The 253146-nt window shown below is 39.3% G+C and overlaps 3 protein-coding genes and 1 pseudogene across 10 annotated transcripts; 3 read left to right on the top strand and 1 right to left on the bottom strand.

Moving 5' to 3' along the window:
- The first annotated feature begins 47536 nt into the window (after positions 1–47536).
- Positions 47537–101126, top strand: LOC129144050 (uncharacterized). 7 transcript variants are annotated; one of them, XM_063799834.1, is made up of 3 exons: positions 47863–47895; positions 89903–89957; positions 101029–101092. In XM_063799834.1, exon 3 carries the CDS (start codon positions 101030–101032, stop codon positions 101090–101092), a length of 63 nt encoding a protein of 20 aa, XP_063655904.1. In that variant the 5' UTR covers positions 47863–47895; positions 89903–89957; position 101029. The 7 variants fall into 7 exon arrangements, with proteins under 7 accessions (XP_063655888.1, XP_063655904.1, XP_063655903.1 ...); XM_063799823.1 differs by lacking the exon at positions 47863–47895 and adding an exon at positions 48251–48330; XM_063799828.1 differs by lacking the exon at positions 47863–47895 and adding an exon at positions 72901–72934.
- A 2965-nt stretch (positions 101127–104091) lies between these two features.
- LRRC8B (leucine rich repeat containing 8 VRAC subunit B) lies at positions 104092–119261 on the top strand. The gene is made up of 2 exons (XM_009424941.4): positions 104092–106230; positions 114178–119261. The coding sequence occupies exons 1-2, from the start codon at positions 104092–104094 to the stop codon at positions 114448–114450; spliced, it is 2412 nt and encodes an 803-aa protein (XP_009423216.1). The 3' UTR covers positions 114451–119261.
- LRRC8C (leucine rich repeat containing 8 VRAC subunit C) lies at positions 106156–240955 on the top strand. 2 transcript variants are annotated; one of them, XM_016922165.3, is made up of 3 exons: positions 106156–106230; positions 207579–207720; positions 233807–240955. In XM_016922165.3, the coding sequence occupies exons 2-3, from the start codon at positions 207583–207585 to the stop codon at positions 236078–236080; spliced, it is 2412 nt and encodes an 803-aa protein (XP_016777654.1). In that variant the 5' UTR covers positions 106156–106230; positions 207579–207582; the 3' UTR covers positions 236081–240955. The 2 variants fall into 2 exon arrangements, with proteins under 2 accessions (XP_016777654.1, XP_063655881.1); XM_063799811.1 differs by lacking the exon at positions 106156–106230 and adding an exon at positions 154438–154734.
- Positions 182557–182861, bottom strand: LOC129144048 (cytochrome c oxidase subunit NDUFA4-like; annotated as a pseudogene).
- Positions 240956–253146: the final 12191 nt, after the last annotated feature.

Genomic DNA, 253146 nt, shown 5'->3' with positions numbered 1-253146 from the left:
AATCAGAACTGAACTGAAGGAGATAGAGACACACACACACACACACACACACTTCAAAAAATCAACAAATGCAGGAGTTGGCTTTTTGAAAAAAATAATGAAATAGACCACTAACCAGACTAATAAATAAGAAAAGAGAAAAGACTCAAATAACACAATAAGAAATAATTTGGGGGTATCACCACTGACCAACAGAAAAGAAACCATCAGAGAATACTATAAACACCTTTATGCACATAAACTAGAAAATCTAGAAGAAACTGATAAGTTCCTCGACATGTAATCCTCCCAAGACTAAACCAGGAAGAAACTGAATTTCTACATAGACCAATAATGAGTTCTGAAATTGAGGCGGTAGTAAATAGCCTACCAACAAAAACAACAACCAAAAAAAAAAAAGCCCAGGTTCAGACAGGTTCACAGCTGAATTCTACCAGAGATACAAAGAACACCTGGTACCATTTCTACTGAAACTATTCCAAAAAACTGAAAAGGGGGGACTTCAACCCTAACTCACTCTATGAGGACAGCATAATTCTGATACCAAAACCTAGCAGAGATACAACAAAAAAAGAAAAATTCAGGCCATTATCTTTGATAAACATTGATGCAAAAATCTTCAACAAAATACTTGCAAACTAAATCCAGCAGCACATCAAAAAAGGCATATCCACCACAATCAAATAGGTTTATCCCTGGGATGCAACGCTGGTTCCCCATACACAAATCAATAAATGTGATTCATCACATACACAGATCTCAAGAAAAAAACACGTAATTATCTCAATAGATACAGAAAAGGCCTTCAATAAAATTCAACACTCCTTCATGTTAAAAACTCTCAATAAAGTAGGTATCAAAGAAACATACCCCAAAATAAGAGTCATATATGACAAACCCACAGCCAATATTATACTGAATGGGCAAAAGCTGGAAGCATTTCCCTTGAAAACTGGCACAAGGCAAGGATGCCCTCTCTTAGCACTCCTATTCAACATAGTATTGAAAGTCCTGGCCAGAACAATCAGGCAAGAGAAAGAAATAAAGCATATTCCAATAGGAAGAGAAAAAGTCAAATAATCTTTGTTTGCAGATAACATGATCCCATATCTAGAAAACTCCATTGTCTCAGCTCAAAAGCTAATTAAGCTGATAAGCAACTTCAGCAAAGTCTCTAGATACAAAATCAATGTACAAAAATTACTAGCATTTCTAGACACCAATAACAGGTGACCTAAGAGCCAAATCAGGAATGAACTCCCATTCACAATTGCTACAAAGAGAATAAAATACCTAGGAATACAGCTAACAAGAAAAGCAAGTGACCTCTTCAAGGAGAACTACAAACCACTGCTCAAAACAAACTGAGATTATACAAACAAATGGAAAAATATTCTGTGCTCGTGGATAGGAAGAATCAAGATTATTAAAATGGCCATACTGCCCAGAGCAATTTACAAATGCAGTACTATTCTCATTAAACTACCATTGACATTTTTCACAAAATAAAAAAAAACTATTTTAAAATTCATATGAAACTAAAATAGAGCCTGAATAGCCAAGACAATCCTAAGGAAAAAGAATCTACAGGGAGGCATCACGCTACCGGACTTCAAACTATTCTATAAGGCTACAGTAACTAAAACAGCATGATAATGGTACAACAACAGACACATAGACCAATAGCACAGAATAGAGAACCCAGAAATAAGACCACACATTAAACACCATTTGATCTTCAACAAACCTGACAAAAACAAGCAATAGGGAAAGGAGTCCCTATTTAATAAATAGTGCTGGGAGAACTGGCTAGCCATATGCAGAAAATTGAAACTGGACCCCTTCTTTACACCATATACAAAAATCAGCTCAAGATGGATTAAAGATATAAATGTAAAATCAAAAACTATAAAAACCCTACGAAAAAATCTAGGCAATACCATTCAGGACATAAGCACTGGCAAAGATTTCTTGATAAATATGCAAAAAGCAAAGATTGACAAATGCAATCTAATTAAACAAAAGAGCTTCTGCACAGCAAAAGAAACTATCATTAGAGTGAACAGACAACCCACAGAATGGGAGAAAATTTTTGCAATCTATCCATCTGAAAAAGGCCTAATATCCAGCACCTACTAGGAACTTAAACAAATTTACGAGAAAACAAACAACCCCATTAAGAAGTGGGTAAAGGACATAAACAGACACTTCTCAAAAGAAGACCACATGCAGCCAAAAAGCATATGAAAAAAAATTCAGCATCACTAATCATTAGAGAAATGAAAATCAAACTATGAGATACCATCTCACATCAATCAGAATGGCCATTATTAAACAGTCAAAAAAACAATAGATGCTGGTGAGGTTGTGGAGGAAATAAATGCTTTTACACTGTTGGTGGAAGTGTAAATTAGTTCAACCATTATGGAAGACAGTGTGGTGATTCCTCAAAGACCTAGTGGCAGAAATACCTTTTGACCCAGCAATCCCATTGCTGGGTATATACCTAAAGGAATATAAATCAATATATTATAAAGATACATGCGCATGTATGTTCATTGCAGCACTATTCACAATAACAAAGACATGGAATCAACCTAAATCCCCATCAATGATAGACTAGATCAAGAAAATGTGGTACATATACACCATAGAATACTATGCAGCCATAGAAAAAATGAGATCATGTCTTTTGCAGGAACATGGATGGAGCTGGACACCATTATCTTCAGCAACCGAACACAGGAACAGAAAATCAAATATCACGTGTTCTCACTTATAAGTGGGAGCCGAATAAGGAGAACATATGGACATATTGAGGGGATATGGCTATGCATATGGACACACTGCGGCCTGTTGCACGGTAGGTGGTGGGAGGAGGGAGAGCATCAGGAAAAATAGCTAATGGATGCTGGGCTTAATACCTAGGTGATTGGGTTATCTGTGCACCAAACCACCATGGCACACATTTACCTGTGTAACAAACCTGTGCAATCTGCATATGTCCCCTAAACTTAATATAAAAGTTGGAAATCAAAAAATAAATAAATAAAAAGTAACATTTAAAAAGATTTAGAAGATATTCAGAAACTCAAGAAAATTTTTTAACTAAAATGGATCTCTAGAAAAAAGAATGAAGTTCTGACACATGATACAACATGGATGAATCCTGAAGACATTGTACTAAGTGGAATAAGCAAAGAATAAAAGGATAAATATTGTATAATTCCACTTACATGGCATACCTTTATTAGTCAAATTCACAGGGACAGAAGATGGAGTGGTAGTTCCCAGGGGTTAGAAAGAAGGTGGAATGGGTGTCATTGTTTAATGGGCATGAAGTTTCAGTTTTAGAAAATAAAAATGTTCTGGAGATGGATGGTGGTAATATATGCACAACAATGTGAATATACATAAATATATCAGTAATTATATTAAATATTAGTCCATTTTATGCTGCTGATAAAGACATACCCAAGACTGGGCAATTTACAAAAGAAAGAGATTTAATGACTCACAGTTCCACGTGGCTGAAGCCTCACAATCATGGCAGAAGGAGAAAGGCAAGTCTCACCTGGTGGCAGACAAGAAAAGAGAATGAGCGCCAAGTGAAAGGGGTTTCCCCTTATAAAACCATCAGATCTCATGAGACTTATTCACTACCATGAGAACAGTATGGGGGAACATGTCCCTATGATAAAATTATCTCCCTTTGGGTCCCTCTCACAAAACCAGAGAATAATAGGAGCTACAGTTGAAGATGAGATTTGAGTGGGGACACTGCCAAACCATATCATTCTGCCCTGGCCCCTCCCAAATCTCATTTCCTCACATTTCAAAACCAATCATGGCTTCCCAACAGTTCCCCAAAGTCTTAACTCATTTAGCATTAACTCAGAAGTCCATAGTTCAAAGTCTCACCTAAGACAAGGTAAGTCCCTTCCACCTGTGAGCCTGTAAAATCAAAAGCAAGTTAGTTACTTCTTAGATACAATGGGGGTACAGGTATTGGGTAAATACGCCTATTCCAAATGGAAGAAATTGGCCAAAACAAAGGGGCTACAAGTTCCATGTAAGTCTAAAATCCAGCAGGGCAGTCAAATCTTAAAACTCCAGAATGATCTCCCTTGACTCCATGTCTCATATCCAAGTCATGCTGATGCAAGATGGATTTCCATGGTCTTGGGCAGCTCCACCCCTGTGGCTTTGCATGGTACAGCCTCCCTACTGGCTGTTTTCACAGGCTGGCATTGACTTCTGCAGGTTTTCCAGGTGCATGGTGCAAGATATCAGTGGATCTACTATTCTGGGGTCTGGAGGATGGTGGCCCTCTTCTCACATCTCCACTAGGCAGTGTCCCAGTAGGGATTCTGTGTGGGGGCTCTGATCCCACATTTCCCTTCCACACTGCCCTAGCAGAGGTTCTCCATGAGGGCCCCGCCCCTGCAGGAAACTTCTGCCTGGACATCTAGGCATTTCCATACATCCTCTGAAACCTAGGCGGAGGTTCCCAAACCCCAATTCTTGACTTCTGTGCACTGGCACGCTCAACACCACATGGAAGCTGCCAAGGCTTGGGGCTTGCACCCTCTGAAGCCATGGACTGAGCTGTACCTTGGCTCCTTTTAGTCACAGCTGGAGCAGCTGGGATGCAGGGCATCAAGTCCCTAGACTGCACACAGCAGAGGGACCCTGGGCCTGGCCCAAGAAACCACTTTTACCTTTTAGGCTTCCAGGCCTGTGATGGAAGGAGCTGCCGTGAAAACCTCTAACATGCCCTGGAGACATTTTTCCCATTGTCTTGGGGATTAACATTCAGCTCCTCATTACGTATGCAAATTTCTGCAGCCAGCTTGAATTTCTCCTCAGAAAATGGGATTTTCCTTTCTATCACATTGTCAGGCTGCAAATTTTCTGAACTTTTATGCTGTTTCCCTTTTAAAACTGTATGCCTTTAACAGCACTCAAGTCACCTCTTGAGAGCTTTGCTGCTTAGAAATTTCTTCTGCCAGATACCTAAATCATCTCTCTTAAGTTCAAAGTTCCAAAAATCTCTAGAGCAGGGGCAAAATGCCACCAGTCTCTTTGCTAAAACAAGAGTCACCTTTGCTCCAGTTCCCAACAAGTTCTTCATATCCATCAGAGACCATATTAACCTGGATTTCATTGTCCATGTCATTATCAGCATTTTGCGCAAAGCCATTCAACAAGTCTCTAGGAAGTTCCAAACTTTCCCACATTTTTCTGTCTTCTTCTGAGCCCTCCAAACTGTTCCAACCTCTGCGTGTTACCCAGTTCCAAAGTCACTTTCACATTTTTGGGTATCTTTTCAGCAGCGCCCACTCTACTGGTACCAATTTACTGTAGGAGTCCATTGTCCTGCTGCTGATAAAGACATACCCAAGACTGGGCACAGTTGTGGTGGAAGGCAAAAGTCACATCTCACCTGGTGGCAGACAAGAGAATAGAACAAGAGGCAAGCAAAAGATTTCCCCTTATAAAACCATTAGATATCATGATACTCATTCAGTACCATGAGAACAGTATAGAGGAAACTGCTCCCATTAATCAATTACCTCCCACTTGGTCCCTCCCACAACATAAGAGAATTAGGGGAGCTAGCATTCAAGATGATATTTGGGTGGGGACACAGCCAAACCATATCAAAATATAAATGGATTAAGTGTCCCAAATAAAAGACAAAGATTATCATACTGGATAATATTACAAACCTATCTATATTCTGCTTACAAGAGACACACTGTAAAATATTAGAATGAAATGTTGAAATTAAAATAATAGAAAAATGATATACCATAAAAATTTTAACCAAAAAAAACTGGTACAGGTATATTAATATTAGAAACTAGGCTTTGAAACAGAGAGCATTTTTTAAAGATAAAGAGGCTATATATGCCGAACATGATGGAACACTATAGAGCAATTAAAATGGAAGAACTGTAGCTCATCACAACATAGATGAATCTCTCAAACATAATGATGTATGAAAGAAACCAAATGCTAAAGAATACATAATGTGTGGTTCCATTCGTATAAAGATTAAAAGCTGCCAAAATGGCACAAGAAGTCAGAATAATGTGTTCCGAGATTTTGTGCAGGGTCTTTAGTTGTAGCTGACTTCTTGTCTTTAGTTTCTCAGAGGAGTATGTTACCAAGTATTTCTGGTGTTGAAGCTTTGGTATGTGATTCAGTAGGTGGCACTGATAGTTTATTGAGCTGAACACATAATTTATTCATTTTCTGGATTGACATATTTAATTCTAATTTTTTCCATTTTAAAAATAGGAATATAAAAAAGCAGGTCTTTATTTTGTTTATTATGCTTCCACAGTGGAAAGTAGGAGTTGGTAAAAATTATTTTGAGTTGACAAAGTGTGATGATGATATGTAGCACCTGCTGTGATAATCTTAGAAACCTATTAGCAAATGAGCATATTATGGACATCTAAGTTAGATGTTTAGGAAGTGCCTCTTTCATCAACATCACAAATCACCATCAGATAGTGTTACTTTTCTAATTATATTATTGGCTTCTGATATATATTAATATAAGTTGCTTCACCTCAATATGACAATTGAATGATTTATGAAATTATTGATTTTATTAATAAATATATATCTCCAAGTAATATCTCTCCAAGGTCATAATTTTGTCAACATACATAATTAGGCATTTCTTATATTTCTGCTTGTAATAATCATACATTGGGACAAAATGAAAAGGAAACAAGCCTTGAGTTCTATACAGACTCTAGTACAAGGAAGAAACAGTAACAATCTCCAACCACTCGGTGATGATAAGGATGTCTTGATGTCTTGATTCCTACTGCTGGTAAGCACATAAAGCAGATAAATTCATGATAAATAAGGTTCCCACTTCTAATGAGTTTCTTGTGGGAGGAAGAAAGCAGTGAGAAACAATCCTTTATTTTTGATGTAACTCTAGAAGAGGAATCTGTGAGAAACAGAATTTCTATAAGTAGATGAACTCTGGCCACAAGAGGGCGATACGAGGTTTGAAGCACACTGATTCCAAGGCTGTGAGATCTATGGCCACACAGTCAGTACTACAATAGAAATCACTAACATCACCTTAATCACTAGCTGCATCCATTCCAAATCCTGTGCAATGTTCTGCCCTTGTCCAAGAAGGATAAAAGGGGTACTCAGTGGCAGTTCTTTTTCCTGCTTCTTGATTGTACTTAATAATAGATTTCTTCCATGTTCTTAATAATAGAACAGATTTCTTCCAATTCAAACAGCCCATACATTAGGGAAAATTGAATAAGCTCTTTATTCCATCCTCAATTCTCCTAGTAAACTTCATTCTGTTCCTACCAGAATAACATGACAACAGAACTGTTCTAGAACCATTCCAGCCTTTTACGCCATTGAATGCTATCTATATTTATTAGGCTAATACTAATTAGTTGACTAATACTAGTCTAATAGTTAATACTAGTCTAATACTATTAGACTAATACTAGTACTACTAGACTAATACTAAGACTAATATTCTGCTCTACATCTATATGAAAAATAAAATAAAGGGAGAATGAAAATGAAAGTTGGCAAGGTTCTGTAACAATTACATACATCTCTAAGAAGTACAACTATATTATGTCTGTAATAATATTTAATGGCAGCTTTTTATTTTATAAATTTATAAATGTTCTCTATAAAATACTTCTTTAGGTCGGAATGGATTGACTTTTCAAAGTTAACTAGAAGTCAACAAAAAGGAAGTATCTATAATGACAAGGTAGATGATGAAAACCCTTTGACCACATATTTAACCGCACATCTGAAGACACTTTAAGATAAAGCCATCAGCAAGAGTTGCCCATTTTCACTGCTATGGCAAAAACAGGCTAATTGATGTCAATGGTTTATAACTTAGCCACAGATGCAAGATATTTTCCTTTTCACCTGAGCTATAGCATAAAATTTAATGACTTCTTCCTTTAGTGCCTTCATATAATACTACTACTTAATTGTTTACTTCTGGGGGAAGTTGGGTTACCGTAAGACATTTTATGTATAAAATTTTATATTTTACATCTTAAAGTCACACTGAAAAACAAAGAAGTTAAAACTATCTAAGACTATTTTCTTAAGTCAGCATGTTGCCTGTGGTGGTTTGGAAAGTATGTCCACAAATTATTTGACTCTCCTCCCTTTAAGAGGTATAGCCTAATTCCCCTCCCCTTGAGTATAGGTTGGTTTTAATGACTAATTCCTAACAATTTGAATACACTGAAAGTAACAATATTCACTTCTAAGACTAGGTTATTACAAATCTACAGCTTTTACCCTTGGAATCTGCTTTCTTTGTCCCTGGGGGAAGCCATGTCATGAGCCTTATGGAGAGGCCGATGTGAAGAGGAACTGAAGCCTCCTGCCAACAGCCATAGCTGTCAGTCAAGCAGCTCCTCCAGACTCAGTTAAGACTCAGATGGCAACAGCCCTGGAAGATACCTTGACTGAAGCCACATGAGAAACCTTGAACCACAACTATCCACCTAAGCCTCTCTCATATTCCTGACCCGCAGAAACTATGAGACAATAAATATTTATTGTTTTCAGCTTATACATTTTAGATAATTTTTACACAGCAATAAATGAGGAACATATTGACATATGCTGAATTGGATGGACACATTTCACAGAAGCTTAAGCAAACAACAGACTGGGCCCCTCTTGTTTTTTCAGATGTTTAACAAAAAGATGTTACAAAAATAGACTACATGCTTTTTCTAGTACTACTGCTGTCGCTCTATGACTGTTCATGGCTAACAAAACAAAAGGTACAATTTAATTCGAAAGTTCTCTTAGCTTAACTTTATTTTTTTATCCATATAATAAATTAAGATTCTTCAAGGACTATGAGGGCAACAAATCCCACAGAGGAACACAGAGTTCACCTTCCTATCTAATAGACTGACAAAAATTTATGATTCTAGGTCATTTTAACAGCCCATGTGGGGAGACGGTACTGCCAGACATGGAGCATGATAGAACTGACGACTAGTGCTTATAAATCCTTTTGTTTTAAGAGTGGTTTTTAAATCATTTTTACTAGTTTTCATCTATATTAGTTAAGATAATTGGTGTTTTTCCCATTTTACTGATAAAGAGCCTGGGAAAGAGGAATACTACATTCCTAAGCCAATCAAATATCATGAGAGTCTAAGTAGAAATCCATATCTCTTTAATTTAGATTAATAAGCATTTATTGAGTTTCCACAATATTCTAGACACTGTGCTAGGCACAGGAGGTACAAATAAAAATAAATATATCTCATTTTCTCCAGAAGCTTAAAATCTAGTAAATTTAAAAGCAAATGGTAAGAGCTATGATAGTAGCAATATATAAAGTACAGTGGAAGCAACGAGGAGGAGCACTTATCATATTCTCTTACGATCAGGGGATGATACCTGGGCTTCAGTTTCTAATGATGAATAAGGATACTTATTTTTCCTATTTCTTTTGTATCCCAAGGAACTCTAAATTACCTGTATCCTAATTCTCATTTGTTTATGAGAACATTTTCGATTGATCTATTTTGTTGTATGATAGGATTTCAAAGAGGAATTTTTGTCTCACACATCAAGATACAGTAGATACTGAATCCCAAGGTGATTGTCAGACTCTATATAAATTTTCAAATAAAATTATGAGAACCAGTTTTGATACATTTAAAGCCTGTCATCCACATCGAAGACATAAAAGGTTGAGAACAGACACACAGGGTAGAATTACAAACTTACCTCTTGAAAAGAGCTTTGTCCTTCAATTAGGTCTAGGAAGTGTTTCAGGAGACCCTTGAAGACCTTAATCAGTGCTGCCTGCAGTTAGGGAGCACACTGGACTGGTGTGGAACACAAGTCTGAGCTCTCTGTGGCAGGATGCTGTGACTGTTTGCCTGAGGGATCCAGACAGAGACATCCAAGACATTTGCTGGTTTTACAGGAAATGGGATCTGGGAGGATCTCTACCTGGAATCATTATGGCAGTGAGCCTGCCAGGTTAACCAGAGCTTTGGGTAGATGGCAGGAGGATTCTAGCAGAGTCTGGGCTTGGCATGGGCTGTGTAAAATCCAGAAGCTAAGGGGGAGTGGTGGTGATCAGTAGAATGAGGACACTGCCAACGCTGTGTCAGGTATGGTCAGAGGGGCCCAGCAGGTGAGCTGTCAAAGAATCCAGACTGGCCGCACACAGAAAAATTTACCTTTAAACGTCAGTCAGGCTCAGAGAGTAAAATGGCAGAATTAAAGCATCAGTCAAGTAAGAACTTTCTAGTCCCTTTCCTTTCCTTTTGTCCTTCCCTGAGCTCTATACTTGGAGAGACCTGACGGTGCTTACGTGGGAAAAGCAGCCCACTGCTCTCCCTGCCAAGGCAGGTTAGAAAGCAGCAAGGGATAGAAGGGGGCAGGAGAGAGGAAGGAAGTTTACCTTTAAATAAAGATTAAAATTTGGACTAGATTTTATAATTTCTGAATCAAATTCTGTTTTACAACTTAAACCAGCCATGGGATTTTTTTTTGTCAAGTTCCCTTGGGCTTTTATCCAGCAGCAGAAAAAACCTTTACTCCACTAAATACACTTGAAAGTGACATTGGGAGACAAAATTAAAATTGTTTTCCTTATTACATTGCTCAACCCCTATTTAGCCAATATATCAGTTCTATTTACATGAATGGAAATATTATTTAGGTTAGCTTGTGAATAAAAACAGGAATTTAAATGAGATATTTCATTGCTATCATGAAAAAAATATGATTTTAAGTAACAGCCACAGGCCAGGTATGGTGGCTCATGCCTTAATCCCAGCACTTTCAGAGGCCAAGTCAAGAGGATTGCTTGAGCCCAGGAGTTTGAGGCTAGTTTGGGCAGCATAGTGGGACCTTGTCTCTAGAAAATAAAAATAAAAAATAAATAGCTGGGCATAGTGGCACATGCCTGTAGTCCCAGCTACTCAGGAGGACGAGGTGGGAGAATTGCTTGAGCCCAGAAAGTCAAGGCTGCAGTGAGCCATGATGGCATCATTGCATTCCAGCCTGGTCGATAGAACAATACTATCTCTTAAACAAAGAAAGAAATAAATACAAGCCACAATGCCTTACATCTAAAAAACTTTTTAAAAACTTAAAAGTCACTTTTACATATGTATTTCATTATCTCTACAACACTTCACAGTAGTAGCAGAATATATTAAGCACCACATAGAGATCCACATACATATAGCCAACAAAACTCTTCTAGGAAAATAGCCTGTTGCATGTCAAGAGTAATGCTGTCTTGAAGCAAAACCACCATCATGGCCAGTGTTTGACCCCCACATACCAAGGTGTTCTGCAGTAAGGTCTTTACACAATGTCTGTAGCATAGATAACTCCTCATAAAGATGCTTCTCTAACCTCTCCACGAGTTTTGGCAAGAAAGTCTGAAACATGACCAGCTGCACATGTTTTACCCTAAAATCTTGCTTTATAAAGAATACTTTCTGGAAGGCAAGTATGCAGATCCACCATCTAGTGACTGCTCAAGACATTGCTTCTATTTTTATATCCTGATTAAACGTTCTTTTCTGAGAAACTGGACTTGTCAGCCTCTTTCTTCAGTCTGTCAGCTCCCTCAGCATTTTGGAGTAGGTTTGCATAGACCTTCTCATTGTGGAACATTTGGTGGTTTGGGTCCTGGGGCACCTGGTAGCAGAAGCTGCATTGTGGTTTAGACATTATACTCATATGTTTTTTATGGTCTTGTTTTTGGCTTTACTGTTACTGTGGAAACCACCTCCAATGGAGCCAATGCACTGCTGTTAAGCTATGCAAAATTAGGCACATTTCCTCTAGACCCAGGAACTATTGAGGAAGAAGTAAAGGAGTAAGACTGTAAGGGCCAGTTTGGGGTGGGGGCGAAGTGTAAGGAAACAGCATGTTGCATGGTAAGAGTGATGCCATCTTGAAGCAAAACTGATGATTGACCCCCACATACTTACAAGTTCTGCAGTAAGGTGTTTAAACGATTGCTATAGCATGGATAATCCCTCATAAAGATGCTTCCCTAACCTCCCAAGTGGTCATGAGTCTTTGCAAAAAAGTCTGAAGATGTGACCAGCTGCATAGGTTTTACCCTAAAACCTTGCTATATAAAGGATACTCTCTGGATGGAGAGGAGGAGCCAGATGGCTAAATAGAAGCCTCCAGCTATCATTTCCCCCCATAAGAACACCAAATTGAACAACTATCCCCACAAGAATGCACTTTTATAGGAACCAAAAATCAGGTGAGCAATCACAGTACCTGGTTTTAACATCATATAATGGAAAGAGGCACTGAAGAGAGTAGAAAAGACAGTCTTCAATTGCTGACACAACCCCTCTCCCCTCGCCAGCAGCAGCCATGTGGCATGGAAAGATATGTTTGCTTAGGGGAGAGAGAACACAGTGATTTTGAGACCTTGCATTGGAACTCAGTACTGCCTGTCACAGTGGGGAAAGTAAGATGGGGCAGAATTCAGCTGGCACCCGTGGAAGTAGTATGTAGACCAGCCCTAGCCAGAGAATTGCCCTTTCCAGTAGTCAGAACCTGAGTTCCAGCAAGTTCCAACATTGTGGGCTAAAGTGTTCTGTGGTCCTAAATAAACTTGAAAGGCAGTCTAGGCCACAAGGACTGCAATTCCTGAGCAAATCCTGATGCTGTGCTGAGCTTGGAGCCAGTGGACTTGGAGGGCACACAACCAAGTGAGACACCAGCTGGGGCAGCCAAGGGAGTGCTTGCATCACCCCTCCCCAAACCACAAGCAGCACAACTCACAGCTCCAGGAGAGACTACTTCCTTCCATCTGAAGACAGGAGAGGGAAGAGTGAAAATAACTTTTTGTTGCAACTTGAATACCAGCTCAGCCATGGTAGAAAAGGGCACGAGGCAGAGTTTTGAGGCCTTCCCCCATTCCAAGCCCCAGCTCCTAGATGACATTTTTAGATATGTCCTGGGCCAGAAGAGAACCTACTGCCTGAAAGGGAAGGATCCAGTCTTGCCAGGATTCATCATTGGCTGACTAGAGAGCCCTTAGGCCTTAAATAAATATCCGTGGTACCCAAGGAGCTCTTACTGTGAGCCTTGGATAAGACCCAGGGCCATGCTGGCTTCAAATGTGACCCAGAAAATTCTCAGCTGTAGTAACCGTGCAGGGAAATGCCTTCTGCTAGAGGAAAGGGGAAGGAAAAGTGAAGGGGACCTTGACTTGCAGCTTGGGCATCAGCTTAGCCACCATGGGATAGAGCAGCAAGCAGACCCCTGGGGTTCCTGATTCCAGGCTGTGGCTACTGGACAGTATTTCTAGACCCACCTTGGGCCAGAGGGGAGAGACCTAGTCCTGGTAACATTAATCATAAGTGAATTGAAAAGCCCATGAGCCTTGAATGAACATCAACAGCATCTAGGCAGTAAGAGCCACTGGCTGGTGTGGTGGTATCCACAGAGCAAGACTCTTTCTGCATGAGGAAAGGAGAAGGAAGAGTGGTAAGGACTTTGTTTTGTGGCATTGGTGCCAGCTGAGCCGCAGTAGAATAGAACACCAAGTAGATTCATAACATTCCTGATTCCAGGCTCTGGTTCCCATCTCCAAGCCCTCGCTCCCAGACAGTATTCTGGGACCCACCCTGGGTTATGGGGAAGATCACTGCACTGAAGGATAGGACACAAGCCTGGCTGGATTCACCAACTGCTAACTGAAGAGCCCTTGGGCCTTGAGTGAACATTGGCAGGAACCAGGCAGTGGTTGCCTCGGGCCTTCAGCAAGACCCAATGCTGTGCTGAGTTTTGGTCTGACCTGGTGCAGTCCCAGTGGTGGTGGCCACAGGGGCTCTTGCATCAATCCTCTCCCAGTTCCAGGCAGCTAAACATAGAAAGAGAGACTTCATTTGTTTGGGGAAAAGCAAGGGAAGAGAACAAGAGTCTCTGCCTGGTAATCCAGGGAATTCTCCCTGATCTTACCTGTGTCAGTCCATTCTCATGCTGCTGATTAAGACATACCTAAACTGAGAAGAAAAAGAGGTTTAGTGAACTTACAGTTCCACAGGCTGCAGAGGCCTCACAATCATGGTGGAAGGCAAGGAGGAGCAAGTCACATCTTACATGGATGGTGGCAGGCAAGAGAAAGCTTGTGCAGGGAAACTCCCATTTTTAAAACCATCAAATCTTGTGAGACTTATTCACTATTAAGAGAACAATGTGGAAAAGACCTGCCCCCATAATTCAACTACCTCCCACTGGGTTTCTCCCACAACACGTGGGAATTGTACGAGTTACGATTCAAGATGGGATTTTGGTGGGGACACAACCAAATCATATCATTCCACTCCTGGCCCCTCCCAAATCTCAAGTCCTCACATTTCAAAACAATCATGCCTTCCTAACAGTCCTCCAAACTCTTAACTCATTTCAGTATTAACTCAAAAGTCTGCAGTCCAAAGTCTCATCTTAGACAAGGCAAGTCCCTTCTGCCTATGAGCCTCTAAAATCAAAAGTAAGCGAGGCCGAGCCAAGATGGCCGAATAGGAACAGCTCCGGTCTACAGCTCCCAGCATGAGTGATGCAGAAGACGGGTGATTTCTGCGTTTCCATCTGAGGTACCGGGTTCATCTCACTAGGGAGTGCCAGACAGTGGGCACAGGACAGTGGGTGCAGCGCAATGTGCGCGAGCCGAAGCAGGGCGAGGCACTGCCTCACTTGGGAAGCGCAAGGAGTCAGGGAGTTCCCTTTCCTAGTCAAAGAAAGGGGTGACAGACGGCACCTGGAAAATCGGGTCACTCCCACCCTAATACCACGCTTTTCTGACGGGCTTAAAAAACGGCACACCAGGAGATTATCTCCCGCACCTGGCTCGGAGGGTCCTACGCCCACGGAGTCTCACTGATTGCTAGCACAGCAGTCTGAGATCAAACTGCAAGGTGGCAGCGAGGCTGGGGGAGGGGCACCCGCCATTGCCCAGGCTTACTTAGGTAAACAAAGCAGCCGGGAAGCTTGAACTGGATGGAGCCCACCACAGCTCAAGGAGGCCCACCTGCCTCTGTAGGCTCCAACTCTGGGGGCAGGGAACAGACAAACAAAAAGACAGCAGTAACCTCTGCAGACTTATATGTCCCTGTCTGACAGCTTTGAAGAGAGCAGTGGTTCTCCCAGCACACAGCTGGAGATCTGAGAACAGGCAGACTGCCTCCTCAAGTGGGTCTCTGACCCCTGACCCCTGAGCAGCCTAACTGGGAGGCACCCCCTAGTAGGGGCAGACTGACACCTCACAAGGCCGGGTACTCCTCTGAGACAAAACTTCCAGAGGAACGATCAGACAGCAGCATTCGCAGTTCACGAAAATCCGCTGTTCTGCTGCCACCGCTGCTGATACCCAGGCAAACAGGGTCCGGAGCGGACCTCTAGCAAACTCCAACAGACCTGCAGCTGAGGGTCCTGTCTGTTAGAAGGAAAACTAACAAACAGAAAGGACATCCACACCAAAAGCCCATCTGTACATCACCATCATCAAAGACCAAAAGTAGATAAAACCACAAAGATGGGGAAAAAACAGAGCAGAAAACCTGGAATTTCTAAAAAGCAGAGTGCCTCTCCTCCTCCAAAGGAATGCAGTTCCTCACCAGCAATGGAATAGAGCTGGACGGAGAATGACTTTGACGAGTTGAGAGAAGAAGGCTTCAGATGATCAAACTACTCCGAGCTACAAGAGGAAATTCAAACCAAAGGCAAAGAAGTTGAAAACTTTGAAAAAAATTTAGACGAATGTATAACTAGAATCACCAATACAGAGAAGTGCTTAAAGGAGCTGATGGAGCTGAAAGCCAAGGCTCGAGAACTACGTGAAGAATGCAGAAGCCTCAGGAGCCGATGCGATCAACTGGAAGAAAGGGTATCAGTGATGGAAGATCAAATGAATGAAATGAAGCAAGAAGGGAAGTTTAGAGAAAAAAGAATAAAAAGAAATGAACAAAGCATCCAAGAAATATGGGACTATGTGAAAAGACCAAATCTACGTCTGATTGGTGTACCTGAAAGTGACGGGGAGAATGGAACCAACTTGGAAAACACTCTGCAGGATATTATCCAGGAGAACTTCCCCAATCTAGCAAGGCAGGCCAACATTCAGATTCAGGAAATCAAGAGAACGCCACAAAGATACTCCTCGAGAAGAGCAACTCCAAGACACATAATTGTCAGATTCACCAAAGTTGAAATGATGGAAAAAATGTTAAGGGCAGCCAGAGAGAAAGCTCGGGTTACCCACAAAGGGAAGCCCATCAGACTAACAGCGGATCTCTCGGCAGAAACTCTACAAGCCAGAAGAGAGTGGGGGCCAATATTCAACATTCTTAAAGAAAAGAATTCTCAATCCAGAATTTCATATCCAGCCAAACTAAGCTTCATAAGTGAAGGAGAAATAAAATACTTTACAGACAATAAAATGCTGAGAGATTTTGTCACCACCAGGCCTGCCCTAAAAGAGCTCCTGAAGGAAGCGCTAAACATGGAAAGGAACAACCACTACCAGCTGCTGCAAAATCATGCCAAAATGTAAAGACCATCGAGACTAGGAAGAAACCGCATCAACTAACGAGCAAAATAACCAGCTAACATCATAATGACAGGATCAAATTCACACAGAACAATATTAACCTTAAATGTAAATGGACTAAATGCTCCAATTAAAAGACACAGACTGGCAAACTGGATAAAGAGTCAAGAGCCATCAGTGTGCTGTATTCAAGAAACCCATCTCACATGCAGAGACACACATAGGCTCAAAATAAAAGGATGGAGGAAGATCTACCAACCAAATGGAAAATGAAAAAAGGCAGGGGTTGCAATCCTAGTCTCTGATAAAACAGATGTTAAAACAAAAAAGATCAAAAGAGACAAAGAAGGCCATTACATAATGGTAAAAGGATCAATTCAACAAGAAGAGCTAACTATCCTAAATATATATGCAACCAATAAAGGGGCAACCAGATTCATAAAGCAAGTCCTGAGTGACCCACAAAGAGACTTAGACTCCCACACATTAATAATGGGAGACTTTAACACCCCACTGTCAACATTAGACAGATCAACGAGACAGAAAGTTAACAAGGATACCCAGGAATTGAACTCAGCTCTGCACCAAGCAGACCTAATAGACATCTACAGAACTCTCCATCCCAAATCAACAGAATATACATTCTTTTCAGCACCACACCACACCTATTCCAAAATTGACCACATACTTGGAAGTAAAGCTCTCCTCAGCAAATGTAAAAGAACAGAAATTATAACAAACTGTCTCTCAGACCACAGTGCAATCAAACTAGAACTCAGGATTAAGAAACTCACTCAAAACCGCTCAACTACATGGAAACTGTACAACCTGCTCCTGAATGACTACTGAGTACATAAGGAAATGAAGGCAGAAATAAAGATGTTCTTTGAAGCCAACAAGAACAAAGACAAAACATACCAGAATCTCTGGGACGCATTCAAAGCAGTGTGTAAAGGGAAATTTATAGCACTAAATGCCCACAAGAGAAAGCAGAAAAGATCCAAAATTGACACCCTAACATCACAATTAAAAGAACTAGAAAAGCAAGAGCAAACACATTCAAAAGCTAGCAGAAGGCAAGAAACAACTAAAATCGAGCAGAACTGAAGGAAATAGAGACACAAAAAACCCTTCAAAAAATTAATGAATCCAGGAGCTGGTTTTTTGAAAGGATCAACAAATTGATAGACAGCTAGCAAGACTAATAAAGAAAAAAGAGAGAAGAATCAAATAGACGCAATAAAAAATGATAAAGGGGATATCACCACCGATCCCACAGAAATACAAACTACCATCAGAGAATACTACAAACACCTCTACGCAAATAAACTAGAAAATCTAGAAGAAATGGGTAAATTCCTTGACACATACACTCTCCCAAGACTAAACCAGGAAGAAGTTGAATCTCTGAATAGACCAATAACAGGAGCTGAAATTGTGGCAATAATCAATAGCTTACCAACCAAAAAGAGTCCAGGACCAGATGGATTCACAGCCGAATTCTACCAGAGGTACAAGGAGGAACTGGTACCATTCCTTCTGAAACTATTCCAATTAATAAAAAAAGAGGGAATCCTCCCTAACTCATTTTATGAGGCCAGCATCATCCTGATACCAAAGCTGGGCAGAGATACAACAACAAAAAAAGAGAATTTTAGACCAATATCCTTGATGAACATTGATGCAAAAATGCTCCATAAAATACTGGCAAACCAAAGCCAGCAGCACATCAAAAAGCTTATCCACCATGATCAAGTGGGCTTCATCCCTGGGATGCAAGGCTGGTTCAATATACACAAATCAATAAATGTAATCCAGCATATAAACAGAACCAAAGACAAAAACCACATGATTATCTCAATAGATGCAGAAAAGGCCTTTGACAAAATTCAACAGCTCTTCATGCTAATAACTCTCAATAAATTAGGTATTGATGGGACGTATCTCAAAATAATAAGAGCTATCTATGACAAACCCATAGCCAATATCATACTGAATGGGCAAAAACTGGAAGCATTCCCTTTGAAAACTGGCACAAGACAGGGATGCCCTCTCTCACCACTCCTATTCAACATAGGGTTGGAAGTTCTGGCCAGGGCAATTAGGCAGGAGAAGGAAATAAAGGGTATTCAATTAGGAAAAGAGGAAGTCAAATTGTCCTTGTTTGCAGATGACATGATTGTAAATCTAGAAAACCCCATTGTCTCAGCCCAAAATCTCCTTAAGCTGATAAGCAACTTCAGCAAAGTCTCAAGATACAAAATCAATGTGCAAAAATCACAAGCATTCCTATACACCAACAACAGACAAACAGAGAGCCAAATCATGAGTGAACTCCCATTCACAATTGCTTCAAAGAGAATAAAATACCTAGGAATCCAACTTACAAGGGACGTGAAGGACCTCTTCAAGGAGAACTACAAACCACTGCTCAATGAAATAAAAGAGGATACAAACAAATGGAAGAACATTCCATGCTCATGGGTAGGAAGAATCAATATCGTGAAAATGGCCATACTGCTCAAGGTAATTTATAGATTCAATGCCATCCCCATAAAGCTACCAATGACTTTCTTCACAGAATTGGAAAAAACTACTTTAAAGTTCATATGGAACCAAAAAAGAGCCCGCATCGCCAAGTCAATCCTAAGCCAAAAGAACAAAGCTAGAAGCATCACGTTACCTGACTTCAAACTATATTACAAGGCTACAGTAACCAAAACAGCATGGTACTGGTGCCAAAACAGAGATATAGATCAATGGAACAGAACAGAGCCCTCAGAAATAACGCCGCATATCTACAACTATCTGATCTTTGACAAACATGAGAAAAACAAGCAATGGGGAAAGGATTCCCTATTTAATAAATGGTGCTGGGAAAACTGGCTAGCCATATGTAGAAAGCTAAAACTGGATCCCTTCCTTACACCTTATACAAAAATTAATTCAAGATGGATTAAGGACTTAAATGTTAGACCTAAAACCATAAAAACTCTAGAAGAAAACCTAGGCATTACCATTCAGGACACAGGCATGGGCAAGGACTTCATGTCTAAAACACCAAAAGCAATGGCAACAAAAGCCAAAATTGACAAATGGGATCTAATTAAACTAAAGAGCTTCTGCAGCACAGCAAAAGAAACTGCCATCAGAGTGTACAGGAAACCTACAAAATGGGAGAAAATTTTCACAACCTACTCATCTGACAAAGGGCTAATATCCAGAATCTACAATGAACTCAAACAAATTTACAAGAAAAAACAAACAACCCCATCAAAAAGTGGGTAAAGGATATGAACAGACACTTCTCAAAAGAAGACATTTATGCAGCCAAAAGACACATGAAAAAATGCTCACCATCACTGGCCATCAGAGAAATGCAAATCAAAACCACAATGAGATACCATCTCACACCAGTTAGAATGGCAATCATTAAAAAGTCAGGAAACAACAGGTGCTGGAGAGGATGTGGAGAAATAGGAACACTTTTACACTGTTGGTGGGACTGTAAACTAGTTCAACCATTGTGGTAGTCAGTGTGGCGATTCCTCAGGGATCTAGAACTAGAAATACCATTTGACCCAGCCATCCCATTACTGGGTATAATACCAAAGGACTATAAATCATGCTGCTATAAAGACACATGCACACGTATGTTTATTGCGGCACTATTCACAATAGCAAAGACTTGGAACCAACCCAAATGTCCAACAATGATAGACTGGATTAAGAAAATGTGGCACATATACACCATGGAATACTATGCAGCCACAAAAAATGATGAGTTCATGTCCTTTGTAGGGACATGGATGAAATTGGAAATCATCATTCTCAGTAAACTATCGCAAGGACAAAAAACCAAACACTGCATGTTCCCACTCATAGGTGGGAACCGAACAATGAGAACACATGGACACAGGAAGGGGAACATCACACTCGGGACTGTTGTGGGGTGGGGGGAGGGAGGAGGGATGGCATTAGGAGATATACCTAATGCTAGATGACGAGTTGGTGGGTGCAGCACACCAGCATGGCATGTGTATACATATGTAACTAACCTGCACATTGTGCACATGTACCCTAAAACTTAAAGTATAATAATAATAATAAAAGAAAAAAGAAAAAATAATAAAAAGTAAAAAATAAATAGGTCAGGAATCGGTAAAAAAAAAAAAAAAAGAACAGGGAACCAAAGCAAAACTGGACAAATGGGATCACATCGAGTTAAAAAGCTTCTGCACAGCAAAGTAAACAATCAACAAAGTGAAGAGCCAGCTCAATGGGACAAAATATTTGCAAACTATGCATCTGACAAGGGATTAATAAGCAGAATATATAAGGAGCTCCAACAACTCTGCTGGAAAAAAATCCAATAATCTGATTTCAAAATGGGCAAAAGATCTAAATAGACCTTTCTCAAAATAAGATATACAAATGACAAACAGGCATATGAAAAGGTGCTCAACACCACTAATCATCAGAGAAATATAAATCAAAACTACAATGAGAGATAATCTCACCCAAGTTAAAATCGCTTTTATCCAAACGACAAGCAATAATGAATGCTGGTGAGAATGTGGAGTTGGTCAGAGTATAAATTAGTACAACTGCTACAAAGAACAGTTTGGAGGTTCCTCAAAAAACTAAAAACAGAGCTACCATATGATCCAGCAATCCCACTGCTGAGTATATACCCAAAAGAAAGAAAATAAGTATATTGAGGTGACAGCTGCATTCTCTTATTTATTGCAGCACTATTTACAATAGCCAAGATTTGGAAGCTGCCTCATTGTCCATCAACAGACAAATGGATAAAGAAAATGTGGTACATACACACAATGGAGTACTGTTAAACCATAAAAGAATGTGATTCTGTTATTTGCAACAACATGGATAAAACTGGAAGTCATTAGGTTAAGTGAAATAAGCCAGGGAGAAAAAGATAAACATTGTCTTTTCTAACTTACGTGTGGGAGCTAAAAATTAAAATAATGGAACTCATGGAGATAGAGAGTAGAACAATGGTTACTAGAGGCTGAGAAGGGTAGTGTGGGGGTGTAGGGGTGGAGGGTGGATGGTTAATGGGTACAAAAATATAGTTAGAGGGAATAAATAATATCTAGTATTTGATAGCACAACAGGGTACAATAATTTGTTGTACATTTTACAATAACTAAAAGAGTATAATTGGATTATTTGTAACACAAAGGATAAATGATTGAGGTGACAGATACCCCATTTATCCTGATGTGATTATTATGCATTGTATGCCTATATAAAAATATCTCATGTATCCCATAAATACATATACCTACTATGTACCTACAATTTTAAATTTTTTAAAAAAGAATACTTTCTGGAGGGTTAACGCATGGATCCACCATCTCACAGCCGCCTGAGACATTCTTCCTTCTTGTAAGTCCCTATTAAATATTTGTTTCTCTCTGAAAAAACAGATTTGTCCACCATTTTCTGTATTCTTCAGCTCCCTCACCTTTGGAAGTATGTTTGCATAGACGCTTCACCGCAGAACAGTCATTGCATAAAATCTAATATAGACTAATAAAAAAATAGATTTATAAAGGGCCTTGGGTCTAGCTCAACCCAGTTCCTGACCTCTATATTCTTCCCCACCCAGAATCACTGGATCTGTATCCAGGTTCACACCAGCCAGCTCAGTCCCTAGGCCTAGCTTGAGACTGCCCCATCCCCACATCATCTCAGAGCTCCACGTGGCGACCTTCATTCTTAATCCGACCTTGGCTCCAGGCCCCACTTCTGATAAGTGGGACTTTGCTGCATCACCAAGCTTTGGCATCTACCTCTGTGGCTTGCCTAAATATCCACCCCAGTACACACATCCAGTTGCAGCTCCCTTTTAGCAGTGTACTGATGAGTCCTAGCCCCTCCTATGAGCCTATTATCATGGAAATAGCTGATATGCTCTTCTGAATCCCAATAATAAAGAAAAAACATGTATCAATATCTTATTAAGTTCCAGTCACTGTGTGAAGTATTGTATTATTTCAGTTTGTTCTTACAACAACCCTATGAAGTACATATTATTGCCTTTTACAAATGAGGAAATCGAGACACATACAGGTTATATAATTTTCCCAATATTAATTGCTTATGACTAGTAGAGACAAGACTTGAATAAGCTATGTTGTGGTTTTTAGTACAACTGCTAATTTAATGCATACACATTCTCCAGGGGGAAAAAGAATTAAACTAATTCAAGAAATGCCATTGAAAAACTTAAACCACGTATGCAGGAAGGCTAAATGCCCTTTAGAAAAAGGAAAGACAGGTAACAACAAATGGCTTTACGTCTGTTGATACACAGGTGAGAAGAGCTGGAAAGAGATATAAAAAGCTTAAGTTGAATATGCAGACTTGGCAACTGGACAGTATTTGATGAGAGACACAAGAGAAAAAGACTGGCTTCTGAGGAAGGACCTTTGATTGCCAAAACCCTAAAGAGGGAAGGAGCCTGAAGTCAGTCCTAGTTGAACAAGAGCTGGACCTGCTCCAGAGAGCTGCGGGAAGCTGTTGGATCTGTACCCCGGGCACTTTAGCTGTCTATCCAGGAAGGTTTTTCACTACCTCATGAGAAAATAAAGTGTAGTGTAGCTGAGTTTGGAGTCCAGTCGAATTAGGGTCCACAGAATCCTGGCTCAATCGTTTACTTTGAGATCAATGATTTTTTATCTGTCTCACCTTCCTCAATTATAAAATGAGGATATTAGTATTTATTATCTAAGATTATGATGAAGATGAAAAATAGTTATGTAACTAATCACCACAGTGCCTAGACCAGCATAAATGCTTAGCAAATACTTAACAATCATAACCATTGTGATTTGTGAGGGGAAAAGTGGAAAGACGATCATGATGCCAAGAAAAAGACTGTGAGCTCTCTATAGGTAGTCTATTTTTTTTTAACTGTCATATTTCCAGCTCCTGGCAAAGTTCCTGGCACATAGCAGGCAATCAACAATATCTGAAAGCAAGGAATGAATGAACTCTAGTGACTTCATCTCAATGGCCCAGTACACAGCTACTTGCAGAAAAGAAGGAAGGCAGCATACCCAAAGTTCTGTCCTTCTCTGTGTCTCATGAGGTTTCCAGGTCCTGCAGGTTCTGAGGCAGGATCCAGGGCTGCTGCCACACTGGGTTGTTGTAGGATGTTCTAATACTTTTCTTCAGCATATAGGATTCATTCAAAGTAAGACATGTCACACCTACGTCACTTCATAACTCTTATGTGTTTAATGAGTGTTTTTTAAGGCTCTACTTTTACCCTGGAGGTGGAATGGGTCAAGAAAAGGATAAACCAATCATTCCAAAGCCTAGATCCCTCAATTGCCTGACTAACCTCCTTGTCTGTATTTGAGTAGTGGCAAAAGGATGGTAAAGGGAATTATTGAATACAGACAGAAGATATTCTAGAGTGGCAAAAATGTGACATCCTTACCTTGAAGAAGAATTGAAAGCTGGTGGGAGCAATGTAAGGAGTTCCAGGAATAGGCAGGGTAGGTGAAAGGAAAGTTAGTATAGAATGAAATCATACAAGAAAAATGTGGTAGTCATATCGTAAAAATCGTTCCCCATATTCTGAGAGACTGGCTATGCTTGCTCCACATTGAGAATGAAATAAAATACATCATAACAGGCCAGAGATTCTGAACCTTGTGATCCCTTCATAAACAGAGAACAAAGAATTATTTATATTTATGGCATTTCAAAAGTATTTGAAACTACTGAATCATACCAGTACATACTGCAATTAATAAAATATCCATGGTCTCTGATATAGAAGGGGAAACCCAGATGCCTTCAGGAACCCACCCTTTGTGTGAGGATTGAATCTCTAGAGCAGTAATAAGTGCTAATGAAGAAAACTATGATCAAAATAAATGACTTGAGTCATCATATGGTAGTTAGTTCAAATCTAAGTCAAACGTCAAACCAATCTTTGGCACTCTAAGATCCTTCCTTCTACAGGCTGGCACCATGCAACAAATAGCCCATCTGTATTGCTGGGGATAGCACCAATGAGAACTGACTTCCATTTACATAAAGACAGACTTCAATGGCTAATATGACCCTATATATAGTATGGCTTACTTATAAAAACTGAGCATTAAATATGCCGGTAGGCTATAATGCATACAATGAATCATTTTCTTACAAGCATTTTCAGTCTTTTTCAAAACGCTAAATCCACAATTTGAAAGGGCCTAAATTGCCTTAGCTTAAAGGTAGCTAACTAGAAAAGAAAACCTTTTTACGTGTACTAGAGTATAACAAGCTGGCCCTTTTTACTAAATATATATACATATAATTTCATTCCAAAACAAGGTTTTTTTAGTTGTACTTTTTACGGTTGGAGAAATAATTTTTTTAAGGAAGGGTAAACTTTGGAGTCATATGGGCCTTAATTCCTTAATTCTTACTAGCTGTATAGCTATGGTTACCTGTAAGCCTCTGTTTCTGATCTGCAAAATAAGGATAGGAACATCCATCTCAAAAAATTGTTCCGAGGCTAAATGGGTTGCTGAGAGAGCACTTAGGAAAGAGTCTTTAAAAACTAAGCATTAAGTAAATATTAGTTATACTTGTGTTTCTTTCTTCTACCCTCCATGTTCCAAGAGAAGAAAATATATTTTTGAAATTTAAAAAGTAATCTCACCTAAATTTAGCACCACATCCAAATGGATATATTTTTTAGGAAGCGGCTCAGATAAATACATCTGATGTATTTATCTGATGTGTAATGGTAGCAGGCACATCCCTAAAGCCAGTACACAAATTAAGTTTTTAAAATCTAATTATTAATTATGTTTAAATCACAGTTCACAATTTAAACGAACCCTGTGAACTATCCTTGCATAGAATAAATAACCACTCCTAATTAGCCATTTTTATAATTCTGTTTGCGATCTCTATATGAATAGTTTGCTTAAAATGAGATATATCTCCACTTAGTTCTTTGTAAGCCAATAATTTTATATTCATCCATCAATGGCAGTAGACTTTGCAAAAGAGTATTCTATAATGCTTATTGGAATTCATATCTAAAAACAAACTATTATCAGGAAGAAAATAAGATTTGATTTATTCAAAATCATGAGACCATTGCTACATTTCAGTATTCCACGGACATGCCTGTCCAGGGTATGTGTGTGTTATAACATGTGCTACATATGTCACAACTATGGCAGAGCACCAAAAATTAACAAGAGGAAAAATAACATTGAATGCATCAAAAGGGCCTGGTCCCCTTTATTGAGAGGTAACTTTATCTTGACTTGTGTGGGCATTGAAGGAAAAAAAAGGTCATTAAAGTCAAATTCACTACAAAACGAATACATCTGAAAAAGAAGCATAGAAACATTAGACATTGGTATATGCAAAGTATAGGCTAGATTGTTCTAGTTGCAATAAAAATTCAAAATAGCTGGGCACGGTCACTCATGCCTGTTATCCCAGCACTTTGGGAGGCTGAGGCAGGAAGATTGCTTGAGCCCTGTGCTCCAGACCAGCCTGGGAAACATAGTAAGACCTTGTTTCTACTAAAAATGTTTAAAACTTAGCTGAGCGTGGTGGGTGTACACCTGTAGTCCCAGCTACTTGGGAGGCTGAGGCAGGAGAATTGCTTGAGCCTGGGAAGTCAAGGCTGCAGTCAGCCGTGATCACACCACTGCACTCCAGTCTGGGCAACAGAGAGAGACCCTATCACACACACACACACACACACACACACACACACACACACACACAAAATCAAAATAATGATAACAGTAAACTGCAGGCTAGTATGATTTTGTAGGGAATTAAGTATCACAATTGGTCATCTAGCAGCAGATACCAATCATTAATACCACTGCTTCTCACGTCAGCTTAAGCCAGTTGTGATCTGAATCTATTTCCACTGGTACAGATAAAGAATCACTTCCTAAGGAGAATTTAGTTTTCAGCTCTTCTAGAATCTGTTCTAAAAAAAATCTTAAACAAAGATTGAAATGCCATCTGCTAAAAAATATTCTGGCATAACAAATTTAAACAATGTGAAAGCCAGAGATTAAAAATGTAGCTCAATCACATTACCATTCTTTGGCTGGCAATGAGAAAGCAGATGTTATAGGAAACTGAAATGTATTCCATTTGAGCATAATAGGTCTCAAATGTCCTTGTTATAACTCCCAAAATATTCATATTCCAATGGGGTCTTTGTGATTTTGTTGTTGGAGTTATTAACTTGTCAGATTGCTCTGGTTTTTCCGGGTCTAAAATCATACATTCTGTTTTAGGAGAATAGACGATTATCGTTTTATGATTAAAATCACCACTTTCAAATATTTCTATGATGTTCAAATGGCACATTATTTGGAGTAGTGGCTACTCTACTTGAAAACTGAGAGTTACTTATTTGATAATATATTTTGAATGAGCAGGAAAAAAAGTGAGAAAGAGATTTCGCACTTGAATTACATGTTCACCAAGGTATATGAATTTAGTTAGGTACCTAAGTTCTTATTTCAGTGAAGTCTTATTCTTACTGAATGGATATTTCTCTTAAATCTAATCTTAAAAAGCAAAGGTTTTGAAATGGTCTCTAGGATCTACTTCACGAAACCTCTTCAGTGAAAGAAGAAAGCAAATGCTTATCCCACACAACACCCAGTATACCTCAGTCTGTAGTCGCCCTTCATTTTCTTCATATTAACTACATCATATTGTCACTTATTAAAGAGAGAGTAGGCGCATGCTCTATTCACAAAATATAGCTCCTCTTCAAGAAATCCCTGCAGGGTGCTGTTGAAATTGCTGTTCATGTAGCACCTAAATATCTAGCACTTAACTTAGAGGCATGTAGCACCACTTGAAATCTCTCCACTGTCATTTAGTTTGAAGAATATTTGCCATGCAAGGGTTCTTGCTTTGAGGAAACAGCCCCTACTCATTTCTAAATGAAATAATTTAAGGATCTTGAATGGAAAATGGACCTATATGCAATGCTGCCAAAATTCTCATTTCTTGGATGATAATGACCAAGAGATCTCAAATTGTTGAGCTGTGACAAGGCTAACCTCAGAATGCTTAGGACAAAACTAAGGGCATTTGTGCTACTGAAGGGCCACTGGGACAATCACTGGTCCTGCCCCAGAGCTCCCATGCATGCCCTTGCTTTTTGCTCACTATTTTATTCTCTTGTCTATTTCCTTTTCTTCACTCTCCTTTCATTTCTCTCTTTCACCTCTTCCTGGAAGACTGTGTGGGTAATGGACAGAGGCAGACCTTAGAGTCAGAGAGGTTGCATCTGAGACCAACTCTAGCACCAACCTCAGTGACCTGAAATAAGTAAGTTAACATTTCATTCTCTTCACCTAAATAAAGGGGTGACATCTAGCTTACGATGTTGTCACAATAATATGAATTAATAAGTATAAAGCTCCTAAACAGATAGAAAGTGGCAAACAAAAGTAGCCATTATATTATTTTGATTGCTATTATGCAATCAAAAATGATGCTATTATGACAATTATTATTATGAGGTAGGATTAGATTCTTGCAACAGCTGTTTTTGACCTCCATTCTGAGAGTCCTTACCAGGCTACAGTATCCATCTCTAGCCACTGTGGGTATTGGCTGCTCTAGACTCACACCACCTTCCTCAAGAGATGCTTGGCAATTTATGTCCCCAACTGGCAACTTATGTCCCCAATGTCACTATTCCTTTAAAGCTTTATTCTGAGAAGACTCCCTCAATAGATGGCGTACAGAAGAATTCCCCTGTTGGGATTTGCTTCTGAGACACTAACCTAAGAAAGTTATTATTATTACAAATACATCTTAGGCCTTTCTAGTAACCAAAGATACTTCAAGCACTCAGCTGAAGACAATGCTTATCTCTTCTGGATCAAAATTGCCCCCTTTCCAATTCTACTTCTGGCATGACAGTGTGAGAATCTCAGTGGTATCACTCTTCAGCAAAACTGGTGAAAATTAATTTTAAAAGTCACTTAAAGTCTCTGAAAAATAGCCTATGTGCATACAGCAAATGAGGAAACATTTATTCGAGAAAGTGTACTAAAACTCCATAAATCTGCGAGAGTCTGTGGTATTTTAACCAAAACCCACAACCTCCCTCCTAATTCCCAGTTCAGTATGATGACAACTTCACTCTACACTAGTGTCCGAGGCATTCGAACCAGAGCGACTCCATCTTGAGTAAGGGCTAGGAAAAATGAGGCTGGAACTTGCTAGGCTACATTCCCAGAAAGGTATTCCTACCCTCTAGATGTTAATGGTTAAGGGAACAGATTGATAATGTTTGCTAAGCAGACCCAGACTTAGAAGTGTCCTGATATTCTGATATCAAGAACAGATGTATTCCTAATTTTACTTTAGAGATAATAATATTGATTCTTGCAAAATATAGTACCTAAGAAAATTAATCGTTTATCAAAAACCTTTGTAGCAGAGCACATCTCCCCATATATAAACAAGTATTGTACCTAGGGTGGATGCATTCCTCCTCTCACTTTTGAGAACACCCTACTCTGTTTATGGAGTAGCTGTACTTTCACCACTTTACTTTCGTAGTACACTTGCTTTTGCTTTGTACTGTGGACTCACCCTAAATTCTTTCTTGTGCAAGATCCAAGAACCCTCTCTTGGGGTCTTGATTGAGACCCCTTTCCTGCAACACTGGTATAGTCAAGAACACAAGGTTCTGTCTCCCATCTAGAGAGTTACATTCCTGGGAGAAGTGGGACATCCACATTTTCCTGACTGCCCCCTTGTTGCTGAGGCAAGGTTCCTGGCAAATGCAACCAAAAGAGGGGAGCTCCATTCTCCCACTTAGCTGCCACTCATGGAATCAAGGCTGCACATTGGGCACAGGGCCACTTAGAACACTAGGGTCCCCACTGTCCTTGCCATGATGCCTGGGGCAAAGGTTCTATGCCAAGAGAGACTAGCCAAGGACATCTGCATCCACTGAACACTTAGTTCTTTAAACCGAGTGTCACTCACGGAGAGATGCACAATTGTCCCTCCCTCAGCCCAAGGTGTAGGTCAGATATTTCACCTTGGGAGAAGCAGACCATAGAACAGAGAGCTTGAAATCTCTCCCCAAAGAAACTGACTTTGTGACAGAATGTAAAATTCAAGCCTAAGAGTGTTCTCAGAAACAGTGTAAGTTGGTGAAAGGCAATTGGGAAAAGAATGATGAATAAATGTACTGGAGGTATAGGCTAAACTGTAAGCCCACTAGTTGCTAGAGAAAAATGAGGAAAGTCTTGGAAGACCCCTTCTACAGTCTGAATAAACCTCAAACACTAAACAGAGGAACCATCCCTTCAAAGAAGATTAATTTGATTGGATTTGTGTGTGAAGCAACTTATGCCCCACAGCATTATTGCAAGCAATAGAGCAATCAAGCAGCAATTAGTGGAGTTTCACAAATGTATGTCCTCAGGTAACCAGGTATGGTGCTTTGGCATACTGAGCACTTATGAATTAAAGGAAAATGGAAGACCTTAGAAGTTGCCTCAGAACCAAAGACTTCCTAACTTTCTCTTGTTATCCCCTCACTGCATCCTCCAGTGCAGGCGGGGAGGGTCTCTCTGAAAGTTCCCTTATCTGAAAGAAAAATTTCTTTAAACACATATGCAATTGTCTTAAGACCCATTCCCTAGGAATCTCATCAAATAACCAGAAAAAATTAACCACTGAAGAGAAGAAAAAAGTCTTTGCCACAAGGCCCAGAAGATTTCTGGTTTATTCTACTGAGGACAACTCCAAAAAATTACATGGGAGATATCTACATATTATATGGTAACTCTATGTTCAAAATTTTGAGAAATTGCTATTCTATTTTTCCAAGTGGATGCACCATTTTATAATCCCCTCTGCAACGAATAAGGGTTCTTTCTCCATATCTTCACTGAGACTTGTCATTGTCTTTTTATTTGAATCATCCTAATGAGTCTGAAGTAGTGTCTGGTTATGAGATTTTTTTTAAAAACATTTATTTTTGGTTTGGGGGTACACGTGAAAGTTTGTTACATAGGTCGACTCATGTCACGGGGGTTTGTTGTACCAATTATTTCATCAACCAAGTATTAATCCCAGTATCCAATAGCTATCTTTTTTGTTCCTCTCCCTCCACTCTCCACTCTCCCTCCACTCTCAAGTAGACCCCACTGTCTGTTGTTTCCTTCTTTGTGTCCATAAGTTCTCATCACTTAGCTCCCACTTATAAGTGAAAACATGTGGTATTTGGTTTTCTGTTCCTGCATTGGTTTGCTAAGGATAATCGCCTCCAGCTCCATCCATGTTCCTGAAAAGGACATGATCTTGTTCTTTTTATGGCTACGTAGTATTCCATGGTGTATATGTACCACTTTTTCTTTATCCAATCTGTCATTCATTTGCATTTCCCTAATGATTAATGATGAGTGTCTTTCCATGTGCCTATTGCCATTTATATATCTGTTTGGGGAAAAATATCTATTCAAATCCTTTGCCCACTTCCCCCCAATATTTTAGTATGGTAATAAAATTTACCATCTTAACCATTTCAAAATGTACTTCAGTGATATAAAATGTACTCACAATGTTGAGTACATTTGACTCACAATGTTGTGCAACCATCTCCATAAATCTTTTTATTTTATAAAACTGAAACTCTATACTTACTAATTAATAAGTCCCTGTTCCCCTATCTCTGCAATCCCTGGCATCTACCATTCTATTTTGGGTCTCTATAATTTTGACTATGCTAAACACCTCACATAAGTGGAATCCTACATTATTTTTCTCTTTGTGACTAACTTCACTTAGCATAACATCCTCAAGATTCATCTGTAATATAGCATATTTCAGAATTTTCTTTTTAGGCTGAACAATATTCCATTATATGTATCCTATTTTACTTTTCCATTTATTTATCAGTAGACATTTGGGTTGCTTCTATGTTTTAGCTGTTGTGAATAATGCTGTTATGAACATGGGTGTACAAATATCTCTTTGAGACCATACTTTCAATTCTTTCAGGGATATACCCAGTAGTGGAAGTGTTGGATCACACAGTAATTCTATTTGTAATTTGTTTAGGAACTGCCATACTGTTATCCACAGTGGCTCTACCACTTTACATTCCCACCAAGAATGCACAAGGGTTCCAATTTCTCCACATCCTTGTCAATGTAATTGCCTTAAGGGTTCATCTTGCCCACTGCCTAGAAATGCCAATGCACTGAGAAGAGCAGGTTTCTGCCAGAAAGAAAGAGTTTAATAATCTCAGGACCAACCAAGTGGAAGAATGGGAGATAATTCTCAAATCCTTCTACCCAAAATCTCAGACGTGAGGTTTTTGAGGATAATTTGGTGGACAGGGAGCTGGAGAATGGGTGTTGCTGATTGGTTGGGAATGAAATTACAGGAGTGTCCAAATTGGTCTTCATGTGTTGAGTCAGTTTCTGGGTGGGGGGTCACAGGATCAGTTGGGCCAGTTCTTTGGTATTAGTCATGGGTCTAGATGACATCTGCTGGTCTGCCCAAATGCAAAAGTCTAAAAATTACCTCAAAGACCACAAGAAAAACAGAATTTTACATCAATATCCCTGATGAACATGGACGCAAAAATCCTCAATAGAATATCGGCAAACTGAATCCAGCAGCACATCAAAAAGCTAATCCACCACGATCAAGTTGGCTTCATCCCCGGGATGCAAGGCTGGTTCAACATACGCAAATCAACAAACGTAATCCGTAATATAAACAGAACCAAGGTTTTAATAATAGTGATGTTATCTACAGGAGCAAGTGGGGAAGATACAAATCTGACCTCTGGAACCGTGGTTGGTTATTGTTTATGGCTACATCTTAGCAGAATTCAGGCCTCTCCCATAATTCTAATTTTGTTGCCTTTCATTAGTTTTACAAAGGCGGTTTCAGTCCTCAAACAATGAAGGGGTAGTTTTGGGAAGGGCTATTATCATCCCTACTTTAAGGTTAAACTACAAACTAATTCCTCCCATAGTTAGCTTGGCCTATGCTCCAGAATGGGCAAGGGTAGTTGTTAGCTTGTGAAGTTAGAAGCAAATTGGTGTCAGCTATGTCAGATTTTTCTCATTGTCATAATTTTTGCAAAGGTGGCTTCTCTACTACTTGTAATTTTTTGGTTTTTTCAATACTAATTGTCCCAGTGGGTATGATGTGTTATCTCATTGCAGTTTTGATTTGCATTTCCCTAATGGTTGGGTGATGTTGAGCATCTTTTTATGTATTTGTTTACTAGCCATTTGTATAAATTATTTGGAGCAATGTCTATTTGAGTCCTTTCCCCTTTTTTAAAATCAGTTTGTTTTTCTGTTTTTAAGATACAGGAGTTCTCTACATACTGGGTATTAATCCCTTAACAGATATATGGTTTGCAAATAGTTTCTCTCATTCTGTGAGGTGCTTTTTAAACTCTATTGATAGTGTCTTTTTGGTGCACAAAACTATTTACTTTTCATACTGTTCCATTTGTCTACTTATTCTTTTGTTGCCTGTGCCATTGGTGTCATATCTAAGAAACCATTGCCAAATACAATGTCTTGAAGTTTTTACCCTATGTCTTCTTTTTTTAATTTTTTATTATTATACTTTAACTTCTAGGGTACAAGTGCACAATGTGCAGGTTTGTTACATATGTGTACTTGTGCCATGTTGGTGTGCTGCACCCATTACCTCAACATTTACATTAGGTATATCTCCTAATGCTATCCCTCCCCACTTCCCCTACCCCATGACAGGCCCCAGTGTGTGATATTCCCCACCCTGTGTCCAAGTGTTCTCATTGTTCAATTCCCACGTATGAGTGAGAACATGCAGTGTTTGGTTTTCTGTCCTTGCGATAGTTTGCTGAGAATGATGGTTTCCAGCTTCATCCATGTCCCTACAAAGGACATGAACTCATCCTTTTTATGGCTGCATAGTATTCCATGGTGTATATGTGCCACATTTTCTTAATCCAGTCTATCATTGATGGTACCCTATGTCTTCTTAATGGTGGCATTATTTTAGGTCTTACATTTACTTCTTTGATTCATTTTGAGTTAATTTTTGTATATGGTGCTAGGTAAGGGTCCAACTTCACTCTTTTGTATGTGGTTATCCCATTTTATCAGCACCATTTGTTGAAAAGACTGTCCATTCCACACTGAATGGTCTTAACATCCTTGTCGAAAATCCTTTGATTGTATGTGTGAGAGTTTATTTCTGAACCCTTTATTCTATTCCATTAGTCTGTCTGTCTGTCTTTATGCCAGTGCCACACTGTTTTGATTATTATAGATTTATAGTAAGGTACAAAATCAGAAAACATGAGTTCTTCAGCTTTGTTCTTCCTTTGCAAGATTATTTATGCTATTTGGGTTCCCTTGCTATTTCATATAAATTTGAGGATGATTTTTTCTATTACTGCAAAAAAAATCTTTGGGATTTAGATAGAGATTGAATTGAATCTGTTGATTTCTTTCGATAGTATTGACATGTTAACAATATTATGTCTTCCAATCCATGAACATCAGATATGTTTCCATTTATCTCTTCTTTAATTTCTTTTGGCAATGCTTTGTAGTTTTCATAAACATTTTTTTCTTTCAATGTTATTTTCAATGGAAGCTTTTGTAATTTCCTTTGCAGATTGCTCATTGTTACGATGTAGAAATGCACCTCCTCATTTTTGTGTAATTTTGTATTCTGCTACTTAACAATAGAAATTATTTATTAATGCTACCAGTTTTTTGTGACATTGTTAGTTTTTTTCATATATAAGATCTTATAATTAAAGAGCAGAGAAATTTTTACCTTATTCTTTTCCAATTTGATTTTTTAAATTTCATTTTCTTGCCTAATTCCTCTGGCTAGAACTTCAAGTACAATGTAAAATACAACTGGTGAAAATGTGCATCCTTGTTTTGGCGCTGATCTTTGAGGAAAAGCTTTTATTCTTTCACTATTGAATATCATATTCACTGTGGGTTTCTATTTATGGCTTTTATTATATGGGAATTTCCTTCTATTCCAAGTGTGTCAACAGTTCTTATCATAAAAGCGTGTTAAACTTTGTCAAACGCTTTTTCTCCATTAATTGAGATGATCTTATGAATTTTTTCCTTTAGTTTGTTGATGTTGTATATTACATTGATCAGTGTTCTTACGTTGAAATATCCTTGCAGAAGAAATAAACTCTACTTGGTCATGATGTATAATCTTTGTAATATGCTGCAGAATTCAGTTTGCTACTATTTTGTTGAAGATATTTGCATCAATGTTAATAATTAATTAATATTGGTCTGTAGGGTTTTTTTTTTATTCTTGTAGCATCTTTGGCTTTGGTATCAAGGCAACTGAAACTCATAGAATGAGTTTCAAATTATTCATTTCTCCTATTCAATTTTGTGGAAAAATTTCAGAAGATTGTTTTTTTGTGTTGTTCAAGTCCTCTATTTTCTTTGTCTAGTCGTTCTATCCATTTTTGAGAGTGGCATATTGGAGTATTCAATTATTGTTGTAGAATTGTCTATTTTTCCCTTCAGTTCAATTAGCTTTTGCTTTGTAGCTTTTGATAGTCTGCCATTATGTGTGTAAATATTTATAATGGTTATATCTTCCAGCTATATTGAATATTTTATTAATATATCTTTGTCTTTTGTCATCTTTTTTACTTATTTGTCTCATATTATAACAGATACCCCTACTATCTTTTTGTTATAGTTTGCATGGATCATCTTTTTCCATCTTTCACTTTCAATCTACTTTTGTCTTTAGATCTAAAGTGAGTCTCTTATAGACAGCATGTATTTGGATTCTGTTTGTTAATCCATTCTGCCAATCTCAGTATTTTGACTGGAAGTATGTATTCCACTTACCTTTAAAGTAATAACTAACTAGGAAGAACTTAATTCTGTCATTTTGCTGTTGGTTTTCTATATGGCTGATAGCTTGCTTTTTCTTCATTTTCTGCATCACGGTGTTCTGTGTTTCATTGATTTTTTTTGTAGCAAAACATTAAATTCCCTTATAGTTTACTTTTGTATATATTTTATAGCTATATTTTTGTGATCACCATGGGAGTTATATTTAACTTCATCAAATTAGAACACTGTAATTTGAATTTAAGGTAGCATAATTCAATAATATACAAAAACTCTGTTCCTTTAACAGTTCCATCCTTGCCCATTTTTATTGTGATGTCACAAAATTACCACTTTATACGTTGCATAACCCAAACATAAACTAATGATTTTTTAAAAATGTATTAGTCTCATGTATCACATAGACAACAGAATGTGGAGTTACAAACCAAAACTACAATTTGCTAGCTTTTAGTCTTTCAGGAAAAGTTTTTGTTGACTTTTTTTCCTTCGAATGGGCCATATTTTCCTGTTTCTTTGTATGCCTTGTAATTTTGTTGTTGTTGTTGTTGAAAACTGAACATTTGAATTTAATAATGTGGTCACTCGGGAAATAAAATTATTTTCCTTCCCTAAGATTTGTTGGGTTTTGATATTGACTTTGTTTTTGTGTTCTTGCAGGCTGTTTCTGTGCCAAGAATCAGCCTGAGGCATAAAGTTAAGGTCCTTCAGGTTTTTAACTAAGCATGCCCCTTGCCCTGGGCATGTTTGGTACCTTTTTAATTTCTCATTTTCCCTGTATATACAGTTGCTTTTGAATCTTCCAGCCATTAATGTCTGGCTCTCAAAAGGGAAGAAAAAAATGAAACAGGGGAAAAGGGCACTGGATCCTTAAAGCACCTGCAATTCACTTCCGTTAGAAGTAAAGGGGCTAGAAACAATTGTGGGAGATGTAATACCAATGGCCACCTGAGTCTTTGTCTGCACCTCTGTCTTCGGAAGGACCAATCAGGGACCACAGCACAGATGCCCAACATTTGGAGGGCAGGGTTCTTTTTGCCCACCTTGGCTCTCACCAGCTGTGTGTAAACTGCTCCTGGAACAAATTAACAGCTATCTGCCATGGAGGAAGAGGGGTAGGAATAGGGGTGGTGTAACTGCTACTATGCTAAGAATTGAAATAACTAAAATTAACAGCAATTTGTTGTCCAAGCCTTCCCCTAAAAGCCACAAGCCTTCAATAGACTCCAGAGTTTCAAAATAGATTAGCACAATTGTTGCCTAGATGCTTCCTACTCTGCTTCCCCTCTCTGTGGTTGGGAACTTCCCAGAACCCTCTTCCTTTGTCCATTTGTCCATTTTTTTAGTTGAGTCATTTGACTTTTTATTTTTGAACTGTGCTTTTGTATTAGGCCATTCTTGTGTTCCTATAAAGATAATATTCGAGACTGGGTAATTTATAAAGAAAAGAGGTTTAATTGGCTCACAGTTCTGCAGATTATATAAGCATGGCACCAGCATCTGCTCAGCTTCTGGTGAGAGCCTCAGGGAACTTTTTCTCATGGTAGAAGGGAAAGTGGGAGCAAGCATGTCACGTGGCAAGAGCACGAGCAAGAAAGCAACAGGGGAGGTGCCATGTGTTTTTAAACAACCAGATCTCATGAGAACTCCCCCACTACCACGAGGACAACACCAAGCCATTCATGAGCGATCCACCCCATAACCCAAACAACTCCCACCAGGACCACCTCCAACATTGGGAATCACATTTCAAAATGACATTTGGAGGGGACAAACATCCAAACTATATCAATTTTTATACATTCTGGATACAATTCCCTTATCTGATATGTGATTTGCAAATATTTTCTACCATTCTATGGCCTATCTTCTCCCTTAACATTAAACTTTTAACTAATGTTGTCCCTCTCTTTCTACTTACAAAGACCAAGAAAGAATACCACATTTGTACAAATGTATGGATGCAAGAGCTCAGAAGGAATGGCAGAAATACAAGGCAAATAAATGAGACTTGGCATATGAGTGAAAATCATGTCATCCTCAATGCTAAAACAAATCTTAACTTGCAACATAGCAAAATATGTCTACTGTGCCATATTCTATTCCTAAAGTCCAGGATTTCTGAACACGAATCAGAATCTGCCTTCCAAAACCAATCAACTAAGAATTCCTACAGTGTGAACATCTCCAGCAGAGAGGACTAATGTTGTTTAAAATATTTGTGTTAGTGGCTTTAAATTTACAAAAGGCTTAGGAAGTAGTTACCACACTTTCCCATCCCCACACACCTAGGCATACAAAATAAAAAAGCATTTATTTCATGTTAATTAACAGTTTATTGACCGCCCACTATCCCAAGGTACCATGTTAGGCTTTGGAGTATCAAAGGGGGGAAAAGACATACTCAAGAAATTTAGAGTCTAGTTAAGAAGTTTGCCTCAATTTCCTAATCACCTTTTGTCCATCAATCAAGGAAAGCATCTAGTAACTAATCATTCACTTCTCTAACCATACACATACATGTAGAAAAATGTGTGGATTAATTGTCCTTGTTTGAAAACAGTAGGTTCAGGAGGTTGCTATAGTTTGAATGTTTGTTCCCCCAAAACTCATATTAAAATTTGATCTCTAATGTTGGAGGTGGGGTCTAATGGGAGGTGTTTGGTACATGGAGATGATTCCCTCATAAAGAGATTAATGCCTTCCTTGCGGCTGGGGAGGTAAATGAGTTCTCACTCTTACTAGTTCCTGCAAGAGCCAATTGTTATAAACAACCTAGCACCTCCCTCCCCTCTCTCTTGCCTCCTCTCTCACCATCTAATTTCTATATCCTGACTCCCCTTCACCTCTGTCATGAATGAAAGTAGCCTGAAGCCCTTACCAGAAGCTGAGCAGATGCTGGCACTATGCTCCCAGTACAGCCTGCAGAACTGTGAGTTAAAGAAACTCATGTTACCCAGCCTCCGGTGTTCCTTTACCAAAAAACAAATGGACTAAAACAAGGGCCTTAGAGACAAACTAATCAAAGCCTCTCATTTTAAAGATGAAAATTATAAATACAAAGCAGGTAAATGACTTATTTGAGATTGTTATTATAGCTAATACTAATATGGGACTTATTATGTTCCCAGAACTGCCTTAACCACATTGTATATTCGATCCTCACCACAATCTGTTCCTCAAGCAGCAAACTAAGGCACAGAGAAATTGAGAAACTTGACAAAGACCAAACAGTTCATAAGGACAAAGCCAAGATTTGAACCCAGTAGTTTTGCTTCAGAATCCAAGCTATGTTTAGGTAGCTATTTCTAAAGATAGGCATGAATTTTTGACACATGTTCATACACTGGCCTGCTATTTGATACTAATCATCATGGTTGTTTCCAGCATCTCCAAACCTAATATCTCATGATATTATGATACTTAAAAGTCACAAAACACACAAGTTGAAAAGAGTAGTGTGATTGCCAACGTGGATGAGGATGCTACCAGGAGGAGGAAATGAAGACATCCAAAGTCATGACAAATATATTTATAATAAGCTAACTTTGGCAAATATTGCCACTGGTGTATTATTCCTTTGTCATCCCTAATCACCCCCATGTACTCCCTCCTATCTCCAAACCCTGGTCTTCTATATGTGTTTTCAATCAAGTAAGAACAGGTTAAGCTGTAAAACCTAAAGTGGATGGAGTTGGGGTTAAATCCTGGGATGACTGGAATATCCAAGATAGAGAAAATCTGTGTTTCAGAAGTCTCAGACCTCATTTCATTTCATACATTCACTCATCAATGAATAAATATTTATTCTGTGCCCACTTGGTAAAAAGCACAGACCCAGTTACTGGAAATACACCAGTCCACGTGATGAATTTGGCCTTTTCCCTCCTCACACACACAGTGTCGCAGCATTCCTCCAGAGGAGGTAAGACATCTGCAGTTAAGCAAGTGTCATCTTCCAAACTCGTGGACCTCTGAATGGTGCCTGAGCTGCAGGAGGTTTAACAGAGTGACTCAGCAAGGCGAGGGACTGCTAATAGATTATTTGTCACTCTTAGGTATACAGGCCATGGGGTAAGAGAATGTTGTTTAGAAATGGCTATAATACATTATTTGAGTGATTTGTATGAACTACAAACTAGTTTATAAGTAAAAATTGCTCGCTTTGTTATTGTATTTTGTTAGAATGCACATATCCTTTTTGTCCTTGGGGACCCTGAATAGCAAAATATTATATCTGCTTATTGAATTGATAAACTAAGTAATTCCAGAAATTTTGGAAATTGAGTTCACTCAAAGATAGATATGAAACTGCAAAATTTCCACCACCTATATATCTATTTTCATCTTTTAGTATGAGTTCCCACTTCTTTCCTTGTAATCAAGCTACCATAACTTTCCCACCTACACTGAGGTCTTTGTCAGCCACCAAAATCTGTTCTGCTTACTAAAACAACAGGCTTCCTCTGAAGCCCTAAGTTCTTTAATTCACTCAGCATGATGTTATTTCTAAAAATGTTTTTCCCACTTTAACCCAATCTCTCCTGTATCAAGATAATAACTAATTAATTATCGTTGTCCCTCAATTTTGTAATGAGGTTAAAAAAAACCATTATTTTCATACCCTTTATCATAAGGTAGCCAGGCTACATTCAGCTATTACAAAGCACATTTGAGTTATAGGTGTAAGTCTATATACCTTGTATATAGCTTGTGTTAGGGGATTTTACTGGACCCCCATATCTGCTCACATATCTGGCTACATATTTACTTGCATATTTTACGTTTTAAAAACTTCAAGCTTCTTATGAGCAAGTGTCCTATTGCCTTTATATGCTCCAGAAACAGAAATTTGATGGAGACAAAGAAGTGGATAAAAAGAAGAACAAGCAGATAATTGGAAGGTGTGTTTGCATTTACGTGTGTAAGATTCAGGGACAAGGCCAATGAGGCTGGTGTTTTTAAACAGACTGAAAGTCTGGTTAGGTACAGTCTATCGATTCATCACATCCAACCCTCACATCCTTCTTAGAAATCTGCAGGGGCCGGTTGCGGTGGCTCACACCTGTAATCCCAGCACTTTGGGAGGCCGAGGCAGGTGGATCACAAGGTCAGGAGTTCAAAACCAGCCTGGCCAAGATGGTGAAACCCCATCTCTACTAAAAATACAAAAATTAGCTGGACACAGTGGCAGGCGCCTGTAATCCCAGCTACTCAGGAGGCTGAGGCAGGAGAATTGCTTGAACCCGGGCTTCAGAGGTTGCAGTGAGCCAAGATTGTGCCACAGCACTCCAGCCTGGGTGACAGAGTGAGACTCCACCTCAAAAAAAAAAAAAAAAAAGAAAAGAAAAGAAATCTGCAGGACTGTAGGCTACAGGAGAGCAAAGGCCACATAAACCACACAGACTCATGTATTTCCGAAAACTCCTACAATGCTTTTCACATCATAGGCATAGAATAAATATTTGTTGGATAGTAAATGAATAAATGAAACAAAATGAATTCTAAGAATTCTGAAACATCTTATATAGTCCAGGATAGATATAAAAACACATTGAAAAAAGAAACTCCTATCTAGACTATTAATGGCTTGCCCCAGGTCTCATGGCCAACAGAGCCACCAGTTGAATCCAAGAGAAGACCCCATGTCCAGTGCTCTTTCTAGCATACATCTTTTCCTTTCTAGCTCTATCAAATTCTGAATCTTGTTCTTTTATAACTTATTTTGAGTTTTTGCAAATTCTTAATAAGCCACAGACATCAGCTCCTACTCTTAGAGAATCAGTTTGAGAATGAAATCTAGTGTTCTAATGTATTATAATTAACAGATGGTTTTATATTAGGCTGAGAACATAAAAGAAAAACCCTACAGCTGCCGAGAAAAAAAACGGAAAATCAAGGTCTAGCTAGTGTCAGACCTGAGTTACTCCAAACCCAAGAAATGGATGCATTCAGTATGAGGAACCTCAGAAGCCAGCTGCTTTCACAGCACCAAGAAACCTCTGGCCCAGATTTCAACAGAGTTCAGGGAACACAGATTGAATCCTCCCAGGGATCCCAGCAAATATCTCAGTCACTAGCAGAACTCATGAGGGCTTTTTTTAGACCACTTCAAGGAGCAGAGGAGCACCAGTTCTGCTTTAATTGTGGACTTTCAGCCTGGCTTTCTTACAAATATTTTCTTGGAAGTCATTTCCTTTTTACAGATATGAAAAGGACAAGAGTCAATAACTGCCTAGCTGCTCCATGGTGGATTCCCATACGTGACCCAGATGACAGCATATATTCTTTCTTTAAAAGGGACGCATGGGAAATTTTCAAAGTAGTTTTTGGATGACTTCCCAGAAGACACATCAACTGAGGATGTCAGGCATCCCGCTGCAGGAATTGGTGTTTTTCCTAGGGGAAAAGGTCTGGAAGGTCACCTTCATAGCACTTGTTTGATAAGGAAGGGCATAGTATAGTTCAGGCAGAGTGGGGAGTCAGCACAGTAGGTAGTGATCAATTCTGTGTGAATTGATCCCCAATCATAGTCCCAGTTTGAAATAGTCACAACTGGTTATTCTATGTTCTTGCAGTCTGTGTTCTTATTCAGCCAGTCTTGCACAATTGCAGTTTGAATTTCTAGATCAAGCTACCTTAATCTGAACACATGGGCAATATCCAACTCACCCCATCTTCAGAATTCTCACCACTGAGCTCATTCTCCAGGGTCATTCTCAGAATTTGTCCCAGGCCCAAAGAAAACTCATTTTAAATCTCTGCAACATGTCAGAAAAACATGACAAACTGCTTAACCAAAAATAAATAACTAAACATTCCTCATCAACAACAATGTGCTCAATCATACACAGCTGAACCATTGGGACTCTGGCAAACTTCCTGAGAATGCAATTTTTTTTTTTTTTTTTTTTTTTTTGAGACAGAGTCTCGCTCTGTCGCCCAGGCTGGAGTGTAGTGGCACGATCTCCGCTCACTGCAAGCTCCAGCTCCCGGGTTCATGCCATTCTCCTGCCTCAGCCTCCCAAGTAGCTGGGACTACAGGTGCCCGCTGCCATGCCCGGCTAATTTTTTGTATATTATTTAGTAGAGACGGGGTTTCACCATGTTAGCCAGGATGGTCTCAATCTCCTGACCTCATGATCCGCCTGCCTTGGCCCCTCAAAGTGCTGGGATTACAGGCGTGAGCCACCGCGCCCAGCCAAGAATGCAAAATTATGGGTGGCCTTGATTCATAGACTTTGGTTCTTTTCTTCTGATCCGACACTTCATTAGAACAAACTTGATCCACGATGCTGAAACAAAATTTAAACACCATGGCTAGGCATGGTGGCTCACGCCTATAATCGCAGCAGTTTGGAAGGCTGAGGCAGGTGGATTGCTTGGGCTTAGGAGTTCGAGACCACCCTGGCCAACACAGCAAAACCCTGTCTCTACCAAAAATACAAAAATTAGCCAAGTATGGTGGCAAGCGCCTGTGATCCCAGCTACCCGGGAGGCTGAGGTGGCAGGATCACTGGAGACCAGGAAGTTGAGGCTGCAGTGGGCCATGATTATGCCACTACACACTAGCCTGGGTGACAGAGCAAGACTCCATCTCAAAAAACAAAAAAAAAGTTAAATAATAAAATGTATATCATTAAAGAAACATTTTAATTTAGAACCCTGAAGGTAAACTTCCTCAGATCTCTGTTCAGTGTGATTCTCCCTCAGTCCTGCACCAACCTCAACTCCCCTGTAGGAGGCTGTGTTCTCTATGGTTATGCCTTCCCCACCAGAGTACAATATCTTTAAGAAGAGGAATTACTATATTTATCTTGGTATTCTCCCTCACCTCTGTCAGGTCCTCAGTGCTTTTTTTATGTGTTGTAGGCATTCAATGTTTACTTAATAGATATAAATTCAATGTTTAATACATTTATTTCTTTAAAGAAATAGAAGATTTTCATTCTCATATTTTTCAAACACTGAATCGAAAAAAACTTCAGTGTTGGATAAGATTGCCTTCCATTTATCATAAAAATTTTCTCAAGACTCAGAGAAAATCAAACTCTTATCAAGGTGGCCACATGGAGCATAGCTTAATGTTGATGACACTCAGAGATTTTCTTTAAATTTTGGTTGTTTTTCAGGGGATCAGCCCAGAAGACACCTGCCAAACCCAGGAGTTAGGTGGTTATTTCATGTGGGTCATGGAATTCAACCACCAGAAGACCAAATTGTAGTGATTGTTTCATTTTCTATTACTTGTGACTTTGCTTGTGTCACTGGATAGAGGAACTGGCCACACTTACTGTTCATTCTCATCCCCTTTATCACCTGAGTGTAAAGACCCTATTGAGATGTTGTAGAAACAGAATATTTTCATATTGGCTTCTTCACCAGATTCTCAGCTTGCCAAAAAGAGCCAGGAGGCTGGATTGGTTATTTTAAGATAAAGTTTAGGGCCAATAAGGCAAAGGTAAAGGATGTAGTCCTTCTAAATCCTGCTTCTGTTTCAAAAGTTTAAGTTCCCTTCTCTCCATAATGCATTTTCTGACTACTTCCACCCATGTTATTCAATCTTCATTTCCTTTGAGCAGAAGATGCCCTTGATTGTTTTCCGTGTTCAACTAAGTTGTGGGCTGCTGGGGTCAGGGACCAAGTTTTATGCTTCTTTGGTATCACCCATGATGTCTAGCACACTGCTAGGCACAAAATAAGTGCTGTGAAACAAAAATGGAATCTCTGGACCCCAAACTGACTAAGCCAAAAGAAAAGCTAAGCTTGGGAACTGAGTCACTAAAAAAACTGCTTTCTGTTATTGGAAAAAAACTACTTTAAAGTTTATATGGAACCAAAAAAGAGCCCACATTGCCAAGTCAACCCTAAGCCAAAAGAACAAAGCTGGAGGCATCATGCTACCTGACTTCAAACTATACTACAAACCTACAGTAACCAAAACAGCATGGTACTGGTACCAAAACAGAGATATAGACCAATGGAACAGAACAGAGCCCTCAGAAATAATGCCACATATCTACAACCATCTGATCTTTGATAAACCTGACAAAAACAAGAAAAGGGGGGAAACGATTCCCTATTTAATAAATGGTGCTGGGAAAACTGGCTAGCCATATGTAGAAAGCTGAAACTGGATCCCTTCCTTGCACCTTATACAAAAATTAATTCAAGATGGATTAAAGACTTAAATGTTAGACCTAAAACCACAAAAACCCTAGAAGAAAAGCTAGGCAATACCATTCAGGACACAGGCATGGGCAAGGACTTCATGTCTAAAACACCAAAAGCAATGGCAACAAAAGACAAAATTGACAAATGGGATCTAATTAAACTAAAGAGCTTCTGCACAGCAAAAGAAACTACCATCAGAGTGAACAGGCAACCTACAGATTGGCAGAAAATTTTTGCAATCTACTCATCTGACAAAGGGCTAATATCCAGAATCTACAATGAACTCAAATTTACAAGAAAAAAACAAACAACCCCATCAAAAAGTGGGTAAAGGATATGAACAGACACTTCTCAAAAGAAGACATTTATGCAGCCAAAAGACACATGAAAAAATGCTCATCATCACTGGCCATCAGAGAAATGCAAATCAAAACCACAATGAGATACCATCTCATACCAGTTAGAATGGTGATCATTAAAAAGTCAGGAAACAACAAGTGCTGGAGAGGATGTGGAGAAACAGGAACACTTATACACTGTTGGTGGGACTGTAAACTAGTTCAACCATTGTGGAAGTCAGTGTGGCGATTCCTCAGGGATCTAGAACTAGAAATACCATTTGACCCAGCCATCCCATTACTGGGTATATACCCAAAGGATTATAAATCATGCTGCTATAAAGACACATGCACACGTATGTTTATTGCAGCACTATTCACAATAGCAAAGACTTGGAACCAACCCAAATGTCCAACAATGTGGCACATATACACCATGGAATACTATGCAGCCATAAAAAAGGATGAGTTCATGTCCTTTGTAGGGACATGGATGAAGCTGGAAACCATCACTCTCAGCAAACTATAGCAAGGACAAAAAACCAAACACCGCATGTTCTCACTCATAGGTGGGACTTGAACAATGAGAACACACAGACACAGGAAAGGGAACATCACACACCGGGGCCTGTTGTGGGGTGGGGGGAGGGGGAAGAGATAGCATTTGGAGATATATCTAATGTTAAATGACGAGTTACTGGGTGCAGCACACCAACATGGCACGTGTATACATACGTAACTAACCTGCACGTTGTGCACATGTACCCTAAAACTTAAAGTATAATAAAATAAAAAATAAAAAAATTTTAAAAACCTGCCTTCTGTTGTTACCAGGTAGCTGCAACAATAGAAGGCCACATATCTCCCCAGATAGCCTCCCTCACAAATTGCTTACAGTGAAATGCCTTGTGGGTCCCTAAATCTTTCAGAATGCATATCCCTCCTATAAATGAGCCCTAAAATACAGTTCTGTTGAATCTCACTCTGACAATAACAGCTCATCTTCATATGTATGGTATAAGGACAAGACTTGGAAATCATCCCTCTGCCCACCCCAAGACAAATTCATAATTGACTTTCCCCCTATTTTCACATTTATCTTATGTAAAATGTAGATTTACTGAGCATGAGAGGAACACATAATCAGTATTCCTCTACCCACTCTTCACACGCATAATGTGAATTCACTGGGCACTAATCAAAGCCTCACAAGAATGTAACTTCTTCCCTCATTGCCTACCTTCCCATTTCCCTTTTTTTTCTTTCTTTTCTCCTTCCCCTCCTGCTGGCTCTTTCCCCTTTAAATACCGAAGTCCTCAAAAACTCTCTTTGCAAAAGGCACAGATCACAGATGTTCCTGTATTTGTGCTTTCTCCTGGGGAATGTCCTTAACCTTGGCAAAACAAACCTCTAAAACGATTGAGACCTGCCTGTCATTTTTTTGGTGCTTAAAATCCACGACGGAATTTTTAATCACTATTTTAGACTTGGGTAAATCTGGCTGTGAAAGTAGTGACAGAGTCTTTTAGAATTTTCTTCTACCAAAAATAATTAATCAGAAAGTCCCTGAGAGAATTTCAGATACTCCTGTAAGGATCAACCCTAAATTTAAATTAGACTTGTAGATCTGTGCATACCCAGTGTCTCACACATATAAACTCAATAAAAATTTATCGAATGACCAAGTGAAGAAATGTTCTTTCAGCTTTTCCTTCAAGACTCAGAAAAAAGATATCTGCAGTTCCAGAATGGACTGAGTGAACAAGAAAAGAACAGATCAGTGACACAAAGACAGCCTTCTTTTTCCCTTTCAGGGTGACTCAAATTGTAGTCCTCATCTGAACAGTCTGAGACACAACTCTTGTCTCATATTAACTCGATAGTGCATTTGCTATACTCCCATTTACACAAACTGCTCAGATGCCCCAAATGCTGAGTCTGTTCGTCTTCATTTTATTCCTTTGGGAGATGCTGGTACAAACTTGTTTTTTCTTTCTTTTTTTAAATGGAGATGTCATCACCATAGCAACTAAAAGATATAAATCTTGCCTAATTGAATCAGTATGCTCAAGATAATAGCCAGGGCAGAGACTGAGTTAAAACTGGGGTAAGGGTGAGAGTGGGGAAATGGATGAGGATGATAAAAATATTTATGTCCCTAGAATTTGTGGGTTTGGATTAATTCTGTTTCGTAAGGAATATTGTTGGCCTTCAAATGCAGTGCCACTTGGGAGAGCAGCAAGCGGGCAGTAGTTGAGGTGTCTCTGCAGTTAAATCGCAGTGAAAGGCAGGTTATGAGTATAGGGACAGCCCCTCGGCCATGTGGTCCCCTCCCTATCCTGAGGATAACGACATTTGAGAGAAGCCAATGGTATTGGAGGGCCAGAATCGAACTTAAGCCGCTTAGCTGGTACAACTGTAAACCCTCCCTCACAGGGGCTGGGCCCTGCAATCTTTCTAAGCAGGGTAAAGAAAAGTAAGGGGACTTCCTTTTCGAAGAGGAGGTTCCCGCGTGCTGCACCCGACCTTTCCCTCAGGGCCCAACACGCGTTATATAAATGCCAAGTTACTCAGGGGCGCACACGTGAGAAGGCTGGGGCCCGACACACGCGGTGTACTGCCGAAGTCACCGGTGTGGCGCGCCTGGGGGACACGCCGAAGCCCATTTCCCTCCCGCATCTGGAAAGCAGTCCCCGCTCTTTCCAGCTGCTCCGCGGGGCGTATGGCTGTGCGCTACCTCCTGCGGACCCCAGGCTGGGCGAGGGGGCAGCGATGGCCACATGGCGCGCTCGGGGAGATGGCAGCTGCGCTTTGTTTCCAGCAGTGATAGGTGAGTCACCGGCTCCCGCAGCCCCAGAGCTGGGCAAACACTCAGGCCCAGGCAGCTGAAAAATTCACAGCAGGAGCAGCTACCGAAGCGACTGCAGCCTCTTCCTCCTCTTCCTCCTCCTCCTCCTCCTCCGCCACTGCTACCGCCACCACCGTGGTAGCCGCCTCCGCGCCCTGCCTCCGCCCCGTCCCCTCCTCCTCCACCCGCGAACTTAGTCAGCGGTTCGCGCCGCCGCGCGCCCATTGGCCAGCGGAACGCGTCGCGTCACAATGGAGCCTGTCGGAGGCGGCGAACCGGACAGCGCCGGGGCTTCCCGCTGAGCCCGCAGCCTCCGGCAGCCGGGAAAGTGCGGGCGCGGGGCCGCAGCCTGCCCGCCCGGAGCGGCCCAGGAGCACGCCGCGGGGAGCGCGGGCGTCCGGGGCTGGAGTCGCGCAGGTAGGTCGGAGCGTGACACCCCGGTTCCAGGAGGGCGAGCCGCGCCGACCGAGGTGGTGGAGGAGGAGGACCGGATACGGGGACGCAGCAGGTGGGGCTGGCCGAGCAGGTGCGGTTACTTGTTCACGCCTCACCTGCGAGCCAGGCTGCGGGCCGGTAGCGCGGCTGCAGAGACGAGTGGCCGCTTCGCTGTGCTCCCTGCCTTGGGAGAGACGGAGTCCCACGCTGAGAGGACCTCCCCTGTGTGCTGGGGTCATTTGGAGCAAGAGGTGTGGGCGGTTGCGCCGAGACGGTCACCTCTCTTTCCCCCGGGAGTCTCGGCGTTGCACCTGAGCGTGAGTCCTCGGGGCGGGGCGGGAAAGGGGTTCCGCTTTCCCAGGCTGGCGTCTCGCTCCAGATGAGCGCAACTCCCCTGAGGGTGCCCCCATTTGGTCGCTCTGTTTTGCCCCCTGCGCTGGCGCTGTTGGGAACTATTTTATGCTCTTGGGAACTATTTTATGCTGTTGGATACGCGTTGGTTGCCTATAATTTGGTGGTGGTGTTGGGCGTTGATTTGTTTGAGAAAGAAAGGGCAAGCGTTACCAATTTAAAAAGAAGACTCAAGAGTTTCCCCTGAGCTTAGTTGAGCAGGTGGTGAGAGGTCAGAAGGGAGGAGGCTCAGTATTGGCTCATTAATCTGTGTGCTCAACTGACTTCCTAAAGTCCATAGATTGCCTTTAGTTAGATGACATTTGTGGAAAAGTTTTTTTTTTCTTTGTGGTCAAAAAGACACCCCTCTAAAAGAACAAAACCGACATGTGAACTTCCTTGAATAAATTCACTTCGCCTAAAGACTTCAAACAAACAAACAAAAAAGCACTCCACTGGTAAAAGATAACAGTATGAACATTTTTAATTGTAGATATATAGCCAAATTAAAACAGGCAATTTGTTCAGCGTATATTAAGAAGACATTACGTAGCATGATTTTTATTAAAAGACAACCTATTTGCAAATGATATAGTAGTCTTTGCAGAACACCCCAGAAATCTTAAAACAGATTTATCTTTATCAGATGGTTCTGTCCCCTAAACCTAGGTGTAGGAGTGAGGATGGAAAAGAAGTCAAACTGCAGTGTAATTTTTTAAACAATTCCAGTACCCTCTATGTGTACAGGCTACACCTCCTGAGAACCCCAAATGCTCTTTGTTTTGTTTCTTTGTTTGTTTTGTTTTGAGACGGAGTCTCACTCTGTCGCCCAGGCTGGAGTGCAGTAGTGCGATCTCGGCTCACTGCAACCTCCACCTCCTGGGTTCAAGTGATTCTCCTGCCTCAGCCTCCCGAGTAGTGGGGACTACAGGGGCCCGCCACCACGCCCAGCTAATTTTTATATTTTTAGTGGTGGCGGGGTTTCACCATGTTGGCCAGGCTGGTCTGAAACTCCTGACCTCAAGTGATCCACCCACCTCGGCCTCCCAAAGTGCTGGGATTACAGGTGTGACCCCAAATGCTCTCTGAATTGTGGGTGCCGAGGTGACTTTCTTTTTCTCCTGGCTTTCCTTGTCAGCAGCTCTACTCAGAGAATATAAAGTGACAGCCAACCCCCAAGGTAATTGGGCCTGTGTAATTTTAGAATATAAGCCCTAACATGTCTGATATTTCTGTAAGCTAAAAAGAGGTCTCTTGAATGGGAGTGATGTTGTCATTGAGTGCACCCTTGGGTCATGGCACTTTCCTTATACTTAGTATCCCCAACAACATTTTAAAATCTGCATGTCGGAATTAAGTTTACCATTCTTTGAAATGTGTTCTCTTTTTCCTCAATTGGTAAGGTGTTCCAACATGTTCAGCCTATTATGAATCTTTTCACATTTTGAATTTCGTTTGACTAGTTGAGATTTGCTTTTTTAAACCTCTTCTCTACCACTATCACCATTTCCCATTGGTATTTTAATTTTCAGAATCCTCAGAGTGAAAACACCAACAGTAAGTAAAATGAAAAGGGGCTTAATAAAACTTAAAGGATACTAAGCCCTCCAAGTTTTTTAGACTAATCCATATATTTTCCTGTAGTGGCCTGAAATTTGTTATTTTTTGTTGTTTTCTGAAGTTTAAGGGGAAAAATATTTTACAATTTAGAACATCCTTGCTTTAGCCAATGTTTTTCTTATAAACAAGGGTTTTTGCTTTTGTATTTTAGTTTTCAAATTCTTCTAATAGTACCTGAGTATTTTATGTTTTCTGGACTTTTTACTATTCATAGCCTGTTTAACCTAATCCCGGATTTTCATTTGGTGTCTCTAAAGTTGAATTCTCTAATTTTACTCTTATTTCTCCTTCCCAGCATCCTTCTGCCACACACTGATATTATTAGAAATGAATGCATTCTGATTCTGTCATGTTATTACACACTTGGTGGAATGATTTGCATTGCCTTGCATGGAGCAGGTTCTCCACTGCTATCCTGACTCCCAGAGCACTGGGTACATCAGCAAACAGTTCAGACCTGTGACCATTCAAGAGGAATTTGGGAGACCCAGTTATAGTGTAGAATTTATTTAACCGTTTGTAAAATACCTTCTAATTTGTGTCATATCTGTTTTCATATTGCTGCCTTTTATTGCTATTGCCTACTTTCATTTTATTCCCCATCTGTATTTTCTAAACTTCCTACATGCCTTTATTATGACTTAATTTCTCTGGTGTTTAAAATAATGCCTTTGGCAGACATAATAACCTATTTTTCTTTTTCTGATCATTAAGGTTGATCTTAAGTAAAATTAGGCCTAGCTCCAATCACTGATCTCTCTCCTAAGTTCATATCACTGTGGTTCATTTAGAAATTGAACAAAGGGTAACAAGAAACTCCCTGTTCTATGACTGCCTTTCCTTTAGGATTCGACTCAATTGCCACACAATTTACATTTACTCCTTCAGTGCTGCTGTGAACCTGAGTAAAGGAAATGAATAAAAATGAGTTGTCAGGGCTTCAACCTTGACCTTTCCTTTTTGCCTTTCTGACCTTTTTGCTGTTTTTGATATGGGTCATGTGATTCTGCTTGTTTCTTTCTAGACTGTATATATTTAAACTTCATCTCTTGCTTTTTTTAAATTTCAGAATCCCTTTAAATTCTTTCTTCTCATCTGTCATCCTGTGACCATTTCCAGGGCTCCGTTCTGCAATGCCTATTCTTCAGCTAACAAGCACAGCATATTTCACAGACGCTGCCAGCTGCACAGCTTCTATTTCTCTTCTGTATCCAGCTCCATGCAGGTGACTGAGATCTTCCTCTGCTCATCTCTCATGGAGACCACATTCTTTATTGTTGAGTAGCATATTCCTTTTGATTTCTTCTCAGGTAGCAGATTTAAGAGCATATTCAAACTTTCCTTATTTTCTTCTGTCAAATTCCTTTTCAGCATTTTGAAACTTTTCTCTTTTCAAAATCTCTTGCAAATTACAAGCAAGAGTTCTTCAAGGTTTTACCTAAGAGAACAAACTTCACAGACTGACAGGCCTGATTCTGAACTCTGTGCCATCACTTTGGATGAGTTGTGGATTAGTTAGAATTGGTTGCCAGCTACAGAGACTGCAAAGAACAATGGCTTAGTCAAAATGATGCTTGTTTCTCTTTCACATTAAACAAACTTGCAGAGAGGCATGCTATGGCTGGTATGATGGTTCTACAGTCTTCTGAGAACTAGGCTGATTCTACTTTTTGGATTATCTACCATATATAAGATGAGGCCCTCAGCTTCATGATCCCAAGATGGAGCTTCAGCCATCACCCCCAAGTTCCAAGTAGCAGAAAGGAGGAAAGAAGGAAAAACGAAGGAGGGGAAAGGCAAGAGCCCATGGTCTCTGAAGGAAAATTCCTGGATGCTGTCATATACTTCTTGTTATATGTCATTGCCTAGAACTTAGTAACATGACCTCAGGTAGCTGGAATAGAGACTGGGAAATACTATCCTTATTCCAGACAGTCTTATTCCTAGCTAAATAAAAAAAAGTGGGAGGCTCAAATCCTTAGAAAAAAGTGGGGAATTTTGGAGGTATCCAAACACCATAGCTATCCTAAATCTCTTTTTTCTTGACTAGTATTGTCTTTCTCACAGGAGTCTTAGGATTAAAATAAATGTTATACATTAACATATCTAATATAGTATCTGGCGTAAAACATGCTTTCAGTAAATCCTGTTTATATTCCTCCTTACTTCTTTTCCTTTAATTGTCTAGTTTCCCTGCTACAACATCACTGGCCCCCAAATCCTATTAATATTTTAAATACTTGGGCGTTTACCCCACTTGGTGTTACGAGACTGCTGTGTTGTACCTTGTCATGGGAGGAGATGAGGTTTTTGAGTGTCAGGGAGCAAGACATTATTACTCAATGTCAGCATTTATTCTTAGCCTAAAAACATGGCATGTGAAATCAAATAGATCTGGACACAAATCCTCCCTCAGTATGCAACTATAGTCTCTCTCTCTCTCTCTGTTTTTTTGCCTGTAAACTGGATAATAACTGACCGTTAGAATTGAAAGAAAAAAGTATATAAAGTGCTTAATACTGTCCTCAGTAAAGTGGTAGCTTTTCTTTTTTAATTTGGCCTAACTTGTGTGAGCCTTTTCAAAAATCAGTACTTATTCTATTTTTTAGAAAGTTATAAAATTATCTCTAAAATCAGTTTATCACCCAAGTGACAGCAAAATTTTTTCTATATATTTTGTTATAAAATAACAAAATATGGAATGGTTAATGATACAGAATGGTTAAGCCTTAACCTTCCTCAGCCTTGAATTATTTTTGGCTGACCCACTCTCAGAAGCTAAACATTACCACCATTTAATTTATTTCACAGTATTTTTTTTTTCAGTAGCTATTAAGCATATAGTTTGTGCCAGGCACTGTACTATGTTCTGGGGATGCAATGATGATGAGCAAAAATGCACATGGTCCCCACCCTCGTGGAGATCTGGGACCATACTGGGGAGGACAGGTGAATCACTCACTCACTGCAAACAGATGAGAAGTTGTCACTGTGAGGTTGTTATAAAGGAGACATGGGTCGGGCATGGTGGCTCACGCCTGTAATCCCAGCACTTTGGGAGGCTGAGGTGGGTGGATCACCTGAGGTCAGGAGTTCGAGACCATCCTGGCTAACACGGTGAAACCCCGTCTCTACAAAAAATACGAAAAAAAAAAAAAAATTAGCCGGGCATAGTGGTGGGTGCCTATAGTCCCAGCTACTCGGGAGGCTGAGGCAGGAGAATGGCGTGAACCCGGGAGGCTGAGCTTGCAGTGAGCCGAGATTGTGCCACTGCACTCCAGCCTGGTCGACAGAGCAAGACTCTGTCTCCAAAAATAAATAAATAAATAAATAATAAATAAATAAATAAAATAAGAGTATATAATAATATAACTTCTCAATGTGACACTCAGGAATAATCTAATTCTTTTACAGTTTATTTGGGCTATATTAGCAAACTTTAAATACAGATGCTGTCTTGATACAACAAGCAGATGCATCTGAGACAGGGCACTGTAAAGTAGGATATTTTTGTAGAGGGCCAGAGGGTTGATCTGCATCATCCTTAGCAAATGGAATTTGAAACCATATGGCTGAATGAAGAAAGACTGTTGGCAAAAAATCAGTAGCGCATAAAGCAGCAGTGGAAAATGACCACAGGATGGGAAGTATGAGCAGTGTGTTTCAGAGGGTTGGGTGTCTGGACTATGCATGGGATGGCCTTCTCAAAGCGGGTGGACAACCCCAACGGCCAGTCCCTCCGTACCTTTCCATTTTGCACGGACAGGAACCAGCATGGCAGGGGGTGCTATTGACAGGTGCATTGGGAGGTGCCGTTTCTCCTTGCCGTATCCTGCTGAGCTATTAGGGGAGTTTGTGGGGAAACAATGCCTCTCTAATCCCTGTAACAGCCTTGGAGGATGGCAGGGAGCACTCTACTTCCACGCATCTTCCACGTATTGTGGTATTTTCCATGTATTGTGGTATGGCATGACTGAGCCTTGGGGGTTGAGCCATCAGCCATTGCACTGAAGAATGTTTCTTGCTCTGAGTGGACAAATTTAAGATAAATTCTGTTCATCTAAAGATTTTAAGTTCATTTCTTTTAACAAAACTGAGTTTATTCCTGGCCCTATTTCAATGCTAAAATAAGCAGTCCTAAGCTAAGCAATGACTTGTCTTTCAGAAGCATTTCTGAATCATGTAGGGAAGTTTACATTTTTCCCTGAAGGTTTGATAATTTGAGTCTATGAAACAAAGTGATAATAGCTTCACAGGAAAAAAAAGCCTGATAAATTTTATTATGTGCACATGTATGCACAGGAGTCATATAAAATATTTTAAAAACTCAAAGAAATGGCCAGATGGTTAATGCTTATATACCATCTTGAGGTAACAGAAAGAACAGGGGCTGAGAGCATGGCCAAAAACAGGTAATGGTGGTAAATCAGGTTATGGTGGCAAGACAGGTTATGGGAAGGAGAGAAGAGGAGGCCTGGCTAGCAAAGGTGGTCTTGTTATCTAGATGATCCTCTCTGGTAGCAGCCCTCAGATAGAATAGATGGTAAATGTTTCTTTCAGACCTTTAAAGCTGTCAGATTCTCAGTTAATCTTTCCTAGATCCAGACAGACAAGGTGGGGCCTCAGAGAAAGCCTGGCTGCATCAGTGCAGATACTCTACAGACACAAATCTCCCGAACAAATGACAGCTTTACAGGCCTACTTCCGTTTTGCCCTCCGAACAGCCATCTCAAAATATGTCAAAGAAGTATATTTTGGGGTGCAATATTTTGGTTTCCTTCAATCATAATGCAGTTTCTCAGAGGCCTAGTGTTGTGCGTGGTGGTCAGGTTCGCAGGCAATCCCAAGAGAGTTTATGCTGGCCAGTGGTGCCCTAAGGTGCCAGAGTCTTTCACCCTCCCTTTTCCTGGAATGCCCTTGTAACTTGGACTTCCTGCTTCAGATTTGCCTGGGTATTTGCAGTTCCTCCCTCAGTGGCACACCAAGCTCCTTCCTACCTTAGGGGCTTCTCAGTTGCTGTTCTTTCTGCCTGGAATGCTCTTCCTTTATAAATTTCCATGACTACTTTCTTCTCAAGAGTCAGCTCAAATGTGTCCTCAGAAATACGTTCCCTGGCCACCTTAGGTAAAGTACCCATACCCCCTACCCATGTTCCCGTCATAGTCTTTCAAACCTTGGTTTATTGTTTGCTTGCTTGTTTATGCTCTATTCCCCTCACCCCCACCAGAATATAAGTTCTGTGAAAGCAAGAACTTTGTCTCCCTTGTTTAACTGCTCTTAAGCCTGGTGTGTAGTAAACGTGCCAAAACTGCTGCATGTGATAGTGGGTGAATAATATTACCTCATTGATATAGTTTGGCTGTGTCCCCACCCAAATCTCATCTTGAATTGTAGTTCACATAGTCCCCACGTGTCGTGGGAGGGACTGGGTGGAGATAATTGAATCATGGGGGCAGTTTCCCCCATCCTGTTCTTGTGATTGTGAGCTAGTTCTCACAAGATCTGATGGTGTTATAAGGGGCTTCCCTCTTCACTGGGCACTCATTCTGTCTCCTGGCACCCTGTGAAGAGATGCCTTCCATCATGATTGTAAGTCTCCTGAGGCCCACCCAAAGCCATGCAGAACTGCGAGTCATTTAAATCTCTTTCCTTTATAAATTACCCAGTCTTGAGTATGTCTTCGTTAGTGTGAGAATGGACTAATACACCAATTAGTCATAAAATGGGGATAATAATGTCCATGCCACCTACCTCACAGAACAAATGAGGGCCTGGAGTTAGTGGATTGAAGATACTTTCCTCAGAATTTGCTGTTCACCTTTAGATTCTGTATTTTTGCCAACAGCAATACTATTTACCCAGTTATGTATCCCAAGTTTCTTGGAACTCACTCTGGGCTTCTCCTTGCTTTATTCTCCCTACAGTCCTCTTAAAGGATTGGTAACCAATTTGTCTAGAGTCTATAGCCTTCAGGTCCTTCTATCACTGCCCTTCCTCTACAGCCCCTTTCCTGCTGTGAGTCTTCCAGAAACACTGCCAGTTATCTTCTAACTGATAATGATTTTGTAGTCTTGAGCATAGTCTATCTGCCAGCATCACCTACAAATTTATTGTCCACACTGCAGAAAGTAATCTTTCTAAAAGACAAATCTCATCCCATAATTGCCTGGGTTTAATAACCCTTTAATGGCTCCCTATGCCCCAGGATTAAGTCCAAACACCATGGTGTGGCATGTGAGAAAGTCTTCCTTTGTCTGGCTTCTGCAGCTCTTCAGCTTCATCTCTTGCCACTCTGTCATCTCTGTGTCCCCAGTGCATGTCCCATGGACACAGTGTGCAGTCACACCCCCATACACCAGCTGTCCTAAACTATTTGCAATACAGGGAGGAAGGTTCTAGATAGCCAGATGGCTTCATTCCGTAGCTTTGTTCCTTCCCTCTGTTTGGGATCCTCTTGACAAGCACAGAACCATCTTTCTAGGCTCCATTAAAGCATACCTTTTCTGAAAGACCCTTCCTGACACCTTCTGTCTGCCTCTCACCCCCACAGCTCCTCATTCCCTCTTCTGTGCTGCTTCTAAGCTATACCTATCATAGTACCTAGGCTAGAGAACAGCTTGGCCTCCTCCTGGATGCTTCTTCATGAAAAATAATATATTTTGTTCATTTCCTGGGATTCCTGGGCCAGACTTCGTACATGGCATACCGTGGGCATGCAGTGGATATCCAGGAGAGAATTAGGGAATACAATTAGCATAATTATTACCTAGTCTAGGGTTTCATTTCAATAACGTACTTTTGACTGGTATTTGCATAAAATTTTAAAGAATATCTCCTTGAAGGTTGGAAGTAACAAGGTACATTATACATGCTGTTGATAGGTATCAGTTGAATAGCTAAAGTACTTTGTCTGTGAGCTAGTGTTTATTGAACATTTACTGTTTTCAGAGTTCCAGATTTAGCAACTTGTAGGGGATGCTTGAAATGGCTTTTGTACTTCAATGAAATAATCCTGACTTTGGCTTTCTATTAGAAGTCAAAATTTTACGTGGTTAACACAGGCTCTTCTTGGCTTACAGGTAGTTTATAACAGTATCTCTGAATGTTTTTGAGTATCCTCTAAAAAGATTTTGAAAAACGACTTGTTCTCATATATTTTTAAAGTTAATGTCTGAAATTTTTCATCATAATTTTGAATAGTTGCAGACAGTCACATTTCTATTATAACTATTGGGTTTTAAAAATCACTCTTTTAAATTTACCCAATGGAAGTTACATTAAATACCAAAGTGATTTGATATCTCACATCGTCCGTTTAAGAAACGTATAAATAAGCTCTTTTAGAAAAGTCAGGAATTTTACGTAGATCTTTTTTCTCATGGAACTCATTTTATTCCTCTTCTGTAAAACTTAATCCCAGTGTAACACTGTTATGATTGAAAGTTTTTCATTATCATGTCTTTTGTGACATACACACACACACACGCAAACACACACACTCAGTATACTTGTTTTTAAAAAAGTGCTTGTGACAATAAGGCTCTAAATGTTGAAAAACATTTCTTTTGAATTGTTATTATGATTTTTCACTAGTACACGATTGACCAGAACAACACGTATAATCAAAGCAAGTGTTTCTTTTTAAATGGAAGTGCTTAAGACATCTTGCCATATAAATATATGGGAATGAAGTCAGTATAATTCCATTCTGTCTTCTAAACCCCTGAGTTATATGCCCAAAGATATCTAGTGATTTATCACAGAAACGATTTTTCAATGTTCTGTTGCTTGACATTTGATTAGGTCTTCCTCCAGTGTTGATCTAAGCAAAGAAATAGAAACTTTACTCTGACTCCCAAAAGGATTTTTCTCAGGCCTGAAAGTCTTTCACTTTGTCAGTATCTGTAATCCTATGGGTATTTCAAAATGGCCTTCTGCTTGGGGCCTGGAGATTTTTACACCCCAAGGCAATGCACCATAAGTGGACTCCTGAGAAATAAGATGTTTGCCTTTCTTTTTTGCTGCAGTAAAAGGGTGAATTTGAAAAGGGGAAAAAGAATATGGCTGGAAAGAGCCAGCAGAAGGGCAGTATGTATTTTGAAGGAGGTCCTCTTAGGCAGGGTTAATTGAGTTAGAAGGAGATTCCACCACATTGTCAATTACTCCCAATAAGACTCCCAAAACCCCATACCCCAGCTTGAAGATCACTGGTTTGGATGCTAAAGAAAATTTTTCAGTCAAATTAGCTATCAACTGTTAGGTCCCTAGTAGGCCAATTTAAAGATTCCCCCTTGGTGTACACAGGGATATCCGATAGGGAAAGAGCATGGTTAGAACATATCACTCTTTTGGACCCAGGCATGGTGGCTGGAGCCTGTAATCCCAGCTACTCAGGAGACTGAGGTGGAAGGATGCAGTGAGTTACGATAGCACTACTGCACTCCAGCGAAGGTGACAAGCAGCGAAGAGCAAGACCCTCTTTTATAAAAACAACAATAACAAAAAAGAACATCACCTTTATAAATATACCTAGTAGAAACTAATTTGATACCAAATTGATTTAATTACCATCATCCATTTTAAGAATGTACAAACTCACCTAGAATAGTAAGAAATTGTACACAATTCTTTGATACCCATTATTAGACTAGATACAAAAAGAACATTAGTTAAAGATAACCAGCCACTTGACTGACAGTCATCTGGGTGAGTGAGTGACTGGTTTCTAAGAACAAGTCTTAATCCCACTGGAAAAAAAAATGCTTAAGCATTTTATCAAGAAAGCTAATTTCTTGGAAGAGTTTGTGAATTCCAGCATGCAAGAAGGTTTGGTCCTAAGCTAGATTTGGGATTTTTTTTTTCTTTACAAATAAATGCAATTGAGAGGGAGAGGACAACAGTTTGGAGTTGGGCCTGGCCATCACCTTACTGAGTTCAGAGCCTTTCCTGGGGCCCTCTGGGTTTCTGGATGTTCTGTTCCTGTGTAAGAGGGTACTGTATAGCTGTCCGCTGCTCTCTTGCCTTCATATAGCAAAACAACTTGTAGCAAATCTCTGCAGAAACCCCCACCCAACACATCACTTACTATGATAGACATTTGCCCATCACTGCTAACATATTAAGTGTTTATATTCACATTTATTCTCCTGATGACCTGCAGTAGAGGGGACAAGCATTATCCCCATGATACAAACATGGAAACTGAGTTCCTCAGGGGATATGTGGCTTATGTAAGTGAGCCACAAAGTTACCAGCAGATATGGCACTCGAATCCTGATAAAGCAGCTTTTTCTATAATATATTGCCTGCCTCCTTTTCACAGGTGTATTATTTTAGAAAAATCTCTAAGGATTGGGAAACTTGCCTTAAAGTGATAGTATGAAGATTGAGATAGATAATTTCATAAAATACCTAGTAGAGTGCATGGCTCTTAGCAGGCCCTAGAGTTTTCATTCAATACATTTTTTTGAGCACTTAATATATGTCAGGCACTGTTTACAGGCACAGGGAATAAATCCAACAGAGAAAACAGAAAAAACCCTTTTTGCATGAAGCATATATGCTAGAGGAGGGGAAATAAGCAAATGCAAGGTGTAATGTCATGCAATAAAGTGCTATGAAGAACAGTAAAACAGAGTGAAGGACTAGAGAATGGTTCTTGTTGGGGATTAGGTAGTATACAATCAGGGACAGCATTTCTGGGGTGGGCAGTTTTGATACCGAGTATGATGCTCACCTGAGTCTGAGTCAAACTTTGAGTTTATTTGAGTAAGTTGATTCGAGTCATGGTATTCCAAGTTGTGTGAAAGAAACCTCAGAGGGTACTTTTAATTTTTTAACTTTTTTATATTATAGATATACTTGAAGGTCTTTCCCAGAATACACACATACTCATGTGTGTACAATTTCAACATGCCTTGAAATCATCCTTAGAATCCTCAAGCTTATACCCCTGTTCTATTTCAGTCATTCTTTTAACTGGTAAGATACTAAGATTGAGAAAGGCAAAGTAAAAATTTTCCACTGTGTCACAACTAATTAGTGACTGAATCAAGGACCTAAGATTATCACAAAGTCATTTATTGCTTTTTCTATTGAAATGTGTAAGTAACACCAGGTCTGGTAGGGGAGGCTTGAGGCTTGAGTTCAAGGCTGTGGCACTACGATCATGCTATAAATAGCCACTGCATTTCAGCCTGGGCAACATAGCAAGACCCTGTCGCTTAAAAACAAAATGTGCAAGTAGCTAGAGTGTTTCTCCTGATTATTTTGTGTATGCATTGCTATGGTCTGAGTGTCGGTGTTCCAGCAGAATTCAAGTGTTGAAACCTAATCCCAAGGTGACAGTGATGAGAGGTAGGACATTTGGAAGATGATTGGATTTTAAAAACAAAGCCCTCATGAATGGGATTGGTGTGTTTTTTGTTTTGTTTTGTTTTGTTTTAATTTTGAGACAGTGTTTTGCTCTGTTGCCCATGGTGGAGTGCAGTGGCATGATCTCGGCTCACTGTAACCTCTACCTCCTGGGTTCAAGCGATTCTCCTGCCTCAGCCTCCCTAGTAGCTGGGATTATAGGCACACACCACTACACCGGGCTAATTTTTGTATTTTTACTAGAGACAGGGTTTCACCATGTTGGCCAGCCTGGTCTCGAACTCCTGACCTTAAGTGATCCAGCCGCCTCAGCCTCCCAGAGTGCTGGGATTACAGGCATGAGCCACCATGCCTATCCAGGATTGGTGTTCTTATAAAGGAGGTTGGAGGGAGCTTGTTTTCCTCTCCCACCATGTGAGGATACAGCAATAGGGCACCATCTATAAGGAACTGGACCTCACCGGTCACCAAGTCTGCTGACATCTTGTGATCTCAGAATTCCTAACTTGTGGAACTGTGAGAAATAAATGTTTGTTGTTTATTAGCCACCCTAGTTCATGGTATTTTGTTATAGGAGCCTGAATGGATTAAGACATGCATCATTTTTATTTACACAGAGTAAAACCTCCCCAAGTATGTGGCTGGTAGGGCTCCTTGTCCTGTTTACTCTGAAAGAAACTTCACTCTGAAAGAGAATGGTTAGAACATACCACTCTTTTGGACCCACGCATGGTGGCTGGAGCCTGTAATCCCAGCTACTCAGGAGACCAGTATCACAAGATAAATAACATTTCAGGTATTCCAAATGTCCTAGAAAATTATGAGCAAGGAGAACTCTGGCTGGTGGCAGGAGAGAAAAAAAGCAAAATAAGAAACAGAGGTCTTGAAGTGGGAAGATTTCTCTTTCCTTACAGATGAAATTTTGGCATGGCAAAGAACAGTTAGGAACTGATAGTGCCTTTGAAGGTCTGAACCAGTAGACAGGAGAGAATGTTCCTCTTTCTTTCATAGAAGCAGTGACTCCCTTAGAGTGAAGTGACTGTCATCCCCCACCCCAACCCCAGTGATTTCCTTTGGGGACATTTTATACAGAGACTTGGAAGATAAACTTGTCACTTTTAGGGAAATACTCATTGTAGTAAGTTATCTTCCCAACCACACTTCCTTAACAGATGTGTCAACTTTTAGTACTACAAAGTAACTAAATATTTTAAGTAGCAGTCATCCACACTGCAGCATGAGTATGTCATTTCCAAAACTAGATGCTGTTTAAAGGTTTCAATTAGCATCTGCGAGGTTTTTTTTTTTTTTTTTTTTTTTTTTTTTAGACAGAGCCTCACTTTGTTGCCCAAGCTGGAATGCAGTGACATGATCTCAGCTCACTGCAACCTCCACCTACCGGGTTCAAGCGATTCCCCTACCTCAGCCTCCCAAGTAGCTGGGACTACAGGCACCCACCACCACACCCGGCTAATTTACGTATTTTTTAATAGAGATGGGGTTTCTCCATGTTGGCCAGACTGGTCTCAAACTCCTGACCTCAGGTGATCCACCCATCTTGGCCTCCCAAAGTGCTGGGATTACAGGTGTGAGCCACCGCACCCAGCCCCTTCAAGGTTTTTAATACATCTGGCTTTAAAATCTCAGAAGCCTAGCAAGACTACCTCCTAGAAACATTGATATTTATTGAAATTTTAGGGTATTTTCTATTGTTGCTCTCTTAAAGGCAAAGAAAACCTATTTTTCTAGTTAGAATTACCCCTTAATGCATTGACAACTCTGAAAGAAGAAATTCTAGCCTTTTCTTTCCTAATCAGTGAAAGGCCCTTTCCCCCATATTGCCCTCTCCGCCCCACATATTTGGGTATTTCTAGCCTACTTTTTCATCTGTATGCCCTGTTACTATGGTGACAGGCACCATAGAAATAGAGAACAAAGCAGATGTAATAAGCATCTCCTACATGGTTTACAATGCTAAAAAGAGATCTAGGATTTTCAGGCATTGCTTTTTCTTCACTGATGATAGAACTGGACCAGCCCAACATTGTGGGGGTATAGGGACTGGGGTTATGGGCTGATTTGGACCCTACAATTCCCATCGTCTTTTACTTTATCAGTCCTTATTCTACCCAGGAGTCATGAAGGTGAAGAAAGACTAACGGGAGTCTGCATGGAAAGTGTAATATAGAAATTAGGACCACAGAAACAGCACATTGCAAAGGACAGATACTTCTGCTGAAGCATATTCCATTGGAGGGAATCAAGCCAGCTGTAATGTTCACCAGTCATTGATCCTTTTGCTTGATTTTGCATTGTTCAACTTAACCTTTCAATAGAAAGATTTATCAGCTAGGTTTCTCCCACTTCAAGGTACTTAGCCTATGTTAGATTTTTTTTAATTAAATAAAAATAAATCTGGATTACTAATAACTTGCAATATTTGCTCCTGGCCATTGGGGCCATTGAACTTTTTAAAATAAGTAGTTGAACAGCTAATGCATGCTTATTTTGTGCTTGTTTTAGAATTATAATTAAATATTCAGCAGATATTGTGAAAGTTAGCTTTCCATAAGTTCCAGGAGAAATTTTCCATAAATTGTTTTTAACCTTCTACATGCGTGTATATTATTTTATTTATTACATCTTCATGTATCATTTCTGGATATCTTTAATCAATTACCTAAGATTAAATAAAGTGTTCCAACTACTCAATTCCATCACCTGGACAATTATTTTTAAGTTTATTATTTTTTAAGTGTTATGTTGCTTATATTTTTATGTTTAGGGACCTGTATAGTTTTAAAATAATACTATGTTTAGAATATAAGTTGTGATACATGAATCAAATATTTGGAGCTATAGAATGATCCATGTGTCCATTACATTGTAGTATGAGGGCCTGAAACTCCTTCTACCTCTAAATTCTTGTTTCTTTGCCTATGTGGCTCTTTTCTTTTTACTTGACGAGCAAAAGAAGTATACTTTGCCAATTTTGTTATCTGTTGTAATGGCCCTAACAGTGATGTGAAAATATGTCTGAATCAACCCCACACTTTGAGTTTTAAAAAACCCACACACTGTAACCTTCCCCAGTCATGTCAGCTTTTCCCCTTTGTGACATGAATGAAAGAACAAGAGCATTGGAGTGGGAGTTGGAACAGCCAGTGCTGACCGTGGCATAGCCTCTGCCAGGGGTGAGCTTGGAGATACATTTATATCTCTATACAAAGCATACAGCTTCCTCAGGAAGAGCCCAGGAGCCCCAAGGAAGGTTTTGAGAGATTATATCAGATTAGTTTTGGGAAGTAACACTGGCAACTGTGTGGAGGGTGTGCTGAAGATGAGAGAGATCATATTGCGAGACCAAGTAGGGCAGTGGGATGAAGTAGAGGAGACTAGTAGAAAAGTTAGTTTAGAAAAAAGTCATAGGATTAAATATTCTATTTCCTTTTATCAGAAGATCCTATGGTAATTACTTAAGTCAAACTGTGATTACTGACATTTTACTAGTTTTACTATAGCTTCTAACTTTTTCAGAGAAGGAGTGGATTAAGTTTTGAACCAAATGATTTGGGGTCAAATTGTCAAATTTCAGGTTACCAGTGAGTGTGCTTTATATTAGCACAACTTTTAAAATTATAGCTTCTAAACATTTATGTCTTCTGACTGGAAATGGGAAAAGATTTGGGGGAAGTACTATTTGTTCTATGGAAGAATAATGACACTTTGCACAGGAGAGGTTTGCTGAAACCAGGTAATCCCTCCAGGCAGCTTAGCTCATTGTCTTGCAGAAAGCTAAAAAATTATGGGCTCATTGGGTAAGGTTTCTTGGCCTAGAGAGAATAGAGGTTGTATTTGTGAGGAGCTTATTCTTTCATGGATTGCTGTTCTCTAAAACCTCCTGGGCGGAGAGAGTTCCCATCACTTTTGATGTTGTCATCACTGTGAACATAGAAAGTAGACCAGGTAGAGTTATTTCTATTTTTATCAATTAAAAAGCTGGCTTTCTGAGAGACTCCATAACTTGGCTAAAGTTAAGGCGGATGGTAGGCAGGATAAGAGTTCAGTCTCCTCCATCTTTTTGGTGACTTCTACTCTACCACATGCCTGAAGTAGCCACCTTCACACATTCTTCAGAACAGAAAGCATTGACTATACCAAGAATCAAATTTTCCTGATAATTTTAGTAACTGTTCTCTTGATATAATGTACAAATTATATTATTTAAATGACTAATTCACAGATTAAAATTTTTTAATGTAATATATGGCTTTTACCTTTAAAAGTTGTAAAATCCTGGGAGCACTTGAAACTTGAACACAAACCCAAGGCTACTCTCGTGTACCAAAAATATGGAACTAGACAGAGACCTCCTGGCCTTGAACATGTCTTGCTTTCATGACATGTTGGTTATTATTTATTTCTGCACCTACCTTTAGCTAAGGGACTAGAGAAGAGTGTCATCTGCTAGGGCAAGCTTTTGAGCTCTCTGGCTCAGTTCTCACAGTGGCTCGGTCTCCTATGAGTTTCAGAGTCTTCAAGGTGGTTCCTCTACCTGCCCCACAGCATCTGAAGCACTTACTGTGATTATAATAAAATAACTGAGGATTTGTTTAATCTTTGTCTCTGTCACCAGACTATAAATTCCATGAGGTAGAGATAGCACCTGTTTGAGGACATCATGGGTTTTGTTTATTTTGTTGCTTCTCCAGGGCCATTTACCACATAACAGCCACTAAATATTTACTGAATGACTGAGTGAATGAATGAATGAATGAATCCATGTTTAGCTTGTTGTTCATTCCATGGAGCTAAGCTACTTTTTATTTTTCTCAGAGATCTCTTTGAAGAATATTCATATTGATGCTCGTTTTACTATTATGAATTTACTATTTGTGCATGTTTAGATAAGTCACATAACTGTCTCAGTTGCCAATCTGTAGTGGAGAAAATCTCATGGGGTTGTTGAGAGTTTTAAATAATTTATATAAGCACTTATAAAAATACTTAACATAAAGTTATCATGAGTATTGGCATCCATTATGGTTATAATATACAAGCATATTCAACTACTTCAACCTCACATCAGCTACTTGTTAGGGCCTATGTGTCCTCACACTAGACTTGTTTTGTCTTATGTACTGGGGGGAACTATTAAGGCAAGCTCCACCTGATTTATCTTTTGTAAGTTGTCAGTTCAGTTAACTAGACTTAAATTTACTTTTTCCTGGTAATTTTTAAAGTAGGGTCAAATTACTTAATGATGAAAAATTAGACTTGCATAGTTGTTGATCTAATAAAAGCGCTATTGACAAAATAGAAAAAATTATAGCTGTCTCAGGACCAGATCACAAAAGACTCTAAATTTTCATTATAGCCTGAAACTTGTTCAATCTTCACATTTTCTGAAATTCAGCCTTATTCAGTAAATAGACAAGTAAAAGAAAACTATGGTCCTTCATGTTTTTAATGTATATTTTGAGACATGTAGACTATAACCTTGAAAAGTCTTTTATGCTAATTGGTCATCATGGGTAACAATACTCAAAGTATTCAAAGTAACATAAGTCTAAGGTATAAATTCATATTTCATTTGTTAGGAGTCTAAAACTTCTTTGATTCTTTTTCTGTTGTGCATGAAGGTAACAAACGCCAGTGAGTGGTAGTTTTCTTATTATAAAACAATCTATACAAGAAAAAATTTATTCTAATATTATCTAAGTTTTGAAAAACTGATTTTTTTTTTTTAAGTTGGAGTCTTGCTCTGTCACCCGGGCTGGAGTGCAGTGGCACAATCTCAGCTCACTGCAACCTCTGCCTCCCGGGTTCAAGTGAGTCTCCTGCCTCAGCCTCCTGAGTAGCTGGGAGTACAGGCACATGCCAGCACACCTGGCTAATTTTTTTTTTTAGTAGAGATGAGATTTTGCCACATTGGTCAGGCTGGTCTCAAACTCCTGACCTCAGATGATCCACCCACCTTGGCCTCACAAAGTGCTGGGATTACAGACATGAGCCACCATCCCTGGCCATTTTTTTTTTGAGTTGGGGTCTTGCTCTGTTGCCCAGGCTGGAGTCCAGTGGCACTGTCACGGCTCACTCCAGCCTCGATCTCCCAGGCTCAGGCTATCCTCCTGCCTCAGCTTCCTGAGTAGCTGGGACCACAGTTGCATGCCACCAAGCCTGGCTAATTTTTATTATTATTAATTATTTGTAGAGATGAAGTCTTGCTATGTTGCCCAGGCTGGTTTTGAACTCTTGGACTCAAGTGATTCTCCCTCCTTGGCCTCCCAAAGTGCTGAGATTACCGTCATAAGCCACTGCACCCAGATGATTTTTAAAATCTCTATAAATGTCTGTTTATGCAGAACAAGGTGTAAGAATACATAGTTATTTGGTGTGTGCAGTAGGGTTTCATGAGAAGGGAAGCTATTGTTCAGTAGTTTACACTTTTGATTCTTATTGTTTTCCTCTCTAGTAACATCCCAGTGATGTTACACATGGTAAAGTCGTAGTAAAAAAAAATTATTTCTAAACAAAATGTTTCTTTCCCTAATGAGATTCTGGTTTGGGTGCTTTATTGTCAGTGTGCTAGGAATTTTGGAGTGTTCTCTGTGTATTTCTATGATTTTGACCTAATAATCTCATTTGGATTTACCAGGCTCAGCAGCTGTTGTTTTTATCGACTATTGCTAAGTCGTATTAATGTCCAAAGTTGAAAAATCCTTTTCCTGTGTTGGCCTAGATTATTCAGAGTTTTACAAAATTTAAGCCTTTTCTCCAATGCCTGTAATTTTTATTTGCTTGTAAGAAACCTTATAATAATAATAATATCCCAGTGGGTACTTTAGATGGGCTAAGCCTATTTGCAGATCTCTCGCAGGATGGTAGTGAAGTTTGCAGGATGGTTTGTAGAACAGTGCTTTCTTGATAAATCCATCTATCCTCTTTTCTACTGGAGGAAGAAAAAACCTCAATTATATTGACTTTAAGTACTGTTTGGTGTAACATGATAGATCTTTGCAGTTTGATATTAATGATTTTCCTTTGGCAAAGCAGAATGCAAAATTGAGAAGTCAAAGACATTGAGAATGTCCTAGGAGAGCATAAACTCAAAATTATAACCATTTTATTGGATACAATTGGAAAGTTTTATTTGAAGAGGAAATCAGATGTTGAATTTTGCCTTTTAATTCAATTTTTAACATAATAGGAAGTTTTCTTACATAGTTGAAAACATATATTGCTTTCTTTGTAATTTCTAATTTGTTTAATTATAAGGCAGTGGTTTTTGAGGTCTAAAAAAGATACTAGGTATGCTGTTACATTCCTCCCAGGGTGAGTTTTCTTGATTCTTAATCCCATCTGATCTCTGCACTATCACATTCCCTTTTTTCCTGTTGGGAGTTTAAATTTATTCTCCTTATACATTTAGGATTCAAACCAATAGCTCTTCTTGTTGTCTAGTGATATGGTCAATGATTTCTGCATTTGCAGGTAAAGATGAGCATCAACAGTGTACTTTATCAGTTATAAAATCATCTTTACATAATAATCACATTTGATTCCGACAATTTAGAGAGGGAGAGAGGAAGAATGACTGCAATTAATTCCTATTCCTCAGAGAAGTTACACAATATACCCAAAATAGCATGTAAACAGAAGGGCAGGACAAGAACCAGGCCTTTTAGCTCTGTGTCCAGTCTTCTTTCCACCCTGTCATACTGTGTCTGCATGCCCTGTCCAAGGCATTTACCAAGACATTTCCCACATACAGAATTTGGTTAGTATGCTGAATAAAATTGTTGTGTCAAATTTTAATAAACTCTATAAAACCAATTGGATATCCTTTGGTTCTTTCCCTGTTAAACGTGAATTCTTGCACTATATGTATGGTGAGAGAGGTTTCCTGCTTTCAAGGCCAATGACAGTGAGTGTTCAACTTAAGAGTTAAGAACAAGAGGACAACAATAAGACAGATGTCCCAAGAAGGCATATGACTCACAAGTTCAGTGGAAACATCGTAGGAGGTGAGGCTTGCAGGATGTGATAAGATATGGAAAGTTGAAGAAGGGGGTGGAGGGGAAATGTTTGAGCAGAGGTGTATAGGAAAGAATGTATGCAGTACTGAAATCATTGCGGATGAAACGATACATCCAGGATTTGCTTCAAGACACCTGGCATGGGTGTGATATGAATTGATCATTGTTGGAGCTGGGTAAATGGTATATGGGGGACCCTTATAATATTATTCATACTTCTATATACATTAGAAAATTTCCATAGTAAGAATTTTTTTTAATAAAAATGGTATATTATGTGTTTTTTGAACAATAGGTTAGGCTAGCCTATCAGAATAGAGAGCATGTTCAAAGGCATAGTAGGAAAGGTTGGAAAAGCGGCCTGGTACCAAATTTGATGGTGGGGGAGGATTTGTGAATGTATGCTGTGGAGCCTTGGTGAGTGCTAGTAGGCACTGGTTCATTGGTTGCACTTGAGTTCTGCTTGACTGTGAGCCCAAAGTGGAGTTGCAGTCCAGTGTTGGCATCTTATCAAGAATGGCAGTAACTCCACTTTACCATCTGCTTCAGGAGTGTCAGATCTAATGTGCCATATTCAGTTCTGGAAGGCACATTTAAAGAGGACTTTTTGCGAACCAAGTTTCAATGGTGGGATATATCAAGCACGGAAGAGTAACTCACATCTTCTTAGCAATCTTCTTTCTGTCAGAACACTCCATCAGCTCATGGTTGTGTACCTGGAATAGATGTATTTTCCCTTCTTCCAAGTCTCTCTACTACTCCCTTTCAAATTCTTTGTCTTTTGAGAGCCAAAGAATAGGCAATAAAAAGCAAATTAAACACATTACTATGATTCCTTAGTGATATGAAGGTACATAATCACAATGGCATCTGACTCAACCTCCTGGCAACAGACTAACAGCTGACTGAGCTATACCCAGAAAGGAGCCCTCAGTGTAGCTTTCTGAAGCAAAGTTCCTCCTCCTCCTTGCTGAAGCTGTTTCTCTATAGCTAAGTAAAAAAGACAAGAGATGTATCAGAAATTTGGTTAATTGATAATATTAAGGAATTGTTAATTATTTGTATATGATTCAGTAATGATTGTAGAGCTGACACCCATAAGCTTGTGAAAACTGATTGTTGTGTTATAGGAATTTTGCAAGCTAGTTAAACATAGTCATTAAAAACTAAATTGTACAAACTTAAAATTAAAGTACTAAAAGTAAAATAAATACTCAAAACTCTCACTTCCTAATTATTTTGCTATAATTTGTTGTTATCTATGCTCTTAAGGTTATTTGTCTAAGGTATCTGCAGAGTAGAAGTGCTGTATAATGATGTGTGACACATCTCTTCTCAACTCCACATTCAGTGACATCATGTTGGTACTTTGAAATTGGCCATGGTGGGAATCATGGAAAATGGCAAAGAACCAGGGTCCTTTTTTTTTTTTCTCAGAAACCTGGTTGTTAAATATTTACCAGCATGCCACTGAATATTATTATGATATTGTGGTTATATCTTAAAGACTCTGTTTTAGAGATCCATACTGAAATAAGACAGAATATATCTAGAATCTGTTTCAAAATAATCCAATGAGTGTGGGTATTGTGGTGTTGAATCAGAGTGGTGGGCAGATGGGTTTCATTGCACCACTCTCTCAACCTTTGTGTATGTTTAAAATTTTCCATAATAAAATGTTAAAACAGCAATTATGGAATGTTACAATGAAAATAAATTGCCTGTACCTAGTAGACATAGATAGCAATCCAGTCTGGCACCTGTCTGTCTGTCCTTCAAACTTTGATGCCAACATTCCTTTGATAAAATCATATTCTCAAATTTTGGAGCACTTATTTTGTAAATGGTTCACATAGGTCGTTGATTTTAAAGATCTGTTTCTCATTAAATAAAATCAAGAAACCACCATGTGCAGTTTATCATGCCCATCAGGGCAAAGGAATCCACTAGAGCCTTCCCAAGGACAGCAAAAAGCTTTCTTCATAGTGGGCGGGGAGGGGAGGGGGTGCGGGGCATTCATTTGTTGGATTGCAATCCTGTTTGCAAAACCAGTTGTACGAATAGGGAAAAATGAATCAAGTAATTGCTCAGAAGGCTACTTGCGGCTACATGACAGCTGTGTACCCTTTAGATTTATTTTCAGTCTAGCTGATTTGAGTCATTGCCCAAAAAAGGAGTGCTGTCAAGTGAATTGTCTTTTATGCAGATGATGACAGCCTTTCTAAATATTGCCTGGCTGATATAAGTGATTTGTTTGGAATTATTGGCCTATGAATTAAATTAGTCCTAATCCAAATGATTTAAAAAGTTCTCGCTTAGATTATATATTGATTACATTTCACAAAGAGCGCAAAATAACTATATTTTTTTCTAGCATATATTTAGACATCAAATGGAAAAGCTATAGCATGAATTACTCAGAATACATCTTTTTTTTAAGTTTGAAGTTTTAATTTCATTCTTAATATCAATTTGGAGTATGGTAATAGTTTCTCCTTGGATTTGATTATGCAATAATGCATACAAACTAAATCCAGTTGACATGGAAAAATATTTATGTTGTGTAATGAATGCAAGTGGTCACTATGATTATCCCATCAAACAGAGTAGTGAGGAAATTATTAGGTTTTATAATGAGGACAGAGAAGGACAATCAGAACCTTGAGGGGGAAAGTAGTCTATTCTGTCTTATAATATTAAGTTAATGTGAGTTTCTGGTCTGTGTAGAAATACAGGCTTATTCTCTTAAGGTAATGACAAAAAAATTCAGAGCCTCAAGCAATGAAAACAACAGATGCAAACTCAGGTTTGTTTTGACCCCTCAGTTTTGTTTCACCCTGGGCTGAAACAGATACTGCAAATAGGAATTGAGATCAGGGAAGCCAGAAGTCAGAAGAGTGCGTGTAGGAGAAAAATCATTATAACTTCTCCTCATAAGACAGAGCTGGACAGAAAAATCACCTGGAGAAACTGGGAGCCTTTGTTGACACTTTGCTGCAGTTTTTCCCATGTTAATTCCTTTGTACCAATACCCTTCAGGGCTCTGCAGGGTACCACCACAACATACATTCTGAGAGTTTGTTTGAGGCATATAAATACAATAGAAGTCATAGTTTGAAATTAAGTTGGAGCATGAAGATTGGGGTGTGATTGCTAAGAAAAAAGGACATATTAAGTTCCTGAAGTGAGATAATCACAGACTTGTGATTATTCACTCAAAAACTATTTACTGAGCCCCTACTATCTGGGCTAGGTGATGGGATACCACAGTGAGCCCTACAAATAGAAGCCCTGTGCTACCAGAGCTTACTGCTTACTGTGCAGAGAAAAGTGATAAACAACATAAGTATATAGTACATTAAATGGAGACAGATAATGTAGGAAAAACAAAACCAGAGCAGTTCTTCAAAATTAAATTTCCAAAGGATAACATTTTCCAACTCTATCAAAGCTAGCAAAGAGAGGAGATTGGTATTTATAAAAATACAACACATACCACATCAGAAATTCCTTCATGTTTCTATTAACCCTGTTGATATGCTAAATATATTCACTATCTCTACAACCATTAGAGAACAAAGTAAAGATGAAGTAGCTTGGAAAGGGAGCAGCTCTTTTACACTGAAGTGAAATGAAAAATATGCCCTTATGTTTTATTAGTGAGTTGACAGTTCATGATCAGGAAGACAATGAGCACCTGCAATCGGGAGGCTGGAAGTTATTTTTGAAAAGAATGTCTTTGATTGCTTCCAATTCTGTTTATCTCCAGTTGGACAATCAAGTAGAAGTCATTTGAAGAGATGTTTTGTAGTTATGTGGATGCGGATTTGCATATGTGGGTGTTTTCGAACATATAAACTTTATATTTTAATGAATTCAGTCATCTTCATAAAAAACTAAATTGTCCCAACTTTAAATGGAAATATTCTGGAAGGAAGGTATTAAATAAGTTCTTTTATATGGGAGATTGACTGAGGCCGCATTGAGTTATTTATTTTAAATAACTTTTAAAATTTTACCAAGTGCAGGTCTTTAAGTCCAACATTGGCCCAAGTCTTCAGCAAAAACAGCTTAACAAACTCATTTATATTTTTTCCTCTCCCTAGGGCTCCAGTTTGTGTTTTCAGCTGCCTACTAGACCTCACTACCTGGATGGCCCACAGGTACTGCAAACTCAGTGTTTTAAATAACACACTCATTAGCCCCCTTCATCATTGACCCTGTGGCCAAAGCTAGGATAAGTCACTTGTCCTTGAGTCCTGACTCTCCTTAACATCTAATCTGCTACCAAGTCCTTCTGAGGGATACCTAAGGAGCCCTAGAGTCTATGCCCATAAGCTAGTTAGCAGAGCACTTGCTCGAAAGCACTTAAAAGTAATAGTATTTTTGCTTCTATCCCCTCTTCTCTTCACACTCAGGCACATCTTAGTTCAAGCCACCTTTCCTGTTTATCATCTGGACAATTGATCTATCCTGATCTCCTCCCTATGTGTATTTCTCCTTTTTAATGAGTTGTTCATGCTGCTACCAAAGTGGCAAATTCTAACTTTTTAAATTTAAGATTTGACGCTGACTGGATTAAGTCACTCCCTTTCACAAATACCTTTTTGGGTTCAATAGAATGGTACCTGTGTCTCATTAGGTCTGGACCTAAATGGCCTTTTCATCTCACCTTCTTCAGCTTTCCCGCTAGGTTCACTTGCGAGAACAGTACTCAGTCAAACCTTAGCTATGCCAAACCTTTAATAAAGCATAAAAGATTAATTATGTTAATTATTAGCCTTGCTTTGATATGAAAGGGCAAAATTCACCAGTTAGCTCCTTGGTCTTCCACTGAATATTGGAATATTAACTGCACTTTATAACAGAGCCTTTCACCAGCCCAACTTTACTGCTCTTCCCTTTTCCCAGCTCTCTCGTCAGCCAGAACCCACAGTTCTGCCTAAATTCCTTCATTCCTGGTCAGTCTCACTGATACTACCATGGTCTTCACTCTCACTGCTTCAGCATTGAATGACTGCAGTAGGTTCCTGCCTGGTTTCCTTACCTTCATTTCCCCCGGCCCCCGATCCTGCCTCATTGTATCTCTCATGCCTTACCAGGTTAGTTTTCCTAAAATATTGCTTGCATTCTATTTTAGAATCTATAATTGTTCTCTTTTGTAAGTCAATTCAAGCCATACTCTCATATTCTGGAATCTCCAACCGTAAATGTCCTCACTGCCTCATTTATTTGTGAAGTTGTCCCTCTCTGGCCGTGAAGATCCTCTGCAGCCTCACTGCTCTTCCTCAGGCAACACCCCTCTGCTCTTTCCCTCCCCACCACCCCGCTGGAGATTTTTTTCCTGCTCCAGCCCCTGCATATCCCTAACGGCTCAGAGATACCTTATCTATGTTGCCTTCTCCATTCCCTGAGCTATACCTGTTCATCTTACGAGAGGAAGCTTTGGATGGTTGGAAGAGCACCATGTTTGGTGTCAGTTATAGGATCAAGCTCTTGCTCACCAACCATGTGTCATCAGCAGCTTATTTTTTTTCTCTCTGAGCTTGTATCCTTATCCTAAAGTCAAGTGTATGATTTAAATGACTATGAAAAAAATGCTCCATAAACTTTTGAGCATTATATAGATGTTCAGAGTTGTTCCACTCCACTATTTAATCCTTCATTTTTTTCCTGTTCACTTTTTGTATAAATTTCTCATTTTCCTAACTTTATAAGTGTTTTAAGGATAGATAGAAAATGAAATATACTTTCTTATCTTATTCAGCCCATACCACAGCAAATGCTCAATGAATTCTCCCTGTCAAGAGAATTCAATGAATATAAATATAAAGGATCAGGCTCTGTGGTGAAAGTGCAGTATTTGATAAAGTGAGTGAGGGAGTAACAAGAAAAGAGGGTGCCCAAAGAAAACGGGACTGACTAGGGGTCTGGCCTGCCTCAATACTTTTGGTGCATCCACAGACAAGCTCTGAATGAGAACCACTAGCCAGGCTCTTCAACCTCTTAACACCATGGCAATAGAATTGACTCAGTTTCTTAAGTATGACACTGTTCTTAAAACATAGTAGGCTCTCAAGTGTTTCTAGAATTCACTAACCACATGATTTGAATATTATATATATTTATATACATGCATGTACCGTGCTAATAGATTTGTCTGTCACTGCTTATTTATCATAGTTTTTTTTCCTTTTACATTTCATTCTTATACAGAGCAGCAGTATGTCTGCTTTGTCTGCAGAGTAGCACTAATATTCAGATTTGCATTGTGTTTGTGCAGTGTCTAATAGGGGCTACCTGATCACTTGCTGAAGTCATAGGTAGTTCAGGAACTACCTTCTTATTTAGATTGCTAGGACATTTTCATAAGAATATTGTACTGTATATAATACTAAGCTTACTCAAATCCTGCTTAAAATTAAAAATAAGTATAAAGAATAATAATTAGTAAATGAGAATGTATTCTATTTTTGCATGGTGTCTTCTAGCCCCTTCTCCCACACCCAATCTCCTTGGAATAAGAGATATGGTAATGGAGCCCAGAAATTCATGATCCTACTTAGTATCCATCTTAGCAGAAAAATGTAAACAGTAGTGAGTTTTGTTTGCTAACACTATCCTTAGACAATAAGAATAATCATTAGGTACTTATAATAACTCTCACTATGTTTAGGTTACTGAGTCAGTTAAAAGCAGACTAATCAGTAAAATACATTTTCTGGTTTTAGAGAGCTTATAATTTACAATAGATTAAAGGGAATGACAGTAACCACAGAAAAATAATTAAGAGAAATGTGATTTACTTGTTACCTAAGAAGCAAACAATACATTTTTCTCCAAAGTAAGTCATTAAAGATTGCAATCGTTTATACCAGAGTTGATTTACTAGCATGAAAATGATTGCTTAACCCTGCTCCCTGTGTTCACCAGGCAGGTTGGGTGAAAGCTTGTGTTTCAGATGAGCCAGCCTGGCTACAGGAAAAGATATTTGCATAGAAGACTGGGGACACTGCCACACAAGAAAATGAAGAATTATGCTTTTGAAATTCCTTTTATTACTTCCTTGATTAAATTGTTGTTTCCAAGGGAATGGATTTTCAGATGAAATTTTAATAATGCTTCAGATAATTCCAATTGTGTTATTTCATTTTACTCTGCTTTCACAATATGATCATATTTGGTTTCACTTCCTGGTTAGTGCACACAAGCCTGTTGCTGGGAAATATTTGAATAAAGTGTTTATGAGAGAAGACTATTGTTTCAAAGTAGAGGAAGGCATTTTTGTTTGATTTAGACTTAGTTCATGTAGTAATTTTTATAGAAATAAAATTTCTGACATGTAAATTGGTTAAAAACACTCTTTAAAAATAATTTAAAAGACTTATTTCGCACTGAAATTAAGTTACCTTGTGGTGAAATCATCTCTTCTACAGAAGTGTTTGATTAGGTACCAGTTGTGCAACAAATGAAATGTTTGTCCATAATTAGAGTAATTGTAACTTGATTTTAAACAGAGGTTTGATTGCATGGTGCGTGTCATAATGCCAAATGATTTTTCCATTGATTCAGGGCCCAGTGTATTCTTAAGTTGATGTTTGCTCTCAGCATGTTTAACCTGGCCAGAATATATCTGGCACCCTTTTGTGTGTGTTGTAAATGACTGTTCTTCTGTGTTACAGCTTCATACAAAATCTTTGCCTATTCTAAAAGTGGTATTTTTACCATTAAGTATTTAATTCCACCAGAGTACTCAGGTATTACCTAGTCTAAAAAAGTAAAAATCAAATTTATTTCTCTTTTGAAAAAGTCAGTTAAGAATTTCAGGAAACGTCTGCTTCCTTAAAATCTAATTACTTTGTCCATTTGCATCAGTTTACTGGCTAAATCTGAAAGTTTAATTTGTTTAAGCATAACTATTTTTCTACTCAGAATTTTAATTTTGAAGTCCATTTATGTTTTATTTCTCAAGGTACCCAGATATATACCCTAATATAAAATTAGGCTTCCTGCTGTCAATCTTGAACTCTCTCCAATGAATTCTTTCTGATGCTTTCAAGTTAATTTTCTTGATATATAATAGTATGTCCCTAAATGTATTTTTCTGTCATTCCCTTGCTCGGATACCACCAGTGACTTCCTACTGCTTATATCAAGCCTAAATTCCTCTCTCCTTGTAAAAAGATTTGAATATTCTAAAAGTGATATATTTACCCCCTAAAGCAATAATTTCTCAGGTGCCTGTTATGTTCTGGGCCTGAGTTAAGTCTTGAAAATTTTTTAGTGTGGAATTTGAGACTTACTTAGCATTTGATCCTAATCACCTTTCCACTCTTATCCCCATCATTTCTGTCTCATAAATTCCACTCCATCTATGTATCTGCTCACTAATTCATTAAATTGACCTTGGCTTTCTTTTGCCTTCTTTATTTGTTGTTCCATTCCTCCACATAAAATATTATGTGCCCTGTTATTAACCAACCCCTTTTACCCCTTATTCCTTCACCCCCTAACTATATAAATCTTACGCATCTTTCTTGGTCCAACTCATAAACCCTGTACAGTGACTATTGTTCTTCTAGCATGTATTACTTTAAGATGTAACTGTATAATTCATTTGTTTGATCTTTCTTGTACTTATGCCTTCTTTCACCAATGCATAAGCTCCTTTTGAGATTTAGGTCTCAGTGTGACACCTTTCGATTGCCTTCATTACCTGGGCCAGTTCTTTGCACCCAGCAGAAGCTTCATCATGATTGTCGAGTACACCTAGTGTCAGAGCATGTGCAAGATGTAACATTTCCACTTTCTGTTGGTGACACAAGTTGGTGTTACATAAGGCCTTCTTCATTTCTACCTTTCTTCAACTGAGAGTGACAAAGTTGTTGCCTTCCTTAAATGGAGAAGACTCTCCACACAATAAAAACAGATGGTATTGTCAAATATAAATAGGTAAATATTATTTTTTGTGCATGGATGAGAGAGAAAAGACAGGAAAAAAACTACACTTGTAGTTTTCTTGGCACAGTCTTTTTGCCCTTCAAATTCGGTTGCTAAGAAATAACCATAGATTCATCTGCTGTGTATGAAGGAGAAACTTAGAGACTCTGTGTGTTGTGCAGCTGATTTTGTCACTCAGCTATGACAGAGCCCCACCCTGATTTAGAAGTCATGTGTCAAACTTCCAGATGGGGAGTATATCTTTTGTCTCCTGGAAAACCATTGAAACTCTGTTTCCAGAGGGCCCATGTTTCTCCCCTTTGCTAAGACCAAGTGAAGCTGCAGAATCCTGCTGAGTTATGAAGCCCGAAGCCAGCCTAATGTGGAGAAATGACCTGTCACCTTTTTTGGAATGTAGGCATTCTATGTGATTCATATTAGTTATTTGTGGGTTATTTTAGAAGAACCTTACTCTATCACTTCAGAGTGCCCAGAGCTGCCCCAACTTATTCTGAATGCTATGGCTGAGCTAAATTCGTCTTCTCTGCTGATGGGGCTCAAATGGAGTCTTTAGTCTCTGCTAAAGGATTCAGGAAGCCTTGCATGTCATGTAGAATTTGGGATGTAAATTGAAGGTAAGAAGGTATGAAGATTGTAAGATATTTTTGCAGTTTTTGCTTCCAAACAAGGAGGTCTAATTAAAACTCTTGTATCTGTTCAATTAATATTTAATAGCAGCTTCTACAAGCTAAGCCCTGGGGTGCATTGATAAGCATGATACATGTAGACCAGACCTCAGAGAGAAATAAACCTTTAATCAAACAATTACTTATAGGTTTGTGATAAATGTTATGAATGGAAGGGATAGAGAACTACAGGAGCATGTTGTGAAGTGACCTGTCATCATGCCAAGGAGGTGTCCCTTAGGAAATAACTTTGTTAGTCATTGACTCAGGGCATCAGTGACTTAAACGACTGCCTTGTTTTGGCCTTGAAAGCAAGCTTGACCTTTTAAGTGAACTATCTGGCACTGTTTGAAATTGCATCAGCCAGTTGGAATAAGAATTCGCTCTCCTGTGAGACTTTTCTTATACAGCATCATGTTATGTGTGTAATAAAGTCATATTTGGCCTTTGCCCCCATGTCACATCACAGAGCCCCATTCCTGATAAGAGTGTCCTTTGTTATTCATAGCGAGCCCCTGTTAACCATACCTAAGTTTGTTCTAATGTGGTAACTCACTGTAGGCACCTGGGTAGCTTCAGGATGGGGCCTGGTCACCAGAGGATCTAACCATGTGATTCCAGCATTGGAACTTTTACACCCACCATCAACTTCTGGAAAGGGGAGAGGGACTGGAGATTTTCAATCACTAACGGCCAATGTTATTTAATCAATGATGCCTACATAATGAAATTTTCATAAAAACCCCTAAACAATGGAGTTCAGGTAGCTTCCAGGTTGGTGAACACATCGAAGTGCTGGGAGGGTGGTGAGGTTGGAAAGAGCAGAGAAGCTCCATCCTCCCACTGCCCTCAAATACCTTGCCTTTTGCATCTCTTCCATTTGGCTGTTCCTGAGTTGTATCCTTTATAGTAAATCAATAATGGTAAGTAAAGTGTTTTCCTGAGTTCTATGAGTTACTCTAGTAAATTATCAAATTTGAAGACAGCGTTATGGGAACCCCCAAATTTATAGTCAAGTCAAACAGAAGTACAGGCAGCCTGGATTCCTGGGACTTGTGATTGAGTTTGAAGCAGGGGCAGTCTTGTAGAATGGAGCCCTCAAACCTGTGGAGTCTGATGCTAACTCTGAGTAGTTAATGTCAGAATAGGATTGAATTTTAGGACACCCAGTTGGTGTTACAGGGAGTGATATCAGAAAAAAAGGCATCTCACTCTGCATTTACCCTAAATGTAAACCAGACATTCTCCCTGTCCAGCTGAGGAGCAAATGGCAACCAGTGATTTTGACTACCAGCAGCCATTAACCAAGTTACAAATATGAAGCATTAATTTAACACCAAGGTAAAAATGGACATTTTACCTAAATCGTAAGTGACATAAGAGCTTGCTCTTTCAAAACAGACTGGTTTCTTTCTGAATGCTCTTGCCCAATGCTTCATTCCCCACACCTTCCTCCATGGAAAATAGGAGCTGGAACAGATAAGCAGTGTTGGCTGACTGGAATCTTTTAAAAAGCCTTCTCTGGGTTGGGCAGTTAGGCGTGTGCACTCCATTGGCACAGTGAGCCAGAGATTGTGCGCATTCTGTTTTTGTCTTTTTCCAAATCCCCAGTTGACAGACATTAAGGGATCCATTATCATTCCATTATTGCAAGGCAGATTTGGAGAAGAATTTTCTACTGAGATGGTTGTTTTGTCACAGTGAAACAAATGAGTGACATTCTATGTTTGGGCCACATAGTTCTTCTGAACCCCTGGGCCTCAATGCCTTTTTTGAAGAGTTCTTTTTGACTTTGCAATAGGACCCAAATATGATGAAATGTCAATGTCTTTGCAACACTTGCTATTTTGTTTCCCTGGAACCACAGTGGCATAAATAAAGCTCACTTCCTGGGTTGTTTTGTTTCAAAGATACCGTCCCAAGGCCAAAAGCATCCTCTTTTTAAATCACTTTGCTAGTAAAAGAATTAGCTTTCTTTATAAGAGTTCTCTTTTGCATCTGTTTGCTACTGCAATGATTTCAGAGTGCTTCCATGATATTTATTTTACCACTAATATCAATTCTTGAGCCAGTGTGATTATCTGTATTTTAAAGCTGAGGAGATGGAGGCCTGTATTTGGTGAGTGATTTAAGCCCATGCAGATGAAGGTGGAGGCAGGCCTGGGACTCAGTCCAGTGTTCATTTTCCACACTGCTGCCATGGAAAACCAGCCCCTGCTTCTCACTCTCACTAGTGCGAGGAGTGGAGAAACAAAATGAGACTGTACTCAGTCAGCAGCAGACACATAAAAGTTTCCTAATTTTTATTTATATGTTTTTCCTAATTTTTATTTATGTGTTTTTATGTTGTGTGTTCCCCTGCTAGGGCTTGGGGAACATTGAAATTAGGAAATTTGTACTTACCTAAAACAGCTCTAGAACATTTACACAGTAACAGATCAGCAAGTAGAGCAATTACTCTAACATGTGCAGGGTTGACTCTCACAGCAGTGACTGCTGCTGACCAGTAAGTCAAGAAAACTTCTGTAAAAATGCCTAGTATCTGTAAGTATAGACACCAGTGAAGTATAGATAGAAATAAAGCCAGAGACTTAAAAAAAAATCCCTTGCCATCACAGCAGGGTTCCAAACTGATTGGAATCCATGAGACAGGCAGCATGATAAAGCAAGAGGTGGCCATAGCTAACTGTGAGGCTGAGTGAGTGCCCACAGCGAGTCACAGGGTGAAGCATCCTGTTGTCATGTTTGCACTGTTCTCAAGTGATCAATGATCACTGTGATCACAGAATTCATAATCCAGTCTGCCCTGCATTTTGGGGTCAAACTTAGCACTCCTGGGAAGGAAACAGCAAGAGCCAATAAAACAGAAAGCAAGAGAAGCTGCAGATCACCACTCTTTCCCCTCACTTCCCATTGGCAAGCCTCCCCAACCCTCCCTGAGACATCACTTTGTCTTTATAATAACAAAGCAACAAGTCAAGAGGTGACATGTTTTAGAAAGAGCTCTCTGACTGCAGTATGGAAATGGGACTAAGGAGGGCAAGAAAGGAGGCAATTTCAGAGTCATCCAGCCCAAAGATGACATGGGCCCCACCCAAGACAGTGGTAGCAAGATTGTAGAAGGGGCTAGTTTAAGAGACCACTGGATTTGAGGGAATAGAGGAAGAGAAAGTTTCTGGGTTAGGTGCCTGCCTTAGTCTGTTTGTGCTGCTGTAACAAAACACCTAAAACTGGGTAATTTATAAGTAACGTAAATGTATTCCTCACAGCTCTGGAGACTGGAAGGTCCAAGATCAAGATACTACAGATTTGATTTCTGGACGTTGAACATGGTGTAGGAGTAGAAAAGCAACAGGGACGGAAGGAGAGAACTTACCCCTTCAAGCCCTTTTATAAGGCACTAAATCCCATCATTGAGGGCAGAGTCCTCATAGCCTAATCACCTCCTAAATGCTCCATTTCTTAATATTGTTGCACTGAGGATTAAGCTTCAACATGAATTCTGAAGAGGACACAAACATCCAAACCATAGCAGTCAATGCCTTAGCCCTTGATGTTGCTATCAACCTGAGATTCGGGGATCAAGGAAGGGCAGGTATGATATCTAGGTGTGGGAGGAAACGGTAGATGCAGTTTGGGACATGCTGTTTGAGTTGCTTCCACACATCTCGGTATATAGCCAGGAAGATGTTGGGGAGATGATTCTGCAGCTTGGGGTTAGGGAGCTGGGCTCACCATATACACAGAGGTGGTGGATGAAACCTTAAGCATAATGCTCAGGATGTCACCCGAGCATAGCATATGCGTGAGTAGAGAAGCTACAGGCCCAAGACTGAACCCCAATGCTTAAGGGATAAGCTAGTATTAGGAACCTTCCATGGTCCTAATACCTTTTTATCTTCAGTTAAAATTAGTACTTCCTGCCGGGTGCGGTGGCTCATGCCTGTAATCCCAGCACTTTGGGAGGCCGAGGTGAGACAATTGCTTGTGTCCAGGAGTTTGAGCAACATTGTGAGACTCTGTCTCTACAAAAAAATTAAAAAATAGCTGGGTATGGTGGCGTGTGCCTGTAGTCCCAGCTACTCGGGAGGCTAAGGTGGGGTGCATTGAGCCATGACCACAACACTGCACTCAGCTAAATGACAGAGTGAGACCCTGTCTCAAAAAAAAAAAAATATATATATATATATATACACACACACACACACACACACATATATATGTACACACATACACACACCCACACACATTTTTGTATATATGTGAGGCAGAGTGAGTGCCCATAGCAAGCCACATGGTGAAGCATCCTACTTATTTGTAAACATATAAATAAATTTTAAAAATTAATACTTCCATTATATGCTTGGCTTGATGACCTTTTCTTGCTATAACCAATTTTTAGTCGCTTTTTCAGTGAGACCAGTTTATGAGTTGACAATTGTAGACATTGTACTCCTTTTCTAAGGAAACCTACACCATTGTTTTTCCTGGTGTTCTAACTTTTAAACCCCTTCTCAATCCTCACCACTCCAGAGGAGTCTTTCAGACTAGATATTCCCTAGCTCCAACCACAGTTAATAAACTCATAGCTTTGTGGGAAATTGGAAGTAGAGACTCTATCAATCATTTGTTCTCTCTAACATTACATGTAAGGAAAATTAGGTTACGTGAGATGACAAGGCCAACATTATGCCGTCAGTAAGATGTCAAGTGAGGAGTAGAACTTGGGTTTCCTAACACCTAGTTGGGTATTCATTTGATCAGGTCATGCTGCCTTGTAGTGTCGATCCTTCCCTATATCTCAGTAATGGTTACTTTCCTTCATTTGAACATCTAATCACATTACTACATTCCCCTCGTCCACCAATATAGTTCTGTGCAGAGGCAGAGCAGCTGTTTCTCTATTATTAACTCATATGATAAGGCTTTAATATATCTATCTCATTTGGTATATCTTTTAATATGTTTGTCTCCTTTTATATGCCTTTATCCACTCGTGCTTTAGGTGAGCAGTTCGACCCCACATATCCAGAGACTATGGAAGTAACAAGGCAATCATGCTTAAATGAGTGTATTACGAAAGTCTCAGGGATATGTGGATGTATGGATGGATTGATCTATTTATTTCACATAGGCACCCAGTAAGTGTGTCTGCTATCACTAAGGCCGAGGATTGCTATTACTGTCTTATAACCACCTCCCAAAACACACACACACACACACACACACACACACACCCCCCCACCCTCTGCATTACCACCACCCATCCTCCCACTTTCTTATCTTTTCCTTTTCTTCCCTGCCTTTACCTACCCTATTATTGCCGTCCTTGATGCCTTCTGGTGGATTGACCTCTTAACAGAAGATTAACAGGAGGATCAAATACTTTGCATAGCCATTAAATTATTAGTGAATTTTGTAAACATGTGGGAGCTTCAATTGTTATTTTAGGAAGAAAAAGATCTCCCATATTCAGTTACCTTAATAGTCACCAGAAGATTTTTTAAATTTCTTAACTTCATATATTGCTATTTATCCTTTTTTTTTCCTTTCCGAGACTTGGTCTCACTCTGTCACCCAGGCTGGAGCTCGGTGGTGTGCGGTCTCGGCTCGCTGCAGCCTCGACCTCCTGAACTCAAGCAGTCCTGTCTCATCCCCCTGAGTAGCTGGGAGTACAGGCAGGCGCCACTATGCCCAGCTAATTTTTAAATTTGTTGTAGAGACATGATCTTGCCTTGTTGCCCAAGCTAGTCTCAAACTCCTGGGCTCAAGTATCTTCCCATCTTGAGCTCCTAAAGTGCTGGGATTACAGGCATGAGCCACCTTGCCTGACCATATTGCTGTTTAGTAAAGAAGACCTAAACGTTTTCTAGACAAATTCGGGGGATCACATTCTCTCTCCCACCCAAATCAGGATGTTTTCCCACCCAGGGAAGGATGTACCCTTCCTCTGGCTATCTAGCATGTCAACCTTAAGTATTTAGCAGGCAGGCAGGATGGAGGAATTCAAAGTAACAAACAAAATTGATAATTAAATATTTAGTAGTTATTATGGTAACCTGTGAATTATGAACAAAGTAAATTCAACACGTTAAAATTATATTTTTTTGTTGGTATGTTTTCTAGTATATTGAGACCAACAATATATTTAATTTGTGTAACTCATTTATATTCATTTTAAAGCAATAAGAACAGTTTTCCTGTTTTACATGAGTATAGATTTTTTGTGGTTTTATATATATATATATGTAACAAAATTTACTTTTTAAACTATTTTAAGTAATTTTTCCTTTTTTAAGTATTTTAACTATTTTTAATTCTGTGGCATTAAGTTCATTTATATTGTTGTACAACCATGATTATAGATTTTAAGTTGTGACCCTCTGCTTGGGTGACAGTCATATCAGACCTGTCTGCAGCATAAATCTTGACTGGGATTATAGACATTGCATCAAAAAGTAGAGGTTACCTGCACAGGTTAACTTTTTAAAAACATTGCATTAAGGTATATTAAAGGTTTCACAACACTTTGCCTTCCTTATGGGCCACATAATAAATTATTAAGGAAAGTTACATTTCTTTTCACGACACTTTCTAGTAATGAGTCTTGTGATATATGGTGAGAACTGGCATGGAAATCACAACTTAGGTGGAAAACCAAACCTCCTAATATCTAATCTGGTATTTGTTTATAGGATCATACTTTAAAGGTAACCTTTAAAGGATTAATTTTAGATAAAGTTACTACTCTGTTAATAAATAATCATGTTTAGTGCTTACGTTGTACCTGCTGCTGTGCTAAGCATTTGAATTGTAGTTGTCTCAATTAATTCTTAAAACAACTCCATTAGGTTGAAACCATTATTATGGTTATTATCCCTATTTTACAGATGAGAAAAGGGATACTCAGCTTATCTAAGATCAAGCAGATGGTAAACAACAAAGTCAAAACTCAATCTTAACTATTCTGCTTCCTTCCCTTCCAAGTCTCTCACATTTTCATCAGTTTTAGGATAAGAACTAGGCCTAACAAAGTAACACATTGAAAACATGTGATACTCCTTTTTAAAGTCTTTCAAAAAGAAGGTCATGTATGGGTAGTATGGTTTTGATTTATTTTAACCACATTTTAATCGGTATGTCTGGAAGAAAAGCCATGTAAAACACTGTCATTTAACTACAGATTAAACTTGAGTTATTCATCTTGTTATTAAATTGTTGGTAAATGTTTCTTCATAAGAGGCTGTGCAAGCAGGATGTACCCTTGCTCTGGCTATCTATCATGTCGACTTTAATTATTTAATAGGCAGCCAGGGTGGAGGAAGCACTTGTTGATTCTGTTTCACTAGATGGAATACTGAGCAATGAGCTAGGAAAACAAAATAGATCTCATTTTTAAATTGTCTCTTTTAGTTTTTCTAAAAGATAGATTGTAGCTTTGAAAAAAGGAGAGAGCTGTCACATTCTATATAAAACTCCTTTTTATATAGCTCCTTGGAGAGGCTGTGTAGCAGATGGCTCTTAGTCAGCTCTGTTGTGAATGCTGGGTCTGCTTATGAACTTGAGCAAGTTTGTTTCTCTGAACCTCAACTTTTTCACCTTCAGAGTTGGCTAATAATACCTACTTCACCAGGTACACAGTAAATGTTATCCTTTCCCTAACTCTATCACTCCTTTCCATTCAACAGATAATTATTGAGACTGTTAGTGTCAGGTTTTTCCTGCACACCCGACTCTTCTAAGAGCTCAAAGGCTGAGGCAGGAAGGCATCAAATCAGATATTGGTGATACAGTTTAATGGAAGCATAATAGAACTATCAGTATTCCCTAAATGCTAAAGAAGCATGAAGGACTAACTACTTGTTTAGGGGGACAAGTAGGGTAGCAGTGTTTGTTTTAAACATCTTTTGTGTTTAATAGTCACTTAAATACTGAACATTAAATGTTTGTATTTGGTGGTCAGAAATTAGCTCAAGCACTAGGCTGATTTGCAATGCATGACAATTTGATTTTGTCTTTGGGTTAAGAGTGTGTTATAGCAGATGTAGCATTATTTACGGTGATCATTATCAGACGTTATTGGTTTTATGAGACTAAAGCTATCTATGGACGTGCAATATTGTCAGCTCAATCATAGCTCACAGCATTGTGGAATTAGAACATTTATGAAGCACCTAATATGTGGTAGGCTCTCAGGAGACTAGAAAGGTCTTTGCCCTCCAGAGTTCAGGACAAGTGGGCACAGAATGGTATGATGTGCAGCATGCTTGTTTGGATGATACCTTGATAATCCCATTGGTACCAGTATTGTTCTTGTTGCATTATACTAAGGTTAACTTGTGGAAAAGGGAATAATTGTGAAATCATAATTTGATAAGATATTAAGGTCATTTTGGAGTGCTGTGGCATTTATCCAGTGGTCCAACACTGATTCAAAATGACTCTCAGTCATTATAATGCAGCCAGTCATGCTGAATTTGACAGCAGTTCCCCATTCAGATTTGTGAAACATCCCATTTGGTGAGTAAGTTGGCAAATATAAATTTTTCTCCTTTCTCCCTGAAGGATGAAGACTTAGCCTCTGCTTCTGAATTTCTGCCCCTGCCATGGGGTGATGGAAATGCCTGAGGCTCTGTCACTGTCATTTGCTTTGCCACCCTTCCATACCCACCATGTGTTTGCACCAGTGGTGTTCACAGATCTTTCTGAAAGCCAGGCCTTCTCCTCTGTACCCTTGGTTCCTAAATGGGTGGTGAAACCAGATCTGCTGTCCTTCATTTACTCAACAATGATTTACTAAATATTCATGGCACAGAGAGGGACAAGACTGACACAAGGGGAGTGGGCTCATCACCGATCACTCTGAGCTCTGGGCAGGCTAAGGATTTGATGACACTTCACACTGGTATTCACTAAATATTTGTTCACCGTGTTTTTAAGTGGAGTAGTGAAGCACTGTATCGAAAAAGAGTAGCAAAAGAGCCCTCTGGGTCCTCCTTTTGCCAGTTTCTGACCCGAAGGAAATAGACTCATGATATTTTCTTCCAACCACATTCAATACCATCCTTGAGAAAGGTTCAGTAGGTACTATTTTTGTTTAATCTAGTTAAGTTTCCAGAGATCTAAATACCCCATTGATGAATCCATATGTAGTAGCTGCTATAATATATAGGACCTTAATCTAACCCATGAAAGAGACATTGGGATACATCCTGGGATGCCAATAAATGAGATACTGCCCCAGCCCTCGAAGAATCGCAGGCAATAGCTTCACATATATTAATAAACAATGTAAAAGAAATATTAGTAAATGACTTCCTGGAACGCAGATGAAGGAGCAACAAATTCAGCCTGTGCTGGTCTGGATGGCTCATAGAGGTGATTCCACTTGATCCAGAATGGGACAGATGATGCAGTGGGATGTTCTTTTTTTAAATCCATCTGTTATTTATGATTTTGAATTTTTCAAACTGATGAAATGGGAGACTTTAATTTTACATAGTAAAGCCTTAAACTTATACAATTGCCCCAGGCAGGGTGAATGAGTATGATATTCCAGTGATTCCTGCCATAGCTGTCCTGCCAAACAAGATCCCAGTGACTATGCCTTTAACCCAGTTCAAGTCCTTTGACCAGAGATTCTTGATATCTTGCTAGATCTTTCCTAAGATTTAACTATCCGTACAAGACAAATATACCCAAATGGAAAACCAGGCTCAAATTCCAAAATTGTATAATAGTTCTTTGTGCACTACAAAAAAGTTTGTTTTGTCAAATCCACCATCTCTCCTGACAAGAAAGAAACAAGAACATCAAGAGTAAGATCCTTTGGGGCTTTTTGTTTTTCTATCAGAAAGCTGATTGCTGCTGTGTTGTTCCTTAATCCTCAGTCACTTGGGAGCCGTTCCTTATATGTCCTTCGTTGGGAGCCTTCCTTTCAGGAGGAAGCTCTTATTTGAGAAAGAAGAGAATTCTCAGTGTTATACTTATCTCCAAATCTTCCAGAATACCCTTTTATTTTTAGGTTATCTTGGAATTGACTTTTTAAGTTAAAATACACCCGTCTTGCGTCCTTCCTCTGGAGAGAGAATGTTTTTGAAGGGGTAGATTAGCTAGTTGTGTAACACTCATTAGCATAGCAAACTGGTGGACGTGCTGACGCAGGCCGCCTGCCTCAGCAGCTGGGTCGGTCAGAATTGCTTTAACAATCTTTGTCCTCTTTTTATCCTGCCTAATATGGACTATTTATGCTATTCTAAGAAGCATTGTCATTTAGTATTTCTCATTTCATTCTTCCAACTTGGTACTTTTATGTTTTACTAAGGAGGAAGAAAGGTGATAAGTTTAGTTACAGTTTCTAAAATTGGTTTGAATGATTTGGTTTTATCCTGAATAAAGAAACTCAGCTATATTTTGTTATTTACTTTACTTGACAGCAGTGGCTTCACCCTGAGATGACAAACTGTCATTATGAGAGAGCTGTCATTTGTATCTTCTCAGCAAAATACTCCTCTGGTTTAGGTAAATGTTAAATAGGAGAGAGGAATGAAATACATTAGTAAATATGCTGAAAAATGTTCAACTCAAAGAAATGCCAAATAAAGCAACAATAAGATCATTTTTCACATATGGATTAGCAATTTTTTTAAATAATGATTTTTAAATCTGGTGAGGTGCTACTCATACATTGTTGACAGGAAAGAAAATTGGTATAAACTTTCTGAGAAATAATTTGATGCTGTATATCAGAGGCCTTAAAATGTTTATGCTCTTTTGACCTAATTCCTTCATTTTTGAAGTATATGCAAAAAAAATCATATGAAGAGTACTGAGATGTTTACAACATTATTAGTAATAAAAAAAGGAAAATTGAAAATTTAGTAGGGGAATGACTTCATAAACTAGGACATATCCATGTGTGAACTATATGTTTCCATCAAAAATGATGCTTAAGGAAACTTCATAGCAGTATCAAAAAAGCCTGTGATATATAAGTGGCAAAAAAAGGTCTCAGTATTGTGCCACTGAATTTTACAATGGCATAATTGTATAAAACGAGTAGGTCAGCAAAAATTAAAAACTGGACAAAGAAAACTGTCCCAAATGTTAAGTCTTTCACGTTTCCCCTATTTAAGAAGCATAGATACTTTCAGTTTGTTTTTCCGTCTTACATTTGTAAAATCAGTGGTACTCGTATATAATGCTATCTTATTCTCCATTAAAAATTCAATGTTTATGTTTTTTGCCTTATAAGCTACTGTTGTGATGAAGTAAAATGTGTAGTTTGTGACAGTGATTTGTTTCTCTCCCTGGGTAATAGTTAACCTCTTCTGTAAGAAGTCAGAAGGTGATCTCTTTAATGCTTTCTTTTTAAGTAAGTTATCTTTTGTATGTTTCATAAAATTATTACATATGTTGGAAATTTTAGAACCATATCAGTGGATAAATTATCTTGCAGTCCTATGATGCGTAAAATATAACAATATGCTTGTGATTTCTCCTTAGGAATTTTTCAAATTGAGACTAATTGCAGAGGTTCCAGTTGACCAGCATTCATAGGGTAAGATTAACATCCTGAATTGTAAACACATGGTAAAGATAATTACAATTAAGTTGGTAGCTTGGGGCAAATAAATACTGAATACTTAGTATGTAAAAGAGATTACTATTCTTACAGATGTTTTGAGTAAAATCTTTCTGAGGTTTTTAAACCAGTTAATAAACAGAAAATTACATCTGTATACCTTTTAGTAAAAATGTCATCTTCCTACTTTTTGTGGATTTTGTATGCAGGAAAATATATGTGTATATGATAGTTGTCATTTTTTAACGGTAAAATCTAAGGAATATAATAAATGGCCATGGCAGACTTGGAGTCCATGTCTGTATTTTTCTGATTTTTGTTTAAGGTAGGATTTTTACTACTACCATAGATTTGGTTTTAATGCTACCGTAGATTTGGTTTGCATACTTCTATTAAGTAAAAGATGGCCATACTTTCTTTGAGTAGGCAAGCCAGAAATAAACGAGCCCTATACTCTGTTGCTTTCTGCAAACATCATTCTTCTTTTGTAATTGCAGAAGATTAATTTTAAGTTAGATTGTAGCAGTGCTTTTAGCTTTGACACAATGAATGAAGAATTTGTACACTGTATTAAATAGCACAACTCTCTAATGTTCTGAATACAGCTTAAAAGTGTCACCCAGCTCTGAACATACAGTCTAGGTGAATCAGTGGTGAAGACGGGGGTCTGTCACCTACTACATTCTAAACATCCTTTTTTTACAGATGAAGGTGAAGATCCTTTGACTTCTTAGGTATATTCACATTTCCATTCTGACTCATTGAGTTAACTATAAATTTTTTTTAATTTTATAATTTCAACTTTTATTTTAGATTTGGATATACATGATCAGATTTGTTATAAGGGTATATTGCATGACACTGATGTTGGGAGTAAGGATGATCCTGTCACCCAGGTAGTGAGCATAGTGTACAATAGGAAAACTTTCAGCCCTTGCCTCCCTCCCTCCCTTTCTCCTTTTGGAGTCCCCAGTGTCTGTTGTTCCCATCTTTATATCTATGTGTACCCAATGCTTTGCTCCCACTTATAAGTGAAAAAATGTATTTAGTTTTCTGTTTCCGCTTTAGCTCACATAGGCTAAGGGCCTCCAGCTTCAACCATGTTGCTGCAAAGAACATGATTTCATTATTTTTTATGGCTATGTAGTATTCCATGGTGTATACGTATCATATTTTCTATGTTTTTCTTTATCTTTTTTTTTAACTTTTAAGTTCGGAGGTACATGTGCAAGTTTGCTACATAGGTATATTTGTGTCATGGGGGTTTGTGGTACATATTATTTTATCAACCAGGGATTAAGCCGAGTTCCCATTAGTTATTTTCCCTGGTCCTCTTTCTTCTCCCACCCTCCACCCTTTGATAGGCCCCAGTATGTGTTGTTACCCTCTATGTGTCCATGTGTTCTCATCATTTAGCCCCTACTTATAAGTAAGAACATGTGGCTTGCAGAACATTTGGTTTTCTGTTCCTGCATTAGTTTGCTAAGGATAATGGCCTCTAGCTCCATCCATGTCCCTTCAAAGGACATGATACCATTCTTTTTTATGGCCGCATAGTATTCCATGGTGTATATGTACCGCATTTTCTTTATCCAGTCTATCACTGATGGGCATTTAGGTTGATTCCATGTCTTTGCTATTGTGAATAATGCTGCAATGAATATACACATGCATGTGCCTTTATAATAAAATGATTTATATGCCTTTGGGTATGTGCCCTGTAATGCGATGGCTGGGTTGAATGGCGTTTCTGTCTTTAGGTCTTTGAGGTATTGCCACATTGTCTTCTACAATGGTTGAACTAATTTACACTCTCACCAACAGTGTATAAGCATTCCTTTTTCTCCACAACCTCGCCAGCATCTCTTTTTTGACTTTTTAATAGTATCCTTTCTGGCTGGTGTGAGATGGTATCTCATTGTGGTTTTGATTTGCATTTCTCTAATGATCAGTGATGCTGATCATTTTTTCATATGCTTCTTGGCCATGTGTATGTCTTCTTTTGAGTAATGTCTGTTCATGTCCTTTGCCCACTTTTTTATGGGGTTGATTTTTCTTGTAAATTTGTTTAAGTTCCTTAAGATGCTGGATATTAGACCTTAGTCAGATGCATAGTTTGCAAAATTTTTTCCCATTCTGTAGGTTGTCTGTTTACTCTGTTGATAGCTTCTTTTGCTGTGCAGAAGCTCTTTAGTTTAATTAGATCCATTTGTCAATTTTTGCTTTTGTTCCAATTGCTTTTGGCATCTTCACTATGAAATCTTTGCCCATGCTTATTGTCCTGAATGGTATTGCCTAGGTTGTCTTCCAGGGTTTTTATAATTTGGCCTTTAATCCATTTTGAGTTCGTTTTTGTATATGGTGTGAGGAAGGGGTCCAGTTTTAATCTTCTGTATATGGCTAGCCAGTTATCCCAGCACCATTTATCAAATAGGGAATCCTTTTCCCATTGCTTGTTTCTGTGTTGTTGAAGATCAGATAGTTGTAGGTATGCAGTCTTATTTCTGGGTTCTCTCTTTTGTGCCATTGGTCTATGTGTCCACTTTGTACCAGTACCATGCTATTTTTGGTTATTGTAGCCCTGTAGTATAGTTTGAAGTCTAGCAATGTGATGCCTCCAGCTTTGTTCCTTTTGCTTAGCATTGCCTTGGCTATGCAGGTTCTTTTTTTGGTTCCATGTGAGTTTTAAAATAGTTTTTTCTAGTTCTGTGAAGAATTTCAATGGTAGTTTAATAGGAATAGCATTGAATCTATACACATATTGCTTTGAGCAATATGGACATTTTAATGATACAGATTCTTCTTATCCATGACCATGGAATGTTTTTCCATTTCTTTTGTGTCATCTCCAATTTCTTTGAGCAATGGTTTGTAGTTCTCCCTAGTTATCTGTATTCCTAGGTATTTTATTCTTTTTGTGCCAGTTGTAAATGGGAGTTTGTCCCTGATTTGGCTTTCAATGTGACTGTTGTTGGTGTATAGGAATGCTAGTGATTTTCATACATTGATTTTGTATCTGGAGACTTTGCTGAAGTTACCAGCTTAAGAAGCTTTTGGGCTGAGACTATGGGGTTTTCTAGATATAAGACCACGACCTCACAAACAGGGATACTTTGATTTCCTCTTTTCCTATTTGGATGCACTTTCTTTCTCTTGCCTGATTGCCCGGCAAAGACTTCAATACTGTGTTGAACAGGAGTGGTGAGAGAGGGGATTATTGTTGTGTGCTGGTTTTCTTTCTTTCTTTTTTTTTTTCTTTTTTGCTAAGGAATGTTTTACTTCCAATTATGTGATCAATTTTAGAGTTTGTACCATGTGGCAATGGCATTGAGAAGAATGTATATTCTGTTGTTTTGGTTGGATAGTTCTGTAGATATCTATCAGGTCCATTTGATTCAGTGCTGAGTTTAGGTCCTGAATATCTTTGTTAATTTTCTGTCTCAATGATCTGTCTAATATTGTCAGTGGGGTGTTAAAGTCTCCTACTATATTTGATTGGGAGTCTAAGTCTCTTTAAGGTCTCTAAGAACTTGCTTTATGAATCTGGGTGTTCCTATGCTTATGAAGCTTCATTTGGCCAGATATGAAATTCTGGGTTAAAATTTCTTTTCTTTAAGAATGTTGAATATTGACCCCTAATCTCTTCTGGCTGGTAGGGTTTCAGCTGAAAGGTTCGCTATTAGTCTGAAGGGCTTTTCATTGTAGGCGACCTGACCTTTCTGTCTAGCTGCCTATTTAACATTTTGTCTTTCATTTCAACCTTAGATAATCTGTTGATTATGTGTCTTGGGGATGATCTCCTTGTGAAGTATCTTACTGCGGTTCTCTGCACTTCCTGAATTTGAATATTGGCCTCTCTAGCTAGATTGGGGAAGTTTTCATGGATGATACCCTGAAATATGTTTTCCAGGTTGGTTCCATTCTCCCCATCTCTTTCAGGTAAACCAATCAGCCATAGATTCAGTCGTTTTATATAATCCCATATTTCCTGGAGGCTTTGTTCATTCAGAAAGGCCATCTTCCAACTTTGAGATTCTTTCGTCCACTTGGTCTCTGCTGTCTGCCTGTCATTTGAAAGGTGAGAGTGTGATTCAGAAGGGACTACATAGGGAGTGGGTTTTGTTCTACGTATTATGGCTTGCTTACTGTGGTGTTGGGGGGTGGTCAGGAAAATAGTCTTATAAACAGCAAAAGGTGATGGAGAAGGATTTGAGGTTGCCTTCTATTTACACCTTCTCTGTAAGAATTATCCAGCAACTAGTGGCTTATGCTTGTGTTAATATTACAAGAATATGGCTGCAACTTCTTTTATTTTAAATAGATTTTAGAAAATATGGTAGCTTACTAAAAACTTCAAAGAATTGAGAGATCTTTTCCTAAAGAGAAAAATATTCTCTACATTAAATATATGATGTATTCTATAACTGCCAGAAATAAGTAAAAATGAAGCAATATTCCTTAAAGTTTAGGATAACTCAGATGTTGGCCAGGCATGGTGGTTCACGCCTGTAATCCCAGCACTTTGGGAGGCTGAGGTGGGCGGATCACGAGGTCAGGAGATCGAGACCATCCTGGCTAACACGGTGAAAACCCATCTCTACTAAAAATACAAAAAATTAGCTGGGCGTGGTGGCAGGCACCTGTAGTCCCAGCCACTCAGGAGGCTGAGGCAGGAGAAGGGTGTGAACCCGGGAGGCGGAGCTTGTAGTGAACCAAGATCGCGCCACTGCACTCCAGCCTGAGCACAGAGCAAGACTCCGTCTCAAAAAAAGAAAAAAAAAAAAGAACAACTCAGATGTCATTAGGATTTCTAGAATTTTTCCATGGTTTTAATTCACTCAGTAACTTTTTTATTTAATTTATTACTTACTATTTATAATTATTTATTTTATTTCATTTATTCAATAACTTTCTCCGAGGGCTTCTGATGACTAGGGTAATTTTCCTAATGTTTAGAGTATTCATCAAATTGTTTCCCAGACCCGTTATCTTACTACAGTTTTGGGTCAGAAGCTCTGGAATGGCAGTTGTATGTCTCTCTTCTCCTTTGGTTTCTGTGTATTATTTTATGATGATGTCAGCTTCTTTCCTTGAATTCTGATTTTTGTGTTCCAGAAATACTGTGCTTCTCCTTTACCTCACTGACCCTCCTTCTCTATCCTTTTTCACTCTTCCTTATCTAATAAACCTTCCTTATCTATTTTATAGAGGGGACAGCAATTCTGTCCTTCACTCACTAAATTCTTTCTCTCAAATAATTCATTTCTGTGGCACTGACCACCACTTAAGTGTTCATGACTTCCTACGGTGGGCTAAACATGGCTGCTAAGGCCTAGCAACTCTGCCTATCAAGAGGTGGAGTTGATATCCCCACCCTTGGAATCTGGCTGGCTGTGGTAGGTTTTTTGATCAATAGAATGTGGCAGAAATGGTGTGGAGTAATTTCCAAGGCTGGGCCTTAAGAGACTTGTAGCATCTGCTTTTGTGTGCTTGAAACATTCCTCTTAGATCTTAGTCTCTTGCTATGAGGAAGCCCGATTAGCCATATAGAGGACTGGCAAGGCCCCTGGTCGACAGCCCAAGCTGGGCTCCCAGCCAGCAATCAGTAGAAGCACCAGTGTTGTGACTGAGGCACTTTGGGCCTTCTGAGTATTCTAGCATTCCAGCCCTCACCATGTGAACTGCCAGATCATCCCATAGAATCATGAGAAATTATGAATTGTTACTTTAGCCACTAAGTTTTGATGTGACTTGTTACACAGAATAAAGAATCAAAACAAAAATTGGTACCTAGAAGTGAGATGCTGGCATAACAAAAATCTGGCATTTTGGCTTTGAGACCAGGTGTCAGTGAAGGCCTGAAGGGCAGTTAGAATACTATTGCTATTGGAGGATGTCAAATGGTACCCTTGTTTTATATTGAGAAAAAAGTCAGCAAGACCATGACCTACAGTAACATGGAACATAGAAAATGAACCTAATGAACTTGAGGATCTAGCTCAGGAGATTTTCCAGCAAAATATCAGAAGCTCCGAGTGACCTCTTTAACTCCTTTTTTAACTCCCCCTTTTTTTTGATACTGTGATCAAAGTATTTCAAGAAAGAGACTAATTAAAGAAGAAACTATTTTGATTTTAAGCAGACTTTAGAGGAAGTATTTCCAATCCTGAATTTTCTCAGATTGTAAATCCAACTGTTTCTCATCCCCAGCTCCTCTACCCAGCAAAAGACCAGTTCCTCTACCCAGCAAAAGATACTCAAAGAAAGAAGTGGCCTCAGGTCCAAAGATCAGATCCAGAACATTACTGCCAGTAAAACTTGGGCTCAAAGTGAAAATAAAAGCAAAGGCATAGCTGTAAGACCCTTCGTTAAAACGTCAAAAAGATTGAAGGCAGTGCCTCATAGAACCTCTCAGCTAGACGGAAGGGCTTCTAATAATTTCAAGGGTCTTGTCCCACAGCATTCTGGAACTGATTTAGATGACAAGATCCTGGACTTCAAGCCTGAATTTGATGCCGTAAGGGGATGAAGTTTTTGGGGGGCTTGGGAAAGGGTTTAGTGTGCTTTGCATGTAAGAGGAATGTAAATCATTTCTGGCCAGAGAGTAGACTGTGGTGGACTAAGCATGGCTGCAGACTCTTTGCCACTCCTCCTATTGAAAGGTAGAGTCCACTTCCCTTCCCCTTGAATCTGGACTGGCCTTGTGACTCCTTTGGCCAGTAGATTTTGGTGGATGTGTCACTGTGTAGCTTCAAGCCTATGCCTTAAAAGAGCTGTAGCTTTCACTTTTATGCTTGGAATGTTGTCTTAGAACCCACCCACCATGCTATGTGAGGACACTCGAAGAGCCACATGGAGTCTCACATGAAGGAGTTACCAGCCAGCAGTTAGCACCAACTACCAGCCTAAGGAATGAGGACATTTTGTACCTTCCAACCATCTGGAAGGTGTGCCAGCCAACACTATGAAGTAAAAAAACCTCCCACAGAATCTCAAGAAATAAAACCTTTTCTTAAGCCATTAAGGCTTGGAATATGCAGAACAGCTAGCAAAAACTCTTCCATCTCTATTGTTGCTGAGTTCTTGCCTCTCCCTAGGAAAGGCTCTATCACCCTGAATACACCCTAAAAGTTTGAATGGTTAGGGGATCTTTTTCATTTTTGTACATTTAATTATTACATAAATATTTATTGTGCCTCATGTGCTAGAAACTGTGTAAGATACTATCATATCGTAGGATCAAAATCTGAATCCACTTGACTCCTGCCTCTCCGTGGACCTCTTTATCTGATGTTGCTAGGTGGTACTGAATTTTAATTTCCCTTGACTATTTTATTCTTTGCTTTCTTTTTAAACATATTGTAAACTTTAGCCTTATTATTCTATTATAAAGTATTGAGTTTAAGAGAAAATGTATTCCCATTCCCGTGCCTGACAAAGACATGTTTTAAAGTATACATTAAACAAAAGAAAACTGCTTTTCAATTACTAAATGCAGTGCTCAGTAGGACAGAAAACGTACTGCTTCTCTTAAATGCTAGACCTTTAAAACATTTGCTGGATGACAGCACTATTGAAATAGCCTTTCAGCTGCTACCTTTGTTTCTAATCCCTCTCCCATAATCCATCCTGCATCTCTCCATAGCTCAGTGATTCACTGTTCTACTGCTTCACGTTTCTGAGTCTCTAAAGGATTCATGTGGAGATGGTAGCTGTTACTTTGTAGTCTGTAGAGGGGAGAGAGCATCCTAGAAGTCTAGTGCAACTTCCAAGAAGACTTAAAAGACAGGCACTTTTCTCAGATAGTTTATTGTCTATCTTGTACGCTTTCTCCTCCTGGGGAGATTTGGGGGAAAAAAAAAATCTGGCCTCTCCTAGACCAATTGACTTGCTCTTTGGGAGTAAGGCCTGGGTTTACGTTTCTTTTAAAAGTGCCCCAAGAGGTTCTAAGGTGAAGCTGAGATTGAGAATCACTGTCTTAGGTTTGTGATTCTTGAAAAGTGGTCCTTGGACCAGCAGCATCAACATGAACTAGGAATTTGTTAGCAATGCAATTCTTGAGACCTACTTCTACCTTACGAATTGGCAACTCTGAGGGATGGACTAATCACTTCATGTTTTAATAAGCTCTTGGTGATTTTTATGTACATTAATGTTAGAGAACCACTATTAGAAAAATCTTTCTTTCTAGGTCTCAAAACTACGACTGAGTTTGGGAAGCATGTTTGTTATTTGAAAATCACTGTACTAACAAGATTTGAAAGAACTAGAAAGGGACATAAGGAAACTAGTATATCAAATGTTATTGCCGGTGATCATTTAAGCACTTGAAATATGTTTAATGCTTGTCATTAAATCTCTCAAGAATGGTTAAATGAGTTACTTAGCATAAAGAAAAGTGGCATATTAATCAGAGATACTGATGCATTGTTTCCTAGAGAGAGAACTCAACAAAAGGTGAATTTAAATTTCAGTTAGATATATGTTAGTCCCAAGAAACATCTTAATGGGAAGTAGCACTAAACATTTTGAAGGGATATAAGGTGATTTTTAAATCAATTTTCAATGAGAGTAGTGTAGAGAACCGCTATTTGGAATTGTTCGGCTATAATCCCTGCCTGGGGTCAGAGACAGATCTTTGAAGTAGCATCCTCTTCTCAGTATATAATGACACTAAATACCATCTGATCATCATTTGTTTATTTTTTCACTTGTTATTTTAGAAATGCTTTCAAAGTAAAATAAGGACTACTGGGAAGTAAAGATGCCTAACTTGAATGTTGATGTTACAGTCTTAGAGACTTTGGAGTAAGATTGTCAAGTGAATTCATGTGTTTTGAAAAAGCTTTTATGACTTCTTAATGAGGTTTAAAAGCTGAAAGAATGGGATTAGAACCGTAAAATCCATTACTCTTAACATTTCTTTGGATTGATTTAATGTGTTTGTATATTAGAAATAGATATTTTATTTGGATTGAATCATCATTGTTTACTAAAATATGGTCTGGAAACAATTTCCTGGACAGACAGTATTAAATGCCATAATGACAAAGGATAGCTATGCTTAAACTCTCTAGTTAAGCACTTCAAATAGGAAAATTATCATTTTATACATAGGAATGCTGAGATGTTTTATATATACTTAAATCCAGATGCTATATATTTAAATATTAAGTTTTAGTTCAGTAGAAAATATTTAGTAGGAAAATGTTTAGCTGAGAAAGTAGATTATATGTAATGGAAGACATTACAGAAAACTACATTTGCATCCTTATTCAAACCCAGTTATAATGCAGTTATAACCCAGTTATAATGCAGATATTGGATGAGTTGGGAAAGAGCACTAATTAGCTTTTTCTTCAGCTTTTGAGAGACCTAAGACTGTGGCGTAGTTAATTGGATTGACTGAGGCCATGTGGTCTGGTGTGCATGAGGTTGGGATTTCAGTATGAGGACCTAGGTTCCAGTTGCAACTTTATTTCTTAGAGGTTTTGTCACCTTGGGCAAGGTTAATTCTTTGGGACTGCCTTAATTTCTATGCATATAAACATAAAGAGTAATACTATTTATTTCAATGGCTTGTTTTAAGTATAAAACAGATTAATGTAAATGAGACATGCTTTGAAGGTAGAAAAACAGATGTTAAATTATTAATAAAGTAGAAAGTATATTTCTAATATTTAAAGAGAACTGTATAAGAAGAATCATGGCTGAGTAACATTTTTGAATTATGCAATAAATTCTTTTCTGGCATGTTACAAATGCAGCCGCTATGGAAGAATATGTAAAATGTTTCACACATCAGATGTCTTTATCATGCTCAGTGCACATAAATGCAGTCATGTGATATATGTTGTAAGACTTTTATAAAGGCTTGTGAATTGTGAATGAGAAATTCTTACTCCAGTTGTGCCCTGTAGTTATGAATTAGTGTACAGCTAGGTTCTTATACATACTAACTGTGCTTTCTAACCTGCAAAACAGTTTGATGCTGGATGGTGACTAATTGTAAAATAGGCTTTGCACATGACTTGGTAAACCCAAAGTAAGTTTTGGACATGCCCAACTTTTTGATATTTGAAATGACAAGCTTAAAAGATTATTGCTAAAAGTATCTTAAATACAATTTGGGGTCAGTACTCTTAGGAAGATTTGAAGTACTTTTTAAAAAGGATTGTATGATACAAAATCTCCCTAGAAACTTTTTTTTGAGGTTTCATAGGCACTAAAAAATATAATTTTTACTTTCAATTAAAAACAAATTCTAGCATTTTACAATTTTCTCACAATTCAAATTATCAATATATATGTAATTTAACTATCACAAATTATTGAACTATAAATGTTACAAATGGCTTTTATTAACCTCTAAATTAAACAAATCTAATATAAAGCCTAAGTATGTTTAATAATATAATTTCAAGTAATTTCAGCCATATTTCTGAACTGTATCTGAAAAAGTATATTAACTTGTCACTTTTTCTAATGAGATTGGTAGGCTAAATTTTAGGAGCACTGAGACTTATTTGGATAGATGTTTGGTTTTAAATATGGGTACAGAAATCACTTGGTGTGACAAGCCGTCTGAAAAATGCAAATAAGAACGACTGTGTTTGAGGAATGAGTGAGAGAAATTAACATATGTCGACTACTTAGAAAAGCTGTGTTCATCTAAGTGTTGTAGACACAGAATTTTAAAATATGTTGTGTTTAAATTGCTGTAGGAACTAACCTGTAATTGAAAGGAAGTTCAGGGAGTGAGTATGGTTTAATGAATGTGAGTGGGGCCCTGTAGATACACCTTTGCCAGAATGTGCCCCAGTGTGAAAAGTAAACTGACCTATGAAAATCTAAGCCAGGCACAGTGGCTCACACCTGTAATCCCAGCATTTGAGAGGCCAAGGTGGAAGGATTGCTTGAGGCCTGGAGTGTGAAAATCTATTTGCCATGTCATGTCTTATGACTGAGAGGGCTTCTGGAGACAGTATCTCCAGTTTGTTTGTTTGAATGACTGTAGCTGTTTCAAGATATTTATGTTTTCTCATAGAATGAAGACAAACACAGAGATGGTGTGTCTAAGAAACTTCAAAAGGTGTAGACCTCCTGACTGAAGCATATTGGATTTATTTAATTTTTTTCACTATAGTAAGTATAAATATTTAAAACACTTTTTTTGGTCAATGTTGACTTGTATTTTTATTGAATAAATATTCACTCTGTCAAATACCCTTATCATTGTTAGAGCTATTGTTGTTTTCATTCTTCTACAATTTCAGTTGCATATCTTAAATGAATTTAATTCTCAGGACCTTTGAGAGGACAAATGAAACATGAATTTAGAGCTGAAAGAACCCTTTGAAATTATCTGCTTCACTCTTTTTATCCATTACAAGAAATTCCTGTGCAACTCTCCTGATGGATGGTCATTTTATTTATCAAGATTCTGCTCAGGACATAGAGCTGAACTATTTCACAGAGCGGCCAGTTCGATGACTTTCCACCACAGATTGAATCAAAATGTGATTTTCTAAAGCTTCCACCTACCTGGTTCTACCTTGGGAACAAATCCACTATTCTTTCACCTGTGAGGTGGTTGCGCAAAAATGTAAAGATAAATTCTCGGGCTCACCTAGTCATCTATTATCTCAGCTGAATATCATCAATTACCTGTGTTCCTCTGTAGGAAATGGTTTAGAAACAACAGCTCCTGGTTAGTTTTTTGCCCATTTTATCTTTAACCTGTAACCGAGCATTGGGTTTCAGTATTGTGATCTCATGAGGCAGGTACAGAAGGACTGCAGCTCCTTTATCTGGGTTTACCTATTAATATGGCCAGATGTTATAATCAATATTTCAGCATAACAGCTGTCACATGACTAGCTGAAAGTATGCATACATGTCAACTAAAATCCTAAACTGTTTTTCACATGTTCTTTCTTTCATCCAGCAGTGTTTTCTACCATCCCTCACACCCCTGGCCACATCATATGTGTAGTATTTTGAGGTCTAAGCTCAGGACTTTCTCTTTGCCTCATGTATTCCTCTCATTTTAGTTTCTGTCTTACCTCGACACACAATTATGTAAGGCAGAGAGGTGAGGCAGAATGAGAAGAGTTGAGAGTTAGAAATAGACCCACTAAACTGGAGTGAAGGAGAGAAGCCCTGAAGAGCTATATAATCCACCTACAGGTCCTAGGAGGAAGGTGAATCCATATAATATTATGTGATACCCAGAGAGGACACAAGCAGAAAGTAGTGCTCCAGTCCAGCAGTTAAGCTCAGAAATTGTAAAATGCCTTAACAGGTACAAGAGCATGAAGCTGTAGGGTTCAGGGTCAGATGGTCAGGAATACGCTAAGGATGAGACTTATTAACAGGGAGCAGGGACTCTGTAATGGGACTCTAAGGTTCAAGGCAGGATACCAGACCCCAGAAAGAGGGCAAATGAGAGTAAAAAAGTCTTCCTGGCCAGGCACAGTGGCTCAGGCCTGTAATCTCAGCTCTTTGAGAGGCCAAGGTGGGCAGATCATGAGGTCAGGAGTTCAAGACCAGCCTGGCCAACATGGTGAAACCCCATCTCCTGTCTCTACTAAAAAGACACAAAAATTAGCTGGGCGTGATGCCATGCACCTGTAGTCCCAGCTGCTCGGGAGGCTGAGGCGGGAGGATTGTTTGGACCCAGGAGGCGGAGGTTTCAGTGAGCTGAGATCACGCCACTAGACTCCGTCTCAAAAAAAAGAAAAAAAAAAAGGCTTCCTTGGGGATGCTACTAATACTAGAGTGTCTAGAGAGTAACTCTGGCCCAGAATAAATGATAAGACTTCAGACTCAAGAAAATCCAAGAGAAACCCTTGAAAATAGATTAGAGCTGGACTACCAGCAAGGGGGCACCATGCTACCATTATTATTTTTCTTCTTTTTCTTACCAGATATTTTCTAAGACCCACATATTTCCTTTTACCTTACTCTGTGCCATCTTATAGATCATCTGGATTTTACTGATTAGCAATTTTTGAAACAATTGATGTATGTAAGACTCAACATAGAAATTCTCAGGAATGTTGTCTGAATACTTTTCAGTATGAAAACACAAGATAATCTTGTTTTCCTGAAGGCAAAAATAACTTAATAATGGAATATGCCTTAATCGTTTATCCTTTTAGTACTTTGCCATCACAACATTAAACATGAGAGGGAGTCCCCGTGATAGAATATTCTAGCAGAGCTTTTCTTTCTTATTCTTTTTTAAGCCATAACTTTTAAATACTTCCCAACTTTTAAATACTCTAAGTTTTTTAATACTCATGTACTTAAATTACAAAGCGAAAGCTTGTGTGGAAAGGAGATAATGCATTCAGTGACAGGTTGTTTTGGGCATGGAATTGTAGACCCCTCTAAGCCTGAGGGGTAATTTCACAAAGCAGAGCTTGCTTAAAAGAGGCTCCTTGTGGTGACTAAAACAACTCTTGGGCTGTAAGTGATGCTTCAGACATGGGACAAGGTGTGGAAAGGAGCTTACTCAGACATTTTGGAAGGTAAAATGTGACCACTGGAAATTAGGTGGCTGGCTGTGGTGACTCATAGCTGTAATTCCAGCACTTTCAGAGGCCAAGCAGGGAGGATCACTTGAGGCCAAGAGTCTGAGGCCTGTGAGACCCTGTCTCAAAAAAAAAAAAAAAAAAAAAAAGGAGGAAAGAAAGAAAGAAAGAAAAATATTAGCAGCATAGGAACAAGTTTTTCAAATGTCAGTTGAAGAAAAATTGGCTCCTGGTTTTTAGTAGCCTAGCCTGGAGTTGAGATACAAGAGGTAATGAGATAATTACCTCAAGGGCTACCCCTAAATTTCTTTCTAGTCACTATCACTAAATGGTCCCCCATCTAAGAGACTATGGTTCAGAGTTGGATGGCCTATGGTTTCAAATGAAACCAGAAGACTTATGTGCCCCATAATCAGCTCTTCCTTTTAGGTTTTAACCCAGAGCTAAATCCTACTTGGGAAGGAGGGCATGTGTGTATGAATATTAGAGTAAAATGCTTATTTGAGTACTTGCTTCAGTAGTGTTTCTTTTATTTCCCTCTTCCAGTTTCTGTCCTCCTACAAGGGAAAGTCATGATTACACTAACTGAGCTAAAATGCTTAGCAGATGCCCAGTCATCTTATCACATCTTAAAACCATGGTGGGACGTCTTCTGGTATTACATCACACTGATCATGCTGCTGGTGGCTGTGCTGGCCGGAGCTCTCCAGCTGACGCAGAGCAGGGTTCTGTGCTGTCTTCCATGCAAAGTGGAATTTGACAATCACTGTGCCGTGCCTTGGGACATCCTGAAAGCCAGCATGAACACATCCTCTAATCCTGGGACACCGCTTCCGCTCCCCCTCCGAATTCAGAATGACCTCCACCGACAGCAGTACTCCTATATTGATGCCGTCTGTTATGAGAAACAGCTCCATTGGTTTGCAAAGTTTTTCCCCTATCTGGTGCTCTTGCACACGCTCATCTTTGCAGCCTGCAGCAACTTTTGGCTTCACTACCCCAGTACCAGTTCCAGGCTCGAGCATTTTGTGGCCATCCTTCACAAGTGCTTCGATTCTCCATGGACCACCCGCGCCCTGTCAGAAACAGTGGCTGAGCAGTCAGTGAGGCCTCTGAAACTCTCCAAGTCCAAGATTTTGCTTTCGTCCTCAGGGTGTTCAGCTGACATAGATTCTGGCAAACAGTCATTGCCCTACCCGCAGCCAGGTTTGGAGTCAGCTGGCATAGAAAGCCCAACTTCCAGTGTCCTGGACAAGAAGGAGGGTGAACAGGCCAAAGCCATCTTTGAAAAAGTGAAAAGATTCCGCATGCACGTGGAGCAGAAGGACATCATTTATAGAGTATATCTGAAACAGATAATAGTCAAAGTCATTTTGTTTGTGCTCATCATAACTTATGTTCCATATTTTTTAACCTACATCACTCTTGAAATCGACTGTTCAGTTGATGTGCAGGCTTTTACAGGATATAAGCGCTACCAGTGTGTCTATTCCTTGGCAGAAATCTTTAAGGTCCTGGCTTCATTTTATGTCATTTTGGTTATACTTTATGGTCTGACCTCTTCCTACAGCCTGTGGTGGATGCTGAGGAGTTCCCTGAAGCAATATTCCTTTGAGGCGTTAAGAGAAAAAAGCAACTACAGTGACATCCCTGATGTCAAGAATGACTTTGCCTTCATCCTTCATCTGGCTGATCAGTATGATCCTCTTTATTCCAAACGCTTCTCCATATTCCTATCAGAGGTCAGTGAGAACAAACTGAAACAGATCAACCTCAATAATGAATGGACAGTTGAGAAACTGAAAAGTAAGCTTGTGAAAAATGCCCAGGACAAGATAGAACTGCATCTTTTTATGCTCAGCGGTCTTCCAGACAATGTCTTTGAGTTAACTGAAATGGAAGTGCTAAGCCTGGAGCTTATCCCAGAGGTGAAGCTGCCCTCTGCAGTCTCACAGCTGGTCAACCTCAAGGAGCTTCGTGTGTACCATTCATCTCTGGTCGTAGACCATCCTGCACTGGCCTTTCTAGAGGAGAATTTAAAAATCCTCCGCCTGAAATTTACTGAAATGGGAAAAATCCCACGCTGGGTATTTCACCTCAAGAATCTCAAGGAACTTTATCTTTCGGGCTGTGTTCTCCCTGAACAGTTGAGTACTATGCAGTTGGAGGGCTTTCAGGACTTAAAAAATCTAAGGACCCTGTACTTGAAGAGCAGCCTCTCTCGGATCCCACAAGTTGTTACAGACCTCCTGCCTTCATTGCAGAAACTGTCCCTTGATAATGAGGGAAGCAAACTGGTTGTGTTGAACAACTTGAAAAAGATGGTCAATCTGAAAAGCCTAGAACTGATCAGCTGTGACCTGGAACGCATTCCACATTCCATTTTCAGCCTGAATAATTTGCATGAGTTAGACCTAAGGGAAAATAACCTTAAAACTGTGGAAGAGATCATTAGCTTTCAGCATCTTCAGAATCTTTCCTGCTTAAAGTTGTGGCACAATAACATTGCTTATATTCCTGCACAGATTGGGGCATTATCTAACCTAGAGCAGCTCTCTTTGGACCATAATAATATTGAGAATCTGCCCTTGCAGCTTTTCCTATGCACTAAACTACATTATTTGGATCTAAGCTATAACCACTTGACCTTCATTCCAGAAGAAATCCAGTATCTGAGTAATTTGCAGTACTTTGCTGTGACCAACAACAATGTAAGTAAATCCTTTCTTTCTTTTATTCAGTATGTGCCGTACTTGTAGTGCATTACATAGGGAAAGAAAACACACTTCAAATCATACTGTGTGTTCTCAAGCCAAGCCCAATCCGATCTTGCATAAATTACCAAAACACTGAGCATGCATTTTTAACCTAAATTACAAGTCATCGTGGAGATTTTATGAAAAAACATAAAAGCATTTGGCACAGTTCCTGGCACAGAATAGTTGCTCAGCAAATGTTTTTCTCTTTGTTTTTTCCCCAGTTTTCTACATAAACATCACAAAGTATTTTAAACTATTTAATTCGTTATGGTAGAGCTTACTTTTTGTTTTATAAAGGTTTTAGGTATTTAGGGAGTTTGGCAAAACTTTTCAGCTTTCCAAATCTGTCATAATAAAATAACTTCTTGTTCTAAAATGCTGGGATTATGAATTATTCATAAATCCTTTTTGTGATGTGGTGAAAAAGATTTGAAATCTGCATGCATGTCTAGAAAGATGATTCAAAATGAAAGGCCTGCCTCTATAATGCAACACTACAGCTTCTTAGAAGCTTTTTCCAGGATCCATGCTTTAGAATGAACCAAATTTGCAATAGTAAAACCAAATTAAAGAAAACTTAACTTTACCAAACCATGAAAAAACAAATGAGTAGTTTCCTAGGTTAAGATATGGAGGAGGAGGAAAAAGGAAAAATTCACTGTAGTCTAAAGGCAAGAGAGTGAGGCTAATGTCCATTTGGGAAGAAAGAGGGAAAACCTGGTCAGAAATCAAATCTACCAAGGGATGAAACTGACATTCCTCTACTTGAAAATGGGTACAGCTATTCCACCACACTTTAAAATATATTATCCAAAAATTAGCTGGGCGTGGTGGCACACACTTGAAGTCCCAGCTCCTCAGGAGCCTGAGGCAGGAGAATCGCTTGAACCCGGGAGGTGGAGTTGCAGTGAGCCGAGATTCCACCACTGCACTCAAGCCTGGTAACAGAGCGAGACTCTGTCTCAAATAAAAAAAAAAAGAAAATGTATTATCTTTTAGACTTTTTGTAGTTCATATGTCATGGTAAATATAGCTATGAGCATGGTGTTGGCTAATAAACATATTAATCATACATTATTTTTGAAAACCATGGGTGTTAGATAAATACCAGAAAATTGGGGGATGAGAGCAAAATTCATGCTGATTTTTAGAACTCTCAGACTTTATTCGTATGTAAAAGGAGAGAGTCCATTGTTATATAAATGAGACATCTTCAGATCTTAAAGGTTTATGAGATTTTAAAACTACATTAGGATTGACTTAGACTAACAGTGTGCATCAGAATTACCCAAAAGGCTTGCTGAAACACAGATTGCTGAGCCCCGCTCCCAGGGTTTCCGATTCAGTAGGCCAGATGTAGGACCCAAGAGTCTGCATTTCTAAAAAGTCCCCAGGTGGAGCTGATGATGCTGGCCTAGTGACTGCACTCTGAAAAATCACAGGTCTAGAAGTGTATCAGTGCCATTTAATTATGCAGCTGATTAATATTAATATTTTGATCACATTTTTTCCATTGTTAAATTTATAATAAAAATATAAATAATTATTTTTAAAGGCATTGGTTCCACTAAGCAGTTATACACAGTTAAATCACTTTCAAAAATGGATTTTTGAAAGTCGGCGCTTACTCAATTGTTAGCTGGCCATGCATTATTTAAATGTATGAGCAGGTGAATGTTTCCACCAAGTTAATGTAATAAGAAACCTTAAGACCATTAGTACTTTTGACACCAAGTTTATGGAATCCTGGACCATATCTGAAAGAATAAGTGTGAATATCAGACACATGCTTTCTTGAATAAGAAAGAATACTTTGTAGCACAGGCAAAGTCTTACACTGAAAATACTTTATAACCAAAATAGAATGGTATCTTTTTGAGTGGGTTGTCCCAGAAATCTGAGAAAAAGTAGTTGCTGATCATCTTTGGAGCCAAAATGATGAACATGACATCTTTGAATTGGTGAACTTAGGGTCAAAGAAGCACTGTGCAGAGACTATGTAACAACAATATAAATAAACTAAAACTCATCAGAGGACAGCCACCAGGAAGATGAAAACTCTGATGGAATACTTTAGCCTCATGATGGGAACTATAGGTGGGATGGGAGAATTCTCTACAATATTGGTCTTCACATATTTGAAAAATTGACATGGAGAACAAAACTTGCTAGGAATAGCTACAGTGTTAGAACTTAGGGCAAGTGGAGAAAACTAGGGCCATCAGGGGAAGATTTCTCATCTTTCCCATATAGCATTCAAAGATTGAATGAGCATTTGAGGAGGGAAAAGTCATTTTCTTATTAATAAAGCTCTCCAGACAGGGATTGCCAGATACTCAGTAGGAAGGTTGTTAAAGGGCATCAGGAATTCATGTTTCATGTGGGGATTTAACTAATTTTAAGATTATTTACAACCTTCAGAATCTCATGATTCTAAGTTAGATCAGAATATTGAATCACGAGGTCAGGAGTTTGAGACCAGCCTGGCCAATATGGTGAAACCCCGTCTCTACTAATAATAAAAAATTTAGCCGGGCATGGTGGCACGCGCCTGTAGTCCCAGCTACTTAGGAAGCTGAGGCAGAAGAATCGCTTGAACCCGGGAGACAGAGGTTGCAGTGAGCCAAGATCTTGCCACTGCACTCTAGCCTGAGCGACAGAGCAAGACTCCATCTCAAAAAAGGAAAAAAAGAAAATACCACATTGGCTGCATACATAGTTAGACATGCATATCCAAAGAAATTCAAGCCAATTAATCCATGTGGAATGGCAGTTAATAAAGATTCCTATAAGAGGCATTTTAAATGTCTGATCTCAAGACTTGGGCAGTGTATCAGGTTTATAGATGGAGTCAACAAATACTACCTCTTAAGCAGAAAAGACATTAGTTGAAAGGATATTAGGTATCTCATATTACCACTGAAAAGATTGCAAAACCAAGCTTGGAAAACAATCAGGCACAAAGTCAGTCAGGCAGCAGTGAGGACTGTAACCAGAATCATAGCGGAAAAGCACAATGGTGAGGATACACTGCCGAGGACCTTACCAGCTCAGAGCACTGGTTCTGTTCTTGAAAACTTGATGTTGCTGCTGTTGTGACCCTAGGCCTCCCACAGAATAGATTCTTCATGGCTTCCACTTCTTTGTGATGTTAGCCCCGGTTCAAAGTCCGAGTCTGAGCAACTGATTGGCATAGCTAATGAATGCCCACATTGTGGCTATAGGAGAGCTGAGAATACAAGAATCTGGTGGCAGTAGTTTCTCTAGTAGAAAGTGAGCTCTACTACCCACCAAGACTCATAAGGTAGGGAATTCCCTCGACATGGGAACGTGCTGGGCAGTCCCTGGGTGGCGGATATTCACTGAGCAGGCACTTCAGGGTGTCTTCCATAGGACGGTAGTAGGTGTCACCACAAAAAACATTAAATGTTTCTTTTGATCATATTTTTGCTGCAGGATTCTTCAGAGCCTTTAACATATGAATATGCATTGTGCTTCTCCAAGGAGAGATGGTATGCAATATTCATCAAATGTGTTTGAGCAAGACACCTTTTTTTATAGAGTGACTCTTGTGTTCTGTGAAGCATACCCTAAGAACACTGGATTAGGGAAGTGTTAAAAAATAGAGGTCATCCACAGAGGACTGAAAAAAACATACCAAATATAATAAGAGATGAGACCATTTAGTAAGGTGGGTCAGAATGGAGAGTGCCTGGAAGTCTGCCAGTCAAATTCATGTTTGATTCATCGGATAGTGACTAGGGTGAGACTTGAGCTTAAAAGTGCTAGTTAGCCTGAACTGGTACCTTCAAAGAAGGCTCTGATTGTAGCATATAAAAGGCTTAGGAGAGGACAGCCAAGAAACAAAACCCCATGGAAAGGTTGAATCAGTTATGATTTAGAAGTAGGAGTATAGATTTAAAACAAGAGACAAAGACTCTCATACCTGAAACGAGCACTGAGTCCGCAGACTGCAGCCTGGGGGTCAAGTCTACCCACTGCCTGTTTTTATACAGCCCAGGCTAGGAAAGGTTTTTACATTTTTAGATGGTTGGGGGAAGAAAATCAAAACAATGTTTTGTGACCCATAAAAATTATATGAAATTCAAATTTCAATTTCTACAAATAGATTCCATCGTTTTTATTAGTGGGCCTGTATTACAACAAAATTATATTCAATTGTTATATTTTGAATTTCATTACTTAAAAATGTATGGAATATTTTTTCTATTATATAAGGACCTACATAATATTTTCACTTTTGCCTCTTGGCCCGGAAAGCCTAAAATACTTATTCTTCTGGTCGTTTGGAGAAAAACTTTACCAGCCCCTACTCTAGTCCACTGCCCTTATTTTACTGAGGCTCAGAGCAATTCACCTGAGGTCTGAAGTTTCCTGGCAAGGGGGCTAGGATGGAACCCAAACATTCTGATTTCTACTCTACTATTCTTCTACTATGTCTCCTATGCATCAATCCAAGTGATTCTACATGGGGTACAGTGGTATATGCGGGTGGACGTGGAAGGTGGGAGAAATGGAGGCAAGATCCATCCCTATCACAGTGCCAAAGAGTAATTGGATTATGGTGGCACTGATTGTAATGGAGAGAAGCACAAGGCCTGGGAAAGGATTGAGCTAGGTTTGCTAAAATCTTAGACCAGTCCAATTTACACCTAGGTCTTCTTACTTCCACATTTGTGCTTTTTTTTTTTTTTTCTTATATTAGTTTGAAGACTTCTAGCCAGAAGGTGAATAATGTAGAAATTCCTTCTGAAGATCATCTATGTGACACTGGGTTTTGTTATTTTTGGCATCACTACTTAGAAACAGAAATATTCAGCTGTGTTTCTTGAAATGATTGGACTTTAGGGTTTGGTAAGCATTTCCTGAGATGGCATGTGTCATTGGCCAGAAAAAAAAAAAAAAAAGGAAATCTGGTATTGAGAAGGATTCTAAAGTAAGATCTCAGCCTCTGGGAAAAAGCCAGGGGTATTTAATTAACAACGTCAGCCATAGATGTAAAAGAAAACCATCCTGTTCTTGGGGACTTCAATTCATTTTGCTGAAGACATTTGGTTGTCAGAGAATTCTAGGATGTAGAGAGATAATATAGCCATTAGTTTTTGTTGTTGTCATCTATTTTGTAGTTTATCATATAGTTTATGTGTGCATTATATGTTGTAGTTTATTCCATAAAACTATTTTATTGTTGAAGTATGTCATCCCCATAGTAGTCTGTAAGCTTTCCCATTGGTTTTTTTTAGAAGAAATCAGTGATCCACTAAGGTAATTTTTGGCTCTCTGGCTCATGTGTCATACAGTCTAAGAAAAGGCATGCTAAATAAATTAGTTTTAAATAATTGTTTTCTAACATTTTTTATAAAATTTGTTGACCCAGGCAAAATTGGAGTTCTTGTAAGCTTCAAGGCAAACTTTTTAAAGCTGTAAGTAGATTTTTCAGGATAAAATTGCTGAATTGAAGGAAAGTCTTGAGTCTTTAACAAAACTCCCCAGGCTCCTTTAGAAAAATTGAATGAGGGTAGGTGAGGTAAGATCCTCTGCCTTAGCTGGGCAGAGAGCTGGAGAGAAAGCCCCAGAGATGGACCCTCGCACATAGCCAGCACAGCCCTTGACTCACTTTCACAGCAGCAATGCTAAGGGGCTGGCCCTGAGGCCCACTCCCACTACCTTGGGAAATCCCTCTCTTCTAGTGGAGCCTAAGAAGTTCACTAAAATCACAGATGTAGAGATTTGGAAGGAGACTGGTGGGAATGTGGTAGTAGCTGATAGCCAGACAAGAGAGTGAGGGCAGTGGCTTCAGGGTAATCACCCAGTAGGAAATCAGTCCAGTTAAACGAGGTACTTGCTGGGAATCTGAAGCTGACTGAAGAAGGGAAATACGGAATTCCCTAATGCAGCTCAGGTTAGGGCACTTTTCTTCATACCACTCATTACAGACAATTGTGTAATCGTTTCATGTTTCTCTCTTCTGTGAGACTTGTGCTTCTCAACTGGGAATGATTTTGCCTCCCAAGAGACATATGTCTGGAAACATTTTTGGTTGTCACAACTGGGAAGGGGAGTGGCACTGGTAACTGGTGGGTAGAGGCTGAGGATGCTGCTAAACATCCTACACTGCACAGGACAGCCCCACAGCAAGAATTTTTCCACCCACAGTGTCAACAGTGCTGAGGCTGAGATGTCCATGGTGACCTGCATTAGGCTAAAGTTTTCAAAGGCAGTCTTTCTAACTCAGTACTTTATCCCAGCAGCTAGCTGGGAGTCTGGCACATTAGAAGGCACTCAGCACGTGCTCACTGAATATAAATGAGCCAAGCCTAATTTCTTTTTTAGCCAGTTTGCCTGAGTCATTTCATAGGCACCAACAAGCACTCTTAATAATGCACACTGCAAAGGACTGATTTTTTTCCTCCACTTGGACATCACTGATCCTACTTCTGAGCTGCAGGTATCTCTGTGCAGAAGGGGTTGCCTTAGAAAGAGGTTATATTTCTTCTCATCTCTCTGCCTCATCTCCCAATGTAAGTCTGCATATGTAGGGTTTGCATCTGCTCTTGGAAAGGAAATGAAAGTAAAGGGTAGATATTTTTCCCTTTGTTTATATCTAATATTTTGGTGTACAATGATGATCTATATGGAATGTTGTTCTTAGCAGTGACAATCATTATTTTTAACAATATACAGCACTGAACGTGTGTTGGAGGGGTGATGTAGGAGAATGGACTTTACAACATCATTAACATTTTTAATGGAATTTGGTCATTTTTTAGTTTATATAAAAGCTATTTATCCTTTTGAGGAGAGACAGTTCTGGATGGCCCTAGAAACTTGTCTCCCAGCCAAGTCCGCATTAGCCCGTCAGAGGATATAGGCCAAGTCCCTGAGTGCCCTTTTTATCCCTGTTTCTAACAAAGCCAGTTTTTGAACCAAGGAACCTACATTATTTCATAGTTTTTGTAGGTGGCCCCTGTCCCCAGCCAATATGTAGAGTATTATGGGGGGTGGGGAGCGGTGGTATGTGCAGTCTATCTATGCTGAGGCCAGACTTATCCCTCAGTGAAGTGATGAGTTGAAGGGATTGTGTATGTGCTCAACTTCTTCTCTGGAGGTCTTTCCTCAATAAACCCTATTTCTTCTATGTACTGTGGCTCCCTTAGAAATTGACATACAACCTATCTACCATATAGGGGAGCAGTCAACGGGAGCAGCTTTAGGAGTTGACCTAATTTGCATAATATTTATTATATTTAAAATTATCTGTGTTATAAATTATTTAGTTGAAACCATGCCAGAGGGAAGGAACAAGAGTAAATATTCAGGTGTATGTGTATGTAGAGGGGAATGAAATGTGCATGTATATATAATCATATTTTTTTGCTCTGCTTCTGTAGGCTTTTTTAAAAAAGAGAATAAAGTTTTCAGTCTGCTGTCAGATTCTTAGGATGTTTTTAAGGGTATTATTCATTACATTACACAGTAAACTTTTTATGAAGACTCTTGAGGGTAATTTATTTCTGATCAAGGACTCAAGAGTAATTATGATTCTTCTTACTGGTTTGTTTTTATCTTAACGACAATGTGTATATAACTACATTTTCTTTAAGAATTGCTTGTTAGAGTGTTTAAAACCAAATTCGTTGCCCACCCATATACAGCAAGGTTGTAGGTGTCCAGGGTAGCCACAGTCCTCACTCCTCATTGTACTCCTGTCTTCATTTTCCCTCTATCTTTTCATCTACTTCAAATTTATCATCATTGTAGTCTGCATCACTTATAAACTTCCAGAAATGTTTTTTTTTTTTTTGGAAAAAAGGTAAATGTCTTATCATAAGCCACCAAAAACCTATTTTACCAGCTTCTTTTTTCTTCCCTTTCCAGATTGAGATGCTACCAGATGGGCTGTTTCAGTGCAAAAAGCTGCAGTGTTTACTTTTGGGGAAAAATAGCTTGATGAATTTGTCCCCTCATGTGGGTGAGCTGTCAAACCTTACTCATCTGGAGCTCATTGGTAATTACCTGGAAACACTTCCTCCTGAACTAGAAGGATGTCAGTCCCTAAAACGGAACTGTCTGATTGTTGAGGAGAACTTGCTCAATACTCTTCCTCTCCCTGTAACAGAACGTTTACAGACGTGCTTAGACAAATGTTGACTTAAAGAAAAGAGACCCGTGTTTCAAAATCATTTTTAAAAGTATGCTCGGCCGGGCGTGGTGGCTCATGCCTATAATCCCAGCACTTTGGGAGGCCAAGATGGGCGGATTGTTTGAGGTCAGGAGTTCGAGACCAGTCTGGCCAACCTGGTGAAACCCCATCTCTGCTAAAACTACAAAAAAATTAGCCAGGCGTGGTGGCGTGCGCCTGTAATCCCAGCTACTTGGGAGGCTGAGGCAGGGGAATTGCTTGAACCAGGGAGGTGGAGGTTGCAGTGAGCCGAGATTGTGCCACTGTACACCAGCCTGGGTGACAGAGCAAGACTCTATCTCAACAACAACAACAAAAATGCTCCAGGGCTTTAAATGAGAAGTAAAATTTTCTAAGTTAATAAAGATGAAGAATGGGTGACTTATGATGAACGATAACTAAATGTCTTATTAAAGCAACTGAGTGTCTAGCCCTAAATTAACCAGGTAAAAACTGTTAACACTAACCTGAAGTTTTGTGAATAACTGTTCTTTAACTTATTGAGATGTTGCAAGAAATGCACATCCAGGGTGGACTGGGAGCTATGAAATGACTAAATTCCTCCTTGCAGTGTTTACCTTCAAGATTGTATAGGTATTCTCTCCTCTTCTTCCCCCAGTCCCCATTACTTATTTGCACACTTGTTTTAACTGACTTCCTGTTTTGATGTTTATCACCAAGACCATAAACTCATCAATATGAATTTTCTTGATGTATACTCACGACTGTCTTTGATTTATATTCCTAAATTTTTTTAGATAGGGTATGTTGTGCTTGGCAGAATTCTTTTTTGGCTTAATTTTTACTTCCTTTCCCAGCTTGCTTGAGTCTTCCTTAACCTGGTTTTCTCTTAACACCAACGATGAACCCTGAGAAAATGCCTGCATTTGGCCTTTGCCTAGAACAGGAGCTGAGTATTTAAGATGTATTATCCTCGGGGCATCCTGAAAATTAATGTATTCCCTTTTCTTCTTGTCTATCATCAAAGCCTTTTTTTATTTGTTAAGAATTTTTATATTAAATGTAAAACATATAGATATTTTCTATTGTATAATCTTGGATTCAACATCTGTGAGGATCATTTTTGTAAGATACATAGAATTTATGCATTTCTTTATGAACTTACTGTTAGTGTTCTTGGTTTCGGCTGTTTATGACTCATGTTTATGTACATTCTGCTCCAAAATGTTTTTGTACTCTGCAACTAATTACTTTTGGATAACAAAAGCCTTGTGTTTAATGCCCTAAAGTATTTGGGGGTTTCCTTGTGAGAGGGTGGCCGAATCATCTACCTCTCTCTTCCCTAGTCGCTGTGCAATCGTACGGGTAAAATTCTTAATTACTTACAAAAACTGTGATAGAGGGGAGAGGTACAGATTTGGTTTTTAAATTGATTTTAAAATACTTTATAGAAATTTAGTAAGAGTTAAAGCAAAAGACTTTTTTTCCCTCCATCTATGTAATCTCTAGCTATGATTATAATGTAAAACAGCCTCTATTCAGTATCTAAAATGAGTTCTCAAAACCCACAAAGAAATAGATCCATTTAACTGAAATTCATCTCATGCCTTTATCTAACTCTTCTGGAAAATACATTTTGCTCCTTTTTATAAAGAGCTTTGTGCTTGGCCTTTTATTATGCATATTTTTAATGAATAAAATCAACTGACTCATTTTTGGGAAATGTACATCTTTAATGTGTTTTTCCCTAAGGGTCTAGGCATTATGATGCCACCTCTTCATTTTGGATATAACTATGAAGAAATCTATTAACTGCACCTACACAAAACTGGAAAACACTATAGGTAAACAGTACTGTGTATATGGAATTGTGGTGCGTGGTATGTGTTTTCTCTTGCTTTGTTCCAGAAAGATGAAAGTGAGTCTTTAAAGCATAGCAAATAGAGCTTCCCCTCACCTGCCACACACTCCTGCACTAAAGTTCAGAGAAAAGAATTATTCAAATCAAATGAAATTTGAATAATATTAGCTATCAGGAATATAGGACACCAAACACACTGCCTCACACATTATTGTTTATTCTGAACAGAAAGGAACAGTGTAAAAATAAACTACTTACCAAAACTTGCCTTTAGTCAGATCATTCAGCTCTCAGGGAAGCAGGTATAACTGATGAAACTTCTAGGACTTCAGAAAACAGATTCTAATTATATCCATGTTTTTTGTTGTTATTTTCATTTTTTAAGTGTGAGTTGATGTTTATTTTAGTGTTTCACAATAGAATTATCATGTATACTGATTCCAGTGTGGCATGTGATTAAGTTTTGGACATGAATATGCCAAAAGTGCTTAAATGTTTTTGGCCACATAACTAGCTAGAATTTCAAAACAAAATTCAGATTTGCTACCATTCACCTGACGAACTTCTCCATGGCTCGTCACTGGTTTGGTTCAACTGCAAAAGTCATTGGCTAAATTTTCCTTATCACCTACATAAATTTCTGGAGGAATTTACTAGCAGGATTAATAATGAATATTATAAACTGCTTTCCACACACTAGGGTATAATTATTGGTGCAATCTATGTTGTTCTTGATGCCATGGTTTTACATCTTTTAATTTAAACCTTATACACCAGTGTTTAGGTCGCTTTTGAGACAAGGTAGCCCTGATGCAAGGAACAATGAGGCTACTACTTCACATAAAAAATAGGGTGTTAATACCACCTTTACTGTACTGTTGGAGCAGATCTTTATTTTACAAGTGTTCATATTCACATAAGAGAATTTTAAATGAAAATTAAGTTTGTTAAATTATAATTATGAGACTTTTGTTGGCATTTGATTTCAAGAATACATATGCATTTTCTAAAAAATAAATGTGGAGGTTATTCAGAACAAAATTCATAGCTTATGGTAGTAATGGCATGAATTAATTTTATTTGCATGCACACACAGACACACATACTTCATATATGCAAATTATAACATTAGTTTTTGATATATCTAGTGGTTTTTTTTTTCAAAATTGCAGGAGGTTGTAGATTAAATAAGTAAGATAGCACGTTTTTTAATTCATTAATCATGAAGTGCTCTGTTCCCTAAGTTATGACATTTAGAAGAAATCACATGCTCAAACTTAATCTGAGAACCTAAGTGTTTTTGAGCTTTCCAGTAAAGGAGCAGTGTTCTTTTCCTAACTTACATCAGGGTACATCTGTGTGGCACACAGATACTATATTTTCATTCTTCACTCCCAGTCTTAATTTCTTTCCCCTGTATGTCACTGTATTTTATGTCACTTCACATTGTGTTAAACAGGGTAAATAGAGATCCTCAGTATCTCAGTGCTGTGGCATAGCTCCAATAGGTGTGCTGTGGTGCACTGCAGTGATGTATTTGCATAACATCGTTTGATAGTGAAAAATTTTTTTTCAGTTCAAGTGTTTTGTGATTAAAATTTTATGTTTAATTAAAATATTGCATAATATTGATGGGTTCAAAAACCATTAAAATAATCAAACAATTATTCTGTGCCCTTAACATTATTTTCTTGTGTTTTCAATAAAATTTTCTTTTCATCTTTCCATCTTCACATTCTCTTAGCATCATCCTATGCACATAAGGTATGTTGTTTTTCTTCTCCACTCACCTACCGCACTAAATTTGATCAGCAATTGTACAGTAACAGAATATATTTGTGCCAGAAGATTTGCAATGATATTTGAGCATGTATTTATTTAGGAGGAAGCCAGTGCCTGTAATTATGTCTCATTGAGTAGTTTTACTTTGCCCATCCTGCAGTATTTAGAGCTGATCTGTACCCAAAGCAGGACAATGTAACTGTAGATCTGCTTTGTTTTCAGTAACTGTACATTGCATCAGAATCTGTTTATTTCTATCTGGAAACAGACAGAATGGTGGGGGAGGGATGGAGTTATTTTGCATCCTAGTTTGTATTATGAAGCCATCATATATATATTTGAAATAGTATAAGCTAATTACTGTTGCAGAATGCCCTCGATATAATTATTTCTTTTCAGCTGGATGTGAAAAGCTGAAGCAGTGAAAACCTGCAGTCTTATTTCATTGGTTTCCTTCTGTTTCTTGTCCATCACTTCTGTATCCACAGGGAGCTATCTACTACATACCTTTGGTAACAGGCTACATTCTCTTCAGATTTTTTATATGAATAATTTCATCAGCACTAAAGCATTAACATAGAATAATGAGCCAAAGTACTGAGTCGAGATGGCTTTCAGTTGAGTTTAATTTCATATTTAACTTTTGCATTTGACTTGTATAATACACTACTGCTGAGAAAAACAATTAAGAATGCCTTTTGCATGTTGTACATTATCTCTAACAGAGATGGTGCAATTTTAAGAATACAAAGGGGTATAGAGTTAGAATGGATGTGTTCGTGCATATATATGTTGTATTTAAATATTAATGTTTACAAGAAGATTTTTAAAAAATTCTTCAAATACTTCACTTAGTGAAATAATGGGCCAATCTAGAATAGAGACATTTTATTTGGTTAGTGCAAGAGTGAAAGCTAGCATTTGTTAACCTTCACATATTTATCTGTGTACAATTGTTTTTGCTTCTGGTAATGAATTATTAGAAAATGGAAGATTTTGTTCAATGTTTTTGGCCCTCAGGTTTACTGTGTAAATCTGCATTTTTGGTGGTAAATCCCTTTGCCACAGATTCAGTAGCTTTTGGTAAACTTCACTGTTTTTAAAGTACCTTTTGTGTAAAATAAAGATCCAATTTTTATAACAAATGGCAAATAAAAACAGTAAATGCTGGAAGAAGTTGACTACTAATTTTAACCAAGTTCCAAAAGTGATTCCCTCTCTCTTCTCATGCTTCCTTGTACCGTCGTACTGTTATTCACCAAATAATAGATTTCAGATTTACATGTGAATCTTACAACAATGGTATGAGTTTTCAAAATATGCTACCATGGCCACAAAATAACAAGCACCTGAAAAGAGCTGCGTGGATCCTAGAATACATGGGTTGCGGGGGGTAGTAGATCTCTCATGAGTGGGCCCGTCTTTCCTTGGAATTCATCAGGGACAGATGTTCATAGAACACCTCATCTCTCTCCTTTCTTCTCGGTGTCTGTTTCTCCATTTCCTGTTTAACACTGAATTGTGAACCAGGTAAGCAAAAGCTAAAGAACTGCAAGACAGGCAATTCTGAGATGGTTTAGTCAAGGGTGAAAAAATTGAATTACTGGATAAAATAAGTACATGATAGTTTGAACTTTTCGATAGAAAACAGCCTCTCTCGGTCTCTTACATGCACACACACACACAGTTTCAGGACCACATTAGAAGGCTGATAGCCAGAATTTTGCTGGAATATATATAGACTGAATCAGATTATGAAGGAAAGTAACTTAGTTGTTCCCTGGCCATATTCTCTGAAAATGCAGTAAGTCATTCAAGAAAGGCTTCCCCCATCTCTAAGTGGTTCAGGAATGGGAAGTCTATTGAAATGAAGTGAGTGCCTGCCTCCAGGCATTAGCAGCCTTTCAGGGACTGCTAGGTGCTTTGAGATGCTGAAGTTATATGCTAACAGTCTGCCCAGCAGTGACATGGCCCCCTAAACACAGCAATAACTGTGGCTTCATGTACTTCAGCATTCACTTCCACATTTCAAAATGGCTTTTTGAAAAAGTGGTAAAGGGCTCAACTGGAAGGGAGAGACTCCGGTGTTGTTGAGGGCAAGGTTCCATTCTCTGGAGCTGCAACTTTTGTTATGGTTTGTTTCCTTCTCCTCTGTTCCCACCTAGTGTTTTGTCACCCTCATTCCTGAGGTCTAGGGAAAAGCAGTTTATCCAAAATGCACAAAGCCAGACCTCAAACTCAAGTCCCATATTTACATAAGATCCTACATTGACATGCTAAAGAAGGATCAGAAAAGGCCACTTTAATATGCGTAGTCTTTTTAAAATGCAAATCTCTTTCTTTATCCCATGTTATCTCATCTTCCCCTAGACTCGAGTTATGTGTTTCTGCCTCCTGAATAGCAGAGATTCTATAGAGCTGCCTGTTAGCTTGTGAGATTTTCAAATTATTTCCTTATGATAAATACCTTCCATTTTGGAGCCCTTTGTATTCCTGTAGGGCTCAATCCACATCATTTTTTTACTCTCTACCTCCCTCTGCTGCTGAGAGGAGAAAATGTCAAATAGAAGCATGCCACCAGCACCCATCTGTAGGTTAATATAACTCCAGATTCTTTCTTTTGGAAAAAAAGATTCATGCCTGTCTTACTTACCTGCAAAGCCATCACAGATTCTCTCTGCTTTCCTTTAACACCAAACCTTCTGGTCAGCCCTATTTCCTCACTGAGTATTCACTTTTCAACCCACTTCTGTCCAGCTCTCCACATGTCCCAGTTTCTGCCCCTCCTGGTAATTTCTCTTACACAGATTACCAATCGCTTATTTGCCAAGAGCAGTGACTTCTCAGTCCTAGCCTCTGTAGGTAGAGTAGAAATGCTTTTTTAGGTTTATCAACATTTGTAAATCTTGGCCAACCTTCTTCCTCATGGAGTGTGGGCCTCACAATTGCAGGTGTAAAAGATTTACAAAGTTATGAATCAGCACTGACCCTGCAATTACTGTTTTGGAGCCTAGCCTCTCCTTCCTGCTATGGCCCTTAAACCACAGCATCCAGTTTCTTGCTCCTATACTCAGTTTCTCCTTGCCTTCCCTTGCCTTTATCAAATGCAGCCCCCAAGGTAAGATCTTGAGGATTCATTGGCCCTCACTTAATATCAGTAACTGTACCTCAAATGAGATGCACATAGCCCCATGCAGTTCCTGGCACCAAGATCAGACCATACCGTGTGGGCACCCTGGGCAGGTAAGTGTGTGGTACCCCTTTAAAAGAACATGCTTAGAATGTTTATTCAACATGTTTTTGGTAGAAATGGGAAAACTGGTGTTCTGTTGGAAAAAACAATCATGAACATTTTAACTATCTTTGTATTCCTTTTTCCAAAACTAAAACTCTATCTAGCAAGAATGAGATAGAGTTTCAAGATAATTTAGCAGAAAGACAAGTGGGCCTAGGGGCTGTAGGGAATATGAGGTTTTACAGCTCACGGCATTTCTGTCGAATATCCCCAATCGACAATCAGTCTCCCAGGCCTTGTGAGCAGGCCTGTCAGCTGCTAAGTCTCCCTTCTTGTTCCCTTTCAAAGCATCCTACTCTCTTTGTCCCCCACCCTTATCCCTCCCAGATCTCACTCCCTCCAACCACTCTTGTGGGCTCTTGCTCTCTTTCGCTTGCTCTAGGATTGTGCTGCTCGGCATTGCCCCAACCACCATACTCCAAGCTTACGTATCCTCACCTATTACTAACTCCAATCTTCAAGAATATGAAATACCTATTATTCCAAGGATGATGCTTTAGCTTGTTCTCACCAAAATACATGTGTCCCAGTTATCAAGATTCTCTGTTTCTAGAAGGTAGTTTCTTGCCACAGTTTCAAATTTAAAATAAGAGACTTATTCTTTATGTTGAATGGGCAAAGGGCCAAGTTTCATTTGTTAGGCTGCTAACATAAGGAATTACATGTGGAAACCTGAGTTAACTGGCACCAAATTTCCAATTACTCCAATGACATGTAGTTACTCCTTGTAAATTAATACCCCAGGCACCTGTTTAAGTGCACTTACCCTTAGTTCAGCACAGCCTAGCATGTGAGTACCTTGGATATGGCCATGACTATTTTCTTCTCAACAGGAATCAACGAGTTACCATTGTGGTGTGAAAAACTGTTTCTCCCTTGAAATGCTTCTCAGTCATTAAGGAGTAGGTGGGAAGGTTTCCCTTCTGGAGTTTCTGAAACTGCACCACTAGTGGGGGACTAAACACCACCTGTGTGAAGGGAGTTTCCTTCTAGTCTTTCCCTGAGCTTGGGTTGGATTCACACCCTTGTCTGTAGTAATGCATAGAGAAACTTCTCAGATCCTCAAGGGGAGAAAAGAACAGTTCTCTTTTTCAAGTGGATCAAACCACGCTTTTCATAATAGATTGAGCCTTTCTCTGGCAGTTGTTCTGTGAAAAGGGAAAGCCTAAAGAAGTAGCCACGTGAAGAATTGATGCAACGCGCATTAAGTGGCCTGAGGAAAATCTGCTTGGCTTGTGATATCAGAGCAGCACAATGCATGTCAGGAACCTCACTGATGGCTTCAAATTGAGAAAAGAGAATAATCTAACTATTTAGTTCCTGCTCCTTGAGTTTGGAGAGCATCACTATAGGAAGAAGTATTGAGGTGGTATATGACAATAACTTTATTTTGCACCTCCTGTGTGCCAGGCAGTCTGCTAGGTTTTCCGTGTGTACTCTCTCAATCCAGCCAACAACCCTATTTGATATGTTGTTCTGATTTTACAGGTGAGAAAGAAGACTTTCAAATTATTACCATCCCAAGGTCTCATGACTGTTGAGAACAGGAACCATATTCAACCTACAGGTCTGCATAGCCTGTTTCTACAGAGATTTAGCTGAACATTAAACATCAACTTTATCCTCTCATAACCACCTTGGAGTTTTGAAAACTCTGGTTTTCAGAGCTCAGTGGTCTCGTCCAGTCTGCTTTGATCCTAGTGCTTCCTCCTGCTCTACAGCTATCCTAGTTTCTATCTCCTCAGCCATAGTCACTTCCTATATGTTTTATTTTCCTCCTCATCCTCTAATGTAATTCTGGATTCAGAGATCTTCCCAATGAGAAGAAACCATGGAGAATTTGCTGAGAAGGAAGGGTTAAGTGGCTTGTTGGAGATCACAGCCCCAGTGATTCAGGAAGATGGTACCATGATCTGTGCGTGCCCCTGTTGAGTGCTCTTTTCACTCTGCTGTGCTGGCTCTGAAGAGCACAGATAATCCGCATTTCACCAAAGCCTAGTGGAAGAGCCAGATCAGCACCCATGTCTCCCACCTAACTCTAGAATCTGTGTATTCTCTAACAAGCTGCATTCATTTTAGCTGTAATCTGCATCTTAATGATAATCCCTTCCCATGCACAGTGCATCACTGTACCAGAGAACTTTAGGCCATTTTCCCCATTTCACATATAAGCAAACTGGGCTCTGAAAGAGACACCTTCAGTGGTTACCATTATTGGGAACTACTAAAGCACCTGCCATGAGCTTTATAAATATCATTAATCCTTAAAGCATATCAAGTAGGCATTACCTCTATTTTACAGGTTCAGGTAGCTTAACTAACATACTAGATTATATAGCTAGCATAGCACATGGAAGAGTCAGGTTTTAAACTGGGGACTCCATAGCACCATAGACTACTTTTTGTATACTATGCACTGCCATGGTCATATGGCTAGTAAGTGGTAGGGTTGTGAGCACACTCTAGGATTTTAACATCTAATTCAGTATTCTGTTCTTTATAATGTGCAGGCTCTGAATATTCTGAATGTTGAAAAAGATTGATACACATGTAGACATGTGCATGCCTACACACAGAGTTTTAAACATTTTAGTATAATTTCTTCCAAATAACCCATTTATTTATAAACTTTGATTATTTTGAAAGTGCATAGTTTATATTTTAATGTTTTAACCTAAATCTATATTTGCTCTCATTAGAAGAATGGAGTGTCATGCTGGATTTCTGACCCCGTGGGTGATGTTGGATAATGACCCCAACCTCTTAAAAAGAGTTGTTAACATTTAGTGTTTTTTGTTTCAGTTTGCAAATGAGGCTCACGTCAGTTTGGGTTTTATTAGAGAATGGACGTTCCAGTTTAACTCCCTGAGAGTGCTGATTTATTATAGGAAAATGCTGGCAAACATTTTAGACTTTCAAAATGACTTCTAATCACAGTTCAGGCTAAATTTGTTCTTCTGCTGATTTAGAATGTTGGAGAGTGAGAAGAGTGAGGAGGAGGGACAAGTTATGCTGTCCTTATTGAATTCATGCCACGTTCCAGATAAGAAGCTGCCTTCCTTGCCCTGGAAGATGCTGTGACCCTGGCTTTGCCTTCTGGCTGAATGCACTACGAAGCAGGAAGAAAGCTTCAACCCCAGCTCTAACAATCCACTGCCATTTAACACTGGTTCACTTGGCATTTCCCCTGAGGTTCTTCAAAACGCTAGCCCTTTGAAATGTTTGTCATGTGAGGTCCACGTGAGTCACCTGCTCAGGTGTCCCCAAGGCCCATTACACAGTGGGACTGTGGCTCTAAGGGGTCCCAGGCCCTCTCCACTGAGCTCTTCTATGAAAGGAAGATGACTTACCAAACGACCTTACTGGGACTTTGCACTATTTTTAAATTTTCTTCTAGAAGATGAAAGAAATTAGTCCTTCTCCCTTTTTCTTTCTTTCTGGTAGTGAGTATAATAATTTCTCCTGATGAACAGAGTGTCCACAGAGAATTTTTTCATGCTGGAAATAAGGCAGATGGCTTGGGTGTTGTCTCAGATCATCAGTAAAGGCCCCAGCTAAGCTAATGACTAGAAGGGCCTGGAAGAAATTAACATGCTTCTCAGGGTAAGCTGTGGCTTGGGGAAGTTGGTGATGGTGAGGATGCTGGAGGATGTCTGATAGAGGGAGAGAAAATAGGGTTCTTTTGACTTCTGGGCTTCAGCACTAGCCCTCGTGATCCTGCCATTTCCAGTGTGATCTGCAGTGTGATCTGCATGCACAGGGTAGCAGCCTAACTGAGCCTTGTGAGTGGGTGGGCTTGGATGCTCACTAGCTGGCCTTCCAACTCCAATATTCTGATCTACATAAAATGCTGAGTGAGTGGGAAGTGTTGATCATGTTTAATACTGAGTAATTTTCTTAAGAACTTGAGTATGTCATACATTTCTTTTTTCAGCTTTGGAAATGATTCACTTTTATGACACATGAATAAGACTTTTATTCACTAAAGAACCTCAAGCATAATAGCAAGTGAAGGAGATTGGAATTATCTTAAAGGGCTGTTCTGCAGTGCCTCCCCGTCAGGAGAGCCAAGTAGACAGTGAAGAGAAGCTATTTAGGGCAGGACAGACAGAAACATTCCCAGCAGGGCCTTTACAATGCTCAGGTTACAATTCCCGGTTAAGAGAAATGTCCTGAGGTTGCACAGGTATGAAGGTGACCTGTGAGGTACTTGGCTGTCTTGGGCTTTAACACCAAAATTTGAAAGCTGAGGCTGACCCTTTATCACTGGCTTTCCTCCCAGAGTCTGACCTGGGGCAAATAGATGCCGGACAGTTTTAAGTTCTCCAGTTTCTGTTCAGCTGAGACCTGAGTGTCAGGTCAGCTAACAGGCTCCCCGTTGGAGAAACATGGCTCTAGGTTTCAGTGCACTGAGAGATGTTAACTTCTGCCTGGTCTTAGGGTACAGCCCCACCTGGGTGCCAGCTCCAAGGGCAGACTATGCGCTCACCAGGCTCATCTGATAATGCAGTGGGCAGACATAGCTATGTGCTGTTCACCTGCTCTGTGCCCTCATGCCCAGTCTAAGACTGTCCAAGGCCCGGCCTAGTCTCTGCTTTATCTGGAAGAAGACAAGACCATTTTCCTGGACTGACAGCCCAGAAGGTACTCATCTCCAACCTGGATCAGAGCCCTATTTTCACCAGTAACTCTTGAGTCATCTTGTATCTCTGAGCCTCAGCTTCCTCGTCTATAAAATGTAAGCTTTATTTTATAAATATTGAGTGTCTGCTACTTACCCAGATGCTGCCTAAGGTATTGTGAATACAGTGGGGGACAGCAGGGACAAATAAGACCCGCTCCTCATAGAAACAAACCTCATAAGATCTTAAGAGGATTCCACGAGATAATATGTGTAAAATGTTAGCATCTTGTCTGACCCTAGTGGTTGCTTTCTACGTTAGCTTTAATGAGTTTTCCTCCAAAGATGATAGAAAATATTTCAAAGTATGTCCTTTCCTGCCTTGGTCTGTGCACATGCATTTCTGCCAAAAAGGCTCTTAATTCCTATGCCTAGCTAACTCCTGTTCATCCAGTTCTCAGTATAAATGGTCACTTCTTCAAGGTGGCATTTTTCTGACCAGTCCATCCTTAGATCCCCCTGTTGTTTGTTCCCAGGGCAACTGGTACTATACTTTGAGGTATCCATCCTCTTGATAACTATGACTTGTTTAGTGTCTGTTTCCCTGACTAGACTGTAAAGCTAGTGTAAACAGCATCCATGTTCTCCAGAAATCTTGATGCTGAGCTTTGAGATTCTGCATAAACATCTGACCATCTTGCTGATATTTGAAGGGAATGTTCCCCTTCGCATGAGAAAATTACATTGGACCAGAAAAGAAGAATCTGGCCCACCAGGAGCACATGGGTCCTTTCTTCCCTCTTTTCTCCCTCCTACCATGAAGAGGAGGGACGGCCAAGAAATGGCTGAAGAAAGGCCATTCCCAGGGCTGTACCCACATCTCCTAGAAGTAGCAGGTAGTCAGGGAACATAGGATGGAGAGTTGGGTTCCCCATTGTTCACAGGAACTTACCCAGTACCCATTCAAGGACCTACTGGGAATGGGGCAGTAAGGGTCTTCTTTGATACCATCTGCCACAGCCACACCCTTGTCCGTTCTCACCACAGCCAGGCAGCATGACTTAAAGGAGGTCTCGTTTCTTGTAACTATAGATAATAGAAGCTTGATAAAATGAAATCTAAGGTCATAAGACTGGAATGGTGTCAGCCGCAGAAATGTCTCTGTCACCTTGTGTGAAAGATGCCCCCAGCCTCAGTACCTTTTGGAAGAGACCTTGGCAAAAATACAGCTGTTTACATGTGACTCACCAGAAATGTGAATGTTCTTGCCCTTTTGTGCCCTGTGGGATTTAACAAAGCAGCAATGTGACCTGACCCCAGTGGTTTTCTTTTGGCCAGAATCCAAGTCCTCCAGGCAGTGCTGGACTTCCCACATGCATTCCTGCCAGCCCACTATATGGAACTACAGGGCAGTCCTCTCTGCCAAGCCTTTCTAACCTCTATGCCTTTGTCCAGGCTGTTCCCTCAACCAGAAGTTCCTTTTTTCCATACATACACATATGAATAAACCTCAATTCATTCTTCAAGACTAAGATGATATCACTCTATAACTCCTCTAATCACCCTCTTTCCCCAAATTGGAGTTAGTTATTCTGAACCCTTATACCAATGTAGTGAGGTTATGGATTTCCCGCTCAGTCATCTGAAGGCAGAAACCAAATCTCGTTCATATTTGTGTCCCCTTCCACTAATATAGTATCTGCACCTATAATTTGTTACAGTATTCTACACTGTAGGTGCATAATGAATAAATAGCTGAAAGCTGGGCATTTGCAAGGTGTGTGCTGGCCAGTGGGTCAGCCAGGATGCCTAAGGGCAAAGGCACATGCCAGAAACCACTAATGGAGACTTTTGTGGACAAGTTGTTGAAACAGTGAGAAGTTGTTAAATCTTTGTGGGTAAGAAAATGGCATAAGGAAGTAGTACTTTGGATACAGTCTTTGAGGGCATGGGTACAATGATGTTGAAGGAAGAAAACTTACATTTATTCTATAGATGGGGGAACTGAGGCTTGGGAAAGTTAAGTGATTTGCCAAAAGACACACAGCTAGTAAGCAAAGGAAACTGGTTTAGAATCTAGATCTGGTTTCAAAGTTTGTGTTCTTAAACAGTATGTGAAAACTCAACCACATCTGCATACACTACCTTGAACTAGTGTCCTTTAGATCTTCAGGGTATTCCCCTCCCAACTGTGTTAAGTTTGATGGCAGAATATCACTAGCCCTCATGGGGCCTCAGTTTCCTCTTCAATAAATGAGGATAGTTGGGCTAAGTGACTCTAAGGCCACTTTTAGGCTCTGAGATGCTATGATTCTCTGTAGAATACAAATGGACTTTCTAACCTGGAAGTCAGCTTGGTCAAAACATGAGCGTACTTGTGTATTGGGCCTGAAAATCCTTCTCAGGTGTTGCAGTCATGATTCCAATACACACAAAAAGCTGGGAACTATTATCTTAGAGGTCTAATCATTTGTCCCAAATGAGTATTCAAAATACACTCAGGCATCTAAGTTTTCTGAACTCATAGAAAGTTCCTGTTTATCCGAAGTCTACTTAAGTCACAGCAAAGTTTCCACTCATTCTCCAGGCTTTCCATGTTATTCCAAATCACACTGAAATAAAGTTCAGTATTGCATTACCCACACCTATGGCACCCAACCCCCAGGCCCCCGCCACCTCACCCCATCACACAAGTCTCAAATCAAGCATACATGCACTTCTCTGACATTAGGCTGAATCTTAGGGTGGAACACATCTGAAAATGTCTGTGTGGTTCAGAATGAACTCTGAAAAAGTTTCCGCCCATACCATTGAATAACATCCTGTTGTTTTGGCTTTTTTTTTCTATCAAATCTGTGCAATAATGCCTTTGATTTGGCTTTCATTTACAATGATCTGCCTGATACCATTTCTCTGAAACATTCGGAACCAGATACAATCTTATTATAGTCAGCTACATAAAGTGGACCTTTCAGAGCATAAAGAAACATCTGTCCTCCATCTGTCGTGCCTGAAAAATAGGACTTTCAATAGAGCACTTTGTAGGGCACTAGTGCTTTTAATGGGCAAGAAATCCATTTCTGACTAAAATCTCAATAAATATATCTAAAAGAATATTTTCGTCTTACAAACTGTCTTTCAAAGAGCACTTCAAAGGCCACTCTAGCAAAGTGGCATATTAAGAACATCGTCTCTAGACTCAGCCAAACCTGGTTCAAATACTTGCTCTGTGGATATACTGGCTGTGTGATCTTGGAAAGTTATTTAACCCTGATAATTTTAAGTTTTCTCGGGGATGTAAAATAGAATGCTAGCATCTACCCTGAGAGATAATATTTTTAAAGAGACTGGCACATGGTACAGCACCAAATAAACATCAGCTGCTGTTCCTGTTTTGTTATTGCTGCTGTTAATACTAGGAGCGGAATGGCCTGATTCCTGATGCAGCTGAATGAACACGGGATTTGGAATCAGAAAACCTGATTTTGCACTCTACCATTGCCACTGACTAGTCAGATGACCCTGGGGAAATCACTGAATGCTTCTCAACTTAGCTTCTTCATCTGCAAAACAGGGAAAATAAAAATAGCTATCTCACAGATAACAACTGTGAGGTTCAGATAAGGTGATTTACGTGAATTTCCTTTGCCAACTTCTAAACTCTGTACATATGAGTTCCTTGGTGATTGTTAGTGTTATGGGCTGAATGTTTGTGTTTTCCCCTAGAATTTATACATTGAATCTCTAACCCACAATGTGATGGTATTAGGAGGTGGGGTTTTGAGGGGTAGTTAGGTTTAGATGAGGTCACGAGGGTGGAGCCCCGTGTTAGAATTAGTATCCTTACAAGAAGTGACTAACAGCTCGCTCTTTGTCTGTGTGTGTCATGTGAGGACACAGCAAAAACTCAGCGGCCTACAAGCCAGGAAGAGGGCCCCCACCAAGAACTGAATCTGCCAACACCTTGATCTTGGACTTCCTAGCCTCTGGAACTGTGAGAAACAAAGTGTCTGTTGCTTAAGCCACCCAGTCTAGGATACTTGTTATCACGGCTCAAACTGACTAAGACCGTTAGTAACAACAACAGAACTGAAGAATGTATCAGATTTTCTTATTCAGAAACTTTTATTTACAAAAACCTTAGTGACGTGCTTAAGTAATTGTAGCTGATTTCCACTTAGTCACGGAAGTGAGGACTCTTTGCAGGGACTAAGGTAGCATCAGGTGCAGAACGTCTGCCTTTCCCAACAAAACTTTGTCATCACTGTGTACTCACCTTAGACCTGGTCTCTGTGAATGTTTAAAATGTGTCCTTTCTGTTGGTGATGGGTCAGGAAAAAATAAGAAATTAAGAAAAAATTTAAAAACGTGTCCTGGTCTATTGCCAATGTATCTGAAGAGGTAGTGTTACGGGATCTTTGGGGTGTCACTTTTCTGGCCGGAAACCTCTGTGGCTGGTGGTGCCTTTGTCTGAGTTTTGCTCGGCCCGCTAGGCTTGTTCCACCCACTCAGCCTGGCAGGCTGCACTCAGCTCACGATACCGGTCTGGATCCCATGCCTCTAGGGGAGACTGCAAGTCAGGCGTGGAGTGGCAAGGGATGTGTAAGCGAGCATGGGGTCTGGCCACTGCGCAGTCAGACATGCCGGCTGCTACCACAGGGCAGGCAGCTCCACGTGCCAGCACAGGCACTGGTTCTCTGTGAGGTTGCAGCTGGACCAGGTGCACCACGAGCAGCTTCCTTGGCTGGCACCAGGGAATGTAGTGGCACCCAGAAACTTGGAAACATCAGGAACTGCAGAGCCCCAAAGAGGGAGTCAAAGCCCTGGCTCTAGGAGCTCCCAGGTCTGGGCTTCCCGAAGGGTCACAGCTCTTCTCTTCTTTTCACCCACAACGTGGCGAGCAAGGGGCATGTTTCAGCCCTGTTGGGGTTATAGATCTTTTAGCTTCGCCATTTGGCAGGCCCTGAGTTCTTGACCTGCAACCAGGAAGAATGAGGTGCACAGACAAGTGGAGGGTGAGCAAGACAAAGAGGAGCTTTTTTGAGCGATAGAACAGCTCAGAGGAGACCTGCAGTGGGTATCTCAGCCAGTGTTCAGCTCTCATCAGAGAGGGTAGCTCCTCTCTGCTAGGCAGGTCATCCTGATGAGTGTCTAGCTGTCAGCAGAGAGGGTAGTTCCTCTCTGCAGCTGGTCATCCCATTGTCTTCTCAGCTCTCAGCAGACGGGAGACACTGAGGTGGGTAGTTCCTCTCTGTAGCGGGTCATCCCACCATTTCCCCGTCCTCTCTCTATCCTCTCTCTGTCCTCTGCCGGAGTCTGGCTGAATCCAGGGTTTTTATGGGCCTCAGAGGGGAGGAAGTGTGTGCTGATTGGTCCATGGGTGGCCATGGGCTGGCCCAGAAAAAGCACTACAAGTCCTCCCTCCGGTCCTTGGAACTGGCAGCCCGGCCCTCAGGCTTGGAGTCCTTCCTGGTTTGAGGGTGGGGCTTCACTAGGCACCAGTCCCCTTCCACCCAGGAGCCAGTCGGCCTCCTGCTACTGTTCATGACACCCAGGCTGTTCATGCCAAGGGACACCTGCAGGCCAGCACCGGGCTGTGCTCAGCACCCGCCTCGGCATCCCTCCCCACTGTGCTTGTCAGTGCCCAAAGTCCAGAGGGGGCTGAGGTGGCAGGGGCCTGGCATGTCAGCACTGCCTCTTGTGTGTGTACACCCAGCCCGGCTGTGACATCGCCCACACTTGGCCTCAACTCCACTCTGTGATTGGAGCCAACAGCAGGGAGAGGCCAGGCAGTGGAAGCAGACACCTTCAAGCCTACGGGGGCTAACAATGGGGATTCCCAGGTCCCCTGAGAGTGCAGAGATGCCCGGGTCTGCAGCTGCAACCTGGGCGGCCGTAGAGGCGCCTGGGAGGGTGGGGCTCCTGCCTGCTCCTCGCTCCTGCAGGCTCCGTGGAACGCTGCACCACTCCTGGCCCAGCTCCACCTCGGGGCTCCTCTCTGCGTGCCCTTCTGTGCCCAACCATGCTGCCCCCACACCAAGGGGCAATTCAGCCTGGCCCCATCGTGGAGGCTCCCAGGGCAGCAGGCTCCAGGGGGCTCCCAGGGGCAGGCTCCTCCGGGGACTATCCACCTCCTCCCCACACCTCCCCACAGAGGCGGTAGGCAAGAGAGATGACACGGGGCCAGGGTAACAGAGTGGCAGAGGCTCTGGGCCTGGGAGTGGGTCCCGCCTGGCTGCAGCCAGTGCAATGGCAGCAGCTGCTCTGGATGGCCCACCACTGCCATCAGCAGTAAGATAGAAAAGGGCTGTCAACTTGCCTGCTGGGTGTTGTTTTGATGTGGTAAATGTGAGTTTTTCAGATTGTATCTCCCTTCCCTTCCAAGTGTATTCAAAACAACTAGCAATTCAGCTACTTTCTGCCCTTCTGCGTACCTGATCTCTTTTGTCCATTTTGTAGTATGGAAGTCACTGGGCTGGAGTTTTTGATACCAGTCAGACCTGCCTCCTCAACTTCCCAGCTGTGTTATCTTAGACAAGTCAGGCAACCTTTCTACAGCTCAGTTTTCTCATCTGCAAAATGGGGAAGAATAATAACCATGTTTCAAGGTGATTAAGAAAATTGAAACAACATATATAAAATTCTTAGTCATATCTGACACCCAATAGGTACCTATCACCTTATCTTCCTTCCCTTGAATCTTCTTCTTACCCACTTCTCACTCCCTATGCCTGATTATTGAGCCCTCTCTGGGGTCCTTGGTGAGATGATCACTAACAGAATCAATGGCTAATGGAGCCTGTAAGAAAGTGTCCCTGGGGAAACAATATTTGTAAACTAAAATTCTTGTTCCAGGTCTTATAAACACTTGGGGTTTTGGGATATTTCAGTAAAAACAATAGACTCCTACTAGATATAGTTGCTAATTTAATATCTTAAGGTGCGTGTATGTGAGCTTGGATAGTCACAGAAAGTCTCCAGTAGATGCACAAAAAAAAAAAAAAAAAAAACCCACCTGGTAACACCGTGTATATTTTCTCTGCATATCTTTTTGTATTTTTTTGAATATCGTACCATGTGCATGTATTCCTATTCAAAATTCAATTACTGTAAAAATGCTAGTGATGTTGGAGTACGTTTTTGCTAGGCATTGTAGTAGGAGCTCCCTAATGACCTGGAGCCTGTTAATATAGGCTCCAAAACTTTTTAGTGTACAGAGAAGAAAAACTGTAGTCCTTCAAGCTGAAAACCACTGTCTGAGCTAGGAGAGGAGGTTCTTACTTTGTGGCTTCCTTGCCATAGAACGTTTGTAACCTCTTCCCTCAAGATTTGCTAAGTAAATCTTGTTATTTGTCATCAGTAACAGTAGTGATCTATACTGAGAGCTTACTATGTGTCAAGCACTGTTATGTGTAGCTTCTCAATTACCTCAAGTTAATTATCACACCAACCTTGAGAGGTGAGTTGTATTTTTATTCTATATTTTATATTTTTAAACGTTGAGTCTCAGAGAGTCTCTTAACTGGCAAGTGACAGAGCTGAGATTAAGAGCTGTTACTATATAGGTTTGTTATAACAGACATGGGCAGTTATTAAAGCTAAATAAATTCATACATATGAAGTGCTTAGAAAAGCATTGGCTGTGGTGCCCTCCCTGTTAAGGGCCAGCGTTAACATTTCTGGAGTTAGGGAGGGACTTTGTAAATTAGAAACATAATTGAGTCAGTGAAAGTACCAAGAGGTAATTTTAATCAACTAAAATATAAATTAAGGTTCCATGTATTCTGTAATAAAGCCTAGACATTTTTCAAGATAGTTTTCCCCTTGTTTTTATTTTCTATGTGTGCCATTTCCTAGAAGACATCCTGCCACCAATTCCAAGTTGTCTGTGTCCTACTCTCAGCATTTTTATGCTTTTTCATCACAGAGAGATTTTTAACATAAGATAACATTTTTGGCCGGGCGTGGTGGCTCACGCCTGTAATCCCAGCACTTTGGGATGCTGAGACAGGTGGATCATGAGGTCAGGAGTTCAAAACCAGCCTGGCCAAGATGCCGAAACCCTATCTCTACTAAAAATACAAAAATCAGCCGAGTGTGGTGGCACGCCCCTGTAATCCCAGCTACTCAGGAGGCTGAGGCAGGAGAATCACTTGAACCCGGGCAGCAGAAATTCCAGTGAGCCAAGATCACACCACTGCAAGCCAGCCTGGGCAACAGAGCAAGAACTCCATCTCAGAAAAAAAATAAAATAAAATGACATTTTTAAATGTAGCCATTAGAATGACTACCCATTCAAGCAAACGTTTGTAGGTACAATATTGTTGGTATTATTGAATCTTTCGTTGGTGGTTTTTACTGAGTGATGTTTCTACCTGTGGGAGGTAAGAGCAAGTGGAGCACTAAAGAAGTTTTTGATCCTCTGTCTCCAACATGTTCAGGACTAGTAGCCACATAATGGCTTGCTATATAAAGCAAAAGAACAAGTAGTATCTGAACCTGATGGACAGAAAACACACCATGTGTCAGCAGTCAAATATCAGACTCAAAAATATAAAGCAAGGAAGAAAAATACCCCCCAATTGCCTGTAGGACTGCCCTGTCCAATGTGATCACTGCTAGCCACATGTGGCTATTCAGGTCTTGAAATGTGGTTTGTTTGAATGAAGATGTTCTATAAGCATGAAATACACACTAGACTTCAAAAATTGGTTAAAAAAAATAAAATAGATCAATATTTTTATTTTGATTACATGATAAAAGGATATTTTGGCTATATTAGGTTAAATAATATATATTATTAAAATTAATTTCATTGATTTCTTTTTACTTATTAAAACATGGATACTAGAAAATTTTAAATTACCTCTATGGCTTGCATCTTATTTCTACCAGGCAGTACTGCTCTAGAAGAAAGTCTAAACTTTACCTTGACCTGACCCTTAAGTCTTCAGTACCTTAGAAACATTAAGACATAAAGTCACTAAATTCAAGTCTGGAAATAGGGACATTTATTATGTACCTACTAAGAGTACAAAGATTAATAATTACCCCTTTTCCAACTCCAGCCTGTAACTACCGTAAAAAAAAAAAAAAAAGGTGGGAAGAGGGGTGAGGGATGTGTACTTTCTATATTATTTATTCCAGTGCCAGGACTTTTTTATCTTAAATTTGTGAACCTTTAAAATTCCATTAGATCGACTGCAAGGAAATAATAGTGTCCATGCTAGAAAAGCACAGAAACTGAGTTATTTACTTCTCAATTGGCTCAGCTTCTCACCATAAAGCATCAGGAGAGATTACTCTTATTTTTCTCTAAGACAAAAGCAGAGTCTCACTCCTGTCAGCCAGGCTGTAGTGGCATGATCACAGCTCAGTCCAGCCTCAGCTTCCCAGGCTCAGGTGATTCTCCCACCTCAGCCCCTGGGACTACAGGCATGTGCCACCACACCTGGCTAGTTTTTCGTATATTTAGGAAAGACAGGGTTTTGCCATGTTGCCCAGCTGCTCTCCAACTCCTGAGCTCAAGCATTCCACCTGCCTCGGCCTCCCAAAGTGTTGGCATCACAGGCATAAGCCATTGCACCCAGTCTGGACTTCTAATTGGCACCTCAAACTTAAAATGTTCGAAGCAGAATTCCAGATTTTCCATCCCTTCCACCTGTTCCTCTTAAACTATTTTACATCTCAGAAAATTAGCATTCCTTTCTTCCTAGTAACCAGGCTAAAAGCTTTGGAGTTATTTCTGACTCCTCTCCCTCTCTTAACCCACATTCAATCTGTCACATATTCTTAAAGCTCTACTTTCAAAAGAATATGTTGACCAGAATTCGGCCACTTCTCACCACCTGACATCGATTACCCTGGTGCAAACCATTATGGAGTCTCCCTTTGATGACTTATAACATCCTAACTTTGTCCCATGCAGTCTGCTCTCACCACAGCAGCCAGAGTAACCCTGACACAACTTAGATCACGTCACCTCTGCTCAAAACTTTCCAGTATGAGAGTGACAGTGACTACAGCCAAATTCTCTTTGGTGTTGCCCAAAGCTCTGCACTCATTGACTCCAGCCATACCGGACTCCTTGCTGTTCCTCAAAAACACCAGGGAGTCTCCCAACCTTAGGGCCTCTCCCAAAATGTTCTTTCTCCAGTAGCCACAGGCCCACCCTCACACCTCCTTCAGGTCTTTTTTCGACGGCCTCTTCACAGCGAGGACACTTCCCTGCTCAGCCTTTTAAAAATTTGTCATTGCCTTGTCCAAATACTCCCTTTCTCTGCATTATTATTCTTTATAGCGCTTATCACCAGCTGACATATTATGTCTTCTACTCATTTTTTATTATTTGTGTCCTCTGAAATAGAATATAAACCCCACAAAGGTGAGGATTTTATTTATTTATTGCTATCTTTCTAGTTCCTAAAATAGTACCTGGCCCAAAATATATGCTCAATAAATATTTGTTAAATGAATGAATGAAATTTTCAGATGAGGAAAAATGGGCAGGGCCTGGTGGCTTATGCCTGTAATCTCAGCACTTTGGGAGACCAAGGCGGGCAGATCACTTGAGATTAGGAGTTCAAGACCAGCCAGGCCAACACAGGAAAACCCCATCTCTACTAAAAATACAAATATCAGCCAGGCATGATGGCATGCACCTGTAATCCCAGCTACTCAGGAGGCTGAGGCAGGAGAATCGTTTGAACCCGGGAGGCAGAGGTTGCAGTGAGCTGAGATCACGACACTGAACTCCAGCCTGGGCGACAGAGTGAGACCCTGTCTAAAAAAAAGGGGGGGAAAGAAATGACATAGGGAAGTTCAGTTTTAGCCCAACACCAATGGACTAGTAAGGTCAGGTTGACTCCTGAGGATTAGAACTCAGGTCTGACTGACTCCTGAGCCTGTGCTCATTCCAACTCTCTGTCCGGTTCAGGAGATAATACGGGGGCTCCAATATCCAACTATGAGAGCTGACAGGCTGTAAAGGGCCATGGGGGAAGCACACACCAAGGTTCAAGTGTAAATCCTGCTAGAAATACTGAGCTAAAACAGAACAACACTTTTGGCAGCATTGTTGACAGTCCCTGAGATGAAGGAAAGTAATTTGAGGGCATCTGCTGAAACTTTCCAGTTTTAAGACTGGCTTTCATTATTTTTCTTTCAGCTGTAGCTTTCTCAGATAATGAATGTACCATATGTCTCTATCTCCAGGTTCCCATACAAATTAGGAAACTAAATGCCAGATGATTAAAACAGATTTCTGCTTGTTTCCATGGGAAATCAACTGCTGGGAGCCCTCAGGAAATGAGAGGAAGAATGTGTTCAGCTGAAGGTGTTTGCTAGTGAGAACATGCACTCTGCTTGCAACCCAGGTACCAGTCCACAGACTGTTCAAAATTTTGGCCCAGGTGAGACACCATCCTGAGCTGCCTGCCCTGCTGGTGGCCAAGTGAGACCATGGAGATCATTGTGCCCTGTCCTACTCCCTTGTGCCTCCACCACCAGGGGGCTGGGCACTATATGCCAGGTCCTTCATGTTAGGTCCCAGCCAATGGTGCCAGGAAGATTTACTAATGACAAACAGACAGTAATGCAGGGGCCCTAGCCTCATCAACCCAGTGTGAGTTCAGCATGTTTTGAGCCCACTAGCAGGTCTTCTGGAAGACAAGGGGGATGTACTATCAAGGATTCTTGCTAGAAGGGTCACTTCTGGCCATCTACAACTAGACAGAGTTAATTCAGGGGCGTGGGAACAGCGTTCTGTAAAACACAGCCAAGTGTGCCCCAGGCAACTGTGCCAAGGATATCTCTAGGAGGCTGTGATTATTACTTGTTCCTGCTTGCCCCAGAATTAGCTCCAATTTGCCTGAAAGAGATAACATTGAGGAAGAAGGTTGCAAAGAGATTTCATTATTGTCTTGACAGTGAAAATCTCTGATTTGTCTGGGGAAAATTGGTTCAGGAGCTGACTCTAGTCTAACTTGAGTGTCGATAAATCTCATCCCACCTCTTGCAAATTTAGGGGGAAAAGACAACCTTTCTTGGCTTTATTAAACCAGAGTGTGACTTGGGCATGCCATAAGGAGGCTCAAAGATGGAAACTAGGCAGTAAAGGAGAGCATAAAGTTTAAATTTGGATTCAGACAACCCTGAATGCTAATGCTTGTTCTTTAACTTATTATGAGATCTCAGGGAATTCTGAGCCACTATGAGTGCCTACAAAGTGAGGATATGAATACCTACTCCTCAGGGAGGTTATGTCTTCATAACTTATGCTATATGTGTCTTCATAAGCTTATGTTAAATAAGCTAACGTAAGTAAAAGCATTTGTTCTGAGCCTGCTAGGCAGTGGATACTCAATGCCTTGTGCCTTCTCTTTCCTTTCCCTCTGTTGCTATGTTTTACTGCCAAAATTGGAAACAGATAGCTTACTGAGCAATAAATAGGCAGGGCCCTCCCTCTCCCATACACCACTATCACCAGTACCAGCAACTTGATTTTTCTCAGAATTACTATCTAGGATATAGACAGAGCAGAGAAATCCAAATCTTCACACATAACTTACCCACTTACTTATATCTTATCATCTAGGCTTGGGTTTTTTTGCCTAGGTAGAATATTTTTCAGAGAAACTAAGTGATAAAGGACACTCATGTTGTCTTCTGCCTAAATAAACCATTAGCAGGACCCTGTGAAATTAAAACCACGGTTCACAATTCAGTCCAAATGCCTTGCCCTAAGCTAGTCAAAACTATGTTGACTCCTCCTGTCTTCAGATGATTCATGGGCATGATTCCTTAGCATGAGGCTATCCTAACATGTTCTAGGTAAGCCAGATTAGAGGAAGCAGTTTAATCATTTTGTGGTCCTGGGCAGGCCATTAGTAAATCAGTTTTTCCATTGCAGCTATGCTATACAATCATGCTCCAGTGGCTTGATCTACTTCTATGGATTCCAGTAATAGCTATTTAATACTGTCTGTGTTCTGTTTCCACCTCAACTGAATTCTGACACTAACTACCAGAATTGGCACAGATTAAGGGGCAGTGTCCTTCATGAGACTGCCCTCACTTAAGATGCCAGTCATGAGTCTCAGGAGGTCCCAAGGCCACTCACACTTCTGCCCAACTGGCTTCAAATTTAATGACTCCTATGACCCTCTCAGGTTCAGTCACTCACTAGAACAACTCACAGAACTCAAGAAAGCACAGATTTGATTACAGACTTTTTATAAAGACTGTATCTCAAGATGAGCCAAATGAAGACATACATAGGGCAAGGTCAGGGAGAGACACATACAGCTTCCACACTGTCACCCCATGGACCCAACGCATACACTCTCTTGGTATAACTATATGTTCACCAATCAGGAAGCTCCCCTGAGCCTTAGAGTCCACAGTTTTTATTGGGCTTTCATTATATATATATGACTGATTAAATTATTGGTCAAATGATTAAACTCAGTCTCCAGCCCCCTTCCCCTCCTGACTAGTTGAGTTTTTAACTCAGGTCAGGCTGACCCAAAGTTTGAGCACGCTAATCCCATGGTTGGTCTTTCTGGTAACCAGCCTCTGTCCTGAAACGACATAGGAGGCTATGGTCAGACATGTCATTTGCATAACAAAGAGACCTCTATCACTTAGGGAATGCAGAGGGTTTTAAAAGCTTTGGAGTAGGAACCAGGGAAAAAGACCAATATAATCTTTATTATACCACAGTCTCCTACTGAGATTTACAAACCATGCAGGATTCGAGTTTAAGTTTTTCCCTTTGGACAGTGGAGAGTTACTTAAAGCAAGGGGAAATTGTTATTGAGCAGCTACTCTGGGCCAGCCATTCATTATATATGTGTTGAAAGCAGCACTTTGGGAAGATAAATCAGATGATTTCATGGAGATTGAACTGGATAAAACTAAAATGGGAAGACTGGGAAGGAGACAGTGGCCACTAGGTAGGCATAAAGTGATGAGAGCAAAACTAGAGGAGAGACGTGGAAATGCAAAGGGAGGAAAGGAAGGGTTTGAGAGATATTTTGAAGTAAGATTTCATCTTATCTAAAGTTTTGTCACCATTACAAAATACTACACAATGGTTTGAGTAGTTAAAACTGCTTGAAGAGTTAAAACTACTTTCTAAAGATAGCCAAGTAATATAGATAAAGTGGCTCCTCTGATTTACGAGACCTTAGTATTTTATCTCAAACAAACTTCAGGACCCGTGTCTTAATTTTTGGTGGCATACTCCCATTGGTTTCTGGACAGAAATATTGACACCTCTTGTTTTCAAATGGCTGAACTGTTTCTGTTTTAAAATTAATATTGCCCAATTTTACATTTCAAACAGCCTTTTGAAGTTTGTTTGCTTTAGAGTACGAGGCCCTCCCTACTCTGTAGATCACAAATTTATGAGGGATTTGAAGAGATCTTGAGATGTATCCCTTTATAGATCATGTAAAAAAGAACACATAACACTGGTGTGTTAAAACTAGCTATTTCTTCCTGCATGCGATTTCAGTAAACAATGAAAGTCTTTTTTCAAAATTATTGGTGTGTAGCCATTTTTCTATATCAGTAACTAGGACATTGACTCATTCATATCCACAGAAGTTCTACAATATGACAGATACTTTAGATAAGAATTTCTCAAAAATACAATTTCCTGTGTTTAAATTTGGGGTGGGGGAAAGAAATGATGATTTTAGTGTATCATGGGTGATATATTAAATTGAAATAAAAATGTAGAAACATTTTAAGTTATATTAGTTTTATATTTATATAAAATTTATCAATTTTAATAAATAAAAATAACAATTTATTTACATAAATGAATACAAATTTAAATAATCAAATAAACTTTTTATATAATAAATATATAATTATATGTATATTATATGTAATATTAATTCAGGTAATAAGTATTCATTATGTTCACTTTTTAAACATTTTATTATAACTAAGCTAACCTTAGCTAAAACTGTCAATTAGTAACTCTTTACAATATAATTAAAAATTTGAAGAAAGATTCCCTTTGGCATTATACTATACATAATTAAATCAAATCAACAAATTTTAACCTCTACCATATGGAAAATAGAAAAAAATGGAAAACTTTAAAATAAGGATGCAATTAGCTGTTAAATATTAATAAAAATTAATGTTTGTCACATGCTTACAATGTGTCAGGCTCTGTTCTAATATTTTATATGTATTAAATAATCGAACCCTCACAACCAGACTATAAAGTAGACACTATAATTACCCCCATTTATTTCTCAGGAAACTGAGGCTCAGAGAAGTTAAGCAGCTTATTTAGGTTCTCACAGGTATGGAAGGTAAGAGTGATGATTAATGACTATAGAGTAGTTTAGTCCCTTTGGACTGCTGTGAAAAAATACCTTAGACTGAATAATTTATAAACATTTATTGCCTTAGTTTTGGAGGCTGAGAAGTTCGGGTGAAGTCACCAGCAGATTTGGTGGCTGGTAAGGGCTTCTCTGCTTCATAGATGGTACCTTTTTGCTGTCTCTTTGCTGCATCTTCATATGGCAAAAGGGATAAGCTCCCTAAAGCCTCTATCATGAGGGCATTAATCCCATTCATGATGCTGGAAATCTCATAGCCTAATCACTTCCCAAAGGCCCCACTTCTTAATACTATCACACTGGGAATTAGGTTTCAACATATGAATTTTGAGGGGACACAAACATTCAAACCATAGGAAAGCATTTACAGAAAAGAAAGTGTGAGAAAAACTTTATGAAGATAGAATTTGAAGTGAACATTTAAAGACTGATGGAATTTGGAGAGAAAGAGAGTGTAGTGATAAGGACAAAAAGTAAGAAATTAGAAGATGGTATAAAGACACATGCAAAATCAGGGAGGCAGTAAAGAACTATAAACCCATCAGAGCCATGTGCAAATTTGATTAAAGAACTGCAAAGTTCGGGAAGATGATTTTTCAAAAAAAAAAAAAAAAATAGGCGATTTCCTACTGGGTCTACAGAAATTCAGTCATCATATATGTTATAAAAAATGCCAATGCAGGTTTAAATCCAGGTAAATTCAAATACTTCCAGTTAAAAAATGTCAATACTTCCTTTTAGCTACTTGAGATTTCACAAGATCAGGAGATTCATACTTGCTTCTCTTAAACTTCTTAATTCACTCTAGATAACAGAAACAGAAAGTAAGTTCCACTCAACTCTGTTCTTCAGGGTCTTAACAGAAAGACAGAAAAATATCCACCAATCTTCACAAAAGTTTTTCAGCAAAGACCATGACGACTCCTCATTTTCTTGTGAAAATGGTTGCATGGGATGCTAGAAGTGAAACTTGCTTTTGCAACTGAAATGTGTATCATACTATTTGTCTTCGGTAGCCAGGACACTGAGTAGATGTAACGTTGCAGAGAATTTTGCATGAAGCCTTTTTATTGCTATTTTTTAGAAATCATTTTGGAGTTTTGAGAGGCTAGGCAGCAATCTATAAAGGTTGCTTATTAAATGATTTCCTCATCATCCTAAGAAATAATCATAAAAGAGTTTAAAAATTCCTTTTGGCCAGGCGCGGTGGCTCACGCCTGTAATCCCAACACTTTGGGAGGCCAAGGCGGGCAGATCATGAGGTCAGGAGATCGAGATCATCCTGGCTAACATGGTGAAACCCCGTCTCTACTAAAAAAAAAAAAAAAAAAAAAAAAAAAAAAATTAGCCAGGCGTGCGTGGTGGCAGGCGCCTGTAGTCCCAGCTACTCAGGAGGCTGAGGCAGGAGAATGGCGTGAACCCGGGAGGCGGAGCTTGTAGTGAGCCGAGATCGCGCCACTGCACTCCAGCCTGGGCGACAGAGCGAGACACCATCTCAAAAAAAAATTCCTTTCCCCTTAAAGCACTCAGAAGTCTTGCACCACTCCCCACCTCACCCTCCTTGGGAAACTGGAGAGGCTGACCTGCCAGTCTGATCTGAGGAAAAGTATTGTGATGTGACTTGTAGCCTAGGCAGCATCACAATGTGCCCACCTGGGGAACCTGGAAATTGGGCAATTTGGGGCTGGCAGTAATAGTCTTTATAATCATGAAAAACGGAAACATCTCCAGGTAGAGAATTAGTAACTTTTAAAATATTGTTGCTCTTTCCTCCCTCTTTGGATATAGACTTAAAGACACTCAACATCTCTTGGTATTTGTTTTAGGTTACTAAATGATTTTTCAAATGCATCTATGTTAGGAGTCTGGGATACAGCAAAACCTTATGTGAAACATTTCCAAGTGGCATAACTAGAATGTCTCCCTACTCAAAATGGGCTATACGGTATCTTTTTTTCTCAGTCAACATGGGCTGATGCATACCAATTCACCCTTAATGGTCCTGAAATATATTCACTGTAGAGAAATGAAGATCAAAAACATCGTATATATGAAGATAATTAGGTATGAAACTCCAGATAAGCAAGACTGTTTATTTTTGTTTAGCACTCTAGGGGGAAAAAATGACATTTTCCAGCAGTTTAAAATACTGTGATGTTTTAAGATAGAAAGGGCGTGATAAGAGTGTGGGCTTTCAAGTCAAGCTGTCCGGGTTATACTCCTGGCTGTGCCACTTACTAGCAGCATGAGGCTAGGCAAGTGACATTACCTGTATGTGCCTCAGACTCCCTATCTGTGAAATGGGAATAGTAAGATTACCTGTTATCCTGTTGTTACATGGATGAAATGAAATCATACATGTAAAAATTTTTTTTTTTTTTTGAGATGGAGTCCCGCTCTGTCGCCCAGGCTGGAGTGCAGTGGCGCGATCTCGGCTCGCTGCAAGCTCCGCCTCCCGGGTTCACGCCATTCTCCTGCCTCAGCCTCCCGAGTAGCTGGGACTACAGGCGCCCGCCAACACTCCTGGCTAATTTTTTTGTATTTTTAGTAGAGACGGGGTTTCACTGTATTAGCCAGGATAGTCTCGATCTCCTGACCTTGTGATCCGCCCGCCTCGGCCTCCCAAAGTGCTGGGATTACAGGCGTGAGCCACCGCGCCTGGCCTACATGTGAAATCTTTAACATCATGCCTGACGTAGAGTAAATCCTCAGCAAATGTTAATCAGCTACCTTGTCTGTATCATTCAAATCACTGCAGCAAGTTGTCAGCCTACAACTTGCTTGTCATCTTACAAATGTGCAGACCTGGTTGCTCTTAAATCAATACTGTTATACTTTAAAGTCTCTGATAATTTTTCAATCAGAAAGTGTTTGTTTCAAAGCAAATGATCAGATATATTATTATAGAAGGTATAATTTTGAATTTTGGTTAAGCCAATAAAATGAACAATTAATATAAAATGGTATCAGATCAGATGTAAATAGCTATTATCTGGAGCATTTTATAAGCTAAAGAATATTCGAGACACTTAAGAGATCAGAGATGTTTTCAGTCTCCTAAATGAGACCATAAGCTGTTTTCATGTTGTGGTTAAATGCTCCTCCTTTTGGTCACTGGAAGCAGTTCATCTTATCTGAACCCTAGTGTTTTCATTTTGGAAGCTATCAATGCAACTAACTCAGACACACACACACGCGCGCGCGCGCACACACACACATTCTTTAATGTAACATGGTAATTCCTTTTCACTGAGAATTGATTTTTAAATAATTTTTCAAAATAAAATAGAATATAAAATATTGTCTCATCATTGTAATGAAATGTTATCATGCTGGACTTTAAATTAATGGTGCCTTTTCTTTGAAATTCCTTAATCAGAGTACATCACTTCTAATAGCTCTCTATTGAATCTTCCTCAGAAACAAGGATGGAAGGCTATCATAAATGCCACAAGAGAGGCTGGGCACAGTGGCTCACGCCTGTAATCCCAGCACTTTGGGAGGCTGAAGTGGGCAGATCACAAGGTCAGGAGATCAAGACCATCCTGGCTAACACGGTGAAACCCCGTCTCTACTAAAAATACAAAAAATTAGCCGGGCATGGTGGCATGTGCCTGTAGTCCCAGCTACTGGGAAGGCTGAGGCAAGAGAATTGCTTGAACCTAGGAGGCAGAGGTTACAGTGAGCCGAGATCGTGCCACTGCACTCCAGCCTGGGCAACAGAGCTAGACTCCATCTCAAAAAAAAAAGAAAAATGCCACAACAGGCCTAGAAAAGCATTCATAGGAGAGAATATTCATTAGGCCAGGAATGATTCAGAGAGGGAGGGTAGATAAGTATATCAAGTTATCCCATCAATTTCCACCTAGTAGAGAGGAAAAAGCTAGTTGTTGTAAAGAAATGTGGAGGGTCTGAAATTTTCTTATCCTTGGAAACTAAAATACTAGCCTGCTACACTTTCTGGGATGGTGGTATAAGACGTGAAAAGTCCTGGGTCAGAGACAAAAGAAAGTTTACTACTCACTTCAATAGCAGTATCCAAAGTATCAGCATTTTTATATCAGTTCCTGGAGACCCACTTCCCACAGGGAGATGCAAAGAGAGCGAGAAAGCACCTAACTCCACAGTGGATTGTGTTATAGGAGAGAAATCCTGAGCTAGGGAATATCAACCTTTTATGAGCAGTAAGTATGCTTCCCGTTTGCTTTGGAGAAAAACATTCTCTTTATTATACTGGACAGTAAACATGTCTGGCTTTTGCTCCAGAGAAAGACATTATCTCTGTCTTTCAAGGCTGTTCACTGTACAAATATCCTTGAACATTTATTTTGGAAGAAAGAGTACAAAAACACTAGAGACCCATAGAGAACTGTCTTCCAACAGTCACCAATAATAGACTATTCTATGTCATCTTTTTTGTGCTCAGAATATGTGCGTGTTCTATATCAGTTTCAGCTATTTCTGAAAGGATGTCATGGAACCCAGAGGCTAACAAGAGTATGTAACAGCCAGGGAACTATTCCTCAGTGTAACAGAACAAAGCTGCACTATTACCAATGAGAATGGATACTCTTTGTCCTATTAAAGATGTCAGGCACTCTATTATGACTGATGTTTGTAAGGAAAATAGCTGAAGAAAACATCTACCAAGAGGGCTTATCTTGACAGATATTCATTAAATGAGTTATAGAGCCCACAATTCCCTTCTCTTTCCAACAAGAAAAGTCTTATGAAGGCTCTGCAGTCTTTAACTCAAAAATAACAAAATATTCTATTCTGAGGAATTTTATTCTTTTGGAATGTTGATAGGTGTAATAAAGGAAATAGCTCCATGGCCAAGTGAAGTTAAAGAAATGCTAGGTTCAGCAATGTTTAACAAGCATTTTTAATACAGGACTTCTCAGAGCCCTAAGCATATTAATACGCATTGTGAATCTTCAAGGAAGATATACTACTTTCCAAACAATAGGAACCATAGATTCCTATTTCTCAGTATATCTCAAGGGGTAGAGTTAAATGGACAGCTGCTTAGAAATGCCTCATTAGAGGAACGGCTCTCTCAGTGGGATGGATGGTGGAAGACCAAGGTACTTCGGGAAGATACTGGCTGACTGGTCTGCCCTGCCTGTAGACAGAATTCCTGTAGATAGCAGCTAGCAGTGATGGATCACTTCCTGCTTCCTTGATTAAATGCTGGTGGTAATATCCATTACTGACTGAAATCTAAGGAGGATAAACATGTATAATTTTAATATCTATGTATAAAATTCTCACACCAAACAAGCCCTAAGAAGACATCTTTCCCAATCCTCTCATTTTCAAATGAGGACTGAGGATATAAAGATATTAAGAGATTTCTCCCAAGTCACAAAGTTGGTCAATGAAAGAAATATGACTGGAATCCAGGTCTCATCAATTCCAGCTTATGTTCTTTTCACTAACAGCAAAAGTGCCATTAATACATCACTGATACTGAGAAGGGAAATCAGGCTTTGTTGTTGCTGATGTTGTTTCTTAAAGAGACAAAAATATGAGTGGATTCAGGAAACTAAGAAGCTCCAAAAACGCTAAAAAAAAAATGCATCATACCTCAGGATGGGTGGTGGCTTTCATGGACAGAGCATGTGCGCATGGCTACGGCATTTCCTAAACATACAAAGCACTGTCTACAATAATTTTCCAAAGAGAGAATCATGTTTATGTGAGTAACAAGAGCATCTTCAATTTCACTACCGTGATAAGGTTTCCTGAGCCATGGATCTTCATGCCTCAAAGAGAGGACAGCTTCTCATTCAAAACAAAGAAACAATTGCTTAGGCTTAAAATTAGATGCTTCGTCAGGGCTGATGCCACTGAAATTTGAGGCAATTCAATGTTAAGTTGTGATCTGACAGGCTCTATGGCATATTGTGTATGCATAATAAAATATGGTGTTATGAAAAGACTGAAAAATTTGAGCCCTGGAAAAAAATCAGTCACATTCTTTAGGAGATATTATTAATGTATTTTTAATCAAAAAATTTCTAAACCATTTAAATGTTCCATTGTCTTTAGAATAACTCACTTCATGGGTACAGCCAGTCATTTGTAGATTTAATTAATAGGTTAACACATGCAAACTTTTTAGAACAGTAGCTGCAGGTGCCAAATACATAAAAGCAAGCAACTATTCCTTAGTAACGCAGTTATAGCAGTGATATTTAGGTGCAAAGAAGTCACTCCTGACAATACAAAACTTTTTACTTTGAACTTACACTACATATGTATATAGCAAAAAACTCCTATATGCTACTACTCACATCAATACTTTTAGCCACCAAATGTGTGGGTTTTTCCTCACAATAATTCAATTCTCCAATGGACACTGACTGGTATCCTATAATTTAACTCAGTTCTGATATTACCTGAAGATAGCATTAGACCCCACAGGCTAAGGGCTCAGTCCCACAAGACTGCTTCCCCATCCCCCAATTTCACACGCCAATCATAAGTGGCAGGTTCCCATGTTATATTAGGATATATACCACTTCTGTCCAACTTGTCTACAAATCAAAGGTTCCCATAACTCCTCCTCAGGTTTAATCATTTACTAGAATGGCCTACAGAGCTAGGAAAAGTTTACTTTCTAGATTACTAGTTTATTACAAAGGATATACTAAAAGATGCAAATAAATAGCCAGATGAAGAGATATATAGGGTAAGATCCAGGGTCTTGAGTATAGAAGGGTCTTGAGTATAGAAGCTTCTGTATCAGTGGAGTTTTGGGGTACACCTACCCCTACAGCAGGTGAATGTGTTCTTGTTCATCAACATGGAAGGTCTCTGAACTCCATCCTTTTTGGTTTCTATAAAGGCATCATTACATAGGCCCGATTGATTAAATCATTAGCGTTGGTAATTAAGTCAGTTTCCAGTTCCTCTCCACTCCCAAAAGGTCAAAGGTCCAGGTGGGGCTGAAAATTCCAACCCTCTAGTCTAGACACACACACACACACACACACACACACACACACACACACACACACACACACACACACGTTTAAGTTTCCATAGCAACCAGCTCCCATCCTGCAGTTATCTAGGGGCTTTCCAAAAATTGCTTCATTAACATAAACCCAGGTGTGGTTGAAGAAGACATCTTATGAGTAATAAAAGACACTTTTTTCACCTTTATCCGGAGCTATTTCAGGAACTAAAGACAAAACCCAAATATAATAAAAAATGATCCTATAGCTCTAATCACTGAGGAAATTACAAGAGTTTTAGAAGCTGTAAGCCAGGAACCATAGACAATGACCAATATATATATATATATTTCTTATTATATCATAATATAATAATATTTCTCATGTGAAAGTTACTTATCTATCGACCCATTTGAACAATAATTCTAAGAATGAGACTCTCTGTCTGGTTATAGTTCATGTTGCCTTAACTCGGAGCTACGGACACATTATGATCTTTCATTAAGAAGTTTGCTTTCAGTCGTAAAGTGCTTTTCAATTAAAGAGTAAGCTGCAAAACCAGCTCATGAAGGCACATATGGGATATGAGTACACTAGTGGAAAAAGCACAAATCAATGCAATTTTGAAATACTGAAAAAGTACATTATTAACCTTACTGAAATAACTGATGGGTTCCATTTAAAAATAAATACTCCTGTCCTATAGGATTAAGTAGTGAGTAAGCATGAGAACCCTGAAATTGACTTGCCTAGGCCCAAATCCCAACTCTTCTACTCACTGATTATGTGACCTTCGGCTAGCTACTGGATTACAATGGGCCTCTGTTTTCTCATCTGTCAATATGAGAAAATAATACTGCCTGTGTAATGGATAGCTATGGTGAATAAATGAGACAATGCATATAAAGCTAGTACACATTGAGCATCCCAAATCTGAGGTGCTCCAAATTTTCTGAACACTGACATGAGGCTTATAGGAAATTCTCATTGGAGCATTTTAGACTTTTGAATTTGGTATGCTCAACTGGTAAGTATAGTGCAAATATTCAAAATCTGAAATCCAGAACACTTCTGGTCCCAAGGAATTTGGGTAACAGATATTCAACCTGCATTTAGCACATAATGTGTACCTCATAAGTGTTTATTCTTTACTATTTCCAAAGGAAATTTCACAAGTTAGTGGGATCAAACAATTCTGTCTTGGGGTGGTAAAATAAATAAGGTTTGTTTTAGAAGAATCTGATTCAAAGTTTTATAGAATCCTATTTTTAGGTCCTTGGTACTGTAGGGAGCAAAAAGGGGTGATTCCTTTCCTTCCTATCATAAGAGTAACAGTTGACACCTCTCTAACAAAGGCAAATTAACAAGAGAAAAGCATAACAAATTTATTTGATCATAGTTTTATGTGACACAGGAGCCTTCAGAATGAAGACCCCAAGATATAGGGGCAACTATTCCTTTATTATTATTTTTATTTTTGATTTAGGGTCTCACTCTGTAGCTCAGGCTGGAGTGCAATGTCCTGATCATAGCTCACTGTAACCTGTAACTTCTGGGCCCAAGTGATGTTGCACCTCGGCCTCCCAGAATGCTGGGGTTATAGGTATGAGCCACCTGCTCTTGGCCCATTTTTATGCTTGGGTTCAATGAAGTATGGAAAGCTGTGTAGAAATATGATTGGACAAAAGGGGTATGATCCAGTGCTAATAGGCTGAATGGGGAAATCCAGCAAGGCCTGTCTGTTCAGATTTCTTCTTGGCCTTTCGGTATGACATTCCTTCCTCCCAGGTATGGGGTAGGACCCCCCTGGAATGAGGGTCTTAATTTCTTTATGGCCAGCAGTTAGCAAGAAAGAGAAAGGGAAGGGAGGGAGAAGATTAGAGTAAAATTTTTAGGCTCTAAGGCTGGTTTTGGGGAAAAGGTTCTGGTTTATATGACCCACCTCGGGGAAGAAGGATTCCAGTTTCTATGGCTTGCTTCAAGGGAGAATAAGAGAGTGAGAGACAGGAGGGCAGGAGAAAGCTAGACAGAGACTTTGCTTCTGAGGCTGCTTTTTATTCCTTCATTTTGGGGTGTCATTTTTAGCCCCAATAGACCACCATCTCCTCTGGTACAAATTCAACTGCTATTTTGGGATCAAGTCCACATTTGACATTACCTCTCAGGCAACTTTCTGGGCAAAAGAATTTTCTAGGGAAGGTTTTATTTTTCCCTGTCTAGCATTTTTAATGGCACAGAGTCAAGGATTTCAAAACTGTTGCTAAAGGTAGCATTTATCTTGCAGGTATTAATTCAGAAAGTGCTAATGGTTGAAACAGCCTAAACAACTGAAACTTAAAACAACAACGTTTTCTTTTAGCTCAGCCTCTTCCCACAAAGTTCAGAAATGGTATGGGGAGCAGATGTGCACAGGGTGGATAGAGAATGCAGCGTAAAATCGGGCTGGTGGTTTTGGTTTAGAATGTAGATTTTACTTGCACTCTTACCAGGTAGGATCAACTGAAATCAAATGCAAAACAAAACAAGAATAGCAGGTTGGTCTGAAAGAACAATCCCAGCATTGACATCATCAAGGTTTAAGCAGATACATATACATAATACATAAATTTAGTATGAATTATTTATGAGCTAAAGGGTTCAGGTTTTAGAGCCTATAGTATAATAAGAGTTATACTGAAAGTCAGAACCAATACAAGAAACTGAAACACTTAAAAACTCATTATTTCAATATTTAATATCAGGTCCTGTGCAGGGTATTGATAATGGACATAAAAGTGAATCAAGATACAGCCCTGCCCTGGAGAGGCTCCCAGACTCTGTAGTGAAGAGGCATGTAAAGAGACAAATGAGAGCATGCCATGGTAAGTGCTGTGGTCACACAAGGAAGGAAGAGTTATACTTGCCTAGAACCTGTGGAGGCTTCATAGAGAAGGTGACTTTTAAATTATGCCTTCAGGCCAGGCGTGGTGGCTCATGCCTATAATCCCAGCACTTTGGGAGGCCAAGGCGGGTGGATCACCTGGGGTCAGGAGTTTGAGACCAGCCTGACCAACATGGTGAAAACCCATCTCTACTAAAAAAAATAAATAAATACAAAAATTAGCTGGGCGTGGTGGCGGGCACCTGTAATCCCAGCTAGTCAGGAGGATAAGGCAAGGAGAATTGCTTGAACCTGGAAGGCGGAGGTTGCAGTCAGCGAGATCACAGAGAATGAGACTCTGTCTCAGAAAAAATTAATTAATTACGCCTTCAAGGAACAACTCAGCCCAGCCTGAGTTTTCTTACAGCTAACAACAAAACAACAATGTAACATAATTGCTGTTACCATACAACCCACTAGAGGGGTTACAGATATTCTAAGTCTCACCACAACCCTAAAAGGTAGTTATATTCCAATAGACAGATGAGGAAACTGAAGTTCATAGCTAGAGACACAAGATTTAAGCCCAGACCTATTTCATTCCAAATCCCTTACCACAGCCCTGCACAGCCCAGAAATATCTACTTCTGCTTCTATCACCAACCTGTACATGGTTAACTTATAATTACATAGTCTTTAGTGTGGGAACTACTAACTCTGGAAGTCCAATTAGAATGTCAAAATTTAGCCTAAAGAATTGGGTATAAAGTGAAAGGTCAAGACAGAGTCTGTGCACCCAGTTCTTCTAGCTCACAGTACCCTCTCCTTCCTGGAGACGTGCTGAACTTCAAGCACATTTGCTTCAAAATGGTTTATTCTGGTTTGTGTGTATGCATGATTCCCATGAACTATGAACACCCTGAAGTCAGAGAATAAGCCTTGTACTTCTTTAAGACCCTCACTCAAGTTGACTGATTGCTAATTCTACCAGTCCTTTACAGAGAGCTTGCTAAGTGTGGATGTTAATGTGAATTAGGTGGACTGAGGTGAGATCACTAGATTTAAGGTTTACATGCTGCAAAATAAGAAAAGGTGAACTAACCAGTGTAGCATAGTTTTTAGACTAGTGGCTTTCAAGCATTAATGTGCATGTGAATCACCTGCCTACACGTGAAGAACTACCCAGTTGATCCAATTAGAAGGCAGACACAACAGTAGCCAAAAGTATTGCAATAAAGCAACTTGGGGTGGACTCAACTTGCAGGGGATTCAGATCCCAGGTTTCCAAACCTTTTTGCTATTCCTGGTTCTTTTGCTTTCAGTGAAGAGTAGTTAAGTACAATAGTAGCTCTCATTTACTGACTACTTACAAAGTGATTGGCACTGTTCTTGGTGCTTTGAGCATATTAGCTAATTCTCACAGCACCCTGTAGTACTATACCTATAGGGATGATAAGGGGATGTGGGTGGGGGGGAGGGGGCAGATAAAAAGAACAGTAAATTTCCTAAGTTTAAACTGGAAGAATAGGGATTTAATCCTGGTTCACCTGAGTACAAAGTCTAAGGTTCAATGATTCCTTGACACTGGGTAGCAAGGGAGCATTTCAGGGATGCCTAAGCTTGTGGTCAGGTGCCAACGGTACAAAGATAGAAGTATATCAGAGAGCCCTTGCAGAATAAGGCCCTCCACAGGACGGTTGTGACCTTGGTACTTGCCTCACTGTGTTTAAATTCAGGTAAGGTAAGAGAATTGAAGAGGTAAAGCTACCTTAGAGAGTATTGCTGCATCTACCCTGGTGACTTACAAGGTACTTGAATTTTTTTTTTTTCTAGCAAACTGCTAAAGTTAGCCTTTGCCTTTTTCCCAGAGACTCTCTAGGAATTTTTCCCATCTGCTGACTAGGAGGTAAGCCCCGACCTAAATTTTTGTCTTGTTGTAGGTTAATTAAGACTGGTGTTAGATTCAGCTCCTAAGGCCTAAGAGAATTTAAGGTTGTCTTCTCGGAAGGACACCCAACAAGCAGCACTGGAATTGGAAAAAAAGTGTAGGATTTTGCTGAGTGAGCAGGGGGAAAGCAATGTAAAGCCCAAGAGAATATCTTTTGAACAAACGTCCTTTTCATTTTGGTTTAGAAATAGAAACGTGGTAAAAGGAGGCGACTGCTTTCTGAAGGCTTGTAGCATGAAAACAGGCCAACTGGCCAGCAACTAGTTGTCTATCAGTTTCTCTACTCACATACATCTGCCTTTTCCAGACTGCCAGCGCGGAGCACTAGTTTGACTTTGGGTGCTCTTCAAATAGCTGGCATTGATAAGGCATTCCCAGAAGACTGTGTTACTTAGTAATCTTGTCGGTACATTTTTTCACTGGGCAGAGATTTTCTAAACAGAGAGCTGCCAGCTTTCAAGACGTCAGAGTGCTTTTTCATCCTGAAATTGGGTGGGAAAATGGGGAGAAGAAAAGCACTGTTCAGATCAATCAATGAGAGAGAACCCCTCCCTCCATACTCGTTAAACAACAGGTGGTTTTGCTGTGCACCGTCAACTCCTTTATGCGGGAGCTGTAGGCGGGGCATTCCAACTGAGTCTCCCTGGAATCTGCCCCTTAGCCCGTCTTGCAGGGGCGGTGCAGTTGGGGATTCCGGCCTGAAAGGAGACTTGGTTGTCAAGGGGCTCAAGGGCTTCATGATCCAAGGATATTGGGTTTTGCTTTTCTCCTTCTCCATCTTCCTCATTGTATCCCACCGTCCCCTCCCCACCCTTCTCTTAGGAGGCCTTCGCTTCTCCTGTGGAGGGGTTATCTTCATCCTGACCCCGGCCTTCGGAGGAGTTCCCAGAAGGGCTATTTTTAGTGGTGGCTGCTCCCCTCTAACTTACCCAGGGGAGGAGCTGCGGTGGCTGAGCCGACGCTGCGCGCACAGCCGCCTGTGGTTTTCCGCGCATCGTGAGGGATGAGGGGTGGAGGTGGTATTAGACGCAGCCGAATCCTCCCTCAGAGTCCGCCAGGTGGGCGTCTCAGGGGTGGGAGTGGCCGCGTCGTGAAGCGGAGAGAGGATTTCTCTCCTGGTCCTGGAGAAGGCCCCCGGCGGCCGGCGGCATCCCTCGCTGGCGAGTCCCGGGAGCGAGGTGGTCTCTGCAGGGGAGGAAGTTCCCGGGCGGCGCGGCCTGCGTCACAGCGGGGCTGGCACCGCGGAGTCGACTCGGCGGGCGGTGGCGACCCCGGGGCCGGGCGCTGGGCGGCGCTGGCTGCCGCTAGCCGGGCTGCGTGCGGGGCGGCGCTGGAGGCGGCTCCGTCCGCGGCCGGGGAGGCGGAGGGGAGGAGGGCTTGCGGGGCTGGGGCGTTAGCTGCGTCCCGGCTGGAAGCCCGCGAAGAGAACTAGGAGGAAGGCGCCGCCGTGGCCGCGGCCGCAGTGTTCGGGCGCGACAAGCCATGAGCAGCGACCCCGCGGGCGACGCCGCCGTCCCTGGCAGCCGCTGAGCCCGACCCCCAGGCAGCTCGCCGCTCCCTAGCACCTTCTCCAGTCGACACTCTCGCGCCCAGAGGTAAGGGCGGGGGATCCGCGGAGGGATGGAGAGGGGCAGCCCGCAGAGGGCCACCCGCTCGGTCCGCTGTGCGCACCGGACCGGGACTCGCCCCGCCTCACTCGCGTCCCTGCCTCCCCCCGGCTCTCAGACAGGCAGAATGTGGTTGCCCGCCCGGCGTGTGGTGCTGGGAACCTTCCGCTACTGCGGCTCAGGAGCCCGCCAACCCCTACCCCACCCAATCCGCGCTAGCCCGAGCGGCCGCGCGAGGATCTCAGCCTGGCGCCCAACGCCGCGCCGCAGCGGCAGGTCCTGCGGACTGGGCGCGGGGGTGGGGGGGCGGTCCGCGAGGGAAAATGCGTCCGTGGCCGGGGCGATCGTTGTTCTTTCCTACCTCGAAAATCTCTGAGACCCCGGGGCCAGTGCTTTCCGGTCTATCACCCCCCTGCCACCTCCGAACCCTTGAAGTTAGCACTTTTGGGCAGGGAAAGGAATTGGAAGGTTTCTCGAAGAAACGTGAGAGCACCGTGTGCTCACCTGCAGGACAGGAGGGAAGGGGTTCAGCTTGATCGGGCGGGCCCCAGAAGCCAGGTGTTTAGGCCAGCGGTTGAGGCCAAAACCGCTGCCTTCATCCCACGCCTCGGCTCGCTGATCTTTCCCTTTCCAGCTGGTTCCCACCAATGAGATGATTAGAGATGGAGTTAGCAACTCAGGAGCCTTAGATGTGTTCTGTGGACACGAATGCCTTTCTTTTCTCCCTCAGCCGGTTCTTCCCTCCCCAACCCCCACGCCTGCCCGGTATACAGCAAAGTCCAAACAGTTTCTTCCAAACCTCGCATCCTCCGTAGTTTTGCAATAGCCGGACACCTAGCCCGCATCCTAATGCGGATATTTCAGAGTATTACGGCTAAACTTCCCTTGGTTTCAAATTCCTTAAACATGTTAAAGCCTCAGCAAACGTTAGGAAACATTTTCAGGTTCCCATCCTCAAAGTAAAAAATAAGAACCAATCCATCTTTGTTGGAGTGCCGGTGTTTGGCACGGGGAGGCTTGAATTACCTCCATTTAAAGCAGCCTTTGAAGGAAGGAATAGGTAAAGGAAATCGCAGCCGTATTTAAGTCACATACTTCTTTCGCGGTAGTGTGAGAAACGTAGCCTTAACCAACAGTCACATTTCCCGACAGGTATGTGATGGTTTCCCAAAGCATCGATGAGGCTTCAGCGTGGGCAGGTCATTAAGATGCCATTTAGACGAAAAAGGAGTAAAAGTGGAGTAGTCCTCTTGGTTAGCACAATGCTGCAAAATCTCCAGAGCCAATAATTTTTATACATTTATAAATTCTGTTTATTTTTAAATAATTTGTTGAAAACCCAAAACGTAATCTGAGCTGCACAAAACTCGCTGAATTCATAAACAATGTGTTGAGTGTGTAAACAAACATTAAATGTATACAGCGCTAGTCTAGGATATTTGCATTTCTTGTGACTTGCTTTAACAGGGAAGGCCAAGGCTATAATTGGTTTGCTTTACTCTGGAGTGATTAAGTTCTGTCTTGGGGTCAGTTTGTTTCCTTTGAGGGGGATGTAGGGCAGTTTTGCAAAGATAGATATTTGCCATGGTTCACATAATAGATTGGCCACAGACAGGACCCATCAACCCAACAATTGTATCACAGATACCAAGCATATTTAACAATTTTCTTATTAATAAAATCCAAGCCTTTATTAATAGTACTAATCTATTATTTCTCAGATTAAGCACTTTAATGAAATGTGTTTTTAAACGGGAATGCTTTTAGTGAAAATAATGCATTAGGAGCTGTAAGATAAATGAATGAAAATGTTGCACTTTATTTCCATGAAGTTTATCTTTTAAAAAACAATACAAAGTTAGAAGTATGTTTAACTCCCAAGTGTTCAATTTTTACCAAATTGTTATGATTTTTTAATACTCTATAGTATTATTAAGTTATAGTCACCTATGACATTATAATAGAGCGAGCCTAAGTTTAAAATGAAATGAGGTGGAAACTATATTTATTTTGCCAAGAATTGTGTTAATGATCTAATATGGTACATTTCTATAACATAATCTAGCTGCATGCTAGATACCTAATACACATTATCTCAGGTTCTTACAATGAACCCCTAAGGTAGATGGTGCCATCCACATTTTACGTAAGAAGGAAGTTCAGAGTTTCTGATTTGGCTGAAGACTATACAGCTAAGTTAGTGCCTGAATGAAGCCAAGCCTCCTTAGTCTTAATGATATACTTTTTTTTATTATCCAAAGCTGCTTATTTATTTTTTCTATATAAATTTGTTGTTAACTCACCATAGTGACTATATGAGGAAACAGAGATTGTAACGTTTTCTGCCCAGTGTTTTCCATATAACAGAATTCCAATTTTGAATCAAGGCCATCTGTTTCTAAAACCCATGTTCTTGCCACTGATTTCTCTTAAACGACTGATCCAGAGCTTAACCTTATGGACAATTTACTCTTGCCCATCAGCTATTATCACTGACATGACAATGATGGTCTCATGGGCTGTAACACACTCCCAAGATTTTATACTTCATTTCTGGAGTGTTGACTGTATCTCCAGTTCCAGATCACTCATAAAAGCATACTACAACTAATGAGGGTTACATAACCATGGAGGTATCCTTGAATCTACTTGATTCCTTTTGAACTGTAAATCATTCTGGTTTGGCATGGGGTAAAGAGAATGGCCTCCAGAAAAAGCTGCTGTCAAATTCGGACTCTACCGCGCAGTAGGAGTGCAAATGAGGTCAGATTATTCAACTTCTTTGAACCCTGGTTTCCTCTTGTATAATGGGGTTAATAAAGCCTCCCTAGCTGGATCACTGTGCAGATTACTTGTAATAGTGCATGTAAAGGACAGCTCTTGTCACCTAGTAGGTGCTCAGTAAGGATTAACACCAGTGTATCCTAGCACTGGTAGAAATTTCTGCTGTATTTCACTTTATGTATATTTTACATGCACGTAGTGATTAGTCATTGCTATCAGTGATTCACTCTTTATGTAATTATACAAAGGTCTAATCTGATTCTTAGCATCTTTAACTTTTGAATCACATCCTTTTTTGTTGTCTTGAGTCAGAAACATGTACTCACATTCTATAGTTTTTCCTTTGCTCTTACTCTTTTATTTTATTTTTACTTTACTAACAATATGTCGATGGATCGGAATTTGTATTTTTTGGCAAACATACTTTCCTTTTTTCTGCCTCTCCTGATCTCTTAGCCTTGTATATCACTCAGGGTACCATAACAATGCCAGTCTCTCCCCACCACACACCTCACCCTTGACCAAGCCTCCACCAGCTGAAATTCTGCATCTCCTACAAGGCTCAGCATAAAAGCTACCTCCTTCATGAGCCTGCCTGTTTCCCTCCAGATCCTTGTCAGTTGACTTATAATTCAGACAACACGTACCCCTCCAAAAGTGCTGAGATTACAGGTGTGAGCCACAGCACCCAGCCCACTCCTAGTGCTATTTTAAAATTTTTTTAAAATTCTTATTTTTCCAGGTAATATATTTGAAAGACTATAAACTCTTTGACGTCAGGGATTTTTAAAAAATTTCTTTATATTTTTGCTTGGGATAATACACAGATGGTTTCTATTTCCTGAATGAGAGACAAATCGGATATTCTGAGATCCTTACAATAATTAGGAAAGACACCCAAATTGTTGGTGGCACCTTCTTTGTTATCTTGAGACTTGTTCAACCGAGGCTTCTCCACTGGTTTAACTGGTATTACATTTGCTGGAAAGCTATCATTCTTAAACAAAGCCTTGGACATTAGGTACCATGTAAGATAGCTATGTTTCATTAATAAATTGCTTCCATGGTGATATAATAACCTCATTAGGTTGCAAATATACCGAGCATGTCAACCGTATTTGAGTAGTTTGGTAGTTTAGATGGGTAATGGTTCAAATGTATTCTTTAATAATAGAATTTACTTGAGAGGAAGGAACACCTACCTCAGAGAAGAGGTTGAGATAATGAGCAAGGAGGATTTCAGACTGCTTTCGTTGAAAATAAAACTCATCATGGCACAGTGTGGAGGCTACAACCAGAAGTGGCCTTCAGAGAGAGAATTAGCACAAGCAGAAGACCCACTATAAACATGACTCACTATAAATATGAGGGGTAGAAAAATAAAATGGAAGAGGTAAAATAAAGGAAGCATAACTATAATACCTTATGACTGAGGCCTTCTAGATATTGGTCATTCTTGGACTGTAAAAGTAGGAAAGAGACTGTGGGGTCAAGATGGGCAAGAAAGAGAAACTAATGTCGCCTTGGACATCTAGCACACCAATAGACTTCCACTTGCTCCAGGGCCAGCACAGAGCAACAAGAGTGTAATCTCAGAACTTTGTTTGAAATACATAGTTTGGCAGGAATATATTGAAAATTTCCTAATGATTACAAGATAGAGAATGTCTAAGCTCTTTTCCAATAGCAGGCATAAGACAAACAAAACCTTAGACTCTCTACTTAGGAGTGTAACATACCATCACAAATTTGAGGAGTGAATTTAGGATCATTTTCTGGTATTCGATGGGTGTTCTTTTAAAATACAGTTCTAAGTCTAACATTCAGTGTATCTAACCGAATGTTAATTGATGGAGACAAGGTGATACGGGTTCAGAAAATAGAATTCAGAAAAGAAAAGGAAGAATTGGCAAAATTCAGAAATCAATTTTAAGAAAAATGTTAAAGCTTAGGGAAGTAACTGAAAATGTTCCAGATGACCAAAGTATTTTGAGTCAAAGAAATCCAGGAGAGCTATATGTTCTTTAAAGAACCTTTCTAAGGACTCAGGAGAATAAAAGCTCTTTCCATACCAGAAGAGGTTGTGAAGGTAAAACAAGAAGGAAATTAGTTTGTCTAAAACAAAAATCCATCCAAGGGCCGGAAACACTAGAGAGAACATAGTGGAGCTAATTTCATTTCTCAACCTTTTTTTGATTATTAACCTCAATCTGTGAACCTTTTTTCCATAAGTTGTAATAACACAGATACACTGTGTATCTGTTTATGTACTGTGACTCTTCAGTGGATCACAAACCATTATTTAAGGTTTTGTTACCCCGCCTTCACCTCAATCAATTTTTCCTAGGGCCAAGATTGTCCCCCGCATTGAGAACACATGGTGTAGCATGATTCTATATCATGTTTAAAATCACAAAAGAGCCATATAAAACTTAAAGACATGAAAAATAGTCAACCTATCTATAAATTTTTGTATGAATATATACAATACCTTAATTTACACATCCTCTGGAATTAAATTACTTTTTTTGCAAATAAAGCATACTTTATTGACCCTTCAACTGAAATTTACATGTAAAAATGTAAGGTTTCTAGTCCCAATTTTACATTGACAAAATTATTAAATTCATAAAGTTGTCTCTCAAAAGCCTCCCCTACCTGTATCCTTTTATTTCCTGGAAGGGAAGCCCTCCGCAAACTTCAGACATTCAACATCCTTTATATATTTCTGTTATGCTGGAATGCTGTGGTATTATTCATTCTTTTGACTAATCAATTGTATGAGTATAAATTGGTGTGTCTCTATTAGAGAATTTATGTTTTAAACTATAATTTTTTTATTTTACTTATTTTTATTTTATTTTATTTTATTATTTTATTTTATTTTATGTTATTTTATGTTATTTTATTTTAGACAGAGTTTTACTCTGTCTCTGTCTCCAGGCTGGAGTGCAGTGACGCGATCTTGGCTCACTGCAACCTCTGCCTCCTGGGTCCAGGCGATTCTCCTGCCTCAGCCTCTGGAGTAGCTGGGACTACAGGCACACGCCACCACATCTGGCTAATTTTTTGTCTTTTTAGTAGAGATAGGGTTTCACCATGTTGGCCAGGATGGTCTCGATCTCTTGATGTCATGATCCACCTGCCTCAGCCTCCCCAAGTGCTGGGATTACAGGCGTGAGCCACCGCGCCTGGCCTACTTATTTATAATTATGAAACACTGCGTTCCATAACTAAGAGATTTCAGTTCACAACAAGTAGATCTGGGGGGAGGAGAGGGCCTCTGAAGAAATTCTTGGCTTTCTCATGTTTAGTGCCTTGCTCAGGTTCTTTAGGTAGCATAAGCCTATCATGGCAGCTGTGAGGACTAGAGGAGCTTGTCTCCTTTATATATTGGCTGCTTTCAGCATCTGGAGCCTGGCATGCTCCCTTCCCCCCCAACAACTCATCCCTCATCTCCTCCAGCTTTTATTTAAACCATATTCTTTTCCTTCACCCTCAAACCTCCAGAAATATATTTGTTTTTCCACATATTTTCTCTGTTTGATTTTTGGAGCTACACTGAAACTGCCACAAGGGCAGAGGCCATATCTGTCTTGTTCACTGCCATATATCTACAGCACTTGCAAAGTGTCTGGGGCATAGCTGCTCAATAAGTAATCATGTTATAAATATTTAATGATGTAATTTACAGTAACATTTCTTACCTATTTGGAGTATATCCATTGTCTTTTCTACTATTGTAGATTCTGATGATGAAATTTGAAAGTATACTTAGAAGTCATACTTCTTAATAGGGACATTAAGAGACATGTAAATATTTCTATATGTGATTGAAAAGCAGGAGAAAGTATATAAATAATTATAAATTAGGAGTAAGCATATAAAACATGAGTTAAGGCATCAAAGTAAATCCTAGGTAACAGTCACTAAATAAACTAAAAATATGAAAACTCATGCATCTTGTCAGTTCTCCTTATGTATTTTTTTTTTTGAGATGGAATCTTGCTGTGTTGCCCAGGCTAGAGTGCAGTGGCACAATCTTAGCTCACTGCAACCGCTGCCTCCTGGGTTCAAGTGATTCTCCTGCCTCAGCCTCCCAAGTAGCTGGGATTACAGGCGCCTGCCGCTGCACCCAGCCAATTTTTGTATTTTTAGTAGAGACACGGTTTCACCATCTTGGCCAGGCTGAGCTTGAACTCCTGACCCCATGATCCACCCACCTCAGCTTCCCAAAGTGCTGGGATTACAGGCATGAGCCACCGCACCCAGCCTCTCCTTATGTATTTTAAGAACTTATCAAAATCAACAAAAAATTACTAACTAGTCTTTTTCAAATAGCTTAGAGATTTATGAAAACTAGAAACTGGCTCAAATATCTTTTTAGTATGAAAGATATATCCTATAAATGTAACTTCTGGGAAAATACTGTAGAGAAATTACTATGAGAATGGCTTCATTAGCAAAACATTGTCAGGCTAATTTATATTATCTCTTGATATTAGCAAGGTTCAGTATAATATGCTTATCAGTAAAGTTAGGAGACACTGTCCAGCACACATAACTTTCTAGTTAGTGCACTGCTATGTGGATAACTGTGACCAGAAAGTGATTGTCAACTGAGGAAGTAGCAGCTGGAGGTATGTCCAGGGTTTAGATCTGAGTTGGGTGTTTTAGAATTTTATCTGAGGATCTGGATGGCATAATAGAAAACATGCAGGTGATATTTATATAAGTGACTTTGTGGTGTATAGAGTGCCGTGATTTTGAAGCAAGAATTTGAAATGAGTTTGGCAAAATAAAATATATAAAATTAAAGTGAAAGGAAATAATCGAAGATAAGCAATTAAATTCATTTAAGGAAAGTACAGGGTGGTACATTGAATAAAACCAAGCAAATGACATAAATATACTACATTTGTATTTGTTTTGTTAAATTTGTTACTGTAGTTTCCAGTATTTAGAATAGTACATGACATGAAGCAAACGTTTAATAAATATTTGCTGAATAAATATATGAATAAAATATAAGATGGAGGAAGAAAACATGCGATTAGAGCAAAATTAAGATTATTCCCCAGGGGATGGAAATGCGTAACTACTGAACTGTTAGAAAAACTTTTTGGACAAATAATTTCTGAGCATGTGTTAAAATTTTATTTGTCTTACGTGTAAAATATTTCTGGTAGATGGATTCAAAAATTCATTCTTAGGGACATTTGATAAGAAAAGTGAATGGTCAGATACAGCTAACCTAGATTTAAAAAACGTGGGTTCAAGGTCACTGGACTTTTCACTGACACCTAACAATTTAACTGGATGGCTAGGTAGCTGGTTTCTAAGAACAAGTGTTTCCCTATTAAACTTAATCAGAAAATTGCTTAATTATTAGGAATATGTGTTTCTTCATAGAAGGAGATTGTGAATTCTACTTCACAAATAGGTTCTGTTCCTGATCAAGTTAGAAACTTTTTTTTTTTTAATAGTCTCTCAATTTAGACAGTCTTTGCAGGTCTGTCTTGGTCAAGGAAAAGTCTATCCATCTCATTGCATTTTTGCATTAGGGTCATTGAATTTGTTACCTACCCATTAACTTTTAGGTTTCTTTATTTACACTTTGCATCCAGAGTCACAGTTACAAGCACTATTTATATAAACACTGATAGTACTTTGAACTGGTTTTCTATACCAGGGAAGATTTTCAAAGCATAATCTAAACTAGCATAGTTTCAGTGTTATCTACTTTATATAATTTATGGTCCTGGGCTTCTATATTTCTGTGTTCTGTTCTACTTAGCATGCTTTGTTTTAAAAGGTACCACAAGAGGAGCTTATTAATCCGTTTAAACGATCTTTTTGTGTGATCAAGGCATTCGCTGCCATATGATATTGCACAACCAGTAAGGCCAATGAGTTAACATCTTTGTGGAAGCTTTGTGAAATCCTTGAAGTTATGTTTTTTATTGCTTCTTTCACACTAGAAGTAATTTTTATAGTACTTTCCTCTCAGCTTGTCTGCTCCAAGGCCAGAACTCAGGGAGTATCTAATTTATCTCCATCAGATTTTGCCTCTAGTACTTGTAACTGTGGTAACCCTATTTTCTTGAGGATGCTTTTTTCCTCCTCAGATTCTTATCCTGCTAGATAGTTATATTCCGTACTGCCTAAAAAGTTGAGATTCTTTTGACCATAGAGTAGATACCAGACTAGTATCCAGGGAGGATGTTCTGTGCATTGCTACAATTTATGTAGTGTAGCATTAGTACCTTAATAGGATTTTCATGTCAAACTAAATTTATCTCTAAATGTGACACTTTGGGCACAGCATGTTAGAAATTTGGTTTATTCTTGGCTGGGTGCAGTGGCTCCTGCCTGTAATTCCAGCACTTTGGGAGGCCTAGGCAAGCAGATCACCTGAGGTCAGGAGTTCGAGACCAGCCTGGCCAACATGGTGAAATCCCACCTCTACTAAAAATACAAAAGTTGGCCGGGCACAGTGGCTCACGCCTGTAATCCCAGCACTTTGAGAGGCCGAGGTGGGTGGATCACGAGGTCAGGAGTTCAAGACCAGCCTGCCCAAGATAGTGAAACTCCATCTCTACTAAAAATACAAAAATTAGCCAGGCACAGTGGCATGCACCTGTAATCCCAGCTACGCGGGAGGCTGAGGCAGAGAATTGCTTAAACCCGGGAGGTGGAGGTTGCAGTGAGCTGAGATCGTGCCACTGCACTCCAGCCTGGGCGACAGAGCAAGACTCCATCTCAAAAAAAAAAAAAAAATACAAAAATTAACTGGGTGTGTTGGTGCGCGCCTGTAATCCCAGCTACTCAGGAGGCTGAGACATGAAAATCACTTGAAACTGGGAGGTGGAGGTTGCAGTGAGCCGAGATCACGCCACTGCACTCTAACCTGGGTAACGGAGTGAGACTATGTCTCAAAAAAAAAAAAAAAAAAAAAAAAAGGTTTATTCAATTATATACCAGTAGGAAGGAGGATATATTCTATTCTTTTTTGTTGTTTGTTTTTGATTCAGGGCCTTGCTCTGTCATCCTGGCCAGAGTGCAATGGCACAATCTTGGCTCACTACAACCTCTACCTCTAAGACTCAAGCCATCCTTCTACCTCACCGTCCAGAGTAGCTGGAAGCACAGGCACACACCACCACACCCAGCTATTTTTTGTGGAGACAGGGTTTCATCATGTTGCCCAAGCTGTTCTCAAACTCCAGAGCTCAAGTGATCCACCTGCCCTGCCTCACAAAGTGCTGGAGTTACAGGCATAAGCCACCATGTCCAGCTGGGAGGACATATTCTTACCAGGAGCAGTAAAGTGTCTCAATGTGTGTAGTAATGACTACCATTCTGCATGGTTTTGTGGACTAGGCAAACCTATTTATGTCACATTTTATGGAGAATTGTAGATTCCATGATAGTGGAGTTATATACAAAAAGTTGTGTTGCTTTTAAGTATGGTAAGATAAGTAAAGTTTATGTAAATGATCATTAACAAAAATGAATTGTGTTTTTATAAGTTTACCTCTTTAAAATTCAATTTTGAAAGGATTTTTAGGTTCTCCTGGGTATTCACTAGTTTATTGTCACAGCTTTTCCTGTTATTTCATACAGGATGTTTTCCTTCATAGTGATAGAATACTAGACATTTTGTGAGTTCCAGAACTCTAAAGCATGTGCTCATGCTGTGTAGTATTCTGAAGAATATAGTCCCTCACCCTCTAAAACTGGGCTTCTGACATATACGGTACTATTTGATAACATAACAATTAAACATTTGAATTTTGATATAGCTATAGGCATAACCAATAATCAGAGATGTTTAAGTTACAATTTTTTTGTTTCAAGTTTTTAAAAAAGATAACCTACAAATGCACTGAAATAACCTACTAAATTAAGGGTTAGAGATAATAATCTAAGAAGAAAAGCAGGGGCTTATCAAATACCTTTCAAAAAATAAAACATCAATGGTAGGATAGCTTTGTGTCAATTAACTCTTGAGTTTATAACAATTATAAACTGACCAAAATATAAAACCCCACTATTTTTTATTTAGTTCATTTATTTAGTTGAGACAGGGTCTCGCTCTATTGCCCAGGCTGGAGTGCAGGGGCACAATCTCGGCCCACTGCAACCTTCACCTCCCAGGCTCAGGCAGTTCTCCCACCTCAGCTTCCTGAGCAGCTGGGACTACAGGCACGTGCCACCGCACCTGGCTAATGTTTTGTATATTTAGTAGAGACAGGGTTTTACCATGTTGCCTACACTTGCTGCCTGCTGTGGCCTCCCAAAGTGCTGAGATTACAGGCGTGAGCCACAGTGCCCAGACAAAACCCCACTATTTAAAGGCATGGGAATGCAACCAAAGCAAGTAGAAATGGAGGGGAAACTGATCCTTGACAGAAAGAGACTCCACTGGATGAGATTTGAATTATGACTTTTCTCCTGAAACCAGTACCCAATCCATATGGTCTACAGCTACTAACTCTCATACCTGACACTGCAGTCATACGTAGTCCAAAGGTAGAGTTTGAGCCTTGCTCTGTGGTTGGAAAGTGAAGGGGAAATCCTAGGGGGAAAAAAGTCACATAAAAGAGATTGCCCTCAAATCTGCATATAAACTCTTACCAAATCTTTGCCTGACCCCAGAAGTGCTCATGAGAGGAGTTAGGCTCCATGTAAACCTAAACCCCTGAGCAGCAGGAAGCCTAAAATGCTTGAGCAGACATTTTAGCTGCTGCCCACCTTAGAGAAGACAGTTTAGTTTCAGTATAACCGAGTCAATGGCCTGCTAAAGCTAAAAATCAGTACTTTTCAAAGGGAAATAATAGACTACAGAGCTTCCATAATATGTCATCCAGAATATCCAGGATAAAATCAGACTAGTAGGCATGAAAATGCACAAGAAATATAACTCATTATCAAGACAAAATACAGTCAATAGAAATTAACTCCAAGATGATCCAAATGTTAAAGTTAGCAAATAATAAATTTTAAAACTGCTATTATAGTATTGTGAAAAGAAAATATAGTCATAATGAATTAACAGATGAGAACTCTCAGCAAAGAAATGGAAATTATAAAAAACAGTAAAATAGAAATTCCAGAATGAAAAATCCACTGGATGAGCTTAACAACAATTGGAGGTAGCAAAGTAAAGAGTAGAGAATTTGAACATGTATCGATAGAAATAATATAGTCTGAACAATAGAGAGAAAATGATTTTTAAAAATTGCACAGAGCCATAATGGCATGTGGGAAAATGTCAAGATAAGAATGCCCTGGAAAGAGAAGAGAGGAAAAAATGGAGGAAAAAAAGAGAGAAAAAAAGTGAAGAAAGAATGGCCGTACACTTCGCAATTATGGTGAAAACACATCAACTTACCAATCTGAAAAGCACATTATACCACAAGCAGGTTAAGTACAACAATACCATTCCTGGGTGTATTACCACAGTCTAACTACTGAAAACCAAAGATAAGGAGAAAACTATAGAAGCAGCTAGAGAAAATTAAAATACATGTCATACACTATAACAATATGGATGATGAGTGAGTTTTTTCTCAAAAAAGGACAAAACATTATTACTGAAATATTAGAGTGTTTTCTCTGAACCCAATAGAATTAAATTAGAAAATAGGAACAATAAGATGTTTAGAAGAGCCTCAAATATTTGTAAATAAAATAAGAAACTTCTACATATCTTATGGGCCACAGAAAAATTCAAAAAGGTTCAAAATGTTTCAAACTGAATGATAAAAATATAGCATTGAAATTAATGGGAAAAAATAATGAGATAGCTAAAGCAGGGCATAGGTAGTTTGGTAGGAAGATGATTAGATAGATAGATAGATAGATATGGTTACTTAGAACTTGATATTTCTATATTATAAAACATTTAATATTAATCATCTTAATTTCCACCACAAGAAGCTGGATTAGATTCCCAAAAGCATAGAAAGGAATACTAGATTTAAGAACAGAATAAATGAAATTGAAATCAGATGAGTGACAGAAAAATATTAAATAAGACAAATGTTGGTACTTTGAAAAGATTAATGAATCTAGCCAAACCATTAAAGAGGTGAGGGGAAGTAGGGGATGGAGAACCCAAATTACCAATATCAGGAATGGAAGAGGGGTATCACTACAGACCCTACTGACATTAAAAGGATAGCAAGGAAATATTGTGAAAACTATATGCCAATACATTTGACAACTTAAATGGGAAAAAGTTTCTTGAAAAGCACAATTACAAAGCCTGATAAATTTTATTTATAACCAAAAACTTTCCCATAAGGAAAACTTCAAAGGGGATTTAATCCCAAGAATGCAAGGTTGGTTTAACATTCAAAAATCAATCACTGTAATTCATCATATTAAATGATCATATGGTTTTTCTCCTTTATTATTTCAGTAGATGCATTCAATATTTTCAGCATCTAGTAATGATAAAGATTTTCAAAGATTTTCTATCAATCTCATACACATTTTATTTTAAAATAACCTATAGCTGGCATCATACTTAATGGTGAAGTTTTGAATGCCTTCCCCTTGAGATCAGAACTAAGCAATCATATCTTCTCTCATCACTTCCATTCAGCATTATACAGGAGGCTGGCCAGTGCGATAAGGATGAAAAAAATTAAAGATTAAAAGAAAGAAGTAGAACTACTTTTCTTTATAAGCTTTGTGGTTAGAAATTGGGATTCCATATTCTAAGGAATCTGCAAAGCAACAACTAAAAATAATAAGTGCCACACTAACTTGTAATCGACATGAAGATATGTAAAATTTACCGAAAAATCTTACCAGTAAATCTGTTGACAATCACCATGTCAGTCAGCCCTTGTATGTGAACATGAATATGATTTTACTTACTCTGAAAGGGTATTTAATAACATGATAACATTAATAATATTTTACCTGTTAATTTATCTTTACCTGACAGCTTTCCCCATAATGTGAGCGCAATAAACAGAACTGCCTACTGTTGACCTAATTAAAGATTAAGGAACAAATCAATTAAAAGTAATTATTTCTAGCCTCTCTTTCTTGTAAGTACCATATCCTGGATTATAGGAGACAAAGCAAATCTTCGGTGCTACCTAGATGCTATTATGTATCAAACATGGATTGGGGTATCAAAGTGTCTCCTCCTTTTTATATAGCTCCAAATTAAGAACATGATCTTAAAGGAAGGCAGCATTTTAACATGTTGTCAGATAAGAATGCAGATGCCCAGGGAATTGAGAAGGTCATAGTATTGCCTAGCTTATTTACTAATAACTATATCAGAAAGTACGTAAGAAATGTTAGAATTTTAATTTCTCTAGAGGCCAGGAATCTTTATTATTCTTGTTTCATTTCGGTATTTTGAAATACTAAAAAGCAGCACAAAGGCATGAAATCGACTTGCCGCTTCTGAAAGAACACATTTGGGTTGGTTGAGAAAAAATATATAACTTTTACTCTCTGGGTACAATATACGGTAAGTAAATAACTTTACAAATTTATTTCTAGAAAAGGCCATCTCGAAAATAATTTTTCATTTTGAGTTACCAGTTATCTATCCTACTTAGCTACTTCAAAAAACTTAATTTTATCTCAAAATGTGTTATTTTTCATACAAATCACACAGGCCAAACAATGGTGTGTGACAATTTTTAGTGTTAAATGTTAGTTTTTAAAATAAAATTACTAAAGTAGGAGGATCACTTGAGTGCAGGAGTTCAAAACCAGCCTGGGCAACATGGTGAGACCCATCTCTACAAAAAATAAAAATTAAAAAAATTAGCCGGGCATGGTGGCTCATGCCTATGGTTCCAGCTACTCTGGAGGTTGAGGCGGGAGGATGGCTTGAGCCCAGGAGACTGAGGCTGCGGTGAACTATGTTTGCAACACTGCATTCCAACCTGGGTGACAGAGCAAGACCCTGTCTCAAAAATAAATAAAATTAATTTTATAAAGCATGTTATGAAATAAGATTATAGTCTTATTTGAATATTATGAAGAACAAAATATGTTTATAAATCTAATACATAGGTTAAAACTATTGTGTAAGTATTTTGCCAAAGATTATTCATTGAATTCCTAATTTTAATATTAGCCCCTGCTTAAAATTAATTATCTAAAATTACAATTTAAATTACCATTTAAAATAATTACTGTTCGTATTCAAAGCCTATTAGAGAAATACAACATCCCATGATTTAACATTACTGCAACATTGCCTAAAATTTACAACCATTAAAGAACAGACACTAGTTATAATTCATTGTTGTTGGGTACATCTACAGTCTTAAATTTTTAGTATAAATAATAACCAACCATCTGACCTATGAGACAAATATAAGGAAGTTAATACCGTCTAGTTTAATACACATTGTATCAGAGAACAGACAGGGTGAACCAAAATACATGAATGAATTGCACAAACTAAAATACATTTTTAACAGCTTTATTGAGATATAATATACAAACCACATATTTGTTTACAGTATACAATTCAATAGCTTTTATCATAATTATAGAATTGTGTAACTATCACCATAATCTAATTTTAAAACATTTTTATCACCCCAAAAAGTAACATCTATGCAATAGCTATTACCCCTGCTCCCCATCCTCTACTTCTCCCACAGCCATTACTCTATTTTTGTCACAATAGATTTGCCTATTCTGGACAGCTTATGTAAGTGGTATCAAAAATACGTGTTTTTTGTGACTAGCTTCTTTCACTTAGCATATATTTAAGGTTCATTGATGTTGTGGCATATATCAATGCCCCACTTCTTTGTCAAATAATATTTCATAGTCTCAACATACCACATTTTGTTTATCCATCCATCAGTTAATGGGCATTTTGGTTGTTTTCACCTTTTAGCTTTTGTAAATCATTCTTTTATGAACATTCATGTATATGTATTTGAGTACCTGTTTTAAATTCCTGTGGATATTCCCCTAGGAATAGAATTTCTGGGTAATATGATAACTCTGTGTTTGACATTGTGATGTAAATGAGGTATAATTTTTGCATCCTATCCCTAACTAAAATAAAATCCATGCTAAGGCATTTAACTGTCTTTTTAATGACGTTTAACAAACTAATTTGTCTAAGCATTAATCATTACTGGAATATCAATTGAACTTCAAATTTTATATAATTCATAGTTGTTTGCAAAGTACTATTAAAGCACTAGTAAAGCTCTTTACATTTTGGATTAAAAGTTCTAGTTAAATATGGAAAGAGCTGCTGAAAGCTGACAGGGTAGCTAGTTGCATTTTTGTTGTTCTTGTTCCTTATCCCTAGTGACCTGTACGTCATCTATTCACTCCAAACATTCCTTCTGTGCATTTTTCCCCTCTTTTTGTTGTGTGTCCAGGAAAAGATTTTTTTAAAGATTTTCTTATTCTAGATATAAATAACTGCTATTAGTTTCTGTCTAGAAAATGTGAACTCCATCTATTTGAAAAACTTCACAGTCATGCTAATTTCTCTCTGGAAGGAAGTAAAGTTATTTTACCTCCTGGAGGTAAATAAAACACCTTTCCTTGAAACATTCTTTCAGGCACTATTCTTTTGCCCAGGGTGGTGGAGGAACTATCTTGACAGGCTGTAGATTCTATCTGTTTTGGTCTATTTAGAGATGTTCTTTTAATTCACTGTCACCCAGACTTAGCAGAAATTTCCTTTAACTCTTTCTTGTCACACACCTGTGAAATCACCCAGGCAGATTTCCCCTCCTCTCTTCGTTTCAAAGTGAATTCATTTGTTTAATGAGATGTTCTTCAAAACACAGGACAAACTTTTGTGACCCCTTTAACTTTCATTCTTAGAGGCATTCTAAGCAAATGAGAAGCTCTCATTCTAGTAGTTGAGTCCTAGGTACTCAAAGGACTCACTGACCAAAAATATAGAACACTGTAAGTAACTGTTTACAGACACAGACAATTGTACAGGAAACCTCTGAACCCATTCCTGTAGGATACAATTTTAACTGTTCAACAAATGTAAATACTGATACAAATATATACACAAACCCACTGCAGGCAAAACACAAAATAACTTAAGATTTCTGTGAATGTTGTCATAGGATAATTTTCAAAAAGTTAAACATGACTCTTAAATATAGAATGAACAGTCAAAGATTTATTTAACTCATAAATGAGGGAGCCAGCAGGATGGCAAAACTGGTGCAAAGAGTGTTCAAGGAATTATTTTTGAAAGGAATGTTAGAATAACATTGCTAGATATAAAACTAGGTAATGTCCTTCAGGAAAATAAAACCCATAATGTTTTTAGTTTTCTTTTCTACCAGCCAAAAATCTACGAGACTGGAATTTAATCAGTAGAAATTAGGAAGTAAAAAAAAAAAAAAGGTATATTTCCCCAAGTAATCCATGGGTGGGCCAATTAAATAATTATTCAGTATTACATTGAAAGGATATATTGCTCTACCTTTCCCTCACTTCCAAATTTTGAATACTTTTTGAAACAATGTACACTTGCTCATCCTAAATGTTCTTTTTAAGGGCTTTGATTGTTTCTTAGTAATATAGTAAACTTTAAGCCATAGAATGTGTCAAATACAAAACACTGGTGGTGGAAATCTTCAAACGTAGAACATAGGTTCTAGGAACAGAAGTTTTGGGTTCTACACTTCCACACTTACATCCCTCCAATATCAAATACTGCTCTGATTTCACCCTGGGGGAGGAGTCCTGTTTTAACTCCAACCCCAAGTTCAACCACTTCTTAGAGCTCAAACAGCTCTCCAAGCTCTCTACTTAGATGGCAAGTCATTTTAAGCCCAGTAGAATGGGAGTCCCTTCAGATGGCCATTAGACATTGACATTCAAGTGCTCAAATTGCCATATCTCAGAAAAAAAAAATCCAGCGATCAAGAAGCATAACACAATGGGTAACAATAGTGTATATGCCATGAAGTACCTTGATCCAGAGGCTGACAATAACTGTTTCTCTTGAGATGAGCAGGTCTCCAAGGGAGTTCTGAGAACCATTGCAACAGGAATTGACAAGCTGTGGCCCATGCAGTTTGAGTTAGTGCAAACTGTTTTGGTATGGCCCACTTGCTGAGATTGGCTTTTCTATTTTTAAAGGATTGTTTAAATTTTTTAAAAAGAATATGCAACATAGGCCAGGTGTAGTGGCTCACGCCTGTAATCCCAACACTTTGGGAGGCCAAGGTGGGCAGATCACGAGGTCAGGAGATCGAGACCATCCTGGCTAACATGGTGAAACCCTGTCTCTGCTGAAAGTACAAAAAATTAGCTGGGCATGGTGGCGGGCGCCTCTAGTCCCAGCTACTCGGGAGGCTGAGGCAGGAGAATGGCATGAACCTGGGAGGTGGAGCTTACAGTGAGCTGAGATCGCGCCACTGCACTCCAGTCTCGGTGACAGAGCGAGACTCTGTCTCAAAAAAAAAAAAAAAAAAAAAGCAACGTAGACCACATATGATTTATAAACCCTAAGTATTTGCTTTCCCTCCCTTTATAGGAAAAAGTTTATGGATCCTTGCATTTTAAAAAAGATTGACAATTTACTTCTTAGTGTGTGTTAAAGCTTTGTAATAAACTTGCTGTAAGGGAGGAGTTTGTTAGTAGGCTAATTCAGAGATTTGCTCTTGATAGGGACATTTTGTAGCAAAAGAGAATGGTTAGAAAAATTACTAGATTTGACATCAAAATAAAACAATATTTTGTTAAAGGTCACTAAATTCTTGGTTGACAGCTGGTCAACTGCATGGGTCATATCTAATTTCCCAAAATAAGTCCTAGTGTCATTAAAGTTCATGAGAATCAATTACAGAAGCATTTTGTCAGGAACACTCATTTCTTTCTGAGAGGAGGTTGTAAGTAATATCACACAAACAGGTTTGGGACTATTTTTCTTTTTCAAGACAATGTAGTATATTTTTAAAAGCATACACTGGAGTGCTGGGGTGCAGTAAAAGAAAAGTAAAACTGTAGGAATCTTTTGATGCCACACTAACTCATACCTTGTTGGAATTTAGATACACAATGAAATATGAAGATAAAACAATGGGAAAAGAATCAGAAGACCATCACAGAGTGGGTTAGAGCATTGAAAACAGGATCTATGTGGGAAAGATGAAAGGAATTGAGATATTGCTGCTAAGATGGGGTCCAGGAAAAAGTTAGTAATTATTTCCAGGGGTATGAAAAGGTCTCTCAATCTGAGGAGCAATTTTGCATCTCTTCTGAAAAGAGATTAGAGTTTAACCTGCTGCACAAAGATTTTGGTGGTTAAGAATAATAATTTTGAAGCTTCAAGTAATCAACCTTTTCACAAATTTGCATAGTGGCTGGGTCTCTGGGATATCTTAAAAATAGAACAGAGTTGGGGCTGTCTGTCATGGGTTTAGTGTGGTCTTGCCTGAAGGTTTAATCAGATAACCCCTTATGATCAGTCTTGCATTATCATTTAAGACCACACTAGGTATGAGGCTCTCAGCGGTGGATCAAAGGGAAAATAAAAGAGGACCACACTGGGTGCAGATCACTAGATCCACTGGCTTTCTAGGGGATTAAAAAGAAAGCCACTGTCCCAGAGGACTTACTCTATGACAGAAGGATAGGGTAAACAAATAAACAAGTGGCAAGTTATGGGGTCGCAGTATCACAGGAGAAGGGGGAATCGTTGCAATATATAAACATCTGAAAAGGGACACAATTAAAAATACAGCTCATAAGGCAAAGATCTGGAGGAGGTGGGGAGACACAGATATCTATGGAGGAGAGGTCTGAGAAGAGGGGACAGCAAATATAAATATGTTCCCCTGGCATTATGGAGGAACAGCCAGAAGGCCAGTGTGGGTGCACAGCTCTGAACAATAGGGAGAGTGGTCGTTAAGAGAGGGTGCTGTAGGCTCATGAAGTGTCTTGTCCACCTCTACTCTGAATGAGATGAGGAACCATTAGAGAGTTCTTAATCTGACTTGCGTTTTCAAAGGATCACTCTGGCTGTGGTATAGAGCAATCATTAGCCAACCTTTTGGTCTCAGGGCATTTGTACTCAAATTATTGAAAATTCCAAAGAGCTCTAACCCCTAAGAGCTCAGAAATGTAAATCTGATTATTTATTTATTTTAAAAGAACAATAATGCCGCTGAATGTTAACACAAGTAACATATGTTTTGAAATTATATTTTCCAAAACAAAAGAACAAAAAGATGTCAGTGTTTAAGTTTTTGCAAATGTCTTTAATGTCTGGCAATCAGTCTGTTCACTGTCATGTATCATGTAGCCTCTAGAAAGCTTCACTGTGCAGTCACAAGACAATGAATTTAAAAGGCCAATAATGTTTAGTATTCTTGTGAAAATAGTTTTGACCTCACTGATTCCCCAAAAAGGCACACTGTGAGAAACAATGGTAAAGAGTAGACTAACTGTAAGAGACAAGGATGGAACCTATTATAATAAAACAAATGAGACATGCTGGTGCCTTGGGTTATAGCAGGAAAGGTAGGGAGAACTGGTTAGATTCTAGATACATTTTAAAGATTGAGCCTACAGGTTTTGCTAACAGAATAGACCTGAATGTGAGAGAAAAAAATTAAAAATTGACTCCAAGGTTTTGACCCAGAGGACCTGCAAAGATGGATTTCCTATGTACTGAAATATGGATGGTTGTGGAAATAGCAGATTTGGAGTGAAATGAAGAATTATTTTGGACTCGTTAATTTCAATCCAGCAGTATCACTACTAGGTATCTCCCCAAAGGAAAATAAATCATTATATCAAAAAGCTACCTGCACTTGTATGTTTATTGCAGTATCATTCATAACAGCAAAGGTATGGAATCAATCTAAGTGTCCATCAATGGATGACTGGATAAAGAAAATGTGGTATATATACACAATGGAATATTATTCAATATATATACACAATGGAATATTATTCATCCATAGAAAAGGATGAAATCATGTCTTTTGATGGATAGACATGATAGAACATGGATAGAACTGGAGGCCATTTTCTTAAGTGAAACAACTCAGAAACAAATAGTGCATGTTTTCATTGAGAAGTAGGAGCTAAATAATGTGAACACATGGACATAGAGTGGAATAATAGACATTGGAGACTTGGAAGGGTAGAAGTGAGGAGGCAGCTAAGGGATGAGAAATTACTTAATAAGTACAATGAACATTATTCAGGTGATGGTTACACTGAAATCCCAGACTTCACCACTACCCAGTATAGCCATGTAGCAAAATTGCATGTGTACCCTTTAAATTTATACCAAAAAAAGAGAAATGTCTACTAAACTTCCAGTTGGAAATGTCAAGCCGGCAGCTGGATATTTAAGTCTCAATTCAGGGGATGGATGTCTTACTCCCTTTATATTCCTCAATACTTCTTAAGGAGAGAATACATAAAAATAAATTTTCTGTGTCCTTCTATGTCTGAAATACACTATTTATTCTACTCTCAAATTTGAAAGTTAGTTTGGTTGGGTACTAAACTCTACATTGACAACCACTTTCACTAAGAATTTGAAGGCTTTTTACAACTATTTTCTGGCATACAATATTGTTGGTGAAAAGGGTAATACTGATCTGACTTTTGTTTCTTTGTATGCACCCTTTTACCCTCTCTATTTGCTGCCTCCTCCAAGCTTTTAGGATCTTCTCATTATCCCTAATGTTCATGACAGTATGGGTCTTTATTAATTCATTGTGTGCTAGCACTTTAGTAAGCTTTTTTTTTTTTTTTTTTTTTTTTTTTGTGAGACAAGGTCTTGCTATGTTGCCCAGACTGGATTTGAACTCCTAGGCCCAAATGATCCTCCTTCCTCAGCCTCTTGAGTAGCTGGGATTACAGGCATGAGCCACCATGCCCAGCTAGTCAGCCTTTTTAATATGAAGTCCCATGTCCTACAGTTTGGGAAAATTTTCTTGCACTCTCTTCTTGATACCTCTGTGTCATTTTCTCCTTTCACTCTTTAGTTAATTTCCATTATTCAAACATTGAATCTGGTGTCTGTATATTATTTTTCCCCGTCTGTTTTTTTTCTACTTTAAGATGAATTTCATCAACATTATCTAACCTTATGCTGATTTTTTCATTATCTTATTTTTAATTTCCAAGTTTTTTTTCAGTGTGTTTATTTTATAAATACAATATCTCTTGCTAGCTCTCTGAGAATATTAATTATAGTTAGGAAGTTTTTAAGTGTGAACTCCTGCTCTCTGCTTTACTTTTGGTTTTAGTGTGTCTTTATTTGTTCCTTTGATTGTGTATTTGTCTTATTTATATCTGTCTTTCAGTTGGAGGCATTTCTCAAATGACTGATGATCTATATCTGTATCTTCAAGTGTCTTAGTTTGTTTTGTGCTGCTATAACAGAATCCCAAGACTGGATAATTTATAATGAATATAAAATTTTGGGCTTACAGTTCTGAAGGCTGGGATCCCAATATCAAGGTGCAGGCATCTGGTGAGGGCCTTCTTGTAGCATTATCATATGGCAGAAGGCATCACATGGTGGAATGGCAAAGAGCTAGAGAGAGCAAGAGCCAGAGGGGGCAAATCCACTCCCAAGATAACACTAATGCATGCATGAGGGCAGAACCCTCAAGACCTAAACAACTCTTAAAGATCCCCTTACTACCCTTGCTAACATGTATCCCTTACTTGTCTGTTGAAGATGATTAATACTAAGCCTGCATCCCATCTCAGAGGTGGGGAGGAAGGTATATGGAGGGCTCCTTTAAGGACACAACTCCAAGTTGAGTTCATCTTTTCTGTTTATATGCCATTGGCTAGGACTAAGTCCCACACCATACCTGCCTTCAAGGGGGCTGGAACATGTACTTTATTATTACGTAAAAAGGAGAGGCTAAATACTGGAAAACAAGCAGCTGTGTCTCGACTGTGATGCTGCCATCTTACAGCGAGAGGTACAAAGAGCACAGGGACATTGTAGTAGCTCACAACAAAGATTCAACATCCGGGCTCTTTCAGTGACCTTTCCTGAAGATTGTATGACTCACCTTCCAAGAACTCTCCCTTGAGGGGACATGTTGATCTCACAGATTGCAGCTAGTTTCCTCAGCCTCAGCTGCTAACCATCCTGTAGACCCTATAAAGGCAGCTGTGTTTCTGGATCGCAGTGGTCAGAGGAACAGCCCTTCCATAAGCTGGCAATCTCCACATCATCGGGTCTAACTGCCTGTCAGGTGTGGGGTGGGGATGGGCCCTTGCTCTTAAGCACCTGTTCATTAACTTTATCATTATTGGTATCAGCTATCGAGGCTTTCTTAAAACTTCGGGTCATGCTCCAGAGATGCTAGGTACTGAGTAAGCTCAAAGAGTCACATAGTCAGTGGGGAATCTAGTAGAAATGCACATTTGAGACCTCTGGGTTTCCAGGCATGTAATTCAAGAATTGGGGCAGTTTGGCATTTCACAGAGTTTGGTTTCTATATATCCATGCAACAAGCATAGGTAACACATGGAGTTACAGATAATTGATTGGGAGGAATTGGCCTTGAGGCAATTCTTGAGGCAATGGAAAAAATAGCAAATGTTTTCAAGAGGACACCACAATTTGGGGGTACTGTTCGGCACTTTCTATGAACAGCAGATACAGTGGAACATACAGTAAACTGGATTTTTTAGAATCCAGAAGATTCCCAAGAGAGAAGCCTAGCTTTTTTTTTATTCAAAGTTTATTCAACAATACAAACATTGTTCTAAAAAGCAAGAAGTCAGGAAATGTTTTCTTAATTAAATAATGTAGTTGACAATTTTCACATTTACTGCCAGCTACTTATCCAAGTGTGCATGATTCAAAGGGGTTAAATAACCTGCCCAAAGTCACTAGCTAGTAGCCATAGAGCTAGATTTCAAACCTAGGTCTTTCTGGCTATAAAACATACATTGTAACTATTTCATTATATTATACAAAATGGTGAGTAGAGATGGCTTCCTTTTATTTTTTTTTTAGATTAATGTGACCGCTTATGACTAAACTTAGAATTCTGAAAATGCAGATGTCCAGTGAGGTAGTAGTATATACATCTAAGGCAATAACAGGAGTCTTTTTTGTTTGTTTTACTGTTGACATATATTGCCTTGGACTAAGGACTTCATATCACCCTAAGTGTACAAAACTGTAATCAGTTCATAGGAAGAGAATTTGTACAAAATTAAAATTTTGTATTAAAGTGCTATTACTATATTGTTGGTATCCTAAATAGGAACATATCCTGTCTTTATGAATGGTTTGCCTAACGTGGTAGTGGGCCCAGGAAGTAGTGACCATTGTGGTTTAGAAGATGCTTAGTATGGCTGGGCATGGTGTCTCACACCTGTATACCCAACACTTTGGGAGGCCGAGGCGGGCGGATCATGAGGTCAGGAGTTCGAGACCAGCCTGGCCCATATGGTGAAACCCCGTCTCTACTAAAAATACAAAAATTATCTGGGCGTGGTAGCGCACGCCTATAGTCCCAGCTACTTGGGAGACTGAGGCAAGAGAATCGCTTGAACCCGGGAGGCAGAGGTTGCAGTGAGCTCAGATTGCACCACTTACTCCAGCCTGGGTGACAGAGGGAGACTCTGTATCAAAAAAAAAAAAAGATGCTTAGTATAATGAAAAGTTACTAAGAATTTCTGAAAAATTTTCAGGGGACCTACCTATTCTTCAAAAGAAGGGAAAAATTTTAAACCTGAACTGGAGTCATGTACATATTAGAATATTTTATAAACAAAAACATAGTTGATAAGATGTGTCATTAATGTTAAGCAGCAGATTTACTTCCAGAGGATCTCAGGAATGAAGTGTATGACTGTGTGTAACTTTACATTTACTCAGCTGGACTAAGATTTGTTTTTTTATTGAAATATACCATGCTTTCAAAAAGCCCCCTTGTGCCACATCCAAGAGCAGAATAGGTTCCTTATATAAGGAAACCACAAATCTTGAAAACAGCAGTTTCCCTTGATGTTCTTTGGCCACACTACTGTTTGGTTTAACTAGCGTTGCTGGTATTGGAGTTGTTTGAGTCTCAGAATGACTTTGCTTAGAATTTTTATATTTCTGCCCGACCTCTTCCTGTTGACATATTTGAACTGAATCAACATTATTTGAGTGATCATATAAGCATTGTTAAATATAGCATTTGAAAACAGCCTAAGGGTCTGAAATATTAACTTATTCGGGTGTGTTTGCTTGGAAACCTGGAATGAAGACTGTTTGAAAATATATTTGTTTTTAGAATATAATCTAAAAAAGGCTTTAAAAATTCTGAGGCTCAGTAAAGTTTTAAAATAGTAATTATTCATATCTCAACATCTCAGACGCCAAGGCATTTTATGTAGTGGAAATGGGGAAGGTGGTAGAATCACTACATTTTAAAAATATGCAGCTATGTCCTCATTTTAAGGAAGATTATACCTAAATACCATTTCTATTTTTATATCAGGATCACCTATGAACAGGATTTAGGAAATCCTCATTATCTTTCCAAAACTACACAATTGACATAAAATTTAACATTTGTGTCATTATTTTTCATTCTGAATGATAAACTATAAAATGTTTCTTGAAAATATGTATGTACCATATGCTGAAAACAGGCACATTTCTGACAGGGAAATGAACTACCTGTACTCTCATTTAGCTATTGGGTGAAGTGTAGATTCCACTGTTTAAATTCTTTAAAGTTTATAAGCGCCTGACCAAGAGGCTATACAGCTAAAAGATTTATAGCCAAAGAATTAGGAGCCACTGCTAATGGAAAAGCAAACAAATTTTTTAAAAAAGTATCTGAGTATGTGTATATTACACTCTAAGTATGATATATATTTAAAAGTGTCTCTGATATTATAATGAGAGTTAATAGGAAATTTTAGGTTGTGTCTTCTCCAGGTTTTTTTTTTTGTTTGTGTGTGTGTGTGTGTGTGTATGTGTGTGTGTGTCTGTGATGAAGTCTTACTATGTTGCCCAGTCTGGTCTCAAACTCTGGGGCTCAAGCAGTCCTCCTGCTTTAGCCTCCCAAGTAGCTAGACTGTGTCAGCCCAGCTATCCCAGTTTTTATGAAACACTTCTGTAAAGGAAAATACCCTTTCCTCCTAACTAATTCCTATATTCATTCAAGAAGGAATTCAACTCAGTTTTCAATTGTTTTGTTCTGTTGTCTACGGAATGTTAGGTTTAGTGACTTAGATTAACCAATTCTAAAAACAGATTACCTGGGTTGTACGCAGGCCCCTCTGCTTACTGCTCTGTAACCCCAGGCAAGATGTTGACCTTCCTAAGCCTCCATTTCTTGAGTAAGAGTAGGCTTATAGTACCTGGAGCCCAGAGATATTTGGGCGTTAAGTAATGTAATATGTATGATGCTCCTGACACTTCTAAGTACACAGTAAACCTTAGCTTGTGTTATGATGGAGGTGGGGTTTTCCTTTATACATAAAGAGAACTTCATTTTACAGTAACAGTAATTAACTTACTGTTAATAAAACTGTCAATAAAATGGTAATGAACTGTTACTCTAAAATAAAATGCTTATAAATATGGACCCCATCAGAACTACAGTTTTAATGTTCAAAGGATCATCTACATTGAGAAACTGTTTTGAGAGGTAAATCATTGCTGTACATGTGGACTAGCTCTGTGTCATGCAAAAGTGTTACTGCTCAGACAACTAGGTCAGGGGCTGGGCATGCCAAAATGAGCAACCTGGTCTCTGCCCTTACAGAATTTACAGTGTGGGAGTGGAGATAGTTGAGAATATAAATAACCCAGGGGAGTGAAAGGGTGAAGAGAGCAAGTAGGAAAGTGTTGATCTTGGACTGCTTATGAAAATACTCAGCCACGGGCTTCCAAAATAGGACACTGCAGCTGTGGTCTGAGACCCCTTCAAATATCCAAGCAGCGTGCTCTTCCTGAGAGAGGGTGGGCTGTGTGGGGAAGCCTGACAGTCCTGATGTGGTGATCTGGGAATGGGTGGTGTCCAGGTAAGTATTAACCAAAGATGTGATATTAAAATATAAATTCATGGAGTACTGAAATCATTTTAAGTGAGTAAACCCTGCCTTTGGTAGGCCCAGATAAAGCTCTGGTTTTTCCCTAAGACCTCACTTAGTGTGTAGCTGTACTTTTTATCACAAACAGAAGAAACAGATGTTTTGGGGAGAATAGGTCTCAACCTCACCTACATGTTGGAATCACTTGAGGACCTTTAAAACAAAACAAAACAAAAACCTCATGCCTGGGCCCCACCCCAGCGGTTCTGATTTAACTGCACCCAGGCATCAGTGTTTTTAAAACTCTCCAGATGATTCCAATGTGCAGCCAAGGTTGAGAGCCACTCTTCCTCCCTATCCTAGGTTTTATTTCCCCCCAGATGTTCCCTAATAAATTTCAGGAGACTAGCTCAGCCAAATTCTGTCAACAAGTTTTCCAATCAGAAGTTATTAATTTAATACCAGTCCATGTGTTTTCCCTTTGAAAACATGTGCACTTTCTGCATTTCAGTAAGTAATGTTGGCTCCTGGAGAAATACTCATCTTAAGCTCCTAGTGGAGCAAAAGAACCTTTATCATCCAGCACCCTGCCTCCAGACAGCAAGCTCACCATCAAAACATGATTCACTGTCCTATTTTTCACATCTCCTTGGCATGACCAACCCTCAGATTTTGTCCTGTAACCATTTATTTGGTCATTTAACAATGGGTTGTTTCTTCCTAAATCTCTCATGCAGCAGTTTAAAGCCTGTAATGTGCAAAGTTGAAACATTTTGTATTTGGCACTGAAGTCTATCCATGGACATCCAGGCTCTGGACTCCTCTGGTAGCCTTTTGTATTCCTTTGCTTGTCTCAATTTACATAGTGTTTCTTTTTGTTTTGTTTTGTTTTCCAAGTTTCAGTTATTTACTAATCAGTGCAATCGCCAATAGATTACATCATCATGATTTCATGCATTTAGAGGAGAAGTATTTCCTGGTTAAGCGGAAAATTGTGTGGATGGCTTCTGGAAGACCTTCATTCTAAAGCAGCTTTGTAGTGAAACATTTGTTAGAAATCTGGACCTTCTTTCTTCAGTTTGCTGTAATCCACATTTACTGAGTAGAACTTGTATTGATCATTGGGAGCCAGTTTGTTCCAGGGCTCCGGATTATTCTTTCTGTCCCAACTAACATCTGGATTGAACAATGCCAGACACGAGATACAGTGCTGCTCCAATACCTCCAGCTCCAATGAATACAAAGAGGGAGATCAAGCTTAGATGCTTCTTGGACTGAGTGATGATCTGGTGGAGCATGTTTGCTGAAGAGGCCTCCGATTGGAAAGGAGAGAACCAGCCTAGCCACCAGGCTCTGGGCTAAGTAGTATCTCCATAGTGTTTCTTCATAGGTTCTGTTTCTACCACTTTACTCTTCTAATTAACAGATATCTAGTGAATGACAAATATGGGCCAGACACTCTTCTGGGCATTAGGGACAAAACATTTTGCAAATTGGGCAAAAATTTCTGCCCTCCTGGGACTTGCATTCAAGTGGGAGGAGAGAGAAAAGGAAATGCATAATTAGCTAAAATATATATAGTATGTTCAAAGGTGTTAAGTGCTATGGAGAAAAATAAGGCAGGGCAGGAGGAAAGGGAGTGCTATGGCTGAGATATGGTGTGATATTAAATTGGCTTTGCAGTATTATCTAAACAAGAGGAGGGTGAAGGCTTGGACCAGAGGAGTAGTGATAGAAATGGTGAAAAGTGGTTGCAATCTGGGTAAATTTCAGCAAGGCCTAAAGAAGGTGAAGGATTGAGCCCTGCAGATACCAGGAAGATGAGAATTCCAGACAGAGCTGTTGCAAATGCAAAAGCAGGAGTGAATGTGGGGTGCCAAGAAACCACTCTAACAGGGGCATCCGATCTTTTGGCCTCCCTGGGACACACTGGAAGAAGAAGCATTGTCTTGGGCCACACATAAAATACACTAATGATAGCTGATGAGCTAAAAGAAAAAAAATCACAAATTCTCATAATGTTTTAGGAAAGGAAAGCTTGCAAATTTCTGTTGGGTCATATTCAAAGCCATCCTGGGCCACAAGCGGTCTGCAGGCCACAGATTGGACAAGCTTGTGCTAGAAGGCCCAGTGTGGCTGGAGCAAAGCGAGGGTGCAGGAGAGGGCTATGAGACTGGTGTGGGGTGGGAGTGAGATTGCAGAGGGCCTTTTAGGACTTTTGTAAAGATTTTGGCTTTTTCACAGAGTGAGATGGAGAATTATTAGAGGATTTTGAATGGAGAAGAAACCCAGGATCATTCTGGTTGCTCACTTGAGACGACTCTCTAGGGGTCATTGGTAGAAGTGGAGAGACTAATCAAGAAGATATTGCAATAATCTTGCAATAATCTAATTGAGAGATGATGGTGGCTTGGATCGGGGTAGCAGCTAAGATGGGTCAGAAATCGTTGGAATCTGAATATATTTTTGTAGGTAAAATTTTTTGCCCTTATGTCTATGTAATATTTTTTGATATTCCTCTTAAAATAGAGCCCTAAACTCCAGTAAGGGACCTGAATAATGCTAGTTATAGCAAAAGGTTAACTGTCTGACTCTTGAAAACCACAAATTTAGTATTGTGTTTTCTGCCCCCGCCATGGGGTAGATATTATTTTCCTATGTTTCTTTTTTTTTATTATTATACTTTAAGTTCTGGGATACGTGTGCAGAACCTGCAGGTTTGTTACATAGGTATACACGTGCCATGGTGCTTTGCTGTGCCCATCAACCTGTCGTCTACATTAGGTATTTCTCCTAATGCTATCCCTTCCCCAGCCTGCCATTCCCTGACAGGTCCCAGTGTGTGATGTTCCCCTCCCTGTGTCCATGTGTTCTCATTGTTCAACTCCCACTTATGAGTGAGAACATGCAGTGTTTGGTTTTCTGTTCTTGTGTTAGTTTGCTGAGAATTATGGTTTCTAGCTTCATCCATGTCCCTGCAAAGGACATGAACTCATCCTTTTTTATGGCTACATAGTATTCCATGGTGTATATGTGCCACATTTTCTTTATCCAGTCTATCATTGATGGGCATTTGGGTTGGTTCTAAGTCTTTGCTATTGTGAAGAGTGCTGCAATAAACATACATGTGGCCGGATGCAGTGGCTCACGCCTGTAATCCCAGCACTTTGGGAGGCAGAGGCGGGCGGATCATGAGGTCAGGAGATCGAGACCATCCTGGCTAACACAGTGAAACCCTGCCTCTACTAAAAATACAAAAAATTAGCCAGGCTTGGTGGCCAGCGCCTGTAGTCCTAGCTACTCGGGAGGCTGAGGCAGGAGAATGGTGTGAACCCGGGAGGCGGAGCTTGCAGTGAGCCGAGATCGCGCCACTGCACTCCAGCCTGGGCGACAGAGCGAGACTCCGTCTCAAAAAAAAAAAAAAAATACATGTGCATGTGTCTTTATAGTAGAATGATTTATAATCCTTTGGGCATAGACCCAGTAATGGGATTGCTGGGTCAAATGGTGTTTCCGGTTCTAGATCCTTGAGGAATTGTCACACTGTCTTCCACAATGGTTGAACTAATTTACACTCCCACCAACAGTGTAAAAGCGTTCCTGTTTCTCCACATCCTCTCCAGCATCTGTTGTTTCCTGACTTTTAATGATCGCCATTCTAACTGGTGTGAGATGGTATCTCATTGTGGTTTTTATTTGCATTTCTCTGATGACCAGTGATGATGAGCTTTTTTTCATGTTTGTTGGCTACATAAATGTCTTCTTTTAAGAAGTGTCTGTTCATATCCTTTGCCCACTTTTTGATGTTGTTGATTTTTTTCTTGTAAACTTGTTTAAGTTCTTTGTAGATTCTGGATATTAGCCCTTTGTCAGATGAATAGATTGCAAAAAATTTCTCCCATTCTGTAGGTTGCCTGTTCACCCTGATAACAGTTTTGTTTGTTTGTTTGTTTGTTTTTTGCTGTGCAGAAGCTCTTTAGTTTAATTATATCTGATTTGTCAATTTTGGCTTTTGTTGCCATTGCTTTTGGTGTTTTAGTCATGAAGTCTTTGCCCATGCCTATGTCCTGAATGGTATTGTCTAGATTTTCTTCTAGGGTTTTTATGGTTTTAGGTCTTACATTTAAGTCTTTAATCCATCTTGAGTTAATTTTTGTATAATGTGTAAGGAAGGGGTGCAGTTTCAGTTTTCTGCATATGGCTAGCCAGTTTTCCCAACATCATTTACTAAATAGGGAACCCTTTCCCCATTTCTTATTTTTGTCAGGTTTGTCAAAGATCAGATGGTTGTAGAGGTGTGGTGGTATTTCTGAGGCCTCTATTCTGTTCCATTGGTCTATATATGTGTTTTGGTACCAGTACCATGCTGTTTTGATTACTGTAGCCTTGTAGTATAGTTTGAAGTCAGGTAGTGTGATGCCTCCAGCTTTGTTCTTTTTGCTAAGGATTGTCTTGGCCATGTGAGCTCTTTTTTGGTTCCATATGAAATTTAAAGTAGTTTTTTCTAATTATGTGAAGAAAGTCAATGGTAGCTTGACAGTGATAGCATTGAATCTATAAAATTACTTTGGGCAGTATGGCCATTTTCACGATATTGATTCTTTCTATCCATGAGCATAGAATGTTTTTCCATTTGTTTGTGTTCTCTCTTATTTCCTTGAGCAGTGGTTTGTAGTTCTCCTTGAAGAGGTCCTTCACATCCCTTGCAAGTTGTGTTCCTAGGTATTTTATTCTCTTTGTAGTAATTGTGAATGGGAGTTCACTCATGATTTGGCTGTTTGTCTATTATTGCTGTATAGGAATGCTTGTGATTTTTACACATTGATTTTGTATCCTGAGACTTTGCTGAAGTTGCTTATCAGCTTAAGGAGATGATGATGGGGTTTTCTAAATATACAATCATGTCATCTGCAAACAGAGACAATTTGACTTCCTCTCTTCGTATTTGAATATCCTTTATTTCTTTCTCTTGCCTGATTGCCCTGGCCAGAACTTCCGATACTACGTTGAATAGGAGTGGTGAGAGAGGGTATCCTTGTCTTGTGCCGGTTTTCAAAGGGAATGCTTCCAGCTTTTGCCCATTCATTATGATATTGGCTGTGGGTTTGTCATAAATAGCTCTTATTATTTTGAGATACATTCCATTAATACCTAGTTTATTGAGAGTTTTTAGCATGAAGGGGTGTTGAATTTTGTTGAAGGCCTTTTCTGCATCTATTGAGATAATCATGTGGTTTTTGTCATTGGTTCTGTTTATGTGATGGATTATGTTTATTGATTTGTGTATGTGTAGGCCTAGGTTAATATACATGTTGGTGTCTTCGTTTTTAGTTAAAAAGTTTAAAAAGCAAAATATAATAATTTAATAGCAAAAAACTTATTGAATAAGGAATAAAATATATTTTTGCGCAGCTATAAAATGTGTTTGTGTTTTAAGCCAAATGTTATTATGAAAGTGTCAAAAAGTTAAAAAGAATGTTTAAAGTTTAAAAAGCAAAAAAGTTGCAGTAACCTACAGCTTATTGTTGAAGAAAGAAAAATTTTTTAATAAATTTAGTGTAGCCTAGGTGTACAGTGTTTATTATAAAGTCTACGGCAGTGCAAAGTAACATCCTAGGCCCTCACATTCACTCACCACTCACTTGCTGACCCATCCAGAGCAACTTCCAGTCCTGCAAACTCCATTCATGGTAAGTACCCTATACAGGTGTACTATTTTTAATCTTTTATACATTTTTTATTGTACCTTTCCTATGTTTCGATACACAAATACTTACTATTATGTTGCAGTTACCTACAGGATTCAGTACAGGAAAATGCTGTACAGATTTATAGCCTAGGAGCAAGAGGCCAAACCCTATAGCCAAAGTGTGTAGTAGGCTATACCATCTAGGATTGTATAAGTACACTCTATGACATCTACATGACAAAATTGCCTAATGATATGTTTCTCAGAACGTATCCCCATTATTAAGCAACATATGACTGCATTTTGACCCAAATGATCAATGATTGCTATTGCACTGCTGTTGCTTAATAAACATGTACATTCCCTTCTTGCAGTCTTTACCTTATTCCATGGTAGGTCCCTGGAAGTTGACAGAGGCCGGCAATGTGAGTAGAGGAAAAAACATGATACTGTTAATAATATAAAGGAGACGAGTTAACGGGTGCAGCACACCAACATGGTACACGTATACATATGTAACAAACCTGCACCTTGTGCACATGTACACTAGAACTTTAAGTATAACAAAAATATATATATATAAAGAAGCCCACGATTCAAAACAAATGAGGCCCAGGACAATTCTTGTCCCACTCCTCTCCTTTGTTTCTTCTCCCAACTCTCTAAATAAGATAGAATTGTCCTTTTCCAGCTCCATGCAGATCTCTCAGGTGGCCTCTTATGACTTCTTTGCTTCCTCTTTGCCCCTAAACAGGGTGCAGGTATCATGAGAAAATGCAGAGTAGTACAAAAGAAATCTGGTGTTCTCTTCCCCAAAACCAAGTGCACCTTACTCTAATTTCTGTTAGTCACATAAACATTTCTGTTATTCATTTTAATAACTGGAAGAATTTCAGATTAAGTAGATGCTCATTTCTCATTTCATTGGTTCAGCAATTACTTATTGAGTACTTTTTATGTGCCAGATACTGTTCTAGGCTCTGGGAGACAGGAGTGAACAAAACAAAGTCCCCATTTCTTAGGGAGCTTAGCTTATGATGCAGCAGAGAGACAGAAGTACAACTAAATAAGTAATACCTGTATAGTACATCTGATAAAGATAATGCTATTGAGGAAAGCAACTTAGGGAATGAAAAAGGGAGTGCTGGGATGGCATGCTCTTGCTTTTGGTGAGTTGGTATTAATATTTTCAATAGGGTAGCCAGAAAAGGTGTCTCCAATAATGATATATGTGCAGAGACCTGAAGGAAGTGAGAAAACAATATTCATGCCAATATCTGGTGGCAGAACGCTCCTTGCTGCAGGAAGTCCTTAGACCGTTTTCTCCTCTTTATATGCTGCCTAGGTGGTTTCATCCTATCACTTTTTCTAACCCTAATGACTCCCAAACTTCTATCTCTATCCCAGATCTTTCCTATCTCTAGTCCAGTGTATCCAGCTGTTTGTGGAGCCCCTCCACTTGGGTGTCTAGTAGACATCTCAGATTTCAGATGTCTCTATCCAAACTCCTTATTCCCCACTCCCTAAACCTACTTTCTGTAGCCTCTCACTCCCTTTATAAAATGGCAACTCCATTATTTCAGCTTCTCCACTTAAAAATATTGGACTCATAATGATTCTTCCCTCTCAAACCTCACACCCAATCCATCAGCTAGAGCACGAGTTACTTATATTGGGAAAAACTAAAAAAGGAGTAAACCTAGGGCAGTGGGAGGAAGAAATTAAGGTAAAATACAAAGCAGAGCAGTAATAGAGCTACTTGCTGGGCAGTGTTTGATGGGATGAGGAAAATCTAAGCTGAAGGCATTTGAGCCTTGGAACTCAAGTTGCTGGGAAATCACATCCTAAGCCACATTCCCTTAAAAGAGCTAAAACTTTAAAGTGGTTTGCTATGTTTTGATATGTCTTAACATCAAGAGTGAGTTAGTTGGCAAAACTCAAGCTGTCAACCCATGGGTTAGAAAGAGACTTTAGGTACCCGTGAGAATATTTTACATAAAGTTTACCTAAAGTATTTTCCATTTCCTGCTTCTGGAAACATTGTGGGACCTGAATGGAGAAGCCAGAAGTGCAAAGTCTTAATAATAATTTTAAAAAACAGTGAGCATTTGAACCAGTCGTAGAAAAATGAATGTTCTTTGTTGGCATATCTACAATAAAGCAAAACACTTAGCTGAAACATCAGGGAAAGGAAATGATAAATGTCATGGGGTAAAAGATGGTTAAATACTTAAGTATCTTGATTATATTAATTTGAACAATGAAAAGGAAGTAAGTAGTCACTGTCCTTCTGTTTTGATTTGGTATACATTTCCCAGCATTCAAATTCTCAGCACAGAAGGTTCTTGCTGTTTTGCTGCACCAAGTTCTTGGAAATCACATACAGATCCCCCTAAAGGAGACTGGAAGAGTGCAATATTTGGGGACTGCATTCTCCACCCAAGGATTTAGCATCAAATGAAAAACAGGTATAACCAAGAGCATAACACAAAAGAGCTTCAGTGGCTCTGGTAAATTTTTATTTTTTTAGCTATTTATTATAGAAGGATAAGTTTCACCCTAGTGACTCCTTCATGGACAGAAGCGGAATCCTTTATAACTTCTAAAAAGATCATTCCTCAGACTGGATTTCTCTCAGTGTCAGATTTTAGGCTACAGTGTTCAAGTCACAAATATGATTGCCCTGAATGCAATCCTGAAAGAGGTGAATTTCCAAATAGGTCCTTTTGCCAATGGATATCAAGTCTGAATTTCCCGTAAAGGAGATTGTTAGAGACTAAAATAATTTCCCTCTTTAAATGAAATGAGCTTGGACATTGGAATCTGAAAGCTCTGAGGTGGAATTTTTGCTATGCCCTTCACAGGCTTTCCAATCTTGGAGAAATTATTTAATCTCTCTTTGTATGTTTCCTCTTCTGTACAGCAAAGGTAATACCTACCTCGTGGATTTAATATGGAGGTTCAACAGATAACATGTTTAATGTCTGGCAATTAGTAAGCATGATAACATTATATGTCAATTATATACCTTTTATTTCCTATTTAACCAACACAATTTTTTTAAGTTTGTTTCTTCTGTTTTTATAAATAATTCTATTTTAGTGTGGTACCTCAAATTAGGATAGAAGTCTCCAAACACCGATAAATTCTTATTCTCAAAAGTAAACTTCATTATTCACAATAACCAAGATGTAAAAATAACCAAAATGTCCATTGACAGATGAATAGAAAAAGAAAATGTAGTGTATACACACAATGGAATACAACTCAGCCTTTAAAAAACAGGAAATTCTGCAATATGTGACAACATGGATGAATGAGGACGTTCTGATAAGTGAAATAAGCCAGTCACAGAAAGATATATGATTCCATATGTGAAGTATCTAAAATAGTCAAATTAATAAAATCAAAGAGAACACTGGTGGTTGCCAGGGGCTGGGGGGAGGGGGAAATGGGGAGCTGTTAATACTAATCAGTGGGCATAAAGTTTCTGTTTGCAACATGAGTAAGCTTTAAAGATCTGCTGTACAACATTGTACCTATAGTTACCCAAACTGTATGGTATGCTTAAAATTTTAAGCGGGTAGATCTTATACTGTGCTCTTACCAAAATAACATGTTTAAAAATCATAAAGTCATTATCATAGCTATCAAATTTGATTGTCATCTCTATTGCTAATATTAGTAGCTGTCATCTATTGAGTGCTAATTCCTGCCCAGTACCATGATTAGTGTTTGCCACTCTTACATGCTTCCCCAGCAATCCTGTGAAGCAAGATACTACTATTCTTTTCCCCATTCTCAAGATGAGAAAACAGAAGGATTAAGTAAGTTTCTTGTGGTCACCCAGCTTACAAGTGACAGAGCCGGAATACAGACTCAGGCACCCTGACTTCAGTGCCATGCTCCCAACCACTATGATTCTGAAGTATTATTTTTATATTCTAGTACTATATTAATATGATTGTCTGCCCTTGAGAGGAGTCATTTATTGCCTTAATAACCAATGACAGATCTCCTCCAAAAAAGTAGAGATTGGACATGGAAAATGTAACCTAGGAGGATGTTTCTATTTCTTATGTTTGTTTCTTTTTTCTTTTGCCTTTTCCTATAATAAAACCAGATATTTGAGTGGAGATTCTATGTCATTTGCAGAAAAGTGAGTGGGTGGAAATAATCCATAATGTTTAACTTTTTTAATTATTTAAGATTATATATCACCGAAGAAAATCTCATTTGATCCCTGCAAACCCTTTCCCATTCCCCTTATTTAATTCTGTGAGTCAAAGAAAAGAAAGGTCCAGAATAGTTATTAGATCAGCTTAGTTCTTATTATTAATACCATGCTTTCACTCCCTTGGATATTTTCTGTATTTAATCCATTTACATGTTTTTTGCATGTTGCCATGGTAAAGCTCATTCCATGATGTGAGAGACCCTAGTGCTGAAGAAGGTTTTCTTAGCGTTAAACCTCGCATTTTCATTTCTGCATTTTATCTTGGTGTTACCAGGGCAACCCAAATAATTTCATTTTCTCTTCGAATTTTGATGCCCTTAGCCTGTTATACCCTCATGCTGACTCATTCATGTTCTTGCCATTTTTTTTCTAGTGTAATTCTGGTAACTACTTTCTTTACAACATATGTTTTCTGCTTTTCTTTCTATAATCATAGCAGCTAATGCATTGTTGGAGTAGTGGTTAAATATTTGGAGGGATTACAAATCCCACTGAAGATTGGAAAAGAGCTGTGGACTTTCTCTTCAGAAAAATGTCAATTTAAAAAATAATGAATGAAAATATTGAATATATAGAAGTTTATTCAAGTATCTCTTTACAAATCTATTTGGTTCTTAGCTTTTGAATAGCAAGTTGCAAGAGTTTATACAGCAAGGAATTTATCAAAAAAACTACCTGAATCTATTCCATCTTTAAATTTAGATTGTGAAAGTAAAGATACCTGTTTATTTCTGTTTTCATATCTTCATCCCAGGGCAGTCCCATGCTTGGTTTTATACCCTGTTTGTCTCTGGCATGTCTCTTGGCAAACCACCTGCAGGAGTTAAAAAGCTAGTTGGTATGCATCTTTTCCAGTGCTGGCCTGGCTTATACAAGCCCCTTGGGTTTGAATCAGTATAAAGAGCTGAGGAGCAAAGAAAGGGGATAATACATTTTTTGGTTTCCTTGTTTATAGATCTGTTACTCACATATGCTCTTTTTTTTTCTTTCTTTTTATTTTTTTGAGATGGGGTCTGGCTCTGTCACCCAGGCTGGAGTGCAGTGGCTATTCATGGGTACCATCATAGCTCACTGCATCCTTAAACTCCTGGTCTCAAATGATTCTCCCACCTCAGCCACCCCAGTAGTCACATATTCTACTATAGCTTTTTATTTATCTTCTATCCCCAGTGCTTGGCACTTAGTAGTTAGGTAAAATGTGTTGAAAAAGGTTAGGGAGGGAAGAAGGTTAGAGAGGAGGAAGGGAGAAAAAGAAAGAGGAAGGGCATACTCAAGGAAGGGAAGAAAAAGAGAAAAGTGAAAAACAGATCAAAGGAGGCTATCCTCTGAGCAAAGACAATCTCTGTGTGTAGCTCAGAAGTCAGTTCCTAAGGAGGAATTCTAGGTAGATTTCGAGTGAGGGGCCCTCATGGCGGGCTGACACACATTTGGATAAATGCAGGAGAGTGAAGACATGGTTGACCCACATGTTGCTGCGTGTGTTCAGTCTCAGGAGATTGTTGAGCAGCCTATGACCGGTGATGACCAGCCCACTGAGATTCTAACGGCCTTCAGTGCCTGTCATGAGAATTTTGTGAACTTGGTACAAACATAGGCTATTGAGCCAGATTTTAACATGGAATTGATGTTTACACTGAATTAATGTGGAGGCATTGTGTGGAGGATGACCAAGTATAGGTCAGAGTCAATTTGCATTTTCTAGAAGGCAGTTTTCTCCATTTAACAGCCAGATGCAAGGTGAAGCTGTGAAGCTTTACATGAATCTACAGAAAGCATGGGTAGATTTTCACACATACCGTACAAAACAACTTTTGGTGAATGAGTCTTGTGACTTTTTGCCAGTTCCATCTAAGAGCATGTCATGTGTTGCCCTCCTTGTCTTAGATCATCTGGACTGGCTCAGGCTACCCCTATCCTTATGTCTCTACAGATAGAAAATGACAGGGCCCAACCTTATTCAAAATAAACAGAAACAAAACATTTATGAGTAATGGATGGCAAAATGAAACATTTTAAGAGGGGAAAAACAAACAACAAAAAAAGCCATTACGTTGCAGACCCTTCACTCTGTCTGAAATGTTCTCCTGGCCCTGGCCTCCAATTTTACCTAGCTAACTGTTACCACTTATACTATACTTCATACTTCCATGCAAGCATCACTTCCTAAACCCCCAGTAGTTCAGGTCCTAATGTATACTGTCAGAGTGACCTACACTTCTACTTCATCATGCTTGTCACAATTGTGATTAAATGGTTGTGTATCATTGTTTACTGTCTGTCTTTCCACCATAATGCATGGTTCATGAAGACAGGGATTATGTCTCTCTTACTCATCACTTTATTCACATTAATGAGCTCAATACCTTGCAGATAGAGCTATTCTAATACTTACAGAAAGAATAAATAAAGTTCCAGGCATTGTGGTAAGTGCTAGGAATATAAAGCTTTCAAAGACACTGCATCTGTCCTTTGGAAACGTTGTACTCCAGTAGCTATCTCCATTGATAATCTATTCAGCCTCTAGAAACAGAAAGACCGAGGATACATTAAGATCCTAGAACTTTCTCCACCCCCATTCCCCTACATCCCATGTCTTTCTCATGATAATCCCAAGACTGGCCGTGCTTGTGTCCAAGGATGTTGAATAGAAATGAACCAACTTATCTTTCCACCAACTTCCATTTCTCCGTTGACTGGATATTTATTTATTTATTTATTTATTTATTTATTTATTTATTTTTGTAGAAACAATTTTAATTTATGTCTGTGTTACCTAATGTTTTAGGTTTCTAAAACATTAGGCTGTGTTAAGTTTTTAAGATGGGTCATTGGAAAAGAAGATCAAACATTACAAGAGCAAGTAAAAACAAACATCCCCACAGTTGTTTCATAAACCCTGTCCTTTCCCTTGGCCCTAAGCCTACTTTCCACTGCCCAAAACATCATCTACTTCATTCCTAAGTCCTTCTTCAGAACTTCCAAAGATCTCTCTTCTTTGAAGTGTTGGACTTTTAAAAGTGTTTTTTCTTCTTTCTTCCATACTTTTTTCTACTTGTCTAAAGTTTTAATTGAATTCCTATGACCTTTCTATGCTATTTTTTATTTTTTAGCATTTGTGATTAATATATTTAAACCTCCCAATTTAACAGCTTTTGAGCCAGTTTTGCTCTTTTCAAGCACCCGCAATCCGCCTTTTTAATCCTCCTGATGAAGTTGCTGAGAAAAATCAGTTCTGAAATCAGCTTTAGATGTCACCTTGCAAGTTGATACATTACTAGACTTCCATAGGTTTTCAACCATTTAAAAAAATATATCTGCAAGGTCTAGATATCTTTGAGATGGTTTTCTCAGGAAGACCTCATCTGGCTCCAAGCCAGCTTTCTTACTAATAATAGCAACTCCAAGTGATTTCAAAATACTGTACTGTTTGTCAATGAAGATGGCACTGCTTTTGGTCTTGTTCCAAGTTAGCTGATGAGCTTTATATTTCTTCCTCTACTTTTTTTTCTGACATAGGATGCAAATTAATAAATCAAAGATATTACACTTAGACCATTCTTGTAACTTTCTTTTTAATTGCTCATCTATTTACCCAATAAATATATATTGAGCACCTACTATATGCCAAATACTGTGAAGTGTTGGGAAAACAGTGTGAACAAAACAAATTATTTTTGCCTTCATGGACCTTATAGCCTAGGGAAGACCAATGTAAATCCAAGAGCACAAATGAATGGAAAGTACTCTCTGACAGGGGTCATCAGGGGGTGTCCACAATGAGAGCCTGAAACTCTGGATGTGACGGAGTCAGAGAGATTGGGGACAGCTTCCCTGAGCAAGTGGTGCTAGAACCTGGGTCTGCGGTATGCATAGGAGTTAACAAAGCAAGGTGGGTGGGTATTGAAAGAACGTTACAGTTGTAGGATTAGTACCAAAAGGCCCCTGCCACTATTATTTATGTCTTCTTTGTGATGACTTTTCAGGATCTACATAGACTGTTGGCCTTTGCTATCATGCAATGTGTGTTACCTAGTTTCACTATTTCTTTTTGAGGGAGGATAGGTTTTTTATCTTTTTAAATTAAAGAACATATCTATCTTCAGAAACAATGTATTTTAATTAAATGATTCATATTTTCCGAGAATATTTTTCGTATAGATGTTTGGCACAATGTAGATTTGAGAGACCAGTAACATTTGGCTATTTCCACCTAGAGCCTTCCTATAAAGAAACTTTTCATGCCCTTTCTCAGCTTCTAGAATGTGTGACTCTATGAGCATCAAATGTGTTTGCATTAGATATTTAGCTCTGCTGTGAATAAAGAAAACTTAGAAGAGGGAACTCATAAAATGTCTAACTTGGAAAAGATGGCCATTAAATCAGTATGTTAAATATAGAGCCAAACCCAGCAATTATTTCTCCTTTAGATACAAAGCCTTGCATTAAATATTCATTAGCTGGACAGACAAAACCTAACATTCTGGTTTTTAGGTACATTCTTATCAGTTTTAATGCTCCTGAAGGGCCATTTTTCCTGGAGGCTGGAGGACCTGAAATTTTTCCTTCCATCACAAACTTTACTGAGCTCATCCAATAGGAAAGACCAATCAACAGCTGGCATGAGATGGAGGGCAGCCTTCTTGAAAAGCTCCAAAGATAATTAGTCAACCATTAGTGTTTTTCTGCAATTATCAAACTTTCATGGTCCCTGATTCTAGATGGTACATTTTAAAGGTAGATTCCTGTAAAGATTAGCTTAATTGAAAAGGAAGATAAAAATGATCATACTCTAAACCCGTTAGTCTTTCAGTCTCTCACTTTAAACATCAGTCTCTTGGTTTCTGTGCAGTGTTACTTTGTTTCCTAGTTTTTTATGTTTAACCTAGCTGGAAATTTTAAATTTTACCCCTATTTAACAAAAACAAAAAACAAGTGAAAAAGTGTTTGACAAAAAGTTGCTTTAGCTTCCTTGTCACACTTTTTGGTTGAGTTTGTATAAGTACCAGTCTACCATCTATTTTTATGGAAAGGTATTTGAAAAACAAGCTACATTTCTTGTCAGAACAGAAAAGACAACTTTCTCCCTATGAAATTATTAAGAGTTCAACTCAAAAAAACAAACAAACAAAAAAAACAAAAACAAAAAACCTTTTTTTGAGTATTCTAGGCCCCAGAGCAAGGAATATAAAATAAAAGGTGACCCCTTGCCTTTTCAGAAAACTGTAAATTCCAGAAGTTACAAAATAAACAAGAAACTTTAGTTTTAATGCTCTTGAGGGCAGGAGTCTTCTTGCCTTCCGCACCCTCCTCTCCTTGCTGCCCTTCATCAGAAAGAAAGCAGCATTCCCCGCACATGGCTTCGCCAGCTCCTGTCATGCCTGGGTTTTCTGGGCTGCGCTGTGTGTTCGTGGTGTGCCTGCTGCTTAGAACCCTGTGCCCTCTTTGTTCAAGGGGTAAAACTGGATTGGAGGTAAACCTCAGTCTCTTTCTGTACATTGAAGGAGGAGATCAATGATCTTCAAACCAATCATTACAGATTTCCCCAGTTGAATTTGACTTAGCTTTTGGATGTTGAGACTGATAAGGTGATTGAAAACCTGGCCTTAACCACAGCCAATGATATTGAGAGTTCAAGGAGAAACACACAGCCTTTTCAAGGGTTTAGAATCCGATTGGGATTGGGAAGGGGTGTGTATCCACGCTACCTCATGGAAGAGTGTTTCTAGTTTAAAGGAGACAGAAAAGAAAAAAAAGAAACTGGAATGAAGAGGTGACTAAGAAGGCCAGTAAGATGCAGAGAGCTGAGCCATTTCGGAGAGAGACTATAGGTATACTCAGAATAATAGATATGTGGAAAGAAATGACTGACATTTGAGGATAATTGTTTATGAACAGTTTTTGAAGGACTATTAGATCTCAGCTTAGCCTCATTTCAGTAAGGATTTCTGAATTTAAATGTACTTGAATTGTGCGGAATAGGCATTAAATAATTATTAGTATCATATACATATAGCTGAAACTATTTGACAAAAATCCCAAAGAAATTAAAGCTTTCTTTTAAGATCTCAGTGAGATTTAGAAAAGCAATATTCCAAACCATTATTTTGTTAATAATACTTTAATGTTTAGATTTGTTTTCTATCACCTGTTTCTTAATAGGTTCAAGTTCTGACAAGGTAGTCACAACATTTAGCCATTTTCTTGGGTACAAGCTAAGACCTCAGAAGACATTACTGATCAACACATCCTGTTTAGCAGTAGTGACAGAACATTGTGCATTAAAAATTCAATGATATTTAACTTTGAAATTATAAATTATTCCTGACTTCTTTCCTCATCTCAAACATTCTCTTCAGTAGTGGATGTTCTTTGAATAATCATTATTTACAACATGGAGCTATTTGGTAATAGTCTCTCTCTTATTTATTGCAATGTCAGGGTCTATCTAAGGGGATAATAACGTAATGAAAGAGTTGGTCCTTACTACAAAATGCTCGATTGGGTGTGTCTTTATCTGTGTGGGTGATAAGCATGGATAAGTCGATTTCAGTGTAACCAATTTGTATTGAGGGCTGCTTCTAAGACACTGTGCTTCTTTCTTGAAGATACAGAGATGAGATATAAATTCTATCCTTGGTAAAATAAAAATACTGTAACAACATCTTTAAATGCACCATTGGCACAGGAAACAATAATCAACCCCATTTACAAAGGAGTTTCAATTCATATTTTTATAGGAATTTCTTCAATGAATATTCTCCTGTGAGTGTATATGTGGGTGAGGGATTCTCTCAGCACCTAGCACAGAGCCTGACCTACAATTCCCTCTCATAATTTATAGCAAGCACATGAGTGAATGAAAGTGAATTATGCTTGTGAGAGGGAAAAAGCAGCTACTGATCATAGATTTTTAGTGAATTCAAAGGCCTGTGACTACAATAATATAGGTAACTGTGGAAACTATCATGTAAAGCAAAAGCCTTGAAATGTACAGCCTGAAGCACACACAATTAAAAGGATTTTTCTTTAAATATGTGAAGAGCATAATCAGAAAGGAATAATATCATCATTGTTTGAGAGAACTAAAATTGCTAGGTAGAAGTACTTTTGCCACACCCACCAACACCCTTAGAAAAATAGGTTAAGCTCAACTTGAAGACTTTCCAAATAATGTAATTGGTCCATTAATTGAACATACAATATCATGGAGATATCCAAGGAGAAGATGGAAGTATTCATTGGGTTGCAAGTTCCGCTTACCTCTTAAGATTCCTTTGAGTCAAAAGTTCTATCATTTTATGATGCTATGAGGACAGTATAGCTTAAGAATCATTTAAATGTGTTAATGTTTGTTTATTTTTTCTTTTATATTGTCAAATAAGAAACATGAAAAGAAATTTGAGTACAGGAAAAGTTCTATTTAAACTCTTTGTTTCTTAGTACAGTTTAACTTCTTTCAGTTACAGTCAGCATCATGTGGTATTAGCAAAGAGCTCTAGATGGAAAGAAAAAGATTTGGTTAAAAGTTATAGTTCACCATTAGCTGTGTTCCTTGGGCAAGTCACCTAATCTCTCTTGGCTCAGGATTTTCACCCATAAAGTAAGGGGTCTGGACTGGATGATCTCTTTGACCTTTTTCAGGTTCTAAAATTTTATAACCCATTTATGCTTTTCTCATTTAATTAAATACATTTCTACAGAACCATATAATTATGTTCTGCTTCAGTGGATTTTTCCAGAAATATTTTGTCATGAATGCCAAAACTGTACAATAAAACACAATCTACAGTCATGCTCTCCCAAGGGAGAAAGGTATAATTTTTATGTAATTGGGAAATTTTGCCTTTTTTCTCCTGCTTTTTATTTCCATCTTTTCACTGCCAAAAGAAAAGCAATTTGTTTTACAACTGATGTTTTCAGCATATTCTGATGACTTTTTGATTTGTGGAGACTTTGGGTACAACTGAAAAGAACTCATAAATTTAAAATCATGGCATTTCTGTTCGTTACCTCTTTTGCCCTTGTTCACACTGGCTTTAGCTATGCTAATGTCCTGGCCCTGTGTGTGGGATCTTCCTACCATGACAATGTCAGACATATACTTTGCTTTTAGCTTCAGTAATAAAAATTGCAAAAGCAATTATATCCCACTTTCTTAACTAAAATTACTATGTATTCACCCATTTATTCATTAAACATTAGTTGAGTATCTAATACATGCCAGGCATTATTTTCTAGGTACTTGTAACACATCGATGAACACAATAGAACTGAAAAATTAAGTTCTGCCATCATGAAACTTGCATTCTTGTGGAAGTAGAGATGCAATACATCAAGAAACACAAGGCCAGGCATGGTGGCTCCTGCCTCTAATCCCAGTACTTTGGGAGGCCGAGGCCGGTGGATCACCTGAGGTCAGGAGTTCAAGACCAGCCTGACCATCATGGAGAAACCCCGTCTCTACTAAAAATACAAAATTAGCTGGGCGTGGTGGTGCATGCCTGTAATCCCAGCTACTCGGGAGACTGAGGCAGGAGAATCGCATGAACCTGGGAGGCAGATATTGCAGTGAGCCAAGATCGCGCCATTGCACTCCAGCCTGGGCAACAGGGGAGAAATTCTGTCTAAAAAAAAAAAGAAAGAAAGGAAGAAACACAATAAATGAGGGTTTTTTGACAGACTGCATGTGATTTTATGAGACGGAGAGGAGTCAAGGATGACTCCAAGATTTGTGGCTTAAGCAACTGGAAAGATAGAGTTGCTATTTACTGAATAGGAAAGCTGTAAGTGGAGAAGGGTTTGCTGTGGGGATGGGGAATAGGGGACTGGGACAGGAGTAGGTTTTGGACAGGCCAAGTTTGATGTGTCTAGTGGATATCCAAGAGGAGATGTCGAGTACATAGTGGGAACTGTGAGTCTGGATGGAGATATGAATTTGTGAAGCGTCAAGTATAGTTGGTATTGAAACATTGAGGCCAGATGCAATCACAAGGGGAGTGAATGCATTAGGGAAGACAAGAGGACCTAAGAGTAAGCATTGGGATGTTCCAAACAAGGGGGTCGGGGAGAAGAGGAGGAAACAACAAAGGAATAGCCAGGGAAGTAGAGGAAAACCAAAAGGCTGTGGTGTCCTTTAAAAGCCAAGGGAGAAATGGTCAAATTACATGAAGTGCTGCTCATAAATAAGAAGAGGAATGAAAGGCTAGGCGCAGTGACTCATGCCTGTAATCCCAGCAGTTTGGGAGGCCAAGGTGGGTGGATCACTTGAGACTAGGAGTTTGAGACCAGCCTGGCCAACATGGTGAAACCCCTTCTCTACTTAAAATACAAAAATTAGCCGGGCGTGGTGGTACATACCTGTAGTCCCAGCTACCCAGGAGGCTGAGACATGAGAATCACTTGAACTCGGGAGGTGGAGATTACAGTGAGCCAAGATCACACCACTGCACTCCAGCCTGGGTGATAGAGCCAGACCCTGTCTCCAAAAAAACAACAAAAGAAAAGATAAGGAATTAGAACTGACCATTGGATTTAACAACATAGATGAGCAATACACATGGGTTTCTTTTCTGTTGAATTCCTATTTCATGTGCTCAGGAACTATTAAATTATTTTGTATTCGTTTTGATCAGGGCCATTCACTGGGTTACTGATAGGCTACCTGCCATCATTTGAAATTGGTTCTTGTTTCCTTGAATGATATATGATTGTGCTAAAGGTGATACTATTTACCCACTGTCAGAAAAATGTGGAATAAAACAAATGTTAATGCTACCCACCTGATAGCCACAAAACAGTGTTAGCAATCGTGTTGGAATCACACTAGAATAAGTTTCATATTCTTTAGGTCATGGATTGATAAATAGAGCAGAATACATTCTGGGATATTAATTCTAGGCAAGAAACACAAAAATTATCCTGGGGAGGAGGATGGGAACATATTATTTTAGGAAGAGCCATATAAATAAAATAAACTCTATGTTTGTACCTAACTTTACCAATATTCTTTTTTTTTTTTTTTTTTGAGATGGAGTCTCGCTCTGTCACCCAGGCTGGATGGAGTGCAGTGGCGCAATCTCAGCTCACTGCAAGCTCCACCTCCTGGGTTCACACCATTCTCCTGTCTCAGCCTTCCGAGTAGCTGGGACTACAGGTACTCACCACTACGCCCGGCTAATTTTTTGTATTTTTAGTAGAGACGGGGTTTCACCGTGTTAGCCAGGATGGTCTCGATCTCCTGACCTTGTGATCCGCCCACCTCGGCCTCCCAAAGTGCTGGGATTACAGGCGTGAGCCACTGCACCCGGCCAACTTTACCAATATTCTTTACCAAAATATATATCTTTGAGAAGTAAAGTTATGTGGAATATGGATCTACTAAAATAGTTTTTTGTAATAGTTTTTTTTTTTTTTTTTTTTTGGTCTGGAGATGGCCACAGGATATTTGACTTGGTAGTTGATAAGTGCCAGGTGTTTCATGCTTTCATGCTTTTTTTTTTTTTTTTTTTCTGTTTTGAGATGGAGCCTCACTCTGTCTCCCAGGCTGGAGTGCAGTAGTATGATCCCAGCTCGCTGCAACCTCTGACTCCCGGGTTCAAGCAATTCTTCTGCCTCAGCCACATGAGTAGCTGTGATTATAGGTACACACCACCACATCTGGCTAGGTTTTGTATTTTTAGTAGAGATGGGATTTTACCATGTTGGCCAGGCTGATCTTAAACCTCTGATCTCAAGTGATCCACCCACCTCGGCCTCCCAAAATGCTGGGATTACAGGCATGAGCCACTGCACCCAGCCTACAATAAGTATTTTAAATAAGGAAATGAATCTGAATGTCTGCAAAAGGTTACCGAAGCAGAGATGTAATAATTTTCATTTTTAAAATTAGGATACCAGAATCTCTTGATTTAATTAAAAATATTATACTTCCAAAGACATTACTAATAAGATAAATTAAAATCCTTTGTAGCAAGTTGAAAATCAAGGTTGGAGGAAATATAAAATAGAAAAATGTTTAACTAGAAATAAAATTATGCTGATCGATCTTTATCTCCCTATTTAAACCCAGTAGTTTATTCAGAAGTGGCTCCCTTAGCTTGAAATGATAACTCTTGAAATTGTCGCAAATCACTTAGAAATGACAGCAGCAATGAAAGAGCAATTGATCAAGTGTGGCTGTCACTTTTTCAGAGGAACTGAAAGTTGTGAAAGAGAAGTACAAAAAAAGTTTTCATTGAGCAAGCAAAGGGTCTATCTACCCTCTCTTTAGATTTGTAGTTTTTTATTCAAGTCTTCCCTTACTCACCTTTTTGCATCAAAAACATTAAGGATTAATGCTGTGTTAGATATTGGTTTGGGGCCTTTTAATATGTTAATTCAATAAAATCTGGACATCTGTGTATTAGTCTGTCCTCACGCTGCTAATAAAAACATGCCTGAGACTGGGTCATTTATAAAGAAAAAGAGGTTTAATGGACTCACAGTTCCACATGGCCTCACAATCATGGTGGAAGGTGAAGGAGGGGCAAAGGCACATCTTACATGGTGGCAGGCAAGAGAGTGTGTGCAGGAGAACTGCCCTTTATAAAACCACCAGATCTCATGAGACATTCACTTTCATGAGAACAGCATGGGAAAAACCTGCCCCCATGATTTAATTACCTCCCACCAGGTCCCTCCAATGACCCAGGGGGATTATGGGAGCTACAGTTCACATGAGATTTGTGTGGGGACACAGCCAAACCATATCAATCTGTATATATATTTATATGTAGGATACATGTACATATGTGGACATGTAGACATACATGCACATACGCATTTACTCAAAAGAATTTAAATGCGGCTGGGCACGCCTGTAATCCCAGCACTTTGGGAGGCCAAGGTGAGCAGATCACGAGATCAGGAGATCGAGACCATCCTGGCTAACACGGTGAAACCTCATTTCTACTAAAAATACAAAAAATTAGCCGGGCGTGGTGGCAGGCGCCTGCAGTCCCAGCTGCTCAGGAGGCTGAGGCAGGAAAATGGCGTGAACCCGGGAGGCGGAGCTTGCAGTGAGCCGAGATCGCGCCATTGCACTCCAGCCTGGGCGACAGAGCGAGACTCCGTCTCAAAAAAAAAAAAAAAAGAATTTAAATGCAATAATAGTTGTGTTGTAGCACTAAACTTTGCCATCTTGACCAGCTGATTCCCTATCAAGTCTTATATTCTATCTTATCTAGACTGTGCCAATATTAAGAAGCAGTAGATAATACTTACATTTCTTAGATGCCTTAGTTTGACTTTATTTCCCATATTAAAAGCATGAGGTCTGTGAAACAACTCAGACAAGGACCCAGAGAACCTCACCTGTTGTGACTATTCAGGTCTTTGTTTTTTCAAAGGAAGACTTAGATAAAGGAACAGTGACCCTCTACTTCAGTGGTTCTCAAAGTATGGTTCATGGAAGCCTGGCAACCTAGACCTTTTTAAGGGATCCCATGAAGTCAAAACTGTTTTGTAATGCTAAGATGTTTTTTTGCCTATTTCACTGATGGTGCAAAAGCCATGGTTAGTAAGGCACCTTCACATTACTCAAGATAGAGGCACCAGACTGTGCTGAAGGGATTGTGTTCTTCACTGGTACACACTTGAAATTAAAAAACCAGGTTCACTTGCTGTTCTTATTGAGGCAGTAAAAATTATTGTTTTAATAACTTTCAACCTTTGACTGCATGTTTTATTAATACACTATGTGATGAAATGGGAAGAATACACAAAGCACTTCTGCTGCATTCCAAAGTACAATGGTTGTCTCAAGAGAAAGCTCTTGTGTAATGGAGTTGAAAGTAGAATGAGCTACTTTATCACATCATACTACTTTTACTTGAATAAAACAACTGATTATTGAGACTTGAGTATGTGGCATATATATCCTCAAAATGAATGAAGTGATCCTGACACTTCAGGGAGAACAACTAAAGTATTTGTTGACAGCAATAAAATTCAAACTTTCAAGTGATAATTAGAATTTTAGAAAACTTGTGATCACCACCATGAGCTTGACAGCTTCCCAAGACTTAAACATTTTTCTGATGATAGCAGTGGTGATATTAATGAATGTGATTTTTAAATATTATTACAAAAATGTGTCTTAATATTTTATTATGATGAAATGTGTCAACATTTGGAAGGTCTGGATAACTCAGTGATCCAATGTTTTCCAAATTACCAATGCATGATGTTACAAAATCATGCATGTGTTACAAAATCATGTGTGTGTTACAAAATCATGCATGTGTAAAAAGATCCATTCAAAGTACAAGATAGACTAATTTTTTTTTTTTTTAAGATGGAGTCTCGCTCTCCACCAGGCTGGAGTGCAGTGGCGTGATCTCGGCTCACTGCAACTTTCGCCTCCCAAGCTGAAGCGATTCTCCTGCCTCAGCCTCCCAAGTAGCTGGGATTACAAGTGCATGCCACCACGCCCAGCTAATTTTTGTATTTTTAGTAGAGTTGGGGTTTCACCATGTTGGCCAGGATGGTCTTGATCTCCTGACCTCATGATCCACCAACCTTGGCCTCCCAAAGTGCTGGGATTACAGGTGAGCCACTGAGCCTGGCCACTAATTAATTTTAATATAATGAAGTTTAAAAAGTTGTTTGATAGAATTTCCAGTTTCCATATCGCAACTAAGTTAGTCAAGGTTTAGTATAGTATCAAAAATAAATATCTACAATGATATAAAAAGGATACTCGTCCCTTTTCCAACCACATGTCTTTGTGAGGCCATGTTTGGTCCATACATTTCAGACAAAACAACATATCATATCACAATAGATTGAAATTTCAGGCAAAACAACATATTATATCATAATAGATTGCAGAAGCAGATATATCTTCTATTCAGCTGGCTTTTATATTAAGCCAGGCATTAAAGGGATTTGCAAAAATTAAGAACAATTTCATTGTTCTACTAATTTTGTTTTGGAAAATATGGTTATTTTTCATAATGATGTATCTTGATGGATGAGTTTACTTTTTAATAAATTATATATATATTACATTTATTGGTTTTTCACTTCTAGTATGGTAAATATGTATAGATGTAACCCATGTAAACACTTCAGGGTTCTCCTCATTGTTTTAGAGCATGAGGGGTTCCTGAGACCAAAAAGTTATAGAGCCACTGCTCTATATTGGTGCATTTTATTTCTGAAATTGTTGCTCACTTTTATAAATAAGTCCAATTTCCTCTACGATGTAAAGAAACCTATGGAGGAGACAACAACCAAATCTATCAAGGAACAATAGACTATAACACAGGTTGTTTGCTAATTACCCCTGCCACTGCAGCTGATTAGGGTCACCTCAAATCTGAGTTGGATGAGCATTGCTTCATGAATAAGCATCAGAATTTATTCAACAGACAGTTGTTACGAGCTTCTTGTTTTTCAGGCAGTATGGCAAGTAATGGGGATGCAAAATAGAGTAAGACAGTACCTTCTGAAGTGGAACTTGGAAGTCAAGATGAATTTGTGCCATCTGTTACTGCCACTGAGACAACTGTGACTGTCAAACGTTTGGGGCAGTGGGACTGTAATAATTTACTGAGAAAAAAAGAGGCCATAAAGTCAGGAAAATCAAAGTTTGGACTAGTCTGAAATTTTAATCACACTAGAAATATACAAAGTAATGTATTGAGCTTTTGTGCAGTTTGCCTGCAATACATGTTTTAAGGAGACACATAGGCAGAACATGTAGATTCTACCCTGAAGAAACTTGTAGCCTAGTGGGTGGTAACAGAAAAAAGTTAAGAAAAGTTGTGTTTCAGTAAAATGAGGAAATTGTATTCTGCATAGATGTGAAGTAGGTAGGTCAGAGAGGAGAACATCGCCAGGCTGTTGAAATTTTCAACACTGTGTTAACAGATTCAAAAAGGAGACAAATTATTGTATAAGAAAGTCACAATGCAGCAAGACAGAATAGATAACATTGTAATTGTTGCCAAAGCTGTAATCAAAGAAGAGGCTTTGCTTTTATGTGGGATGTTTATTGTCTATCTAGTTCTTAATTCAGTATTAGGGAAGGAAGGTGAAATTTTTTTGGCCCTCCTTGGCCACCCTTATTCCTTGCCATAAGATAAAGAAAGGATATTTCTTCTCACAGTAGGAGGATGATTGCCATAAGATACAGAAAGAATATTTCTCCTCACAGTAGCAGGATGATTAACCTCAAGTCCTGGGTCACACTAAAGGCAGTGAGAATGAGTAAAAAAGGAGGAGGCAGATCAAGAAAAGAATGTACTTCTTTTTCCCTTTTCCCAGAGCCGTGGGTGCACCCTATTCATTTATCTTCTGTCATTTGGTTAAAGATAGGAGTTTCCAGACTGAACTGTTGTCTCAGCGGAGAAAATTAGGATAAGTTTGGGGTTCACAGTGAAATGTGAGAAGTACAGGAAACAGAGAAAAAAATCAAGATACAAGCATGGAGACAAAAAGGAAACAAGGAAGAAAAATTGAGGCCTCCTCAATCCACCACCATCAATAAGACCTTTCTTCTTAAAAGACAAGGACCATGTGGAAACACTGTTTTCCTTTCCCATGGAACAAGCAAAATGCTTTATAAATAGGGCTCAGTAAAGAATTAGCACAAAAGAATGCTAAAATTACACTTAAAAATAGTTTAAAGCAAAAAAAAAAATAGCTTAAAGCAATAACCCAAGATGGTAAGATAAACAGCAAAAACATTTCAAAGGATGAGCTCTAGTCTTTCTGGCATCTTCATGTTCTGTTTAAGAGAAATGAGGGTCCAGGAAATAACTGGGACTTGGCAAGTGTCTGGCCATGTTCTTTCTGTCCCACCTGGAGCACAAAGGGAACCTTGTTATTGGACAAGAAAAGGCAAGTACTTGCCTTTTCCATGTGGGTCTCCTTATTTCCTCAACTGGTGATTTTATTCAGTGGCTCATCAAAACATTGATGTGTCTTGACAGCTCTTGAACTAATTCAGACCTCTGCTGTGAGGAGTTGGAGCCACATTTGGTAACAATGCAGTATGTTGTACTGGAAGATAAATTGATTTACAAGTAATCTCTCCTTTCTCAGAAACATGATTCCTGTGACAGAATTCCGGCAGTTCTCTGAGCAGCAGCCTGCCTTCCGAGTGCTGAAGCCATGGTGGGATGTGTTTACCGATTACCTCTCAGTAGCCATGCTCATGATCGGCGTGTTTGGATGTACTTTACAGGTAGGTGCCTAGATCCCTGGCAAAATGGGGGCCAGAGCAAAGCACAAGTCATTGAAACCTCTTTAGGGAGCTGGCTGTGTGATTTTTAGCCATGTAAGTATTAGTCACTGTTCTCTGTGGATGTATTTGTAATCATAGCAGAGAGCCTGAAACACCTATTTACTGGGATTTCCTAATACGGTAAATATGGTACTTGAAAGATTTCAATGAGCCCAAAGAGCAATTGACTGTAGTCAAGTAATGTCTGATGTCACTAACATCAAAGGGGGCCCCTTATCTTTCCAAATTGGCTTCACAGTGAAATGTAACATATGTCCAGCACCATTGATACTGCCAAAGTGGAACTTTTTGCTTTTATTCATCCTTTACCCTTACCCCTAATAAGATTTTCTGGAAGAACTAAAATTTTGATGAGATATCATTATTTTACTGAATGTTTAGTTCTGAATTTGAAAAGAACCCAATAAAAATTTATATAGATGCCATGTATTTATGTATTGAATCCAGGTATTTTTTACATAGCTGCTATGTTCCAGGTACCATACTTTGAGGACATGGATACATATAAGTAGTTCATTTTTAGGGGAGAAATAAATAAACTAGCAATCAAAATAACTTGTGTTATACTTTGATAGAGGTGTCCATAAGACACTAAGGGAAGGCTGAAGAGAAACCCTCATTTTGGTTTGGGAATAAGAGAAAAGGTGCTGGTTGAATTAAAACTTGGAGAACCAGCTAAAGTTAGTCAAGAACCTCTCCTTAGCTGAAAGTAAGAGGACACCAAGAGGAGAAAAGAAAGCTCTGAGTCATGGATGTGAGAAAGAACATGACATCTTTGGGAAACTGTCAGTAGAACTGGCACATATGGGGTGTTGATATAAGAGCTGAAGCCATGCTTGCAAACGGACTCATCCAGGGAGAGTGTGATGAGGAAGACAGTGTCAGTAATAACATTAAAGAGTAAATGGAGAAGGAAGTGGGGCCCTTGAAGAAGACTGAGAAGGGGCAGCCATAAGGACAGATGAAAACCAGGAGAGAGGCATAGGTCAGAAGCCAAAGGAAGCCATGGAAAATGATGGCAGCCAACACAACTAACTCATGGACTAAGAAGAGGAAAGTAGCAACTACGTCATTAGAAATCTTAGGTCAGTAGTTGGAAAAGTGAATGGAAATCAACGTATTATAGAAGCTATGGGGTAGATGTGATTTTTCGGGTAGATCAGCTGGAAAAGAAGGTATAGGGAGAAAGAGAACTCACTAGAAGTGGTACAGAGCGAAAATAAAGTACTTTTAAAAGTTGGCCTTAAAAATAGTGAACACATACTGCTTCCTATGTGTCAGGAACTCTTTTGAACACTTTACATGTATTTTAACAAATGTCATCCTCATGACAACTCTTATATATAGGTTCTATTACTAGCCTCACTTACAAATGAGACACCTGAGGCACAGAGAGGTTAAGGATCCTCCCAAGGTGAGTATTGAAGCCTTTATTCAATCCAGGTGATTTGGTTCCAAAGTTCCTGCTCTTAGTCCCTCACACCATGCTGTCTTTTATTTGGTCACTGAAAATATCTTGCCCCCTCCCCTCCAACAAAGGGTGCCAGTGAGAAGTTATTGTCTAAAAAAAGGGGCATAAATTCATTCATAAATTAAATAGTTGTTGAAGAACCTACTGCGTATCAGGCACTGTTCTACTAAGAATTATCAACGAAGGAGAAAAAAGACAAAAATCCCAGCTTTATGGACTTTAAATTCTATGGGAAAAATAAGCAAAATAAGCAAAATCAATTAGTAAATATGTTAGAAGATAAAGGCAATGGGAAAAAATAAAGCATGCCAAGATGGTAGAAGGTTCCTGCAGGTAAGATAGAAGCTGCAATCTTCAAATAGGATGGCCTGGGAAGGCCTCATTGGAAAGGTGACTTTTGGCCAAGGAATTAAAAGAGGTCCAGGAGCAGGCCAGGCAGATGTCCTGGAAGGAGGCTTCCAGGCAGAGGGAACAGCAAGAGCAAGAGGCACATAGTGAAAGGAAGGCACAGGTCCCTTCCTTTTCTGCAGAAGAATTGGATTTTATGACTTTCTCAGTTTTCTAGTTTGGTTTCCCTGGAGACCTGATAAAGGTCAAATGTTCACTGTGTTACTAGGCAACATTATGGCATAAATGACTGCTGATTGGTCAACTGTTTCTGGGCTGGAAGAGTGATAAATGCCTGGTAGGAAGCTGTATCATTGGACTTCTGTGACTGTAGTGAAACTTGTGATTCAGCATGCTCCTTGACACATCAAAGATTGATCTATTGAGTTACTGGAGATATTGGTTCCTTTGAGGCACAAGGCTTTTAAGCCAGGGTAAGTTCTGAACCTACCTAAAGTGGATCTCTTTCCTTGCACTGGAGATGATATGGGGAGGAGAGGCTCAGGAGGACAGCAGTGTGGACGGCTACATGGACAGTTGTGAAGATTTTCCTAAAGGGGAAAGGCTGATGTTGCCTTGCTGGTGACTCTAATCTGTGTATTTCTAAAGTGATTCTGGTGCCAAATGAAGTTTATGATAATCTTATAAGTCTGCATGTTAAGGTGAACCTAGAAAGTCCCCTGGACATGTTACAGGCCTGAAGCAGAATTACCTCTATAATGCTGAAGAAAAGCCATGAGGCCAGTGTGCCAGAAAAACGTGAGTGAGAGGAAGAACAGTAAAAGATGAGGCCCGAGACACAGTGGGTGCCAGATCACGTAGGGCCTTCTAGGCCACTGGAGGGCTTGGCTTTGTTCTGAGTGAGTTAGAACATGTTTGAAGGATTTATGACCAGAAGATTAGCATAATTTATGTTTTAACAAGACCACTACAGCTGTTGAGAATATACTGTAGGGGGTGAGGATGGAAGTGAGGGTGGTATTTGGAAGGCTAGTGCAATAATCCAGGCAAGAAATGAATTAAATGGTTTGAGTAGGGTGAAAGCAGTTGTTCTGCATGTATTTTGAAGGAAAACCCACCAAGATTTGCTGAAAGATTAAATGTGAAATACAAGAGAAAAAGAGAAATCGGCCGGGCATGGTGACTCACACCTGTAATCCCAACACTTTGGGAGACCGAGGTGGGTGGCTCACCTGGGGTCAGGAGTTCGATACTAGCCTGGCCAACATGGTGAAACCCCATCTACTAACAATACAAAAATTAGCCGGGCATGTTGGCATGCACCTGTAATCCCAGCTACTCGGGAGGCTGGGGCAGGAGAATCACCTGAACCCGGGAGGCAAAGGTTGCAGTGAGCCAAGATCGCACCATTGCACTGCAGCCTGGGTGACAAAGCAAGACTCCATCTCAAAAAAAAAAAAGAGAGAAATCAAGGATGACTAAGATTTTTAGACCTCAGCAACTAGAAAAGTTTGTTTGTAAACAAGTTAGGTTTGTGATATATGTTAAACATCAACGTGGAGATATTAAGTAATCAGTTGGATGTAAAACCCAGGAGTTTGGGGTTAGTGATGGTCATTTTCAGGAGGAACGAGGTGAAGATCCAGAATCTAGGTGGAAGGATTATCCCTGATTTGGGTGGATGAGGCATCATCCACCAGAATGGGAATGATAGCTACAGATACATTTTTATTTGGTAGGGAGACAGAAAGACAGGCGTCTGTGCCTTATGGCTTGTTGTTTCTCTGTGATGGAGAAAACAACATTTACTGAGATGTTGTGAGGGTGAGGAATGTAGCAGGAATTGGCAACAAGGAAGGTAGTAGAGCAGGGGTCTCAAGGAGAAGGTTAGATTTGGGGTGGCTAGCTTGGGAAATAGTAGAGGAAGGTGACATAGATTAGCGGGAGCACTATCAACCTGTCTTTATTACTGTGCCATGGCTCAGAGCGCTGCTGCAGGATCTGCCTAACAAGCACACGGAATTGTTTCTCTTGTTTACATATTCCATGGCAGGATGAAAAGAGAAAGAACACAGAAAATCTTTTAGAATAAATAGTTAACTTGCAATGAAATGAATGAAAATAAGAGTGTACCTATGAAAATGTCTATAATGAGCATCATTTAGGAGATGTGCCTGCGGTAAGTTCAGGAGGGAATTCAAGCACAAGCTAAACCTCTTTTCCTGTGTGCTGGTCAGAATCATCTTCCTGCAGCACAGCCCCACAGTGTCTCTCTACAGTCCAGAAGGCTTTTGGGCTCCCCGCTGACCAGCCTTCTCAGCACCACCACTCTTACCTCGCACAATCAGTGGTTCCTGCTCAGACAGGTTAACTAACCTGGGCCCTTCACACATAGGCCTTTTTCATCTCTTCAGCCGTTAAAAAGAAATCTGATGACAGTTGACTGGGTACAAGAAGTGTTGTCTGAGATGACAAGGTTCTGAGAAAAAATGAGATGCCAAAAGAAATATTGCTTCAGAATATGAAGGCTGCAGGGCACAGAATTCACATGGGGTGGACTACTCAATTTCAACAAACAATCCTGTGCATCAGCAATATATCAGACACTCTGCGGGGTGCTAGATGCTAAAAGAAAAACAGCACAGCCCATGCCTTCAGATTGCTAATTGTCTGAAGACCATAGAAATATATAAGCAATGTCTTCCAATGTGTAAATGCCTTAATGGTGCCTCAAGAGCATCAAATATGATGTTGTCATCTCAGTCACTGGAAGTGAGGGACTCAAGAAGATAATTGAGTGAAGTCTCAAAGAATGAATATACAAAACCAAAATATATATTTTAATAAGAGGCATGAAGGGGAAAACTCAGCATTAACAGAATATTTAGTGTGATCATTTTACAAAGCCCTCATGGATTGGCACAGTGACCGGAGGGCCCAGATGGCATTTTTCGGAGAGGGTGGGGTCAGGGATATTAAACATCGTGCAATCGGTGGGACATTCCCACACGGCCGAATTGTTTTATCCAGAATGCTAATAGCACATCCATGGAGTAACACTGGCAAGAGAACCTGTGCTAGAATCTGTATGTACTTTATTTAGTTCCCAGAACAAACCTGTGAAAGTAGATTAGTCCCATTTTTCAGATGAGAATTCCAAAGTGTAGAAGGTTAGACAACTTGCCCCAAAGCCAAGAGGGATGCAGCTGAGATTCCAATCTTAGGCTGATTCTCCATGAGGCGTCTGTCACCCCTGTGCACACTGCTATCAAATATTATGGAACCATCACAATTGCACAGATTGTGAGGGCAAGGTTTGGCTTATAAAACAGGATTTTCAGTGTAAAAGCAAGTACAAAATGATAAAAAGAGAAAATCGTTACAAAAAGTATCAATTTTATGAATTACAAATTAAAATTTTAAGGGGCATTCACTATATACCTGCTATTTAAAAAGAAAAATTTGCACTCTATAGTGAGCATTAACAAAACAAGAAGGAATGCATGGTACAAATTGTCAAAGTAAAACTACCTAGGATCCATATAACAAATTAATGTTCCATAGGGGAAGAATTTAAGCTCTTATTTTAGCTCTGCTATGATAATCCACTAAAAATGGCTTAATGACTGATAACTTTATAAACAAAGGATTCTCTGTGAAACTCAAGTTCCTTTCTCATTCCCAAGGTTTTGTTAAAATTGTTAAAATATATTTTTATGTCTTGATTTTCCACTTGTAAATTGAAAGTGTATCATTCTTTCTGATCTTATTTACAAAGCAAGTTAACTCCTAGATTGGAATACATGACAAGGCAAAATCTAAGGTGAAGTTAGAAGAACACTCTTTGATGATAAAATAGTAATCCAACAGCTTTTAGAGTAACTATTTTGTAAGTTGCTTTTTTCATGTCAAGTTAACAGTTGATATCTGTTTACTCCTAAAAGATTGTATTCATATAGGTTTAACACTACTCAGCTTGGAAAATACTGGGGGATTAAGGAGATTATTATCTATCAAGGGGATGTTGATTCTTTCTTGCACTTATGTAAAAGGATTAGAACCAGCACTTTTGCCTTACTTCTCTGACAAATATTTATTCATTTCTGAGCAAGTAGCTCCTTTCAAGGCTGCCATGAAATAAGAGCATGTATAAAGAGCATTCCTTAGATTACATCAATCCACATAAGAACAAATATAAACTCACTATAAGCCAGGAGAGTGTAGGAGTATATGTTTCTGTCCTATTCCTGTACAGTCATACACCCTCAAGGACCAATAGTGTAAACACCCAACTTTGTGCTATAAACAACACTATTCAAAAACTCAACACATTCAACAAAATAGACCATATCCTGAAAGGTCAACACGTTGCTTCCTGGAAAAATAAGATTGCTTTAGATCTCTGCTCAGTGACTCCAGGTTATCTTATTATGACCAAATCCAAAACAGCCCATGGGCAGACCGTTACCAAATATAGAATTAGCCGTTAGAAACCAGAAACAGGAACTGGAAGATGCAAGCCCCCTGGAAGCCCTAGGGGACCTGCCTTGTGATTGTTACATAGAAAAGACATTTCCTGCTTTCTGAATTTGGAGGGGAAAAAAGAATTATTTCAATGACAAAGCCACCTACAAAAAAATCCTGGAAGATTTAACCCAATCACTAGGAGCGAAGTGGCCAGCAGGGTCACACTATCAAAAAGGTTAGGACATGTGAGTTTTTTGGTTAGAGCTGATCCCCGCTTTGATTTTTAGGGCATACTGAAATTAATTTCTACTTCTCTGATTTAGAGCCATCAATGTCAGCTCCATGACGAATGACCTTCAGGTGAAAATGCTCATAGGCAGTTCACTGGAAAGTACAGGCAATCAGAATTATAGATTCCAGAATGATATCAGAAGACTTCATTTTGACAATGTGCCCTGAATTCTTGCTTCTACTCCCCCCATGCAGTCATCTGCTGTATACTGTCTGGGATTTCTAGTAGATCTTTTTCTTTGGCCAAATTTGAATTTTATAGATAGAAGCCCAGAAATTCTTACTTAGAATCAGTAATACTGATTACATCAGAATACTGATGAAATCACAGATAGAAGTGAAGGCTTAAAATCAAGACCTCATCTCAGATATGTTCCTTTTCTTTTATCTTTTCTTCCTTTTTTTTTTTTTTTTTTTTTTTTGAGACAGAGTCTCACTCTGTCACCCAGGCTGGAGTGCAGAGGCGCGGTCTCGGCTCACTGCAACCTCTGCCTCCCAGGTTCAAGCAATTCTCATACCTCAGCCACCTGAGTAGCTGGGTTTACAAGCATGCACCACCACACCCAGCTAATTTTTGTATTTTTAGTGGAGACAGAGTTTCACCGTTTTGGCCAGGTTGGTCTTGAACTCCTGGCCTAGAGTGATCCACCCACCTCAGCCTTCCAAAGTGCTGGGATTACAGGTGTGAGCTACTGCACCGGCCCAGTTGTATAAAGTTTCCATGTACCCACCTTACATCTCCGTTCTACTAGGGTCTTTGGGGAATATAAAACAAAAATTATTTAGATGGTGAAAATAATTGTAAAGAGCAACCTTTGTCATCTCTGTGGGGATGGTAGTGAATGGTGTGAAAGAAACACTATTTCAAAACCTCTGTTACATCTAGTATCAAAAATATGCCTTAGTTGGGACCTTCTTTTTATGGTGGTTTATTTGAACTGACACTTTTGATCTTCCCTAGAATTTTACTTCTTGTCATCTATCACCTTGACAATTTTATGTGGACTGAATTCCAATTTTATGTGGACTGTATACAGGGTGGTTATAGGAATACAGGAATAAATTATATTCCAGGGAGAAAAAAGTGATATGGTGTATTACAGAAGATAAGACTTGTGGGGCATGGTAACATTCTACAGATGTCCACTTGGGGGTTTCTAGCAAACAAGGACTTTCAGCTCTGCTTCATTTTGTTTCGTTTGTTTTGTTATTTTGGAGACGAGTTCTCACTCTGTTGCGCAGGCTGCTTTGAAACTCCTGGGCTCTAGTGATCTTCCTGCCTCAGCTTCCTGAGTAGCTGGGATTACAGGTGCGTGACGCCATGCCCAGCTTCTTTTTTTTTTTTTTGAGATGGAGTCTCACTCTGTCACCCAGGCTGGAGTGTGTGCATTGGCATGATCTCACTGCAACTCCACTTCCTGGGTTCAAGTGGTTCTCCTGCCTCAGCTTCCCTAGTAGTTGAGATTACATCCATGCACCACCACACCCGGCTAATTTTTGTATTTTTAGTAGAGACGGGCTTTCACCATGTTGGCCAGAATGGTCTCAAACTTCTGACCTCAAGTGATCCACCCGCCTCAGCCTCCCAAAGTGCTGGGAGCCCAGCCCATGCCCAGCTTTTTTGTTATAATAGCACTTCCTGTTTCTAATAAAAGTATAAAGACTTTTTTTTTTTTTTGATACAGAGTCTCACTGTCGCCCAGGCTGGAGTGCAGTGGCGCGATCTTGGCTCACTGCAACCTCCACCTCCCGGGTTCAAGCAATTCACCTGCCTCAGCCTCCCAAGTAACTGGGACTACAGACGTGAGCCACCATGCCCAGCTAATTTTTGTATTTTTAGTAGAGATGGGGTTTCACCATGTTGGCCAGGCTGGTCTCAAACTCCTGACCTCAGGTGATCTGCCCCCCTCGGGCTCCCAAAGTGCTGGGATTACAGGCATGAACCACCGCGCCCGGCCCTATATAAAGGCTTTTGAACATACATAGTGACATTTTTCATCATGTAATGACAAGTTCAAAATGTTAAGTTTCCTAAGAAGTGTTTGAACTACTGGCAGTAATAGGGTCAGCTATCTTAAAATAGAATTGGCATCTCCCTACTCAAGTTATTTTAGTTCTTAAAAGCTGGTGAGATTCTTTGCACTGATATCCAAGCTGGGGCTATGTGACCTTAAGTTCAATATGTTAACTTACTGTTTAGGATGTTGATGTTAAATGTTATAGGTGATAGATATTGGACTCAGAAAATGCTTAATGCAAGCTGAGACAGTGTTGTAGTGATATTCACTTGTAGAACACTTGTATGCATGATTATATCAGTTAGTCGTCACTTAATTTTATATTTTTAGAATTCTGCAAAGATCTTTTGTCTAATAAATAGGCCATCAACTATCTCATCATTTTACCTTGTAAGAAACCTTATATGCTCACTGGAAATAGAAAACCTGGATTTAAAAAAAATAATAATTTCAGCTAGATCAAGTTAATTTAAAGAGAAAAAACAAAATCTTTCCCCAAAACTTCAAACAGAAAACATGGGCTCTCTCATATGCTCTTAGTATGAGTTTAGGTGAAACACATGGCTTTTCTGAGGCCCAGTTTTATAAAATGAGCAGGATAGGCATCACTTCCATTTTACAGTTTTATTGTGAAAAAAATGGTGATAAAATAGAAATGTATTGTTTTTAGTCTCTTTAGAAACTGTAGACCTCAAAATGTCTTCTCTGGGCAATTACTCTGATCCTCCCCAATTGAAAAACAAAACAAAAAACTGCCTTCTCTTCATTTGGGGCATCTTCATATAGTCATAAGTGTGATTAGTTGAGCCTTGACAAACAGAGATTGAGAGAGGTCTTGAATCCAGGACCAAATGCCCTAATTCTGATAGCTACCTACGTCTGTCTCCCGGAAGACTTTGCAGGAGCTATACAGACATAGTGGACAAGATCAGGCAGAAGAACATTTAATTAAAGCTAAGGCTCTGGCCCTAAACCACATTATCAGTTTCCTGGTGAGCTAGGCCACACTTCAGATAAGTCTCAAGCACTTTCTTTGCCTAAGCTCTGAAAAATCTACGTACCTGCAAAAAAAGTGGGGGTGTGGTAGGGAGTTCTGAAAAAAACTCCTTAGCTTCTTTTTCTACACCTTAATCTCTGCTGTGCTCAGGTCAAAGAAAGGTAATCTGAGTAAAGAACAGACAGAGGGGAGAGGGGAAGGGGAAGAGAGAAGAGGGAGGAAGAGAGAGGGGAGAGAGATATTGATTTATTATTGATTCTTCCTAAAGGTCATCTGAACAATCCTCTTCAGGCCCTCCTAGGCTACCATCAACTTCCCAGAGAGAGGCAGCTTCAAACCTGTTGTGTCACATCAGTTTTAAGGAAAAAGGGAGACTTCCAAATGATGACTCCCTTTAGAAGCTCTAAAGAGAGAGTCAAAACAGACTGGTCCCAAGGTAGAAACAACCCCTTGTGACACCAGGGTTCAGTACTTTTCCTTAAAGGTCACCATCTCTATCAAGCCCTCTTTCGCCTAGAAAGAAGTAAGGAGGAGCAAAGAAGAGTCTTTTCTCCCCAGAGATCAGCCATTATCTGGATGATTCAGAAAAACGGAAAAGTGCATAGATGAAATTCTCCCTCTATAGGTAAAAGACCTGTTTGTCTGAAATGTGTGGAACCTGTCTTATCCAAATTAATATTTATGGAATCCAAATAATCTTAACTTCTAAAAATTATAATAATGATTGAAAAAAAAATCACTTGCCATCCAGCACACATAAATGACTAACAAGTGCCATGACTCTTGCTTTAACTGCAAGCCTTCTATGATGCCATAACAAATTATGGATATTATCTTTTAAGGATGACACTATCTATTCCTTCATGTAGATTGGACCACAACCTGGCAGTTGATATCATCTCACTTGGGGAGATATTTTTATTTGCTAAAAATAAATAGCAAATTATTTTCCAATTATTATAGTAAATTTCTAAAATAATCATTTAAAAATATCCTTTTAGAACAGTTTTATTTGCATGCTTCCCATATTTAGAATTCTGTATCTTTGTCCTGTTCATACATCGAAGATAATCTGGATGATTTATGTTTCTCTTTGAACTCTCCCAATTTCTTTTATTCTACTCCTGCTCACAGATTTATCAGTAAACTGCAGGGTTTCTAGAGGTAAGTCAGCTGAGTACAGAACTGAGGTTTCAGTCCCTGGGCATTGCTTCAAAAAGAGTTTTTCCTGTATTATTTTAAGAGCATAATTACAGATAAATATTTCAAATTCTTCAAACAACTGAAACAAATAGTCTGTTATAAATCAAAACATGTTCTGTGTTTTTATGTATCCATTGAATTTTCTCACATGGTTGTTACTTTGAAATGGATGCTTTCCACATAGATCTTAAATTGCCATGGATCAAATAATTCACTGGTCTTTATGGCTTATGGAAAAATGCCATGAAGCAGAATGAGAAGAAGCTGCTTCAAATCTCACCCACCCCCTTCATTTCTGAAAAATTTTTTTTGTAATTCCTTGTTTGGCCAAGAGAAGCTTTCTTCAAAAGAAGAGGGGAAAAAAACAATGTGGATACAACCAAGATAGAGGTAATAAAAGCATCCTTGATGGCTGGAAACCTTCAGTTTAATGAAGGGTTAAAAAAATGAACATTAATGGTATGTATTGTCATTCCCACCCTCAGAAAAGTTAGTATGTCAATATTTACAGTGATAGGAGAATCGTATTTACTAAGCAAAATTTCAAAATGTAGACATGATTCTAATGTGGATATGATGGTTTCTTTTTTACCTAGGAATAAACAGACCATGTGTCCCAAATCTGGTACTCTCTTTGTGTCTCTTAAATGAGTTAGCACTTAACTCTGGCTTTAGGAATCACTAGACTGATATCACTTGGCAGTTAGGAGAGTGTGCAAAACGAATTGTTTCATGTCAGAGGAAGGTAGCTAGAGGTCAAATATTTCCAGATGTTCTCTGGCATCTGAATATATGAATGCATATGCTTGCCTTAGCTGTGGTTTGTTCCTCCTTAGGGATATGGGGGACAGTGTTTATTTTATTTGTTCACTTCATATTTATTGCGTACCTACTTTGTGCCAGGCAATGAAAACTAAGCATCGTGTCTATCTTTAAAGAGCTTACTGGTCCTTATACTGTTATTTGTTCTGTATAATGATTTAAGATATGCTGTAGCTTTTTTAGTGCTTAATCTTTCTATCAGTGACATTTAATGTTCCTCAGGCATTTCTCACGGTGCATAACTCAAGGAGTTTCACTTGATACTAGCCTTTAATTATGTATTAATAAAACCTGTATAAAAGTACCATTATACTTTACCACTGAGAAAATCCGTAAGTTCAGAAATCTAAGTTTTAATGAACTTATCTCTTCAATCCCTTGGATTTTTTTCCCCAAGCACTCCATGCCTCAAATGTGCCAAGGTATGATTTTTTTTTTCCCTTTCCTATTGCTGTTGGAGAAATAGGCAACTAATAAAAACAGACCTTTTACTCTGCTCTTGTAAATACCTTAGACTTTGGCAGTTTGCCTTAGACTGGTTTTTCTCTCACTTTACTATATGGGTGTAAACTTCCTCCCTGTACAGTGTGTTATTTCCTGGCCATGATATAAATGTTAAGCATCATCATCATTAAAAATAAGGGAGATTCAGACAAGTCCCGAAGGTGGAAAAAAAAAGAAATTAAAAAAGAGAGAGAGAGAGAGAGAGAGAGACAGAGATGATCCAAACAATGGAATGCTATATAGTGCTAAAAATAAAAAATTTTAAAAAAAACGGTCAAGCCATGAAAAGACATGGAGGAACATTAAATGTACATTGCTAAGTGAAAGAAGCTAATCTTAAAAGGATACATGCTGTATGATTCCAACTGTATTATATTCTGGAAAAGGCAAAACTACAGACAGTAAAATATCAGTTGTTGCTTAGAAAGGACAAAGGAGGGGAGGGATAAGTAGGTATAGCTCAGAAGACTTTTAGGGCAGTGAAATTACTCTGTAGGATATTACAATGGATACATGTTGTTATACATTTGTCCAAATCTTTATCCAACACCAAGAGTGAACCCCAAGGTAACTGTAGACTTTGGATGACAGTGATGTGTCAATGTAGGTTCATCGATTGTAACAAATGTACCACTGTGGTTGAGCTTGGTGATAATGGGGAGGGCTATACATGGATGGAGGTAGGGAGCATATGGGAAATCTCTGTACCTTCCTTTCAATTTTGCTGTGAACCTAAAGCTGCTCCAAGAAAATTTAAAAAGTCTTTTTAAAAAGTAGAAGAAAAGAAGAGAGCATGTGCACAGCAAACAGGAAATGATGCCACATACTTGCAGTTTTGCTTTTCCATTTCTGTTGGAGACAAGGACGGTGTTCGTCCTGATGATAGTGATGCAGCATGTGTGGTTCTCATAGATGTCTATTTCTGTGCTCCTGTGGCGATTGCCCCCAAATATGCTTATAGTCGACATAGTGCACAGCAAGAGTTGTGAATAAGACATTTGCTAAGAATGAAAGCATTTAAATATTCACTCCTTCAGAGCCATCTACTCTGCCTTTTCAGTTCCTTTTCATTCTCATTCTCACCAACATTTTTTGTACTTAAAATATTTTCAATAGTTCAGCCTTGAAACACAGTCTACATTTTCAGAGTTAATTCTATCACTGATGAGGGGAATCAATCTCATGCGTTTGGACAACGAGTGCTTTCTTTGTCCTCTAGCATCTTGTATCTTGGGGAAAGTGCTTAGTCAAGTTTGTACATTAACTGATAACTTAGTGACATGAAAATTAATTCCTTTCCCTTCTATTTCTATCCCTTTGCCCAGGAGAAATGGGTCTACCTCAGAAAAGAAGAGTGACACTCCATCTTTTCAGTCTTTCTCCCTCTCTCTCCCCAAATGCATCCTTTTGCTCCTGCCTCTGGAACCACAGGCTCTAACCTAGTAGCTTCAAGTCCCAAATGAAGTTCCTTCTACTCCGCCAAGCCTACCCTGCTTACTCCAAGCCTGAGCTCTTACTGTAGATATTGCCATATTTGTGCTCTCGTTTGATTTTTCATGTGGCTGTTTATGTCCCTCTAGCAAGATTGCAAGTGCTTTTAGAACAGCAAATACTGGCTATGCCTCTTTGGTTTTCCTATGACGCTTAGCATGTATTACGTTGGCACAAAACTAATTGTGTTTTTTGCCATTACTTTCAATGGCAAAAACCACAATTACTTTTATGCCAACCTAATAGTAGATAGTAGGTATTCAATATGTTTCTGTTGGTAAAGGATAGCCTGCTCTTATCTCTGAACAATCCCTGGAGAACAGATCTTTGGGATGTGATTTTGCTATATCCTTCTTAGGTCAACAGGGAAAACTTGGTTTGTTCCGTCAGACTGGGGGCAAGTCTAGATGATCAACTTCAGGGTAGAAATCTTTGGTACTACCTATATTTGAATCAATGAGGTGGAGGGAGGATGAAGCATAAACTTAACTGCCTTATATTGGCCCCTTGCCTTTTTGTGGCTCCACTCTACCTGTTTGGATCAAATCTGTCATAACCAAGTTAAAGTACTGTCTTTTTAAAGAATAAGACACAATCTAAAGACTACATCTGGATCACAAGTTAACATATTGGAATGGTACCACCTATTTTATCACACACTGCAAATTTTCTTACTTCCTCTTCCTATAACAATATAATCATAGCTGTGTTTTAAAGTCCAAGCTGGTAGCTCATGCCTGTAATCCCAGCATTTTGGGGGTCCAAGGCAGGAGGATCACTTGAGCCCAGGAGTTCAAGACTAGCCTAGGCAATACAGTGAGAACCCATCTCTATAAAAAATAAAAATAGAAAACAGGTTCAAGCTGGAGAAATAATTTGGGGATTATAGTTCATAGAAAAAGAACAAGGGGGCCAGGCGCGGTGGCTCATGCCTGTAATCCCAGCACTTTGGGAGGCCGAGGCAGGCGGATCACGAGGTCAGGAGATTGAGACCATCCTGGCTAACACGGTGAAACCCTGTCTCTACTAAAACTACAAAAAATTAGCCGGGCGTGGTGGTGGGCACCTGTAGTCCCAGCTACTTGGGAGACTGAGGCAGGAGAATGGCGTGAACCTGGGAGGCGGAACTTGCAGTGAGCCAAGATCGCACCACTGCACTCCACTCCAGCCTGGGTGGCAGAGTGAGACTCCATCTCAAAAAAAAAAGAAAGAAAGAAAAAGAACAGTGGACTTTATTGTCGAGGATATAGGAAAGTATTTTCATATGCTGTTGGTGGAACATGTGTAAAGAAATTCGGCCTTTTTGGTGGGGAGGGAATTTGACATATAAGTTTACCTTGTGTGGCACTACCCAAGCAACACAATTTTTCATAATAATTTGTCTCGACTAATTTTTGTATTATGATACACACATCTGCGAAAGATGGTAAAACAGGTGTTACAATTCAAAACAGTCCTGTGTTCAATGTGTATAGTCATGATAGATATAAAAAGATAACAAAAATGCATACACAGACCCCAAAGCAAGATGAGCATTTCTGTGGAGCACAAATGGAACGCTGAATGGGTCTGAATCAATTGCTGGGCTCTTATCCAAAACTAAGCAGTAGCAGCCAGGAGCTCAGCTCCTGCTAGTAAAGAGAACCATAAATGCACCAAGCAAGATAAGAGACTGGAGCCTGGTCACTGTTTCAAACCAAAAGTCCTCACTCCCAAAAAGAAGCTGAAAAAATATAGCGATGAACTGGATGCTGGAGCCGGTACTTCAGAGGAAAGTGTGCATCTGAGGTGCCTGCCAACCAGAAACTGAGTCAGCCTGTCCACCAGAAACTGAGTCAGCCTGTCCACTGTCTTGCAGACTGACTCTGTGAGGCCTGACATCACAGTGGAACATCAAAATACCATGATAAGACCTATTGGTGGACTCTGGGGGGCTGGGGGCTGGGTGCAGAAAACCACAAAAGTACACTCAAGAGAAGCAGTGGAAAACATACACCTACTCAGGATGCGTCTACCACCCAGAACACATGAAAAAAACTATGTTAAGAAAGACTATTAACAAAATTAACAGTTGGAACACAGATTCATGCAAGATGAAATTAAGTTTTAACCAGATGACAATGAATTTAAAATAAATATAAAGAGAGTGGTTAAAAAGATCAAGACATAACATTTAAAAAGTAGGGGCCGGGTACCGTGGTGAACACCTGTAATCCCTGCACTTTGGGAGGCCGAGGCAGGTGGATCACTTGAGCCCAGGAGTTCAAAACCAGCCTGGGCAACATGGCAAGACCCTATCTCTAAAAAAATAAAAATTAAAAAATAAAAAATAAAATTTTTTTTCATTAGCCAGGCATGGTGGCACACACCTGTAGTCCCAGCTACATGGCAGGCTGAGGTGGGAGGATCACTTGATCCCAGGATTTTTGAAGCTACTGTGAGCCATGATCATGCTACTGCACTCCAGCCTGGGCAAGACAGCAAGACCCTATCTCAATCAATCAATCAATAAAGTAGGTAGATATGACTTAAGAGCTGATATAACAAATTTAGAAATCTTGGAAATAAAGTCAATGAATTATAAAATATCAACAGATAGAATAACTGGACTGTACTCAGTAGCATAAAGAAGTAATGAATTAAACAAGTTCTCAGTTTACCCAGAGCCCAGCACAGAGAAAGACAGGAATCAAAACACACGCTCATGAAAGACAGACTGAGAGACACTGACATACATCTCAGAGGAGTTGTAGAAGAAAATGGAAGAAAGGATGGAGCAATATTTGAAGAAATATTTGCTTTAATTTCCCAAAATTAAAGAAAGTCAAGTCCTTAGCTCCAGATATGCAGTAGGATTAATCCACATACATTCAAAATTAAAGTGAACTTGCAGAAAATCCTGAGACTAAAGGTAAAATCTTAAAAGCTACCTTAAAGATAGATTGCGCACTAAATAGCACAAACTGACAGCAAGCTTCTCATCAGAAAAAATATAGGCCAGGGAAAATGGAATAATATTTTTAAATGCTGAGAGGAAATTACTATCAAAACAGAATTGTATAACTTACCAAATAGTTACTGAAGAATGAAAGCAATATAGGAATTGTCAGTCTTACAGGATATATGAGTTTCCTATCCACAGACTTTTATTAAGAGTTATTAAGGTGTATACGTCAACCAAAAGGAAAATGAACCCAGGGAGAAGTTATAGGATCTAAGAAAACTAGTGACTCATAATTTAATAAATATGTAAACAAACACAATCAAGTACAGATTGTAAAAAAAAAAAGTTTCAAAAGAAAGCAAAAACAAACTCTGGGAACAACAAATTGGTATAGTTCAGTGGGTAGTTACAACATATTCTTGGAAGTGGTGTGGAGATACTAAAAATTTTAACTGTACATTTTAAGAAATTATAGATAACATCTAGAAGAACAGAAATACAGTCACTATCTTCCTAACCAGCTGAGAAGGGGTTGGGTGGGAAATAGGAGATAGAGAAAAAATAAGCAGTGCAGCAGAAGGCAGGAAGGAGAAGAGAAAAGTATAAATGAAAACGAAAAATCTAGAAATAAGTCCAAATATCCAAATATGAGTGAGCAAAATAATGGATTAAGTTCACTTAGAAAAGGGTGATTAGTTTGGATTTTTAAAAATTCAAAAGGCAGAAACCTAAAAAAATTATAAGAGTAAAAATAGAGATTAAAAGATAATATAACACAAATACCCAAAAAAGCTGGTAGAGTAATGTTAATATTAGATAGCATTTAGCCCTCCCATCTTCAAGAATACACTCTTTATCTAAACAAGGTATATATTTGAGTTTTCTAATATGCACAGGTTCTTGTAACCACCACCACAAACAGGATACAGAAGAATCTCAACACCCCAAAGAATTCCTGGTGCTGACCTTTGCAATGAACCCCCCAACCTCAGCCTTTAACCTCTGATCTGTTATATGTCCTCATCTCTCTGTCCTATTTTTCAGAATGCCATGTAAAATCAGATAGTATGTAACCTTTTGAGACTAACACACTTTTTAGTAGCAAAACTCCCTACATGCATGTCATCATGGGAATGTCTTCAGTAAATTATAGCACATCCACAATATGTAATTCCATGGCACTTAGAATGAAGTAGATCTCCAGGTGCCAATCTATTAACATCTCCAAGACATACCATGAAAGAGAAAAACTCAAGGTGCAGGAACAATACATATAGTAAGATCTTATTTGTTTATGTATTATATACATGTAAATGCACAGATACAGATCTGGAATGGTGTACACCAAACTTATCAAGGCTCACGAAGGAATGGCAATGGGGATAGGAAAAGGGAAAGGGAGGACTCTACCTTCTGTGTTAAAAATAAATGTTTTGCACATGAAAAAATGCTCACCATCACTGGCCATCAGAGAAATGCAAATCAAAACCACAATGAGATACCATCTCACACCAGTTAGAATGGCGATCATTAAAAAGTCAGGAAACAACAGGTACTGGAGAGGATGTGGAGAAACAGGAACACTTTTACGCTGTTGGTGGGACTGTAAACTAGTTCAACCATTGTGGTAGTCAGTGTGGCGATTCCTCAAGGATCTAGAACTAGAAATACCATTTGACCCAACCATCCCATTACTGGGTATATACCCAAAGGACTATAAATCATGCTGCTATAAAGACACATGCACACGTATGTTTATTGTGGCACTATTCACAATAGCAAAGACTTGGAACCAACCCAAATGTCCAACAATGATAGACTGGATTAAGAAAATGTGGCACATACACACCATGGAATACTATGCAGCCATGAAAAAATGATGAGTTCATGTCCTTTATAGGGACATGGATGAAATTGGAAATCATCATTCTCAGTAAGCTATCACAAGAACAAAAAACCAAACACCGCATATTCTCACTCATAGGTGGGAATTGAACAATGAGAACACATGGACACAGGAAGGGGAACATCACACTCTGGGGACTGTTGTGGGGTCGGGGGAGGGGGGAGGGATAGCATTGAGAGATATACCTAATACTAGATGACGAGTTACTGGGTGCAGCGCACCAGCATGGCACATGTATACATATGTAACTAACCTGCACATTGTGCACATGTACCCTAAAACTTAAAGTATAATAATAATAATAAAGAAATTTAGGGATTAACCAAAAATAAAATAAAATAAAATAAATAAATAAATGTTTTGGCCGGGTGCAGTGGCTCACGCCTGTAATCCCAGCACTTTGGGAGACTGAGGTGGGCGGATCGTTTTGAACACAGGAGTTCGAGACCAGCCTGGGCAACATGGTAAAACCCCATCTCTACAAAAAAATACAAAAATTAGCCAGGCATGGTGGTGCAGGCCCGTGGTCCCAGCCACTCAGGAGGCTGAGGCTGGAAAATTCTTTAACCCGGGAGGTGGAGGTTGCAGTGAGCCAAGATCACGCCACTGCACCCCAGCCTGGCAACAGAGCAAGACCCTGTCTCAAAAATAAATAAATAAATGGTTTTTTTAAAAGACAGATTTATGGTAGCAAAAAAATAAAATACATAGACAGACATAACTTAATAATGCACAAAATCTATGTGAGAAAACTGTAAAACACTCTTGAAAGGCACAAAATTAGATGCAAACAAGTGAAAACACACACCATAAGGAGGAAGAATCAACATCATGTCAGTTCTTAACTTATAAAGTGATCCCAATAAAAATACTACTAGGGTTGTTTTTCCTGTATCTACGTAATCTGATGATAAAGTTTATCGTGAAAGACAAGCACAAATTTGAGCACTTATCACACTAATTACTGATTTATATGTCTCACTCCTGTGCTTGACTTTGAAGGGCTTTTTGTTCTTGTTGGTATCCCAAACATAACAACTGACATATAGTAGATACTACTGCAGAATGACTTTTCCTGAGGCACACTCAGAATTCAGCATTTATGTTCTACATGTCTGGCATGTAATAGATAAGCTGCCTTTGTTTATATGTTCTTTGTTATTTCAGGCAGTTTCTCTGAAGCTAAGTGGTTTTATTTTGTTTTAACCTCAGCCCCTTGGTGTCTCATTCATGCAAATGTGGTACCTTTTCAACTAGTTATCACAGGTGGGTTCTGCTTTTCACTTCCATACTTTTCTGGCAACTGCCTAAATAAGTGTCATCCTGATGTGTCTTAATGATTCTAACAAAGGACTAAGACTTAAATAACATACATCATACAAAAATGTAGCCATAAATATTATGACTTAAAACAGTGAAAATTTCTATTAAAAGGCCCGAATTTCACATTGACCATTCAAGGTATTTCAGTATGCAATAGAGCATGCACATACTCCACTTACAGTGCATCTCTAAATCTGATTGTTACAATTTAAAACATTTGATTTCTCTTCCTAGATTCGAACAGCATTTTCAGGCAGGTTTGGATGGGTTGTTTCTTTTTTAAGGAAGCTTGAATTTTGGCCTATGCTTCCCTTGAAACCCTTCCCCTCCCCCATAGAAAGCAAAAGCAAGAAATTCAGCTTATTTCATTGACCTTAGAATTGAGGAAGGATCTTCAAGATCCTCTTTTATCTTTTCAAAAATAGCTGTTGTGTTTTCTCAACATGATGATTTGCAGATCAGAATTGAAGAATCCAAATTTTAGTGAATCCATTTAACCAATTATTGCAACCCTTGGGTTTCTTTTCCATAAGTACTGCATAGATATTATCACAGTCGTGGAACAAGTTTATGTGTACATTTTTTTCTCCAAGGACTTTAATTGGGAAGCCTTGAGGAGTATTTTATACTCCTGGATGTCAGTCGTTCCTAAAGATCCAGAGGATAGGCCAGGCGCTGTGGCTCATGCCTGTAATCCCAGCACTTTGGGAGGCCGAGGCGGGTGGATCATGAGGTCAGGAGTTCAAGACCAGCCTGGCCAATATAGTGAAACCGCATCTCTACTAAAAATACAAAAATTAGTCGGGTGTGGTGGCACACACCTGTAGTCCCAGCTACTTGGGAGGCTGAGGCAGAAGAATCACTTGAACCCGGGAGGCGGAGGTTGCAGTGAGCTGAGATCGCGCCACTGCACTCCAGCCTGGATGACAGAGCAAGACTCCATCTAAAAAAAAAAAAAACAGATCCAGAGGATATTGGGTCACACCCCACTCTAATGCCCCCAGCAGGTTCCTGGAAGGATTAGGTTCCCATGGTCCCAGTTTCTGCTTCCATGGAAATCTTTAGATGACAGATTTTTACCCAGCCCAGGTAAACTCTGTACAGCTTTGATCCCAGCATGAAATTTGCTGTGATTTCTACAAAATGCATTCATAAAAGGTGTGGCTGGTGTGTGTGTGTGTGAGTGTGTGTGTGTGTGTGTAGCAGATTTTACTAAAGATTTGAGAAAGATTGAAAGGTATTTGTATCTCAAAATAGAAATAATGAGCATATACTCCAGCCACCTGCTGTATGGCTTGACCTAATTTTCTTCTTCCCTTCTAACCTGTCCGTGCTCTCCTGATTCACCTCCTCCTACTTCCAAGCCTGTTCACTCCAATGTAAAGTAGGCAGTTTAGCTGTCTCTTTGTACCTTGGCTTAATCTGACCCTTGCTCTCAGTGTCTCATTCTTCTGTGTCCCTCTCCTCCTCCTTCACTTAGACATTTTCCTTTCCATAAATGATTTCATTCTAAGAATTCTCAGAATTCTTATAGCAGCTTTTAGAATATTAACTTTTCTCACTTTTATGCATTTTGGATGAGGTTCTCCTGTTCATTTTGATTTTTTTCTTCACTTCTCCCCCCAGTTTCTTCCCCCTTTTTCTCTCCCTCTTCCTACATAAAGACACCACGTAACTCCATTCTCAAGCCTTTTTCCTCCAAAGGCAGCTGAGAGTTGTCCTTGAAAGAAAATGGTGGAATTGCTCCATGTGATAATGTGTGTGGATGAGCTGCTGGTGATGCACTGAACCTCAAGGCTTTGTAGAAGGGGATGCGGTTGGGCACTTTCTCCCTGCCCCTACTCCAAGCACTCTGTCTTAGTCCTGTACCAACAGCCTGGAACCCTACAACTATTCTTTTGAGATTTGTTTTGCAGCCTTTCTTTAAGGCTTGTTTTGCACCCTGATCTTTAAATTACTGGGTAAAGAAAAAGAAACGTGAAGTATAGGTCTGATTAGGCAGACTTCTCAAAAGGATAGGACAGATAAAACAAAAATTTCCTAATTCTCACAGGCTGCTGTTACAAAGATACGGCAAAAACACTGTTTAACCTTTTGAAGAAGAAGAAGATGAAGAAGAAGAAGATGACAAAGAAGAAGACAAAGAAGAAGAAGCTGCCTGCCTTATTTTTGTTCTTATTTTTCTCTTTGAAAATACTGATCCTTTTCCCAGTTCTTCCCCACATTGCAGTGTTCAGAAATACAGTTTCTATTTAACATGGAGGGTAACTTCCTCTTATAGCTATTGCACTGTTTAAATCTTCATACTGTTTACTGTTGGACCTCCTAACCTGGCTATTTATTTTTGTAGTCCTGGATTTGACAGCCAGCCCTCACATTCTTTTGGAATTCTACTCAGAGCTGCCTCTCTGCAGGAGTCTTCTTGTGATGTGTTCCCTCAGCAACATGAGATGCTACTGTTCTTAGTAACTAGATTCCAGTATTTTTTTTTTCTACTCAGCGCTCATTTCTGGGTGATTAACAGCTTTTGGAAAATAGATTACTGTCTTTATTCTCCTGAGATTTGAGTAGGCACACTTCAAAAAATATCTTCATGAAGGAATGAAAGGGAAATATGAAGTCAAAAGAGTGAACAGAACTTCTGGAGATTGCCTGTGGTTTAAGCCTCCTACGCTGGGCTGTTCTCTACAAAGCCATCCTAGCGGAAGCTAGGTGAAATGAGAAGAATGTGGGGAGTGGTGGAAGAACACTAGGCTGGAAAGAAAAGACAGGTTTAAATTCCTGTTCTGCCATTTCCTAGCTGCGTGAACTTGTGCAGGTCACTGAAGTTTTCTGAACCTTGGTCAGTTTCTTCTTCTGTAGAATGGAGAGAATGTGACCTACTTCTCCAGCATGGCAGATTCCAGCTAATTAGACATTTTTGTGCAAAATATAAAAACGCAGTTGCACTGTGTGGACATAACCCCAAGTGCACACAGCTGAGTGAGAGGTACACAAGCTAGATTTCAGCCTACACTTGCCCTTCACCTGGGCACCCTGGTACAGTGCATAACCTAAAATCCTGTACAGCAGCCAAGTTCCTTAAGTCCACCATCTTCTTTCATTAGGAGCAAGCCCGGGGGAGGGTTCAGGCAGGGGTACAGAAATGGGGCCCACTTGGTTGCTTTGCAGGGACTTAGCACCTTAAGAAGATGCCTCCCTTTTTACCTTCTATTTAATCTTGCTTTTACCTGATTCCTCTGTGTTTTTTTTGTTTTTTTGTGTGTGTTTTTTTTTTGTTGTTGTTGTTTTTTGTTTGAGACAGAGTCTCGCTCTGTCGCCCAGGCTGTAGTGCAGTGGCGCGATCTCGGCTCACTGCAAGCTCCGCCTCCCGGGTTCACGCCATTTTCCTGCCTCAGCCTCCCCAGTAGTTGGGACTACAGGCGCCCGCCACCGCGCCCGGCTAATTTTTTGTGTTTTTAGTAGAGACGGGGTTTCACCGTGTTAGCCAAGATGGTCTCGATCTCCTGACCTCGTGATCCGCCCGCCTCGGCCTCCCAAAATGCTGGGATTACAGGCGTGAGTCACGGCACCCGGCTGTATTTTCATCATATCATTAACAATATCATATTAACAATAGTTCAAGGGTGTCAGTCTTGAAGAATGTGCTCAAGGAAGCACATTGCTTTTCCCTGCTGATCTCTGGCCCCCTCCCTCTGCCTACTTCCCAAGTTGTTGGAGCATTAAATGAGATCATGAACAGGAAAGCATCTGGAACATGATCCCAAGCCCTTCTCTTTTATGTTTCTTCAAGATAGTCTAGTATTTGTCTAGGCTTTCTCCTGGTGGTTTTGTTTGTTTGTTTTTTATTCCAGGGGTTTCCAAAGTATGGTGCTTGAATCCCGAGAAATATGATGAATGCTCCATTGAGATGTGAAATAAAAGTGAAAATTTTCTTTATATTTATTTTAAACATGAAATAAGTTAGCTTTTTGATTATTTGACATATTGATTGATGTGGATATGCAGTACCTATAGGAAGACATAAATATAGTGGGTAGGCATACTCAACATTTTCCTCTAAGTAATAGAAATGTTTGAAGACCACTGCTGAATTCTCACATCTCAGTAGCCACCAAATCCTCTAAATGCAATCACATTTGTTGTTCTTACCTGCATTCTTTTGATTTAAATAGTAAATAGTTGCCCCCCTGCTTTATCTTCCCAAGACAGAACTTTATAAATCTTGTGGTGAAACCTCCTCTCTTCCCGCAGCCTCATTTCTTGTTATCTGCATAGGACATGGCAAGCAGTAAGCCTTTTCTGTAAAATGTGACTTGTTTGTGCAAAATAATTTGTTAAGATAAAGTCAAATTGGGATCCCTCTGGCTTAATCCTAGACATTCAGGAAAATACAAATATGGGCTCTGGGTCTAAGTGATTCTGAGCTAGATGACATTAGGCAAGTTACTTAACCTGAGTCCATGCCTCAGTCTCCTCATCTATAAAATGGAAATAATAAGAGTACTTGATGTCATCCGATTAAGATGGCAATTAATAGAATTAATGCCCATGACTTTATGAAAAGACGGTCAGCTGCATATTAAGCACAACAGAAGTTTGCTGCTGTCATCACTATAATCACCATCTTCATCTTCATCCCTAGAAGAGGTGTCCTGCACACCCAGACTGATACAACCCTGAACTAGAAGGACTATTGGCAATTTTGGATTCACTCCCTTTCTCAGAAAATACACACTGGTGGTCTTCCATGTACCAGACACTTTACTAAGTGTTGGGTGCTTCACTCTGTCATCAGCCTCATGCTTCTATATGGTAGGCTGCTAGTTCCCTTGTCACCAGCTCGTGGTCACCTTACTATGCTATGGCAGACCACTTTACAACGGGTTCAGTTTCTATGCCTATAATCAAGGTAAAGGACTTTGATGTTGCAAAATCACTAACCACTGCTGGTGCAGAATCACTAAACATTGTGGATTTTCGGCCATTTGACATTTTAAGGTACAAATAGACTTTCCCTGCGTTATTAATTCCACATGTCATTGCTGAATACTCTTTGGTTATTCTTCCTTTGAAATGTCAACTTTTTGTTCATAGAGTTCTACTAACATAGGCCTCCTCCTGAAGACGATTCGTCTAGGTTGATTCAATGTGTATTCTGTCACATCCTACCTTATCTTCAAAAAGGGTGCATTCATTCTCTCTTTCCCAAATTGCAATTTTTTGAGTCTGCTGGACATTCTTACAGCTTAATATTCTTTTCAACAAACTGAAACGTTGGTAGAAGGATGGTGGTTCTCAATGTAATATTTTGTGTGTAACGCTAGCAAATCTAAACCATTATTTTACTGTTGAACACTTCTGTATTTTTTTTATCTCTCTCTGAAGGAAGAGTTTTTATAAAAGCTTAGCAAAATTTCCATTAAATTCATTCATATTGATCTATACATACAGTCTAGAATATGTGTAGAAAAAGAAGGGGAAAACAAGACAGGAATTCCTTTCATAGTTCCTCCTTCTTATGTTTCTGCTTCTCATACACAGACTGATACAATCTTTGAGGACATCTAACTCAAGATTGAGTCTGAGAAGATGATATACTTCCCAGACTGATGACTGATTCTCCCAGAATCCAGTGAGAGAATTGATAATTTTTTTTTTTGAGACAAAATTTTGTTCTTGTCGCCCATGTTGGAGTGCAATGGCACGATCTCGGCTCACTGCAACCTCCACCTCCTGGGTTCAAGCAATTCTCCTGCCTCAGCCTCCCAAGTACCTGGAATTACAGGTGCCTACCACCATGTCCAGCTAATTTTCGTATTTTTAGTAGAGACAGGGTTTCTCCATGTTGGCCAGGCTGGTTTCAAACTCCTGACCTCAGGTGATCCACCCGGCTTGGCCTCCCAAAGTGCTTGGATTACAGTTGTGAGCCACTGCGCCTGGCTGCTAATTTTTTAAAAATACATGAATGTTCCCTAAATATTTATTTTCTTGTGAGTTGTTCTATGACCTGAAAAACCACTGTTTTATGTCATAACTTAGACATGATGAACAAAGTCAGATATTTCATTTTTCCAATATATGAGCTAAGAATAAAATCTTGATGCTGGAATTGAACGTTGTATTCTCCAGGCAGAGGAAATGGACATTTATTGGATGTTACTGCTGCTTTCTTTGCAGTAATGACATTATGAAAGCTCTTTGAGTAATATAATTTGAAAATATTATTTCCGTGTTTCAGGTCATGCAAGACAAGATAATCTGCCTTCCGAAAAGAGTGCAGCCTGCTCAGAACCACTCTTCCCTTTCGAATGTCTCTCAAGCAGTTGCCAGTACCACTCCACTGCCTCCACCTAAACCATCTCCTGCTAACCCCATCACTGTGGAAATGAAAGGCCTGAAGACAGATTTGGACCTTCAGCAGTACAGCTTTATAAATCAGATGTGTTATGAGCGAGCCCTCCACTGGTATGCCAAGTATTTCCCTTACCTTGTCCTCATCCATACCCTGGTCTTTATGCTCTGCAGTAACTTTTGGTTCAAATTCCCTGGCTCCAGCTCCAAAATAGAACATTTCATCTCCATTCTGGGGAAGTGTTTTGACTCTCCTTGGACCACACGGGCTTTATCTGAAGTGTCTGGGGAGGACTCAGAAGAAAAGGACAACAGGAAGAACAACATGAACAGGTCCAACACCATCCAATCTGGTCCAGAAGGCAGCCTGGTCAACTCTCAGTCTTTAAAGTCCATTCCTGAGAAGTTTGTAGTTGATAAATCCACTGCAGGGGCTCTGGATAAAAAGGAAGGTGAGCAGGCTAAGGCCTTATTTGAGAAGGTGAAGAAGTTCAGGCTGCATGTGGAAGAAGGTGATATTCTATATGCCATGTATGTTCGCCAGACTGTACTTAAAGTTATCAAATTCCTAATCATCATTGCATATAATAGTGCTCTGGTTTCCAAGGTCCAGTTTACAGTGGACTGTAATGTGGACATTCAGGACATGACTGGATATAAAAACTTTTCTTGCAATCATACCATGGCACACTTGTTCTCAAAACTGTCCTTTTGCTATCTGTGCTTTGTTAGTATCTATGGATTGACGTGCCTTTATACCTTATACTGGCTGTTCTACCGTTCTCTACGGGAATATTCCTTTGAGTATGTCCGTCAGGAGACTGGAATTGATGATATTCCAGATGTGAAAAATGACTTTGCTTTTATGCTTCATATGATAGATCAGTATGACCCTCTCTATTCCAAGAGATTTGCAGTGTTCCTGTCTGAAGTCAGTGAAAACAAATTAAAGCAGCTGAACTTAAATAACGAATGGACTCCTGATAAACTGAGGCAGAAGCTACAGACAAATGCCCATAATCGACTGGAATTGCCTCTTATCATGCTCTCTGGCCTTCCAGACACTGTTTTTGAAATCACAGAGTTGCAATCTCTAAAACTTGAAATCATTAAGAACGTAATGATACCAGCCACCATTGCACAGCTAGACAATCTTCAAGAGCTCTCTCTGCACCAGTGTTCTGTCAAAATCCACAGTGCGGCGCTCTCTTTCCTGAAGGAAAACCTCAAGGTCTTGAGCGTCAAGTTTGATGACATGAGGGAACTCCCCCCCTGGATGTATGGGCTCCGAAATCTGGAAGAGCTGTACCTAGTTGGCTCTCTAAGTCATGATATTTCCAGAAATGTCACCCTTGAGTCTCTGCGGGATCTCAAAAGCCTTAAAATTCTCTCTATCAAAAGCAACGTTTCCAAAATCCCTCAGGCAGTGGTTGATGTTTCCAGCCATCTCCAGAAGATGTGCATACATAATGATGGCACCAAGCTGGTGATGCTCAACAACTTAAAGAAGATGACCAATCTGACAGAGCTGGAGCTGGTCCACTGTGACCTGGAGCGTATTCCTCATGCTGTGTTCAGCCTACTCAGCCTCCAGGAATTGGACCTGAAGGAAAACAATCTGAAATCTATAGAAGAAATCGTTAGCTTTCAGCACTTAAGAAAGTTGACAGTGCTAAAACTGTGGCATAACAGCATCACCTACATCCCAGAGCATATAAAGAAACTCACCAGCCTGGAACGCCTGTCCTTTAGTCACAATAAAATAGAGGTGCTGCCTTCCCACCTCTTCCTATGCAACAAGATCCGATACTTGGACTTATCGTACAATGACATTCGATTTATCCCCCCTGAAATTGGAGTTCTACAAAGTTTACAGTATTTTTCCATCACATGTAACAAAGTGGAAAGCCTTCCAGATGAACTCTACTTCTGCAAGAAACTTAAAACTCTGAAGATTGGGAAAAACAGCCTATCTGTACTTTCACCGAAAATTGGAAATTTGCTATTTCTTTCCTACTTAGATGTAAAAGGTAATCACTTTGAAATCCTCCCTCCTGAACTGGGTGACTGTCGGGCTCTGAAGCGAGCTGGTTTAGTTGTAGAAGATGCTCTGTTTGAAACTCTGCCTTCTGACGTCCGGGAGCAAATGAAAACAGAATAACTTATTTTTCGTTAAAGTTTGACTGAAACACGCTTCTACCAAATACAGTATAAATAATTAGGTAGTCTTAATGCCTTTCCTATTTTTTTTTCCTTTTCACACAAAACAAAATGTACACAAAGATCGCGTAAGGAGTATGTATTTTTAATAAAAATTTAATTGTATTTTTTCAATATTAATATTTTGAAGTTTTATTTGTCTTGAAACACAATGTATCTATTATCTACTGACAGAAAGAGATAGTTCCATTTGGTTTTTTGTTTTTGTTTTTTAGTTCATTCTTGTGGAAAGGAGGGAATTATAAGTTGCATGCTTTTTGGCATTTTTTAAATAGGGGAAGATATTTTGCCAAGGCCGTTTTTAACTTGTTTACACCTGTACAGGGTTCTTATTTTTGTTTTCATTGTGTGTGTATCAAGGAATCTGTGCTAATTATTTTAATACCAGCTGCCTTCTCCATTGGCCAAGACCTTCATTCAGTGGAACTTCACATAAGTGCATTGTCATAGAGTATTTTAAATGTTCCCCTGCCTCCAACAAAACCCTAAACTGTGTTATTTCATATACCTGACAGTTATTGTTATCCTTAGGCAAGGTTTTTGTGAGTGAAGAAAATAATCTTTAGTAGCTGGTATGTTTGAATTAGGCCTTTATCATTTAACTTATTTGCATTTTACCAACATTTTAAAAATATTTAAAACCTAAATACAAAGGCTCCTCCCACCTTAATCTCAATACTGCTATGTATTACTGGTGAACAACTTTGGAGAACCTAGATTTATTTTAATATTCTAATAGATAATTAAATTTTAAAATGATAGAATTAGAAGCCTGGTTTTTGAGTAATTTAATCATCTTTCATATCTTGATATGCAGCTGCATCAGATGGAAAAAAATTTACTAAAGCACCCTGTTAAAGAGCTGGTGTGCTCCAGTGAGGCCCTCTCCTTTTCTCAGAACAGTGTGGCAGTGGTAATCTATTCAAATTTTGCCTGTTACAAAAAATAATCCACTTATATATACAGTCAGCCTTCCGTACTTGTGGGTTCTGCATCTGTGGATTCCACCAACTGTAGATGGAAAATACTCAAAAAGAAAGTTGTGTCTGTACTGAATATGTACAGACTTTTTCCTTGTCATTATTCCCTAAACAATACAGCGTAACAACTATTTAAATAGGATTTACATTGTTTTAGGTATTATAAATTACCTAGAGATGATTTAAAGTATATGGGAGGATGTGCATAGGTTATATGCAATTTCTGCACCATTTTATGTCAAGGATTTTGAACATCCTCAGATTTTGGTGTTCGAGGGCATCCTGGAATCAATTCCCCATGATACCGAGGGATGACTGGATATTAATCGATTTCCCTCAAGCCTGCCCTTGCTGTGAACTAGTGCTACAAGCACGGGAACTCCATCTGCTCTCTGGCTTAAAATATGTATCTCATCTAAAATTGTTCGTTAAAGTGTGAAGAAATTGCTAAGTGGTTGTTGCTTAGCAATAATTTTTGCCTGACCATCAGCAGAGCTTTTATTTACCTTTGTAATTAAAATCCAACATAGCATGGGCTCTTGGGCAAAATATTTCACTGACTATTAAGCACGTAGAACAGGAAAATGAAATACACTATTTGTGCCCTTGACCTAGAACCAGAACCACTAATTATGAGAACTTTGTTTTATGTACCAAATTCACATTGACCATTTTCTGAGCTCTAGACTGATCTTAGTAAGTTTTGTGACTTAACAATGAAAGAAAGTAGAAAGATGCTTTGGGTTTTCAAAATGTTGTTTTTTAAAATTGCTCTTTGGGTGAATTTACTCAGTGCTGCTTTGAGTTGTATACAGAAACAAATGTTGGGAATTGCTCCTCAGAAATGTGTTCCTAAGTTGTGTTTTCAACTTTACATCATGAGGTGAAGCATTAGGGAAAGAGATTCTTTCGATTTGTTTAATAATCTAATTATACAGACCAAAGTGCTTTACGTTTCTGCTCTATGTTAATGTTTTAGAATGGTGATTTTGCTGATTAATTTAGACCTGGAATTGAAATAATGTGCTCAGAATAATAACATGGTTATAGTTCTTGTATGATAAAGTATTCAATTTCAGAATAGTGTTGGAATCCTGAGTTTGAATAATGTGTTGTATTTAGAAACATAGCCCTGGCCGGGCGCGGTGGCTCACGCCTGTAATCCCAGCACTTTGGGAGGCCGAGGCGGGCGGATCACGAGGTCAGGAGATCGAGACCATCCTGGCTAACACGGTGAAACCCCGTCTCTACTAAAAATACAAAAAATTAGCCGGGCGTGGTAGCGGGCGCCTGTAGTCCCAGCTACTCGGGAGGCTGAGGCAGGAGAATGGCGTGAACCCGGGAGGCGGAGCTTGCAGTGAGCCGAGATCGCGCCACTGCACTCCAGCCTGGGCGACAGAGCGAGACTCCGTCTCAAAAAAAAAAAAAAAAAGAAAGAAACATAGCCCTATCTGTTTTAAACAAATAATTTGTTGGCTGATTGTCCATGGTTGAGCATGACAAAAATACCTCGTCGAAAGGCAAGCTTAGGTAACTGCTGGCAAAACACTGGGTGCACTATTTTTCTGGATAAAATTTATAGTTATTTTCTATATTACCCTTCAAAAGGGATCTCTTCAGGTTAAAAATCACGCTTATGCTGAAGTCTTTATCTGGTGTTAACTAAAAATCTCATATGGGTTCATAACCGAGGTCACTAATAATTCATTTTTATCACTTGTAAAAATTTGCTCAAAATTCCAAAAAAATATTGATTTGTTTTTTAGTGATTTTGCAGGCTGACTCCCAACCTAAGTTTTGATAACATCTAGTAAGTCAGTATAGTTCTGTGACTTCATGTTTTAACTAAGAAGGAAAATTCATAGATATTCCTATTAGATTTTATAAACCTTCTAAAGTCTCAAACTTAATTTTGAGTCTAAATTTTCTGACACTGGCCCCTTTTAATATTGTAAGTTTTTGTTCACTTTCTTAAGTAAAAAAAACATTTAATTACTAGTTAGCCCTTAACTGGGAAACTCAGGTAATGAACTGCTGGCTTTTCTAAAGTTCTTTAACTGATCAGTTCTGTATAGAGGGATATTTATCTAACCACTTTCTGTATTTTACAAGTGCTCTTTCTAAAAAGGAATAACTATTATAGCTCTATTTCCCCAATCTCTATAGGACTCATGAGAAATTGCTTGTGTAAATATAAAAGCACCATATGTGTTCTTAACTCCTATGGCTGCTTGAAGCTCATGATGAAAAAGTCTTTTTGTCAGTTTTAATTGTTAAGTACAGAACAAACAATTGTTTGGTGATGGCCTGGTTGAAAGAGAGCATATAAATATATCCCAGTGGAACTCACCAAAGAAGACCACACCTCAGAAATTATTGCATTTTCTCATTATGTGTTGGGTTTGATTTGCTTTTGTTTTTAATGCAGCTCTTTTAATATAAAGATTCTTGATACAGTGAAATCTCTTATTTCAAGTGTAAGTTATTCTTCACCCACCCCTTCCCCTGCCATTGTATTTCCCATCTCTTTCAAGGAGTTTCAACAATTTACATTGCATCATATGCAGTAGGTACTGCTTTTTCAGAAAGACCTGGAAAACATACCTGCTATGAGTATTTTGTTCAGATGTAGCCAGTTACCTGGCTCTCAAGTTGTCTTTGTGGAGAGGGTCTTAGACAAAAATCTTCCTTGTATTTACTTGGGTTAAGTGAAGTCCAAATTCTTACAGTATGCTATTTCAGGATTTCTGATATCAAAAAAGAAAAAACAAAATCTTTATATCTCTTATTAACACTTCCCCCAAGAAGGGTTGTGCTGTTATTTATTTTCTATTATAAGAAAAGTTCATTCTTTAAGTAGTTTCTTTTACCTCTAATCTAATTTCATACCAAATACCTGATCAATAGAAATGATATATTTAAGCAGCAAAGATTCCTAATCCATCATTATGAAAAGTGTCAGCATACTTAGTAGTGAACAGATAAAGTCAATTTGAATATAATTCCACTTTGTTTTTAGAGACTAAATTAAGATTCAATTAACATTATCCTATGAATTCTGAATGTGATAATGTGATTCAAACAGTCAAATTTCATTAAGCTCTTAGTAACTCAGGATAGCATTCCATACTAACCTCAAGTTAGCAAAACAAATTAGTTAAACAGCTTGGTTCTTAGCAGACTGCTTAAAAGATCAAGAAAATTTTCTCATCTTTTCTTTCTACTTAGAAACATTGCAAGAAACCTTGGATAGTCTTCACCAGACCTGCCATGATTTTATAAGATTTAGGCCTCAGTGACATGCTTCTGAAAGTTTCCTGCCAGCCATCCAAACTAAGCATCCACTCATTCCATCTTCCCAAAGTCACTCACCGATAAAGGTAGCATCCTTAAGTTCATTTTTGAAAGGTGGAGGAGGATCTCCCCCTGCCCAAAGGAATTTTTTTATCAGAATACCTTGAAAGGGGGGTATATAAATTTGGAAAACTTAATTTCTTGGCTGTGTTTGATAACAGTTCCTATGCATGGTTTTTAATGTGATGTAAATTTGTTTCTTTCTTCGGAATACCTCTCTCCACCCCCCACCTTATTCTTCCTCTTTAATGAATATTTTTATTGGAGCTCAAACTCCATGACTTATGTGCTAAGTTTTCTTTTTTCCCCTTGTTTACTCTGTCTGTATGTATGTCAAAAGCTGGCAAAACCTCTAAAACTGTCAAGAAAATGCTTGAAAGTTGATTTGTCATAGTGCAAATTCATGATAAAATGTCTTAATGTTATTTGGATATGTAGTACATAGAAACAGAAAAATAAAGTCATTTTTATAACTTAAAATAGATATTTGTCCCTCTCTTACTCATTTTTAGAAATCATGTTTATCGTTTGCATTTCTTAAACTATTACTAAAGCTCCCTTTTCTCTGCAGGAAATAAGCTGCATGCATTCTTTCACTTTGTGTTGAGCTAGTTTCTGTAATTGTGACTAATTATTTCCTTCCTTAATTCAGTCTACTGTATCTACCTAAGGTGCCCCTGGAGTTTCATTTGGGTAATTAGTGCCTTCATATGTAATCTGGAGTGCAATTTCTGTACATTTGCCAGATCAGATTGTACAGTGGCTATCCAGCTCAGCTTTCAGTAAATAGTCTTATAGTAATGACTGTGGTTACTTAAAGGAATCAGCATGATCCTGCACAGCTAGGAGGCCTCCTCTAATTAACCACATTCACTCCAGGCTTAGGGAAGCCCTCTACAAGGAAACTTTATGACCACTTACGCATAAGAAATGATGGGTAATTTTCAAAGTTAAATAGTCCCTTTACACATTTTTATTAATAATAGTGTTTATTTTACTGATCATCAGCCCTCTGGAGAAGGATTGTTGAGATAAGGAAGGGTGGTGAGTGTGATGGGAGAGGCTATGTAAGTGTGAGTAGCACAAATTAGAAGAGATCATGTGAGAGCTCTGGAGAAATTCTGGAAACGAGCTAGGGAATGCAATAGATTAGAGACATCTGGCGATTTCAGTGCAATCTGCACGTACAGAAAAAACTGCCCACTGCCATTCTCCACTGTCCCATCTTCTAGTCCTTTCACTTACACAGAGTATTGAGATAAACTCTGAAAAATTTTAAATTGGTTTAGTTATTATTGGCTAGCAACATAAGCTTTTCGTTTGGGTGAAGAAGTAAATGCATAAAAAGGAAGTTATTAAAGTTCATTTGAGACTCAGTGGAGTATTTACACGGTCAGAGCACAAGGCCCACATATTTCTGAATGTAAGTTTGAATGTCATCCTAAATTTGCAAGTAGGAAAAAAGTGAAAGCTGTTCATTAACTACATAATTTTGTGTGAGCATAGATGTTTGAATGCAGACTATACTGTAGGTTTCACATTTAAACATTTGAACACATTTAGGGACAAATTATTAAAATAGTTATATGATCAGGCATATCATAAGTGATAGGATATTCCCAGAGTTTGAATATTTTGCATAAAAGATACAGGGTAGGCAATGATATCAAACATCTAAACCAAATTGGCCATTCCAATTATTTTAATCCAGGAATTTTTCCGTTATAAAGTTTGAGAAGTAGAAAATGGGCTTTCTCCTTATTTTTTAATCCTTTACAGAATTAATATTATTTCAACTCGAGTTACATCTGGACTTTTGCCATTAAAAAAATACTGTTTGGTTCAATCCTTATTAGTCTCAGGTAAAAGACATCTCAGGAAAAGTGACACAAAAAAGGCAACCTCTAAGTTTTACATTTTTTATCTCCTCCACAGTTCTTCTAATTAAAAAAAAAATCAACTCCCCAGAAGTGATGCTGATATGGCAAAAAAATATATATAGCATTTCTTCACGTTGAATTGGGAAGTTTCTTGGGATTTCATTGTAATTTAACATAGACTATGTGTGACAATTTTGTTAAAATCGTACTCTAATATTCAGACAGCTTAAAAATCTTTCTTAGGATGATTTAGTCCAAGAATAATGAAAACCAATGCAAAAATGTAAAGATGTACTCCCTATGCATTTGAGCAATAAATGTCCACAAGCTTATGAAATGAGTTCTGTTCATGTCTATTGAGCTGTATGGATAAATTATATCTTAGTAATTTAAATTTCTTTGTGAAAACTAGGTTGTCAAAGTTGCCACTCTTAACAAAATTCTAAAAGGCCATGTACAACAATGATCTCAAAATGAAAACCAAGTTTTATTCAATGGGTGCAGGGCGTTTCTGTGAGCCTTACCAACAGGAAGTCAATTTGTTCAAAATTAGAAGACTATTTTTTCTGAACTCTCCCCCAGGTTCTAGCCTCTGGTGGTGTGACTCATAGACTTTCCTGGTAATCACACTTTGAGCCTTAACAATATCAGCATGCTAACAGATTTAGTAGTTTTATGCATCTAGAAACAAAGACAGGATGTTGACAGCCTTAAGTGATGAAGTATTTAAAATAAATTCATACTTGTAAAACTAAAAACTAGAGATTCCAATCTAAACATTTAGCTACGTAAATATTTTCTTAAGTCCAGGTAACCTCTCAAAGAAACTGATTTCATGTCAAATGGGAAATACAAAGAATGTCAGATTAAACACCTGGTTTATATTAAATAAGGCTGTCATTTGTTGGGGGGCCAAGGGGAGAATGGAGCTTAGAAAGCAGACTCCTGATAAGGGGTGCTTAACACACTTTCTAAAATTCAGAATGATTTGTTGCCCTTCAAATTCTACCAGCTTTAAAATAATCAAATCTCAAGTACAGCAAACCAGCTAGGTAATTATTTTCAGGTAACGTTCCCTAACTCAGAAACTGCTAGTGACTATTAAGTGCTTCAGTTATAAATCTGATCAAGAACGTGCATCAAAAATGCCAGGAAGTTAACTTCAAAATCTTATGGGAAAAACTGATAATGACATTCTCCATCCCCCTCCCCATCTCCCCACCTGCCAAACCATATCCTGCGTGGATATGCTTAATAGCACTGCACTACACTATGGTAAACAACTGTAAGACAAAAGTTGCATTCTGGGTTGTTTTCAAATGTTTAGAATCATTTTTTTTTCTTATATATACAGGGAGGAAAAAAATTATACAAAAATTTATCTAGGATTCTACAAATGCTTTAAGTAGGCTCAATAATAAAGGAGTTATACTTACTCTATTTATGTACTTTGATCAGACAGGGGCACACAGAGTATTGGATATTCATAGAAATGCCCTTTCTGTTGTCAGTCCGTCCATCCAAATCCAATCTAGGGCCCTGCATGTATTAAAATCCATGAGACTTTTTAAAGAGTTTTTAAGACTTATTTAGACTTTCTCTTAACACTTTCTACCTGCCTCATTATTTAGGACACTTACCACTTGGATTATGGTTGTTTTAGGACTTATCATATCTTTCTTTCCAAAGTTGGAGGCCCAGTGAGTGCAGAAACCAAGACTTCTTTATCTCTGTATTTCTCTGTGGTGCTTACCCTTGTGACTTGTACCCAGTTGGCTCTAAAAAAAACACTGAATCAATCAAAAGGCCTAACTCCATTAACTGAGGGACTTAGAACATGAGGGACCATCATCTCTGTTCAAATTCACTCCTAGGTGCAAGAGTTTCTTAGGGCTACCATGACAAAATACCACAAACTGGGTGGCTTAAACAGATTTATTGTCTCAGTTCTAAAGCACGATGTTTGCAGCAGCGTTGGTTCCTTCCAAGGACTGTAAGGGAGAGTTTGTTCCATCCCTCTCTCCTCATTTTTGGTAGTTTGCTGGCAATCATTGATGATCCTTGACTTGTAGATGCATTACCTCCATCTCTGCCTTTATCTTCATGTGGCATTCTCCCCACGTGTATCTATCTCTATGTCAAAATGTCCCCTTTTTATAAGAACATAGTCATACACCCTAATGACTGCATCTTAACTTGATAATCTGCAAAGACCATGTTTCCAAATAAGGTCATATTCACAGGTCCTGAGAAGTAGGGCTTCAACATCTTTTAGGGGGACAGAATTCAATCCATAACACTAGGCGAGATTCTTCTCTTTCTTGATGAAGCTCTTAAATTCTAGTTTTATTACAAGCAGAGATTTTGGAGCCATTGAAGAGTAGTTAGTCCAGAGGTTTTCAAATAGTGTTCCAAGAATCTATAACTCTCCAACAAAGTATCTTAGAAGAACTCAGGAAGTGAACAGGGCTCCTGGTTTTGTATCCGTTGCAATTAATATTTCCATGTAACAAACCAGCCCAAAACTTAGCAGCGTAAAGCAACTATATTATGACACTCAGATTCTGTAGGTAAGGAATCTGGCATAGCAAAGACCTCTTACTTATGCTCCATGATGTGTGGGACCTCAGTTGGCAAGACTTAATGGCTAGGAGCTACAATCATCTGGAGGCGTCTTCACACCCATGTCTGGTGTTTGATTCTAGCTGTTGGCAGGAACCTCAGCTGGAGCTATCAGCCATAGCAAACCTTTCCATGCAACCTGGGCTTCCTCCCAGCATGACAGCTGCAGGGTAGTCAGGCATCTTACACGATCGCTTAGGGTCCAAAACAAGTATTCCAAAAGACAAAAAGGATGCTGCATCATCTTTCATGGTCTGTCCTCGAAAGTCACATTCCTCACTTCTGCCATACTCTTATTAGTTAAAACAGTCAAATCTTGCCCCGTTTTGGAGCAGCAGCAGAGAAGACATAGAACCCACCTTTCAGTGGGAGAAGTGCCAGTGTCACATCTTAAGAATATGTGGAACAGGAGATATCGTTGTAGCCATCTATGAAAAATACAATCTGTCACACAATCTCACACCAAATTCTTCAACCATGGAGCAGCACTTTTAAATGTTTTACATGTAAGGACCTCTAACTCTTTAATGTTTGCTAACATTTATAGATAGGAAATATAGGATGCATAGAGGCCAAGAAACACTCATGAATTTCATACAATCTTTCAGCATATCCAGTAATTATTGTAGAAAAGCAGAAAATTGACAAACCTAGTGTTTTCATTTCTCCTTTTCTTTGGGCAAGCAGGGAGAACCTGGCAGAATGCATATTATGAATAGCTGCAAGAAAGCCATCATTTCATTTTATTACCTCTTTAAAATCATTATCTTTTTGACAGGATTTCAATGAGGCACTTTTACAAATTTTGGTTAATGCTCTTACTTCTCCTAGTGTAAGCCAAAATTTCCTAAATGCTCAGAGACGGGTGTGTACACACACCTCTTGTCTATGACTTACACAAATGAATAAGAGGAAATGTCTCATCAGTCTCTGTGGTGAAAATGTGGAGAGACCAGGGGTGGGGCCTTAGCCAAGCCCCTGAGCTTCCATTTTTATCCCAGCACAGAAGTGTGCTCAGGGCTCTAGCTTCCTGCCCTCCCCAGCCTGACCCTAGTGAAGATTACAAACCCTCCCAGTGACTGCAGGACAGGCAGTGAGGGCAGGTCTCTAGGCTTCTGCCTCCTTGCTTTGTGGTAGCCTTCTCAGTTGGGTCACATCATTCTTCTAGATCAGGAGGAACATTTAGGGGTTGGAAAAAGTTTTCTAGGAAAGAATTACTCATGAGCAAAGGGACCAGAAAAGTCCCAGAGATGTTCTTCAGCAGACAATTTAAACTAATGACTCGCTGCTGGGCAGCCTGCCCTATAATGGCTGATGTAAACTGTGTCTATGTAATGCTGTATTAAGATCTGCGTTCTCCCTCCAGCCTACTAAATCTCCAAACCAAATCATTGAGGGCTTGCGTCACTCATGTTTAATCTTGTAAAATCCACCAACACATTTTGCATGTTCAGAAAGAATATTCAATAGTTATGATCGTCCATGATAAGGTTGCAGTGCAGATGTCGAACTGGAGTCAGTATGTCCCTTAAGATTTAGATGAAATTGGCTATACCCCCAAGTCCACTGCCCTCCCTAAGGTTTCATAAGTTTCCAATGTGTTTACATTTTCAGGCCACTGACTCTGAGCCTCAGTCTCTATGGAACATTTTCCATTCATCAGCTCACCATTGCTTAGGTTAGATCTCCATTCTAGAGTTTGATCCCTGTTGTTGAGTAAACCACTGCCCTCTTCCTGGATCTCCCCCAGCACTCACACTAGGTTTTTGTGCATTTTAGAAACTTTATTGAAGGTTTGGAGAGACAGCAGAGCATTCATGAGAGCAGTGCAAGCTACTCTAAAACCCCATGTTTGTGAAAGCCATCCCCATCTTCCCCCTCCCAGCCCTTCCGTCTTTTTCTCTGCTTCACAACACCCGTCTCAGGTTCCTCACTTCTGGCAGAGGGCCCTCTCACTTTCTCTCTTGTTTCCTGGTCTCCCACTCTCCACCTCCTCACTCTCACCCTTGGCCCTCCTAGTGGCTTACCCATGTATTTCTCTACACACTTCCATCGTGTAGGAGGGATTCTGGTGTCTGCTGTCCAGTTGTTTGATCAGCCTGATACAAGTCGTTGCTTGACCTCTACCTCTTTCCTGTCTTTCACAGTCCTCCTCTTCTGCCCTCTGCATAAGCCAAATCTTCAAGCTTATCCCTCAGCCTTTTGTACCCCTTTGTCCTTACCCCAGCACTTGGTGGCCTCATTTACCTTCAGGGCTATGTCGGCAGCCTTTTTTGGCAACTCCCAGATTTCTAGTTCTGGTTACCATCTCTTTTCCACCTCCCACCTCCAACTGCCTTATGGACATTTCCTCCTGCCTGTCATCTCAAGCTTCATGTGTTTAGAAGTAAACCCGTTCTAGGCACAACTCTCGTATTTGCAGCTGCCTCCTAAATAATCTCGTCATCAGCCACTCCCGCTTCCACACTAGACTCTCTCCTCTTCTCCACCATTAGACTAGTGTTCCCAACTGTAACTCTGACCTTATTGCTCCTCTGCTCAAAAACCTTCCCAGTGTCTTCTTGATATTGTCTGTGGGCCTTACCCTGACTTTTGAGGTGGACCACAAGATAGGCTTGACCTGCATTTCCAGCACAAGCCCTGGAGTCCAAAAGGAGTTCCAATTCTTACTATCCATTTACCTGATGCATGACTTTGAGCAAGTTTATTTAAACTCTCCAGCCTCTGTTTATATTGAAGCTATCCAAGTATTGACCCTTCCCAGAAAGTAGTAAAATGTCTTGATGCTGGTCCCACCCTCAGCCAAGTGCCTAATTAGCTATATCATGGAGCAGTTAGGTGGGCTGGGAGAAGAACTGAGTGGAGTTGGGGAAGACGGTTTGTTCCCTTTTCTCTGAAGTTCAGATGTTGACAGGTAGCTGGCATTATAGGCACTAAGGGCTACAGCCAAAACTTTGGCTGCATCAGAGAATCTGAGCCTGGGAGGCCCTGATGTAATGCATGGCCATTACACATTTGGTCCAGAGTTTACATCCCATCTCTGCTGCTTTCTGCATGTGTGTTTTGGAGCAAATCACTTAGCTCCTTGAGCTACATCCTCCTCATCTGTAAAATGGAAACCCACTTTAAAAGTTCCTGCGAGGATCAGTGGCCTGAGGTATGTGATGTGCCTAGCTCAATACTTGTACTCAGAAAACTTGCTAGTCTCATGATGACTATAGACTGAACTCTGGCTCTGGATAATATAAAAATTATCTACAATACTGCACATTTTCCTAAAGTCAACATTTTTTTAACACCCAGAATGTGCTAGACATTGCTGTAAGGGCAGCAAGTTTGTATCTTTGTCCTCAAGGAGCTAGAGCATCATGGAGGAGTCACAGCTAAACAGCTACCACTGGGCAGCAGGATAAGTGATGCAGTGAGTGTGTAAGTGAAGTCCTCTGGCAACACAACTGCTTTCTCAACCAACCAGCATTTTCTGGGCACCTTCCAGGTAGCACATACTGTTCTAGATACTTAAGGACCAAAAATCAATACTGTGATCCTTGTTCTCAAAAAGTCCATAATCTAATAGGAAAAGGCATCCATGCATTCAGATAGCTACAATGTGTTGTAAGAGCTAACCCAGAAGTCTGTTCACACTAGGAGCAGCGGGGAAAGTGGGCCAGAGTCACCTGGCCATGGGAAAGGTTTCAGGAGATGAACCTGAACTGAGTCTTGATGCAGGTGATCCCCAGAAGAGAAATGAGAGGACGTCAGGGAAAGAGCTTTTAGGGTGGGGACAGAGGCCTGAGAGATCACGTGATATCATTTGGAGGGCTTGGTGCCAGGGAAGGGTCACGGCCATTGGAATGGATGAGAGGTAAAGATGGAAAGATGTGAGGATCAGCTTGAGGGTGCCCTGTGTATTCCACCCATGCCAGAGAGCTCTTTATTTTATCCTCCAGCAGTGGGAAACTGGGGAAGGTGTTTAAGCCCATCCTCAGTTAAATTCAAAGGCAGGATAATCTCACAGTCTGTCTGGAGCCTCCTCCCTGTGTTCAAATTCTTGTAAAAAGAAAGAAACTACCATCTCGTTTTTTAGAAATCCAAAGGCTGCAGAGAGAAGCCAAGGGTCGGCAGATTAACAATGCCCCAATCAAATTTCATGGTGCATGAGACTCATAAACATTAATGTGTTACTTCAGCTTGTTCTTGGCATCACTAGACGTCAGGAAAACTACCCAGCAGGTCCATTGTCCTTTGTCCCTGCCTCTTCCTCCTTATTTCACACCCCGGTTTCTTCGTTCGCTTTGCTGCTGTTTTCCAGCCGATTAAAGGGAATTTGCCCTGTTTCATGTCTAGAAAGTCAAAAGGAAACCACCCAGTTTACCTGAACTCTGAGTGCCATTCTCAATGCAAAGCTCTCTTCCTCCCTCTGCCCCTTATCGTACCGGTGTGCTCATCTGTGAGGTGCCATTCTCAGGGTATATGAGGATGTGCAAAAGTTTGTATCTGCCTATCCTCCTTCAAGCCTGCTCCCCAGGTAAGTCCAATCTGCCTGCTTGGAGCCCTGTGGGCTGGATAACCCAGGGCGAGAGACACAGTGGAAGACGTAGCTTGGTTAGCCAAGTGTCCCCATTAGGACTCTTGCTCTTTTTCTGTCTCCAGAGGAAAGGTGGAGCTTTCCTGCCCACAGAACTTAGTTTCATTTTCCCGTTCTTTCTAATGCTGTGTTCCTGCCCTACCCTCCTGGGTAGCACGGGTCTTAGTGTTTCTTCTGGACAGCACTCTGCAGAATGCCTTGGTTCTCCCAACCAAGGGCTTTGATGCTAATGGGAAGACCACACGTTGAAACGCTAGAGAGCACACTTCTCCTCTGATGGTGCCATTGCTTAATTATTTTGCAACCCCTGCCTCAGCCTCTGGCAGGACCCTCTCTGCCATAGCAGGGAGCCACAGCATCTCTGGCACCCACGCTCCCCTGACCACACCCTGGGAGACTCTGACTCTTCCCACCACTTTCCGTTACAGAGGAAGCACCGCAATTTGGAATATGAGACTGGCCCCTACAGTGGCTCTTCAGAGGGACCAGGTGACACAACCTGAAAGTGAGAGGCAGTTTATGCCCGTAGGGTGAATTTGACCAAATAGAGAAAAAAAAAAAAAAAGACCCTGAGGGGACTGCCAATAAATTCTACGCCCTCCCTTCCTCCTGTGGGTGATTCCTAGGCTGAGTGGTTTGGTTTGTCCTGCCAGGGATGTCTCATACCACCAAGCAACAGGCTGTTTTGTCATGAAGCTGTGACCAACTCATTAATGAATATTCACTTTCCTTCCTCCCAGCCTGGATTTTCCTTTTCTCTTATTTTTGCAACCCTGCCATGGCGCCTCCCAAAAAAGCATTAGCAGGTAAGCTTTTTTGGAGAATCCACTAACCCTTGCCCACTGAACTCAGAATAACACTCTGAACCCATTAATATGGCTGGTTTCTTCCTGGGTTGGTCTAAGCAGGCTTATAATCACTTTTCCCTGACACCCGCTAAGGCCCCAAAGGAGGTCATTCCTTGTTTCTCCCTTGGAAGGGAATAGAGTCAGATTGGCAGATCCCTGGAAAACACTTAGGCAGAGGGAGAACCATCACATCACCAAATGATGGGTGGGAGAAATGAAAACAATCTAAGCTTCCAAAAATGAGAATGATACATTTTTACAATAAAGCACTAGGTAGACATTTAAAATAATGTTACAAATACATTTATTGACATGTAATTCATTATGTGTTAATTGAAAAAAGTAAATTTTTAAAATTAAGCACAGTGTGATCTCACTTATGCAAGAAAGAATATATATATATTTAAAAATTGGGGCCAGGAACTGTGACTCACACCTGTAATCCCAGTACTTTGGGAGGCTGAGGCAGGCGGGTCACCTGTGGTGAAGAGATTGAGACCATCCTGGCCAACATGATGAAACCCCATCTCTACTAAAAATACAAAAAGTAGCTGGGCGTGGTGGTGCACACCTGTTCTCTCAGCTACTCAGGAGGCTGAGGCAGGAGAATCACTTGAACCCGGGAGGCAGAGATTGCAGTGGGCCAAAATCACACCACTGCACTCCAGCCTGGGCAACAGAGTGAGACTCTGTCTCAAAAAAAAAAAAAAAAAAAAAATGGAAGAAGATATACATCCAAATGCAAACAGAGATTGTCATTCAGTGGTGGGATTATAAGTGCGCTCTCTTTTATTCTTTATATATATCAGTATTTTAGAATTTTTCCTCTAAGAATTATATATTAATTGTGATTTTTTTATTTAGGAGAGAAAAAAGTATCTAGGCTTGGCACTCGCAGGTGCACATTCTGCCAGCAATATGCTGTAACATTAGAAGGGAAATTAGATGAAGACCCAGAAAGACTCTGGAGGACTAAAGATAAAAGATATGCTTTCACATAGGCTTTTATTTATGAATAAAATAAAATATGAATTTTATTTATTTTATTTTTATTTTATTCATAAAATAAAATATGAATAATTAGAATGATATTGTTTAGAATTGTTCCAATAATATATACTTGTTCAAGCATAAAGGTAATACGTGTGTATATATGTATATAAACAAGAACAATGTTATAGTGTTGTTGTGGTCACTGTCCTTTGTGAGGCAGCTCATAAAATATACGTGTGTATTTCATTATTTTATTTTTCTTAATAATTGAATTGTCCCTAATACAAATACGTTGCTCCTTGAATTTTTTTTGTTATGTTTTTAGTTCTTGAGAATTTTTAAGAATAAACCATTGCCTCTGCACAGGGTAGGGCAAATGGTGAGCAGTCTATTTATTCAGCATACACCAAGTTCTGTCTATTTTTCAGAACTTAGCTGGGAACTAGAGAATCAGAATGTAAAGGCACATACAATTCCCTCAGTGAGCTGGTAGGGGACAAGAACCGGTGAACAAACATCCAAGATGGACTACAATGAGTACCCTATGCCCAGGCCTCTAATGGGCCCAAGAAGGGCATGCAATCCAGCTGGGGAAACATGTAGTCAGGAAAGGCTTCCCCAGAGTAGGTGACATCTGAGCTGTATGTTGAAGGACAAGTGGTATAGGAAAACAGCCTATTGCACGGCAAGAGTGACGCCATCTTGAAGTGAAATCGCCGTGGTGGCTAATATTTGACTCCTCCATAGCAAGGTTTTATGCAGCAAGGTCTTTAAACAATGTTATAGTGTAGATAGCCTGAAAAAGATGCTTCCCTAACCTTCCCAATAGTCACAAGTTTCACAAGAAAATCTGAAACATGACCAACTGCACGTTTTACTCTAAAATCTTGCTACGAGTGTAGGAATCCACCGTCTCATGGCCACCAGAGACCTTGCTTCTGTTCCTAAGTCCCTAAAAAAAATTTTTTTTTTCCGAGAAACTGGATTTGCCAACCTCTTTCTTTGGCCTGTCAGCTCCCTTGGCCTTCGGAGTTAGGTTTGCATAGACCTGTTCACCACATGGAATAAGTGAGAATTAGCCAAAGAAAGGGAGAAGGGTATTCTAAGAAGAGGCTAGCACACGTGGAAGGGAGCAGGTCCAGGGATGGGAACAGTTAGAAATGTTGATCAGTGCTGTCCAGAACTATCTATGAAAGTCCTACATCTATGATGTCCAAATGGTAGCTACTAGTCACACGTGGCTGTTGAGCAAGTGAGGAAGTGAAATTTTAATTATTTTATTTTTAAAATTTAAATGGAAATAGCCACATGTAGCCAGTGGCTACTGTCTTGAACAGTGTGGCTCTACCTAGTTTTTTCATTTGAAATAGGTTTTGTTTTCATTTGAAAAGTGAAAAAGAGTCAGTACAAAATTTCAAAACAGAGTAATTACATGAGTAGATTAGGAAGAAAGATTACTTGCAAATTTGAAAGCAGAGTAATTTGGACAGTTTTTAAGATGCATTCACTTTCCATGACCTTCTTAGGAAGATTTAAAAAAAAAAAAAAATGAAGCATATATAAAACAAACTGCCATAAAATTCATTTTTGGAGCAAAAATGGACAAATAGGACCTAATTAAACTAAAGAGCTTCTGCACAGCAAGATAAACTATCAAGGAAGTAAAAAGACAACCTAAAGAGTGGGAGAAAATATTCACAAACTATGCATCCAACGAAGGTCTAATATCCAGAATCAAGAAT

This window comes from Pan troglodytes, chromosome 1 (genome assembly GCF_028858775.2).
Source record: "Pan troglodytes isolate AG18354 chromosome 1, NHGRI_mPanTro3-v2.0_pri, whole genome shotgun sequence".
Classification (NCBI taxonomy): Eukaryota; Metazoa; Chordata; class Mammalia; order Primates; family Hominidae; genus Pan; species Pan troglodytes.
This window is presented reverse-complemented; position numbering and strand designations above follow the sequence as displayed.

What these genes read in the sequence shown, in the direction of transcription:
- LRRC8B (XM_009424941.4), top strand. Translation starts at nt 104,092, where the DNA reads ATGATTACACTAACTGAGCTAAAATGCTTAGCAGATGCCCAGTCATCT. An exon ending in TTGCTGTGACCAACAACAAT is followed by an intron (nt 106,231 to 114,177) that starts GTAAGTAAATCC and finishes TTCCCTTTCCAG; the next exon opens with ATTGAGATGCTACCAGATGG.
- LOC129144050 (XM_063799818.1), top strand. Translation starts at nt 47,846, where the DNA reads ATGGCGCGCTCGGGGAGATGGCAGCTGCGCTTTGTTTCCAGCAGTGAT. An exon ending in TTTGTTTCCAGCAGTGATAG is followed by an intron (nt 47,896 to 101,028) that starts GTGAGTCACCGG and finishes GTTTTCTCATAG; the next exon opens with AATGAAGACAAACACAGAGA.
- LRRC8C (XM_016922165.3), top strand. Translation starts at nt 207,583, where the DNA reads ATGATTCCTGTGACAGAATTCCGGCAGTTCTCTGAGCAGCAGCCTGCC. An exon ending in TGTTTGGATGTACTTTACAG is followed by an intron (nt 207,721 to 233,806) that starts GTAGGTGCCTAG and finishes TCCGTGTTTCAG; the next exon opens with GTCATGCAAGACAAGATAAT.